This window comes from Syngnathoides biaculeatus, chromosome 13, assembly GCF_019802595.1.
Source record: "Syngnathoides biaculeatus isolate LvHL_M chromosome 13, ASM1980259v1, whole genome shotgun sequence".
NCBI classification, from domain to species: Eukaryota; Metazoa; Chordata; class Actinopteri; order Syngnathiformes; family Syngnathidae; genus Syngnathoides; species Syngnathoides biaculeatus.
In genome coordinates this window covers 10,656,858-10,872,820 of record NC_084652.1, presented here as the reverse complement: position 1 = coordinate 10,872,820, position 215,963 = coordinate 10,656,858, and the positions used below count along the sequence as shown (strand labels likewise).

Here is a 215,963-nt window from a genome sequence, read left to right as displayed (position 1 = left end):
TCCGGTTTTGAACCCGGGACCTCAGAACTGTGAGGCCAATGCTTTACCAGCTGATCGACCGTGCTGCCATTAATTAATATATGTTAATTCATGCTGAAAGACTTTTCAACATTTTCTGTTTCTTTCTTTCTTTCTTTCTCTGTGTGTCAACGAAGGAGGACAATTTGGTGCTGAGCCAAAAAAAAGACTGTTCGACTTGCATGCAACTAAATGTTATTCTTGTATAATGTATATAAAATATGTTTGTCGTATTTTAGCTTTTTTTTTTTTAAGGCATAAAACATCCATATTACACAAACATGGTTGATATACTAGATCATTCCTAAACAAGTGTATAAAATCACATTCACGTCCACACGTTGGATGTCAAGCCAGTCTTTCTCCATACTGTGGTGTTGTTCGCTGGCTCCCTGTGGATTGGAAACGTGACTGTTGTTAAAGTCTCTTTCATGTTCAATAATTATCACATTGTGAGTGCCCCTGTGTATACAACAAACAGCTTATCATCTTAAAGCCAAAACACATGATGTGTCACGGTCTGACAGCACCGTTGCACCTTCTTTTAGCCGAGTCACGTTTGCGGCCAAGTTACTGTATTGAAATCCCAGGAGTAAATGGGAATGAAATCATCTATTTTGTATATGTTATGTTATTATTTTCTTCCTACAGTAAATCCTATTGTTGCCACACATTTATGGGCGCAGTCATTTTATTTTATGGAGGCCTGCGATGCAGTTACAAGATACCGCATTAAGTTACGGAGGTAAACAATGGCTTCGTCGCTCTTTTATCAATTGCTTTCACGGAAGGCAACAATCCCTGCTTTATTTCGGGCCTAAGTAAGTCATCCAAGATGATTCATATGAAACTTACCAACTTTTATTTTGAGCTTCTTCTTCCACGAGAGATCACTGGAGAGAGAAGGTATTATTTTCGAAAGTCTGTCAAGTAAAACGTGAAGTAACAGTGTGTGAAGATACTTACAAATGCTGCCGTTCAATCCTGGGCAAGGAACTAAGGAGAATTAAATTAAAAAGGAATGAGAACAAAGAAACGAAAATAATAGTGTAAATGTGACACAATATCAATACTGAACCTTTCTACACGGAGTAGCTAATTTTTAATTTTTTCAATTTTAAATATTCAATATATTATCTATATTTTTCATCTAACAACATTTAACCAGTTCATGATCTATCCTGCTTCAAAATCAGGTGGGATAGACTCCCACTCACCTGTGACCCTAATGAGGAAAAATGGATTTTGGAAAAACCTTTGTTGAATGTTCACCTCCACAATAACAATTATTCCTGTTTCTTTATGTGTCAGACAAATATGATCCAACTGACCAGAGTATGTCCGCTGCTGACAGAAGTTGACTCTGAGGCCATCGGGTCCAACTGGCGCCGCCACAACCGTGTAGACGTCCTCGCAACTTTCCTCCTGGATGTCGCAGAAATTGCTGTTGCCGGCCGCGAGGCATGTGTAGTTGGCAGCTGTCCCATTCAATTCCACCGTGAGCTCCTGGATCTGGGGACTCCGGGAGGAGTGCCAGTACACCCTTAGCGAGTTGTTGGCCCAGCGATACAGTTTGACATTGGTCGGGCAGCAGGCGCCTACAAAAAGTGAAGTTCATTATGGGTGAGCCGTGAAGTTGTGCCGCTGATGTTTGACCACTAATCTAGATTATCATCATCGTGGCATTTACACTCGACTGAGCTTCATTAGGTAAGTGCTATTATAAAAACCATCCATCCATTTTCTTTGCCGCTTATCCTCACGAGGGTCGCGGGGAGTGCTGAAGCCTATCCCACCCGTCAACAGGCAGGAGGCGGGGTACACCGTGAACTGGTTGCCAGGAGATCACAGGGCACATAGAGCCAAACAGCTACACTCACAATCACAGCTAGGGGCAATTTAGAGCGTCCAGTTAATGTTGCATGTTTTTGGGAAGTGGGAGGAATCCGGAGTGCCTGGAGAAAACCCACGCAGGCACGGAGAGAACATGCAAAGTCCACACAGCCGGGGCCGGCATCGAACCCGGGTCCTCAGAACTGTGAGGCCAATGCTTTAACATCTGACCCACTGTGCTGCCCAATCATAAAATGTTATGGAAAATTAAAAAATGTATTTACTCTTACTTAATAGAATGGGAATAATTTAACCACCTCCAATTTTATTAGTTTGAGCAAAATTAGATTTTAGTGACATAATAATGCAGAGTAATTTATTATTTCAGCATGCTAAAAGAGATTTCCAAAATTTTCTCCACCCACTGGAGCTACAGGAGAGGTTCCAAATCTTTGTTGAACTTTGTTTTTTGTTTTTTTTTTTTCAATATATTGCAAATGGTTAAAGGACAGATTGAGCCTGTCTTGATTGACGAAGGGCAAAAGTTGAGATTGGTCACAAGTCAATCGCAGAGCACACATAGATAATCCTTCTCTAGATTTTGGACGTCATTGCCATCAAAGAAAGTTCTTGAGATGCAAATGAACGTCTGAGTTCAGGCCAAAAGAAGCCACTCGCCAATGTTGCGCCACGTGCCTTTAGAGTGGCCGGTTAGTCTCTTCGATGTAAAGTTCATTGCAGTCCTCAACGTAGTGCAAAAGTGAGATTGTTGAGTTTGCATAAACCACATTGTGAATTTCCCGAGTCGGGTCCTTGTTCTGTTCATAGTGAACAAAAAATGGCAACAGCACCAAATTTAACGGATAATAAGGATGTTGATAATCCTTGTTGACGAGACAAGTCGCTATGTGGGTGTCCTCACCTGATGAGAAACCGTGATATTTGCACTCGGACGTGTGTCCAGTGCTGCTGATTGCTTCGAGGGTGACGCTGTAGTTCGTACCGCAGCTGATACATCCCAACAAGCAATGGATGTCCGTCGTGTGGCACTTGGCGTATCCATGTGACGAAGTCAGCGTGACGATGTATGAGCGAGCTCCACTGCCGACTGACCAGGTCACGTTGGTCATGGCCGGGGTGACCTGGCTCACGTTGATAGACGCGGGACAGCAAGGACCTCGGAGGAATGCAAATGCGATGATCAAAATCAAATCCCAGAAACGAACCGTCTTTGTGGCCAATCAATTATTGTGTAGTACCTGTTTCTAAAATGTTACTGTATCCTGGTAGACTCTGTCCCGCGGTTGTAGTGGCCACGGCTGTGACCTCATATGTTGAACCGCATGGCAACTGTGTTATATCACAGGAGGACTTCCTTCCATGGCAAGTGTGTGTATCATAGCGCCCGGTGGCAATAATAGTGTAATCTGTATTTTGGCCATTTGGGGTGGTAAATTGGACTCTGTATGAGGACTGGTTGAACTGGGTCACATTCAGAATTTCTGGAGAGCATGGAGCTGCAGACAGACACAATAAAGGTTCTTGATAAAAGTAGTCACTACGAACGAGTGGTTCATAATTTGAGTCACTTCTCGAATTAAACAAAAATGAATGTCGAATAAAAATTTTCAGATTTGAATCAAATGATTCAATATATTAAATCATGATGTACAAACTCTTCAAATCTTTACATTGTATTTAATTTTTTATACTTGTCTGTTTTTTTTTTCAAGTAAAACCATTTCTCTTGTTTAAAAGCATAACGGTTTATTTTTTTTTTTTTAATTGGCAGCTTGAACGGATTAATTGCAATACCATTCATTTCAATGACGAATGGCGATTTGAAATACTGCATGAGTGTTTTGACTACAAGTGTGAACGTGGATGGAACTGATAGCATTGGCACGATAATGCAACAGCAAATCAGTGGTCGACGGACTCGTCATTACCTGTCTCGTGCGTGTGTGGCTTGCAAGTGCGGTTGCACCCTCGGAGCTCGGTACACGGTGAGACCACTACAGAGTAAACGCTGTTGCACCTCAAATCTGACAGTGCACACACCGGTTCTGTGTCATTACAGCGAATGACTTCATCAACCTGCCTTGCTGTCGTCTCGTAAAGTTCTGACCCTTTGACCGGTGACCATGTGATCTCCAGGGTCTCTGTTGAAATTGACTCTAAAGAAACATGCTCTGGGCAGCATGGAACTGGAAAAGAGAAGAAAAAAAGTCTTTTTTTTTTTTTGCTGCAGTGACACTGGTATGTTAGTCACCTTGTGTGATCCATCCTACTCGTGGTGTAGTTCTGCCCATGTAAAAACGGACTGGACCCAGCCTGGTTGTAAGGGAAGACGCTGGTGAGGTAGGTGTAACCACACATACAGCGGAAGTGGCAGCTGGTTCCAGTGGTGTTGCACAACGTCTCGGTACCGTCGTCCCTCTTTATGAAAGCCATGTAGAACTCCACCAGCGGTGCCTGATCCCATATGACTGAGCAGTTGTCAGCTTGGGCTTCCTCCACCCAGATGGTGTCTGGGGAACACGGGTCTAACACACGCAAGGAAAGTTAATGAGCAATTGTAGTTGTTTTGAAGCCATGTTATGGTCAATATTTTGTAGCTTTTCTGAATTTAGCTGAGTTGAGTGTAGCTTTTTCACGAGTTCGACCCACATGTGATGTAGTCAGCTGGCAATGAGGGGAAGCTCGGTCCAGCTGAGTTGAAAGCAGTGACAGAGACCGAGCGATTCTGACCACATTCCACAGGACTGATGGAACAGCGGTTACTGGCTGTGCTTGTACAATTTTGGCCATTGCTGGTCCAAGCCACGTAATCCTCAGCTCCTCGCACTGGCACCCAGTACACAACGATGCCGAGAGACCCGCCTCGAGTCACCTGAATGTTGACCGACTCTGGGCTTGGAGGACCTTTAAGGTGACAGAGTAACAGATTACATGACACATTGAAGACCAAATGCAGAATCAAGGTCGAATCTCGACTGCTCACGTGTGATCTGGCACACTGTGATGTCGTCACCGAAACGACCTTCAGAATCCCGGGCTGCGCCCTTGATGCAGTAGGTTGACCCGGCCTCAAGGTCACCGAAAGTCACGTTGTGGTCAGTGGTGTTGACCTTGAGGCGTGCGTTGGAGCCCTGCTGGATGATGCAGAGCATGTAGAGGACGGCGTGCTCGACGGGAGACCATGTGATCAGGATGGTGTCATCATTAGGGGACGTCGGGATCAATTTGGGGGCTATCACCACTGAAGACAAATTATATGAAGATGCAACAAACACATGATGTTGTTTTGTAAGAGATATGTAACAGTAAGCATCCCCGTGGTCAGGTTTCACTGCATTCTCCCTGGGGCGAGGACGGCACCTCATTCTCATGGTTTCTCTTTTCATTTTATGAAAACGCTACATCGCACTGGATGGATACAGTTTCGACCATTCTGCGTAGACTGCAGAGCTCCGCGACGACGACAATAAGAGGTGAAATGGCACACTGTTATGGCCGGCGGAGTGAGACAAGTCATTGTTCAACGGGAACAGTAATACGGCGGGATTTGTACACAGATCAGCATCTTGAGTAAACTGCTTCCAAAGTGCAAGTCCGACCAAGTGAAAGCTGTTGGAAATGGTCGCGATTTATACATTTTGATCATAATATAGTGAACCTCTATTTATCGCAGAGTATATGTATCTGACCCACCGGTAATAGGTGAAAATCTGCAATATCGAGAAACTATAAAACATTCTGAAATAGTTTTACACCACCCGTGCAGATTTCAAAACACTCAAAGTTTCAAGTATAGTACATTTTTAATGTACAGTTCAGCTGTATTTATCAGTTAAGTGCAATAAATATGCATTTCATCTTTAAGAATGTGTCAATAGCATATTTTTTTATGTGCAACACATTTAATTGATCCATTAAGTACATTTTTCCTATTTTTTATGAACTTAAACTTCTGTCTCCTTTGGATGGACACTTTGGCCAAGTCTAATGTGTCAGTGATGGTCACCAGACCAAGAATCAGAATGTGTTATTTAAAGACCGAAGTATTTTTTTTCTTTTGCAGTTGTAATTGCTGTAAAAAGTCACTAAACAGTGTAAAAGTATCAGTCCAAATGTAAGAGTCATTCAGAATTTGCTGATTCAAACCGACACATTGATCAATGTGGAATCAGTACCTGTTCGAGCCGTGATGGGAGATGAGGGTTGGCTCCGCCCCCCTGAGTTGATGGACATAACGCTCAGCCTGTAGTTGGTGTAGGGCCGGAGTCCAACCACGGTGGCCGGGGAGCCGGTGACAGCGGTTTCCGAGACGAAATCGCCGTTCTGTGACGCCGCCCTCAGGCTGTAGCCGGTTGCCCCGGCAACCTCTGTGAACTCCACAGTGGTGCTGTCGCTATGCTTGGAGTAGGCCTGAACAATGCTGGGCACCTCAGGGGCTAAAGAATGATGTGAAGACATGAATACAGTTGGGAATAAGTCAATTTAATTTATAGAGCTTCAGAAGTTATCAAAAGGCACTTTACAGAGCGAGCAGGTCAAGAACCACATTCCTCCTACCTGACAAACACTAACACTTTTGGGATATTTCCTCTTATTTAATTGTCTTATTTTTATCTGAGAAACACTTTGTGTGGCGTTTTTATGCATGAAAAGTGCTGCTGTGTAAATAAAATCTGATGAATTGATTCATTGATAGAAAAGACAACATTATGGCAAATAAAAGTTTTCAGATCTACATGGCACGTTGCTTCACTGACCTGTCGTCTCCTCAGTTTGTGCATTGCTCAAGACGTTGAGAGCGTCATCCACGGCCTCCAGTTGCACGGTGTACAACGTGTTTGGTGACAGGGACTCGATCGTGCCCATCGCAGAGTCGCCGTTAAACTGAGCAAGAAACGAGTACTCCGGAGAGTTTTTGGGTCTCAACGTGATTTTGTAGGAAGTGGCCCCAGTTTGTCCCGTCCAGTGCACGGTCATACTTTTGGATGTAACCGTAAACACGGAGAAAGTGATGTCTGGTGGAATGAGAGATATTAATACGCATTTATATAAGGGAAAAGCCAAGGGACAGTATCACACAGTGGTACCTTGATTTACCAGTTGAAATTGTTCCGTGACCTATGTTGTTAAGCTTATCAATCAAATCAGTTTTCTCCAATGAAACAAATCGAATCTGTATTCATTCATTCCAGACCCTCCAAACGATGACTATTTTTCAGTTTCGTTTTTAATAAATAAATAGAATGTAAATAAAAAAACTTTGTTTGATAAACTGTCTTTATTTTGCAGTCATGTTTCTATATTGGATGTGTGCCTCTAAAGGCCAAGGCCGAATGAGTGATATTGGTTTTTTTACCCGGTTCAGTCAAGTGGTGAGATATCTGGAAAAACGAAGAAAGCATTAAAAAAAAAAATAAAAAATCAACCGTGACTTGAAAATCCAAAACTGGGGCACTCATTATCAGGGGACCACTGTATTTTCATGCATTGAGGAAAATGAAATGAAATATTTTTACCATTTTCAGCTGTGCAGAGCTGGGGAAAGAACGTAATCAGTAAATTAAACTGCTTATAAAACACAGCAGAATAAAAACAATGTGATCAATAAAGTACACTGGTTATATAATACAACAGAAATTCATTACAAGGACATCATTCCAAGGTCAGGGATCTGGTGATCTATTGTATCCTGAGGGAAACAAGAGAACTAGGGGGCTGCACATTACTTTCACTCAACAGATTTCAGCCCAGGTATTTCTTTCAAGTCCGAATGAATTTGTCCATTGAGGGGAGGGTGTACATGCCACACACACTTGATGAAAGCTGTGGAAAAATCAAAAGAGCCTCTCTTTACTAAAATTACTGCTATGCAATGTAATATTTTGAACTGCACAGACAACTTGTATACATCAAGGATGGGAGGGGGGGGGGCAACTACTTGGTAACCCGTTGTGGCTTTAGTTGTGTTAATAAGCAAAGTTGGGAAACTACGACATAACTTTTAACCCGTTGTGGCTTTAGTTGTGTTAATAAGCAAAGTTGGGAAACTACGACATAACTTCTTTCATTCTTAAGGAAAAATGCAGATACTGTACTTGCATACAAAACAACAGGTACAAGATATATTAAATCATCTCATGTACAGTGAAAGTACAAAAATACAGACTAAATACAGACTATTCAGTAAGACCATGTAAAAAGGTGGTTAAGAGATGTTTCTACCCTGCTAAAAATTTTCTATAGAACATTTCTAAAGAATTTCTGAAGAACTATAAACTTTAGGACCCAAGTCCTATAGAATTTCTGTAGAAATTCTACTGTTCTGTGAAAATTCTATAGAAAATCACAGCCAAAGTTGTATAGAACAAGTTGTTCTGGAAAAATTCTATAGATTTCTGTAGAATTTCTATGGAATTTTTTTTAGCACGGTATGTAGATTATACTCTGCATGTTTGAAGATAATTGATGAAACTGTGCATATACCAAGAGTAATGTAGTTCTAAGTTTTGGAGGTATATCGGCGGACAGTTTCTCACCATTTTAGTTGTCCATATTTTTTGGGGGTCATGGTAAAACTTCATTTGCGTTAGTATTTATCAGACGCAACTGCAAATTGCTAAACTTACCTGTTAGCTCGCAAGATAGCGCCGGGTGCTAGCGGAACACATAGCATGACAAGGAAAGCGTGTGTGAGCCTTTCTGCAGCCACTGGAAGCTTCAAAAAGATATCTTTTCACAGCTCAAACATGTGGACATGTTTAAGAATAAGAAATAGTTGAAGAAGCACCCATTTTTTTCAGCCGCCGGTAGTCTGACACATTCAGCGGACAAGCTAGCAACATTTGAGAGGGAAGACATTAGCTTTCTTTTTTTATGATTTCAAACCTCATTTGAATTCATCAGGGTATATAAGGACACTCTCCTCTGTGGTGTGTTGAATTTAGAAGACAAATCTTTCTAATAAGTAACAAAAGTAAACAATTCTTGTGCTTCTTCAAATCCATTCACATAATTATGGATGCTCCCTAGTTTACGTTCTCTCGTGTCATGTGTGTCCTCTCACCCCTAAATTTCAATCAAGATCGCAACTACCGTTACTTTTCTCTTGAGGTTTTTTAAAAATCATGTAACATTCCGTGGAAGTTCAAAGAAACATGGTTATTTTGAAAAATTAAGGCGCGCAATGTACAGATATTTTTTTTTTTTTTGACTTACCTGTGTAATAGTCATTAAGATTTTCAGCATCATCAGACATGTTTTTCCCATAACTGCCCACTTTCTTTACAGCCTGGAGGCAAAGATGAATGATGCTTTTTTTTTTTTTTTTTAAACTTGAGGGAGGCATAGATCTCTCTCTAATTTCCCTTGATTCCCTCTCTCTTCGTCTTTCTCTCCCTCAGATGAGCCGACAAGTGTATTATTGTTTCTGCAAATACCAAAGAGCCCGGCGGCTGCAACTCCTCCCCTCGAGATGTACTTGCGTGGTCCATTCAAGTGAGACTAGAGAAAGCTCATCTTTTTTTTTTTATTATTTCATTCAAAGAAAATGTAAAAGGAGAAAAAAAAATATTTAAAATTTGACAAACTACAGAGAAAAATCTTGTTAATTAGTGTGACAAATTTTCAGCAATCTTATCAATCAAGGCTCCCAAATATTGAAAAATAAGAACTGCAGGACTGTGCGCGCGCGTCCACTGAATTTTTCCTTTCAGCTGTCAATCAATTACATTCTGCGGCTGTGTCTTTGAAACCGTTAACATTCCTTGATGTGTCATTATGTGGAAGGGCAACAAACGACATGAAACGAAGCAAGGCAGACGAGCTCGCTGTCTTCTTAGCTTGCCAGTTAGTTTGATAGCTCGCAAGCTAGCGCACACACTAAAAAGTTATCTTTCCGTGAAGGGTATCAGTTGTGAGGCTCGTAGAAAGATGAACGGACCCGAATCCGGGTGCGCCAGTACCCCGGACGCCAATAACTAGCTGGTAAATAAATAGCTAGTGTGTGGCGCCTGACCCGTCGAGTTTGGCGCGGTGTGACGCCGAGTCGCAAACTCTACACATTGCCTTGTCAATCTTCAGAATTACTTGTTCAGGCTGCTATAGAGCAAATCAAGTAATATTAGTAATGGAATTTTCTCTTTGATCAATACAATTTCAAATTCATCCTCACAAGGGCAGGTAGCTGGCCCAACATTTACATCAGCACTTTTCCTTCTTCTGATTTGTGAGCCAGAGCAAGCAAAGCAGGTGTGCAGTGACCTGGCTTTACACTGCAATACGTTGCTGAGTACAAAGATGTAATTTTATTTTATTTTTCTCATGTTATTACACGCATCTTGATTCTCCTGTCACGGTTGTATGTTGTTGACCGATCCCCACCGAAGGCCAAGCTACACAGGGTTCGTCCCACCACTGCTTAACTTCATCAATTTGTGTTTTGTAAATTATTGTATACTATTGTAATAAAATGAATTAAAATAAATAAATAACTAAACTATTGTAAATTAACTGTTACAAAAATGGGTGCTGTACATCAATGGTGAGACCACCAGCCACATCCTCAACCTTGATTTCATACACAATAAAAAAAAAAATTACATTTTACAGAGCAGGTGTACTTCTTTACGAAGTAATAAGTGTACTGTATCTTTCTTGGCGTTGTAAAAAAAAAAAAAAAAGTTACTCCATTGTATCCTCAGGTAATTAAAAACGATGTCTCACCCTCAACAATCAGTGGGAGCCATTCAGGCATGATGTTTTGATAAATCCCCTTTCCCGGTAGCCTCTGGGAACAACAGTGGAACCGAAGAGCCCACAACAAACACTGAACACATCCCAGCACCGGCAGGCTTTGGCAGTGACTGTGCCGGATGTACAAAGAAGCCCGACACATACTCAGTAAGAGGACACGTTTCGTGGCCACAGGCCCGCGGGATGGCCATCGGACACGTTAAGAACGAAGGCGGCGTCACAGCTGGGAGGACTAAAGTTGATCCTCGTTTGACTCAGCTGGATTTTCCTCGAACGACCTATTTGATTTTTGTAATATTAGTGGTGATCCTATTAGTTAATTACAATAACTGATCACATTTCTAATGTGTTGTTAATGTTCCGCTGTTGATGCTACATAAAAATATAAACTGGGACACTTGGCTAGTACAGAAAACTGAAATATGAAAAAAAATGGGCAGTCGGTATTGTGTAACTGCTTCCAATATTCCGGGAGGTCCTTCAACAATATTCTGTGTGGATTTTAGTGAGGTCAGAATTGAGTTTTGGCCAGGTCTGCCATCAGTCTCTTGGCCATGCGGTCTGTCGTCCTCTTCATGCTGAGCGCCGCCTCAATGGCCCGGTCCAAAGTCCAGTTCATCTCCTCCTCCTTGAAAACAGAAGGGGCAATACTGTAAATGTCAAGTATTTGCAATGGAAGAATATGATCAGTACGGTACTTGGACGAAAGGCCACCTTGCTTCCTGTCCTGCTGCGAGACTTTTGAAATCCCGGGGATGGAGTTTGATCAAAGTACACATTACCGGGCAGCAGCGCTGTGTCCGACTGGGTGGAACGCTTCCGGTGATTGTTCACGTGCGCCGGAGGTTCCTTGACTTTGTAGCTGAATATGACGAGAAAGTTTCATGTAGCAGCTCCTCTTGAGAAATGGTCAAGTGTGTTTACCTTGCAGGCAGACTGCAGCAGGAGCCGGAGCTGACCTGGACCACGGACGTTTTGGTGGACTGAGGTGAGGGAAGAGACAACCGGTCGTAGTCAAGGCTCTCCGTGATGGCCTCTGGTGGAAAACCAAGAAAAATGTTGGGAATATGGTTTTCTTCATCAGGGGAATAGTACTCGACAATATTTACTTCACAGACCATTATGTAGTGTCATAATTAATACAATGTCAAGAATTAAACAGTTTGTGCATTATGATTAATTCATTCCAACTTATCCTGGTGTGTGTGTGACCTGGCCACCTGGGGGCAGTATAATACAGCAATGAAGACAAACAAAGAAGATTTTCACAACTACTTTAAAAATTCACTATCTAAAATAGATGTTGTAATGAAAAATACATATAACATTATTCACTTCAGTGTCTATACGAAAAAATAAATATGGAAAAAATAAATATGAGGGGAAGACTCCCTCGACATCCAAGTTGGTAGCCATATTGCATGCAACGTCATCAGTAGACCTCACACTGGGACATTTGCCATCAAAAATACGTAGCGGGACACCTCCTATGGGACACGGAAGTTCTTTTCAAAGAAGAGAACATCTCACAATCGAGAGAAGTGACCGGGGCAATATTACCCTATTGTTTCGAGCCATATTTAGATGATATGCGGATCACTTGACACTGACAACAGACTCCCAGACAGTATGTATGAACCACCCGGGCGGCGCCGCGATGAGCCACCTCAGCCTAAGCCGTGCTCGGCGGACAAGCGGCGACAAAACCGTCCGCGGCGGACGAGGGGCCACTGAAGCCATCTGCGGCGGACGAGGGGCCGCCGAAGCCGTCCACGCCGCTGAAGGGTACGTCGACACATTTGGCACCCCTGACTTATGTACGAGGATCATTACGTTTCTCACCCCCACCCTCACCCCCAACTATTGCTTTTTTTTAGTAGCTCTATACACACACACCTACCTGTCATTTGGAACCCACAAAGCTATCTTCCTTTGCACCCGTGCAATCCATTTTTCACGACGAACCGGGTCTTTTTGAAAAGTATGAAGACTAAATTCATCCTCCCGAGTGGCATTTTGGCTAACACAAAGGAACAAAGAGCTACCGTCCTGCTTCTTCTCCAAAACAAATCCCTTGAGCGGATTTTCATGGCAGGAGTTACAAAAAGCCATATACGTCAAAATCATGTGTCACGTGTGGTGAAAAAAACGGATGGGTCCATTCCAGCTGCCTTTTTTTCCCATTAATAACATAAAAAAAAAATCATGCATTGGTGAAAAAAACGGATGGGTCCATTCCAGCTGCCTTTTTTTCCCATTAATAACATAAAAAAAAAATCATGGATTTCATGACAGTGGGGCTTTAAGTCACTCAGTAAATTGTTGCTTAAAGGGTTACCACGCAACAACTATCAATGCTATTCATTAGCCTGTCAATGGCATTTTGCATTGAGTTTTAGCATTAGGTGATGTGGTTGTACTAGATACACAACACCTCTTATGTTTAGTTTGACACCATACTTAAACTAGAAAGGCCAATACACAACTTGAAGTGTCTTCTTTCCGCCATCAGCCAAAATGCAGTTTGATGTGACGTGACTTGAGCTTAAGATACTTAAAGAGTGCAGAACCTTTCCTGTTGCTGGGGTCCATACCTGTTGAAATCCAGTTTTCTGGTCTTAACTGACTGGAGGCAGGTTTGCTCAAAATATCTCTGCTGCCTGTTGACTTCTTCAAGCTGGAGTTCAAAATGACAATATTAGTTTGCTGTATTTTATATACAGCGTCATGGATCAGTTCCTCCTACCTGGTCGGTGTAGGGTGAGTCCTGGCTTTGGTCTTGGACCTACGCTCCTGACGATCTCGGCTGTATTTGGAGGCCAGGTAATCCATTTTCCTTGCCAGGTGAGGCAACAGGACAAGACCTTCTTCCAGGTCTTTCTTCAACCTGGACACTTCTACCTGCAAGGTCAGGAGAGCCTCACTGGACGCACACAAACGCACCGTCGTCCCTCAGTGAGCTAGTGAAAAATATAAAATAGACATTTGTAGTTTATTGACCTATTACAAGAGCACAGGTGGCGTTCTCTCTGCTCTACGTCCATTGGAGCACTCAGGTTAGGTTCAGTGCCGTAGCGATCATCTACATCAGAGCCTGTTGAGATGATTAATGAAGATTTAATTAAATGGTGATAGCAATTATGACAACAAAGGATGAACTAACTCACCCAGCCGTTTGGGAGAGGACTCTTTAGTGGTATTTTGCAGCCACAGTTCCACTGGAGCTGCTGCACCTCCAGGCTGCGTTTGGACGTCGGTTGGACTGATGGTTGTCTGCAGATTGAGTGAGGAGCCTTCTTCACTGTCCGGAGTACTCGATCCATCACTGTGCACTCTGGGGAAAGGCATTTAAAGGGTGATGCGTTAAAATCATTTAGTGGGAAAGTCGTAATGTGATATGATCACTAGCGAACGGACGTTAATTTAGCCGTTGGTGAGTAACGTCACATTCATCAGAGTGATCAGCGGAAAGAATGGTTCTGTCCGATTTAGGCACGTCTCTCACTCGTCTTGACTTCACTTTAGCACTGGCTAAAGTTATGAAATATAATACATCATACTCACCAGAGATGCCGATTATTAAATGTGTTACTATGTGCAAATCGCAACACACGTTTTGCTATACTCTGATCAGCAAAAGGGTCAAAAAATGCTGAACAAAACAAAAAACAATAATGCAATGCAAGGAATTATTGGAATAATTGAATTCAATTTAATGTAACAAATATTATAATTTTGACTGTAAATGTATTTCAGTGATTCTGTTAATGTCTTGTACCTTTCTGTGAGGGGATGAGGCCGTAACATTCCACAAGACTGCTTCAAGCAGGAGCTCCCAAATCCGCTGTCTGTCTCTCGGCAAAAAATCTCCTGCTCCCGCAAACAAAACCAGCAAGGTATCGGAATCAGAATCAGCTTTATTATCCATGTGTACTTCAACTAAAGAGCAGTCAAATTGTACCTGCGAAAGTGATGAATGCGCATCAGAGGAAAAGGAGACCTCCACAGCCGGGCTGACATCCTCGAGGTCACATTCTCGGTTTAGGACGCTATCATGGCCGCCACTGCAGCAGAAATATTTGACAGCTTTAATGAGGCAACCTTAGTCAATGCATCCGGAATAACGGCACTAACCTTCCCGCCGTCCCTTTCCCACTGATTCCATCCCATGTGTCATTGCCAGCGCTCCCTTCCAACGAGGCAGATTCTCTCCTTTTGTCACGGTTCTCCTCATCCTTTGCATCCACAAGTCCCTCCGCAGAGACCCTCGAGCAAACAGAAAACCTGCACACAATTCCAAAACACTTTTTACCTGACCGCAATGGAACCGAACACCAACACGGCAACCCGAGACGTGATCTGCCTCCAGGAAGCTTAAGAAGATGGCTATAATACGAACATATACTGTACACACAGAAGATGAATAATGCATGTGGATAAAAAAAAAAAAAAACAGTGATGTGTGTTCAGTATGTACTGCATCCAAGTTTTTTATGCTCTTTTTGACTGCGGATGGGCATAATAAGGTCAGAGATTTTGAACAAGAGTGACTTGGCACACGAGTTTTACTGTAATTATCCCACTGAACTGAACTCATCTTAAAATGCTTTTCTTTAACACATGGCAAATATAGCTTTGTTCATTAAATGTATGCCAGTGATGTATGGTGACAGGCATAACAATTAAATGTCAGAAAGTACAATAAACCAGTTGACATTCATAGTTACGGCTTGGGTCGGCTTTGTGTTCAATGAAACAGGCTCAGATTTCAAGAGGAGTTCGTCCATTTGGGAACAAACAGAGACAATATCATCATCATTGCAGTATTTATCATTTTTGTCATATTTCTCTTTTGGTGGCATGTAATGACATTTTTTTTAAAGTGTGCCTTGCGTCAATAAAAGCTGGAATACACCGAGTTAGGCAATTAACAAGGCATTCTAACCATTGAGTGTAATTGATTATGCAGTTTAGACAAAATGCGGTGGACTACTTGCTGCAGTCAGCAGGGGCGCTGTTGAGTCAGTCCCAACTAATTTGTTGGCCGCAGAGAAAAGATGGCATCAGCTGTTATTTGTTACGTAGCCTCAAACAGTTAGTTTCCCCAATGCACATTTGCCTCACAGTTCCGAGTTTCTGGGTTTGAATGTCAGCCACATTCCAAAAACAAACACGTTAGGTTGTTAGGGTGAGAGTGTGCTGGCCGGCCCTGGGATAGGCTGCAGCTCACTTGCGACATGACCCTAACGAGGGTAGAAAAATGGATTGATAGGTAGCAATTCATTGATCCTTAATTTTCCCAAAATTGATAAAGGGAATGTGTTCGAATACCTATTCCTTAATTAGAATTAATTAAGCAGAATGCTGAAAGGGCTGACATTCGAAAGTATACTATTCACCCTTTGTGATTATGATTCTCAATATGTGTGAGTGTTTGTGTGTGTTTAAATCAAGCAGTCATCCAAAAGAGAAAATTACATCCTCACCTGTTGCTGACTTGCATTGACACGCTGATTGCGAGCTCACTCATTTCCACCATGGCATCATTTCTACTGGTTTCGTCCTCGTCCACCTTTTGTTTCTCAGTCTTTGTCGCCGCACTAAAACATTCGGTGCTCAGACGTAGGCTTGACGCCTGGAATGTGAGACGCAGTCAAAGTTGGTGCACTTTTCCCCACGCAGCCTCTCAAATTACATACTTGGCCATTTAAAACGGATTCGGATTCTGGAACAAAGATACAACTGTTATATTTGTCGGCGTATGAACCGACCAGATCAAAGAAATCAAATAAAGTTTGTAAGTATGCTGAGATGAAGAAAAAAAGTACAGTTGTGGCACAATTAAAACATTTCTCAAAATTGGAATAAAGTACTGTCGGTGTGGCGGATCAGCTGGTAAAGCGTTGGCCTCACAGCCTCGTGGGCCCGCCTGTGTGTAGTTACCCTAACCCATGTTCTCCCCGTGCCTGCGTGGGTTTTCCCGGGCACTCTGGTTTCCTCCCACATCCCCAAAACATGCTAAATTGCCCCTTGGTGTGATTGTGAGTGCATCTGTTTGTCTCTATGTGCCCTGCGATTGGCTGGCAACCAGTTCAGGGTGTACCCCGCCTCCTGCCCGTTGACAGCTGGGATAGGCTCCAGCACTCCCCGCGACCCTTGTGAGGATAAGCAGCCAAGAAAATGGATGGATGGAATAATGTACTTTCATTTGATGCCATATCATCTCATACCAATGTGCTTGCGAAAAAATAATTTTTCCATATCCGCATCCTTGGCTTCCTTGAAAATCACGATACAAATCATAATAGCTGCCCCCAGGGATTAATCAATATTGAACAATATATGTAATATACACGAATAAAAATGAACATTCCTGCTGCATTCCAGTATTTGACTTATTTTATGTTTTTGTTTTTTTTTTTTTTACAAAATCCAATTTAGGTCATTCTAAACAGAGAGTTCCTTGCCTCATGCAGTGATGGTGGCGATGTCACGTTTCTGACAATTATTTTGTTGGGAGTGGACGACAATAAGAGAGGCGAGACGGCCTGCCTGTTTTTGTCGATCATCTCCTTGATGTCCTCCAGGCGCATCCCCACTCTGAATATATCACCTTCCAGCAACCTGAACACGTGCAAACAGAACATCACACGTATACATAAACGGACCACTGTAAGCAGAAGCCTCGGTAACCTGTTCGGGTCAAAAGTGCCGACGTTTTTGCACAGGCCCAAGTAACTCTGCATCTCCAGAGTTCGGTGCTCGTCCTTCTTGCTCATGTATTTTCTCTCCAGCTGGTCCTGAGCTTCCATCAAGCTCCTCAGCATCTAGAAGCACGTCTCAGATACTAGCACGCACAACAAGCGCTCATATTCTGATCACCATTTACCATTTGTTGTTCTTCCGGGCTAACCGCCATGTTGCTTACACTCTGCTTGAAGTCATTCACCTGCACAGATCGTGTTTTGGAAAGGTGTTGTTGTTGTTCGCTTTTGTTGTTGTTTTTTTAAACTAACCGTCTCCATGAACTGTCTTATGTCAGCTCTCAGCTCAGCAGTTATTTTTTCGGCCTCACTGGGACATTCTTGATGAGACGCATTGTTGGGGTCCATCGCATCCTGATTTGGTGTTTTTAATTTTTCGACAACGTTCTCTGAAACACGTAATTGCCTGAGATCAGAAGGCATAAAGTTACAAGAAACAGGAATTGTTGGAATGACAAACATGCTTTTATATCAGGTTTTAAGGGAAAATAGCCGAAAAATGTAATTCTCTGCTATGTGATCGTCAGCTTTATGTACAAAACGCATTTATAGTCCGTAAGTCTCGTGTAACTTAAGCAGGCCAAAGAAAGGAAAATGTGTGCGCAACCAGAACCTTATCATTTGACCCCATCTGTCTCCATGGAAAACGAGCGGTATATCTTCCAGCTTTTTCTTTTCGCAGTCAATGAAGCAAAGCGCTGTCCTGTGGTATCGTTTACCTGATGGTAGAATGTGAGGAGCTACAGGTCCAACATGGACACCCTCACTGGACTTTCCTGAGTCATCCTCGACGCAAATATCTGAGGAAGGCTGCAAAAAGAGATTAACTGGGAAAACTATATAGATATTTAATAGAGTTAGAGCAGATTCAAGATTTACTTACATTGGTTCCTAACCTCATTTTAAACATGATATTCTCAGACCTGTCATATTTAGTCAGTCGTCTATCATATTCAGCCTAAAATGATAACGACAAAAAAATATATAATAATAAAAAAAAAAAAAAATCTGAATAAAGCACCTATTTAGGGTCGTGTGACCACTAGTGGTCCCCGTGTTTTGATTTTTTTTTGATAGAAGGTACCAGGTGCTATGTTCCAATTTCGGGGGGAAGAAAGTTGAACATAATACATAAAAAAACTGTCCAGAATGTTGGAAAGAAGTGGTTTGGAATGGAAATTGTTGTTTGTGGTATGCGTGGTGAGCAGAGAGTGAAGAAAGAGTATCTATAATCATCATCCTCATGTATTCTATTTATGTATGGCAGAAATAGACGGCCTCAAAACTAAATTTTTCTTCTGGAGGTGTGGACGGAGTGAATCTTAGACTACAAATAAGATGAAACAGAAGAAGAGGAAGAAGAAGAAGAGGAGGCCAACCTGTAAGTGATGCACCAGGTGAGGACTGGTTTGTTCATTTGTGTCTTTGACAACTTGAGGCTTCTGTGAAGACTGAAGATCTGAATCCTCCAGGACTCTACTGATCACATCTAAGATTCCTGGGGAGGACTGGGCTCGGATCAGGGGATTGAGGACTTGAGGAACAACTCTGAGTGGACCACTGGGACCCTTTGGGATTTTGACTTTGGGAGCAACCTTGGAGAAGTCAGGGAGAGGATAATGGACTTGACCCTGGCCGTACTTCAGCTCGCCAAAGGACCTGCTGCGCAAATGTGAGATTTTCCTAATGGCAACTTCAGACTCTTCACACTGAGGTGGTGTCACGTCACTTTCATTTTGACAGGACGTTGTTTTGTCCTCCTCCAAAGGTTCTCTTTTTTCGTTGCTGTGAAAACTCTTGACGGAAGGCCTCTCCGAAATGCTGATCAGAGCCGTCATGTTGTCGCGTGTCGATATGCTGCAGGGGATCTCGTCTGCACTTTCCAGCAGGGAGACCTCTGGAAGGGTCTCGGCTGCAATCGGCCTTCCGGTCCGCAACAACTCTTCCCGGGAAAAATGTCGCAGTAACAAATTGCTAACATCGACTGGAGGACGAGTGCTTGGTGGGTCTACCTCTTCCACTTCTTTCTCCACATGAGATCCATCAGAAGACCGTTTTTTTGGTGACATTTGTCTTTGAACGGAGGTCACATTTCCTTGAGCAGTATCCGTGCAGGCGAAGTAAGGACTGCCGAGACTGCCATCGTAAGGGAGGTCTTCCTGATCCTCATCGCTTGTATTTTGCCCGCAGTCCTCATATTGCTGGTTTCGAAGGTCTTCAGTCTGCAATGTGCAGATCTTCATCGGGACCACCATCTCACTACCTACAATAATGGCGTCTGAAGCGATGTCATCTGCAGATAACCAAATTAATACCTATTTTAAAGCAATATTTCCCAACTTTTATTGAGCCATCATTTCCATGAAAAAAAAAATCACAACACATCACATCAGAAAGAAATTGCAGAATAAGTTTATGTAGTGAACTGAAATATTGTGACATTTTTTCTATCTAATCACAAATTTACTTGAAATATGGGCCTGCTTAGTTGAACGCAAAGGTGACAAACACGACAGAAGTCACGACACACGACCTTTTTCTCAATTTGGTTTCAGGTGACATTCCGCCAGGTGTGAGGCTATCAGCAGATAAATTCTTGGGCTTTGGTAGGTTTTGTAAGCCCCTGGCTCAGCGTTTGGGATTGTAGCAGTATTGTAAAACTGCTGCCTGGCAAGACAGGTTTTCTATGCCCAAGTGTAGTTCAGCGCTACTATTAAAAGCTTTCTGGCCATCATGCTGCTCTTTACAGTTTACGCTACCTACGGCAAGGTTCTCAAAACAGAATGTTTTTCACACCGTGCATCAGATGACACACTACTACCTCCATGGATGAAAACACAAAACTTCTAAAGCGGGCATTAGCATAAAGCCGAAGGAAAGTCTATCTGGATGGCAGTTCTGAAATTCAGCCCCAACAAAAGCTTGACTCTCATCCTTCAACCCAACAGACTTGTAGATTACCCCGTACTTGCTTCTTCTTTTGGAGTACAGTGGTAGCTCTACAAAGTGCATCACATATAATGTAAGACTAATTATTACACTCCAAGCTATTGTAATTACAGTTTTATCCATTAACTTGCATGCATGATGCAAACATCAACCATTGCACTCCTTAATGTATGTAAAAATTGTCAAATGTAAAACTGTGTCATTTTTGTGGGAGTACGGGCTACTTTTTAAAGCAAACCATGCAATTTTTTTTTGATTATTAAAGCTGCATGTGTATTTCTTGTAAACTTACATTTGTTGCTTGGCGTGTTTAACTGTGATGCAGTTGAAATTGTTTTGTCGGAGCAAATTTTGTGGCGCGCGTGACTCACCACGTAAATAAACGCCGGCCTGTGATACGGCACACTCGGCCTGTGACGGGCGCAAAGCGAAAGAAGAAGCCCGCAGATCACTGAGGTGGAGACTTTCATCCTCACTCAGATCCACCACGATTCTCTGCTGGATGCACTTTTCCCACAATAAAGTGGTCTTGTGTTCTTCTTTGACATCCTCATCAGAATCTTCCAGTTCCCCTTCCATGACCCCTGAGCAGACCTTGTAAGTGAGCCGCTTTTGTCAAGAGAACGGAACAAGTTAACCAAACCCGTCAATATATTTTGATAAATCCATTTGGTAGTAATATGTCGTTTAAATAAATGACGCACTGTCATAGTCTATAAAGTAACTGCATGCTTTCATGCCGCTAAAGGCAAATGCAAGATAATGTAATCCAATTTCCGACATAACCCACACCATGAAACACTATAATGCTAAAAGCCTGGAAGTTAATTAGGTGAATTGTAAATTTATGTAAAATGAATCCTTTCCACGAAGAAGACAGTAACTGTGGCACAAAAAAAGCAGTGTAAGAAGATGATGAAGAAGAACATGGAAAATGAGTCAAAAACAAATAATAACAACAAACAAATAATTAGGGCTTGCACAATAGCCCAAATACGACTTGTACGTGGAAAAAAGTGAGTGACACAAGTAACTATTGTATATTCACATACATTCAAACGCTTATAAATTGGGTACTTACTCAAGTAATAGACAGGTCCTTTCAAAAATATAATACTCTATAAGACAAAACGTCACACCTTGGCATAGACCTGCAAGTAACCAAGTCCAGAATTTCTCCCAATTCATGACTTGACATGTGCTTTCTTGGGCAGGTTTTGTTTCTGCACCATCATTAATATTGCACATGTTAGCGGTGTCCATCTGGACCAGCAGTGTCAGCTGTACAGGCACCTGGTTGCCTGGTAACGGTAGCGGAAATAACACTTGTTTTTTAATTTTATTTTATTTGTTATTCATTTATTTTTATTTTTTTGCTGTTGGGCGGAGGTGGACAAGTTTAGCACCACGGTCACTATCATGCATATATTTTATGTCTACGTGTGTGTACGCGTGTATTTATTTGCATATTTGTGCGTTGTTTGAGCTAGAATGTATAATTTCTCTAAATCCATCAGAAGTTGTCGTTTGCTTCACTTTGCAAGGCTCAAATGGTGAAGTTAAAATAGCGTAGATTGACGTCACTCCATCGTGATTCCCAATTCTAGTTTTTGGTTCGTGTACTTCAATGACAACGGTTTGACAATGCGTTCCATACGTCATTCCTTTCAAATTATTTGGACCAATGACTGATGTCTTGGGCGTGGGTATCTTTGAACGGCGTGTTCCGATTGGCTGCTTGTACAAAAACATACTCCAGTTGGATAAGGCAAAAAAAAAAAAAAAAGGAACCTTTAAACTATTGCACGAACTTTAGCAAATTTAATGAAACAATGATTATCAAATAATAGCGTTTAGTACGTGGCGTGTTTATTATTTGCACGGGACGAGTGCCTATTATCGTAACTAAGTGAAAACAAGGAAAGAATAGAAGCGTTCGAACTGGATCGACTCAAGTAAGTTTTCAGCTAATATGCTAACCGGCTAACTATTGACAGTAACTTAGTTTGTAGCATTTGTGAAATTCAACTTTTAATGATTGGATTAGGGTCTACTCATGACTACCAGTCGACTGTTTTATTATCAAATTTACAATGTAATGTTGACTTTTGACAAGCATTCTGACATTTAAAAAAAAAAAATGTGTTGTAATTTAATTTTGTAAATAATCTTGTATGTGCTGAAACATGAGCCATAATTTGCTGAATGGAATTACTCGCATGTTTCTTATGGAGAAAATATATTACACTATGTAAGAAAATTGCTTTACACTCATCATTAATCCTTATCATTTATGCCAATGTTCGTTTCCTTGTTTACAATGGTAGTGTATTACTCAGGAATAACATAATCCAAGAAGGTAATATGAATATTAAATAGGAAGAGTTGTTAAATAATTATTAATTATGACCCCCCCAAAAAAATTCCCTGCAGGCTTTCTAGATTTCCTGGCCCTGTGAGGAAGAGTTACAGGTCAGTAAACCCTAATATTATTTATTCTTTTGATTGGCTCCAGGATTTTCTTGCTTTGTGGTGTCTGGTGGCAGCCATTGATTTCATTAAACTATACGAGCCTCTGCTTGGAGTCTTCTAGGGTCACCAAATAAACATATTTACCAGATACTTGATTAAATACACTCACACAATACAATGGAATCCATTACAATATTATAAAATAGTAACAATAACAATAGTACTGCCTTTTGATTGATCGATTCGTACAACTGTTTGTTCGTTGTTGTGACGTCGTTGTAAACTACTATTTTTAGACAAACTACACATACTGAGGAGTGTACTACAAAAACACGACTACACTTAAAATACATATTGTAGCCTTTGTGACAGTGTGACTCAAAAACAAAACAGCTAATGACCTTGTGCAGGTGTACTTGATATAAATGTCAGGTGAGTGCGTTTTGAGTCCAAGTCGTTTAGAAACACGCCCATATTGCAGCCAACAGTGGCCCTGGCACTCCTAAAAAAACCTCGTCCAACAGGGATTATGGTACAATGCTCTGTGGATGCAGTCTCTAGAAATATTCCTTTACAAAAAGTCAGGCAACATTTTCATACAGAACAAAAAACCCAAAACAAATAGATGAATATTTAAAGGCGACATGGTTGGTGAATGTTTAGCACATCTACCTCACAAGTGTAAATAAGTGTGAGATTGCTTTATAGTATTTTGAATGGGTTACTTTTCAGTGGGAAAGCATTTATTTGCTCAGTTTCCCATGAGTGCAAAGTGGGGGAGGAGCCGGTTGGTTACGAATGGGGGCGATGCATTGGCGTGGCTTCTATGACCTCATGGAGAAATGAGCTCATGGTCACTTGTTTATTTTTAGGGAGTTCACACATGCTTTCTTTTTTTCTCCTTGTGCAGCGTGTTCTGGGCTGTTTAAGAGTTTAGTTTTTGCTTTTTTTTTTTTTTTTGCAAGAGGGTGGGGGTCAAACCTTGCAAAACCTTTCCATTTTCAGAGATGTGTCACTTTGGCAACTCTACAGCATTTGGTCTCCTCGCTTTTGACTGACACCTGGCCTGTGCTGACCACCGTCCTTTTCCATTCCCGCCCTGCGCTCTCTCTCGTCCTGGCTCGCCCCGTTGGTGCACGCCGCACTGTGTGGTGGGTGTTGCCATGGCGCCGCGTGGTCAGAAAGAGGCTTCACACACAGCATCTTGTATTCTCTCCACAGAGGGCCACCGAGGGGGGAGCCTGAGGGGCCGTGACACAAAACACACAAAAGCAGCCCAGTGGACTCTCACGAGCCTCCCTTTTGCTTAGCTTTTCCTCAAAGTTATTTTTTGACCTCTTTCCTTGTGCGTGGCACCTTTTTATTTATTTTTTTTGACGCAACCATTTGGTCGGGAACGAAATTGGGATTTTCCCTCATACTATGCACATCGATGGATGCCGAGGGCTCACTGATTAGCGCGCGAGTTGAGGATCAGTCCTTCCATGTCCGCTACAGGTAGGAGCCTCTACTCTTACAAGTAAAAAGTGTTGCGCAGCCTCGTTGTTGTTGTTGTTTCCCATATTACTCACTGATAGCATTTCTAATACATTCATCAACTTCATTGTTACGTATGATTGACCAAGGGGAAAGTCAATCTACTTGATTTACTCAGTGATGGTGTAAATATGAGAGTAAAGTAAGTTTTTGTCTATATGGGCCCTGTGATTGACTGGCACCTTGAGTCAACTGTAAGATGCCTTTTGCCCAATTTCAGATGGGATAGCTTCAATTGGTTGATTGATGGATTATCCTTCATTTAACATGCATAAAATCAGTAACTTTGCGCATCAGTCGAGGGCACGATGTCGTAATGAGAAGGGTGAAAAAGGGACAGTTGGGAAGTAAAGGCATTTAGTCTTGCAGCTCACCGTTTATTTTTTTCTCAAATTTTAATGATAGCATTTTTAAGTGACAAAAAAAATCAATTACTGTGGCAAAATAGTCATTGATTCATTCCCCCGTACTGAAACAATTAATTGGATAACTTTAGTAAATTGTTTGGGGTGGGAGAAGAAAAATCTCTTGAACCTTAGCAGAGTTATTCACACAAGTTGTTACTGCAGATGCATGCACAACTCTGTGTACACATACTATAAGTTCATAAGGTTGAAAAAGCATTTAAAAGTCAGAAATTGTCCAGTCGAGGATCATTTAACACTTAAAAAGATATCGAAGTGCTGTCTGTTTACTGCAACCAGATCATCTTACACAATAGCCTCTACGGAATCACTGATACAAGGTAGTGCTAACATAATTAACTTCATATAGTTTACCACTGCAAGTTTGAACAAATCGTCGTGCCCTGCCAAGCGTTCAAGGATAGACACAGCTGCCGATGTACTTTGTTAAGCCAACAGTAATAAAATAAACATGCACTGTAATAAACGACGGTTAACCGCTAACTGTTAGTCAGATGCTAAACTGACCTTAGAACAGCCAACTTTCATTCGCTGACACCCACGTCACTCACCAGTCAGGCCAGTCACAAGTAACGCACTAGTGACCCCAAATGGACAATAATAATATCTGCACCTCACTGAACATTTTGTTGTTTGAAGTCCAAAATCCATTTTTATCTGATTAGTTCATGGTAAAATTGGGAAATCGCTTTTGAAAATATTTGATCCTCGCTTGACTAGTTTGATGAACATGAGAAAAATCCAGAAAAGACTCAGTATAATGTATTTTCAATTTCCATTTCATGTGATTTTAAAGTCGGGTGTGTTTCCCCAGAAAAAATCCAGGAGTCCTCTCTAATTACCTGCCGAATGTGCACTGTCAAAGCTCCTGTTGAAGGGAGCTTCAATATTTAACAAGCCTTAAAATATTCATCGCCGGCTTCCTTTGTGTGCATGTCAGTAATATCGGGACGGTCCTCCCAACGAATTGACGCCATTGGACCACGAGGTAAAGCCGCTTAAGCGCTCGCCCGGCCTGGAATCAGTCGCGCTGTAATCTCAGGTGACCGGGTCAGAGGAGACATCTTGAGGGAAAGATGCTGAAGATGAGCCGCGGGAATGCTGACTCTGCTCTTTCCCTGCCCTTCTCACATTCAGGCTTAACACAGCTGACGGCGTCACACGCCTTCGGGGTTTTCCTCGTCTTTAATAGCCCTGACGTCAAGGGCATTAAGAATGTGACTGGAACAATCTTTTTTTTCCTTAGCGGGTATCAAAATAGAAAAGGTTGTACTTTTAAGGCTTTTGGAGGTCAGGCTGGATGCAGTGGAAACCTAGTAGATGCCTCTCAGATGCACCATGTGCTGTTGTTGTTGTTGTAAGGCAAGAAAAGGCTGCAGGTAGGCTGGTGTGCGTCACATCTAGTGGATGGAAACATCCTTGCTTCTACACTCTGAATTCACTTTCCACGGTCTTGAATATTATTGTAAGCAACTGTACAATTATGAAACGTTTGAACACTAACACGGTGGTTTAAATAAAGCAAATTTTAAAATTGCACAAGTAAGGTAAATGCAAATGATCACCAAATAAATGCATTAAACCAAACAAACTGAAGATTAAATGCTATTGTTTTGCATTTTAATGTAAAACAGAATTGTACTTTACTGGGCAAGGGCGAGGGGAAAGGTTTAATCCTCTGTAACACGAAAAAGACGATTCAGTGATTCTTTAACGTACCACGAGAGAGTCTGCATCCCACACTTTTGAGAATCAACTGCTTGGGTTAGGTTGATGTAATCCATGCACAGATAAATTGTTTGCCTTTTAGTGCCCTTGAACTGGCTCGTATGACAGAGGGGTGTGTACAAACTGAGGTTATTGTACTGTTCCGTTCTGTTATTCCAATACAATAACAATCTGTAACACTGTTGGACTTCAAATGATTATTTTTTTTTTTTCAAGAACAAACCGATGTTATGACAGGATTCAAGCCCCTTTTTCAGGGGGTGGGCGAGAAGCGAACGGGGGGGACAAAAGACAAGGATTAAATGTGCAATATTACAAGAACAGTACTCTATTTTTCAATTTCACTTGTCAAAATATTACTTTCTCTGTTATATACTTGAAATTTTCAGTAGCCATTTCAGCTGGAGCAACTTTTAAGATGTGTATTCATTAATTTAGTTTGCGCATTTACGCAAAAGTTCCCCCATTCAGTTTCCGAAATATCATGCTGCACATTTTGAATTCACGCCCTCATTTAAACTCTCCAATACACAGAAGAATGCAGTGTTGACATGATCTAACAGCTTTATTTAAATAAATCATTTTTGGCATTTTGTCAAGAGTCAAGCAAGTACAAATGAGGATAATGATTTTCATAAACTTGACTTTCTTGGGTCTATTTCGCTATTTCATGTAACCCCTACCCAGATTCTCCTGTCAAGGCAAGCCGGTCTACTAAAGGATGTGGTCTAGCATAACAAATAAGGGCGTACTCTGCTAAATAAGATACGGAGTTGACATCCATTGTTCTGTGTACATGGAAGGAAGCAGCGAAAAAAAAAAAACATCCTCTTCGGAAGGCTTTCACTGAGCAAAATAAAGTTTCTGGGCCGCTCGTTTCCAGTTATCTGGTGTCCGAGTGACCACGCAGCACTTTTAAGAGCCTTTTCCCACGAGGTTTAACCCGTCCGAAGTGAACTTTTTGTCTTTTGTCCGCTGTAGGATGGAAGTGTCCTGTCTTGAGCTGGCGCTGGAGGGCGAGCGCCTGTGCAAGGTGGGCGACTACAGAGCCGGCGTGTCCTTCTTCGAAGCCGCCATCCAGGTGGGCACGGAGGACCTGCAGGTGCTCAGCGCCATATACAGCCAGCTGGGCAACGCTTACTTCCATCTGCACGACTACGCCAAGGCGCTGGAGTTCCACCGGCACGACCTCACCCTAACCAGGTTGGTGCCGTCGCCGCAGGCGCGTCAAGGTGGCTCGCTTTGAAACGAGACTCTACGTGCAGGACTATCGGGGATCTGCTCGGCGAAGCCAAAGCCAGCGGGAATCTTGGAAACACGCTGAAGGTGCTGGGGAGGTTCGATGAGGCCATGGTGTGCTGTCAGAGGCACTTGGATATTGCGAGGGATGTCAGCGACAAGGTATACCAGCTAGACTCACAGCTGCAGTATTCAGTACAGCCTTGAGCAAAAGTTTGAAATATGAGCATTGTACGGTGACTGTAAGCTCGATTTACTCCACAACCAGCTTCGCTTTGGCAGCAATGGAAAAAGTCTGGCAAAAAAATAGACTTCAAGTTGTTTGACACACCTAGTTGAAATTTAATGTTAACCTAGTCAGAACACAAATAATTGAAACCACTTTGGGCGGCACGGTGGCTCGGCTGGAAAGCGTTGGCCTCACAGTTCTGAGGTCCCGCGTTCAATCCCGGCCCCGCCTGTGTGGAGTTTGCATGTTCTCCCAGTGCCTGCGTGGGTTTCCTCCGGGCACTCTGCTTTCCTCCCACATCCCAAAAACGTGCAACATTAATTGGACACTCTAAATTGCCCTTAGGTGTGATTGTGAGTGCGGCTGTTTGTCTCCATGTGCCCTGCGATGGCCTGGCAAACAGTTCAGGGTGTACCCCGCCTCCTGCCCGTTGACAGCTGGGATAGGCTCCAGCATTCCCCGCGACCCTCGTGAGGATAAGCAGGAAAGAGAATGGATGGATAAGACAACTGGATCTTACTGACGACTGTCTCCATGTACAATATAGCTGTATGTCTCTATTATCCCCTGTGGTCAATGTGCACAGCCAAGAAGGAGCAGCTCATTGTCCATTGAATTGAAGCAACAACAACAACAACAAAAAAAATGGGGGGGGGGGGGGGAGTATACTATTTCATTACTGTATGTTATGTTAAGTACAGTTTTATTGAGTTCTATTTTGTTCCTAAAAACTTTTTTTGGAAAGGGAGTCTGGAGCATATTAAAGATCTTTCTATACATTTCAAGGGGGAAATATGATTTTACATACACATTTTATGTAAAATGCTTTAAGACACCACAAGATAGCCCCAAAACCTGAGGAAACTAAGGGAGGAGCTACGTTTAGCTTGGGTTGTTAGTAGAAGTGGTAAAGGGACATAGCCTAACTTCCGTTGCATCTGTAAGCCATTTATTTCCAAGAGTCATGTTGTAAAATGAGTTTAAAACTGTATTAAAATGTTTTGTGTTATATGATATGATATAGTGATCGTTTAAAGTACTGTATGAATCTCAGTGGTGATGGAAATTTGGGGGGGGCATCAATCACTGGCATTTTTTTCCCCCTCCAGTAGCAGGGGTTTTACTAAACATATTAATGTACTAGTGGAGTCTGGAACCTAGCTATCGAGGACCTCTGTCTCACTACTTAAGAAATACACGATGGACTATCTTCCCCTTGCCCGACTGCAAACCTTCCTGTTTACATCCTTCCACTCGGAGCTGACCAATTAGAGGAGAACAACGTTGTGACACATTTGTGTTATTGTGAAAAGGGATCAGCTCCACAATTGGAAACAGGCGGTTTAACAAAAACTCGTTTCAATAAACGCCTACTCCCCTTCTACAGTAGAAAAAATTAAAATCAATACTTTTTCAGAACTACAATATATGCATAGTTTCTCAAATATAGTAAAAGTATAGTTTCCTTTTTCGATTTTAGGTGGGTCAGGCGAGAGCTCTCTACAACTTTGGTAATGTGTACCACGCAAAAGGGAAAAGTATATGCTGGAGCGGTGCTGAGCCTGGAGATTTTCCGGAAGACGTCATGATGGCCCTGAGGAAGGCGGCGGAATATTACGAGTATGTCACAGCGTGTTTGCTATGTTTGCGTTAGCATGACTTGTGCCTCTAGTTGTCACTTCCGTGTGCATTTTTAGGGAAAACTTGGGGCTTGTTCAGGAGCTCGGTGACCGGGCCGCCCAGGGTCGAACTTACGGCAACATGGGAAACACTCACTACCTGCTTGGGAACTTTCGGAACGCTGTGGCGTCTCACGAGCAGGTGAGGGCTGATACCAATGATAAAATACCCGTGTGTAGATTAGGGTTAGCCCAAAAAGTAAATCTTTCAAATCTATCTTCAGCGTCTGCTCATAGCGAGAGAATTTGGCGACCGCTCCGCAGAAAGACGGGCTTACTGCAACTTGGGCAACGCTTACATCTTCCTAGGAGAGTTTGAAGTGGCAGCAGAGCATTATAAGTAAGTTGATGAATTAATAATATTAACCTATTCATGGGCAGGGTGGCAATTTTTTTCCTTTATTGAGATAAAAGTCTCCTAACAGGCCACAATCAAGGAAATAACACGTTTGTGGTTAAGTTATATGATAACTTTACTCATTTATAATCTCGTCCCAAAAATGGGACCGTGCCCGCGAGAGGGTACTTGGTTTTTCTTAGATACCAAATTATGGCTTCAGATTAAAACACTTAAATATTTTGATATACTGAAGGATATAATGCGTGAAAATCATGATGTCCCAAAAATGGGAAGCTGCCCACGAATGGGTTAACCCATTTTTTTAGTAAGAAGTCGTTCACCATTTAGAATAATTCCCTAATGTCTGAAGAAAAGTCCTATATCATTCTTCGATCAAAATACAGTAGTTCACGTTATTAATAAAGCATGAATCAGACCAAAACAGTTATTATTAAAATTCACATTTAACTTAAAAAAATAAATGACCTACATGTGATTTGAAGCTAACAAAGTGCCTCTGTATAGTCTCTCCTGAACAACCCAGACTAAACTCAACTCCACCCATAGACAGTATATAAATGCATACCGTATATACTGTTTTGTTGGCCAAATGACAGTTCGTATCTTAAAAAAAAAAAAAAAAATTCTAATTTGAGTACTGCTTGTCCTTTTTAAATGTCTCCGGCGATTCAGGAGGACCCTGCAGCTGGCGAGGCAGCTTAAGGATCGCGCCGTGGAAGCTCAGGCGTGCTACAGTCTGGGGAACACATACACTCTTTTGCAGGACTACGAGAGGGCCATCGACTACCACCTCAAACACCTCATCATAGCCCAGGACCTCAATGACCGGTACACACACTCCCATAGCGAGCCACATGATCACCGTTCACGTCGACTAAAGTGTCGTGCGTGCGCAGGATCGGGGAAGGTCGAGCGTGCTGGAGTCTGGGAAATGCTCACACTGCACTTGGTAACCACGACCAGGCCATGCACTTTGCTGAGAAACACCTGGAGATCTGCAAAGAGGTTCCTCTCGTGATATTGATGCAAATAGCCTTTTACGGAACTTCATTACGTCTACCCACTGGAAAAAAAGAAACCCAAATCCCAGGGTTGTAACGTTAATATGATTTGTGTGTGCGTCAGACTGGAGACAGGAGCGGTGAGCTGACGGCGCGTATGAACGTGACAGATCTGCAGACGGTGTTGGGCATAAGCTACAGCACGAATAACTCCACCCTGTCTGAGAACAGGGACATGGACTACAACATGCAAGGTGCGCAATTGGGACACTCGATGTTTAGGATGTTTTCACGGGGAAGCCACCATCATCGGGCGTTTATGTTGTAGGGGCGAGGCCGAGGATGAGCAGGAGGCACAGCATGGAGAACCTGAAGTTGATGAAGCTCACGCCTGACAAGATGAACGTATGTGCCCCCCTTTTGATGTTTATGTTGTCTCAACATTAATTGAGCCTCTTATTTTACATGGGGGAAAAAAATCTTGTGGCTCACCACCCTACAAAAATTAGACAAAAAATATACAGTGCTGCTTTTAGATATATATATATTTTTTTGGTTTTGTTTTGACCTGCAACGGTGATTTGGAATCACTGTTATCCACCGATGATGAGTGTTTGTGTTGTGAAGGGTCAGAAGTGGAGCAGTGACATCCTAAGCAAACAGAGCAAGCCTACCCTCACGAAGAGCTCCTCCAAGTTGTTCTTCATCAGCCGTCTGCGTGGAAAGAAGTTTAAGCCTGGCGGAGGTTCCAGTAAAGTTCTCCAGGACGCCAGTAACACTCTGGATAACGGATACGCACCCTCACAGGGGGCACACAAGGTTGGACCGAAGACATCCGCGTCCTCACGCTTGAAACCCGTGTCTGACCGCTTGCCGTTTCCGCGTAGCGATCCAGCCCCGACATGCTTGGGGACGAAGGCTTCTTCGACCTCCTCAGTCGCTTCCAGAGCAACCGCATGGACGATCAGCGCTGCGCCGTTGGCGTGAAAGGCAGCAGGTTGTCGCTAAATGGTGGCCCAGAGTCTCCGCCCAGGATCATCAGGAGATGTGAGTATGCAGCCTTAAAAAAAAAAAAAAGGCTAATATTAGAGTTTAAGAAAATATGGCATTTATTCATACGAAAAGGAAACAAGCACATTGATACACACACTGCTGATGGCCACAACTCACGTCGAGTCACTTAACAAGTAAACTGGCCAACAGGTTAGTCAGCTAACTGTCGGCCAACTGGACAAGCCCACTTTTTAAAGACATCTCACCAACACCGCAGTAATACTTGAGAATGGTCACCCCAACTGGATAAAAATAATACCTGCACCTTACAGGCACATTATTTTTCTTTAAAAATATAAACTTCATTTTTAGTTGCTTACGAAATTTATCAATGTAATAAGTAGATTATTCAACCCTACAACACCTGCAGCCAAATTTCACACACAACCCCGAAAAAATGCTCACAACAGCTCACTTTAGCCTTTTTCCCTCTGGCAAAAAAGGCTAATTGTTCCTTTATGAATCTTACACCTAAAATAAAGCTGCTTTATTTACGGAGGGCGGGGCTCTCTCTTACTGTAAGGACAGCCAAACTGCAAGCTATCAAAAATTGTAATCCACAAATGAATTCCTCCTCTCTTCCCTGGCAGCTGTTTCCGAGTCCGCAAACGTATCTGGCGCTCAAGGCCGGAGGCTCGAGGACCCCTCGGGCGCCGGCGGGAGCTTACCGGGCCTTAGACTCAATCAAAACAGCAACCAGGCCGTGTTCAGCCACCTGATGGCCAACGCTGACAACGTCGAGCCTGATGAGGACTTCTTTGAGATGTTGGTCAAGTGCCAGGTGGGCCTGCTGGTGTTTTCACAATATTAAAATTCAAACTTTGCTAATATTCCTGGATAAAGTATTTAAACACAGATACTGAAACTATACCATGGCAAAATCCAAACAGAATCAAAGATGACGAATGCTTGAAATTGTTTGTATTAATTCAAAATACTCCTTGACTGCTCCCTCTTGGGCAAACACATAACGTTTTTTTTTTTTTTTCAAAGGCACGAGTCTCACTGAATCTCTTACGATGTCTCCAGGGGTCCCGTTTGGACGACCAGCGCTGCGCTCCACCCCCTCCTCCTGCGCGTGGTCCCACAGTACCCGACGAGGATTTCTTCAGCCTCATCATGCGCTCGCAGGCCAAGCGAATGGATGAGCAGCGGGTCACGTTGCCGTCCTCCTCAGCGGTGAAGGTCACCACAGACAACTCCAGCTAAACAGAGCACTTAAAACTCCACCCAAAAATGGACTCATCCAAAACAGCAGCTAGCATGGAGTAAACCTCATGGAGGAACTTTCGATTTGCACAAGTGGTATCAGGGACAATTTAAAGCTCATTTTTCTCCACTAGTCATTATTTCACCCGCTCTGTGTTATTTTTAAAAAGTCCATTTCTATTTGTATGTGTTGTTCTTCATATGAATGTTGTGTGTCTCTTAATTTCTCTATTCCTTTTGTATCAGTAGATGGATTCGATGTCATTTCTTTTTAATTTTACAAATGCTACTTCCACTATGGTCTACAGAATTATCAATTAATGTACAGTGATAGTACCCTTTTGTACTTCATTTTTAAGAGGGAGGTTGTTGGAATTAAATCTCTTTCAAGGCTACTTTTTGCTTTTACTGACATCCAAAGGAAACAATTCCACTTGATTAAAAGACACTTTATTGAACATAAAACAAATCTGTTAGCTTACATTAAATTAAATCTTTTTTTTAAGAAACAATAATTAGACTTGCTTACCACATCAGTAACTAGCACTGTACATAATCACATCGGAAATAAATAGTTTGGTGTTATTTGTTAGAAGACAAACAAAAACATTTGAAAATATATCAGAAGGATAAAACGTTTGAGTTCAAAAACAAAGTGCATTAAACTTAAAAAAAAAAAAAAAGAAAAATACACTTTTAAGTCCCTAATACTGGCTTCACATAACGTTTCTAATGTGCATACAATTAATAGTCTAGACTGCCCCCTTTTGTTGTGACCTCAGTACAGCAGCATGTGGGAAAAAAAATATTAACCTCACCCCAAAAATTGTTCAACAAGAAAGAGGCTTGTATTCCCTTTGGACACCGTCTTAATAACAATCTGTCATGGTTTTGAACAACTATAAAAATGAAACCGTTGACTCAATTTAAAAACAACAACTTACACATTTGGGTTAGTAATCCGGTGGGTACAGTAATGTCAGCACGTCGGGAAGCAACAGCAGAGACTGTAAAGGCTGCCAAAAGCTTGCTATTGACACCGAACAATCACAATTTCACACGAGAACCTCCACTTTTCCTGAAAAAAAAAAAACCAAAAAACCCTACAACAGCAGCTGGAGGAAATGGGCTTGCAAAAAAACCATGGAATTTGATTTTGTCTGCTGTTGAAAAATCAAGGCACCATCATGGAAAAAAAGCTTCGTTCCTGTCAGTAAAAGCGCATGCAAACTGGTGTGACTCATGTGCATATACTGTATTGCATCTACGCGTGCGCAAAGTCACCGAGAATGCCAGTGGTTTGTGTCCCTTTGCTATGACAACTAAATGCAGTGAAAAATGGAAAGTTCTTCCAGCATATATTTTTTGATTTCCAGTTTAAGGTCCATGTACTGTTATGTGCCTGGATCACACTAGTAAGACAATTGACTGCACTAGTAAAATGACAAGCAGGACTACTAGAAAGTAGTGAGCAAAAGTGCACTACTTGACATTTGTGCGCTGCTATATTACTAATGGAGTGCTGGGTAACTGGTAGAATTTAACGTCGTCAAAAGTACAATCGCACCAGTTGTCAAGTACTGCATAGTTTTTGCCTCAGTAGTAACATCGTTTTTCCTAATCACATGGCACAGTGGTCATACTAGTGTGCAGAAAGGTCATACGGCTGTGGAAGTCAGTAGCGAAGGAGGGAAAAAAAACATTACTAGTAACACACAACTACTCTACTAGCACGCTTAACTGACTTACAAATGAGGAAAAAGCACATACTGTAGAAAAAAAACATTGCTAGTAACACACAACTACTCTACGAGCACGCTTAACTGACTTACAAGTGAGGAAAAAGCACATACTGTAGTACTACTACTAGTATGCCAAGACTATTCTACTTGTGTGCAAAAATGTCAGTTATGGAAGGCAGTACTGGGGAAAAAAAAACTATTACATGGCGTGGAATTGATATCTGGCTTAAGCTACATGTACTAGTACACACTGTCTTTACTAGTAATGCAGCTTTGGGATACTAATGGGATAACGTTATGTTGCGAGTGAGGATTCTAATGTTCGACATGCCTACTTGTTGGGCTTAAGTAGTCTTGCAAGTTCAACACAGTAGTTTACTTGTAAGCTTCAATTGTGTACTAGTGGGTGAAAAGTGGCACAAGTAGCGGCAAAAACACTACTAGTAAGACACAGTTGTTCTCCTACTAATGTGCTGAATCATCTTAGTTGTGAAAGTATACTGGTACATGGACCTTAAACTAGATATATGAAGGATATCAAAGTAAATGCTCATACAACTTCATGTGAGGACATGCAGCATGTACTTTTCCTGTGTTGCTTATGATCGATGCGATTCTCTACGCCGTCGCCTGTGTGTGTGTCAATCAGGTTCAACGTTGTTATGTTATGTGTTGGAGCACGTCACGGGTTGTGGGTCCACAGCGTGACGGTGCGGTCGGCGGACGACGACAGGAAGGAGAGGTCCTCGGTGTGCCAGCGACACTGGATCACCTTGTCGCTGTGCTCGCCCACCACGGTCACAGGGAGCTGCTTAGTCAAGTCACCTGAGCACAGGAAACAAATATCATATCATAATCATATATATATATATATCTATATCATCTATACTCCCAATATTGACATTGCTCCAATTTCCTACACTGCTTGTTCTAAATGTACTGAAGTGGATTTAAAAAAAACAAAACGAAAAAAAACACAAATGTTTCAATTAAAATATATTGCAGATAAAGTTAAATAAAAATTGTACTTTAATAAACATTGGAAAACCTTCAATTCTAAAAGGATAAATGCAAATGTATGCTACTTTACAGTTAAATACAACTGAACTATACTTAAATGTGGTATGTTTGAATTGAAGTTGAAGCCACTGCAATATTTAATTCATTAATTCTGCCATGTACCACTAGAGGGAGGCTGCATTACACACTTTTTAGATCCCACAGCCCGGTACAAAATGGCTCACAGCACGAGGACCGTTCAACTAGAAAGTTCACCTTGAAGGTTGGTGACCATGACTTTGGTGTCGTAGGAGCCGGTGAGCAGGTAGTGAGCGCCAGGGGAGAAGCGGACAGAGCGCACGTCGCTGCCGTGCGGACGGTACACCTGCACGATGCGCCCGCCTCGGATGTCGTACAGCATGCAAGCGCTGTCCTCCTGTCCCGTCGCCAGGAGACGGCCGCTCGGGTCCACCGCCACCGAGGCCACGGGGCTGCCTGCGGAGGGAAGAAAGACAGACCGCGTCCACCCGTCACCCGAGAGGTCGGCAAGACTTGTTGATAATTCATCTTGGTGGGTAAACTTAAACTTCTGTTTTTTTAACTATAAAAGCTGAGCTGGACCAGGTCATTCATTCAAAATGTTGAGGTCACTTAGAAAGGCCCACAGCAAAGCCGCATGACGAATTGTTTTTAAACGTTGCCATTACCTGAGCCGTGGAAGGCCGTGCCCACCACTCGCACGCAGCTGGGCACCCTGAGGTCCCAGAAGCGTACAGTCTTGTCTTGGGAGCCGGATGCGATCATCCAGCCACCCCACGTGTAGAGAGACAGGATGTGACCTTCACGAGAAAGCTCATATTTGAGTACACGTTCAATGGAATTATGCAATTATGGTCACATCAGTCTGTACCTGTGTGTCCGCTGAGGGCGTGCAGGCCCTGGCCTCGCTGACAGTCGGTGGTATAGATGTTACAGTCTCCTGCTCCTGCGCTGATCAAGATGGCCCCGCCGCTTTCTGGACCCTCCATGAAGGCCAAGTCCCTGATGGTGCCGTCATGCATGCTGAACTCCAAGTCTGGGCCTGTGGAAATACACCATAAAAATGACAATTAACACCTGTGTCTCCCATCCTTTTTTTGACATACCAGGATGAGAAACAATCGATTTCTTAAAATTCCTCCGTGACATTGCTCTTATATTTCTTTTGTCGAGTCAAAAGCTATTATGTCCATTTTTTCACAAAACGATAAATACATGATCAATGTTATTCTGTGAGTGACGGTTTAAAATCAGACATCCTTACCTGTGGCATTGCAGGTCTCGGCACTGAACGGCAGAACTTTGACATATTTGTCGTTGGAGCCGGTTGCCAGCAGTTGCCCGCACTGGCTCCAGGCCACGCAGTAGATAGAACCTTTGTGGTGTTTGTTCCTCTTGAAGCGGACCACGGGCTGCTTCGCTGGAGTCGAAACACTGACAAAAGAAAGGGAGCAAAGGAATTAAAGGGGGGAATAATAAAGCTGTGGTCAAGTTCTACAGATTTGTCTGACTGCTTCAGTCACCTGGTGTCCAGTGTTTCTGGATAAGCGCAGACACGAAGTGTTTTGGAGTTGGAGCCGACGGCGTAGAGGGCCCCAGACGGGTGGAAGGAAACAGCGCGAACAGCTTGAGTGTCCTCAAGCGTATGCACTGGCAAGAACAGACTTTTTTCTTTGTCGCCACCCTATTAAAAAAAACTCAAGTCAGAATAAATCTATTGAATAGACTTTTGTGGCATGGTCAAATTTAAGCTGCCACCCATCAATGACACACATGTAACTATTACAATGTACAATGAATAATCTTCTTAGCTATGTAAGCTGGCTATATTTGAGCTAAGCAGTTTTGCAACAGTAAAGCTTCATGTGGCTTTCCATTGATAATGTTCTTAAAAATAGCACATATTATGCTACTGAATATACATTTATCACCATAACAAAATAAACATGTAATAAGCACGACAGTAGATCCGTAAGCGATCTGCTATGACCACAACTGAAATGCTGACTGGCTACAGTCACAATAAAATTAGATGCAAGGCTTGATCAGGTGACGTAACAAGTCCACGTGTGAACGTCTGGTCGTGAACTGTGGTCAACAACAGCTAGTGAGTCAGTGGTCTCATTGTGTTTGTTTCTCACTTCTACCACGTTCAAAAAAAAAAAAAAAAAAAAAAAGGCACCAAAACGCATCAGCAACTTTGGCTCTCCTTTCCCACACATTGCGGTAAGTAACAAGCGTTTATTTAGTGAGGAAATCTCTACTCCACCACTTGGGGAAAACAAGTGGATACCGAAGTTATGCACAAAATATATGCCGTGTAAACGCACCTCTTTACTGCGTGATAACGACCCCGGTGAGTCGCCGTGTGGTCCTACTTTGTGATTCTGCCCACTGTCAACAAACAAAAAATACAAAAAGCCTTATTAAATGTCTGTCAGTCTGACTTGTGAACCTTGCAATGTCGCGCAAACCTCTGTGAGAAAACGGGGGATTCAATTAGGGGAGAGACCGGACGGCCTCCCACGACATGCTGCGGGGTGCTGCTGAGGACCCCGCTCCCACGGCTGTTGTTGTGCTCCGGGCTCGCAGACGGGGGATTGTTGTTAAACTCCGAGGTGGGGGCGTTCCCGTTACACTGCTGGGCCAAAGATTTCACCTCATCTCCTAAACTCTCCATCCCCACATTGAGCTCCTCCAGCTTCTGGATGGACCTGACGACACACACCAAACTCAACATCAATACAATTTCTGTTGAATATGTCATTAACTATTGACACTAAGGCCGGTGCAGAACCTTTACTGCAATTCTATAAGATGGCTACTTATATAAAGATACTTCAAATTAAAATAGTCCTGAATCCTCCCTGAGTTATGCTGCCAAAGGTCGAGATCAGTGAGTGGTTCTCAAAGTGGGGTCCCCAGACTCCCATCTGGTGTCCGTGAGTAATTGCTTGTGGGGGGTAACAAATTATGTCGTATTTTCAAAAATGCATACCTACATATGGTGACCAGCATGAAAATAAAAAAAAATACTAGCTAATTACTGCTCTCTATTTTAGCTTTGGGACAGTGTATTTTTTGACAATACAATCCACCTTTTTTAAAAGGAATAAAATCATCAAGTTGTTTTTACTGAAATTCAAATAAAATATGACCGCTTTCTTATTAGACATTCTCTTTATATTATAATGACTATATTGACAAAAACAACTTTTTCATTTTTATACTGAGAAAATACAGATACATCTCATCATCTCAGTAATTTCAAATAGTGTCACTATGCCTGAAATATTTCACATCGTATACATTATATATTATACAATTGTCCCATTGTAAAGTGTCCATTGACCCCAGAAGTATGATAGATTTTCAGGGGATTTCAAATGAAGCACTAGGCTTGTGTTGTAATATTAACAATAATTCCTATTAACAGATGCATTCTTTCTTCTGCATCTATTCACGTGAGGACCGGTGTGTAATGTATAAGTCATGTGGTGTTAAAAGTCATCTCTATAAGAAGTGACTTGACATAACTTCTGTTATGATTTTGTGCTATATAAATATGATGAAATTGATCGAGAGACAGCTGACAACATTACTAATGCAGAGTGCGTGGTCACTCTCAGGGGAAATGTTCGAGGGCCCGCGTATGATAATGAGCATGTGTGACGTGACGATGCTGGTCATCACAGATGGTGCAAAGTGGATGGGGGTCGAGGGGTGGGTGTGTTGTGGGGAAATTTTAACTGATCGTTAAAATTTGCCCCTCCTCGTCTTGCACATGGCCGACAAGCTGGATCCTCTAGTTTTCCCCCCATTCTTTTTACCTGTTGAGGAACTTCTCTGTAAGGCTGTGCTGCATTTCACTGGGCGGGGGCTCCTGCTGCACACCACCCTCCAACAACATCTGCTTGTACATCTGCCTCTGCTGCTGCTTCTGCTCCAGGTGCTGTTGCACACGCAGGCGCTGCCGGTAATACTCCTCATACTTTTCTGTGGTGTCCCAGAGCTGCAAATTGAAGCAGAACAAGCATTCATTATATACTGCACACAAAGGATTGGTTTAGGGAGATGACGTAAAATGTGAAAACAGGACCTCTGCAAATTCTTGGTCACATTTTGGAACATAAGAGCAATTTAATGCATGAGATGGGTCATTAAATTTCCTTGTCAAACATTTCAAAAGCTGCATTGTGTGGGGATAAGTCAAGCTCCAACAACATTCTCCTCTCCATTTATGTACACTATCATGTAATATAGCCTACCACCACAACTTGAAACATGAAAGTGGTCAAACAAACAAACATTTGTTTATGTAAGTGGTCAATGGTAAATAAAAGCTCCCAGCACACTTTCAACCACTTAACTGAACAAACTGATAAAATAAAAAGGTAATAAGCACATTCATACAAAAGCTTTTATGACCACAGCTGACGCCCGAGCATTTAATGACTGGCTAACAGTAAGCCAGTAGACAGTCAGCCGTTAACCTGTGCTCACAACACCCAACTGCGCTCTCATACGCTTATGCACACTCCATTCATCAGTCCCTGCCTTTCAGTCAGATATAGTATAGAAAGTCAAAAAGGTAACCCTGAAATGCACACTGACGTATCATAATGGAAAATCGGTTTCTATTTGAATACTCAATTAATAGATGGGATAATTGGTAGAATACTCCATTCTAAAAAGATTTGAAAGCTCTTGACTACAACATATTGTAGCGCATGGAATGTGTTGCAGCTTAAAAAAAAAAAAAAAAAAAAAAAGGAATCAACACCATATTTTCTTCTATTTTCAGGTTTTGCATTTGTGAGTGCGAAATTTTCCCTGATTCATTCCTCCATAGCGTGTCAGTGGAGCGAATCTGAGGGTAAGAAGGGGGTGTGTGATCACAGAGTCCCCTAGAGGCAGTGTCTCCAGGGTGACAGGAAAAGGGAGTGAAGCACTAACTTCACACTCTGCTGCACCCCAGGAGCAGAAAGGACAACAGAAGGCAGACACACAGATACTGTTGTTCATAGACATTAAGGGTGATGAAAACTCATATCTGACTTCTTTCCACCTAATACACAGCCATATGCCTTGCTGGTGTGAGAAGCTGCGAACCTATTAAATTAAACAAAGAATAGAAACGCATTAACCTGTATTGTGGGACCTCAACCCAGAACAAAATGTATGAGTGAGTGCAACTAACACCCAGTGATAAAAGACAACACAGCATCTTATCATTAATGCATGACGCACAACAATGAATATTGTAATCCCCGGCGCATTTGCAAGTCACTATTCACATATTGCCTATTTGCATTTTTTTTCTGCTAACTATCCCCAGCTATTTACTATGCAGTTTTGTGCTCTTTCTGAAATGCCATAAAAGGCCATATGAAAGCCTTTTTTAAGTACGTAAGTACAGTGGACCAGCGCTATTCGCAGGGGATATTGAATAGGTATGGAGTGTGACGAGCAAAAATCGGCAGATAATTGACTGGAATAATGATTATATTGACTATAGAATATTGTTTTATATATATATATATATATATATATATATATATATATATATATATATGGGGGAAAAAAGCCCCCAAAATCCTGAATAAGCAGGGATAAACAGCCAATAAGTGTGTTTGATTTTTTTCTTAAAACAAAAATGAAAAAGAATATTGAAAAAAAGTGCTGGGGGTCTACTGAAGTAGAGTAATTGGTGTTAAGGGGGTATGTTGAATTGATACATACTGACAGAGACAAACCTTGTATGGCACCAAGGAGCTAAGGTTTAGTCTGGGTTGTTAGTCAGTTTGAAGTTAGATAGAAGCGCCTTAATTTGTTGTTCATGTCGGTCATTGTCCCAACCAACATAAAACATACCTGTGTGATTATATTCCATTAGTTCAAAAGATGAAACATCTAAATAGGTCTACTCCATATCACTGCAAAAATAACTGATCTTATATAGCTCCCTCTCTTCAAATGTAAAGTCTACATTTCAAAGTAAAAAGATGGCACAGGGACTCATCAGAAAAAATATTTTACTATATCACTAAGCAGAGGAAAAAAAATGTATTGAGCAGTACCTTGATTATTTTATTTATTGTTACATGGTATTTTCTATAACTGTATTGCCTTTCCTATTGACCGAACAGGACAAGCTTAAGTTTGTCATGTGCAGGTAAAAATTTTACAAACTGCCCTAAAAAGTTTACTTTGAGCCCTGTTAGTCCAAGTCACGGGACAGTAATAGTGCAGGATTGTTGTATTAGAAGAAAGTTTGATATTTACCTCGTTCTTTTCAGCAGATCCCCCTGGAGGTGCATCCTCTCCTGGAGCTGAGGCTGGACGAGAGTTCTGAGTGACACTTGATCTCATCATTTTGTCCACAGGTGTCTCAGTCCTTGAACTACACATAGACACACACATGATCTGACAAACTAGCTACGAACAAGTGTCAAATCATTATAGCGCAGATTTTTCAGCAATCATTTCCTTTTAGTTTTCAGTACAGAGGCAAGTCCAAATTTGGTTTCACGGCTTTGGTGTGGTCAGTCGGACATTGTGTTGCAACATGCCAAGCAGCACCGCGGTGCACTGATGAAAGTGCAGCAAAGATAGAATCAAGAAGAGAGATAAAAGGTCTATTCTCATTGTTCCCTGAGAGTTCAGTTGTTGCTCCCGTGTGTTAGTGTAGCTGTTTGAAGCATCATAATTACCAGAACGTCTATACCAATTTCCACTAGCCCATATATAACATTTCTTATTACGTTAGCTTTAAACTCACGGACTTTGATCGGATGAAAATATAGGGATTACTTGAATAATTTGTTTTTTAAATACACCTTTGAGTCTTTTTCGCAATTGTCACTTTTACAGTAAACTTCAGCTTGGAGCAACAAAGAACTTGTAGCAAACATGCGTTGCCTCTTATTGAGTGAACTGTGCAAGGTTATCAGTGACACTTTAAAAGTGTGTGTTAATCATTTAGGATGAAAGCATGTAGGAGGAATAAAAATCCCAGGATGACTGAATTATTACTGAAGTATTTCAAAATACTTGTAATTTTTCCCTATTACAATAATTTCATCCCCCCTCAATTTTTTTATTCCATGCTACACAGTCATCATATTAATTTTTAATAATTAGAGTTCAGAAATAAATGTAGTACTTAAAAAGAGTTACTTTTCAATTACCGCATATATGAGGCCTCTCTGTAATGCAGATTTTCATATGCTGCGTATGTGTGGGACTGGAAAGAATGCAAACTTACGTTTCAGGTGATTCCTCAAAGATACTGTGGCAGTCGGAGCTCTCCATCATGAGGCTCCTGGTGAGGTTCTGTCCACCCGCTCCAGGGTAGTGGAAGTTGGCAAAGGAGTGAGACATGGGTGAGACACCTTTACTTGGGGCAATCTCGCCGCCACTCCCTCGCTTATCCTGGCTGGACAGCCCGTAGGACAACCCGTCCAGAGCCGGGTTCAAAGAGCGCGACATGTAGGTGTCCGCGGACTGGGGCCGGCGGAGCGGCGAGGACGGATACGGAGACAGTTTGCTGATGAGCGGCGTGAGCAGGTCGGCGTAGCCGGCCTTGGCCGGCTTAACCAGGCGGTCCACGTGAATGTTGAGCTGCTTCTGCTCAAAGGCGCAGGAGAAGACACTATGGGCCAGGTTCTGCATCCAGGACAGGAGGGACAAGTCCACATCGTCGCAGCCGTTACCGCACAGCATGTCAACCCCCAGCAGAACCTCGCTCTCGGTGATCTCCTCACCTGTCGCCTTGCTCTGCACACAAACAGGAACCCAAATGATCCAACAACCAAAAACTGATGCAGCAGCTTCAAAGTTCACTATACACAAAGTCGCGTTTTTGCAGTTTTAAAAAGAAAAAGTACAGTTGTAGCTTGACGAACAACTTTAACTTTTGCCTTGACCAAGTTCAAAACTCAAATTACGCGTATAGAAAGTAAGCTTCCCCTTTAAAATGAACTGACATGCAATAGAATTACTCCTATACAAAGTAAGTTTCCCCCCTTTAAAATGAACTGACATTCCATTAATCCGTTCATGCTTCAGTTAAAAAAAAAAAAACACCAATTTTCATGTACAAATAAAATATAATATAAAACTTTATAAAGAAAATCAGTCTCACAACCACACAAACTGTATTATTTGTTTTCTGTGCGCTTTTAAGGCGCATGGGCTCATGAGTCACATCAGGAGCGTGAGTCAATTAGTCAGCCATGTGGCACACAATCACTTTAGGGCTAGTGTGCCCTCTTTGCGACTAGGATATCAATAATTTTGTCTGGGTGTTTACTCGCTATTGATAATTGGGCTCAGTCCCTAACTCACTACTTAAATTGCGTGGTATTACGATAGTACTCTCAGTCCCAACCTGGCAGAACTCCACACAACACTCATAGAGGACTCCTTTGAGCAGCAGCTGAAAAAGGCGATCCCCGCTCGCTTTGAATCCCGCCTCGCTGAGCTTCCGGTCAGCCGGGATGAACTCGGCCACCATGGTGCAGGCCTCCTCGAAACACTGCACTCTGGCCGTGCTTGGGTTCCAGTCCTGACAAGAAATCGGCGGTAAAGTCACAAGCAGCGCAACCAGAGAGGCCACAATGTTAATAACCTAAGTAAAAGAAATTCCTTGCCTTGAATTCAGCGTGGTTTGTGAGGCGAGGCAAGGTGAGCAGCAGACACAATTTGCTGTAGTCGTCTTTGGAGGGGCAGAACTCCTCCAGTGTGTGCAGGCACTTGACCGCCTCCTGCATGGTGAACTCCAACTGAAAAACGTGAGGAAATCCATTTGAACATGGTCTACGCTCTACGTGACTTAACTGCATGATTTTACAATACATTTTTGTGCTATGAGAGACAAACAGGTGTGGTGCAAGAAATGTAACTTCACTCATTGGTCCCCCAAAAATATTATTGACTACAAAATACATATTTGTCCGACTAACTATACTAGTGATGTATACTGACGATAGTGACAGAAAAACTGTTCCTTTATTATACCGTTGGTGTGCCCGCTAAATGCGGTGAAATTACGTCCTACTTAACTGTAACTCAAACAACTTCTACAATCTGTTTTACTCTGCATGACGTGCAGGTCCTGACATCTGACAACGAGGCGCTCTAGACTGGTCTCGCAAGCGGACTATTTTCAAAAGGGAGGCATGGCTAGCCAAAATAACTGTGCCAGATAACCCCTGATGCCAACAAATGTGGTCAAGTTATTACACAGCTGCGGAGAGGCAACTAATGCCAGCCCCGAGCCGTGTCAAAGTTGATGTTTTAGCCACGTACCCCCAAAAACTAAAACTGAAATGGTCGAAAACAGTTTAATACTATAATTCCACAACAAAGTACTACATAGTTCTCAGTCTCTTTACAAATGTATAATGCATTTCGAAATCTTTACATTCACTTTAAGAGGGGGAAAAATGTAGGACGAAAGCTTCGAAATCCAATATCACGACCCACTATTGCTAGCGTAGAGATAAATAGTGCTCACAGATGCCTGAATGATGTGACCTAATCCTGTCACCACGCACAAGCTGCGGCACACTGTCACAGGCTGCAGCTATGTGACAGTATGGTTCAACCACTATTTACCCAATTTATGAGAATCAATGGGTTTAATACAGACAGATTACAATGAATGACAATTACAATTAATGCAGACCAACGACTGCTACCGCAGGTTTTGGGGGACATAAACAAAATACAATCTGTAATATCAAGATCTTCATGGAATTGCAGTATCTTTTTGTCCACACGAAAAAAGCTGAGTCTACAGTTTTCTAATAACAGATCACAGTAAAAACTACTTTTCATTATTCATACAAGTCAGTGATGAGCTGTTGCTTGCAGGCTGATTAAATCAAAGAGCTGACTTCGATAATATACATTGAGCAGACCAATTTTTCAAGTGATATACTTATCAACCCTATCTTTGACACACTTTGAAAAAGGAATTTGACACAGTCTAATATTTTCATGCTGCGACACAGAATTCAGGAACCATATGGCTATTGTAACAGTACAAGAATATGAGAGCTGTTGCTTTTTCTTACATGTTGTGGCTCATCCTCAGCAGACATGGCGTTATTCACACACAGAGCTTCCAGAAACTTCTGCTTTAAGACAATATAACGGAACCTGGGATTGAGAATTAGTCACAATTATGTTTTGATGCCATTTAAAGTGTATTTTCTTTTGTGCCAACACTGACTAAAAACTAAAAATACTGTATATGAGTTGTCCCTTACCTCTTTTTGTCAAACTTCTCCATACACTCTAAAGGCTGAATGAACTGCAAGACCTCATCCCACTGACCATCTAGCACAAGTTGCCTAAAAGAATTACAAATAGTTAAATAAATATTAAGATACGGTATCACCGATTATGACAGGAGAAACATGTCATGATCGAGGCTACCTGAGGAAGAGCATGTCGTCAGAGTAGAGGCCATTGATCACGCCGCTCTCCTTTTCCAGAGCTAACATGCTGATGTGCAACTTCCGGGAGTGGAGGAAGTCCAAGATCACCTTGATGATCTCCACCTCCTTTACGTTTATTGTTTCCTCCTCTGTCATGGTGGCGACAGGCTGAAAGTATGAATATGCTGTACAGTCAATCTGCAAAACCACTGGAACAAATCACTGGCTGAAAAGTAACTACTTATCACAGACAAGTGTTCCGCATTTAGAAATAAATGATGACATACTCTGCAAAATGGAGAATGATCAGGCAGAGGGGTTCTCAAATTGTTTAAAAAAAAAAAAAACATTTTTTTTTTTAAGTGATGAGCTGAAATGCCACGCAAAGCACCCTATTTTATATTATTTAATAAAGAAAATAGCACTTAAATGTATCCATCCATCCATTTCTTAGCCACGTATCCTCACAAGGGTCGCGGGAGTGCTGGAGCCTATCCCAGCTGTTAACGGGCCGAAGGCAGGGTACACTGGACTGTGTGCCAGCCAATCGCAGGGCACACGGAGACAGACAGACAGTCACACTCTCAATCGCATTTAGGGGTAATTTAGAGTCTCAGATTAATGTATGTTTTTGGGATGTGGGAGGAAACCGGAGTGCCCGAAGAAAACCCACGCAGACATGTGGAGAACATGTAAACTCCACACAGGCGGGGCCAGGATTGAACCCTGGACCTCAGAACCGTGAGGCCAATGCTTTACAGCTGTTCCACCGTGCTGCCAATTAAATATTTCATCAAAGAGAATGTAAAAAAAAAATAAACTGGTTTAACAATGTGTACCTACTGTAGTATTCGTGTGCTGAATGTGAGTCTTTAAAGTGTGGCCTACCAAGTGATATCGGGAGCTGGGTTCTGTTGGCGTGTGTGTGAGCTTTGGCATACAGCAGCTCCTTGCGAGTGTTCTCATCATATATTTATGTTATTAACTGTTTGTCTCATTCAATAAGATTCTAAAAGTTCATCGCAAATGTGGCTCTCCTTATCCACATGCCCACTTCACTCACGTGGCCGTGTTTGTGTCTTTTCGTGTAAGTTAAACTTTGTCTCATAACACATGGGAAAACAGAAAATTGACGGTTTGTAACCTAAAAATAAAAAAATGTTGTGGTACTAACAAGATCAATCATTAAAATCAGTTTGTTTTAGTCAGGATTACTCAAAAGTATGTTTTCCCATGACATCACACACTGGCATTGAGATTGACACATTTTTGACCCATTGTTATATATTGTATGATTAGAGAATCCTCCCAATCTCAACCACCAATTTGTCAAACAAACAAAATACTGATCACGAGATGAAATACTGTTTTTCAGTTATCTATTTAGAGCCAATTTTACAAAGTCGGGATTTATTCCTGTAAAGACCAAGAGAAATTTAGAAACTTTGTATTAAACTTTAAGGTTGCCATACATGCATTTACAATGTGCTGTGATATAACAATTTCTTACTTAAGAGTGGGTTCTCAGTTGGCTTACCTGGCTAAGTAAAGGTTAAATAAAGCAAAGAATCAATTAACCTGAAAGTTAAGGCACTGTGTCGCGACAGCACAGAATGCACTTAAAAAAATTAAAACAATTATTTATGGCCAATTATTTTCTGGACCCCAAGTTTGAGAACTTGCTGAAATTGATTTGCATTGATTTTACTCCGAAAAATAAATTTACCAGGTACGTCATTTAGTGCACTTGTGCAATTTAATCAATCTAAAGGTCAAATAGAGCATCCTTTAATTGCCGCCCTGTAACGACGATAATTTGCTGTCCGTGACGATGTCTGGGACGTACTGAATTAACAGTGTAATTATAACGTGTTCAATTGTTCAACATGGCTCAAAACACCTCGTAACTAGACAGCAAAGTGAATTCAGATGAATGGTGAATGCGTTCACGCAAAAAAAGTCATAACACTTAAAAACAACTTTGTATTATTAGGGACACAAAAAGTAGCAAGAGTGTATGAGAAGGAAAGACGATGCTAGGTTAGCATGCGAAGTGAGAGGCTGTTAGCAAATAAATGAACCATAAGGCGATTAGGCTACTTGTTAGCATTACATGCCTGGTCGGATTACAGCAAAAGCAGCAAATAGTTACCATTAGGAGCTCATGCGAAGCAGGCTAATTTACCAGGCGTCAGTAAAAGCGGAGATTTGACGAGCTATACCCAGGCCGAGGATAGGAGGAGAAGGAGGAGGAGGGCGGCAACATCATCTGCTCGTTAGCCGGGCGGGGTGCCCCCTACCCCGGCGACAGGCGACGTCAATAGTTTGGGGGAAGCGTGAGAAATACTCACCGGTTAGGAGAAAAACATGGGCTGAAAACACACAGCCGCCGTGTCTCCGTGACGTTAACAGACGTTTTCACGTCGGTCAAACTGCCGCTCGGTGTGATTTTCTGGAGGCTGCCCGTCTGCCTACCGTAACCCCCTCCTCTCCCCGGCTTGATGCGTGTGTGGCCCGGCCCGGCCCAGCCCAGCCCATTTGTGCCTTGACGAACACCGCCTCAAATCATATGCACATGGGAGACCAACATTCCAGCTTCCACACAAAAGAATTTAATCACAATTTTTTGGTTAATTTTAACTTATCCCACCCTTGCCCGGGCCATTACTTTTAAACACAGGGCTGGTAAGTTTAAATATTTTTGCCAAATATTTACATGTGGTTTATGAAGCTAAAGAAAGTTACAAAACTACCTCCTCCCCTCAAATTTAACAATTTGAAAAAAAAGTCACATTTTTCAGCAGCACTGTACATACCATCCATCCATTTTCCGAGCCGATTATCCTCACAAGGGTCGCAGGGAGTGCTGGAGCCTATCGCAGCTGTCAACGGGCAGGAGGAAGGGTACACCCTGAACTGGTTGCCAGCCAATCGCAGGGCACATGGAGACATTGAACCCGGGACCTCAGAACTGTGAGGCCAAGGCTTTTACCAGCTGATCCACCATACCATTAGACACAAAATGAAATGATCAACACATACATGTCTTGAATATGGATCCATTTTAATGAAGCCGACAACAAATGTAAACAAATTTACTTATCTGTTTGGCATATTCAGTTAAAAACAAAACAAAGTTTACACTGTCTTTATTCTTATAGTCCCTGTAAAATCTTCATATATTGCATCCTTTGCTCAAACTTCAGTGCACAATTCCATTTGTAAAAACAGTCCTGATGCATAACTGAATACAAAAATTGCAAAATTGATTAACAAAGAGGGGAATATCTCATGAAAACAATTTAAAACATTTACAATTGCAGTCACAATCATATTGTAGTTAGGGTTTCCCACGGAGGGCAGTCACGACTGAATTATGACATACAAAAAAAATATATGTATAAAATGGAAAAGCAAGATTACATTTCAAACCAAAAGTCAATAAAACTTAATTCAGGTGGAGTTTATTTTGAAAAGGGGATTCAGAACAAAAATGTTTGCAATCATTTTTAAAAGTGAAGATGATTTGCAATGTTATTTTAGAGAGAAACACGAAGTTGATGCACTTGAATTGACTTTGCGGGTCACATAAATTGATGTGATGGTCAAGGGCAAGAAACGATTGACGTAGCGGAAGATTCCGGTCCTCCTGCACTTGGGAAGAGGGATGAATAGGCTGTGTGCAGGGTGCGTTGGGTCAGCAGTAACCTGACCTGCACTTCCCCAGGTCCTGGAGACATACAAGTCTTGGATGTATGGGAGCCTGCAGCCAATCATCTTCTTCTCAGCACCACGCATGGTATGCTGTTAGACCGTGCCGGTCCCTGGCTGTGGCAGGATGAACTCAATGACAGTCATGTAAAAGTGTACCAACATCTTGGCTGGCACCTTGAGTTTCCTCATCTGCCGCAGGAAGAACTTCCTCCGGTTTGCATTTCTGATGAGGCAGCCAATGGTCGGGAATCCGGAGGGGATCCGGCACCGGTGGTCCGAGTGTCCTAGATAGTCGTCCCCAGTCGCACATACTGCTTCCAGTTTTAGACAACAATGGCCTCCTCCACGGTGCTCTACCATAAACCCCGTTCTTGTTTAATGTTTTACGTATGGTAGATTTGTCAACAGAAATGTTGGCATGTGCCAGTGATTTCTGTAAGTCTTCCGTTGAGACGCTAGGATCTTTTTTGACCTCACTGAGCATTCTGCGCTGTGCCCTTGCAGTCATCTTTGCAGGGCGGCCGCTCCTCGGAAGAGAAGCAACGGTGCTGAACTTTTTCCATTTTTTGACAATTTGTCTAACCGTGGATTGATGAACATCAAGAGTTTTTGAGATACTTTTGTAACCTTTTCCAGCGTTATACAAGTCAACAATTCTTAATCGTAGGTCTTCTGAGAGCTCACTTGAGCGAGGCATGGTACATATCAGGGAATGATTCTTCACAAGAGACAATTCTGAACTCTATATGTTTTTTCTAGATACCAGAACAGTTTTAATTAACCCACAGTGGAAATCTCGTCCTTTTTGATGTAACTCGAGACTGTCTCACACCTGACTTTGATCAACTCTTGGAGGTGTAAAGAAGGACGCCAACAGTTGACGTGGAAAATGACGGAGTCATTTCCAAAAGCTTGTGAAGACCACTGTTGTCAAGTACGCAAATGAGACAAGAGGCACAATTGGAGCGAAAAGAATGAATTTGAAGCAGGCAGGATACTGGTGGGGTAAAAGGACCGGAGGAGGGACGGCTTGTCTCTGGCTGGTGATAATGGGAGTAGTCACGATGGGACGTGAAGAGTCAGAAGAAGACTATCAGTGGAATGGATCTGAAAGATGAAATTGAGAAAAAAGGATAAGGTTAACTAGAAGACTGCAAAGAACAAAAATAAAAGATTTGCTCAGATCGGAGAACAGGAAGTGTTGAAGGGGGGGGGACGTAGAAGTCAGGTTTGAGGGCAAGTGAGGGATTAAGGCCATGGATACAATTAACGCTATCATAAATTCTCAGGGAGGAAATGTATTTGGCAATGAGCACTTTTTGATAACAGGGTGTTGGGAAGAACGGGTGGAAAAAGGACTGGGAACGTTGGAGTGACCAAAAGAGTCAGACGGAATGAATAATAAATTAAGAATTAAGTGAATCTTTGGATTTATTAACCAGTTGAGCCTCCTTTGCAGCGATAATCCCAGTAAAACATTTCTTGTAGTTGTAGATCAGATGCAAAACTGATGTAGTTTAGCATCAGCAGGAATTTTCCCACAAAATAAATTCACCAGAGACGTCATTAGATACACTTATACAGTGTAATAAAATCAGACTGTACGTCATTTAATTGATATATTGCACTAAATTCCCACAGAAAGTTTAAAACCATTAATGAAACTTTTGGTTCGGTTATTTATAGTACACTATGATATCATGTAAATTATTATTTAACTACCACAGCGTGCAGTTTGTTATATTTACATTTATTATATAACCCGAGTGAGTATAAACAGAACTCAAAATTGACGGCTGTCCGCTGTCACGTTGGCTTTGCAAATGAGAATCGGTTCTCAGTTGCCGTACAAGCAGGTAAAGTAAATAAAGCAAAGAATCAATAAACTTGTAAGTGAAGCCACATCATGGTAGCAGAGAATGCACTTGAAAAAATAGTAAGACAATTTACTATCAATTATTTAGTAGTATTTTGAGAATTTTTTGAAACTGATTGGCATTGATTTTACATTTTTATTTTATTGATTTTAAATAAATTTACCAGGTACGTCAATTGGTACAATTGTGCATTCCAATCAATCTAAAGGTCAAGTAGAGCATCATTTAATTGCCACCTTGTAATGACAATAATTTGCCGTCTATGACTATGTCTGGCACGTACCGATTTAATAGTATAATTAACTTGTTCAATAGTTCAAGATGACTCAAAACACCTCGTAACCAGACAGCAAAATACATTCAGATCAATGATGAATCCGTTCCCGCAAAATATTTCTGATAATTGAGTCATCCCATTTAGGAATGACTTTGTCTTATTAGGGACACGCACACAAAAAAATAAAAATAAAAAAATAAACAATGTAAGAGTAATATAAGGAAAGACGATGCTAGGTTAGCATGCGAAGTGAGAGGCTGTTAGCAAATAAATGAACCATAAGGCGATTAGGCTACTTGTTAGCATCACATGCCTGGTCGGATTACAGTAAAAGCAGCAAATAGTTACTATTAGAAGCTCAGGCGAAGCAGGCTCATTTACCAGACGTCAGTAAAAGGGGAGATTTGACGAGCTGTACCCAGGCCTAGGATAGGAGGAGAAGGAGGAGGAGGGCGGCAACATCATCTGCTCGTTAGCCGGGCCGGGTGCCCCCTTCCCCGCCGACAGGCGACGTCAATAGTTTGGGGGAAGCGTGAGAAATACTCACCGGTTAGGAGAAAAACATGGCTGAAAACACACAAAGGCCGTGACGTTAACTTTCGCTGTCACGCCGGTAGCACTGCCACTCGGAGTGACTGACTGGACGCTGCCCGTCACCCCCCTCCTCTTCGCGGCTTGATGAGTGTTGTGTGGCCCGGCCCAGCCCATTTGTGCCTTGACGAACACCGTCTCAAATCATATGCACATGGGTGACCGACACTCCATCTTCCACACAAAAGAAACAATGCAAACGTCGATATGATTGCTAAGAATAATATGTGCGCGTTTTTATGAGTCGTTATCATGCTGTATCACTCAATGTTGCCATGTTGACGCCAAATAGTGATCTTTCAGAAATGGGAACTTTGTATCAAGTATACACAGTTCAATGTACAACAGTACAAACAATACCTGTTGAATAGCCCCTGCAAAATACAAACACCTCGTAGATAATAAAGCTCATTATAAGAGATTATATGCAAATGCATTGAATTTAGAAGTTAAATGCAACTGTACTGCACTTAAGACTGTAATTATTTCACTTACCTTGAAAGATCGCCCCACAGTATTTTATCCTTGAAGCCAATTTGAGCCTGGCAAATAAAAATTGCGAAGCCAATTTTCCCAAGTTTATGTTAGGTACTCTGTTGCAACTGTACACCGTACATTACACAACCAGTACCTGATGACCGCCTTAATTCTCTGCATACATAAAAAAAAAAATAAGTGTCTACAATGTCGCTATTTTTGTTTTCAACAGCTAAAATTGCCTGGGGTTAAATTGACACCAAGTCACACAAATGAGCTGTGTACAGGACATAAATTTTAACATCACCATGTTCATTTTATGCTTCACTGGCTGTCCCCATTAAATATAGGAACAATATCTAAAAAAAACAAACCTAGGAAGTCATGAAATGTGCAAGAACAAAAATAAAATTTTACGTGAGATTTAAACATTGATGTGGTCAAAATGATACCAAAGATAATCAGGACAGATGGACATAAAATAAAATGATTAAATGAAAAAGCAGGAATCTTGAATGTTGCTGCATTTTAATAAAGCTCAAAGACTGTGGGAAAAAGACAAAAAAATCTTCAAGATCTGTTGAGCATATTAAGTCAAATGGAAATTACTAGTTGGGAAAAAAATAGGAACAATGATATGACATCATTATTAGTCTCTGGAAAACCTTCATACATTTCACCCTTGCATTTAATTTTTACAACACATCCTCTGCTCAAACTTCCTTCATTAATACACAACTCCATCTGATAAATGTTACAAAAAATACTTTACTATATGCCAAAATATATCTGTACAGTGCTGATGCATACTTGAAGATAAAGAAAAACTTAAAAGTCAAGTCGATCGTTGAGATCTAAGACGAGAACACTGTGATTGTATCTATCCATTGCACGATAATCGATTTCTGTCAATCGGTGATGTTGTTTAGGGATCACACTTTTTTTTGGATTATAAAATAAAAACAAATACAGGAATAATAATAAAAAAATTGCGACTTAATAAAAGGTCCCAAATGAGCACATGGGAAGGATGCATACTTACGATAAATTAGAAAAGCTACTCAAAGGCTGCTAGTTCCCTTGCAATTATATACAAATAAATTCAAAACATCGAGTACATTAAGTCGCTCTGGATAAAATGGCCTTGAAAACGTTAAAACGCATTATAACAATAGAAATAAATAAAGAGTCTTTTACCAGTGCATTCCAGGAAGGTTTTTATGGTATTCAATACGATCACTGGAAATGGCAAACACTCCTCTTGGCACTTGAAATGTGCACACGCGCGCGCGCACACACACACACACACACACACACACACACACACACACACACACACACACACAAAACATGTCTGTACAGCAATGTTTGCAGAGGCCCCTTCAGTCTGATCCCTGATCAGACAGGGGGCCCTTTGCCAATGTGAACCCAAAAAGGCGCTGACAAAAAAAAAAACAAAAACGAAACAAAAACCACGATCAAATCACAACATATCCCGGTGACACGAAACAAGCATAAGGCCGCACATGATCGACTTACACAAACCAGGCTGGCTCTTTGAGAGGCGGGACAGTCACGACAGAGGTTCGTCTCGGAGTCGATTTCCTATCGTCATCTCGTTTTGGCACGTCAGGAAACATGCTTTGTGATATCTGGGAAACTTCATCCACACTCCAGTTGTGATCTCTGAATCCAAATTGTATTCAGTAGCGCGCCTTGAATCCGCATCCTTGATTTCCAGTTTAAGGTCCATGCAGTAATCCGCTGAGTTCTCACTAGTAAGACATTTCAGAACACACCTAGAATGAGGCTGTCTTACTCGTAACATTTTTTCCCCCTAGTCCTAGTACCACTTTTGTTTACAAGTAAGAAATTAACCCTTACTAGTAAACTACTATGCTGCACTAGTAACACTACTAGACCTAGTGGAAAGCAGTCGTGGGAAAAAAAGTTACTAGTAAGACAGTTGATCTACTCGTGTTGCCGACTCACTCTGATCGAGCGCTGAATTAACTCGGTTGATATATAATAAATGCTGTTCTGTGTCGTTTATATGCAACTTAACATCAATGTGCTTGTATAATTTTGTACTCACTAACAACTTTAGTATTCTAGTTGGACAACTACATGTTACTAGTTAGGCAAAACTGCACAGCATTTGACAGTTGGATCCTAGTAGCAGTACTGCACATTTTAAAATTCTACTACTTGAGCCGCGCGATCAGTACTAATTACACACAGATGTCAACTAGTGCAGTTTTGTCTACCGAGTTACATGCAGTTGTCCGACTAGCATGGCAAAGTTGCCCTACTATTGTGTCGACCAGTGATTCCCAAACAGTGTGGCAGGGTACATTAGCGTGGCATGAGCGTTCTTCCTGTGTGCCGTGGGAAGTTATCCAATTTTACGTAATTGCTAAAAAAAAACATTTATTTCCAAGAAATAATGGTCCTTTATTAATCTATTTATGCCAGTGAGGCACAATGACAGACAGAACAAAAAATCCTCTTCTATTAATGGCAGGAAGTACATACAGTAATTAATCGATCCATTTTTGGAGACATTTACTGTTGTTGCAGGAATTGAAAAAATCTTGGCTCTATAAAGGTTGGAAATCACTGGTGTAGACATGTTATACAGTTGTGGAAGGTAGTATCCACAGGTAATTTTGGTCTACTCATAAAGTTTGTAGTTTCCTATTAACCCATTCGTGGGCAGCGTTGCATTTTTGGAACATCATGATTTTCACGCATTACATCCTTCAGTATATCAAAATATTTAAATGTTTTAATCTGTTTCTGATTCTGGTTTTTGGGACGATCCACTATGAAAAAACCCAAGTACCCTCTTGCGGCCAGTTTCCCATTTTTGGGATGAGATTATAAATGAGTAAAGTTATATAAATTAACCATAAACGAAAAAGAAGTGTTATTTCCTTGATTGTGGCCTGTTAGGAGACTTTTATCTCAATAAGGCAAAAAATTGCCACTGTGCCCATGAAAGGGTTGTCACAAGTTTGCAGCAAAGCCCTTTTTTTTTTTCAATTAGACAAGGTGACAGCCTCACTAAATGAAGCTCATCTCACTTTTATAGTTCTTTGGGCCCAAGATGCCACAACACTGTGCCAAAGCAATATTTTTACAGTAGACTTTCTCCGAGTCTGATGGGTTGTCTTAAGAGGACAAAGAGCGTACTAGTACATGGATTTTAAGGATATCAAATAAGTGTTTCAAACAGCTTTTCGTATTCCAGAGAACCAGACATCGTTGTCCTATGGTGCTACTTCAAGTGCAACTTTTTGGGTGTGCCCTGCTTTTTGTTATGCCATAGATGACTGGCGATGGTGATGGCATCCACGCTGGCGGACATGGTTTTGGCCGGGATCTGGCTGAATTGCTTCCTGTCCGAGTTGTACTTGTAAAGGCGCTCGATCATCTTGGCAGTGATGGTCCTCGGCCCGATGCCGGTCAGCCGCGTGATCTCCTCCGTCTCGGGGCAGTAGGCGTAGACCGAGCGGAACTGGCAGCCGGCGTCGCGAAACAACACGAGGAAGTTGTTGGCTTCGGATTTCTCGATTTCCTGCAGAGGAAGAATCGCAAAAATGTTACCGCTCTGCTGTCGAACATTATGTGTAGGACGCAATTTCTGTAGTACCTGTAATTCCATCTTAATGCTGAAGGGCACATGCTGAACTGAGACACTATTAAACTAACATAATTGTTCAAATGAAGAATGCAAGATAAAGTTGGAATGGTTTGAATAAGCCAAGAATTTTGGGAGGAGGAGGGAAATGCGTAGAACATCTCTGAATTTGGGAATTTTAGTATGAAAAGGTGTGAACTTGGGGGATGGGAAGAGTTCCCAAGATGTCCAGAACGAGCTGAACAGTTTAAAGCTGGAATGGTTTTAATTGGTCAGGAAATGTGGAAGGTGGAGGTAGATATGTAAAAAAACAACAACAAAAAAACATATATTTTTTTTGTTGTTTTTTTTGGGGGGGGCAATTTTATTGTGAAAAAAAAAATCAGATGATAGTGAAAATGTCCTGAATGAGGTGAACAGTTTGAAATTGGAATTAATTTAATTGGTCAAGAAATGTAGGAGGGGAATGTGTTAAATATTTCAAAATTTGGGAAATAACTGACAACCTGTAAATTTTAAAAATGGGAAGATTTCCAGATATGTCCTGAATGAACTGATCAGTTTGAAGGTGGAATTGTTTTCATTGGTAAATAATTGTGGAAAGAAGAGGTAAATATGTTAAACAGCTATTAAATTTGGGAATTATATTGCAAAAAGTTTGAAATTTGGGGAATGTGTGATTTTTGGGGCTGTGGACAATACGAGTTTGGCTGAGCAGTTTGAATTTATAAAGGTTTGAATCGGTCAAAAAAATGTCGAAGGAGGGCATGATTATGTAAAATCTCTTAAATTAAAAAGTGTGATATTTTGGAAACTTCAGGACTGCGGAGAATAGTTCCCAAAATGTTCTGAATGAGCTGAGCACTTTGAATTTGCTGTGGTGATGATGAATAACTTGGAATATTTAATTTTCTTGAATGAACTGGGAACTTTGGGAATGTAGAAAGTATTTACAAATTTTTCCTAAATTGCCCAATGATAGCTGGGATGGGGTCCAGCACTCCCGCGATACCATGTGAGGATAAGCACCTGAGAAAATGCATGTTTGAGTCTTTTTATGTTTGAATGGTTTGCTGAGAAATGTGAAAGCTTGGTAAAAAAAAAAATATATATATATCTATATATATATATAGATATATATATATATTTTTTTAGGTGTATAACAAGGTATTACGTGCTCATCAGCATTCACATAAGTAGTTAACCAACATACATCGATGATCTTGTTTTTCTGCCCTTCGTTGACCTTTCCAGCCAGGCAGCAGTGGGCCAGAGCATTCTGGATGATGTGCTTGTTGGACTTAGCACTTGGCTCCTTGTATAGTTTGGGTCCTGGATTGCGACAACAGAGTGTCAAGTCGATAAATGAGCCAAATAAACTTCCCATAAGGCGAGTCAACACAACGCCTAATACCTGTGTACTCAGTGTTGGACGGAGTGGAGGAAGTGGTTGAATCGTTTTCCCAATCCTTCTCTCCGTTACGACTGCCAGCGGAGGGGCATGAGGAGAGACCCCCAGCAGAGTCTGGCCTGTACATGGCAACAAACAGACAGTGATTGAGACATACACGAGGTATGTACGGACATTTATACGAACAGAAGGAGGATGGGATGGGAATCGGCCTGTTGGCTTGCATCACAAGAGTCCTACAAAGATGTGCAGTGAGCCACCGGAAGGCATGTTCAGCCAAGCCAAGCAAATTTGAGCTCTGTCATCACGACTTCTGCTGAAGCGGGTTGAGGCAAACCGTCGCAAATGCAGCCGGCGTGGAAGGAAAGAAAAAAATATTTGAGAAGCAACAATGGGAAGGAAAGCTGGATTGGCACGAGACAACAAAAAGATCAACAGGACTACAGCGGTACCACAATCTACGTTATTTCTGTTGTATTTAAACCAGGATGACGGCGTATTGCTATGTTAAAGACGAGGTGGGGCTTTCTCCGAAACCACAGCTTGCGTTGAGAATCTAGTCGGACTACTGACCTTCCCCTCCTTTCTTTTGGGGAGTTTAGAAAGAACGAAACTTGAGAAGGAGCTACTTTATTCCCTCTGAAGAAAGCGTGCAATAGAGGAAAAGGAGACAAAGGTGTGTAAAACAGACAATCCCTAAAATCATAAGCACATCATCGCTACATCATTGCTTCATATCGGATAGAACAGTGGTTTCTATAATGGGGTCAACAAAAGGTGTAGTATTTGTGAATAAAGTCCGCATTTGTTTTGAGAAAAAATTAAATATATTGCCATTTTTTAGAGAATGTCTTTTCCAGAATAAAAGGTGTAATATTTTCAGAATACATTTTTGAAAGTCACTTGATAAAATATAACTTTATTCGATTGTAACATTTTTCATCAACTTTTCATCTTGACAAAATAATTTATCTTGGCATAATTACAACCATTTTTTTGCCCTCGATAAAATATGTTATATGAAAAAAATTAAATAAATAAATATATATGTATATATATAATATTTTCATAACATGACTTCCTCAATGTTAATTTGCTATAGTAACAGCAATGTTTTTCCAGAAAATAGGCATTTAAGAGTTCACAAATTATGTTTATTTGGGGTTAGGATTATGAGGAGGTGCTTAAAAAAATCTCAGCTTAAAGAGTTCTGTGGATCCTAAAATATCAGAACACCTGCATAAGATAATTTCAAAGGCAGAATACAGCAGAGATTGATTTATGCAGAAAAACACACAGTCTAAGAAAATACACATCTGAAACGTCATTATGTAAACTCGATGAGCGGAGTTCTGCGATTTCTATTTAGTTTTAAGGATGGTGAATGGATTACGGTCTATTTATTTGGTCATTTTTTTTAACGAAAGGTAATATCTGACTGGTTAAAATGCACAAGTGAAGTGTAAAAACAGAAAACCGTAACAATATTCCCAAACAAAAACAGAAAGGGCTTTCTTTACCGGTAGTCCTTCTTGTTATCAGGATGGTTGCTCTCATTATCCGTCAGATTCAGCGAGGCCAAAGACACACTCGACACAGAGTAGCCTCGAGGACGCACCCCTGTACCACAACACCATCACGCAGATTAAGCACAATTCTCCATTATTAGGTTTGTTTCGGCAGTGGATTTGCACATCTCCTACCTGCCGCTCTCACGAGTGGACTGGAGGACTCCATGACATCCCTGTGGATGGACTTGGGGCGAGGCTTCTTCTTGAAACTCCCAGACCTGGGCTTGACGACCTGATCCATATCCTCCATCAGCTTCAGCTGCTTCCTCCTCAAATACTCGTTCTTGATGTAATCTCTCCTTTCCTTTTCCTCGTCCCGCTTCTGCTGCTCTTCCTCTGCTTTCAACCTAGTGGAGAGGAATCCTCATGTCATTAAAACGAATAAAATAATATGATTTAACCCAGTGAATCCCAGTCACTGTGTCGGCTTGCTGTACCCAATTAAGGTTGGGAAATAATATTTTCACCAGCAATTTCCAAAAGAAGACAAAATGAAGGAGACAGACCGTGCAGCTTCCTTCTTCTGCTCCTGGTCCACCTCCTGCTGCTGTTTCTTCTTCTGCGCCTCCTTCTCCCTCCTTAGCCTCTTCTCCAGCAAAGCTGCTTTCTTAGCCGCCATGTCCTCTTCACCTTTTGCATCATCCTGTTGTTTCATGGATGGCAGAAAACAGCAATATCAAAAGGAAAAGCTTTAAATGTGGGTATTTGATTACATTTATCAATTATCACTTAAACTAGTAATCCCAAAACAATGAACTAGTGTCCATTGCCTGGGATATGTTCCGGATCCACTCGCTAGACAGAGGTTTGGATCGGCAGTATTGTATCGAGAGATTATTGAAAAACATTTTTAAAATGGTTTTGTCTCTCACAAATTATTTAAGACATTGTAACTATGTAGCCCAACCTCCCATTGCTGATGTCAAGTTATTCTTTTCTGGACAGCAAGCAAGTTGAGACTAAATCGAAAGCAAATAAGATGGTTGCAGCTACATAATGCAATCCATTTTGCTATTCAGCCCCATAGCTCAGTGGTTAGAGTGTTGGTTTGGTAAACCAGGGGTCGTGAGTTCGTATCCCGCTTGGGCCTCCACTCCCCAACAGGGGTGGCGTCAGAAAGGGCATCTGGCGAAAAACTGTGCCAAACAAATATGAGCACATCGCTGTGGCGACCGCTCACCGGACAAGCTAAAAGGAACTGACTGTTTTGCTATTCAGTTGCTTTAGCACTTGATTAATCAACAAGCAAGTCCACGCTATCGACAGACTTTGCAGTCCTTTTTACACTTTTGGCGGAGTCAACAAACCGATTCATTGTGTATGTGCTGCAAGGTCACGTCGACCGAATGCCGCAAAATGGCCATTGGCCATTGCGCCACTGTGCCTCACTTTGAGAAATGTTCAGCTAGGGAGCAGCACCGGTGCGAGGTAAGAAAGTGGACTCAATACAAGAGGGTTGCTGGGTTGATTTGAGATCGCTAACAGGAACCAGTGAGAAAAACATCTGTTCTACTTCCTGGAAGGCCAGTAAACAAATCCTACGTCCAACTTTGGACAAGCTTGCACCAAAGCACAGTTGTCCTCAAGCCCTGCCCCATGGTGACCACAATGAACACCAAGTACAAGTTATAGCATTAATGCAACATTGGTAACAGTCTGTTGTATATCTGTGATAAAAGTCTACCGATCAGTGTGGCTCTGGTTGTGGCTCATTGATGTACCATGCATGCAGGAATCATGATCATGGTTCATAAGCTACATCACTACACATATTGTGCTATCAACTCTCAATTACAGAGGGTCTCGGTCTGGTAGAGGGATCAACAATGTACATGTACGATACTTGCCTGTTCCATGACTACTTTGGTCAAAAGTTGAGAGGTCATAACCCAACATATGTAATGGAGGTTATTTGTGCATTTATGGATGGTTATAACTCAGGTAGCAACAAAAGCCTTATAATTAAGCTATACCATTGCATTACCATAAGGTAGCATTTCATTTTTTGAGAAATAAGTACCATAGGAGGAAAATGGTAAAGATTCATAGTTTTTTTTTTTTAAATGTCACTTAACCCTCTATTTGAGGATTGAATAAAAATGACATTCATCTTTTAAAGGTATTGCTGGCTGCAAGCAAAAAAAAAACTAACGATAAATCAATCATATAATATTGGCTCCAGAGAAACTGCTCTATTGTAGGCATTTTTGCAAAAATGTAAACATCTACAGGTGGTGGAGAAAATGACTTTTACTGGGTCTATACTTCACCTTGAAAAAGAATCCACAGCACATCTTCTGATCTTCTCCGGTTTCTCCAGTCGTCCCCTGAGCTTGGCTCTCTCCAGCCCAGATTCCAGATAGCGTAACCTCCACAAGTTCTTTCTTGTCCTGAGGGTGTTTGTTGCCTTGACTTTCAGACATCGGCTGACACAAGACCTCTGAAGTCTTTGACTGCTCATTTCTTATCAGAATTTCCTCGGGATCTGCTGATCCTTCTTCCTTCTCTTTGGCTGCAGGAGGCTGAGGAGTGCCTGCACTCTTCTCCTCCGCCATCTCTTCTCTGTCCTTAGTGTTTTCTTTGCTCTCTTTGGTCTCCGGGCTGTTGCGATTCCCGGATCCTTCGTCGGCGCTCAAGTACGCAAACGAGCAGGTATGCGTTTGGCTCGATGTGAACCGCCTTAGTCTCGGTAAGCTGTCCACCGAGGTGGGGGTGTTGAGCATTCGGTTGATGGGCGTGATCTTCAGATCATTCGGCCGCGGAGTCCGAGGTGTCCTGGCGTGGAAGGAGGCCGGCCGTCGCTTAAGGCCAGCGGCGGGGCGACTGACGGAATTGGCAGAGCCCGACGAGGACAAAATGGGGGACAAGGAACCCACGGACCCTCTGGTTGATCCTCGGCCTGTAACACTGCTGCTACGCAACTCACGGAGTTGCCTGGAGGGAGGGAAACAAGGCAGTTTGGTCTCCTGTCAGCTAAATGTGTTCTAAATCAGTTCTTCACACACTTTGTGGGGTACCACCCCCAGCGGTGGATGGCCTACCTGTGTGGTGACGGCGCAGGAGGAGGAATGACCCAGGCTTTTTGCTGTTGTTCTTTCATGGACATGATCCTCTCCTGCTGCTGAGCCAGTCGGTGCATCTCTGTTTGGAGGAAGCCCAGAGATGTGTTCAGCCTCTCGATGGAGCGAGTGTACTCTGCGAGGTCCGTTTCCCCTGGCGTTAAACCTGCAGCCCATACAGAATTGGATGAGCCACTGAAAACTCGATTGAAGTGAAATTATGAGCATTATTCATCTTTGCCAGGCAAAAGACTGAGAGGAAGACTAAAGAAAATGTTGATGGATCTTGAGGGAAGACATTAGGACAGTGGGTGTTAGAGGAAAATGCATGAGATAGACTTAGATGGAAATAGATGACACGCTGTGGCGACCCTTAACGGGACAAGCCGAAAGGAAAAGTAGAAGATGTTGCATCTTTTAAATAAAAAAAATAATACAATCAGCTTTTTAGTTAATGCCTTGTCTGTATTCATTTCTTCACTTAACTTGAAAAAAAAGGACAAACATGTAGATAGCCTAGTTTAGAGCTCACTGGATCAAATTTCAATGTTGATAATGTAAAACAATTGGTTGTGTGTTGTTTACATACGTGGCAAATAAAGCCGATTCTGATTTTGATGAGAAACGTGCAAAACAAACATGATTTGCTTCAGGGGAACCGCAAAGTAGCGGGTGGACAAAAGATAACCAGTGACGATTGATTGATTGCCTACCTCCTCCATCTTCGCAGGAAGATTTGGGAGCGGCACCATCAGGCTTGCATCGCTCCGCCCTTTCCATGCCGCCGTGGCTAGTTGGCGTCTTTGGCGAAGGCGTTACCGCTTCGCTCGAGTTGGGACTGAGTGGGCTGGTCACTCCTTTTCTCCGCACTACATTTAGAAAAGCGGTTCTACCCATTTTCTGACGATGCCGTGTGAAAGCTTCCTCCACCTGGGAAGAGGAACATATAAGTACCACCAGCAAGAACTATGACAATATTAACTAGTTTTATTCTTTGCTTACCTTCTTCTTCTGGGCTTCAATGGCTCTGCGCTTCTCCTCCAGCTTCATCCTCAGCTGGATCATTTCTGAGGCTATCAGGTGGGAGGGGTCTCGAGGAGAAGGTGTGACAGGAGTAGGTGATGTGATGGGCAAAGGCGGTGTACCAATCTAAAAATAATAATAATAATAATAATGAAACCAATGAACAATTACATTTAATGTAGTGATTCCCAATGTGTGCAGCAGGAAATTATCCAAGTTGAATGAATTGTTCAAAAACACATGTTATGCATTTACTCCAAATAACGTATATTAATTAATCTTACCTATGCCAATGATGTATAGCAAAAGGGATAACAACTTCCACTAGGTTGCAAAGATGTGGTAAAATTAATTCTGTCTCAACCTGTTGACATTCACAAAACTCAATAGCTATCCTAAAGAGGCCCACATTTTACATATGTAAATGTGAGAGTAAATTAAAACTTGATCATCAATATTTCAATATAGTATTAGCGATATTTTCAATATCGTATTGAATGGGGAGTGGGCTTCTAACCCTCCTCCTTATGTAAAACATCTATTGTGAATTGTTGCTATATAAATAGAACTGGAATAAATTCATGTACAGTGTTCACCACTTCGACTTTTTTTTAATCTAACCTGTGTTATTCACTGAAAAAGTCGTGTATTTTAATGCGTTTCCTGAAACAATGACAATACCGCAAGATGCCAACCAAGGTCTGTGTAGAAAAGTTTTGCTTTGGCACTACCTTGTGGCGTTTTAATGTCATGGAACTATGTTAGAGTGGAGGGAGGGGCTTGGAAACCATCTGGCTGCCGGATGCCCTTCCTGACACAACCCCAATTGGGGAGTAGAGACCCCAGTGAAATACGAACTCATGACCCCTGGTTTACCAAACCAATGCTCTAACTACCGAGCTATGGGGCCTCTTACTTTAGCTCAATCAATGTTCCGAAAAAGGGATTTATGCTATGCTACTAGTGCTCTGATATAAAAACATCTACTGTATGATATAATCCTCCGACATTTATATTATATTGATGTGAGGTAATATGTTAATGCTACACTCACTTCAGTTTCCATGCATTGCTAATCGATTTGCGCTAAATGCAATAGACAAATGTAACATTGGAATTCAGTGTGAGTTGAGCAACACAAACCTGCGAGCGACTGTTCGTTGCTGACTGTTTACACGAAGTGTTGATATCTGAACTCTCCGGTGTCGTTCCTCCACTGCTCCTTCCCTCCAGTTTTCTGAATTTCTGCTCGGCGAAGCTCGTCATGCGCACCATGCCGCTTCCTGAACCACTGCATGACGAGGCGGGGCTCACAGTGTGAGATCTGGGCAGGGCGGGTGCTAAATTCCTGTCTTCTCCGTCCCCTCTGCCACTGGTAGATCCGAGGTTTGACCCCCCAACCCCTTTGCACCGTCCTTCCCAATTCCTCTCCCTCTCAGGCAGGGGCCACGAGCGTGTCATGGTCTCACAGTCTGGGTCTATATCTGAATAGTCTCTCAGAGAGGAGTCCTCATCCAAGCTTTGGATTTCCTCTGTCCTCACATGAATGCCTGTGTCGTCAGTGGAGACCGAATTAGGGTCATGGTCAATGAACCAGGCCTTAGCTGCACCTGGGTCGTCTCCTTGACCCGTGGCACCCGGAGGTCCTGAAGGTTGAGCACCATGGAGAAAGAAGCCACTGTCTCGGTCTCCCAAGCCCAGGCTGGCGTGGGGCCGTTCTGTGTCATGGATAATCTTTAGCGCCTCCTCGATACTCGGAGGGGTCGAGGGGCTTATGTGGCCACTGTGGTTACCACGGTGATTGGTGTCAGGGAGGACTCCATTTGGATGCCTAGAATCAGGGCAGATGCCTCATTAAAGCTTTAAAAATGATTACTACACATGACTATATTTCCTTCGGTAATTATGGGAAAATTAATGGGCAATTATTAATTACGATCTTTAATATTTTGGGAATAGGCGAGCGGATACTGCTTCACAGTTCTGGGTTTCGGGGTTCGAATTGCAGCTCTAGCTCTCCAGTGTGGAGTTTGCATACCCTCCCCATGCTTGAGTGGGTTTCCTACGGGTACTCCGGCTTCCTTCCCTGTTTTAAAAAACTACCGAGATTCACACTAGGATAATGCCATGATCATTAATCTCATCAACAATGCTGGCATGGTAACAGGTGTTGGGAATTTATCAAACCATGTACCAGTTCTTCGTATTCGGGTTGAAGAGGAGCTGGAGCCAATCCCAGCTGACCTTTAGAGAGACTACAGACTACACCCTGGTTTGGTAATCAGTCAGTAAAAATGCCAGGAGTTCATAATATGTATAAAGTATATATGTATATGCTGTACCTTTCAAAATGATAATCCCCCCCCAAAAAAAAAAACATCGATTAATCATTAGTCTCAGTGAAGTTTGTATTCAGAAAATCTTTTCCTTTCGCCTTGTCCCGTTAGGGGTCGCCACAGCGTGTGATCTTTTTCCATGCAAGCCTAATTCCTGCATCTTCCTCTCTAGCACCCACTGTCCTCATGTCCTCCCTCACAACATCCATCAACGTTTGTTTTGGTCTTCCTCTCGGTCGTTTGCCTGGTAGCTCCATCCTCAGCACCCTTCTACCAATAAACTCACTCTCTCGCCTCTGGACATGTCCACACCATCTAAGTCTGCACTCTCTCACCTTGTCTCCAAAACATCCAACTTTGGCTGTCCCTCTAATGAACTCATTTTGAATCCTATCCAACCTTCTCACTCCTTGCGAGAACCTCACCATCTTCATTTCTGCTACCTCCAGTTCTGCTTCTCGTTGTTACTTCAGAGCCACTGTCACGAATCCGTACATCATGGACGGCCTCACCTCTGTTTTATAAACTTTTCCATTCATCCTAGCAGAGACTCTTCTGTCACATAAAACACCAGAGAGATACCTTCCGCCATCTCTTCCAACCTGCTTGGACCCATTTCTTCACTTCCTTACCACACTCTCCATTGCTCAGGATTGTTGACCCCAAGTACAGTATTTGAAGTCATCCACCCTCGCAATCTCTTCTCCCTGTAGCCTCACCGTTACCCCTGCACTCCTCTAATTACGCACATTCTGTTTTACTTCGGCTAATATTCATTCGTCTCCTTTCCAGTGCATGCCTCCATCTTTCCAATTTTTCCTCCACCTGCTCCCTGCTTTCACTGCAGATCACAATGTCATCTGCAAACATTATGGTCCAGGCCCATCCCAGCTGATTTTGGCCGAGTGGTGGGGTACACCCAGCACGGGTTGCCAGTCACTTGCAGGGCACATATAAACAACAAAGCAACAACATTCACATTCACAGCTATGGGTTGATTTGGTCTGTCACACACCAAACCACGTCATGCTGTATGGAGGGTTCTAACACTAGATTTTATAAGTGAGTGACAAATGTTTAAATACACAAGCTTTCATCAAAAAATATATTCCTGCAGTCAGGAAATGGGTAGAATTCTAGCACTTTTGCTCTTCTTGGTGGTCATCCACATGTTCCTTTTCAAGCCTTTACACAGGAGGGTCTGAGCTGAGATTTGAACCGAGAACCTCCTGGCTGTGCAACAGACAAGCTAACCAATAACACACAGTTTTGCCTCTCCCAGAGAAACAGTCGAGGAAATGACAAGCGTTTTTTCCTAATTGTTCCATTGGGAAAGTCGATGCCTGGTTTGCTATTAACGTCTTAACTTATTTTGGTAGATATTTTTGATGACACAATGACACTGCACCTGCTTTGGTTCTTGATCGAGAAGGTGTTGTTCCTGCCAAGCGGTTTGCGTGCTGTGAAATCTTCCTCATCCTCTGCGATGTGTCCACTCTGCCCATTCACGTGTGGCATGAGGGACACGTGGCGCTTCATGGCACCTCGAGGTGCGTAGTGAACGTTGAAGCCCAGGCCGTCGCTGCTGACGGAGCGGGTCATACCGCGGAGGGAGGGCGCTTTACAGGGCGGCAATGTGGCGTCTCCATCCAGAGGAATCTCAAAGGAGACTCCACGTGTGGAAGAGCTGAGGGAGGAAGTTTGTTTTTTTAATTCTTATTTCATAGGATAATCTGCTTCAGAAGATAAGGGATGGATTTTAGGTACAAACCGTCTCTCCTGTGGCCACGTTCCAACACAACCATCCCCAAAGGACATGGAGGTAGATCTCTTCATCACCACTAATTTAGAGGGAAAGACAGAAATTTCAGTAAAACACAACAGTCCAGTCATCCCCGCTACTCGTGAGTCAGAGCTGTGAATTGCCTAAAATTTGCGCGCCTTCTCAAAGGTTGGCCGACAGAAAATTGACCACAAAGCACAACTTTTCCGTTTATGGTCGTTTTGTTTTTCAACGATGTCTATAACAGCTTTGTAGTCTTTTTTGTCATCTCGCTAAAATAAAAAAATAGAAGTATATACCTTCATCAGAGAGCTCCTCTGGGCTATCAGGTCTGTCCACATTGTTCTGCTTGGACACAGGAGCCATATTTCTACGGGGTGTTACAGGCTCACAGGCTGCAGAGTTGGAGAGCTTCCAGTTAGTTTTCACAATTGCATTTTCTATCAATTTCACAAATGCCATTATTGATGGTTAAGTTGCAGTCTGTACCATTCGGGTCAAAGACTCTGGGTTGCACAAAGGACGGTTTGACCACTTCGAACCACCAGAAAAGCTCAGCCAGAAACACCAGGTAGTTACTCTGCGATGACACACGGGCACACACTTAATGGAAAAGTTATGAATGTCAGTTTACACAGCGAAATGGAATTTTGGCTGTGTTATCTAGCTACATGAATGGGAAAAATATAAATATTAGTATCATGCAGTTGTTCACCAATGCAAAACTACACCCACAATATTAAATAGACTGTTAAACATCCCGCCTCTTTGACGAGTCATTCAAAACCGTGAGTGTATATTCATGCAATGTTTCCATTTATATCGCACCTGTTTCCACATGTGCTTGTTTAAGAATGCTGGATGATGACAATGTTCTCCAAGGCATTTGGCTGATCTTTTGGGTCAAGGCCTGGGTTGCTAAGTAACTGGATAAGACGTGAGAGCACGTGTACTGTACTGTACTGGGAAATCTGTACAGGCTTTACTGTCTGGGGTGTCTAATGACAAGGCTCCCGAAAGCAGTCAAAATTCCATCTGGAACGCAGTTTACGCAAGTCATACATGCCCAGTTGCCACTAGAGTGAGCCCATCTGCCACCAGTGGTTCTCAATGAGAGCTCAGATACCTCATTTTGAACAATGCACTGTGAGAGCTCATGGTGTGAGCTATCGATGTTGTTTTGGAGCGAACTAAGAATGGTGCGCTTGAATACAAATATATTGCTTTTTTACTGATTATATTATATTGATATATCGTGTGATTACTTGTTTGACTTGCATGGGTTTTCTCCTGGTACGCCGACGTACTTCCACGTCACAAAATCATGCATGGTATGTTAATTGGAGACTAAATTTCCAATAGGTGTGAATGCGGGTGTGAATCGCTGTTTGTGTGCTGCCTCTCACCCACAGTCAACTGGGGATGGGCTCCAGCTCGCTCACAACTCAAAGTGAACATAAAGACTATACAGAATGGATTCATGGACAGCTTTAAAAAGAACCGGTCTGGTGAATATCAAGTGTTGTGGTGTTCACAAGAGGGCAGCAACAAACAAACATGCTTTGGAAGGGATCTCAATAGTGATGTTTTCTAGTCTGCAAGTCAGCTGTGCCTGGAATGGGAATGTTTCCGCCCACACGCTCTACACACTGTTTAACAACCAAGACTCCGCTGCTTCGTCCAATTCCAACGCCACAGAGATCCTATTACATGGCGAGTTGGCATTGATGAGCCATAGCCACAATCTTTGGTTGTATTGTGTGTAAAGTTCCCACGTTTTTTGTTGTCGAACAAAAGCAGCGGGGATGACGGCGGGAGCGGACAAGAGAGGCAGGCAGAGACAGGCCAGGATTGGGAGGGTCTTTCCTCTGTACTACTGAGACACGCGGTCATACACAGACTGTCATATTCATCTCGTCTGGCGGCGCAGCAATACTCGCTCAAGCAAGAAAAAAAATCTTTAATTGTCTTCACGTCCTTGCATGCGCATACACAGGCGCACAATAACAACACCAGTAAGAGGCAGGGAAGCAAGCAATACACACACACACACACTAAAATATTTCCATGTTTTTCTTCGCGTGACTCATTTTCCCCTATTGGTCATAACCCGCTGTCTTTCTACTTATTCTCTAAAACAACTTTTGTTTCATGTCTTTCAGCTGAATCCACAATCAGAATCATAAACCATGACTTTCTGCATCTTTTCCATTCTTTTATAATATTTACAGATTTTTTTCCCCCAGGAAGATTAATCACACTTTTGGATTTTGAGTCATCAAAATTAATTCATTGAAAGCTCCATCAGGGTGACTTTCGATTTAAAAATTACCACCGAGCACACCAATCGGACTCCCCCCCTCCATCTTTGGATTGGCATAGGCGTTGACCTGATCGCTGGGCTTGTGGCGACCTGTACCGCGTTTCATATATCCATCCTCGGTTAAGGCCAAGAAGTGTGTCGAAAATAGGAGCCCCAAAAATAATTGTGCGATTAATCTGCATTAATAATTCATGATAAATTCTTTGATATCAGAGTTATCTGACCAATGAGTTTTCGCGACACAACCTCTCATTCGGCCAATTTTTTTGTTCTTTGATTTACGAGCCAAAATTCCAGATACAAACGTTGTATGAGCAGTAAACTCAACTCAGCTCAATTCAGCACAAGTTGGGCAGATAATATGCAATTCTTCAAAAAAAGAGGCTTGAATTTAAATGTCAAACTATGCATAACAAAAAAAAATACACATGTATTTTAAATCCACTGAACAACATTGCCTTCTGCTATCTCAATGCTACACACAATACGAAACACCGTAGATGGGCTAACGAATAGCATTAATAGTCTTCGGGCTGAACTATCATAAGCTGTGAAACGAGTGGAGTTGAGCTCATTGGTGCCTCATATCACAATTTTTGTTGAGAATTCAAAGCAAAAAGAAAAAACAGCCAAATGGCAACACATAAAAACCCAGAACCTCTCCACATGACATCCACGAGTCCACCAGTCTGTTTGCGTGGGCACCAATTCCATTAGTTTTAATATGTTTTCGTCTCCTTCGTTGATTGTTGGTGTGTTGACCTTGTAAATGTTTTGCTTTGTTTTTCTTTTCTTCTGTTTTACAATTTCATAAATCATGTCAGTAAAAATTTCTCTCATCTGAACGGAATTCGTCCAAACCAGTTTCATGCGCGCGCCTACCTTTATGGATGAATGCGCGTAGAGCATGTCCTCCAGGCTGAAGTGGCAGCAGCGGTTCAAGTTTGCCCTGCAGAACTCCTGCACCAGCTGGAGGTTGTACAGACTGTCAGCCAGAGACATGATCTCCTTCAGGCAGATATCTGCTCGGCCGGGGGCGGGGTCAAACGTGCACAGATGGGAGGGGTGACGGGAAGTAGAGGGAGAGATAAGGCGATGTTTACATGGGACACAAAATATTTCCTACAATGCCAAACTACGTTAAAAAAAAAAAAAAAAAACACACATAAAGTAATGGAAAAATAACATGACTTAATTTAAGCAAAATTATTTCCCCATTAAAGAGTAAAATAGAAGTAAAAACAAAATGTCGCTAACCTCTCAAAACATACTCATAACCAATGACAAAATCTGAATAATAATAACAATACCTTATTAATATTTTTTTGCAGAGCAACAACAAGCATATTTTTCCTTGATTAAAAATATTCAAACTTCAAGTGTAAGCAGTTACTCGCTTAAAATTACTCTCGAAGGAATGTATGACAAATTTGAAACAGGATGAATCATCAGGAAATGTGCAGTTTGTCATACGACACCTATGAGGACCTTTTTTCAATCTATCTTTTACGGATTCAAACTGTCAACAAACACACCACTTATGGCATTTTTGAATTGATGAGAAATTTAACCGACTATCACATCTGGCGCACACGTGCGTGAGAGGGCTCAGAGTGCCGACACTCGAGTTGTTTATCTTAGAAATAGCAGCAGCCAGTCCTCCAACGTCACGCAGCCCTTGTGACCAATCATAGCCCAACCCAGAGCACTTTTAGAAAGGAGATTGCAGAGCAAAATGGCCTTTGTTTCTCTTCCTTTCTTCCTGCCTTGCAGTCTTTCTAAGGTCATCGTCAGACCAAAGTGCTTTTGTTAAATGCCGAAAAGCCAGAATGGGTTTCTTTAGGTTGGTGTGTAGCTGTTTTGGCACTTAGTTGGGTGGAGGGATGTCCATACTTTTACATTTTCCCTATTGGGACATTTTTGTTTGGTGACGTGCCATGAGATTTTTCCAATGGGTTCCTTGGTTGTAACTCTAGTGCAAAACAAAACAAAACAAAACAAGAAATGTCTGCAAACAGGATGCTAAACCCCACCTTCTAATCGAACAGCCTGTGGGCAGTAGAAATGCAGCAGAGCCGCTAGGGCGCAGCCATCTGTGTTATCCTTCAGCAGGTTGTCCACCAGGGGGAGCAAAGGTGCGCTGCTCTGTTGGACATGAGGCTTCCTGTAGCGAGCCTGAAACCATGGCAACGACACAAAGACATCATTACAAATATGACACTCTTATGTGTCATCTGGCTGGTTATACGCAGCTCTTTTTTCATGCACACAAACTGGGGAGGGACGCAAAGGGTGGCAAGACCAACTGCGGTTCAATTAATCATGCAAATAACCAGATGCAAGTGCTTGTTTTTACATTGATTGTACACAATGCAGCATTGTGCAGCTACACAAAAAAAGTCAGTGGCATCTAATGACTGTATTGCTGAGAAATTACCAAATGTAATTTAGTTGGTTTGACAATTATTAGCCTACTTACTTCCTAAAAAAATGTATCTTTGTTCATGTAAGCCAGTGATTTTATAGCAACCGGCACAAAGATTAAATGCTCTTCCATTGGAGGGAAGAATGTACAATGAACCTGTTTCCACCAACTTTTAGCTTCCTGGCTGCTGCATTGAGATGTTGCCTTATTATCTCTAAGTAATGTTTTTTCTTCATGATGTCGTCTATTTTATGAAGCGCTCCAGTCCCTGCTGTAGCAAAACAGCCCCACAATATGATGCTGCTACCTCCATGCTTCACAGCTGGGATGGTGTTCTCAGGTCTACAAGCGTCCTCTTTTTTTCTCCAAATGTAATGTTGGTCATTACGGCCTAACGGCTCCACTTTAGTTTCATTAGACCAGCAGAAGTTAAGATCTTTGACTCGCTGTAATTCTGGAGGTGTAATGACTTAATTCTCATTGTGTGGCCTTTCAGTCCACCTACGTGCACGACTCGTTCCACATTTAATAATGGCATGACACTTTCTTACACTCTTCATCCAACATCTTCACAAGGTCTATAGCTTTTGTTGTGCAGTTAATTTGCACATTTCAGACCAAAACAGGCTCATCTCTAGGACACAGAGCCCATCTCCTTCCTGAGTAATGTGATGGTTGGACATTCCCATGATGTTTATACTTGTATCATTGTTTGAACTGATCAATGTGGCACCTTCAAGCATCTGGAAATTGCACCCAAGGATGAGCCAGACTTGTGGAAAGCGACGAATCCTTCTCTGATTTCCTGGCTGATTTCTTTTGAGTTTTTCCCCATGATTTCAAATAAGGAAGCAGAGCGTTTGAGGTGTGGCCTTAAATACATCCCCAAGTGTGAGTCAATTAACTCACATTTTGTCAGTTAACCTATCAGGAGCTTCCAAGGCCATGACCTCAACATCTGGGCTTCCCCGTGTTCAAAGGCATAGTACTTTTTGTGTATGTAAACTTTTGACCTTGAAAAAAATAATGTAAAGTTATCCAAGAAATTCTCTCTGTCATTATTGTGGCATTTAACAAAATTTAATAATTTTGGTGATCCTGATTGACCTGATCCGATTGAGGTAGCATGCAAAGACGATTGGAGGTGGAATGGGGGAAATGTGATACGATTCTGGTTAGATACAAGGGTTGGGGAGGGCTTTTTATGACTAAATGGACTTACAGGTACAAGTCTCCAGTACCATTTGTTGGGAGACTTGGTGGTGGAAGATGATTGGACAACAAGAGGAGAGAGTACCATTAGGGCTAGTAACAAGCACATTCTGTTACTGTATGTACCAAAGGGACAATTGTTCCTAAAACTAAAAAACCCAAGGGGTTTAAATAACACATCATCAATGTACACTTCCTTTTTTACTATTTCATTCCAGGTATCATACATGAGGCTATCGTCATCATTTGTTAGCTTTGGTTCTGCAATTTTTTAAAACAATCATACCCTCACCCATAGTTTGCCACTTGACATTGGGAAAGCATTGCAAATGTTCTGTCATCGACTACACTTTAGTCCCAGTATAAGAAGCTTCATGGCTGTCACACTGTTCCAGCGCGTAGGACATTGGCAAGTATCTCAAAAATATGTGTAGCACTCTACAAGTTATCCATAAACACAAGCATCCATACAACTATATTTGTCACAAACACTTGCGCGAGGAGGTATCCGTTTCATAAGCGGTGGAAGTAGCAGGACTTAGGAAGCATGGTTTTGTTGAGAACAGGTACTGGTTCGAGAAGCCTGACGTTGGACAGTGTGATGCCATAAAGTTTCTCAAACTGGCTATGAAGTGCAGTCAGGGACATAAAAATGCTGATGAATCAGAAAAACGCTGCTACAATGCCGATCAAATATCAAGTGGGAATGATGTGCTCCAAAAAATTGCCTTGCCTAAACTGTCAATTGCTGATGGCCTCACATGTGTCTGGATGATACCTTAACCAAAATGGAAAAATGTGAAATGGAACCCACGCTATGTACAGAAATGTAATGATACAATAAAATCTTTTCAAATCTGTATTGGAACATAATAGAGTGTCTGAATAATCTAAGACAGCAAGAGTCATTTAGAATTACATTGTAACATACCAATAATATTAATGATATTTTGTGATCAGGACACAGAATTCGATGCCTGCTCAAGAGCCATCACAGCTAAACAATGACGTTCTAACCTCTACATGAGCAAGACTAACGTGTCAACAGTGACTATAGAGCTCGTGCACGTGACGTCACCATTTTCATGTCGGCATATTGCCGGTCAAAAAGGGCTGCTCGACATTGTGGGAGACATTAAACCATAGGAGAATATTTACAATACCCGAGACCTGTTGTGCTGTTGGTTATCACAACAGATGAGACACATATTCAGAGTTCATTCTATAGCATACCATCTGAAAAGACCAGACAAGATCGATGGATTTCAGCAATTAAACGTGATGGATGGTGCCCAACCAGATACACACGCCTGTGTAGTGATCGCTTCATTTCAGGTAGGAAATATTCTTCTCAATCTCAAATTCCCAAAAAGTATTTATATTGCCAAGTTGGCTCATTTGAGAACAATGCATATTTAAAAAAACTGTCACGGAGGTTTACGGAGGTCAAGTGTAGCTGCAATCGCTTCAGTGTACATTCCATGGAGACGACTCCGTCTTTTTTTTTTCAATCATAGTTAATAAATGCGAGTTTGCGTAAAACCAGAGGTCATTTATTTAAATATTGGTATTTGTATTGAATACTAGCTGAAAAGATCGATGGGCTACAGCAAAGGTTAACGTGTCGCCGAATGCACTTCTGCGTTCATGAGCAGTCAAAACCGTCACTAGGTGGAATTTATTCCTGATGAGAAGTGATCCAGAAACAAAGTATTTGTATGCGTCCAGACTTTTATACGCTTTCAAACTTTTCCGTGTAAAACTCGACGACTTACTCACCAGATATGTGTGTATATCCAGTTGTCCAAGACAAGCGGAAGGAAATAAACAGTCCAATTTCTTATCGGCGAAAACATCGAGTTCGGCATTAAATATGGGTCCTCTATGCTGAGTTTGTCTAATTTTTCCACGTACCTTCGTTTATATTTCACCTTCTAAATGTTTAACGGTATCGGACAAGACCGGGCGTCGTGCTACAAGACACATTTCCATGTTGTCTCCAACCGACTTAGTACTGAACAATGCTTTGCTAGACCGGCAATATGGCGAGGTAAACAAAAGTCACGTGATTTTATGACTTAGGTGCACGACCTCTAGACATTTGGTGCAAGTATTCGCAGTCTCCACCCACAAATGTGCCGTGCAATTAGTCTTAAGACCTCCATTATTTATTATTCATACTGTCCCAAAATAGACAAAGTGTCTTGTGCTCCTGCATCAGCCTATGGCGTGTGTGTGTCTGTGTGCGTGTGTGAAATTGGCTCCTGCGAGTGTGTCGAGCTCGATGAATAGACGTCTGTTTGAGGTCCCGGCACAGTGAGCGAGTGGACACTTTAAAAAGATCTCATCTCCCCCCATTGTTGTAACATGGAAATTACAAGATAAATAATGTGTGGTATATCAAGGATTCATTGTGACACGCTTGGATGAGTTTGGTGTCGAAGACCCCTGACCTCAACCCCTTCCAGCAGATGAGTTACAGCCATAAACTCCACCACAATTTCTATTATTTTTCCTTCCTGTAGGTGTCATGGCTTGGATTTCTAATATCTCAGTTCAAATCCTATGATCCAGGAGAACTGCTTCAGGGGAACTCCCACAGCAGATGAAAAGCTGGTCTTTACTGATCAAATTTAGCAATATGCATAAAGCCGCAGGACTTTTTTAAAAGTGATTTTGTACCACAACTAGGACAGCCTCACCATATTATTCTGCCACTGTACATAATACAACCATGCATGTGTATTGGGGTAGTGTCTTTTGGAAAATGGTCATGTGATGCAACCATTGTTTGCTGACCCAGATATTGCAGTACTTTTTTTTTTTTTTAACTCACTGTACTTTTTCATTGGTTCTGTTCGCTCCAGTGCATAATTGGTTGCATTTCTACTGTGAACCATTATGAAGGATACCAAAACAAATTATCTGTACCATACACAGACCTTCGGTTGGCGGTGCTAAACAAGGTCTTACAGTACCTAAAGGGTGGAGCTAGACATACTGTGGTCGATTCATAATGCAATTAAGATTGGAAAAACAGATTGCCTTCTTGTAATAGACAGCAATTTACTAAGGCTGGATTAACATTGCACGGTTCAAGTGACAACTCCAAATTTTTGTTCTCAAGCGGCACTATTTGGAGATGCGTCAAGGCAGCTTTTAGGGAAACAATTATATGGAAACAAATATGTTTAGTTCAGCATTAGACCTTTTTCAAATTCAGACACCAGCGGGCCTAAATCAACACGGAACAAGTCAAAAAAGGTGAACTAAACGCTATGTAACATGTAATATTTGCATTATTGATGTATTACTGTTTACTTCTGTGTTGTCGCTGTCATGTGTTAATACAAGTTATATAGGTGATATTTGTTTTATACGTTCCGTGAATTTATTCACAACCACATGATTTATTTTTTCCACTTTACTTGTAAACATACACGGAAAAAAGAGACAAATCTAAATTTGACACTTGGACCTACAGTGTCTTCTTCTTCTTCTTTTCCTTTCGGCTTGTCCCATTAGGGATCGCCACAGCATTTCATCTTTTTCCATCTTAAATCCAGCCTAAAAAAAAAAACTAATCACCACTAATGCTGGATATCTTTTATTGTTTACTGTGTTGTACTCCTCAAATCGCAGCATGGTGAGCAGACCTAATTTGTTTCACTTAGTTGACCTTGCACTGTTATGTAGCCGTACGTTTCAGTGAGAGTTGTGCGTTTGTCCCTCCACGTGCTTGTGTCATACGGTTCTTGCATAACCGCACCACTCCTCTTTTTTTTTTTTTTTGCCCCAGCTGACTGAGCATCCGTAGCCCTGTCTCCCACATTTTCCCCTCTCGCTTTGATTTTGCTTTCCTCCTCTGTCCCCCCTCCCCCTCCGACCATCTTTGTCCGCTTGACAGCAGCGCCACAGCTCATGCCAACATTTCTCTGCAGCTGGTGCATGACTGAGCAGCTCATCTGTCCGTTTGATTTAGCAGGAAGATCTGTGTGAACTACAGTACTGTTTGAGTTGCTTGTGGGGATGCAAACATGCCACTATTTCTAAAAATTTTATGCTTGGCATTCAGCAAGGGGACACAATAATAGTAAAAGGGGAAAAAAGCCAAGGAAAATCCTTTTCCTTGTGTTCAGTCAAAAAGAACTCAGACTTTCAGGGAACATTAATGTACTTAAAAAAATTTTACGCTGAACATTATGTACACAAGCAGTAGTGTGAGTGATCCAATAGAGCAGCTCCATTAACAATTTTGCATTCTTAAAGAAAATGTTGTGACTGTCCGAATAGCTTATTACACACTTATCAACATGTTATGTATGATGTTACTAATATTTACCTATTAAAGTTTGGGGGCTTGGGGGCAGGAGCACCTTGCTTAGCTTTAACTGTACTTAGTTTGGCCCTCCGTACAGACAAACCTTTTCCGGTACATAATTAACTGTATCACTAAATGATGAAATGTCTAGATAATTTTACATGGAGTTGTCACTTATACTAATGCTAAGCTAACTTTATTTTGGTTGAAAAATAGAAATTGGGCTGAACACTTTCAACTAGATAGGGACACACTTAGCCTCTAGTCATCAGCTGTTTAACAACTTAACTTTTTAGGATAAATTCCATTTGTTGTGGTCTTCAACTTTTTCTGTATAAGACGATATGTACAGAGGATATAAGAAGTGCACAAGCCAGTTGAAACCAAGAGAAATCAATTCAAAACATTTTCCACCATGTACTGTATGTGGCGTATAACCTGTACACCTCAACATTGTTGCCATCAACATTTTGGTGGCAGGCTCATCATGCTTTGGGGCTATTTTTCTTTTTCCAAATGGGCCTGGGACCTTGATCGATGTGGAATGAATTATGAACAGTTCAAAATAGCAAACAACGTTACTACAAAACTTTCAGGCTTCTGTTATCAAAACAAACAGAAAAAAAGCCAGGAAAACCCTACTAAAACATTTGAAACCTATTTAGGGAGTTCCACAGGTAACTGGGCATGTTATTGGTATGAATTATCTTGGGTTTGTTGTTTGTATCACAAAAACCTGACATTTGAACGGGGGCTTGGAGATATTTTATATCCACACTGGCTGGTAATGTTATGGCAATCACATGGCATATTTTAGTTGGACCAAAATGGTAAAATAAGAATGAAATAGTATGTGAACCCCTGGTAAAGGAGATCATAAGCTAATTGTGGTAAGATTTGGTGTTTTTACTTTGGGCGTTGCGCTTGATTCTTGGTGGGAAACTTCTCTCAGCTTCTGCTCTTCCATAAGAATGTCCCTCAGGTGCTCATTCACCTGTGGAGTGATAAAGATAGCATAATAAAGGTCATATTTCATAAAAGCATCTAATCGGATAAATGCTGAGTGAGTCTTGAGGGGAGGAATAACATAAAACCAAGAACAAAAAAAAGAGACCACACATCAAATAAAACTTTGCTTTTAGTGGTATCTTTAATTACTGCCTTTGCTGTCTTAAAAGCTTTCATATAAACTGTGATGCAACATCTTGCCCTGAGGTTGTAGGAATTAATCACCCATTCCGAAGCATGCAGTGCAAGGTCTTGAAAATTGAAACAATTCACCGTGTGTTTTGTGCAAAGAAGACGTGGTTGTCTTTCCCTTTGGGTGGAAATTGTGAAGATGAATCACATGGGGAATGGGAGTAATCAGGACAACAGCAGAATCCATATTGCATTTCTTGTACAATTTTAAAGACGTTCAGTGTTGTACTGTGTGCTTCTGATAACATATCCTGTGCTTTGAGTAGCTAATACGCAATAGTGTGAAGATGCAGTCAGAGAGATGAGACCCATCCAGAGCTGTTGGGGTAAGCAGTTAGCTACAGGTCTATACCTAGACTCCGAAAATGCATCTCCTTTTTGGGCTGACGTGGGAACTTGAGAGTGCCTTGTTCTCTGCTGTGAGTGTGTGTCTATTGCAGCAAGATAAGGCAGAGGAATAAGATGAGAAAATGAATAGTCCAACGTGACTGCTCATTTGTGGACAGGGGCCTTAACCTAGTGTGGTCGCTTTAGAGTGCCTTGTTGTCGCGGCATGCAATAGGGCCTGGGGTCCCTTAGATATAGTCAAGCCACCAGAGGCTTTAGGTGGAGATGTTTTCACAGCTCGAACGTAATTATGTGGTAAAATAAGAGAGATGCTAGATGAAGTAGCAACCACGATTCCAGGTACAGTTGAGCAGGTGAGGTTTTGCACTCATTCAATGGACACGCCAGCTGTCTTTGAAAGCAGCGATGGTTTGTTTCACGATTTTGATACGTCACTTTCATGGTGATTTTTTCATTTTTTTATTCATAGCAGTCATATTTGGCATGATTGTTAACGATACACTTCTCTGTCATCCGTCAAATTCGGAAGACGTATTTATTCTCACTGTACAGGCACAGCAAGGACATGCGTATGAGTGCGCTTCTCACCTTGTTGAGCCAGGTGGTGATGGCATCCTCGGTGTCATAAGGCAGTTCATGGACGTGCGCGTCTGTGTGCGATGGTCCGGTGGAACAATGTCTGTTGATGCAGGACATCACCCGTTCCACACTCATCATCTCCACCGTGTACGCCATCATCAGTGTGTCTATCAGTGCCAGATGGGAAGTCTGTGGAGATGAATCAAAAATATAAGAATGCTAATTGATAATCAGATCCAGTAGAGAGGTGTTAATTTAGCTAAATGTTTCATTTAATTCCACCAGTGCATTTAAATGGCTATGGGAGGGCTCGACAGTGATGGTGAAAAAATATTAAATAAAATAAATGTAAAATATAAAAAATAAAAGTAAAATAAAATAAATATAAAAAAACAAAGAGGAAAAAGTTTAACTTCCAATTATGATGCCTGATGAGCTGTGACGCATTTGTCACATTTGTCACCATAACAATGAATAAAAATGCCATGATCGCATTCCAGCCCCACAAAAAACAGCAACAATTTTTTTCATAATTTGGTGTAAAATAATGAAAATAGCACTTTTCAGTACTGTACTCTAAAAAATGAGTTAACAAATAAGTTAGTTAGTAAGATGCAGTGATATTCGTTGTTTTTCCCAGAGAACAAATAATATATGCCAGCGAGTATTAATCAAAAGTGAATTGTGACTTCTATGTTGTCTTCTCACGAGCATATAAATGACATAATCGAAGAAGAACAATTAATACACCATAGCGCCAGGTGTACATGTGTTACATGTTCTTCTCCCCTCCCTAAGCGTGTTTTAATAAGTCTATTGACACCCGCATTTTTGGAACAATTAAACTCACAACAAAAATAATTACCCAAATTGAAGATTTATTCTGTTCACCACATAAATACCTTAACTGGAGAAAGGTATTTCCACATTAAGGTCTTCATTCATTATATATATAAATTTTTTTAACTATTGCTCTAACTGGCGAAATGATGGAAAAGCTGTAGAGTGTCAGCCTCACAGTTCTGAGGACCGGGGTTGAAATCCTGGCCCCGCCTGTGTGGAGTTTGCATGTTCTCCCCATGCCTCCGTGGGTTTTTGTCCTGGCACTCCAGTTTCCCCCCACAACCCAAAAACATGCATTAATTTGAGACAAAGTCACTGATGGTGTAATGGTACACATGCCAGACTTTGGTGCGGGCAGCGTGGGATCGATTCCCGCTCAGTGATGGTGTTGATATCTGCCTTGTGACTGACCAGCGACCAGTTCAGGGTGTATTCTGCCTTTCGCCTGAAGCTAGCTGGGATATGCTCCGGCTCTCCCGTGACCCTTGTGAGGATAAGCGGCTCGGATAATGGATGGATGGATATTTTGAGACTCTAAATTCCCCCTAGGTGTGACTGTGAGTGCGACTGTTTTTTGTCTCCATGTGCCCTGCGATTGGCTGGCAACCACTTCAGGGTGTACCCTGCCTTTTCTTCAATGAAAGCTGAGATAGCCTCCAGTACTCACGTGACCCTAGTGAGGATAACCAGCTTAGAAAATGGATGGATGGATATTGCCCTAACTATTAAGAATGAAATATTTAACAAAGAGCATAGCTGTTCTGTTCTCCAGTTGAGACAGGATCGATAGTATCTCTACTGCTTACAACCAAGTAATGTATTTTTTAATCAACTCACCCAAATAACTTGAATAATAATACTTGAGTATTATGGCTTATTCTAATACTGTATATAATATTCCTGCACGGGTGGCTCTTGGCTTCTTATGTACTTATTCAGGCTTAAGAAGCAAAGCGTACTGCTGCCGGCGCTCCTTGTGAACTTCAATCCCACTCTGGCTCGTGATGTTAAAGAGGAGCTTTTCTGGCCTCTCCCCACCACTCCAGACCTGCTTCCCTTATGACATTTAAAACCACTCTCCAAATGAGATGTCTGCTTTGGCGCTGCACGTATTTGGCGCCACTCACTTCACGCAAATGCATCTACCAGCCATCAACACCTACACAAAGCTTGACATTCTGCTGGCATTTCTAATCTAGCTCGAGGCCAGGCCAGGCAAGGCCTTTTCGACCTCCACTTCCCTTTCCGGTCAAAATGCAGCTCCATTTAAAAACATTGCGGCAAAGCAAAGCATCCATCCTAACTGAACAAACATCTCAAGTCAGCTGCTCCGTGACCTGCAGGACCTCATCCTGGCAGCGACGGTTCTATTGACGAGTGTTTCCGTGAAATATAAAAAGCAATGACTGGTGCGTTACTACTTCTCTATGTGCTCATCCTGCCAATCCAAACAGAGAGTGCGCTCGGAAAGAAACATGCCCGCTGGAAGCAAACTACCGGCACCCGAGAAGAATAAGTATGATACATGATACCAAAACTTAATTGAAAGGGCTACGTGTCAGCAGCACTCTTTCATGATTTCATAACAGGAAAATCTAATGTATTTGATCTGAGAGGAAAATTGTGACTGGTAAGGCTCACTTTTCTCATCTGGAAAAAGCAACCTGATGCACAAATGATTTATTTCATTAAGGAAACGTTTAAAAAACACACACGTGATTTTTGATGAGTAACAACAATAAATATGGAGTGATTTCTCTTAACACTCTAAATTATGGTTGGTTAACACGATTAATAATTGTTGTCCAATTACTAATTAATTAATTACATTAAAAATTGCTTCCCCCTTCTCGGCAAAAAAAAAAAAAAAAAAAATGTCCGTTCATCCATGAACGAGGGCAGGAATCTGTTCTAGTTTACAGCAAAGGTGTCATGTTGAGTCAGGTTCTTCCACACCAAACTCAAACAAGCTGCCCACGAGAACATCTTCTCTACTTTATTTGCGGTTAATTACAGGGATTTTCAAACTGTAGGGGTTACTTGCTGACTTCTATGGGTTTAGATGTGATTGGTTAATGGGCTCTTGGCATATAATCTGCCACAAAAAAATGGCTGTTTCTAGAAAATGTGTGGTCACAATGTGCGAAATGATTTAATCACAAAAACATATTAAAAGGAGTGTGTAGACTTTTTATATCCACAGAATTAAATAAGTTTATATTCATAGGTGGAGCCAAATACTTTTGTACATGCACCGTTTACAAATCGAAATTCCTGTGAGCTGGCACATTTCTTTAAACATGTCAAACATGTTCCAGAATTCCAACATTGTACAAACATTGGCCAATATTTGACATCACGTGCAGAGTTAATGCAGTGCTACTAACTGACTGCGCTTAGGGCAAAGCGACTTACGATTGGAGATCTAGGAAAGATTTAACAAAACCTGCTGCACTTTTTTTTGTGATTAAAGCTTCCCTGAGCTGAGGTTCATTTCACATTAAAACTCCTTAATCATTAATCAGGGTAAGACGCTTATCTACGTATTTGTGGAGGTTCTAGGCAGAGAGGCGCAGAGAATATTAATTTACTGTAGGCATGACTTGGTTTGATGGGGATACATATGACATATGTACTGTAATTCCTGGCTGTGTAAATGCTGCAAGTGCCCATATTGAAACCCACATTGAAACACGAGATATTTATAAAGATGGTACACAAAGTGTTTAACACTAGCGCCACTGCGCTAACATGGTCGGTTAAAAAAAAAAACATACCGTTAAAAATCCCTGACACATGGCAGTAACACGCTAGCGCAGCGCTAACAGGGCCAGTGTCAATGTCACTTACTTTTGTACATATATTCCACCGGTCTCACGCTTACCTTTTCTGCTCGAGTGCCCCTTGCGGCCGTTAGAAAAAAATGCACAAATTAGCTGCATCACCGCATAAACCGCAGGGTTGAAAGCATGTGAAAAAAGTCGGGGCTTATAGGCCGGAAATTACAGTATTTAAGAAATTGAAAGAGTTGGTATTAAAGCACTTCATGACATTGTTCTTTCCATTTTTCACCAGGCCTTAAAGAAAGGGGGGAAAAAAGTATTTCTTGATCATAAAAAGGACGACATAGTGGAAGACTGGTTAGAGCGTCTTCATCATGGTTCTGAGGTTGGGGGTTCAAATCCCGGCCCTGCCTCTGCTGAGCTGGCATGTATTCATTTAGAATGAATGAACGATGATGATCGTCAACATTTTTTGGGTAATCTTGTCTGTTGCTAATCCTATTTTTGTGAAGCGCTTTTCTGCAATGATGGTGACAAAAACGCAATTGTGAATTAGCCTCAGCGCTTCCAGTGTCATTGTCTCCCATTACCCAAAGATGGGGGCTTTGGATTTTTAATCATTTGTATTTTTTTTTCTTTGCCGGTCTTTAAAATATCGCTTTACATCCAAACCAGTGGCGCAAAGAAACTCGGGAACTATTGGTCTAATGTACATGTTAAGCACACTATGCATGATGTACTTGGACTGAAGGTCAATTCAAAAGACACCTGGAAACTGTCATATGGACTTAAAAGCCATGTGCTGTGTGTGTGCACGCACAAGCGTAAGCATGCGTGCATGCAGAAGCAGGAATGACACTCCACTCACGGTGAGAGACATACCTTATAAGGGTGTGAAAATTGCAGTGGTCACACAAGAAAGCCCATCAGTTTTTCATCCTCACTGTTGTTGCACGACTGTCTGTGTGAACGGGTGTGTGTATGTCTATGTGTATGTGTGTGTGTGTGTAACCTTGCTCAAAGGCATTTAAAAAGCTCAATGGAGCTGAGCAAACACATAAGTATGCTTCTTGTCCCCAAATTTAAAAAAAAAGGATATTTCTCTCCCGCGCCTGAGGGGTTAATTCAATTACTCCTCCACCGTTCTGTTCTCTTTTTCACGTCTTTTAATATTCAGCATGCAATGAATGGGGGGGGTCATGCGCACATCGGTGAAGGTCTGACAGACTTCGCAGTGTGTGCATTTAATGGAAAGGGGAGGGGTGGCACTCATTTGAGAGTCAATGTAAGACCCCACCCTCCACTCTGCTGCAGTACCGCACGTCATGTCCTCCTCTGCGTCCTCCCTCGTGCTTTTCAATGCTTTTCCATTACTCCTCATCTCGCTCTTTTATTAACAGTTTCTGCTCGTCAGCATAACTGTCCCCCTCCCCTCCTTTTTTTCTGCATCAATTTCTCCTCTGACTGACTGACTTACTACCACACTCCTCCTACTCTACCTCAACATGAGTTATTCTTCCTAAAGTCTTGGGGAAAGCACGAGGTCATCATTTTCACTGCCTATAACTCAAGAGTGAAAAGCAAGAGCTCTGGCACAAGAAGACACAAGCATCAGATAGCTGCTGACATACTTTGTATTAACACTCAATGAGCTACTGTAAACTGTAACTGTGTTTTTTGGGCCCGCGTCTCCCTACAGTGACGAAATGTAATTTTACAGCATTTTGACTGATCTTTCAAGACCCGCAGATCATTGTATTCTGAGACAAAATGAATGCAGTTGACCATTCGTTCCTCGTACCTCGCCGAACATCCTAATCACGAGATGACAAGGCAAGAAGCGTGCCCCAGAGCGTTGCGCAAAACTGTCCGAGATGTCGAGCCATCGGTCGAGCTGTACATTCATCAGCTGTCCGTGAAAGCAGAGGACTACATCGGCCCCCTCTTGGCGATCCATGGAAACGCCGTAGCCGACGGGATAATGACCCAACATCGTGTTGGGCGGCTACTCGCCTCCAGTAGCCGAATCTGAAAGACAACTCCCGCGGCCGGCGAGATCGACGCTATTGCAACTCCGTTCAGGCTGGTGTCTCAAGCTCAACAACTATCAGCATTGACTCGACAACAACATTGTCGGTAAATGCCCATTGTGTGACGTTGCCTGTGGAGTGCCCCGGCTGATGTGGCTCACTTTCTGGACCTTGATACGGAATAACGACCGTCGTACCTGGCTACAGCAACAAAATGAACACCAAACATACCAAAACATTGAGTTGTCTGTCTCCTTTTGCCCTGTAAGGCCAGTTTCTAGCTATTTCATTCTTTTTGGTCATAGTAAGCATTGAAACAGATCTCCATTCCCCATGACATGCTACATCATTGGAGGTACACTGGATTCATAGAAATGCCTTTGATCGGTGCGTTAGAACGATTCCCAGAACCTTCGAAACAGATCTCAAGTACAACCTGTAGAATCATCCCATAGTGAAAAGACTCATTGTGGCTGTGACTTGAGGTTTTGGCTGCTGAGCTAACTTCGAGGTAATGTTCAAAGAAAGGCTAGAAGCAGAGAACATGCGGAGGCAGGTGACAGGGAGAGACAGAGGAATAAAAGCATGTGAAAGATGGCAGTGGGAAGGGTCCGGGAGGGGAGGGCACACTGCAATGCAGACACGTTTTGAAGTGATGGTCGCTAACCGTGAGACATTTCTGCCACGTATGCTTACCTCATGCCACACAAATGGTTTCGAAACTAAATATCAATGACTGGCTTACAACTGTACCTTTTTTTTACAGTTGTTTTGAGAGTAAAACACACAGGTCCATATCCATCCATCCATTTTCTTTGCCGCTTATTCTCACGAGGGTCGCGGGGAGTGCTGGAGCCTATCCCAGCTGTCAACGGACAGGAGGGAGGGTCCACCCTGAACTGGTTGCCAATCAATCACAGGGCACATAGAGACAAAGAGCCACACTCACAATCGCACCAAGGGGCCATTTAGAGTGTCCAATTATTGTCGTATGTTTTGGGGAGCAGGCACGGGGAGAACATGCAAACTCCACAAAGGCAGGTCCGGGATTGAACCTTGGACCTCGGAACTGTGAGGCCAACGGTATCCAGCTGAGCCACTGTGCCGCCCCAAAAGTCCATATAATAAATAAAATAGACAATCGCATGCTGTTCTACTTCAACCCCCAAAAATCTAACTCTTAATCAACAGTGCCTCTGCTGTTTAGAGCTAGTAGTTAAATCCACTTTGCCTCACTTGCCTTGAACATGATTAATCAATGAAGCGTCTTTTGGTGATATACCAAGAGCCAAAAAGAAGTCAGTAGGCTCCGCTGTGACACCTGCAAAAGCCACCTACGACAAATGTTTAAATCATATCTGACAGAGACATATTTCTCCACTCTTTCATTAGCTTGAATTACAACTAGTATGCAACTAGACTCTTGCCCTGCTTCACCCTGTGATATCTTGACTTTTGCCTCTTTTACAGCTGCTTCTCCCCTTCGCCTCTTTTCTTTTCTTCCTTGGCTCTTTTAGGATGAAGGGATATGGGCCATATAGTCCCGTTTGCCCATTTCTCTTTTATGCACCTGGCTTGCATGCCCTCAAAGTGTGCAGACTTCCCCAACACTGATTTCCACCAGACCCCTTCACCCACCCGTGCATACAAGGCTCGCTTTCAGGTAACAGCTTGAGAGGTGTGATTCATTAAAGTCTGCAGGAGGGTGAAATTCCCAGGATGTGGAGATTTCCTGAGACGAGCGACAATGGCATCAAAAATTCACCCGGAAAATATGTCACACCCAAAATGTGAAATCAACCTCCGCAGCAAATTCGGAAGTTTATTATCGCCGCATTGCTGATGATGTATCCACCGCTTCATTTATAAACAGTACCATGCATATAACTGCCCACATCAGTGACAGTGATGAGACGTCACCGGCATATTGCATGCTTGATTTTTAACAAAATTAAATACGTCAGAGTGTAACTAATTAGACGGGAGTTTAAATTGTTATGTGCATATACAGAAGTGCGCTCATGCATCTCAACGCAGCACAAATACTGCACAGTAAAGCCTCGGTTTTCGAACGTCCCCGTTTTTGAACAAATTGGTTTTCGAACGAAAATTGAAAAAACCCGGAAATAACATATTGCGCGCGGCCAGACCAGCTGACTCACAACGCGCTTTGTTGTGAATTCCCACACTGACGAAAAAAAAAACAAATAATGCGTGCGGTGCAAGCAGGTGACCCACCCACAACAGGCTTTTATATTGTCTATTCGAATGCCCCCCGAAAAAAAATGGAAATGACATGGCGCAGGCCGCAAGCAGTTGACCGACCCACGACGCGTTTTATCATTGTCTATTCGAACGCCCCCCCCCCCCAAAAAAAAAAAAAACGGAAATGACATAACGCGTGGGGTGCAATCAGCGCACTTTTGTTATTCTGAATAACGCAGCCTCTGTACACAGACGTGTCCCGGTAGTGACTGTTGTTTGTCCCAAGTGCTGACATCAATGCCATCTGTGCCAAGTGGAACGAAATCCATAATTTCGTCGAACTTCATCACCCCAAAAAATCTGAATGTCGCAGAGCACTCCAAAATTTTAATGATGTCGTGATGAGCCACTTCAGAAATGTTCTTAAGAGACGGCAGAAACAAATGACATTAGATTTTGTTAAAAGGGGTTGAGTCACCACCCCCGAAGACATTTGATACGTACAGTTCTTGAAGCATTTCTGCTGTTTGTTGTTTTTTTTGTTAACTCGAGTTACGAATGTTTTGGTGTGTTACGTTTTGTAAAAATTACCCCCCCCCCTGATTATTGTTTGAAGTTATTCTGCACTTTTGTCAATGAAAAAAAGTTTACAAGGCTGGGGGCCGAGATACAGATACGGCAATGCACTCCCCGCCTAGCGTAGTCTACTACTACAGCATACAAAAAATAAATATATTTCTTAAATTAAACGATTAAACTATAAATGTATTTCTACTATGCAGTTTATTATCAGGAAATGCTAAAAAATGCTTTAAATAGCCTATTTTTCTAGGCTTGGAACACATTATTTCTTTTTCCATTCATTGTAATGGGAAACATCGATTCGGTTTTCAAACAATTCACTTTTCGAACCGTTTTCTGGAACAGATTGTGGTTGAGAACTGAGGCATCTCCTGCTTTGAACTGGTGTAAAATTGTGAACATCCCTAGTAATGCTGATTGCGAATCCCTTGGAGTACTTGCGCTCCACAGGCATTTGTTATGTATCTAATAAATAACATTTTAGTGAATGTTAGTGGTATAAAAAATAAGAAAACTGTGACACAGACCTTTTTGATACTTGATAGCTTCTCTTTTATGTAGTATGGCATATACTGTCTTGTACCTGTTTCCAAATTCAAGTGCCACATGATGTTTCACCTCCACAGGATGCAGTACTTACTACAGCCTCCAGAATGAGGAGGAGGAAAAGTGCTGAAGTCGAGGACGGAATTTAAGCACATCTAGATTTCACAATGAACACCCACAATTCCATGGTTGCTCCACCATGACTGTGGAGCTGGCACGAGTGCACGTGTACAACACACTTAAGGATACGGGAGAATCTGCGCAGCCAGAGAAATACAGAGCTGCACATGGCAGAAAAATGCTCCCGTATGAATAAGATCTCCATGACTCTTATGCCCAAACCTGGTTTAGACCGATACAATAATTACAGCATGTGTCTGAATGCGTTGAGAAAAGCTCATTTCAGAACACACCATTAACATAATAAAATGTCCGACTTGCAGTGTTCCAGCAACTCCGTCAGCATTCATACATTAGCAATCAAATGCAATATAATTTCATGAAAACCTTCTTCTAGTATCTTGGACTCAAGTTAGATGACACACATTTGCCCAGCGCAGTCCGATTTTTAATATTACCTGAGAACATAAATACATACATAACCCTTAAAAATATCAAGACACAATCACTCACCATGAGTATAGGCGTGCTGGTCAGATCTCGCTCCGTGACGAGTTTGTCCTGATCGGTGACATATAAACCTTTCTGAGCCAGAGCCTGGATGACGGCGTTGTGTCCCAGTAAAGGTTTGACAGCGTCGCTCCGAAGGATCAGGCTTCCCGCCCGGCAGTAAAGCTCTGCCGACTGGAGTAGGCTGGCCACCGGTGGCTTAAGGTGTTCCTGGTTGTACTGATCCCTGTAGAACGGTTCCACCAGTTCATCTGGCACTTCATCTGTACCGGGAAGACAGAAACAGAGACATATGAATTTGATTTAAATCCCGTCCACACTTTGAAGGGTGGATGCATTCCTGACTTCATTGCTACCAACTGGAGAAGGGAAAAATTCAGTCAAAGACAACGATTACGGCCAATCAGATTAAATCTGAATCAGTCTCCACTCGTTTGCGGTCTGAAGTATATGACGTGAATTCTGGTAAATTGAGCTGCTGTACCTCCACACAAAATTCCTCAAAGCAGCATGAATTTGCAAAATATAATAAACTAGAAGCTCATCTAAGGATATCTTTATGGCGATCTTTTGTTTTTGTTCAAATTACAGTTGTAGATAAACGTCTTTAGAAAAAAGAAAGATAGTGGTGGGCGTGGGCTAAACAAATTCACATAACACCACAGATACTATATTCTATTTCTGCAGAACTGCAGTATCTTAATGCGTCAACTTCAGCAGATTACAAGTATACAGATTCAATCCTAACTGCTCTGGAATGCATGACTATTGCTAGAAATTCTGTTTGTGCGCAGACATAGGACTGACAGTGTTTTTCTTCAAATGTGATTTCTACGCGATGGGGTAACAGGAATAAGTCGTTTTCCTACAGTGTGTCGGCTACATACTTTTTACAGCCCAGTGTAAAATAAAGCATTTCTCTCTTCTGGTTTGTTTCGTCACCTCGTCTGCAATGACATAGTAGTTCATCTCTGCTTCATAGGCATCATATTAGTCATGTACCATAAGTGTCTGCACATGTACTGTAGAGTATATACTCCATCCAGCCCGAGTGTGTAGTCCTGGTGGGAATTTCCTTCCTTGTTGTGTCGGAATCATACAGAGGGAACAAAGGACACTGAAGGAATCAGTTCAGTTTTTATCCCTTCTTCTTTGGAGCCAATAAAAAAAAACAGCAAAGAAGTTCAGGTCTAAAAAAAGACATGTACAACTTGTGATTGAACCGCGGCCATTTTCCAGCGGTTGTGGTTAACGCAACTCCCGTTCCTTTAAATTTAGGGACTAAATAGTGTAGTACTTAAAGCAGCAGGCGAATTGAAACACTTCACAAGAAGTGCAGTGGCAGCTACTCACAAGTATTTAATACCTGTAAGCCTGACAACAGAAAAAAGCCCCAATTTTGGAGCTCTATGTTAATTAAGCCATTTGTAATTGATTTGTCAACAAAGGAGTCCACCTTTAAAAAAAAACAAAATGTTAAAATTAAGCATTGACAATGTCCTTTAGTGTGCAATTAGATGGCCTTTACACATAAAAGTGTAGGCTTATTGGTTAATATTAAGCAAGAAAGAAAAGTCTCTGCTCTAGGGGTAGAAAATGTCATCTTATGCGCTGGCCATGAAAGAGAGAAAGACAGGAAGTAACTGCAGCAGGAAGTCCAGGAACGTAGATGACTGCTACCCGGGAGACCCCCAGGACACAGCTCAGCAATGTTTATCTGTGAACACTGCAACTACATTTAGTGAGAAAAGAAGTGATAAAGCACACCTTCATACAAAGCCAAACTTTTATTGAGCGCTGTATTCATATTCTTATTCAACTGGAACGAGGCAATTTGTTTTTAGCACACTGCCATCAAACCCTTGCTTTGTTTTACACGGGCCATTTTGGACACCCTCTGAAGGTAATCCAAATTTTCTGTGGCCCTTTTCTAGCCTTTTTTTGTGCTTTAATGAAACGAATAGCATTACGACCATCTAAGGGTATCTGGAAAGTGAGTGTAAGCAACACTGGTTACATCACCGGCAGTAAGGGTCATTGCAGGGGTCAGCTTCCGATGCTTAGTATAAATACGATGTCACGGGATCGTCACGGTTATGTCCATAATCACATTTTTAATGTCAAAAATATCATTTGAATTTAACATTGGAGTATATCATTCATAATTTTGCATTTTATTATTTGTACTGCGCACGAAGTGTAAGAACTACAGTGAATACTGAGTTCACAAACGTCTCCGTTCTCGAACAAATCGGTTTTCGAACGAAAATTTTGAGATTTTTTTGCTTCTGTTTTTGAGCCAAAATCGGTACTTGAATGCCTGCGATAAAAACCGGAAATAACATATCGCGCGCGCGGTCCGACCAGTTGACCCACGACACAATTTGTTCTGAATTCCCACACTGCCGAAAAACCCAGAACTAACGTAACTCGCGCGACCCAACCAGCTGACCCACGACACGCGTTATTGTGTATAACGCAGCCTCTGTACGCAAACATGGGAAATATCGATTCGGTTTTCAAACAAATCGGTTCTCGAACCGCCTTCTGGAACAGATTGTGTCGAGAACCGAGGTTGTACTGTACTTCATCTCAATATTCATCCATCCATCCATTTTCTTACCCGCTTATGCTCACAAGGTCGCAGGGAGTGCTGGAGACTATCCCAGCTGTCAACGGGGAGGAGGCGGGGTACACCCTGAACTGGTTGCCAGCCAATCGCAGGGCTCATCGAGACAAACAGCCGCACTAACAATCATACTTAGGGGCAATTTAGAGTGTCCAATTAATGTTGCAAGTTTTTGGGATGTGGGAGGAAACCCACAGAGGCACGGGGAGAACATGCGAACTCCACACAGGCGGGTCTAGGATTGAACACTTTCCAGTTGATCCACCGTGCCGCCTTCATTTCAAAATGTGGAAGAAAATCTTTTTGGTCAGGGATCAAACTTAATTTATTCCTGAGAAAAACGCAAACGCTGGAGGTATGACTTCTTCTTCTTTTTCAGGTGATTACAAACCACAATGTGCATCACTGTCACCTATAGGACTGTAATGGAACATTAATAAATGCACGGATTATGACATTTTAAGGACACATGACCGACGGGAGCCCCTTGTAATTACTGGACCAGTAGTAGTTTTTTGTTTTTATGTGGAGAGGCCCAAAGTTAGATTTTTTTTTTTATGTTTTTCCGATGACTGGCAGGAAAGTTTGCTAGCAGGTGGTTTGTCTCCTCCCTACTGGACATAGTGAATCACAAACTGGGAGAAATCCATCATTGCCAGTGGAAGATGTCTTCACTCTATTTGCAAGGCTCTCCTTCATGTTTATTTATTTCTATTATTTCTCGTGGACTGTAGTGACAGATTGCTGTATCGAATCAATTGTCTTGTGCCAACTGAGACAAAAATGTGAGACGCAGCCGGACTATTCGGGGGTAAAAAAAAAAAATCACAATTAAGAGAACAGCAAGCAACTCCAACCAGGATGGGCCCAACCGAGATTCGAACTCAGGACCCGTCGACTGTGACGTGACATGCCCTAGTCTGCCTGGTCACATTATTTACAGCTGTTATTGTTCTTTATTTGTATTCTTATATTTGAAGTTATATTTTTTTTTTCCTCCACAAACATCACTTATTCCAATCTAGGCCGCCCAGGCTCTCGGGTTATGGCTACGAATTGGGCCACAGTTCTTGGCAATCCTCAGAGCGGAAAGTATGTCACCAGAGGGACGAGGGGAAAAACGAGGCAAAGGGAGGGAGTTTGAACAGCAAGAATCTGGTGTTCTCCCATGCAGTCTGCTTCCCCGTCTACCTTGAGCACCCCGCCAACATTACACGATCTCCAGTAGTTGAAAATGAATCACTTGTAGCCCAGTATAACACAGTGTCTGATTCATAAGAGATATTCCGTTTACAATCCACTAGAAGTTCTGTGGAAAGTAAAAACTTACTCGGTTCTGGACTCCATAAATGAAGGGATTTTAATGCTACAGTAGTAACATTTTATTGGTGAAATGAACGTGTGTGACACAACTCACATGATATTTGTTAGAGACTTTAGCGCACCACCCGTAATGTCCATCCATCCATATTCTTTGCCGCTTATCCTCACGAGAGTTGCGGGGAGTGCTGGAGCTTATCCCAGCTGTCAACGGGCAGGAGGCGGGGTACACACTGAACTGGTTGCCAGCCAATCGCAGGGCAGATGGAGACAGGCAAACAGCCGCACTCACAATCACACCTCGGGGCAATTTAGTGCCCAATTCATGTTGCATGTTTTGGGGATGTGGGAGGAAACCGGAGTGCCCAGAGGAAACCCACGCAGGGACGGGGAGAACATGCAAACTCCACACAGGCAGATCCGGGATTGAACCCGGGACCTCAGAACTGTGAGGCCAACATGTTAAGGGCTGATCCACTCTCCCACCCACCCGTAATGTATCATTTTTCATCTATGTCAGTGACGTAGAGTGACAGGCAGAACAATTACAGTAACTTCCATTTACCCTGTTTGTATCCGTCTGTGATTCATGCAAACCGAATATCAAATTTTAACGAAATGAGCCTCGATTTCACGCTCAGGCAATTTGTACAAAAACTGAGATAAGAGCAAAATTATTAAAATGTACTGTGCATGCTTTTTTGCAAAACTTTTGTTTGGTACTACGCCGTGGGATTCATGTAATATTACACATGTACCTTGACTCAATTAAGTTCTGAAACTCTGATCAACATAACCATTGATAACATGCTATGAAAATGGCTGAGCATAGCAAGCAGTGTCAATGACGTGAAACTTGTTTATGGATTGGGAAATAATAATTAGCAATTGACAAGCGACAGTGGGTTTGACCTGTGAGGATATAGCCAAAAATACATAAATGTGTCATCATGTGGAAAATTCTGAGCTCTTCTCTCAGTTCAATGGAGCAATACTGGGATAGCCTTTATTCACCTAGCCTGTCTTGACAAATGATATTTTTAATAATTGATCAAGCAAACACAAAATTGAATGTTTTTGTTTGTTTGTTTTGCTACATTGCAAGTCCAATACTTGTTTTCCGAGGTGAAGATCTGGTGCCTGTGTCCATCGAACTCTCTGACCTCTGTATGGCTTCTGTTCCTTATGTTTAGTATGAGTGATCATTAAAATGCTGTTTTACGTTTTAATTTTTGAGAATCTTGTGGCTCTTTAGAGACCAACAGTCACATTTCTGTCGGAACCTGTGCAAATGTGGTGGAAACACGGACAATTTGGGGGACTATTATAGATTTCTACATGAAAACTGCCTTTACTGTCCCATAAAAAAAACACATATACATAACTTTTTACTATATTGAAACAGACTTTCAGGTCTTAGAAATCCGCAGTTGCTTGGTTGTTTTCAAACTCAACGTTTGGAAACGTGATTACGTCCTGGACGCTTTGATCGTGACATGCAAATGTTAAATTGTGGCAGTCACCCAGCCATCGTCCAAACTGTTATACATAAATTCACATTTCCAAGATTTGGTCTTCTTTTCTGTTTCGAGATCCCCGCATGACCTTTAAAAGACCAACTGGTGAATGTTTCCGTGGGAACCTGTCCAAATGTGGTGGACACAAAGAGTTCTTGGAAATGTTTGAAGCTTCTTCTTGAACAATTTCCCATAAAAATGTTTTCACATTTATGGAATGTACAGAGTTTCCGTTACAAGATATCCACCATTACAACCAGTTTAGTGATTTAAGTGTCAGTGGTGGTTTCTGATTTGTGCATTGTTTGGTGGGGTGGCAAGAGGTTTTCTATGTTTGCCCTTTGTATGGGGAATTTGTGCCCCCTGTAAAAGTAATGCAGATGCGAAATGTGAGTTACACTTCGTAAACATTAGCAAAACATCATGACCACAATTATGAAAGTGAGATATGGATACAGCTTTATTCCTGATGACTATGAGTATGGTTTGATTTTTTATGTTAGTCTGTGATGGTGGGGAAGGGAGTATGGGGTGCCATTTAAGCTAGGACCGCAACTGCTTTAGCATACACCAACTTTGTAGCACTTTTTTAAAAATACTTTTTGTCCGTGTTGGGTCGCTTTAAGGAAATGTAACAAAAAGCAGCAGCGAAAAAAATAATAATTTGCGGTATTTTGTGATTATTGTTACTGCCAAATGTCAAAGCAGTTGTATGAAGATTGTACTGGCCGGATAGGAAAAGATGATGGGGCGCCACCTACCCGAGCCAAAAGCCTTGGCGACCAGCCACGTCAGGCTGGAGGACATCTTCGCCCTGATGAAGTCATAGTGCTCGAAGCTCCTGATGGCAGGGACGATGAAGGTCCGCCTGAAGCCGCCGTGGAGCGCCGCATCTCCCATCGTCTCTGCTGCTCCACTGCGGCAGGAGGACGAACCGAAGAAGTCAGGCGCACAAATTCCAAGCGACGGCGGCGGGTGCCATCGCGTCCGGAGGAATTCAAACGCAGCTTGTCGGGAGGGGGGAAAAAAACGCGTTCGGATGGTTTGGTTGGAGGGTCACGATTCCAAACTCACATCACTCTAACGTCCTTCCTCGTGTACTTGAGCAGATGTTGCTCCATTCCCGAGGACGACATCCAAGATGATACAGTATAAAGTTTCACACACATGGGGGGCTTAGCCCCATGTTGTTCCTTTTATTTTTTCGTCCTCCTTCGCTCGCTATTTCTTCGCCGAGTCGTCCCTGCGTTTTTCCGACCGAACCGAGCCGAGCGGAGTGAACTGCGCATGCGTCATCCACCCACCCAGCCCTTCCACCAAATTTGAGAAAGTATTGTGCTGTTTAAAAAAAAAACAAAACTATCCACAGTTCGTGTCTTTTACATAACATGTTATCGTATTATTTAAAATATGACCCTAATGTTATACACATAAATTAAACGAATTTACACCCAAAATATGATCAGAGCAAATCATTTTAGGGAAAAAAAAATATATATCAAAACGATATTTCTGTCCAGCACACCAAACAATGTCTTGCCCTGCAGGAAATTAAAATAATTTACCAGGAACTGAACCAATCTTCTGGGTCTTATTTTTTGACTCCGCGCATTGGAAGGTGCCCTCGTATGTTTTTCATAAACTCTCTTCGCTGTCAGAGTAAAATTGAAAGGAATTCAAATAAAAATTCCGTATTCAGCACGCTGGTGTGATGGATCCGTCTTCACTTGGAGGACATTGTTGGTTGCAGTAGCCAAATAATTCCGAAAGATGGCAGTAAAGAAACATAATGGTTTCAATCTGTCGGACAGTTCTGCCGAACAACAACAACAACAAAAATAAAAACACGGAAGTTAGCAACACTACTCTACCAAACAGACGCGACTAAAAAGTCAGTCGCCATTCTTTCTCTGTAATTTCGGTCATAAAACTGGGTGAAAAAGTTCAAATAACACCAGGGGTTCAATTTCTAAACGTGATTACTCGCTTGCTAGGTGCAAACAAAGAGAACCGGAAGTTAGCTTTGCTCTGCTGCCCGAGCTACGGAAGTCTAATTAGTGAGAGACACTTGATTTATTTTGTTATATATTTCCACAGAAAACTCTAATTGTGGTGCAATAAGACCTCGCTGTAACTGTGTAAATCGAAGCAACTGAGCTAGCACAACCCTTGTTCAATAAATTCTCACATGAATGCACTGTGTTCTTGGATGACCAGAAGTGTAATATAATGATGAAATTATTTCTTAACCATATGTGTTTGTGTCCCTTGTCTCCTGCAGACGCTCAACGGTTGTTTGTTGGAGAAAAGGGGTTCCCAACTAAAGGCCTCCCCTCCCTCTTCATCAAAAGCGAAGTGGAAGTACCCTGGACCAGTCCAGAAGGACATAAGATTCAGGTCTATTGAGAAGGCTGATATGTCACGTTGTCATTGGCAAAAATATGAAGTTCAGACAACCCTCACACTAGAACGCAGTATTCACATAATGTTTTTTTAAAATGTGATACATCCCACATACTATGAGGGGGGAAAATGGCATGTGTGTGCTTACTGCTCTTAGCACAAGTACACCACACATCAATTGTGTGTTTCTTTCAGCTTGTCCCTTTCAGGGTCACCACAGTGTGTCATCTCAGATGAACACATATATATGTTTGGCACAATTTTTTACACCAGATGCCCTTCCTGATGCAACCCTTCTCAGGGAGTGGAGGCCCCAGTGGGATAGGAACCCACAACCCCTGGTTTACCAAACCAGTGCTCTAACCACTGAGCTACGGGGCCTCACACCACACATCAAGTGATAGTTGATAACCCACACAGCACAGCCGTTACGATATTTTCACTGACCATTGCCAGTCACTTCCTTCAAACCATCTGTTGTACTGACTGGAGAAAGAGGAAAGTGTAGTCGAAGACGTAAAAGAAGACGCTAACTATTGATTTGGTAACTAAATTGTAGAAGCAAACTTGTATCTTTTGTTGTATGGTGCATGACTTGTGAGACACCTTGTAAAAACCCATGACACAGTAACAAAGGTGATCCGAGACATTCACTTGCGAAAACATTTTCCATTGGCAAATCTGATATCCAATACGCCATTTCCCAGTTTGCAACGAACTACACTATGCTTGGGTTGCAATCACGTGATAATCGCCGGCATTTCTACAGATAAGGTAGGCGTTGCAGACAACATCACCATGGCAACGTCCACAGGCCCATGTGTGAGCGGCGGATGTTTTCTGCCGACTTTAATTCACTCGACGATGTCGCCAAAGCTAGATATGTCCAGAAGATCGAACTCTGTGAACATATCGATCCGTATACTCTCCACAACGAAGTCCTGACACAGGATCTGAAAGACTTCCCTCAAGTCGAATAATCGGACATTAGAAATTCACATTTTTACCACTTACAAAATGATCCCAACAGACTTTCAAATAACCATTTGATTTGTGTACGCAAGCTTCGTTTAGATCTGTGTCGTATATTTGCAAGCCACTTTTGTTGCCGTTTTTTACGATAAATCCATTGTATCGTCTCCTTCATGCATTGTAATCTTTGGAATACGTAAAAATCTCTTCCCAATGTCTCTGTTTCCGCGATTTCCACATCCATAGACGCAACAAAAATCTGGCATGATGACGATACACAGCTGACTGTTTGTCTACAACAATGGCGGTCAAGTAACCGGACGAACAAGCGTCAAGTCACGTGCAACCCAGCCATATTGAAAGTGGCCTTTCATGCACTCCTCACAAAACGTTAAAGACTTTCTGGTGAAATTCCCAGACACGTGCGCTCAAAAATTCACAAAAGATCAAGTTAAGTTCACCTGCTAGGGTTAGAATGCATATTTGGTTTATCTGAAAAGTTCACCCAAAAGCCATAAAACCTGGAATTTTTGTGGGTTGTGTACATGCTCACAAAGGAGGGAAACCTTAGTCCCATATGGGGTTACAAGCAACTTTTGAGGTTATTGAAAAACACACTCAATGAAGAAACGAAAATATTTGTGGTCGTTCGGTTTGAGCTTGTTCACATGAGAACACAGGGCGGCGACCGATTCTCTTGACAGAAAACGCTGATGACACACGAGAATACGCAAGGGGGAAAGCTTCCACCTGTGCAATGCACATGCAAAGAGACGGGAGAAAACTCTTTTTTTTCTGCTCAGGAAACCATTTTCGCTCAATGTGTTTACGTTTTAGACGTTGTACAACAGGGGTCTCAAACTGGCAGCCCGCTGGCCATTTGGAGCCCTCAAGATCATATTTTGTGCCCCCCCCTACCCCACTAGGAAATTTTAATGTTAGCGTGGCCCTCGAGTTTTAAATGAATGGCACTTTCACAGTGTTGGAGATGACCAACCTACCAATCACATCACGGTGGGGTATATGTGACATCGACCAGGCTTGATGCAAGCATAAAAATAGTTTTCATTGAGTAAAAATTACAGCTGCGTTGCCAAGAGGAGTTTTATTGGCAGTTTTGCATACAAATTGTTTACACCAGTGTCCTCGTTTATCTTTTTTGTATTTTAAAAAACTTAAAAAGACGTTTGAGAAGATGCGCAAGGTAAATTCACAGTTTGAGACCCCTGTCGTATAATTTTGACATGAAGATTTCCTGATTAGGGACAGTTGAGGAAACTAAAAGAAGCCATCATGTTGTAATTTTATATTTATCAAAAGTAAAATCGTATCACAAGATAAACATGTTTGATCGTGTACTTGTGGTTTTTCCCCCCAACACAAACACATTTCTTTAATGCATTCATTCATTGTCTATACTATCGTGCATCATATCCAGCTAACTTTTAGCTACTGGTACACCCTGGAAACGTTGCCAGTTTGGCAACCAGTTACACATGCATGGACAGTATATGTAAGTTTCTTTCGGCTTGTCCTGTTAGGGGTCACCACAGCGTGACATCTCAGATGAACGCTCATATTTGTTTGGCACAGTTTTTACGCCGGATGACCTTCCTGACGCAACCCCTCTCGGGGCGTGAAGGCCTCAGTGGGACAGCACGTATGGACAGTATAAAGTTCTTAATTCACGTAACATGGATGCTTTTGGAATGTAGGGATAAACTGGAGTACCTGGAGAAAAAGCACCCAAGCACAGGAAGAACAGAAAAACTCCATACAGGCCTAAATTAAGATTCCAACCCCCAACCTTAGAACTGTGAATCGGGCATGCAAACTAATCTAGTCACAGTGTAATTATACGATTGATACAGCAAATGTAAATCAGAATTTTGCCAGTAGGTGGCACTGGTATGTAAAAAAAAAAAAAAAAAAACAACTTGTCCCCGTATGGAGTGGCAATTCTTTGGACTCCTGATTTTTGCTAGCTTTTACCGAAATGCAGTGACTCACGGGACACTGATTATGCCCAAGAGCTTTTGAAAAAGGCTGCCCTTTAGTGTTGATAAAAGAGATAATCTTATTCCAGATGTTCTAATTTTAACTGAAAATTTTGCCATCTATTTTTTCCCTGTCTTCTCTGAAAATTGGATATCTGTCTCTTTAACTCCACAGTAATCCACGGTCATTTGAGAGTCATTGCCGATCATAATGTAGCTGGCATTATTAATGTGAATGTTTGGATGCTGCTGCAAGAGCGATGGTGCGCTGGAAAAGTCCCTCGAGCCCAGAAAGTTGAGATTTTCCAGCATATGTGCTGCTTCAGACCCCTGGGGCAGCTGCCTTTGATGTGTTCTCTGCTCTTGCCACCAAATGCTCCGCTGTCGATTAATTTTTGCAGGCGAGAAAGCCTTTTTTATTTTGGTCTCAAAGCTTTTGTTCTCCTGCAGTGGAACAATGGTCTGCAGCACCATTGGTATATGTTCCCTGGGCATGGGGTTCTCCCTTGGCAGCAAAGGTATGACGGTATTGTACTTGTGCTGGTTTTTAATGGCGTTGATCAGGGCCGAGTTGGTTTTCACCTCCAACATACGTGTGTTGAAGTTTTTGGTTAGCAGCAGAACAGTAAAAGCCGAGTTATTGATGGCTTCCTCTATGCACCTTATTGCGCTCTTGCCGGGTACTGCAAATTCATCAAAGATTGCACCTTCAGTACAGAGAATGCTCTCCAGTTTTTCCTTCATGCTGTCTGCCAGTTCGCCATCTTCTGGAGCATGCAGGATGACAAATGAGTAAAATGTGAGGTCATCCTCTTCTTCTCCATATTTGTTTAAATTGGCCTCTAGCGAGGCTGTTCTTTTGGGTAAAGCGTCGTTTGTTGGAAATGATAGGGTTCTTGTTGTTGGTGTGGTACTTTGGTTACAAGGTTCTTTCTTGTTGAACTCCTCCTCCCGATGGTTTCCAGGCTCTGTTTCAGATGCTGTGTCTCTCTTGGACTCTTCCAGGTCAGGAGCTTCATTGGAGGTCATCTGCGATTCTACAGATGAAAGGTGAGATTGTTCCAGAGAATTTCTGTCATTTAGGCTGTCGATTGGGCTCTGTTCTGGGTTTCCTAATGCTTCTGGGGTTATTTTGTCCCTCTCATATGGGATCGTTGGGGGCAGGCTGATCTCCAGATGTGAGGGGTATGATGGCTCAGAACAGCTTGACTGCAATGGACTGGGGAGACCTCGAACCTGTGTTGTAACGCCTTCCACCCGCCTGTCAAGGGTATCACTGTAAGAGTCTAATTGGATGTCACTGGAGGAACACGTCCACGCAGCAAGCTCAGGCCCACACACACCTTTAGCTTCCTCTTTGAGTTGATCATATAACAAATCCTCATCGTCTGTATTTTGACTGTTGCTGGAAAGGGCCCTCTGGTATGCCAGATTCCTTAAAAGTTGATCACACAGTCTGTGCTCGGACAGAATTTTAAAAACACGAGCCAACGCTGCCAATGACTGTCCTGTTAAATCTTGAGATTTACTACAGCGCTCTGCAAAGTCTTCTAATTTACACCCGCTCTTACTCCATATTTCAGCCAGATGCTTGGCAAGGTCGTTGTGCTCCAGCATGTGGAGCTTGTCCAGGACTTTCTCCTCTTTACGGAGAATAATTAGACATAAGGCGTGTATGATATTATCTTCAGGAGACTCCCCAAGCTGGAATGTCAGGCTCAGCACTTGTTCCGGTGGCACACTGGCTAGTATGTCATAGACATCCCTCAGTCCTGTCCCTTCGCTTTGTACCTCATGACTCATTTTGAATTTGTGCTACAGGTCGTTATCTTTAATATTTACCATGCGCTTACTCAATTCACCGTCTTGAAAAGCCTCCACGGTTGTTCTCCGGTGTGGTGTACAGTTTCCAAATCAGGGTTGTCCCTTAAAAGAGAAGACATATTGAGAATCAAGAACCAATCAAGCCTGTTACAAAGATTAGGAAATTTCATGACACAACCTGTAAATTATTCAGACATTAATATCGTATTAACCTTTGAACAGGGCCTAGAACAAATAAAAGCCTCTTGGTATTTACCCACCAACGTGGAGTTCTTGAAGCCATGACAGTGCCTTCAGCCCGTGTATTCAGCTCAAATCAGGAAGTCCCTCAGCTTTCCCTCGACTCAGCTCAGTTAGGACACCCACCCTGTCCTCCACTGTAACTTGTTGATTCTCGTCGGAAATCAACCTGTTGCGAGAAACCTCTGGATGAGGTGGGAGTTTGAGTGCTAAGTCATAAGTTTACCTCCACTGGTGGAGACTCTCGTGTGCTAGGCAGTCTTCTGACGTCATTTATGATGAAGTATGGAAGCCTGTGAAGGACAGAAGGCAAAAGCAAGAAGTGATCTGCTCTCCTTGCCTGCTTAGTGTACTTTGTTGTCTCTAATCTTGCATGCAACTTTCCAAACATGGCTGTCTTTTGCTCCTTTGCGGACAATAGGTTCAGTCGAAGAATTCTTGCTGTTCACCCTACTCGGTCAGAAGGCAAATGTATTTTTATCCACGGAAGAAACCTCCAACCCTGTATTTACCAGGGGTGGGGTCACACTAGGCAGAGTGCAAACCAACATCAGGTCCCTCAGTAAGGCACAGACAGAGGGCCTCTCTGTTCTCGCTGCAGTCTGATATGTTTACTGTGTGACCACTTCTGAGGTGTGACAGTAATTCTATAGGAGCAGTGGTTTCCAGGCCTCCCATATATACAGCAATTGTGGAGTTCCTATATATGTGCCGCTACAAAATATCGTGTCACTATTCAGTTGAGCTATGAAGTACGTGACACCAAAGCCACAGGATTACAGTCCCATTGCAATGTCGACATGGATACACCCGTATATGCCTTCTGATACGCGCGCACGTTCTGACAGTGTTACCGCAAACTCGGGATCATCTTCACTCATTACGTAACCGAGTGCCCGACGTCCATCTTTATTGAGGTCAGTGATTTTTAACGAGAGACACGCTCTCCCCCAGCAGCTGCATTAGTCACCCTGGCAGTACATTCGGTTGTCACCTCCGAGCAAAACCTCTTGTCAGTTTTGCAAACTGACATTGAACAGAGTAATTTTCACGAGGGGATGGTAGGGAATACATTTTGACCTTCACGTGTCCGTTTTCTTTTTTTTTGGGGGGAAGCTGGACAATATTCTATACAACATAGACACCTCTTTCCTTTATATGAAAGATACAAACCAATTGCAAATTCAGGAAAAAGAAACTGGGAGTCCTCAGCTAACAAGCCAAATGTAGCGCAATCAAATTTAAAATAAATAATGTTGTGGGCTATGGTTAAAGTAGTAAATGAAACAACAATTCAATTAGCTTCACATTACAATGTTTTAGGATGGATAATTGAATTTAGGAGCGGATACCTACGGCACATGAGAACATTATGCAATTATGAAAGTCGCCGTAAGAAGAAAGTAAATATGCCTTGTAAGCCGAAGACAGGGCTGAACAGTCTTGTTAGTGATTTGCAAACTTGTTCAAACAAATATTTAGAGTGAGCTTACTGAATAAAATCTCTTCCTGAATGGATTTGTTCCATTTTCAGTTTAGTTGCGCTCAGCTGTGAGGCCGTGGCACACAGTTAAGTTGCTCACAAATGGCGCCACTCATGGGCAGCGACGATGGCTAAGGGCACGCATAGGCCTCCACCAATTCAGCGTCTGCCTTGCTGAACAGCAGCTCTGACTATCTATTGAAATGTCTTTACATGAAACCAGATCGTGCTGGAAAAAAAAGACTGGGGAACGCTACCCTAGAGAACTTTTGTACACCCCTGCAAATAAATCCTGTTTTGACAATTTAAAGAACAAATAAAGATAATAATGTCTGCATTTAAAATGATTTGTTCCATGAAATTAACACAGAGGAGCAGGTGACAGATACATGACAACACATCAACCTTTGCAGGACATTGCGGGGTTTTTAATATTAGTGGTGCTCGTGATACATACAAAGGACCCTAATTTTTGAAAAAGTGTTAGGCACAATCTGTTTTGGGACACTCGTTTACTACCAAGTTGTTCTAATTCCAAAACAAAAATAATGAATGCTTTGCTCTAAAGGCATACTTTCTTTATAGAACTTTTACAGTACAGCTGATGTGTTGGACAACATTCAAACATCGAGGAAAAAAATAAAAGTTTACCACCATGTAATAAAATGAAATAAAACAAGGTAAGGTGTAAAGGGTAAAACGTCACCCGTTGAAGACACTGGACAGACAAGTTACAGAGAGGGAACAGGAAGGTGTACACAGAAGATATATTGTTACCTGGTTGAGTTTTATAGGTACTGCTGGAATTATGTGTGAAGGCATTTTAAGGTGTCATTTTCTATAAAAATTTGGGTTGAACTCAAAACTGTCAAACGTTAACGCTCATGTAAAGTGAATTCACAGAATTCTTTCAGTGGATTATGCGTGTTTGAGTATAATTGCTAAAAGCGTGCAGAGTGAGAATAATTAACTATAGCCGATTGTTGCCATAAGGCATTCAAGTGTATAGTGGCGTGGCTAAAACAGTGCCCAGTGTCCCCCTCCCCCACTATACACGAACTTGAGCATCTTGGTTCGGGTCAGTTGTCATCAGGCACAATTAAGAATTACTTCATTAAAAGTACTTGGCCCTTTTCTACGACAAGAGCGTCCGCTTAGCTAGCTAGCTATGCCTTCGCCCCGATACTGCATCTTCCCTGGATGCCTCAGAACAGCTCCGTGTTGTTATTCTAATTCCCAAGGGCTACGTAGTCTGTGTTATCCAGCTACTGTTTGTTGCAAGTAGAGCTGGGGGAGAAAATTAATAACTGAAAAATAATGAAAATAATAATTGAAAGCCCTGTGATGATCCAGTGGGATATCTTCCTTTAAGTATACACATTAAATAATGAAAATGGACATGGTTTCAACACATTCAGCAGACACACCCACCATGTTAGAGAGTAGAGACGATGGGTTGGTTTTTAACTATTTCAATTTTATACACTTTTCTTTTTTTTAATCATTCAAAGTTGGTAGGGTTGTTAACAACTCTCTTCTCTCTTTTGTATCAAATTTGCAGGACATATTAACTCTATTTTCACTTACTGGGATTTCAAGGGGATTTCGCACTATTATTTTAAACATGGGGGAAAGAGTCTCGCTGCAAATTAAAATTTAGCTTACTTTGTCTGATTCTCTCCAATAGAAAACAATCTCTGAAAAAAATGTATATTACATCGCTATTATCATCTCTTTTTATTCGTTCAAATTTTGAAAATATTCCCATGTGCCAACGCAACATGCACAGATGTGGCGGGTTGTGTGCATGGTTGCTGGCCGTGGGAGAAAGCCTTGAGGGGGGAAACAGAGGGGTCACGTATAAGAGGCTTTGGGACAGACGAGTGAAAAGGAGGCCCTTTCTTGGACAGAGACCGTGGATTAGGATGAAAGAAATAGGAGTGGGGGATACTCTCCTTTTTTTTTTATCTCCCTCATGCACTTGCTACATCTTCCTTCTCTAATTCCGCATCATAGCCATTCAAGATGAGAATTTAAAAGCACGATACAAAAAGGGATAGAGTTAACATAAGGTCAGATAGATATGATAATTGGTGTATTTGCGGAGCTCAAGATGAATTTCTGTCCAAACAGATCGATTGCCTCTTTTGAGTTCACTTTGTGGGAGGCCATAAGAGGCGCATGAAACGCGCTGCTCTTTTCCCAGCCGCTGCATTCGTCACACACGCTAAGAGAATTTAACACACCCGCTTCCAGAAGGAAAATATATATGGTCCATACACATGTACATGTGAACACATCCAGACACACGCACTCATTCAACGAGGCCCCTATTGAAAGACAGAAGAAAACACCTGCCCTTCGTGCCACTCTCGGGGGAAAAAAAAGTTTCCCAAAAATCCTTTAACATTTTTTTTTTGTTGACCCCCCCCCCTCCCCCGACCCCTCATTTAGTTTCAAAAATATAACGCTGCGAATAGCTTTAACATTTTTACGCAACACTGGCTCTTGCTCAGATAAAGGTTATGTATGGGTGAGTGCAGCTTTAGGATGCCTCCGTGCATGCAGTCCAAGTCAATTCATGCGTGTGCCACGAATCAAAGCAAACACGACCGAGGTTAGTTGATGTTGTTGACAACGAGGGCCGGCGGATCTGAGCTAATGTGACAGTTAACTAGCATTAATTCAGGAGCAAAGGTAAATGAAGCGGCCCCGCGGACACGACACGGGAGTGCGGTGGGGATGGGAAGACGTGTGTACTGTACCACACTGGACTATGCTTGGGTGAGCATGTAGGGCATGCCAACAACAATGCATAATCCAGCCTCTGGTGATGGGGGATGGATACACACAAACACACGACACACACACACACAGACAAACTCTCACGCATGCACAGACATTGATGGTGATGGGGCACGGAGCAGTTTATGCTCTTATCAAGAGACGAGCTTTGATCAGGCTGACAGGGAGAGCACTCGCCCCAGAGGAATTAGCCAAGTCTTGCCTTGCAAAAGCACATCCACGATAAATCAGCCGTGTTGCACTCGCAAGCGAGCACACGGGCTATCCAATACATAACTTAATTAATATGCTAAATGTATGATTTGTTCCAGTTCAGCATCCTGAGTAGCATGTCCAAGGGTGCGATGAATGATGATAACCATAAACATGCATAGAAAGAAAAAAAAAAGGTTCAGGGAAAATTCTCTCATTTTAATTGGTTGATAGTTTTCAACAGCATTTTCCCTACGGCGTTTTTTAAAATTTTGTATTGAATACTTTGTATGTACATGCATTTCTTGTTACAGTGGTGCCTTGAGATAGGACATTAATTAATTCAGTGACCACATTCATAACCCAAAACAATCTTTGTCTCCCATTAAAGAAACAACAAAAAAAGAGCACTCAAAAGCATTGTACTTTTTCAAAACATACAATAATTAGAGAATTAAATGGAATGTAGACAATTGGAGACGGTCATGCCTCAGTAAGATCCAGTAATATTAATCATTCTTCCCAGATAATAAAGAATATATGCTTGTTATATTGTGTGGCTACATGTGTAGCACCACCATTTGTGATCAAATATTTGTTCCTTGGAGTGTTATAACGCCATGAGACAAATGCAGTCAGTTTGCCCGTATAGTTTTTTTAAATTGTTAATTAGGATTAAGATTAACTGATTTATCTAAAGCGAAGATGCACTCACTATATTGCCAAAAATAATTGCTCACCTGCCTTGACTCAAATATGAATTTAATTGAGATCCTATTCTTAATGCATTAGGGTTTCATTTTATAGAGGTCCAATCTGTGCAATTATAACATCATAGAACTCTTCTGGAAATGTTTTCCTCAAGGTTTAGGAGTTTGTTTGTGGGAATTCATGACCATTTTTTCCAGAAGCACATTTGTGAGGTTCCACACTGATGTTGGGCAAGAAGGCCTGGCTCTCAGTCTCAGCTCAAATTTGTCCAAAAGTATTCTCTGGGGTTGAGGTCAGGATTGTGCAGGCCAGTCAAGATCATCCACATCAAGCTGTTTTTATGAACCTTGATTTGTTCACTGATGCGATGCTGAGGCCACCAAACCGGTCACACTCTATGCCTCGGCTATGCCTAGAGATTCTGTCCATAAGAGTTATGAACTAAATCGGTGACAAAGGGCAGCCTTGGCGCAGTCCGACTCTCATCGGAAACGAGTCAGACTTAATGCGGACCAAACTCTGACAGCGGTCGTACAGGGACCGAACAGCTCGTATCAGGGGTTTCGGTACCCCATACTCCCAAAGAACCCTCCACAGGACTCCCCAAGGGAAACGGTTGAACGCCTTCTCCAAGTCCACAAAACAGATGTAGACTTGTTGGGCGAAGTCCCATGCACTCTGGTGGATCCTGCCTAGTCCACTGATTTACGGCCGGGGCTAAAACCACATTGCTCCCCCTGAATCTGAGATTCGACTTCTTGGCGGACCTTCCTCTCTTGTACCCCTGAATAGACCTCACCAAGGATGCTGAGGAGTGTGATCCCCCTATAGTCGGAACACACCCTCCGGTCACCCTTCTTGAAAAGGGGGACCACTACCCCAGTCTGCAAATCCAGAGGCACTCTCCATGATGTTCACGCGATGTTACAGAGGCGTGTCAACCAGGACCACATCATCCAGAGCCTTGAGGAACTGATGCACAATCACGTTAGAATAGGAAGGGGGCATTTCCAAATTTTCCCACAAAGATGGAAAACCAAGGTCCATAAAGATATGGATGAGATCATTTGGTATATATGAAATCAACTGGCCCACACAGAGATTTGCCGTCAGCCCGATGAAACACCTTGGGTTGATTTCGGCCGGTGAGTCGGGTCTTGGTGTTCAACGTCAGGGTGTGACCTCACAAATATGCTCCTGGAAGAATGGACAAAAACTCAGACAAACTCACTCCTAAACCTTGTTAAAACCCTTCCCACAAGAGTTGTAGCTGTTACAGCTAAAAAGGGTCCACCAATGTCATATTAGATCATTTGAATTCAGAATGGGATATCACTTAAAATCATATGAGTCAAGGCAGGTGAGAGAATACTTGGGAAAAATAGTCTATGTAGATGTTTTAAATGCACTTGTAATTGTCTTTGCTGGATGTTCAGATTGACAGAAAACTTCATCTCGGTGTGGTGTGACGGTCTGAGCTCTCCCGGTGCTGCAAAGTCTCTTTGTGAGTAATGCGCATGCGCGTATTTTTTGTAACCTTCTGGCCATTCTGAAACATCCCCATCCATGCTTCAATATGTGACATTCGATATTTGTCGCCGTGTGTTCTTGTTTGCTATGGACGTCTCAGAAAGACGAACACAGTGAACGTACATATATGCGTATATTTTTTTCATCACCTTTTGTTTTAAGGTTAAGTTAGGGTTAGGTTATAACATATGTTAGCTCCCTCTATGTAGAAGAAGGGGAACTCTGAGACCGGGAGATTTCCCGGTAAGCGTCTGCTACGTACCCAGAGCTCCCCTGTTAGTAACGCATGCGCATTCATCACAAGGAGACTTTTCAGCACGGGGGAGCGCTCAGTGGCATTAAACAGCTTGAAGCACGTCTTTTAAAGAATCGTTCAGAATATGCCAAACGGCTACTTTTTGTGAAGTGAGATGCGTTCACAGCCCTCATTTTTGCACACAAGACAAAGAAAAAAATCAGACACACAATGGCTTGTTATCTGGAAAAAAAAAATCACAAGTCATGCCACTCGTTTCTCAAAACACCACAGGAAAGCTGTTTCAACACTTAGACATATAAACATGGAGGCGGAGGTGTTTTTTTTTTTTTTTTGCAAATTTTGACACAAACTAACAGTATTCCCATCGTATCCTGGCCACTGAATAAATTAAGTATAGGGATTATTAAGATATCCATCCAGTTGTACAAAAGAGACGATAGGGAGGTGAATAAGAACATATTTTTTTTTGTAATCTGAACAGAAATGCAAAAATAAATGGAACCAACTTGGCTGCACTTGGAATTCAAATAAATGCCCATCCAGAATTCCATGCCCAATTCCCCTTCATCCCTTTTGTCCATCTCAAAACACTGCGGATGCTCCGTTTGTAAAGCAGATGCTTATAACCAGAGGATGTGAAGCATGAACGCAATGGGAAATTCATTGCGTATCCCAACTCTCCTTCATTCGCAATAATCACCACAATTAGCAGACATCTGCAGTAACTCCAAAGCTAAGAGCGTATTCAAGTAATCAGAGCAGCTTCACCAACGGCGCCGACTGCGGCCCCCTCTGCGATGGGCTTCATCCTGAAGGGAAGCATTCCATTAGAAAGCCAGTGATTAATTGAGATGGAACATTTCCTTCTGGCACCCGACGAGAGCGAGGCCCAATGGGAGACGTGCGAGATGGCAGGATTGGCGATGGTGTGGCGCTGGTGAACGGGGGTCCCGCTCTGTTGATAAGGAGACGCGAGGAGCTCACGCTGTGGTTTGCAATTAGGCGAATGAGCACATTTACAATGATATGATGATTTTCTGGACCATCAAGTAAACAGAAACTGTTTTGGAGACACGTTAATTTGCATTCTTGTGGAAGCGCATGATGTGATGCAAGAAATTTGTAAACAATATATCACATTAAAATCTCAATTAACATTATGAAGGTATTAAAAAGAGTGGAGACTGAGGGGTAGAATACTGCTTAGCTAAAATAAAACTGTGCCAATAGCTAGCCATGTAGTCTGTGATCGCTACAAAGACGTGGCAATGAGGAACCTGCTCAAACAATGATTGGCTTGCAGTGGCCTACATCCCTCAAATTTTAGTTTGACATAACATTATCAATTTCAACAGTATATTTGAATTTGAATCTCAGGCACTACGCTATATGTAAAGTCCATCCATCAGATTTTGACAAACAAACCTTAATCAGTCCGTGGTGAGTAAGTACGGGTTACGGAGTGACGGAATTAAATTTTCCCTGATTGTTGGACCCTTTTAGCTACTCCTTGGACACAGGCGCCCTGATTGAACAAAAGCAAAAAATAATTAGACGTCTCCCGGTGAGAGAGCCGCGCGAGCGACATGTTGCGACTTGTATTGTGGGGAAACCTCGCTAAATAAGAAAAGGGGACGGGTTACAGAACCTGTGAACTGACTCGGTGATGCATGTTGAAGAAAGCACAGCACACAAGTTCTGATGAACAGGACCGAAATGAATATTTCTCCCCTTTTCTGATTGAAGTCAGCTAATTAGATTATCGGACTTCTCAAATGTCTGCCGCATACTGAGCCTAGTTTGGCGAATTGTTTCCTTGAGTTTTCCTTGCCGGCAGCCACAATAGTGTCGCCAGTTTTGTTTATATTTTATATATGCATATAAAATATATATTTGCGGCACCCCGGCAGATGCATTGTGCTCAATCTTTTTGTGCGCGGTGAAAAGTCATCGATTTCATTTTTTTCACGATAGCCCTCGGTGTGCAGCCTTCATACAAGATTATTCAGATTGATCATCCTGTGGTGTGGGGGTGTGTTCAGGGTGATTTTTCTTATTCAATATTTACGATAGCAAATCATTACGCGTGTGGTCCACCTGGAATCCGGCCGAGCCACAGACTCTTTGATTGTGGGATGAATCTCCAGTGTTGCCGGAAAAGAATAGTGAAGCTCCCGTTTGTGTTCATTGTATAAACCGCTTCGCAAGTCAGTCGCTACAATATAATATTATATATAATATAATAATTTTAAGGAGAATTATAGTTACCAGATAAATTAACAGTTGGCCTAGCTTCTTCTCTTCCTTCTTCATCAAAGATCGTCTTCTAATTTGTGTTTTCCAGCTGTCTGGATGCCACGGAAAAAATTAAACTCATAAGTCAAGTTTGCACTGCATTTGCTGTAATTATGACTTTACGACTGTGATAGTGTAGATTAGTAACGATTTAGATGCAAATTTTGGGTTACTTTGGCACTGTAAGAATGGAAGTCCAATGTAAGCCAAGACCTTCCCTGTGTGTGTGCGTGTGGAAAATGCCAGACAGCAGTAAGTGCACACTTGCTGATTTTATCCTTATGATGTGTGGGGTCACCCTCATAAAAAAAAAAAAAAGAAAAAAGAAAAAATTGATGCTTCTGTGCTCCGCTTAAACTTCGTGGTCATGCTACCTGAAAATTAGACGTCCATTCATGCAACTCCAAAGGCACATTGCAAATAGAAATGCGTCCCGTGTGTAGATGTGAAACGAAACCAACCACCAGTGTTATGTATGATGTTAACATCCGCACATGTAAAACGTATTGCTTGATGACGAGTGACAAGCATATGGCAGCAAGCCAGCCGACAGCGAACTGGCTCGTGGCTAGCACAGGAAGCTAAAGTTGCAGCCTTCAGCTTCACTCTGCTCCTTGTCAAACATCGCACAACAAATGGACTCAAACGTACAGCGCCAGTCACGTTGCATCCAAATCAAAAGTCCTTTCACTGTCATCTGAGAGTCATAGCAAGCAAAGAGCAAACCAATAAGCATTTATCAAAATTAAACGCAACGACGTAACAGTACTGCTTTGAGTAAGATTGCGACTTCAATCTATAAATTGAATCCCTTCGTGGTTATATCACTATATAAATATAAATCTGAACAATTATTATGCCGGTGTTATATAATCCCTGCAGAACTAAATGTATTTTTCAGAAAATAAGTAAGAAAACAACAAAACAAATGCAGTGAGACAACATTTATTGTACAGACCTCAAAACACAACATCATGGTGCAAAGTAGCGCCATAGAAAACAAAAATAAAATTTTTTTTATAACTACAGCCATAAGACAAACGTTTAATTTGTCCCATGATTACACACTGAACTCAAAACACAATAAATTTCAAATGATTATTTCCCTTTGAAATATACTGAAATCCCATGAATCTGTTCCAGCCTTCCCTGAAAATAAGGAACATAAATTGTTCCATTGTGTATCTTAATTAAATGGAGTTAAAAAGAGTTGAACAGTTTTTTGTCACACTGTATTATTTAAATGGACACTGAAGCCACTCTTTTTTCTGTGTCCGCCTTGGACACTTGGGGTCATTATAAGACAGACGGACAGATAATCTGTTCATCAGCACGTCACTAATATTAGTTGTTCTTTGCCGAGGACAATGACAATTGAGATTGTCACTTTCAAATCTTTTTAGAATCGATTATTCTATAGATCAGCACAGTAGATCAGCTGGTAAAGCGTTGGCCTCACAGTTCTGAGGTCCCGGGTTCAATCCCGGGCCCGCCTGTGTGGAGTTTGCATGTTCTCCCCCGTGCCTGGGTGGGTTTTTCTCCAGGCACTCCGTTTTCCTCCCACATCCCAAAAAACGTGCAACATTGATCAAACACTCTAAATTGCCCCTCAGTGTGATTGTGAGTGCGGCTGTTTGCCTCGATGTGCCCTGCGATTGGCTGGCAACCAGTTCAGGGTGTACCCTGCCTCCTGCTCATTGACAGCTGGGATAGGGTCCAGCACTCCCTGCGACCCTCGTGAGGATAAGCGACAAAGAAAATGGATGGATGGATATCCTATAGATTAAATAGATCCAATAGATTTGATCGGTTAAAAAAAAAAATCCACGAGACCTTGGTTTAAGACCTGGTCTGTCAGCATCGCATGGCCGCTAAGGGTGCACCCCAGGTGGGTTACAAGTAAGACGACGACCATCTTTGAAAAGCAACACATCCAGCACTTGCGAGCCCACATCTCACCATGACAATGTTGTTGATGTTGAAGTCCTTTCAGTGCTATGGTAAGCGTACGTTGCAACTTAAGAACGAGGTTAACAATAACTTACTCAGTGACACATAAAACCCTAGTTCAAATCCCAATCATGGATAGCAACAACAAGGAGAGACAAGGCTATATTTCAACTAATACGCGTACTATAAGTATGGCTGACTGCCTTACTGAGTTAATGTTTGTGTCTCCACTACCATCATTCTAGTGAGAGAGGGTACTAATACACTGTGAAGGGAGTTTGAATACAGTAGAATAGAGGTATACGTGGTGTATGGAAGATGGCTTGTATGGCGTCAATTGAGCTTCAAGGCTGAGATCCATTTTTGTACTCAACTGAGCAGAATGTTTTTTTTTCAGCCCTAATGAATATATGAATGAGTGCCATTATAATTCCTGTCAATGTTTGTTGCTACACCGTTAATGTCCAATCCATTGCTTAAAGGGTTGTAGCACTCCAACATAGATGCTATTTAGCATTTAGCTAGTGGATTTAAAAACTCGAGTTTTGTGGTTATTTTAAATACACAACATTCTCTTTGTTTTACGTTTAGTTTCACAATAAACATCAACTGGGAATGGCAATTAACAGGCTGAGGCCTCTTTTTTGAGCAATTGTTCACTTTTCGCCAAACTGCTGCTTATTGTGAAATGGGTTGAGTTCGCTACCACCACTGAGTGTTCATATACAGCAAGGGTATCAAACTCAAGGCCCGGGGGCCAGATCCGGCCCGCCACATGATTTTATGTCGCCCGCGAAGCCAAATCTAGAGTTTCCATTTCCATGACTCTTGTAAAAATCTGCACCAAAATTTAAAATTGTCATATATCATTAATGATCAAGTTGAAATATTACAAGCATTTTTGTGTTACCAAACATGAATAAGTGAAAAACACGTTACCCTTGATTTCCGATTCGGATTCTGGCTCATAAATTGATTACGTAAACATGATGAGACGATTAAACATTTTTATTCTTTCACAGTCAAAACGGCCCTCTGAGGGAAACCTGAACTACAACGTCGCCCTCGAGAGAAATGAGTTTGACACCCCTGGTATACAGTATATCAAGTCTGCACTCTCGCTTCTAAACAAAAAAAAAAATATATATATATATCAGCCAAACAATGGCTCCTAATTGGAAAAACTCAGATCCAGCAGTCACTCATATTTCTAGGCCCACTGTATTTAATTCATGATTAATACAATTTTAACTTTCTAGGCTTCTACTGGCTACTGGCTGGCGTATGCAGTCACATACTAATTCCTTTCCAGTTTTCGGATGTGTTTACTTGCTGCGTTGGTGTTGTTTTATTTTCTCATGGTTGATTTGTCTCTACTATACTGTGGTTCCAGCCAGATTTCTTTTAAAAGTGTATTGTACTACCTAAGCACCTATTCTGATGTCTTGCTACTCTGCATTTCACATTAGCTCAGCAGTAAGCATTTGCTTTTCCACATTCTCCTTTTCTTTTTTATGTCACATAATTAGATACTCCTGGTCCACCTCGAATGATAACGATTACTTGTCAGGTGTGTATCTTATTCGCCATCCTGGAGGCGAGGATTAGTGACTTTGACTAGGATTGGTTCCGCATCGTGTTTAGTTGCGCTAGCCAGCCAGCTGCAGCTAGTAGCTGGCGTGGAGCGAGTAAGCTTAGCGTCTAGCATTCCTACGGTATAGTTCCCGAGCAGCTGGGAAAGCAGGGAGGATGGGTGACTGTTTGACATAGATGCACGTACTGCTGGGAGCTCCTCCAGCTCCTTGGTCAGATGAGCTGGAGGCCATTTTTACACTGGGGCAGATACAATGACATCATCGACAAGCATTATCGCTATTGTTCGGTTGAGTCCAAATGTTTACCCTTGGCCAAATTTATACAATATACCACTTGCACTTGAAATTTTACCTTCTTCTTGCAGCCCTGACTTAGCTGGGTTTATCCTATTGTATGAAATGTGCTCTAGTGAGGTGTGCTGATGTCACGATTTATAACAAGATGTAGCCTGTAATTTGAAGCACCACACGGATTCAGCCAAATGTGGAATTTGTGCACATTTCATTTTTTTTATTGAGGCTGTGTCTAAATTAAGAATAGTGAGAGACAAGAAGCTTGAAAGACTTTTCCTCTCCTTTGGAGGTTTGAAAATAGACTGCTGCGGAAAAAAATAATCTAGTTGCTGTAGATCTGAGCGTATCATTGCCACTCACCATGCAAATCGTATGTCAAATTCTTCAGTCATCGAATGATGCGTCCTTTTTGTTGAGACACTTTTGCCACCTCTTTCGCATTCCTCCCCCCAAAAGACCTCATTATGGTCTTTGGGGTCAACTTCCACACATTTTTTTTTTTTTGGGGTCCAACACAGGTGATGTTTGGATAGATTCCACCACAGTGGCTACGTGTCAGAAAAGATAGGCCCTCTCCTCACTCGTACCCGCTTTGTGCTGCTTCATGAGGCCTGAAGGTTAAAGGTGACAGAACTGTAATCACCCCTCAACAGCGGAGAGATGGAGCTGTTAATTCACAGCATCGCAAATGGGGAAAAATACCTTATATGGACTGGCCTGGGCCCGCACACGCACATACAGCTTCAGCTCTGATGTGAGAAGAGGGAACATGAAAAATAAAAAAAATAAAAAATAAAAAAAGCTCAGAGCTTTTCTCTCACCGGAGGATCTGAAGAGAGAATTAGCCATGCACCATTTCCTCCCCTACTCCTGTGCGGACCGTTCCGCACTTCAAGCATCCTCACAGCTACACCCACTTTTAATGTTTTAATGCCTTTTATGCGTCTCTTTAATTTATTTATAGCTGTGTGGAAAGAGGATAGTCCAACATATTTTTTAAAGGGCATTTGACCTGAAAATGTCATTTTGTGGGGTAGTTTTTGCCTATTATAGTTCCAGAAAGAAGGACATACATCGGATTTACATGTAAAATAACAACTACATACAAAGTGTATGTTTCTTTTTGGATATAAGATATGTGTAAATGTGCATGAGAGACAGGCCATTGTCTGCAGACATATCTGAGCACGCGAACACGAGTGTCCTCCATCTCTCCCCACCCGCTTTTCTCCTGAATAATACAAGGGATCGCCACGCCCCCTCAAACCAGGTCGTCCAATAGCAAACGCGCGTCTTGTCAAGCGATGTCCCCGCCAGCCAATCGCTTGGCTCCCGGTGATCCGTCCGTACCGGATGCCCTCCCCCCATTTTTTTTCTTGAGCAGCCGACGTAAACGTCATGCGTGGATTTCGGGCACCGGCGCTCATTCGGTGTAGAGTTGCTCACGGACGGAGGAGAGTGAGAATAGTTCCGTAGAACGTGGAGGAGATTGCAAGATTGTGCGCGTTTGGACTATCGGCGTGAGTATGTGCACATGACTCGAGTGGAATTCGTGAAATGAGAGTGTGGTGAAATTGTAATGGAATGTGGCGCGTGAGTGTTTTTTTTTTAAGAACAAACCAGCAAATGTGAAAAAAAAAATCTCATCATAAGAACTACCGCGTGACTCTGTGGAAAATATCAAGAAAAATTTAATAAGCCACGCTGCAACTTCTCCGAGGCTTCCGGAGACGCGTCCACGCGTGGTGCATGTTGAAGAGATGCATGCGTGTAAAGTTTTTTTTCTTTTTTTTTTCCTCTCACAATTTTAACTTTGATTCATTTCCACTCCCGTGTTTCCCATCGAGTGTCAAAGTGGGCGAACGGGTGAAAAATGGTGGCTATTATTTTTTTTCCAGCTTGAACAATGCGCGCCGGCTTTGTGCGGGACCATCTGTCATTGTATCGACATTACACCAGAGCCGCACTCTCCCAAAGAGAAAAAAAATCTCTCACACACACTCACAAACACATACTGAGAGAAAGAGAGAGAGAGAGAGAGAGAGAGAGAGACACCTGAAGAACAGACAGCGATCATTGAGAGCCACCACCCGTCTATGACCACGCCATGACGCATGCATGGTGTCTGATATATAACCCACTGCAAGAACATTACTATTCAAAATGTTGGCAAATCTTAACCAGGGATTGCGTTAGGCTATAATCCAGCATCGTCAACTGGAGAAAATAAAAATAGTGCAGAACAAAGTGTCCAGACTCTGCGCATCTGAATAGACTAAAATGGCTCGACTGCCATTTTTTTTAAAACAGGGCGTCCACTCTTTAGTAGCTAAACTCAAACGTCACCAGTAAGAGAGCTGCCTTTAAAAAAATGGCCATGTTGCAGAGCACTAATATGCTTTACAGTTAATGAGGCAGTGTCCATAAATTATTCCACCATCTGGAATATCGTAAGTCTTCTAGACGCTTAGTGCGGCATTGCATTAAACAGTGCATTGAACACAGCGTGATTTAATGAAACGACACAATGTGTTGGCTTTTATTGAGAAACTATCATTCACATTAAGTTTGAGAAGGAGGGGGGGGGACATTCCTGGTTTAATTACATCGGAATCCCCAAAGTCGAACATCGTTTGATTTCCATATTGTTCTTTCAAAGTAATTTTTCTCACACAAAGAGAAATATTCGATTCAATCCTCAAAATTAAGTATTGACTCTTAATTGTCGTACAAGTCTAAAGTCAACCACTGTTTACTAATACTGAAATTAAGTACTTGAAGATGCAGAATGGAGAAAGAAAGGGAATTTTCAGATTTTTTTCTCTCCACCGAATATCATTTTATAGGCATTCCAGAATTCGCAAATGTACTATAAAAGTATATTCACATTAGCAAGTGCTATTTAAAATGATTTCAGTGTATTTTGAATGTGATTTATATTACCGGTAATGATCATATTGTTTTGAGAGGTTTGACATATATTGAAGTTCATTTTCTGGTTGGACGGCTGTCATCGCTCCTTTCCTCTTTGTTATCAATTTTAATATTCTATGCTAGCATTGCACAAACAAATCCGAAAATCCCCCCATAATCCTCCAGACAAGTCATGCACCCCCACTTGGTGTGCCAGATCATGTAGTTTCACTGAATTACAGTAGTTCAAAAATGATTACCGATTTACTACAAATACTGTATGTATTTGTTCGTCAATCGACGCCTGGAACATACAGAACAACGTAACGCTCTTCCACTCTATGGCATACTTTTATACTCGTGATTATTGAAGTATACACCCTAGTAGTGTATATACTCTTTGTGACTGTTTTTATGGTCATGTTTTGAGTTTTCTGATGGGAAATTTGTGCCTCAGTAAAGTTTGGCAAACACTGTTAGATGCTCACTCAGCACAAGAGTGGTTTTTAACTCCAGATGATTTTTGGATGAACAAAGTGTACTAGTTTTCGGGGCTTTCTACTTTGGAGATTCCGCTGTAAATCGACAGGGAAAAGACCCCCGCAGGAACACAGCGGATGCCCTGGCGCACATCTGTTTTTATACAGTTTGGCCTCGTGGGTGGATGCTGGCGTATCCTGTCCCCACCCGCTGCAGCAATGATGCTAACTCCCGCGTAGCCCATTATCACGTATGAGCGGTTTCATCCAGCTGAGAGAACTCTGAAGTGCGGCCCGCCGCAGTTGTTTCCCGAAACCTTCCCGCCGCTCCGACTCGTGAAAATCTACGTCGCTATCATTAGTGAGTCTCATCCCATGACTCCAAGCAAATCCACTTCCTGCCGTAATCAACTACTGAACGCATGCACGAGGGAGAAGAAAAATGCGTTTCCCCCAACCACCTTTTCCCCTTAGTCTTCTCAGTCATTAAAATTTAAGTCAATTATTTCTGACTCAATTGCAAGAGATGTGCAGGGAGGTTACTTTTATTGCGGGGGATGAGTTCCAAACCCACCCCCAATAGGGGAAAATGCACGACATATTTGAACACACCCAAAAATTGCAAGCACAAAATGGATGGGAAATACTGTACGTATTGTAGTTTCTCTCTGATAGAGGCAGGCCTGGTGGGATAAGCATGTGCGTGTCTGTGTGTGGCTGACGGCAGTTCCTGTTTGCGTGTTTTTATGTTCTCCCGGTGTTCAATAAACGGCTGAAAAGTGCATCGTCTGTCGACTGTGGCTCTCCTTTTCAAAATGGAAGGTTATTGCAGTAAGTATACTTTAAAAAAATCAATGTACAGAATAATACAGTGGCCCCTTGAGATACAAGTCACTTGACTTTGGCCATTCTGCCCTTTTGAGGTGAAGCACCAGACACAAAAAGTGCAGCAACACATGTAGGCAGACAATATAACAGTACTCAGTGTCATATTTTTAATTGTATGCATAGAATGACTAATATTAGTGCAATAGTAATAAACTGAAAAGAGTTGAGATGTCGCAATGAATTGTACAGTGGTACCTCTACTTACAACTGTCTCTCAAAATGAAAAATCCAGGTTACAAAATGCATCCTTGGAAAAAATATTGTCTGTCGTTACAAAGGAAAATCCAGGATACAAAAGGAAAAAAATAGCAGCTGGATTCGTATCCCCTAAATTCCACCAAATGTTAACATCCTGTATCTTGGTTGGTGTGGCGCTATACAGCTGCTCTCCGATTGGGTCACTCTGTAGTACCTTCCTGGCATCCCATTAGCTAGAAGTGGTCTCAATCTTTACCCATGATGCTTTTCGTTTCTCTTGGACACTCGACTGTCACCGGATCACGCTAGCATGCTCTCACAAGCTTGTGGACATTGGTAAAGTAGGACTTTTTCGTGAGTTTTTTGTTTGTGTTTTTTTTATCCATCTTATTCACCATGGGCCCTAAGAAACTTTAATAATTACGTTTTGTGCGTGTATACATTCTTACACGTGTTTTCTCTCGGCTGTCATATGTTTGCCTCCTCCTCCGTCCCCCACGATGCCTTTTGCTTCTAATTCACCCTTCTCTTCATTTAGTCGCCCAATACCAAAGGTAAATGAACACAATTTTTATTATTCTTTGCATTATGTACTTCTAATAATTATTTCTGGTGGGAATGGCTTGGAACAGATTAGGCTAATTACATGCAAAAAGTGCTTCTACTTGGGAAAAATTCACATTACAAAGCCGAATTAATTTTGTAAGTAGAGGTACCAGGTATAGCTCTTATATTGCTCTTGGTGGACAATTCACTACTGAATTCTTTAATTCCTCTCTGCTTTTATAAAGTACACTTATATGGATTGTTATTTTCTCCCAATTAAAATACACATTACAATTTTTTTGACAAGGTTGGAACAGATTAATGGCATTTCCATTCATTTCAGTGGGAACAGATGATTTGAGATTCGAGTGCATGTGGTCACGGAACACATTAAACTTGTATGTCAAGGCGCCACTGTATAGCGGGGGTGCAATCGATGAACCAAAATACAGCAGGGGGGACAACGTAAGGTCTCTACCTCCAGTGGGCTGGAACCAAAAGTGGAAATAGACCTAGAATTTCTGTGTTTCTCTGTCTTTTTTTCCATCCAGGGACCCAAGGAGGCCGGCATGTCGAAGGCCCGCCAGCACAGGCCACTCAGAAGGCGTGAAGGCCCTCACAGGTAAAAGACGTCAGACGGTCAACAAGTTCACGGCAACCCGTGTCCATATGTGTGTTTAGTGCTTCCCTGTGTAAATGAAAAGGTTAGGTAATGGAGACACCCCCCCCAGCCCCCACGCCCCGCCTCAGGCGTCGTGGCATACTGCCCATCTAGATGAGTGGATGACCTCCGACCTTATGTCTAGCCACAGGCTCGTGTCTGCCAGGGTCAAGCCAGTTGGCTTTCAAGGGCCTAACGGAGTTTGACATTTGAACCGGCGCTCCTTTTGCTTAATTAAGAAACTCTTACGCCGTGGGTGTGTGATTTTCCCGCGACTTAGGGATCAGTCGGTCGGGAGGCGAGCGAAACCCGTGAAAAAAAAACGAAGAACATCTGCTCTCGGTTTCGGTCTCCGTCCATGCCCTATAAAAGTCCCCGACATTCCCGGCTCCTTTACAAGACGCCGCGGCCGCTTTAATCATAGTTTGGTGTAGCCCCGTCGTCACAGAGGAGGGTGCTCTCGGGCGCTCTCGGGTCCTGTCGCAACACGCTCGCCATTATGCGGTCACGCCAGAAACTCCCCATGGAAATTTTGGAATCTTTCCCATTGTTCCTCCAGGAAGGGGGGGCTTTCATATGGAAGTGGGGAACGCCAGGAAATGACAGGCATTCTTTGTGGACCGTTTGAAAATAAACGGATGGCTCCTCGTTTTCCTCTTGACAATTAGACACAGATTTGAAACGAGGACGCAATTAAAGCTTCAAGGAATTTTCTCCTTTTTCTGCGTGCAACGTGGAGTTTGGCTCGATATTTTTATCCTTTTTTGTCCTCATATTGCCTTATCTAACCCCAGCACCATTGCCCCTCCCACCCCCTCCAACCGCCTCTGGGTTCAAACAAGCCTGCTGCTTGAGCTCTGCTTTATGAGGTGTGACAGAGAGGTCTGTCTGCCCAGACTGCCTGTGCAGACTGGAAACGTAAAGCTTTACATTGGGGGCTGGCTGCGGTCGCTCTGGGGTGGACTTAAACTCGCTTCACCCCTATACTGGCCCTCGAACACAGGAAGTGGCGCTGTGCTGCTGAGTTGGCATGAAAGTGTGTGTAGGATTGAGGGTGGGGGGGGGGGTACGGTGGAGGACCCTAATTACCCACACTGTTTCTACTTTTCTTAAATGATAGACAAAACTTGCAAAAGCGGATGTTTTTTTTTTATGTTTTGTTTTGTAGAAATTGTAAACATGTTGGTTATAATAATCATTTAGTTCCAGGTGCTCTTCTTCCTACTTGGGATGTAATAACAGCTTTTATTCCTTCTCGTCATCCACTCTGGCAATATCACGGGGAAAAACTCACACCTTACACCCCACCCCCTTCCTCATCTCTTACGGTCCCTTTTCCTCCTCCTCCTCCTCCTCCTCCTCCTCTTCTACCTCCTACTTCTCCCTTTTTCCCCACTGGGTCGACGGTAGTTCCCAGGTATTTGACCAGTGTAAGCGTAGGCAAGAGGTTGCCTGTTCGTTCTTCCGCGACACAAAGGCAGCGTGCCTCCAGCAGGGGGATGAAAGGAAAAGGGGCTGTGCAGCCACTCCTTTTTACAATGGGAGTCCTCCTTAGCGAGGCTGTAGAGCAAATAACCACCTTTCTCTTTCTCCTTTTTAACAGCTTCTCAGAGTAGAAAGCACGCCGTTGTGTGTACGCGGTATTGTGCGCACACAAAGAGGACCGGATCTTGTTTGCATCATTTATAGAACGTTTTTGATTTTTTTTACACTGGACTGTGGGAGTGTAGCAAGATTGCGGTGTTCGCCATCTTGATTAAGCAAAAGTAAATTAATACAAGCAGTAATAATAATTATCCATACTTATATTAATATTTCAAAATAATTGAATAAAATGTCTTTGGAACGTCACTGTGTACAGGAGGTACATACTCATAGCCTGATAGCATAGTTGCTTCTGTCATTTCTGAAAATGTTCAGAAAACAAGAAAAAAAAACACCAAACAAGGAAAGTCCAGCTGCCTGGATCCAACCTTTGGTGATCACCATGACCCTGATGATTGAGAATAAACATAGACATAAAGAAAACAAAAACATTTAGCAAGCATATATTTTTAATAGCTATTGTGACTATAAGTTCAAACAGCAGTTAATAATGAAAAAGATACAAGAAGTTCATATAGTCGAGGCCAGAAGTTTACATAGACTGCAAAAGCAGAGTTCATTTTTTTTGTCTGACTGTCTGAAGTCATCCATCCATCCATTCATCCATCCATCCATCCATCTGTTATCTACCGCTTTTCCGGGTTGGGTCGCAGGGGAAGTTGCTTCAACAGGAATACCCAGACTTCCCCTTCCCAACCCACTTCTTTCCAGGTCTTCCGGAGGGATCCCGAGGCGTTCCCAAGCCAGCCGAGAGACATAGTCTCTCCAGCTTGTCCTGGGTCGTCCTCGGGGTCTCTGTCTGGTGGGACATGCCCGGAACACCTCACCAGGGAGGCGTCCGGGAGGCATCCCAATCAGATGCCCCAGCCACCTCATCTGGCTCCTCTCAATGCGGAGGAGTAGCGGCAAGACACTGAGCCCCTCCCGGATGACCGAGCTTCTCACCCTATCTCTAAAGAGAGAGTCGGGACACCCTGCGGAAGAAACTAATTTTGGCCCCTTGTATCCCGGGATCTTGTTCTTTCGGTCATGACCCACAGCTCATGTCCATAGGTGACGGTAGGAACGTAGATCGACTGGTAAATTCAAGTCTGGTGTCAAATCAGGCTAAACCTCTCCTGTTTCAAGTCAGTCAGGATCACCAAAACCATTTAATTTTGTTAAATGGGGTAAGCCCAGATGATGACGTAATGGCTTTGGAAGCTCATGATAGGTTAAATTGGCAACATGTGAGTTATTAGACGGCACACCTGGGGATGTAATTAAGACCACACCTCAAACACTCTGCTTCCTTATTTGAAGTAATGGGAAAATCAGAAGAAATCAGCCAGGAAATCAGAGAAAGAATCTTGGAGCTCCACAAGTCTGGCTCATCCTTGGGTGCAATTTCAAGACCCTTGAAGGTACCACATTCATCTGTTCAAACAATTTTACGCAAGTATAAACATCTTGGGAATGTCCAGCCATCACACTGCTCAGGAAGGAACAGTGTCATGGAGTGGCAATCACAAAGCCCTAATCTGAATTCATTGAAAATTTGTGGACCGATCTGAAAAGGCGGATCCCAGCAAGGCAACTGACACACTTGATTCAGTTAGACCAGTTCTGTCCGGAGGAATGGGCCAAGATTCCAGCAGAATACAGTAAGAAGCTTATGGAAGGTTACCCAAAACGTTTGACCCAAGTCATGCATTTCAAAGGAAATGCTACTCGATGCGAAGGAAAAGTATGTTGACTTTTGACCTTCAAGAAAATAATATAAAATTCTCTTTCTCATTAATATGGTATTTAACAAAATTAAATAATTTTTGTAATCCTGACTGACCTGAAACAGGAGAGGTTTAGTCTGATTTGACTTCAAACAGTGAGACAAAAAACGAAACGTGTGTTTTTGCACAATGTATGTAAACTACTGGCTTCAACTCTATGTATTCTACATGGAACTATGTCTGTTAATTAAAATATAAGTGCAAAGTCACTTTATACTCACTGGATAATGCCTGAATCTGATCGAATTCAGGCACGGGCATCTACAAACGCCAGGCGCTCCCGAGTAAGTTCCATTTTAGTTTATTGTGTGATAGATGATAAAAGATTTGAGTGTTAAGAGTCCCCATCTATCCATGGCCTACATTATCACATGCTCCCAGTTGAATTATGCACTCTGCACTGAACTACTGGCGGTCAGTGGACTGTTATCATCTCATGTGGTTGTCAGGGGGAGGGAGCGGAAACCGCAGGAGTCTTTTTATGGCTCCAGCTCCAGAGACAACCTGTTCTCAGGCACCTCTCTGCTGGCACTTTTTTTTTTTTATGACATCATAAATTCCTCTATTTCCTCTGACCGGCCCTAGGTGGGTAGACATACCTGGTCGGTAATTGTCTGTCTGCCCCTCTCATCTGTCAGCCTCTCCTCTTGCACCCCCCGACTTCCTCCGGCGATATATCGTGGCGCCTGAAGGTTTCTCAGCACTTTAGTTGCCTTCTGGGGCCCTCGCCCTCTTTTTTTTTCCTCACCAAATTTAGGTCAGTGACCTTTCTGCATGCATGTGCACACCACAAACGCTCAACAGTCTACTCTCAGACCTGTTGATACCTTTTGTTTGTCCAAATCTGGCAATGATGAGCACAAAAGAAAGGATTACGGGAAAGAGGTGCTTTTTGTTGGGTGCAGGGTGGTTCAAGAAGAATAAGAAGCAGCACTCAGGAACATTCAACCGTCACAACCATCCGATGCATGCCCGAGTCTCCTCGAAGAGACGGGAACAATACGCGCACCAGCACGACAACATTCCTCGGGGGTTAAAAAGGTCACGGGTCACTGGGCGACCCCACCCTGCCAATCAGTCCCAAGGCACCAGCGAGCTGTCTTTGTTTTTAGTTTATGTCATCGCACTTGTTGAACGCACTCTGCACCTTGTGTTACAGAGTGTCCTTTGCTCTTTATTGGCGCTTCTGCTGTCTCGCAATGCCCCCTTCAGCACAGTAAACATTGCCAATTTGAACATGTGAATCGATTTGGGTTTTTTTTAAAACACGAGATCCCACACAGGATGATAAGAAAAAAAATTGGGAAGTGTGTATCTGCTTTTATAGTATGTGGTGGACTCGAAATGACTAACACGGCACATCACGGACCTAGCAAGTACCTGTTGTAAACCAAAACTGACGGCAGCATGGTGTCACAAGGAATCCACACTGATGGAAAATACAAACAAAGAATAATAGTACAACTATAGAAGAAGAAGTAGGTAAGCTAACTTTTAGCTTCTCTGACAACTTTATACAAACACTCAAGACCTCTATTTGTATCAGCAATTGTCCTCATTGGGTATCTTTCTTATTCTCATCTAAATCACAGATTCGGTAGTAGATCGTACTCCTGTTCTCCTGAAGATCTTTAATATTGAACTAGTTTAACATTGACAATAGTTAGCCCTGAATCTTTTCAGAGCAGATCAGGGGGAAATCGGTCTTAACACACAGCACACCAGAGGATAATCACACAGGATAATATTTTAGAGCACTAATAGGTAAAGTGGGCCATCCTACCCTGAGAACGCCCGATCTCGTCAGATCTCTGAAGCTAAGCGGGTTCGACCCTGGTTAGTACTTGGATGGGAGACCGCCTGGGAATGCCAGGTGGTGTAAGCTTCTCTCACCGGCTAAATGCAGAGGGGTTGCATCAGGAAGGGCATCCGGCGTAAAACTGTGCCAAACAAATATGCGTTCATCGAAGATGATACGCTGTGGCGACCCCTAATGGGACAAGCCGAAAGGAAAAGAAGAATAGGTAAAGTGTGGTACAGGTCCCCCTCATTGTATGTGGTCTCTATGTAAGGGTACCAGAAGAATCACTGAATTAAATGTAGAAACTGAATAATGTTACAGTGGTTTACAGTACATCTGTTCAGTTGTATTTAACAATACAATATATTTGCATTTAATCTATTAAAACTGTATGTTTTCAAACCTTTAAGCAAAATACTCGCAATAATAAAAACTTGAAAGTTGAAAGTTTCTCAAATTAGGCTGTATTGTCAACGTGTATACCCACCTTTTTGTTTTTGGTTTGTTTTTATAGTTTTACAATTTGATTGCGTTTGTTGTCATTTTTGTTCAATGAGACAGGCTCCATGCCATCAGCAGTCACCGACGAGATATTTCGCATTAGAGCAAACTGTCCTTTTGAGCAGATTTGCCTTAGTCCGTGTAGCCAGAACTTCATATGGTCGAAAAGAACCACAGACTGTAATTACTCCGCATATTTTGAATATTTAGGTCGTATTTTATGAAAACTGTGGTTTATGTTCTATTTTCACTAGGCGCAGCAGCACAACCCATTTAGACACCGTCCCGCCTTTAAAGTGAAGCATATGCACGGGGTAGGCATTTTAAGAGAGGGGGCGAGGGGGATGTATGGGGCCCCCAAAGGCAATCCGCAGGCCTGGAAGCCATTAAGTGCAAATGTACAGTATATACTGGACATGCCGTAACATAAAAACCTCGCCCACTGCTGCATCAGACCACCTCAGAGACAAAACCACTGCCACCTCCTCTTCCCCACCCCCCTCATCCGTGGCTCACCTTCTGGGGAAGAGCGGTTTGGGATTTCCGGGGGATTTCCGGACGATACTCAGTCAGCAACTGCACTATTAATTCCATGAGTGTGTTTTGCATTTTCACCACAGAAAGGTGTCATGGATGACAAAGAGAAAACGTGTAATGATAAACATATTTAAATGTTATTTTATTGTATTGGTGTGCATTAATTGGACACTCTAAATTGCCCCTAGGTGTGATTGTGAGTACGACTGTTTGTCTCTATGTGCCCTGTGATTGCCTGGCAACCAGTTCAGGGTGTAACCCGCCTCCTGCCCGTTGACAGCCGGGATAGGCTCCAGCGATCCGGTGACCCTAGTGAGGAGAAGCGGCAAAGAAAATGGATGGATGTATATATCAAATGTAATCCCCAGCGAGTAATTGATGCATCACTCCCCTCAGAAAAACAAGTTCAAAATTGCCAATAGATGTCTCAAGATGGCGTCGAAGGCACTATTATCCTCTTAGACAGAGCTATGGCTAGTAGAAATAATAGAAACTGTTCCGCTCACTTCAACATAGTTCCTTGGCACAGGCGACACCAAATAGTTTCTCAGCAAATAACGGTCAATCGGTGAATTTGTAATTAGTGAAAACTATGTGGCGGTGAACTTCTGTTTACAATTCCGTGAATCTTGGGAGTGCTATAATGTTCCTTAAATTCTTGCAGGTTTATAAAGGTTTGACTCGGGAGCTTTATTACTTTCAGAAAAAAATCATTTGAAATTTGACCAGCTTTGACGTGAACAAGCGCCGCAGTACGGATCGTTTTCAACTGCATGCAGAAAGATTTGCCCACTCGCACATCATTGGCTTCCACTCCCACTGTGCTGCAGACATTTTTCTTTCACTAATTCTTACTTTCTTGTGTCCCCATTTCTCGCTGTAAGATGACTCTAATCCTCTGAATTTTATCATCCGCAGTAAATCTCCTCTTGGTTGAGGAAAGCAAGAGTTGCGAATGAAAGCCTATCTGGCTGCAGCTGCGGAAGCGCTCCAAAGATCGCTTATTGTCAGGAACAAAAAAAGAGCCTTTTTTTTTTTTTATTTTGTCTAGCAGCTGACGCCTCTTCCCACCCACTTCTTCCACGACCGCTTTTGTCGCTCGCCTGGAGTGGCTCGCCTGGGGAAAGAGTGAAAAGTTTCCTGGTGCCGCACTTGATAGATGAGTAGTGCACTGTGAAGCTGCATGGTGGTTTCTTAGTGATAGGCTGAGGCAGGAGTGGCCCGCCTGCTCACCATATGGTGCAATTATCTGCTATTTCAAAAGATTATCTCCCTCCATCAATGTAGCATTTAAGTGTGTGTGTTATGATCGTAGGTTTGAACCCCGGGTTTATGCTAGGTTAGCTATGATCTCCCACTTTAACCTCTGCCCCCCCCCCCCCCACCTCTCATACATGCTCACACACGTTTATACATAGACACACACATATATATTATTTGTTTGGGGGGGTCTCTCCAACACAAAAGAAATATTCCGCTGTAGACAGGCGGGGAGGGTGAGACATTGAGCTGCTCCGAGCGAGGGGAGTGGATTAAGAAGAAATGTCTGGCTGACACGAGGGTTGCCATGGCAAAGACCCCATTTCTCCTCTCCCAACGACCTTCTGCCCATTTTTCATCAGAGGTCTCATTGTGGTGTTGAGGGCGTGACTCTCCTGTCTCATGTTGAGTTTCAAAATAAACAAGGTGGAGAGCGAAAAACCGAGGATTCCTGGTTTAAAAGCTCACCACACGACAGCTTTACGTTTTTTGTTTGTATTTTAATATAAAACGGGGGTGGGAAAATGTTTGCGCTCAAGCGCCATATTTTATGATCAAGAGTGGGCCACGTCATTCGTCGCGAGATAAGAAAGGTGCATCTAGAATATTTAAAATATTTTAATGATTGAACAATTCATTTGAATATTTGATTGTTATTTTTGGCGTTAATTAAATTTTATTGTAGTTGACCATCTATTAAATAAAATAAATAGACACATGCTAATTAACTAATGTATTTATTTATTTGCAACAAATAAACCAACCAGTTATTTGGAAAGATAATTAATAAAAAAATAAACTATAAAAAAAATTAATATAAAAATGAGAATTTTGTACCGTTGATTAGAATTAACCAATTTTAGGGAAAAACAGGACATCAATGCAGACCCCTAAAAATGTCCTTAGAGGCCCCGTAAATTTTTTGGTTGTGTAAAAGCAAATCAAATAATCTTTTTATTATGTAAAGCCCTACCCCACTCACACACACACACCAACCCACTCCGACCCCAGAAAAGCAGAAGAAAACGGATGGATGGATGGACCTCAAGATGGCCAGCCTTATTGCCGACATGAGCTAGTGTAAGAGTCTCAGCACGAAATAGTAGCGGGAACACTTTGTGAGAACCAAGTGACCTGTCATCAGCCAACTCAGCACATGGCTGCCATTTTCCCAACAAAACAGCACCCCTCTTATCGTACCCCTCGGAGCATCGGCACATTCCTCTTCTGAATGTAGGTCAGGATACAGATGTGACGAAGACACATCCCTCTTGCTCAGCAATGAGCTCCTTGCGGGACTTTTGATGCCACAGCTCGAGACGACATCTTCCAGCTCTACCGACGCCTTTATCTTTAAAGCGCTCAAAGAAATTGTCAACTCGGGGATTTTCACACAGTTGGCATTGCACCAAACGTTCTCGGGCAGATCCACTAACGTGCAGTACCCAACTTCTCCATTAGCATCAACATGTTCGACAGCCTCTCAAGACTGGAGACACGAAAGATTCATTTTCCAGTCCCGGACAATCCCTGAAATTATTTCTAAGGGACAAAGTCCTAGGGGCTCTTTGGGAAGCTAATAAAAAGGCACTGCAGGGCTGAACAAAATGGGGTTTGAATGTTTTCTTAAATTAAGTTGGGAGAACAAAATTCACCTCAACAATTTGATCACAATGATTGGTGAGGAAACAAAAGGTATCAAAGGACCACCATAAAACAATATGAAGGTGTTCTCTGCCAAGTCCCACTAAAAGCTAATCCAGCGTCGACGTACTTCCAACAACAAAATTCCACAAATAAATGTGAAGTCATTTTTGATTTCATGTGCTGGACTTGGACATGCCATTATTATGCAGCTATTATGCCACTTTTCAACATTTCATGGAAAACTGGTGATAGTTTTTGCAGGATCCTGCTAACACACATACCGGACAAAAGGGGAAAACAACATGTCTCCCCTTTGTGCTTTTGTGCTTGGCGGAGGTAATGAGAACCTTGTTTTATCCGGGAGGCGGTTAGTGCTTACACTAATGATTTATTTATTATAAATGTAGCTTCCTGTAGGCTAATGTATTTCTTTCTCGTATTAACAAAGGGATGGAGTGTGCACAATCAGTAACTCAAAGAGCCAATTGTTTCCCCTTTATGTCTTTCTGAATTATAGCAGCAATAACGGGATGCATTTCTCATCCGCGGGGCGGAGAGCGTGTTGGCGCGACGGGCTGACATTTGCCTGCCGCCCCGGCGCAGTAATGGATTCAGTCGACCCTTCTCCTCATTGACATCAGCAACCTAAACTGATAAAAAAAAAAAAAAAAGGGGTGGGGGGGTAACAAATGTGCATAGATACGCGTTGGGCACCCTGACGTCAGCCCCGGCCGGCGCGGCGCGGCGCGACGGGGTGACACTGCGGATGGTTGTTCCCCTCGGTGACAATAGGAGCTCTCAGCGGATGAAAAGACAGCCGGCACAGCAGGACATGGGAGCATTGTTCCCCCAGTTTAGATGTCCATAAGAAACATGACTGCCTCTAATATTATTCTGACCAATGTCGCTCCTGATGCTGTTTATTACAATAGAATGTGTATGTTTCAGAATTTCTGATGAAAATGTCAATGACGGGGGTGATTATTGATCATTTCCATCTTTCATCCACACGACAATGACAATTGCTCATATGAATAACTTTGCCAAATGTAATTTTTTTTTTTTTTTAATGCTTCATTGTTTCAATGGGATGTGAGAATTTCTCACTTTCTTTAAATGGTCAGAGCTCCTATTTTCATGCCAGATTAATGCAGCTCAGGAAGTCTTCCCATAAACCGTGCACGGATGTGGTTCAACTTCCCGCAGCTGATGTCAAGACGTTCCACGTGGCAAGGATTCTCGACCACTGATGAATCATTTGCAATGCCCATTTCTCGTTTGAGGCAAAGAAATGATTTTGCTAAGAGTAAAACTGGACCTTTTTTTCCACTCTTTTCCCCACACATTACCTAAACACCTGGGGAAAAAACAAACATGCAGGCACGGGGAGCACATGCAAACTCAAACAAAATGGCCGCAGCCGAGATCTGAAGTTGTGACCTCAACCTGTTGTATGATGAGTTTGAAACACATTGTTGTTACAAATCAGGGTAAAAAGAAACTTCTCTCCTGTGTTTTGTTTTTTTTTTTTAGGTGTCAACCAGTTTTTCACTGAAGAAGAAGACTTCAAAGAGATCTGATCCGAGTGGTAACATGGTAATCATCCAATACAGTGAACCCCCTTTTATTGTAGAGATATGTTCCACAGTTACCTGCAATAAGTAAAAATTTGTGACACAGAAGGACCATATGAAAATGTTCTTATGTAGCTAAGGGCTAACTGAAATTAGCATAGATTGACTGCTACTTTATCAGACATAGAGGAGCAACACATACAAGCAGAGCATACAACAATCTTCAGAGGGATATATTCTCAAAAACTATTTCTGGAATTTATCAATGCCGCTTGCCTTGTTGCGGCATAAGGTGCTACGGCACTGAATGCGTCCAACTAAATTCAGACTAGACCGTACAGGATACAGTAAAATTCTGAAAAATGTGCAAGATAGCGGGGGGAACATTCATGGAATAAAGCACCTCAGTTTATATTCCAGATTAAGCACACGTGAGTCATAAACCGCTCCTCCTCTGCGGTCTGAGCCACATCCTGTTCAGCGCCCGCCATCCCGCTTGCCTCGGAGAACATTCAACGCTGTCGGTGAGTTTGGTATATGGATCGCATAGAAACCATCGACCGTTGACTGTGCCCCGAGGTTCGCCCCGACAACGTCGGCCAAGACTGAAGAATGCCCCCCGGCCGTGGCGGTCGGGCGAGTGGGCGCGTGCAAAATCCCGGGCCACGCACCCCCCCCCCCCCCCCCCGCACACACACAAAAGTGACACTGTGGTTCTGACCCAAAAGGTCACAATCAACATTCATTGCTGTCGCTGGGTTGGACTGTGTAGAAAAGCTCACTGAACAATGAGTGCAACTGTGGCCCAGATCTGCCCTGACTCCAGTCTCGGCCAGTCAGGCCAAACGGATGCGAAAGGGAGTGATTTCTTTATTTATTTCCTTCTTGTTTTTCACTCCTATATTCTTCTGCCGGGGAGTCTCGGGGAGCAGGAGAGGGAACGACACAAATAGACTTCTGGCTGCTCGCTTGTCCTTATCCACCTCTCGTCTAATTGGCGGTTCTGTGTGCAGCAAGGGGGAAGGAAGCCGAGTGAATGTGTAATCATTCGGAGCCTCTTCTCCTTCAGATGTTGCATCCCTCTCTTTTTTGTTCGCCTAATTATACAGTGTGCTTGCTTAATTCCATGCTAACTGCCTGTCTTAGGTTGGCAGTAATGGACCAGAGGAACAAATAAACGCTAGAATTAGTCGAGTTTGGAAGATAGTCTTTCCGGTGCAGCTTTTAGCAGGGTTGCTTTGGACTTTGCAATTGAGGATGTCCTATTGTGCGTGTACTTGACTTTCGTAACATGCTCTCTGTGGTTTCCTGTGTGTGTGTGTGTGTGTGTGTGTGCGTCCGAACCAGGAGTTTCCAAACATGTTAAGCTCAATACCCAAATTACAAAGTATACACATTATCGCATCGTTTCTGTGTGTGTAGTATATATATGTCGATGTTTTGCCGGTAAAAAAAGAGTTTGGGGTCACCCAGGCGATTTCATGTTTTCCGTGGAAACACACTGTTGTATACACACGACACCTCAAAAAGCTGGGGTCACTCAGAAATGTCTTTTAAAGAAAAAGAAATGCACCACTCTATATAGAAGCCTCAACTCCAGTGTAGTTCAACAAGTAAAAACAGAATGCAGTTGTTTGAAAATTCCATTCCATTCTCTACAACGACAAAATAATGTACAAACTAATAAACGTTTTTTTTTCCTTTGCTAACACCTACACAATTGTCTTTCTGAAATAAGGACTTCCCTGTGACGATGGTGCTTGGATGGCAGCATATGTTGCTCCAAAACCTCTATGTGCATTTAAGTATTAATGGTGCCTTACCAGATGTGCAATTCACCCATGTCGTGGGCACGTACACACACACACACACACAAACACAAATCATGGACACACGCACATGATTTATGCACACACATAATTAAATCAAAAGCCGTTATTGTCATTACATGACTGCATACAATAAGATAATGAGCGCTACACCACAAGGTGCTTAAAACTTTATAAATACAATAGACTAAAAGGTATTAGATGTGAGATACAATAAAGAAAGAAATAATGCTTTTGTGAATGAAGATAATTTTGTATACTAGAGCACAGGTGTCAAATTCAAGGCCCAGGGGCCAGATTCGGCCCACCACATCGTTTTATGTGGCCCGCAGAGCCAAATCTACAGTGTCAATTTACACGGTTCTTGCAAAATCTGCACCAAAATTTCAAATAGGCATTATCATAAATGATGAAGTTGAGATATTACAAGCATTTTTGTGTTACTAGTTGAAAAACACATTGCCCTTCATTTCTGATTCCAAAAGTAGTTCATAAATTGATAATGTGAATATGATGAGACGATTAAATATTTTTATTGTGTCACAGTCACAACGGCCCTCTGAGGGAAGCCGTAACTGCAATGTTGCCCGTGAGAAAAATGAGTTTGACACCCCTTTACTAGAGTATATACACATTCACAGAACAGTGTGCTCTCACTGAAAACGTGAATTCTCTGGATGAGCCGAAACTTTTTTACCTGAAACTTTTTGTATGCTTTGTATTGCAGTAACATTGGCCGTATGCTACACGAAACTAACAAGGACGTAGACAAGAACAGACATGAGCTATAACACACAGTTAATGTTGCTTGATGAGTAACGACCTAGCTTACAGCATTTTACTCCCTTCTCCCATAAAAGTCAACCTGTGACCCATTTTTGGGCCTTGATCCAAAGTTTGAGTAACCCTCCTTTCATTGAGTTTCATTCAGCAGTCATCCCATGTAGTGTCTTCGTTCTTTCAAAATAAAGTCACACCTACAACAGTGGTATTCGTTCTGAGTATTTTTATTTGTACTTGACTTTTATAATGGTATGTGGACACCCCCCCCCCCCCTTTCATCAAGTGACCCATAAAGTCCACCGTCCTCTCTCGCAAGTCGTTCTGTATTATTCATCAAAAAGCACTCTGTGCACTGGTGCAGAAGAGTGGAGGTGATGTAACCATGGCTACGAGCGTGCCTACAGACTGTCATTTGGGACGGATTCATGCGACAGGCGAAAAACGTTTGCGCAGCTTTGATGGCAATGCCGGCAGCACGAAACCAGGACGGCCACGATGACGATGACGGTATGATTCGGCATTTGCAACACCATCAGACAAATCAGTTTAAACATTTTCTAGCTCTCGTCTCAGGTAATGAATGGTAAAGGGGAAACAAAACTCCGCGTTAGAGCCAATACTGTAGTAATATAATATAATTCATATGCGCGGATTCCAATTGAAAGAGGTGTCTTGTCTGCTTCTCTATCGCCATCTAGTATTGACTTTGCACAAGTGCAACGAGAAGCATGAGGTGAGGTCATTCAAGGTTTTGACAATTTCCGAGCACTTTACCAATTTCCACTCAGGCAAAGAACATATTGCATTATAAAACTCTCAAGCGGGCAAAATCTTCATCGTCATCATTGTTGAAGACTTTTTAAGATCGGTTTTTAGGGCGTTTAGGACAGTGAACCATAGCCACTAACATACAGTATTTCCAAATATTTGTAATGGTCAAAACACATTAAAATATGTAGCCCATGTCCATGACAAAAAACAATAATAATAAAGGGACATCATGAAATGCTGAAATACATAAGCAAATTAGACATCATATATAATTCACTGAGTAAAATGCCCAAATTAAAATCAATCACATTCACTGCCACTGATCGCTTTAACATGGAAGGCTACCAGTGAATGTGTTTTCATTCTACTGCTATCAGAACTTCTAATAAATATTACATACTATACTATATTTACATATAGTATGATGTAAGTTTGGAAAAACTATTACAGCTATTCAAGGTAAATTGTTGGCCTCACAGTTCTAAGGTCCGGGTTCAATCCCCCTGTGTGAAGTTTGCATGTTCTCCCCCCTCCGTGGGTTTTCTCCGGCCACTCTGGTTTCCTCCCACATTACAAAAATAATGCAACATTAATTGGACACTCTAAATTGCCCCTATAAGTGTGATTGTGAGTGTGGCTGTTTGTCTCGATGTGCCCTGCGATTGGCTGGAAACCACTTCAGGGTGTACCCTGCCTCCTGCCCGTTGACAATGGGGATGGGCTCCAGCACTCCCCACGACCGTTATGAGGATAAGCGGCAAAGAGATTGGATGGGTAGATGGATGGATAACATCTATTCAATTGCAGGACATAAAGAAAAATACCGTAGATTAGGTCTGTTATTTGAGAATTTCAAAACAATAAATAATTGATAGTACAATAAAGACATTTGTACTACAATTAAGTACATTTTCAGGTATCTGTAATTCAGTATTTATTTTTCTGCCAACGTGTTTTTTGAAAACAGACGTGTACTTTCCTTTACTTGTCAAAATAGACTTACTTTTTCAACCACCATTGATGATGACAGCTAGAACGGGGGGAAAAAGACTGATAAAGAAAGGTACAGTCTGGAATTGAATGAGATATTTGAGGTTTATGAGGCAGAAAATAGGGATAGCAGCGACATGGTGGAACGTGAATCATGACGCATTAGGTCTGAGCGATTTCATTGTGAGTGGACTTTTGTCTTGTGCCAGTTAAAAAAAAAAAAAGCACCAGCTTCTGGCGTTCAAAAAAAAATCTCCAATCTTGAAAAATTAACACATACAGGTGAAATATTTTGTTCGGTTATCATTAGCTTATGGTGAACCATTTTGTGGCTAGTTCTTGGTCTAAAATAAAAAAAAAACGTAACGGGATTTGTGTCAAGTTATCAAACTGGATATCGTTTTTAATCAATATAGTAAATTCATTTAACGTTTTCACTCTTGTACTCTTACACAAAAAGTCAAATTTCGACGCTTTTAGAAGTCAGTAAAAACTGGGGGTGAATAACAATGTTGAACACTGCCCAAACAGTAGGCGGCAGCAGTGTTGAACTGCACAAGAAAAAAAATACTGAATTGTCCGACCGGAAGTGGCCTTATTTACATAGTTTTTGTTCACACTGGGTGATACAACACGGCTCCGTTTTAATAATAAAGGACGTACCAGACATTTGGTGTACACCCGTGAATAACAGCAACTCCGAAATCGAAACAAGATGGGCTCACGTGAAGAACCTGCATCATCTCCAACGTACAGGCTAACGCTAGCTCGCCTCTATGATACGACGACAAGGGGAAAGATGCTTGAAGCAGGTGAGTGGGAAAACCACACGATTTGTTTTGAGCCAAACGTATTTGATCCCGACAATTTCAATCTTTTTTACACTGTTTAAATTATATCACTGGTGTCCTTCGTTTACGACTGCATTTCGTTTCTATGACTTCGACGTAACAAGAATGTGTCCGTAAGTGGGAACGCACAGTAGTCTGTCATTAACCAACGCGTATCTAAAAAGTTATAATTACAGCACCAACACGTTGGCCTGTGTAATGTAAAATATCAAAATGTAAAATATATATATATATTTTGGCTCAATGAAGGATGGGAAACACTGATCTGAGGAATATATTTGCATGGCGGGGATTGTAATTTGTTTGTTTATTCTCCTCAAGTACAAGTGAAACAGCCATGAAAACGGTGATGGCGTTCACAGCTGTCTGAGAGTACACAGCAACCGGCACATTGGATTCATGAAGGCAGGCGAAATGACGGAGTGCGCCAGTGGGGTTCTCTTTGAGGACTGGGAGTTCCCCTCAGATGACTCTTCTCTGTTCTGCGACAACTCCACGCCCATCTCCAGGCTACAGGGCCACATCACCTGGCTGCGCCCACAGGTCAGACCCAATCCAAGAAGCCCAGGGCAGTTGGAAACTTCTTCTTCTTTTCCTTTCGGCTTATCCTGTTAGGGGTCGCCGCAGCGTGTCATCTTTTTCCATCTAAGCCTATCTCCTGCATCTTCTTCTCCAACACCCACTGTCCTCATGTCCTCCCTCACAAGATCCATCAACCTTTTTTTTGGTCTTCCTCTCGCTCTTTTGTCTGGCAGCTCCATCCTCAGCACCCTTCTACCAATATACTCACTCTCTTGTCTCTGAACATGTCCAAACTCCTGGGAATTTTCCTCACTGTTTGTGTTGGTGACATTTTTTCTTTTTAAATTGCTGTGATATACTTCTAATCCAATCAAACATATCAGGGCCACACTAACTCAAATTTACAATTAATGTAATGTTAAAGGAATTTTTAAAAAATCTAAAATAACTTTGGAAATAAGCAAATAAAGTCCTTAATCATGAGGAAAAAAATATCTTTTTATTGATATTATGAAAAAAAAATGTCCTGTTCAATGAAAAAGTTGTAAATTAAAAGAATAAAAGGAAATATTTTCAGAATCTGTATCAAGTCAGAATTTGACAAGATCCTCAATAGGTCCCCAGTTCAAGGCCACCTGGAAACAACTTTGTTTTCTTCTGTCTAATCTTATAAAGGATCATCAGGCTCAATGTCTCCAAATACCTGTATGCACATTATTGCCGATGATTTGCCAGGACTCTTTAAAGACTGAAGCATCGCAGCAGTGTCCATTTTGTTATGGACATTTGCTTCACATGTGCAAGGTCTCAAGTTTAAAACTGGGTGGATAGAGTACAGATTACCTTTTTTGCTTGCCTTGAAAAGGTGGGTGAATAAGAGAAAAACCTCCTGCCCGCATGACAGGCTAAAATACTGCTCACTATAATAATGAGGACTGGATTCCATTTCATAAGCCCGAAACCCTGTCCACGGAAGTTCCCTGGTGCGAGACAGAGTTGAAACTGCCTTTTTTTTCTTCTCCGTCTTCCTTATCAATCTGTGAGCTGTTGTATGTGGTTTGCCTGGCCTGTTAAAATTTTGATGTGTTGCAGATGTTTCTGTAGAGTCGTGGTTTTAACATTCCCCTCGCGTTCAAAAGCTCCCTGCTTCCAGGCCGAATGGGGGGAAAAAAAGGCTTTTTGACGTTTTTATGCATGGCATGAAAAACGGCTCCATGAAAAGGTTGAAGCTTTGCCCTGCCCAGCTCTATCATTAACGTTTTAAACGTTTTCCATCATTTATTCACACTTACCGCCAGAAAGACTGTACCACAAAGAGGGTTCTTCTACCACACTTTGTTAATTACTGGATTATATCATTGCAGTTATTCTCATCTTTTCTTGTGTGTGTGCAGGAGATCTGCCAGTCACCAGTTGTCATCCCTGACAACATCCACCATAGTCATGTTAAACAAGGGTTGCTAGGAGACTGTTGGTTTTTATGTGCATGCTCAATGTTGCTCAAGAAAAAACATCTTCTAGACAAGGTAGGAAATATTGTTATAGCATTAAGTCTTTCTTTGTCTTGCTTACTCTTTCATTTTTGTAGGTTTTTCCACCGCACCAGCCCATGTGGGGTGACAGCAAGTACAGAGGCTCCTTTCACTTTCACTTTTGGGTGAAGGGAGACTGGACAGAGGTGACCATCGATGACCGCCTGCCTTGTATTGATTCAGTTCTCTGCTTCTCACACTGCCACTCGCCCTCTGCCTTCTGGGTAGCTCTGCTGGAAAAGGCATATGCCAAGTAAGTAGAGTATCCAGTTTTTGGATAAGAACATTTTGGTCACAGTTAAATACATTAGTACCTCGGTTTTCGAACGTCTCTGTTTTCGTACAAATCGGTTTTCAAATGAAAATTTCGATATTTTTTTGCTTTGGTTTTCAAATGAAAATCAGGATTCGAACGCTGACCCACGACGATTTGTGATTCTGTTTTCAAACGCACCCACAAAAAAAACGGAAACGACGTAACGAGCGCGACTGAGTGCGATGCAACCAATTGACCCACACACTCGTCTGCACGCTGACGTATCCCGGTAGTGACTTTTTTTCTCCCAATTGACCCCTCCGTACAGGGCACTTAACCACGCCTCCTGAAGTGACGTCACGCCACGTGCGCTGACGTAAGACAATTCGTAAAAAATGGCAAATACAATACAATACGATACATTCTGAACTGAGAGAGACGCCATGCTTCTGATTTCATTCAATCATTCACACTTAGCAATGTTATACTAGCGGAGAACGTCTCATTCATTTATACGAGACGTGTATTAAAAATAAAATTTAGGGCATATCTTCGTGCAAACACAGTCTGGTTAAGCTTCGGCCGCGAGCCAGCAAGAAACTGACACGTTTGTGCAGTCCGATCATCGCTAAATATCGCTCAACAAAGAATAAGTGTGTCAATCGTTCACACATAGCGGTGTTATGCTAGCGGAGAACGTCTCATTCATTTATATGAGACATGTATTGAAAATCAAATATAGGGCATACCTTCGTGCAAAAATATCTGTTCCGGTTGATATTAGATGGATTTAGTTGATGATGCGGTCTTCCACAAAGTTTGATCCATCGAAGGCATTTGTCGTACTGGTCTTCGGTTTTGGAAAGGGTACGAATCGAACTCCACCAACTAGCCTTTCAGGATACCTGTCGTCACTATTACAAAGTCCGTGACTACACCTCTTAACCATATTTTTTGTTAAATAAGTCAAATACGCGATAAAACGCTAACTAAACCTATACTGGACCATGCAATGTTGTCTGAGAAAATGGCGGGAGCAAAAACGGGCTTTGGTTTATGCAGATCTCTGGCCTCTGATTGGTCAGTGACGCGGATTGCGCAATATCCACAGAGGATCATGGCTCCAAAGAAGGCAAGTGATGCATAAAACTGTTGACTTGGAATACGAATCTGGTGTGCGTGTTTCTGAGCTATCGAAGAAGTATGGCATGTTAGGTATTTTCTGTGGAAATAAAAAACTATTTGTCTGGCCTCCCCCCATTATTGCTTGTTTTAAAGTTATTCTGCAATTTTGTTCATTAAAAAAAAAAAAAAAAAAAAGGTTTACAAGGCTGGGGGCCGAGTCGCTACAGATACAGCAATGCACTCCCATACTAGCATATTCTACTACTAAAGCATACATTTTAAGCAAAAAAAATACATTTCTTAAATGATTTAATTATATAAAGCATTTAAACTATACATGTATTTCTACTATGCAGTTTATTATCAGGAAAAGCTAAAAAAAAAAAAAAAAAAAGAAAACGCTTTAAAAAAAACTTTTTTTGTTTTAGCTTTGGAACGCATTATTTCATTTTCCATTCACTATAATGGGAAAACGCGCTTCGGTTTTTGAACGTTTTGGTTTTCCAACCGGCCTTCTGGAACGGATTGTGTTCGAGAACCGAGGCATTACTGTACATCTTTTTCGACCTTTCATCCACATCCAAACTGTTTTATGGTGCAGGACATGTGAATGTTAATATTAATAACGTAACCCGAATCATTTTCTTTTTAGTCATATCCTCATCCTTCTTCTGGATATGGCATCACATGTTGTAAACTCGTTTCTACCTCCTCTTTACTTTACAGACTTCACGGTTCATATGAGCGCCTTTGGGCGGGGCAGGTGTCCGAGGCCTTAGTGGACCTGACTGGGGGTCTTGCAGAGTGCTGGAGTTTGTCTCACGTAAGTTCTGAAGATGAACAGCACACACCAGAGGAGAACTACAATCAGGCCAGGAGAAGAAAACTGGACCTTAACCTCATATATCCACTGAGAGCCACTTGTTCACTCAGTTGCTCTACCCAAAGCATCCCGGGAGGTGTGTTTTGTTTTGTAGCTGTTAAGCAAATTTTCATGCTGTCATCTGATCTTCATTTTTTATTTCATGTTAGGAGACAGCGAACTGGGTCAGCATCATGCCATGGCTGTGATGGAATGGCTGGATGTGAAGACGGTAGCAGGAAGCAGAGTGCAGCTATTCAGGATCAGAAACCCCTGGGGGAGGTGCTGCTGGAGTGGAGCCTGGACAGAGGGGTGAGACTGTCATGATATTGATCACACTTAAATGTGTCATCCCTTCCAAAACGTTAAGCTTTTGTCTCATCAGTCCACACATTATTTCTCCCAAATTTATAAGCATCTGCAAGACGTTTCCTGGCAAACATGACACGAGCCTCTGTGTTCTTTTTAGTCAGCAGTGGTTTTCGCTTTGGGATCCTTCCATGGATGAATGTCATTAAATTTAGAGTTACTGCAGATGTTTTTAAATGGACAGCAGGTCAGCAACACTAGCTGATGTGTTGTTCTTTTTCAGGCCACACAAGTAGTTGTACCTTAATCAGTGAGGCATCGAGTTGTGCGCGTTCCATTTTACCGAACTACTTCGAGACCATCAAAAGAATTCTTAATGGTCAATTAATCAGCCCTTCTCTATCACATGCAAGTTGCCATTAAATTATTATTTTTTTAAATATCGGCTCTCATATTGACTCTCATTAAATGCTTAAGTGAGTCAAAGAAAGGTTATGTCAGTTAACAAGAACCTGGAACGTTTGCGTCTGACAATCTAATATGCTTGATGGTTTTATACACGGTTCGCTTGAGGTCAGCTCATTTTCTCCGTCTTCCTTCTCCTCGTCCAGTGGCGCTGGATGGCGTTCGCTGGATTCGGCCGATGCTTCGGATATCCAAGCGAGGGCGGCACAAGGCGACTTCTGGTTGAATGAGACTGAATTCCTGTCCCAGTTTGATGATGTCACAGTAGGCTACCCGATCAGCGAGGAGGGACACCTACGAAATATCTACACGGGTAATTCTCTCGGCGAGTACAATATTTCACAATTGTACTTACAGTGGTACCTTGAGTGCAGAAGTTTTGTTGTGAGTCAAAATGTACAGTAAGTACGGTGGAGGAGTGGCTATGGACAGGGACAAACGGCAAATAGTGAAAGTTTGCGGATAATTGCCGGGAATTATAATTGCATTCATTTATTTATTTTTAACCCAAGAAATTCTTGAATAAGCATGAATAAACCGCCAATGTTGTCAGGATTAAGAAGAAAATAACAAAAGAAACAAAATTTAAAACAAATCTGTAAATAGATAAATCTGCAGGGGTCCACTGTTCAATAATTATTATTTCTATTCTTTTCAGTTTTCACTTTTTTTTATTAATGTATTTATTTCCAAAACACTCCTATGTTTGTATTTTGTTCTTTGTTTAAAATGTTTTTTTTCTTTTAAAGTGTATGTCACCACCCAATGCACCTTTTTGGTAATATTATGCAGTTTTTTATTCAGAATTCAAATCTGAAATCCGTTATGAAGGAAACAATTTTAGTTTTCGGTTATCGACAACAAATGATTGCAAATTGCTTGATCCGCTGGAAAAACACGACAACACAGCAGAATTAGACAACTAGACGCAATGCGTCACTGAAGGTGACAACATGGCGATCATTGGCGTACATTGTGAGAACGACGATGAATTTTCTGATATTTCGAGTGATGGACACTATTCTGAAGGGTGCCACGAAGACGGTGAAGAATACGAGCTTCATAAAGGCAAAAAAAAATGGTGGCCAGCCGGAACAGATTAAAGACATTTCAACGGTGAAAATTCATTTAAATACTAGGAAATTGAGCTATGAGGTTCATCAAAAAAAAAATATAATTTTTTTTTAAATTGTATTTTGATTGATTTAAATACAAGGAAATTGAGCTATGAGCTTGATCGTGCAATTAATTAAGCTTGTAAATCAAGGTACCATTGTATTTCGCTCTTATGCGCGCTCAATGAAATCCCAAACAGGAAACCTGCTCCCTCACCGCCATCACCTCGCTGGACGCTGGGTAAAGGGCCTCTCCTCTGGCGGAAGTCGAAACAGCAGCACTTACAGCAGTAACCCAAAGTTCTGGCTTAAGATGTACGAGGCAGGTGAGGTTCTCATATCCTTGCTGCAACACAGGAAGTGGAGGCAATATGCAGACAGCCCCCCAGAGGATGACGTGAGGCGCCAGCACTACCAGGCCATCGCGTTACACATGTGGAAGGTTTGTGAAATCACACGTTTTCAAGTGCTGCGCATGTGGCTTTTAGCGATCACTTTTTCTCTCTTCAGGTGGAGAAGAAACGTTTTCATATGAGTCGTACTTTGAACAAACCGCCATGTGCTTCTACTCACTGCCACGCCCACCAGAGAGAGGTGGTGCTTCCCGGGCAGCTGGAGCCCGGACACTACCTTGTGATCCCCAGCATCTACCAGCCAGGATCAGAGGCCCGCTTCCTCATTCGGGTCTTCTCTTCCTCTTCCTCTTCCCTCAGGTATGAATAGTGCTGATGCTAACTGCTTGGTGGAGATTGGGCTGACAGTCATATTTATCAGATTTGTTTACCGAGAATTCCTATCTCAATCTTAATGTTGCTGTGCCTACAATCCAGAATGAGTTTGTAGGAGACCTCATGTTATTAAAAAAAAAAAATACGGACTAGTGTGCTAATAATAATTTATTCTGGTCCTGTTGACTTGATCTGTCATGAAACATGTCCTCTTAGTGCCCTGTCAAGCCCAGCACCTATCCTGCCGTTAACTTCAGACGGAGAGTGGGAGACCACTCGCTTCCGGGGCTCGTGGGTGGAAGGAAGCTCTGCAGGAGGAAGCAGGAACTTCCCGACCCACGGGCAGAACCCACGCTTCCCTTTTACGGTTTGCGAAGAGCCGGTTACGGCAGGTCACGACATCAAGGTCACCCTGCGCCAGAGCCGTGCTGACACCGATCTCCTCCCCATTGGCTTCCATATTTATAAGGTGACTGGACCACAATCCATTGAATAATCTCAAATCGTTGTTTTAATCAGATGTGGATGGCTTTCTAGATACCAGCCGGAGACCAATGTCATTCCATCCCTAGTGAGGACCCCGTTGCCAGTTGTCTTCCCCACTGCCACACTCAGGATGTCAGCTTGTCGTGCTCTCTTCCATGTGGAGCTTACCTTGTCGTACCATCCACATACGAGCCCGACTGCGTAGCAGAATTCACCATCAGCCTTGCTCGGAGAATAAACAGGTTAGCTTTGATCCCTAGCTTTTCCAAGTATTTGGACCACAATTTACGAGTGACCCAAATCATGTGCTAATTCAGGTGGCAATAAACGTTGGAACACAACAGGCCAAGTGCTTGCCTCAAGTTGTGTGTAAATATTTAAATCGATACATTGATATAATAAATTAATCATTACACCAGTCGTCTGTATGTGTTATCCTGCTACCTTGTGGACAAGGTGCAGACCTGCAATACGTGTACAGTAACACAAGAATCATCACGAAGTCACCATGAAATCATGATGTACTCACTGTTAAATTATTTACATTCTATTTAATTATTTTATGACTGTATATTTTTAGGTGGAATGGTGGATCAGCTGGTAAAAGCGTTGCCCTCACAGTTCTGAGGTCCCGGGTTCGATCCCGGACCCGCCTGTGTGGAGTTTGCATGTTCTCACCCGTGCCTGCGTGGGTTTCCTCCCACATCTCAAAAACATTAATTGGACACTCTAAATAGCCCCTAGGTGCGATTGTGAGTATAGCTGTTTGTCTCGATGTGCCCTGCGATTGGCTGGCAACCAGTTCAGGGTGTACTCCGCTTCCTGCCTGTTGACAACCGGGATAGGCTCCAGCACTCCCCACGACCCTCGCGGCAAAAGAAAATGGATGGATAGATGTATATTTTTATTGCAGCAATTTTTCGTATTCAAAATTTTTGTTTGTTTTTTTTGGAGGCTAAAATGGATTAATGGCGTTCCTTTAATTTCAGTGAGGAAAGATTATTTGAGGTAAAAGTGCGGTCACAGAATGAATTGAACTTGTAAGCCAAGGCACCAGTGGATTTGTGAGAGTGACTATTTTTCTCCTTCAGGAGGGTTGTGAGAAGCCAAGAAACGCTGGGAAGAGCCATTCAAGAGGTAACTAAATGACATAATTGAATAGTATAGTGGGGCACACAGATTTTTGCCTTAACATTTTTTTTTAAATTGAAATGAGAAAAAAGAAATCTTCGTTTTTGCTCTTTAGTGTGCTTTATACTGACCAATGCAGTGCACTCCACATGTACCCAGCTTCTCCCTTTTGACACATGTATTGTTCTACACCCCCCCACAATTTTTTTTAATGCCAAAGACTTTTGCTTGACTTCTTGATGAAAGTTAGACTAATTACAAAATAGGTTTGACTGAAAAAAATGCCAATAGCTGAATTTGTGAATAGAAAACTGTCTAGGTGGGGGTTCAAATGTATTTATTTTGGGCACTGTTAGTGTTTTTTTCCACGGTCAGAAGATGGCAGCAGTGAATAATGCATGTCTGTTGTGTGTGTGGGCGGCAGGTGTCTCACATCTCTATGATGCCGTCTTTGCTGCTTCAATGATGTTGGTGCTGCATGATGAAAGGATTCCCACTCTGCCATCCTCTCAGAGACTTGTGTGTGTGTGTCTGCACATGTACGGCTATGCATGTGCACCGTGACTTAGTGGGAATCTGTTTGTCGGGGGGGCTTCTCTTCATCCCGAAATTCTGAGGCTGAGGGCCGATGAACAGGAAGGCACTCATTGGCCATTAGGACATCAGAGGTTGTCGGTGGGCTGGGCTGCTAATGAACTATGACGGGACTGGCTGGTGTAAACAAACAGCCGCCATTGAAGAAAGCCGCCACCTCTGTTGCTCATTCAGTCACCGATGCGCCCGTGGTAGCGGAACAAAGGCTCCTCTCATGAGGTCCTCACAGAAACACCGCGGGCAAGGGGTGAGGGGGTGGTCTGCGACCGCCCGAGCCGACCAAACCTCAACGCGACACAACCGTGCCGCACCGACCCAAAGTTGTCTACCAATCCCTCGGTACCCCGCACACTCCTTACTCAGCGTCTGCTCTGTTCGGAATCACAAGTTATACCTGTACTATAACAGTACTCACAGACATCAATTCTTTATCCTCTTACTGCCGTATAGCACCCCTTGTTTTTTTGGTTTGTTTGCTTTTGTCATTACTGTATGTGTTTATGAAATACACTATTGTAGAGTTCTTTTTAAAAAAATCATTTCAATCTTTTGTTGTTTTTATTTATTTTGGGTGGTGGTGGAACAAATTAATGGCATTTCCATTCATTTCATTGGAGAAAGATGATTTGAGAGTTTGGAGTTTCAAGCGTGGTTGTGGAACAAAATTTAGATGTATATCAAAGGACAACTATTCTATTGTTTGACCCCAGACACTCCTTACTCACTGTATGCTCTGTTCAGAATCACAAGTTATACCTGTACTATAACAGTACTCACAGACAACAATTCTTTATTCTCTTACTGCCATTTTGAGCCCCCTGGTTTTTTTTTTTTTTTTTTTTTTGCTTTTGTCATTACTGTAAGTGTTTATGAAGTATAATATTGTAGAGTTCTTTTTAAAAAAATCATTTAAATCTTTGTTGTTGTTTTTTGGGTGACGGTGGAACAAATTAATGGCATATCCATTCATTTCAATGGAGTAAGATGTTTTGGGGGTTTTGACTTTCAAGCGTGGTTGTGGAACAAAATAAAGTTGTTTATCAACGGACAACTATTCTATTGTTTGACTGAGGAAGAATGAACTACATTATATCGTCCACGATATAAAAATCTCTACTTGGTGATTGGGGGGTAAGCGAATATGTGCACAATTCCAAATATGGACTTTGTCATTTCTGGGAGTTGACACCATGACTGTCTCGCACAGCAGGCCCTTAAAAGATGTCTGTACCTAAGCAGTCCTCTGCCTCCCTTTTCCGTCCCCCCTCGGACCACCGCTCTGACCCGAACAGAGCCTCCAAAATGGCAGTGAAAGCAGATGACGAGCAGCAGGATGCGAGGGATGAAACAAGCGGACGCGGCACATCAGAGGAGGTCGGCCCGTGTGAAGAGGGTGCCAATTGGTTTTGTGTGCGTTTGGCAGCGGGTTTGCCTCGTGCTCATCCACCATATCTGTCATTGAAAGGCCTGATGAGTGACTCCCTGCAAGACAGTGCTGAGCCAATGAATAGAAGAAGGTTTGTGTTGTGCTGTCCTTTTTATCTTTGATGTCCCCGTGGAGAATTAAACGTTCACAAGGAGTTGCATGTGTGTAACTTTGGCTTTCACTGCACAATTAACCCACAAGAACAGCATTACAGTTACAGAATTGAATGCTGCGTAACTGTTTAGCGAAAATAAATAAAAGTGTCGTACTTTAAGTACTTTTCATCAAGAGACAGGCAAACGAAGCCAAACTTGAAGCAAAATGCAACATTAAATCAGAAGACCAAGCACAAAAACACTAAATTGTGACAATATTGCACAAATATAAAAGTCACAATGGATGATAAGATTGGCTTAAATTGTCAATGAGTTGCAATTTCACTTAATTGATCTAAAAAGTATTTTTGTATTAAAGATGATGCCTTTGTCTGTCTTTTCTCTGCCGGCAGCATATCCTGATAGCCTGAAAAATTAAATGCTCTTCCATGATATGCCACAAGGTTTTAGGTGTCTTATCATGTGAATAAAACGTACTATATATACAAAGTATGCACAAAATAAATATTACAAAGTTTTAAACTACATTAATACAGTTTAAGTGGTAACATGACTGACGAATTCAATTCATTCCAAGATCATCAATCAATTTACTTGCGTTTCAAAATTTCGCCATAGAAATACATTAAAATGTCATTAATCTGTTCCCCCCCCAAAAAAAATTCTCAATGTGATCTAAACAATAAAAAACGGTGCAAAAAAAAAAAAAAGGAAATAGGTAATAAAATAGCATGTGTGTTGGATGTGTGCTCTGCTTGCGAGACTTCATTTTGTATTTGTGCGAATTCGGCTGTATCGCACGACCTCCGCCGAATGAAAGCTTGCAACTTAAAATTTATAAATTGGGGTGCTCCTTTTCATCAGAGGTATTCTGGTACAGATTCACCTATTTATTTTGTAATTTTGGAAAATTCGATTTTCACAGTCTCATAGTAAGTATGAGACTGCGACTCAAATCTCTAGAATTTTATGAGCAGGTGAGAGATGTTAGTACTTCCAAAATGTCCAAATTTCAGCAGTCTTCTGATGTGAAAGTAACACATGGCAATAACTGAAAGTATCAAAAATACGATTTCACTCACGAGACCACACCCTGAAAGGCCCACATTCAACACATTAATACAGGATGAATAGTTTATTTAAAATGTCTTTTGTGATCCTTTTATTCAATACAGTGTGTTTATTTTTAAATGTACCAAAAATGTTGTGACTGCTAAATAATCGGAACCAATATAAATCTAGTATAGTTTAAAGTTACCATTGTCACCATACACGTATTCGGCTCATCCGGCGACCTGATGCCGTGCGCGTCCACGTGTACGCAGCGTGCGCGCTCCCCTTCCTGCGGAATTCAACGAGAGGAGGCTGAGGTCGCCCGACGAGAGACTCCCACAAGGAAAAGAATGAACAATAAATTTGATGCGTGAGTATATGAACGTTTCTTTCTAGCATCTGCAGCTGTGGAGGTTGCCGCTCGGAAACCGAAGTAACTTTGAAGAGTGTTGCATGTGAAATGAGAGGCGTGTCTGTCGAAAAGCATGCTTTCAAAAATAAATGTGTGTGTGCAATGTGAACTTATAAAGTCCGACGAGTCTGACGTATAATTTTACACCATTATTCGGAAGATATCGTCACACCCATTGCTACTGTATGTCGAATGATCACGGAGAACTTTCTATGTTGTTAGCATTAGCTTAGCACAGGAGGAGGGTGTCGGCCGCAAATCCACGGAGTGGTAGTTGTTGAGTGGCCGGGAAACCGCGTGGAGGCTCGGCTTGAACTAGACACCCAACGCGGCCTGAATCAGCGATGATGGAGCTCGCAAAAATGATGTGGGCGAACTCTGGCGAGGGTTTTAACAAGAGGTGTGCACATACCTTCCAGTTATGCACTCGTCGTCATTTAATTTATAAAATTACTGTTTACATCATATTTAAGCACTATGTCGTCATTTTCATCTTTCCAGTTACCAATTTTGGTGCATTGATCCAATCAACTAAGTTTATTGTGTTATGTAATGGATCACTACCCAAGTTAACTGTTGTATTTAACTTTGAAGTGCAATGCATTACATTTAATCTTGCAATTTTTATTTAGATGTGGAAAGATGTGGTGTTACAGTGACTTAAGATGAATAAAACTGTTATGAACACACTGTAGGTGGCTGTTGGTGTTAAAAAGGATTAAGAACCACTGAATTGTACATTAATGCAGGCATATGACTCATATTTAGCACAAAAAAAAAATCACGTTCCTTCCTTTTATGGATAGTAGTAATTTCAACATTCCCTGAGGAGGTTATGCAAAACTGTGCCCGCAGAACCACTGGGAAGACGTTAGTCATTGCACTGTGTTGTGGGGGACACATTTGTAAGCGTGCGTAATGTGAACGCCGTTCGATTGCCACCTGCGTGCCTAAAGTTAAGCTTCACTGTGTCAAGTTTTGTCGACTAGGTCCGGAGCAGTCAAATGACCGGGGAACGCAAAACAAGTGACCTTTGTTTCCATCAACTCCAGATTGAAAGATGACGACAGCGGTGACCACGACCAGGAACAAGGCTCACTGAAAGATGGTGAGAAGGAAAAAATCGAAGACAACGACAAGGAACAGAACTCCACGAGGAAAAAAGTAAGCCTGATTTGTCGGAACAGTTGCTGCTCTCAAGATTTGCACGTTCGAGCGGTAACTGATGATTTATGAGCTCCAAGAAAATGATTAAGCTTAATATGTTAGTTCAATTGGCATATATTACTAAGAATGCCGTCCTTAGTACTTCTGAGCCATGTGAATTTGTTGATGTGGCTCTGTATTTTTGTGAAACTCCAAAGATTGGGATAAGATCTTAAAATCATTGACAAATGATTGCATCTCGGTAATTTCAATTTTTTAACCTCTTATAGACCTCGTGCACCTACGTCATAAAATCACGTGACCTTTGTTTACCTCGCCAAATTGCCGGTTAAGCTAAGCATTTCTCAATGCTAAGTCGGTTGGAGACGACACGGAAATATGTCTTGTAGCACAATGCCCAGAGTCTTGTCCGATACTGTCAGACATTTAGAAGGTGAAAATAAACGACTGTGTATGGAAAAGTTAGATAAACTCGGCATAGAGGACCCATATTTAATGCTGAAATTGATGTTTTCGCCGATAAGAAATTGGACTATTAATTCGTTTCCGCTTGTCTTTGACAACTGGATGTACACATGAATCTGTTGAGTAAATCTTCGAGATTTACACGGAAAAGTTTGAAAGCGTATAAAAGTCTGGATTCATATGAATACTTTGTTGCTGGATCTGTTCTCATCATGAATAAATCCCACATAGTGACGGTTTTGACGGCTCGTGAACGCGGAAGTGTGTTCGGCGACACGTTAACCTTTGCCAGAATCCATCGATCTTTTCAGCTAGTGTTCAATACAAATACCAATATTTAAATCAATGACCCCTGGTTTTACACAAACTCACATTCATTAACTATGACTGGGGGGAAAAAAAAAGAGGACAAGCGAGGTGGCTCCTCCGTAGCGTTTCCCAATAAGTACCTATAATGCCAAGTTAGCTCATTTGAGAACAATGCGTTAAAAAAAAAACAAGATTGAGTCGGCTCCTCCATACACGAAGCGTGTTGCGGCCACACGTTAACCTACGTAAACCTCTGTGGGACCGACGGTTTATTTTATTTTTTAAAATATGCATTGGACTCATTTGAGAACAATGCATATTAAAAAAAAATGTCTGTCGGGGAGAGGTTGGCTGCAACATGCTTCTGTGTATGTTGGAGACGACTCTGTCGTTTTTGTTTTTTTTAAACGCATTGTTCTCAAATGAGCCAACTTGGCATTATAAATACTTCTTGGCAATTTGAGATTGAGAAAAATATTTCCTACCTGAAGTGAAGTGATCGCTACACAGTTCTGTGTATTTGGTTGGGCACCATCCATCATTTTTAACTGCCGAAATCCATCGATGTTTTCTGTTCTTTTCAGCTGGTATTCCATAGAATGATCTCTTTGAATATCTGTCTCGTCTGTTGTGACAACCAAGAGCACATAAAGTATATTCTGCTCCGGTTCAATGTCCCCCACACTGTCGAGCTGCTCTTTTTGACCGGCAATATGGCGCCGTGAAAATGGTGACGTCGCGTGCACGAGCTCTATTGCCTGCACTGCTCTTGTGTTTACAACCACTTTCCCCCCCTCCCTTAGATGGTGATTCCAGGGGTAGGTGAGCACCCTCTTCAGTACAACTACACATTTTGGTACTCCAGACGGAACCCAGGGCGGCCGGCAAGCACTCAGAGCTACGAGCAGAACATCAAACAGATCGGCAGCTTCGCCTCGGTTGGTCACACCGTCAGTCTCTTGCTTCTTGTGTACGCTGCATTTTCAAAGTTGATACCGCTTTTAAAATGCTAGCAATTAGCATCGTCCAGTGACTCTAACATTGATGCTGTGGCGTTTAGTGAGGGGAAGAAAAGTTAGAAAAGATACCTTCTTTGTCCCCTGAGGAAAATGAGTCCTGTAACTATCTGTTTATAAATTTCCTTGTTCACACAGAAACATTAAAAGTGGTTCTGTTACTGGGTTTTCTGAGACTTTAGACACCTTTTGGATTTCAGTTCCAGCCTGATTTATGTTTTTGTTTTCCAATGATGGACCTTCCATATTGTATTTTGTTGCAAGCTACATTTTCACTTGGGATACATTATAATAGATATTGGAATTAAGATTTATTGGTGGTAAAGAATGGTTTTGGTAAATAATCAAACGGCTACATTCAGAGTTAAGAAGGTGTGCACACTTGTGGATTCAGATTATCTCTATTTTCACTTTCCCATGGTTTTTATTTTTTAAATTAGGTTGTACATGTTGTAGACATATTAATGGTGGAAGAAGTTTTTTGGTTATCTTGGTGTTGGTTTTTTTTTCTTTTTTACATCACAAAAACATGGCCTTTCAACAGTGTTGTACACTTATATAAAAAATAAATAAATAAATAAATAAATAGGGATCGTGATATGTACTTCATTAAATGACTTGGACTTTTCCAGGGAGTATCAACTTTTTTTTAATTTAATTTTATTTTTTTTAAATATATGGTCTGTCTCACCTCTGGCCATGTTGATGAAGGTAATCCGCCTTTCTGACGATGCCATACGTTTCTAACCAAGGTTGAGCAGTTCTGGCGTTTCTACAGTCACATGATCCGACCCGGCGACCTAACGGGCCACAGTGACTTCCATCTTTTCAAAGAAGGCATCAAACCCATGTGGGAGGTGAGAACGTCTTGTGTTTTTTTAGATTGTGGTACGACTTAAAACCATTGTAATCTGACTGCATTTGTGTGCAAAGGATGACGCCAACAAGATGGGCGGCAAGTGGATCATCCGTCTCAGGAAAGGCCTGGCGTCTCGCTGCTGGGAGAACCTGATCCTGGCCATGCTAGGAGAGCAGTTCATGGTTGGCGAGGAGATTTGTGGCGCTGTTGTGTCTGTCCGCTTCCAGGTAGTTGCACATACCATATTTTCCGGATGACAGTGTGCACCGGTTAATAAGCCATGCCCATTACGTGTAGCTTTTTATATATATATATATATATATACACACACACACACACACACACACACACACACACTAGCTAGTCGGACCATACGCCACGCATTTATACTGTATATACTGGTACATTGTGAAATAAGATATTCACACAGAAAAACTGTGCAGGGTTCACATCGCCGGAAAAAAATAGCGGCTTGTCATCCAGAAAATACAATACATAGGAAGAGTGCAACAGTGATGATTTATGTCGTTTCACCATTCTAACTACAATGCGGTTGTTAATTAAAAACGCGTTTTTGACAACTGCGCTCTAAAGCACGGGTGCTCAATGTGTCGATTGCGAGACAGTCTTAGTCATACGTATTATAAAAAAATTAAAAGAAGAAGCCACACGTTTCTTTTAGGCAGCACATGGAACTTTCTCTCACAACGATCGCTGCTCCGCCACACTCTCTCTTTTTCCTAATTTACCTTACACCCGCCTCTTATCCCCACTTTTAAGGGGTAGGGTTAGAGTACTTACGTAGCCCATCAATGTGTTTTACAATGACAGCGTCCACCACTGCTGCTTTAGTTAGCAACACAGTCTGGGCAACGTAGAGCAAAGATGAGCTAGACATGCTGCTTACTTCTGATATTAATGGAGAAAGTTAAAAAAGAAATGCTGTTGTTTTATGATGCAATGACTGTCGGATTCTGTGAATAATTGAAGAAAAAGTGTTTAAACTGGATGAGATTTTCTCTTCTCCAAGTGGGGAAAGGTCTGGTCTGAAGCCAAAGTAGAAAGTGCAGGATGAGATGGTGTGTCATTTTCAAATTCCACCTTGGCACAGCCTGATCCAGGATGAAAGCACAGACAATACTGTGCACAAAAAGGTAATTCTGTATTTTAAATATAGGAGGCAACATAACATTACTCTTAAAACGCTTTGGGAGCATCGTCATCAGCAACACCCCGATCGTCAGTAGCTCCCAAGAGGTTGGCTGCCTGAAAAGTAGATTTTGGGGTAAAAAAAAAGTCTGGGCACCCCTGCTCTAAAGCGACACCTTGTTCGGGCTTTTCGCCATGCAGGAGGACATCATCTCCATCTGGAACAAAACGGCTAGCGACCAGGCCACCACAGCCCGCATCAGAGACACACTGCGACGAGTCCTCAACCTGCCCCCCAACACCATCATGGAGTACAAGACACACACAGACAGCATTAAGTATGTATGTCTCCCGCCTCTTTTTTTATTACCTCTGTCACACACCACACGTGCATGCACACACTTAAGCACTATTACTCTTAAAAATTGTTTGAGTGGACACATTACGCATTTTTTTTCAGTGTAATCGAACACTGTTCTTGGGTGTTTTAATACCATGTTTGGCAAACCACGGCATCATAATTTAGACCGTTTTTTTTCATACCTTTCCAAAGCCTATCTTGTTTTGATGAGATCGTCAAAATGGCCCCGCCCATTGTACAGTAACAAAAGCAGAACAGGCGCAGACCTAGTGGGCTGTGACTAAGAGAGTGGCTTCTATGTGTCAAAAAAAAGCAAAACCCCTAAAGACATAAGGAGGAAGCGCTTTGTCAATTAGTATTTTGATCCATTCATGCAGTGCACACATCACCACAAATACCCACGTCAAGAACTTGGCCGAAGATATCGAGTATGTGCCAGTTAGCAGAACCTAATGCTGTTAGCTCGTGCTAATTTGTGCTAACACCGCAGCTTTGCTTACCTTCTCGGCTTCTCTGTAGTCCCAACGACCAAACGAGGGCAGTGATTTGGAAATTGCCGATCTTTGCCTAGCCTAAATGCTATGCCACGGGTACAAAAAATTTGACATAGGTTGCGGCGGTGTGATGTGAATTTGGAAATCCCAATCTGGCAAAATTCAGGAAGCTTGACTCGCAGGCCCATTTTTTGAAATAGGCAGATAACAAAAGTTTTACTGCCTTATTTAATTTCACGCTCGTTGGGTAAGTGGACATTCCAGACAGACAACTATTGTATACAAACAATTAAATGTTTCATTTAATGTTAAACTGTTTAATATTTAATGTCAAACCGGAACAACATGATAAAGACTAAAAACATGTACCGATTAGTGTTAGTGTTGAAGTAAACTCGTTGGAATCTGGAATGATCTGTTGCGCGTTTGCAGAGCCTGGGAAGACTTCCATGGTCTGGTGAATGCTAGCAGTGGACGTTAGCCCTCCTGCCGCCACAGACCTCTGCAAGGTTGGCAATCCTTATTTATTTATTTATTTTTATAAGATCACACCCGTTCACGCAGCACTATAAAGCGCGTTTGTCGTATCTTTGCTCGCAGGTGTGTTATGTAATGTTGCTGTGGTGGATGGCGAGGGCATATAACGTGTCCGGGTGGGGTCGAAGGATACGCTCTGCGTGGATTAACCGAGCGAAGGCCGGGAACAAGAGACGGGAAGAGCATTCCTCCTATTTGTCTGTTCGCGAGCGGTCAGAAAGCAATTTCAGCAGAAGAGAGAAACCCGCATTTTTTTTTTTTTTTTTTTTTTTTTAAACCATTCTGAGGGCCGAAGACTCAGATTTGGCAAAATAATTCTTAACCCCTTTTCCACTTTCATTGTGTGTTCACATCAGATGAATTGTTCAGCTGCTCACGAGACTCAAACACAGTTTGTGGTAGATGTTATTTTAATACTGTACTGTATTTTAACTGCAGTTCCTGTGTTCTTTTCCAAATTTCTGCTGCTACTGTATATTGTACATCTATAAACATAGGTCATTACAAATTAAATCGGCAATGATTTGCCTTCTCTGGCTTGGAAGTGGAATTCCAAAGGATGAGGAGGGCGGGGGGTGGGGGGTGGGGTGGGGGGTAATCTACATATAGAGTGTACATGTACACTGGGCATCTTCGAATTGAACTGCCACACGGTTCTTAACTGGTCCAAGGAATGGACTACGCTTTGTCTGTGGACAATCTACAAAACGTTCTCTGCTTTTACTATTTTGACGTAAGCATGAAAGTCCACACAATGTTTTTAAAAAATAATAATTTAAATTTAGTTTTCTCCATCTATTGGAAACCCAATTTAGCAAAACTGTAAGACCACCAGTGTTCGGTGGTTGTGGTAACGGGTGTTGTGAAAAATGAGAGCGAGGTGCGATCGTGATGTACGCTTGATGGATAAAAGCAATAAATTGAAAAATATGCAGCTGCTGCTAACAAGTCTCTCTGTCTTTCATGTGTAAATACAGGAGCTGTGTGTACTTTAATAATCCCTGTGCTTAAAATGTCAATATTAAATCGCACACCATTTCTTGTACCGGGAATTTATTTATTTTTTTTTTTTCACTCCTCTTGTGAATAGCAAGGAGCAGTTTGGCCAATATAATTTTCAAATATTCTTCCTGAAAGAGTCTTCAAGGTGTTGATTGCCATTACAAGTTGGATTTATTGCCAAACTAACCACAAATGTAAGAAATGTACACGTCGTGTATTTGAAACAAGTACACTAGCCACAGAGGTGGGTCATCACGTGCTATATGTACTCAACATCTTGGATAAAGTGGACTTAGAGTAGTTTGAATACGCTACGTTTACTTGAGTGTGTATGTGAAGAAAAATCGGTACTTTTACTCCGTTACAATGATGGACATCCCCCTCGCTACTTTTATCGATGCCTGAGCTATTTTTTTTTTTTTTTATCTTCAACTTCCGCATATGGACGTCGTTGCGCCGATCCATTGTGCTCATTTGACTACAATTCACCAATCATACGGCACAAAAGAGTTACAGGACCACACACAAAGCCTTCGTGGGCCAATCAAAGTGACTGATTATGTGACGGAGCAAAAAAATCCCACTTGTGTTTAATTTACAGAAAAAAAAAATAAAAAGAAACAGCGACGTTGTCTGTGTTTCAGCCCACTTCTAACTTTGAGAAAACACACTTTGTGGTAAGTTCCAGATGTTTCTGTTGTAGTTTTGGCCGTGTATCTGCCCACATTAACTTCATTCATTTAAGTTAATTAAAGCAAGTAATATTTTCGTCGGGCTCCGTACTTGTGATGTTGGGTTTTGGCCTGTTCAAAATAGAAATTGGGGCAGGTGTGTGGGTGTACTCACAAATATTAGTTTGATTTGACGTTCATGCTGTTATTCAATAGTTCCCCTTTACTTGAATATTTGATTTTCACACATTTGGCCGACTACATTTTACTCTTACTTGAATCGTTTTTATGTCACATGTGGGAGAAAGACTGAGAAAGCGCATTTGAAGGCGCAGCACATTAATGTACGACTGTGTCTGTATGTTTTGTGTTTATGTGCATTTGTTGTGCAGTGTTTTGGGATAAGAGTAGGATCAAAGAACAAATTCAATTCATATCTGGAGGCACCGATGTACTGTCCAACAAATGTCCATTTTCCATTTATTGATCATCCATCCTTCAGCTCATCTCAAAGAACATGTAATTCTGTAAAAAAAAAAAAAAAAAGACAAAATGAGCAAGAGTTTTAATTAATTCAATGACTTGGATATCTAATTTTCTCTTTTAAAGACAGGAGTGGGTATAAGATGCATAAATCATTTGTTATGAAATGGTTCTCTTAAGAATCGAATTTCATGATGGCTGTGGGAATTGTAACTCCTGGATAAGCGTAATTTCTTTTAAAACACTATCCTCTTGCGAAATATGAGAGTCAAGAATATTCAGACATTTTTCATTTTCCCAATTAATCTGTTAATTGACTGTTAATGCTCTGCATAGTCAGCCTAGGACATAGAGCCAAATAGATCCTTCCAATTATCGAGATATTGTACTTTATCCTTTTTTTTTTAACATTAAAAGACACTTACTAGTAAGAATGTGGCTGCCAGTAGCAACAATTTAGTTTGTGAATCCATGTCAAGTGGCACTGAAACATTAAAATAGATGCACGAATACAAGTGTTATCCGACCAAAACGTCTATGAGCATACCAACAAATAAATACAGTATCTGCATGAGAGAATCTCACCCTCCATCCCGAAGTATTCATGGTCCATGTTACGCTCTTGCTGAAAGCCAGGCCATTTCTTCCATATGGTACCAATATTATCGCCAATATTGGAAACAATCTCATTAAAAAAAAAAAGAAGCAACAAACAAATGTGAAAATATATCTAGTTTGTTTGTTTACAGCATGGTTTTAATGAGGGAACAGTACCTGGAATTGCTGATTTGACAAGCAGCGGCTTGGGCAACATGCGCTCTGAATTTGTCCCGCAGACGATCCTTGGGAGTCTTTGACTTCGAAGAGAGGCGTGAACATGCTCCACCTGGCCCACGTGCACACACACACACACACACACATGAAATTGTGACTGAATTTAGTACCTGAGCTTTCAATGGGGACTTAATCCCCTTCTTAATACCACCACTGCAGTGTTGCAATGATAGAAACTGATGGTAATGTCAACAAGTGACATGGAACAATTAGTAGGATTCAATTAGCAAATGTCGATCAGTGCCTGTGATGTTGTTGAGGCCACCACTGGACGAAAACCTGCAGCGTGCGACCTGGCAACCCCGTTCCCCGGCCTCGATGCTTGGCTGCCCCCATTTTCAGCTGTCATGATTCCGCAGCACTACAAGTGTTATTTTCTCAGTGTCAAAGGAGTTCAAACTGGGACAGGCTTTATTGTGGCACAACGGAGGGAATATTTATACCAAGCAGATCATCCAAAGCTCTGTCCGAATGGACCTTTCCGACGTGTCAATCACTTGTGCAATAATAGCCAATCAGATAGCCGCATTGTCTTAAGCCCTGCCTTGACACGCCCCTCTCGCCGTATTGTCCCACAAGCAATGCTGGTTGTCAGTAGCGTGCGCTTGGAAAAGTTAATGTTACGAAGAAAATGGTCCTCTGATGCGCTTGAGGAACGTGCAATTCTGATGAAAGATATCCTGCTAGGTTACAAGGGGCCCGCTTGATTCATTTTCCAAAGCCTAAAACACATTTGACGAAGTATCTATGATGGATTAAGGCTTGCGGAAGAGCACACGTACAACTAAGTGTGGACAATATCAACAAACACAAGGCTGTATGTTCGAAGGTATAAGTGAGGGAGAAGTATCTTTTCTGAGTTTGATTGAAGTATTATCAGTGCTTTATACATTCCAGGGGAACAACTTTCACTTTGTTAGCGTATCACTGACCTGCTGAATGAAGTATGGAATGTTTTATGCCGAAGAGTCAGGTTAGGGATACGTAAATGTGCGATGTCATGCAAGAGAAATGTCTATTTGCCTCTTTGTATTACATCAGACTTTTAAGCCCGAGCACTGGGTTCCATTACGAGCCAAGTCAAATGAATACACCCACTCACTTATAAAGACTGCAACGATATTACTCGTGATCTTTCCAAGTAAAAAGCACTCACCCTGCTTTACATGGCAGTACGATTCCACTATTTTATCCTGTTGGATTTCAACATGAAGTTTGTGAGGCGTCAAACTTTTTGCATCGATCGCCAACATTTCGCTGTAACTCTCACATTGTGTCCTGCTCCGTCCAAAATCTTAATTCTGTGTTCATATCCTTGCGTGAAATAGTTGAGACCTCTCTGTAGAACTGTCTTGGACAAGTCTGACGCATTTGGCAAAAAACATACCCCAATATTATCTGGAATATGCGCTAGAGAATCGACTTCAAACATGTTCTGTTCATTCGTCATTTTGTAAGCTTGTGGGAAATGGCTAAGGGGCTCAAGATCGCCATCAGAAAGGTCCATTATACATCCGGCGTTTCTTCTGGAAAACTTAAAAATTGACATCTAAATGGGGCTGGGTGGCCCTGAGCTGGCTCAAGGAAGAAATGGACTAAGCATACGATTAAGGCTCAGTGACCACCAGGGAGCACCCAAGAGTAATTAAGTCAACAGAGCCATAGTATAATGATATGTACTTCCACTCTTATGAGATGAAAAATCATACATGGGTTAAGACATGTCAGGTTGACAGCACTACTGCACGATCAATATTAACACCAGTATTTTTTCGCAACAACGGAGAGACCAAAAATGTAATTTTGCTCAGTAACACGGGCCAGCTTTTGCCTGGACCTCAAGTCTGATTTAGGCTAGATGAAGGATGAATTATTTTGCTGTTGCCATCCTCCCATTAGCGAACTTTCCCATTAGGAAGGACGTGGCATTCCTTCCCTCTCATGCCGCTTCAGTGCTGTCAATCGTGGCTTTACGCAAACAGCTGCTTAGTGCTAGTTTAGACCTCTGCAGAGCTGTTCGGCTCTCGGTTCTATTTCCACTCTGAGAGCGACATGGAAAAAGGCTCACATGACACGTGCCGTCTGGGCAAGTTGAAATGACGTGACCGCAAAAAGATTAAAAGCTTCATTCCTGCATGATATAAATGATGTCGTAAAGGGAAAGTTGTAAAAGTAAAGTTGCAGTTGTTAGCCTGGCTAAAATCAATTTAGCGTACAGTAGCTCAATATATCAAATCAATTTTCCCTATTAAAATGAACCCATTGTCACACCTTAAAAATTCAGTTTTTTCTTAATAAAGAAAATTCGGTGAATTTTATGGTAAAATATAGATTTTATATTTGACCAAACCACAACCCTGTGCTTGCCACAAATCTGCTATCTTTGTGCTCACGTACATTGCAAAAAACACTATAGACAGGTTAATGAAGCGAGCGTAGACGTCGCAGTAGGCAATTGATACTTAAACACAAATCAGAGGCCCCGTAACTCAGTGGCTAGAGCACTGGTTTGGTAAATCCCACTGGGGCCTCCACTCCCTGAGAAGGGTTGCGTCAGAAAGGGCATCCGGCGTAAAACTTGTGCCAAACATATATATGCGTTCATCTGAGATGATCCTGAAAGGGACAAGCCGAAAGAAACACACAATACGTAAACACAAATGACGCAGCAGCACATGCAGACAGACAATATAGCTACTCACAGCCAGACGTATATTCCCTCCAAAAAATGCAGCTGTTGGCCATGATGTGCACAGCAGAAAAAGCGGCAAAATGTCAATGGGGATTCAAGTATGAAATCATCATGGACAAAGAACTTAATTCTTTGTGTTGTGTATGTGATCACTGTACAGTATGGTTTTTTTGAAAAACTATACTTATGTGATTGTGTTTTGGGGGGACTGTCATGGATAAAAGGCATTTTCATGTTATTTCAGTAGGGAAAGATCATTTATTTATGAGTAAAGAGCATAGTCATGGAGCAAATTTAACTCCTCAGTCCCCTCCAGTAGCTCTGGCATGTCCTACCTTTGGTGCACGGTGCCGATGAGTTGCCTCCGCCCCGTGTAGGCGCTAATTTCCATGAGGCAGCATCCCAGGCAGCAGGCGTCCATCCTGAGAGGTCTGTCGAAGTAGAAAACCTGCTGCCCTTGGTGGTCAAAGCCCTGCAAGGAGCAAGACCGAGCTGGACCACAACATTGAAGGCACACGCATGAACTCTCTGAAGTAAGGAGGGCAAGGAGAAGGAAATGATATCAGGTTTAAAGCACATGGAAATACATTAGAGAAAGTTTGGGGCCACCCAGAATATTCCCCCCATAGTGTTCTCTGCTTTGCCGCATCAAAAGAAAAAGACCACTCTATCATATTATACTTAAAAAAAAAGAGTAATGGCATAATTAAATGCAATCAAGAATAATTCAATTTTAAATACTTTTTTGTCACATTCTCCTTGAATCTTGTTGCTCATTATGGTGTGTCTACCTTGGCCACCGAAGTGCAGTGTAAGGCAGACTGATATACAGAACTGTACTGGTCACACAGCTCCTCTCCAGCTTCTCAGTGCAGCAGTAATATTAATTTTTTTTTTTTTTTCAGAGTATAAAGAATAGACGACTATCAGTATTGTGATATTATCTGTCTACATCCAACGTGTGTCCATGCTGTGTTTTTTTTTTTTTTTCTACCCGCGGGGATGTCATCCTACAGTTTCCCCACAACCGGATTACTGTTTGGAGTGTATGGTCTTTTGATGGTATTCTTTGTCACTGCAGGTTGTGGTACCTTTAGGTTCACCTGTATACTCAGTGCCGTGCCATATTTCTACACAATATGTGCCGTGTGTGTTTGTGCATTTTTTTTTTGTGTTAGTATGGCTGTTTGTGTAAGTAGCAATGGTAGGTGTAGGTTTTTGTATTTTTCCTTTTATTTTGTCAGTTTTTATGTCTGTAAATGTGTTTTTAACGTATGAAAAGTGCTCAATAAATCAATTAGATTTTGATGCGATTTGATTAACATGTTTTGCAGTACCATTTGTGTTCAAATCTCTACTGGTTAAAGGGTGACAACACTGCCATGTAGATTTGAGACTTAGTGTCGTAACCCACGTCCGTATGGATTCTCTGATTATATGTTAGCATTCAGGTAGTGGAATCAATGGAGTTGCTTCTAAATGCACAATGTTTCATGTTTTGTTTGACAAACGATCAGCTGAGAATGGCACTTTACAGATTGAAGTATTTTTGTGAAGAATATTTCCTAATTATCTGCGATTGGCAGGCAACCAGATCACGGTGTACCCTGCCTCCTGCCCGTTGACAGCTGGGATAGGCTCCAGCACTCCCCCCGACCCTTGTGAGGATAAGCGGCTAAGAAGATTGATATTTCCTAATTATTTTTCCCAAACCGCTGTCTATTGCGAAGTGAGTTGAGTCAGCTACTGCCATAGAGCGCACGCATGTCAGGTCATATCTCGGAAAAGTCACAAGTCGGGTCCCTGTTTGTGGAATCATTGTTGTACTACTTATTGATGAACTTCATGTCAAGATAGTTTGTTTGCGTTGAATACTTTAACTACTGCATACATTTTATGTAACATGGGATCATGATTATGTACATGATACATGCATGTCTTTGGTGCTTTAGGATCCTGGCATTAAAATATCCTTTAGAGTGGGCATCATTTAGTCACAGGTTTTCGGTTTTCACGGGAGGGTCAGCCAAATCCTCCACGAATAGCGAATAGCGTGCTCATACTTTTGTTTAAAAAACTGACATTTCTAAGTGACACCAAACTTTTGAATAGTAGTATGGTACCTTCCAGCACCACAAACAATTGTGACCTGCTAGGTCCTGTGGCAATGTTGTAGATCTTCTGAGGAACACACTGTGGACCTGCAACCAGGAAGGGTTCGCTTGACACCTGACCTACAGACACAGCCCCTTGTCAAAAGTGGAGAGCACTCACCCTGAAGTTGTGGTCTCGCATTGATATGAAACTGACTGACTTCATCCAACACGCTCAAAGAGTTTGACGAGCCTCCGGGACCCTCCTCGTTCCTCAGCAGACCTGAGTGAGGGTGGCACTCGCACACGGCATTGCGTTTGGTCTGGAAGGCTCGGAAGATCATACGAATGTGATTCTCTCGCTCCAGTCGGGCATAGGGAAGAGGTTGATTGGTCACGGCGGACATGGCGGCAATACCTACATGGACGCAGAGCTGTATGACCTTCGAAAGATTTCACGACATATTACCAAACAAAAATGATAATGGATCTATTTAGTCACAAATATACTTACTCAATGGTGAATGTGGGTCTTGTGTATTTATAACAAAGCTGCTATTCTGGTGGCTACAAAGGTTAATTTTAATCATTCGAAGACGATTTAATTGGTCTGACTGTCACTATAAGTCACTGGCATAGATTGATGAATGAAAATACATTACTTGTGGTAAATATATCATGCATTTTGGTCCAGTTATGTGAAATTGTATCATTTGCAGATGGGAATGGCGGGTGTGCTGGTGCCTATGTCAACTGACTGGGTGAGAGACGGGTTACACGCTGAACTGGTTGCCAGACAATGGCAGGCCACATGTAGACAGCTATTTGCACCTACTGACAATTTAGAGACAATCAAGTAGTAATATAACCAAACCAATAATTCATTGGATTGTGGGAGGAAAGTGGAGTACCCAGATAAAACCCACGCAAGCTCGGGGACAATGTTAGCTCCAAACCAAGGGAGGCCGAATTTGCTAACCTTCCACCGGACCAATGATGTTATTATTTTATTCTACCAACATGATTATTGGGTTATACTGGGTTCTTACTGAAAAAAACATCATATGAGGAGTTGATGGGGTTTTTTTTTTCCGGATTTTATTTTCTCATGAACTTCCAACTTTATTGTCATGAGAGTGGATATTAAAAAAATATTCAATGATGTTTTGGTAATTTGTATTTTTTCATAACTACAAGTTTTTTTTTTTTACAATAGTTATTCACATAAAATTCAGATTTTTTTTTTTTCTAAAAATTGCCTTGTTATTCTCAGAGTAGATTTTTTAAAAAAAAAAATATTACTCTACAATGTCTTTTCTGTAACAAAACGAAAAAGTTTTTTTTTTCATATGCTTAACTTTTATTCTCCCTTTTCTTTTAAACTGTTCCGCTCACTTACAGTAAGGCTACTTGGAACCATAGGGAGTGAATTTAAGTCACCTTTTGTGGTACTAGATTTCAGATAAAATGGATTCACCTCTGTAAATTTGAATAAAATGATGATGCAATTGTAAAAATTTCTTGAAGACATTACCACTTTTTTCTGGAAATAATGGGACTTCATTCTTGTAAAGTTGCATCATTATCATTGACATGTTGCACAGTATTTATAGCTTTAAATTTTCATTTCCCTTTTTTTCTCCTAAAATTACAATTTTTCTCCTAATATTATGACTTGCTCCATGACCTCTTTGTTGTCAGAACTTTCCAATGTTTTTGCCACAAATTCGTATCCAATAATTTCATTAGACTTAAAATCATCTCCTTGCTCCCTGTGCCCAATCCTCATCACGTGCAATTTTTCAAGGAATCAGAAAATATCGTATTCGTCTCTCGACATCGTTCCCTAGATCAGCTTTGTTGACCTTCTACAACACTATCGTTAATCAGGTTTATAGCGCTGTAAATTCTAAATCCAGACATTAATCTGTTACACGAGCATTAAAGGTGAAGTAGTGTAGTAAAAAGAATGTTTTTAAGAAGTTCCTTCCCTACCTTCAGTTGCCAGCCTTCATCCTTGTTGCCGAAATCTTTTGGAAGTGTGCGAAGAACCAAACTATGGTAGCTGTGTGTCCATGATGTCAAGACTGGGTTGCGTTTGTTTAACACCAACCCTCTTGTCCCTCTGTGGGTGAATATTCACGTAGCAATGTTTGGCTTAGTGACTGTGTGTCGAAAGATCTGCTTTCCCGCCTCTGTCGCCATGCCAACCACCCGGATCTGCCTTTTGTAGGGCCCGAATGGCACCACTCAGCCGTATAATTGAAGTCCTGCTTACAGAGGTGGGGGGCACTAGGTCTGTTTTTTGGCGGTAGGACAGTACTGTGTCTCTGTCTCTATTAGGACTTGGTTTGGAGGTCCCAAGGTGGCAAGTTGGGGACCAAAGATTAGTTGGCACTGGTGGTGCCAGTTAGAACAATTGAAGTTCTCTAGAGGAAGGCAGAGATCGGAATAGCCTGTCAAAAATGCAACAGGAAAACATAACATTCTTTCATCTCTGCACCGGTTATTTATTTATTTATTTATTTCATCTACAAGACCTGAAAAAAAATATTGACAAACAGAAATGTTGGTCAGAGAAATTGTTTTTGGAACAATTCATTAAAGACTCCAAACTGGTGTGGTGCCCTCATGAGCCCTTTAATAAAACTGTACAGACAAGGAACATTTCAACCCTGTGAACGCTCACAAAAGTGGAACATGTACATGTACAGTAACACGTAATAATGTAACATATCAACCAACAATCTAAAACCATAACCCGATAATAAGACGCTATACTTTTGAATAACTAGCGACAAGCATTAAGGCTAAAATTACTCTCCCAAAATTCTGAGTCAAAAAAAAAAAAAAATTATGTGGGGAATGGGTGTCATTTAATTGCATCAAGTGTCAAATGACTGTACACTATATTTTGTTGGTATTTTCATTTTTATTGACATTTTGGCAGAGAATGTGTAAAAGTATCCTCAATGTTACAAATGATATAAGCGTGTGGTTGAGTTTGATTCTCTCTCTAAATAGAAATTATCCATCTATCCAACGACAAAAGTGCATTTAACTACTTGCCATTTTTTGTGACAGTTTCAGGAAAATTGTTGCAAAATGCCTAATAAAAAAAAACCAACAAATTTTTGCCAGGGTTTAGACAATTTTAGGCTGATTTGGTAGCAGCTAGCTAGCCACCCACTAAAGTTAGCATCGAGTATTAGCATAGTGACTCACTGCTCCTTCTTGTCAAATGGAATAAACGAAAAGAACTCAAAACACATGACAGCTGTCACAGGAGATCCAAATAAAAGTCCTTTCACAAAAAGATGGTGGCAACTGGGTGAAATTCAAGCCCTATTTTTCTGTCAACATTTTATTTAAGAGGTTAGCTTGCACTGTGAAGTGAAAATCTAGTCATGTGTAAACTTTCCAATATGGAGAGTACCCATCAGAGAAACATTTGAGAAATGAAGCTATACCATCAGATGATTACTTTTATTAATGGCAACAATTCTGAACATTGACCTATAACTGCACCATAAACTTGAACAGATTAAGAAAATTGAAGGTTTTATGACTTGATTTAAGACTTGCTTAACCCAATTAATGGCTTACTTGAAATTTAGTGGCGACTTGGCTTGAATTTTGCTTCTTTTAGGACTTGCTTTAAATTTGATGAAACAGATTTGAGACTTTCAGATATTGTATGTGACTTACCCCTGCTTACACCGCTTTCAATATTATTTATTTTTTACAGCGGCACACAATGACCGACACTGACGTATAGGATTTAACTTTAAAAGGATTCACATGGTGACCCACTTCACCCCAACAGGTCCACTCACGGCCTGGTATCGAGTACCTCCGTGAGATTGTTGGTTATGGGAAGGTACTTCTTGGGATCCCCCAAGAAGGGATGAGAAGGAGGCTGGTTGAAGTGGCCCAACAGGAAGATCGCAATGGTCCCGACAAAAAAGAGCAGAGCCATGAAAATGAAGCAGACCCTGTCAATGACCCGAGCAACCCGAATCCACTCTTCATTCTCCTGAAAGGTACAACAAGATTATTACTAGTTACGGTCATGAGTGATTTCTGTCTAAATTCTGTGCTTCCAATTTTCTGTTCCAAACAAAGCAAAGACCATAGGATAAGGTGTGGAAGACCTTGACTAGCTCTGACATCACCATTATCAAAAATTATAGTGGTAGAAAGCAACTTACGTTTTGAAAGTTGTTGTCCTGTTTTGTCATCTCAGCGATTTGTGTACACGAAGTGACACATTGCTTGAGTTCAGGGGCAGCTTTGGCCAGGCTCACACTCAGTTGCTCTGCCGTTACCCCTTCGAGGCCTTTGTCTAGGTTCAAAGCAAACCTGATATCAACGCCCTCAAAAGTACGATGTTAGTAGGAACCAACTCATCAGCATACTTACTCAACGTCTCAAACACTGACTTCATAAGTCCGTTTCTCTCTCTGAGTCGGGCAAACATGAGTTCAGTCCGAGCTGTTTTCAGTTTATATTCCTCCGCCTTATTAATCAACATCATCGAGCTGTGGCGCCGGCATGGGACCAGGTGTACTTTGTTGCTATCGTTGACTTGAGTGTCACCATTGACGGTTTTAGCGGAGGTGTCGTGATCTGGCATCCAGGGCTGCATGTGCATCCTCAGCAGCTGAGGCAGAACGTTCAGAAATATCTGAGGAGGAAAGCAATGCATGATTATCCACGGATGGTTGCATCCTTTTATGTGTTACATATTTCAAGGCATAGTTATCCATTTACAGTATATGCTACTTAACCTGTTCTCGGATAGGATAGAGCACAGGCTCAACCGAAGATAGAGAGGAGGGACATTAGTGGGAAAATATATCAGTCAATGGCGGCACGGTGTATCAGCTGGTAAACCGTCGGCCTTACAGTTCTGAGGACCCGGGTTCGATCCCGGCCCCACCTGTGTGGAGTTTGCATGTTCTCCCCGTGCCTGCATGGGTTTACTCTGCGTACTCCTATTTCCTCCCACATCCCCAAAAACATGCAACATTAATTGAACACCCTAAATTGCCCCCCGGTGTGATTGTGACTGTGGCTGTTTGTCTCTATGTGCCCTGCGATTGGCTGGCAACCAGTTCAGGGTGTGCCCTGCCTCCTACCCACTGACAGCTGGGATAGACTCCAGCATTCCCCGCGACCCTCGGCAAAGAAAAAGGTTGGATGGATACCAGTCAATACTCTCAGCCGGTTATTAAATTTAAAGATTCCTTTCCCAAGTGTGATATTTAGACCCAGTGACAGATGGCATCACCTTTCTGACTTTGTCCGACATCACGTGAGTGTTTGGAGTTCTCAGGGAGACATTGAGATTGATCACACAGTTCATCACCACCATGGTTGTCACAGACATCACGAACATGAGATACCTGTGGTGGAAGATGAACGCCATCTTAAGGTGTAAATGAAATTTGTCATCTGAAGTTACGCTCAGGCTTACTTTACAATAAGAGGAACCGCCTTGGATGTCTCCGGAACCTTTCTGGCAATGAGGAGGAGGAACACAGTTTGGCCAAGAAGAGTGGCAATAGACATGGTACATTTCTGACCACCGGCTGCGGGAGAGACAATATCAAATATGAGTGTCAACTGCGCCGTGATCTGAAGAGAAGCTTCATCATATGTTGCGCTAAAACAAATTTCCTGCACATTGCACAATTGAGGAGAAAAAAAGAAAGACCTTTGGCGGGTAGGTAATAAACCAGCAGGCAGAGAGAAGAAAAGAGCACGCAAGGAACGATGATGTTGATGATGTAGAAGAGGGGCTTTCTCTGGATGATGAGGAAATAGACCAACTCTTGGTATTCCAGGTCATCCTTGGTGTACTGGTTGTTAATCACCTTCTTCGCTGGCCTGTGTTTAATGACCCATTCTCCATTTTCTAGTGAAGGTAGAAAACAAAGCAAAACAGTTTGGTGTTGTCGTAACATAGATGAAACTTCTTAATTGCCACCAATTTCAAGTAACACGACGGACCAACTAAGCTGTGCTTTATTGGCCACGTTGCTATGGCAATGACAACTAAATGTGGATTCAAAATGGGGAATATAAGATAAAACGACTGCATTTATTGTGGGTATAAGTGAAGAGAATATGTGCAGTGGCATTCATGTGCTGGACCTGTAAAAGCCTCGGGGTCAATATCAACCCACTCCAGAGTTTGGTTTTCCTCCTTTTTCAGAACAAGTTCAATCTCATTGGCACTGTAGGTCTGGGAGCTGCACACAAAGACAAGACGTATGGTCTGCCAGCACAATGAAAAACAAACATTTATTTCCTTTCACAAGACAGCAACGTGAAAAGCGACCTTGAATGGTACTTTTGTCTCCGGTTTGGACACCGCGAGGTCTATTGCGGCACAAAGACAAGCTGACGTGGGAACGGGCTGCCTGTAACCAGGATTCTAGATGAACTGGAGTCAGAAGTCTAGAATAGATTTTTCTTTTTTTTTGCAGGGGGAACCAAACCCATTTATATTTGACTAACCTCCAAAAAGGACACTCTTGACATAACTTAAGATTGAAAATGTATATGTTTATCATGAATGGCACTGTTGATGATACCAATACATTTTTTTTTTTTAAACATTGGCTTCCTCCAACAATGTAATGGCATGTACTTAAGATTCTCTAAATTGTACCTAGGTGCGAATGTGAGTGTGACTGGATAGATTTGCTCAGCGATTGGATGGCGACCAGTCCCAATTTCTTGCCCACACTCAGCTGGGGTGGGATGTTTCATTCCTGCATTATGCGAAAATGCAGTACATTCTATATTTCCCTTCTTCAGCTATGGTACATAGATATTGTACTGTATCCATGTGTACATTTCTTTCAGTATATCAATTTGCTGTCATCATAGTCAGCAAATTATAAAATGATGACATATTTAATGACACAAATTATATCGCGAGCTCCTCTGTGAGCATCACATCGGATCTAAAAGTCATACACACCCTTGTTCAAGTAGGTGTTTTTTTTGTGATTTTAAATGAGATGAAGAATCAATTTCAAGACTCATACAAAAGTTTATCCAGCATTAATGTGGTCCAAAACTCTTTCACAACTCGATTTGAGAGGGAAAGTGAAAATGAACAGCTGAAATAATGTGGTTGCACAGAGATATGGCTGTGTTCAGAATTAAGATTTTGTTTACGCTCCAATTCTCCAGAGTCCTTCCTCATCAGTTCAATAAAGATACAATTTGGTATTAATGCAGATCTATATAGGAGTATATTTGCAGCAATTCATTGGAAGCACAGTTGTCTTGAAAATGTTCTTGCTAAGTACAAGGGATCTTTAGTTAGATGCTCATAATCAGTCAACATTGAGCTCTCCACTCACCGGAACACCATGGTACAATTCTGCCAGTCGAAGGGGAAATAGTTGACAGTGATGGCACAGGCGCTGCGGTAGATAGCGGGAGGCAACCAGTACACGCAGCCGTCAGGAGACACCAGCGCGTTGCAGTACAGAGCTACTTCGAATTGTCCATCAACACTGCACATATGGTGAGGAACCTTTAACGTGGACACCTGTGATAGTTGAGCGTGAGTTGGTGGAATGAATCTGACTTGTTCTCCAGGATAATGTCGGGAAGCCAGATATGTTTGGAGGGGACACGTAGCTGCGACGTGATGTTCTTATATAAAGATGACCTGGGCAGTCTGTCCCACCTGAGCCTGTAGTCGCACCATTTCTATGAGGAGAAGCAAGTAGACGTTTATAGCAGCAGAGTTTATTGTGTGAATTTTCAAACGCCTCCCCCCCCTCCCCTGAAATGAATGATGTAGCCTCCCCGAAATAAAAACATTGTTTGTTTACTGTAATGTGGATTTTTCAGAACAAAAATAGCACATCCTCACTAGCACCGTGGGCGTGACGTAGCCCATCCCAGGTAACTCTGGGCTAGAGGCGCCGTGCACCCTGAACTAGTCACCTGACAATCGTAGGGCACATATAGATAACAAACCATTCGTACTCACATTCACACATATGGGCAATTTAGAGTCTTCAGTTGACCTACCACGTGCGTTTTTCAAATGTGTGAGTAAAACGGAGCACCCCGAGAAAACACAGGGAAACATACTATACACTCTCCACACTGGGGAGGCTAGATTTGAACAGGGGTACTTAGATATGGGATGGAGATCTCCTAACGAGTTGCCCACGGTGCCGCTAATATTCATCCATCCATTTTCTTTGCCGCTTATCCTCACGAGGGTCGTGGGGAGTGCTGGAGCCTATCCCAGCTGTCAACGGGCAGGAGGCAGGGTACACCCTGAACTGGTTGCCAGCCAATCGCAGGGCACATACAGACTAACAACCATCCGCACTCACAATCACACCTAGGGACAATTTAAAGTGTCCAATTGACCCCTCCGTACAGGGCACTTAACCACGCCTCCTGAAGTGACATCACGCCATGTGTGCTGACGTAAGACAAATAGTAAAAATGGCAAATACAATACAATACATTCTGAACTGAGACAGACTCCATGCTTCTGATTTCATTCAATCATTCACACGTAGCAATGTTATGCTAGCGGAGAACGTCTCATTCATTTATACGAGACGTGTATTAAAAATCAAATTTAGGGCATATCTTCGCGCGAACACAGTCTGGTTAAGTTTCGGCCGCGAGCCAGCAAGAAATCGATACGTTTGTGGAGTCCGATCATCGCTAAATATCGCTCAACAAAGAATAAGTGTGTCAATCGTTCACACGTAGCGGTGTTATGCTAGCGGAGAACGTCTCATTCATTTATACGAGACGTGTATTAAAAATCTAATTTAGGGCATATCTTCGTGCAAACACAGTCTGGTTAAGCTTTGGCCGCGAGCCAGCAAGAAACCGACACGCTTGTGCAGTCCGATCATCGCTAAATATCGCTCAGCAAAGAATAAGTGTGTCAATCGTTCACACGTAGCGTTGTTATGCTAGCGGAGAACGTCTCATTCATTTATATGAGACGTGTATTAAAAATCAAATTTAGGGCATATCTTCGTGCAAAGACAGTCTGGTTAAGCTTCGGCCGTGAGCCAGCAAGATAGCGACACGTTTGTGCAGTCCGATCATCGGTAAATATCGCTCAACAAAGAATAAGTGTGTCAATCGTTCACACGCAGCAGTGTTATGCTAGCGAAGAACTGCTAATTCATTTATACGAGACATGTATTGAAAACCAAATATAGGGCATACCTTCGTGCAAACATATGTGTTCCGGTTGATATTAGATGGATTTAGTTGATGATGCGGTCTTCCACAAAGTTTGATCCATCGAAGGCATTTGTCGTACTGGGTCTTCGGTTTTGGAAAGGGTACGAATCGAACTCCACCAACTAGCCTTTCAGGATACCTGTCGTCACTATTACAAAGTCCGTGACTACACCTCTTAACCATATTTTTTGTTAAATAACCCAAATACGCGATAAAACGCTAACTAAACCTATACTGGACCATGCAATGTTGTCTGAGAAAATGGCGGGAGCAAAAACGGGCTTTGGTTTATGCAGATCTCTGGCCTCTGATTGGTCAGTGACGCGGATTGCGCAATATCCACGGAGGGGTCAATTAATGTTGCATGATTTTGAGATATGGGAGGAAACTGGAGTGCCCGGAGAAAACCCACGCAGGCACGGGGAGAACATGCAAACTCCACACAGGCGGAGCCGGGATCGAACCCGGGTCCTCAGAACTGTGAGGCCGCTTTACCAGCTGATCCACTTTTCCGCCCGCCGCTGATATTGTACTTTATAAAAATATAAATTGCATTATTAAATAGAATACAAAAAAATATTTTGTGCATCGTTCAGTGCTCACCTTAGCCACCGGGGGCAGTATAATACAATAATGCAGAATAAAAACGTAGAATAGTTTCAGAACTACTGTCCTGGGAGTCACTATATTGCAGTAGTATGTTGTTTTTCACAGAGGATTAAGAAAGTATGCCTGAGAGTATTGTGATATTGTCTATGTTGCTCCACTGTTTGTGTTTATTGGTTAGTTATGCAACTATTGATGGTGTTTGTTAGCCCTTCAATGGCTTTTTTCATGATTTGTTAGCATTTACCAAATGGGGGCATTCTTAAGGCAAAGTTTGTCTGTAAATACAGATGACATATTTAATGACACAAGCTGTAATTATCTTTCTTTTATTTTAGTGTGATAGTAAACCTCAACAGGGAGTGTAAGTAAATAGCTTGAAGACGATTTTTTAAAGATGTGTTCCATCTGTCAAAATGCTCCTTATTGGGAAGTGAGTTGAGTGGACAGGCACAAAACAGCCGTCATATCTCAAGTTTGTGTGAAAAAGTCAAGGCTTTTTTTTTTAAATAAATCAACACAATGGTGGCTAAAAAAAAAAACCTCACAAGTTTGGTCCATCAAGTTTTAGAAGGCATCAAAATAAAGCAGATTACCATTTCGATCCAAACACTAGTCGTCAGGACTTCCTCCTTTTCATTCTGAGGAGAGATGTTCATTATCATTCCTGTATCATCTGTAAATATGACTGTGCCGAGTGAGGATCCTTTCAAAAAGCTTTTCTCACCAGGGAGATGAGGTTGGTAAGGGTCATTTTAATGCCCACCTGAGTGACATCCCCAGTATTCTCCACGGGCCGCACGTTCTTGTTGTACCCTTTCATTAAGTCCTTGAAAAGTTCCCCTTCGAGGTTGAGGGCTGATGCTGCACACGAACACACACACCAGACACATTAATGTCGTTTATAGGATGGATGAGGAGTTAGTCCACAGTCTTCCAAAGATTGTCATTCCTTTCCATATTTGAAGACCTTAACCCCAAAAAATCCCGAAATAATATCTTTCTCTCTTCTGTCGTCCTTCTGTCATTTCGATTCCAATTCTGGGTATTGTGCTGCTGTAGCTGCATTAACTAATGAGAACCTATTAAAATATCATAAATTTGGCTTTTATGAAGAATGCAGCACAAAGCTATGACTGACACTGCCTCGAGCTACTTTATTAATTTACCTAAATAGCATGGGTGGAACAAAATATCGATATCAAAATGTATCTTTTATTGTTTTTGATTATTGTACTGTATAAATACACAGGTGTTGACTACTGTAATGTCCAAGTACTTCGTTTTTACCTTGATCCACATATGGAATGCATACCAGTTTTATTAGACATAAGTCGTGCTTGTGGTCATTATGTTGGTTCTTGGAGAGCTGGTGTTAGGTCTAAAAATTTGAGAACCAAAATGCTTGGATATTTTCTCACATGTATTATGATATCGTTAGCATTAAAATATTGTGACTATCATGTTGGATCAAATTACACTGTAAGTTTTAGTTTGCAAATATTGTAGCTGATTGGTGTTAACTTGTAACTTGCTGTAAGTGGGCTCTGTCCACTGTTAATATAGTAACAACAGAATGAACAAAACAGATTTGACCGCAAAACGCACTCCACTTAACACGTCATAAATATAGTACAACACAACAGGTCCATTTGGACATCACGCCACAATGAAACGCAACAGTCTCTGTGTTGGAATGAAATGCGCACCAGACGGCAAATTAGCTCTTACCTCTTGCGGAAATCATAAAAATCTTCACGAGGATTGACACACAGAGTGGAGAATGCATTATTGTGCGATTATGCGCTGAACCGCCTGACAAAACTACGATCGCAGACTTGCATGCTACTTAATGGACCAAGTGGGATTCTGCCTTTGTGTTCATGTGCGTGCGTGTATGTGTAAGATTGTGTGTCTGTGTGTGTTTCCCAGCACAAGTCTGCTATAATTCCAGTACTGCATTGTCAGCTGTTACAACAACAACACACACACAGACACAACTATTTGCCAGCCAGGCATCTACATTAAGCAAACAAACCTGCGAAAGACAAATTTAGCACAAAAGCCAGCTAGAGTCTTTAGTAAACAACAACAAGAATGAACCCTGGGGGAAAAAAAAAGGGCGACAGTCGAGTAAATGTGTGCTAAATGTGGCTTATTTGCCGGCAGTATCTGTGAAGGCTATTCAAGCTTGGAGGAAATTGAGTTATGTTGCTGGCAAATTTGTGGCTCGCTATCGCTATCATAAAAATACACATTCGGCACACTTTCCAAACACCTCCAAACCTGAGGGGGAAATGTCGCTGATGTGTCCGGTGTGATTGCTGTGTGCGTTTACAGCTATAACACATATCATGATTTAGGGTCTCGAGCTGAACCAGTTAGACGAGTGTAAAGACTCTTTGCCACAGACCGGCATTGCTTTGGTCCATTAGTTAAGCGGGAACTAGGAACCTTTGAAATTGCAATTTTTCAATTTGGCTGCTCACAACAAGAAAATGTCATCCTAATTTGACTTCCTGTTGTAGTTCCCCATCCTGGAACAGAAGCCGTTTACAGCAGCTGCTCTGGTGATGTTCATGCTTACTCTTAAATGGTTGATGGGATGAGTTCAATGTTGGGTCACAGTGGCAGGCAATCAGTGCTGATTTACAGAGTGGGAGTTGTGGTCGAGACAGAACCATTGATACCTTCCCCCACAACCCCCCACTTCACCCCGCTGTAAATGACTGCCGAATTAGCGGCAACGCTAGCAAAAACATCTTCCATCTAACATTTGCTCTGGAATGACAGGCACCTGTGTGCTATAGTGTTAATAAGAGTTTTATACACACGTCATTCATGTATATACGTTTGCTTTTACAAAAATACACTTTTTTTTTCTTTTGTACAAATAAATAAGAAATGAATAACAAATGTCTTCACAAGAGGCTCAACCTTTGTAAAATACTTTCTGACAAGAAGAAGAATAGAATAACTTATAGTTTTGTACATATTTATAATTTAGACAAGGTTGTTGTGAGGGCTAGTTGATAGCTGGATAGATACATTCATAGTTTTTAGGTAGAGCCACAATTTGGGTCTCAAACAATGAATCCTATTGAAGGATACGCTCCACATTATGAAACAACAACTTTGCTTTTGAGTCTCATGACCGGGGTCCTCTGAGCCCACCATCACTTATTTGAGTCTGCAGTCTCTCGCTGTTTCGTCTTGTGGTTGCGTTGACGTTAAGTCTTGAGGGCCTCCAGCGCTAAGGAGATGATCCTCGGCACACTGCGGTAAAATGATTCGTTTTCGAGGCCAACAAGACTGTAGAATGTCAGAGGTCGTCCTCCCACAACAGCTTTGACCTTTGCTTGATAAAGTCCTCGATCGTTTTTGGAGCTCAGATCAACTAAAACCTGCAACCAAAGAGAATCACAAACAAAAAAAAACTGAGATAAACATCCCACATTCCACTAAATTAACACGTCTTAATCTTGTCGTTGTGAAGAATAAATTACCTCCTGGAAGCTCATACGAAGATTCTTGTTTGGGATACTTAGCACCCAGTGGTATGAGTCTCTCACTTGACTGACTTGTTGTGAACTCTCTCGAACACCAGGACAAACTGCGAGAGCAATTCAAACGTTTTAGAGGATCAATTGACGTAAAATTCCGATCTGTCAGAGCAGGCTTACCTTTCCCACCAGGTCCTGATGTCTGTCTCTTACTCAGAAGGCTTCTTTGCTTTCTGAGGGGACTTAATGGATTACTGGCATGCAGTGTTTCTCCGGGCTGCGATGTTTTTGCGGGATTTCCTCTATTAATTGGGGAAAGTGTCGTTGATACTGAACCAGTTGATTCTCCAAGATTATCCAATTTGTCCACCATCCCATCAGGTGGAGGGACAAAGGTTTCACTTTGTGTCTCATCACTGGTCAACATTTCACCTGGTGTCTTTAATTTCTCAATCTCTGCCCTTAGGGCTGCTAGAAGTGACAAGGCCTTCTGGGATTTGGGTAAAGAGGAAGGACCATTTTTGGTTTGGGGTCCTGTGGTAGACGTCGCAGGAAGATGAGGCTTGGAAGATCTTTCTTTGAGATAGGATGGGTCCAAGTGGAGAACTGGTGGAGCAGATTTGGAGTTAACTTTGGAGAGCAAAGCTGAGATGATATTTTGATATTCCTTCTCAAAATGAAGAACCAAGGAGTCCCCTGCCTGAAAGAAATGGATCTGGATCAGCTGCTGTACAAACAACATAAGATGCAAATAAATACTTTACAATGATTGTCTTTTTTTAAAGGGTTACTGTACTGCACTGTTTTGCTATTAATGTTTGTGAAGCCATCCTTCCATTCATTTTCTGAGCCACTTATCAACACAAGGGTCGTGGGAGAGCTGGAGCCTATCCCAGCTATCTTTAGGGAGGAGGCGGGGTACACCCTGAACTGGTTGCCAACCAATTGCAGGGCACACAGAAACAAACAACCATTCACATTAACATTCACACACTTTCACCGGGCAATTTAGACTCTTCAATTGACCTACGATGCATGTTTTTGGGATGTGGGAGGAAGTGGCCGGAGAAAACCCAGACAGGCAAGGGGAGAACATGTAACCTCAACACAGGTGGGGCCAGGATTTGAATCCCAGTCCTCAGAACTGTGAGGCAGAAGCTCTAACCAGTCATCCACCATGCCTACTTGTTTAAGTTTGGAAAGTTAATTGATTTCTAATATTCCAATGCTGCGATGTTTTTATCGTCTTCTGAAGATTTGGCGGCCAACGTTGTGCTGCTGTGTAATGTATTGTGGGCTCCTGACATTAGAGCTCTTGTCACCTTGCTAATTTGGATGCATACACACTGGAAATGCTACACCGGGTTACCGAAATAGAAGCCATAAGGGCTGACAAAGATACCAAAATTTATTCGATTGTCTTTATCAGGATTTTATATCATTCCCTCCTTTCCTTTGACGTCTTTCTTTATGGAGTACGGTTTAACCATTAAAGTTGATATGAGACAACACAGTGACCAATAGATGCATAAATGTTTGTGTTCTAGCAAGGCAGTCCCCCCCCCACCCTTACATTTTACGAACTACAATGTTCAGGATCAACATTTTAAGTAATACTTGCAACAACAACAAAAAATAATAATAAAAACAAAAAGTGACAATGACAATTTTTATCAGTTCAGGACCCGATTTGAGTCTTCATTACTCTTTTTTTTTTAAAGCCAAACAGATTAAGGATATTGGTACCTGGAAGAAAATTGTTTCTTCCTGTCTGGATGACTGCGAGGAGCTATCTGTGGAAGTGTTGTTGGGCTGCTTCTCCATGTCCTCAGCGATGGTTACGAGGTAGTTTTCCCAGTCTTCTACGGAGGGACCCACTGACTTGAACAAATCTGGAGAGGAACCTTGCTCCTCTGGTTCCACAGCACCACCTTGCTGCTCTGCAATGAATAACACACCTGTTGCAACAGGAGCTATTCTGTTTTAGTACTCATGGGATCCATGGTTATGTATTTTAAGCTTCAAGGGACAATGGAAGCACGTCACCAGTTTTTCGGACTATGTACCTTTAATCTGCGGAAGACCATGATTCCCACCCACGTCCCTCTTGGCTCTGCTGGGAAGAAAAGCAGTGCTGTAGATGTGTTCCACCAGTTGAGGAAGAGTCTGGGTGAAGAAAGTTAAATCCACGTTGTCCCGGATGTAGTCTTCGGCGCTCTGGAGCAAGTCCAGCAGAGTCTGCAGGAACGAACGCAGCTCTGTGTGCAAGGTGATGAGTTAAAAAAAAAAAAAATCACAAATAAACCAAAAAAATTGTGTCCCTCATTGAAGATGCTACAATATCCCGATTGCATATTGTAGTATATATTTTTGGAAGAATGTGACTTACGGCACTTCTTGAATCGGGTGAGACATTTTTCCTCGGCCATTCGACTGCAAGTGCTGCTCGACTGGCCCGGGGGGCACGTGATGGCGTAGAAGCGACAAAGTGTGCCGAACTCTAATCTTCGCTCGTCTTCTGTCATTTCTGTAGTTTTTAGAAGCTCGGGGCATGTCGGCTCCCGGCTGCCAAATGCCTCTACGAAGGAGGAACAAACAGATGTTGATGCTCGTTGTCAGTTTCCAGATATTACAACATTTTTTGTTGTTTCTTGCTCCAAACGTACTCTGTATTTCAACCTGAATCCAATCAGAATATGCAGACACACGCGTGTAAACACCGGGCTTGCCCTTCTCCCCGCATCCATCTCCCCAGGAGGTTATACCATGTAGCTGAAAGCGGCCCGAAATTCTGTCCTGGTAGATCAGTGGGCCTCCAGAGTCACCCTACAGGAGTCACAAAGGCAGAATAACTATGTGCACCATCCTATAAATGAAACCTATTTTAGCAAAGTACTTTAGAAACTACACATACTTAAGTGAATTTAATCAATGAAAATCACCATCGTCTTGGTTGTGTTGCCCACCTGACAGGAGTCGATCCCTCCTGATAAATAGCCGGCACACAGCATAGTGTTGGTGACCAGCTCTTTGCCCAATGCATTCTTACAGGTGTTCTGAGGCAGTAGGGGCACTTTGGCTTCCATTACAATGTCAGCGGATGGGCCATCTACATAGATAATGTGCATTATTGGCCTCTGGAAAACATACAGGTCGTGACCTTAGCATAAATGATGATATTCACCTTCATAAAGGGAGCCCCAGCCTGCCACCAGACAAGGGCTACCAGTTGGGGGCTCATTCCCAGAAGGCAAACACACTGGGGTGACTCGGTCAGACAGAACCACTGGAGATGTCAACTCCACAAGGGCGATGTCATTGTTAAACGTCTTTGGGTTGAACTGTAACATATTCAAGATATTTTACTGTTGACTGAGGGTCTGAATTGACAATAAGGAGCAAATTCTATGTCGACCCTGAACTTTTGGTATATATATATATATATATATATATATATATATAGCTACCTTAGGATGAGGGATGATGCGGTTGACTTTGAGAACTTGCTCATCAGGGTCGGTCTTGGTGATGTCAAACTCTCCCACCACGGCCGTCCAATAGCTTTCGCTTCGGCTCCTGTGTGGGCAAAGAATCAAGGTCAATATTTTGAATACCCTTCTTGTGTGCCCAGTCTGACCACCGGGGGGCAGTATGAAACAGTGCAAGTGACTTAGTAAGTTGCTTTTCAAAGAGGATAAAGAATATATCCATGTGATTATTGTTACATTTGTGTTCAACTATCCATTGTTTGACAGTAAACTTCAATTGCTTGAATAGTGTATATATATATATAAAATCATTATTTTTTTTTGGGGGGGGGGGATGAATTGTTCACTATTTGCTGGCCTGCTGCTTATTGTGATGCCATGAGAATTCATTCAGTTTTACTTAATTGCTTTGAAAATTGTGGGTGGTGGGTTTCCTCCGGGCACTCCGGTTTCCTCCCACATTCCAAAAACGTGCGACATTAATTGGACACTCTAAATTGCCCAAAGGTGTGATTGTGAGTGCGGCTGTTTGTCTCAATGTGCCCTGCGATTGGCTGGCAACCAGTTCAGGGTGTACCCTGCCTCCTGCCCATTGACAGCTGGGATAGGCTCCAGCACTCCCCGCGACCCTCGTGAGGATAAGCAACAAAGAAAATGGATGGATGGATGCTTTGAAAATTGATGAATTCTGACAGGCAGAACAATTAAATGGTCTCACACTACTTGGCATAGTAGAATTAATTTTAACTTGAGAATTTTTGGTTTAGTGTTATAAGATTTTGTACTGTAAAATCTGCATCTACGAAAGTGTCCGGTGAGCGTATTGTTTGTTTGAGGAACTCTGCACACCCTTACCCAGCAAAACAGTGTGCTGCGGTGAGCACCCAGGAGCTCTCCACTAGGACTCCTCCACACATCAGTCCACCCTCTAGCTGCAGATTGACTAACCAGGGCCAGCTGCCTGGCGGCGCAGAGGACCCGCCCACGATCCTGGAACGAGGCTGGGTTACGTTGTGCAACGAAGATGACCTCTGACCACACACTGCTGCGGGGACAAACACAGGTGGATAATCGGGAAGTGTCACTAATTCAAGTAGCCGTAACTAAGCAATACGAGCTCTTTGCCTATGACAGTAAAAAATGGGTTTATCTACATCAGACGTTTGCAGTAGTTCACTCACCCTGGACATGCGTCTGAGTGGCGGGTTCCAGGTTCTGCATCGTGTTAAGCAAGCTGCACTGGAGGACACGAGCGCCGCAACTCTCTCCCATGATTCTGATGCAGCTCTCTTTGTCCATGCTGCCGGCCTGGCAGCGGCGTTGGTAGAAAGCACAGGCCTGGCTAAGGGCCCAACTCCGTTCGGCTTCGTCTTGAAGCTTCTGGGCCTCGACGATGACATCGCAGCTGGGTTCTGATAAGGCGTTGGGGGGAGAAGCTGGTGGAGCGCAGATTGTGGCGTCAGTGGTAATGGGTTATTCTGAGAGAGCCAGGATGAATGCTGGTCTTACTGCAAGATCCAGAGGGCTGCCCGCAGTCCTGAAACAAGCAGGGAGCACAACCCCTGCAGCCAGCCTCCGCTCGACTTCTCTCGGATGATGCTCGGTCCAGAGCGGACAGGGCACTGGTCATGGCTGCCTCCAGAACCACCGTGCCGCGATCAGACAGAGCTACAGTAGACAAAGACAGAAACCAAACATTAAAGAGAGTCCAGTTGGAAATAGCTACTTTGTTATTTTGGCCAGTTATATTTCCATTTACAGAAATCTGCACCGTAGCTTAATTTATGATTCCTGAAAAGGGGCGTTTATATCTTCAATTGTAGTCAATCAAACATATCTTCAATTACAATTACATTTCAGTTGCACATATTGATAATTCACCCAGGAGATATTTGTAACTGAATTGCCAAAGTGACGTCATTCGTCCTTTGTGAAATGACACTGCAGATATCTGAAACTCCAATTTTGGATGGGAACAATGTAGTTGCAGATATCTAAAATTTCTCTTTGACTTGGCAAAACTGAATTGCTGATACTGTATCGGCAAAAGTTAAAAGTGAAGTTGACAGTCATGTTCACTTTTTCGATTACATACAACTTAGCTAAAAAATATGTCCTTTTAATGTGACTTTACTCAAAGCCATCTTCAAGGTTTTGATGCTTTTTAGTCTACAAGGTAGCAAGTTATGTCCATCATTAGAGGAAATCTGACCAGGTTTTCACAAATTTTAGTCCCAAGAAACCAAAGCAGCTTTGTGAACGGCTCGCCCTTTCTTTTTCTTCTGATGCGGCTCTTTGAGCTTGTTGGCAGCGCGTCGGGGAGGCTAGCTCGCGCTCAATGCGCCGCCGAGGCTTTCGACAGACACACTTCAATCGGGCCGCCGGCCCTGCTGCTCCCCCCTCCGCGCCCGACAACATCACAGGAAGGACACTCACAACAGAAATGTTGATTGAAGTACTTAATTAGAGGGCTGGCGCTGAGCGGGCAGAGGCTGGCAGGCATGGATGGACGGACCCAGGGGGGGCACGGACAGGCAGCCCACTGGGAGGTTTGGCCCTCGCAGCGTGAGTTAGGAACTCTCAAAGATTTGCTCATCAGTTTTGCTCTTGAAACTTTACATCCTCATTTTAAATGGGATAATATTTCATCGCTTTTACCAGGGGTTGTACACAAGGGTGATGAAAGCAAGACATTTTTAACACTTTGTGTTGATGGGTAATTTGAAAATGTAAGTCACCCACGTGAGGACTGATAATAGTATTTATTCGTGGGGTAAAAAAAATGGCATTTACAAAATTTGGACATGAGATTTTGGGCCGACGCCAGCGCAATGTTGTTGCAATGAGTCGAGTCCCATGAGAGATCATCAGGTGTAGTGTTTGTTCAACAACAAATGCCACCAAGGTATAGTACAGTAAATGGTGTCATTCATTCAAGAGTAATGCCCATGTGTTCAAATAAAAGTAAATTGAGCCAAGATGGTCATTATTTCATTTGATACAACTTTTGTCACATTTGATGTTGTACCATGAGATTTTCTGAATGTAAAGTATGAATCTTGGCCCGAGTTGGGAAGCACAGGTCTAAGGTACAAAAGTAACATTTTACTGATCCTGAACCAGAAAGGCTCTCCATGCTGTACGTAATTAATATCAACAGTATCATCAGCGTTGTGTAGTGCTTTATCTTTTAAAACCATCAGCTAACTTTACTGTTTTGACTCCTATTTTTGCAGCGGTGAGAGCTGAGTGTTTACCTTTGAGTGCGCTCTGGGGCATCCTGTAGACTTCTCTGCCAGCCGGAGCTGCCACTAAGCAGTCCAAGCCCGTGAACAGGATCGATACGAGTACGAGCATGGTGTCAGAACACGGGACGTCCGGTGACGACGGCCAGGAGACACGCCGGGACGCCGGAGAGAATGCCGAGATGATGCTGGGCTGCTGCGGCCTGACCGTATCCAGGTTGGTGTCCCTGCAAAAGACTTTCCCCTTCCTCCTGATTGTCTATGGCACAGTGCATCTGTCTGTAATTTTAGGTAGAGGAACAATAAGTGCGTCCTGATTGCTCCACTGGTATATATTGAGTCTCCAGGGGAAGACCAGAATGGGGGAGGGAGAGGCAAGGGGAGGGGAGGGAGAGATGCTCCCATGCAGGGCTAATACACAAACACATGAATTCATTAAGACTGTGACAGCAAATCGGGCAAAACTTGCCAAGGCTGGACATCACAAAGAGGTTTGGTTCTGTGAAAGGAGACACACGGGGAGGGGGCGGCAGGAGGGGGGACAACGGCGGGCTGATTGGCTGGGCGGCAGGCAAGGGAGTGGTGTTTGAATGAATTAATGGGAGAGGAAGAGGGAGAAAGTTAGAGCGATAAGGATATGGGCTGATGTGAAAATGGAGGGGAGGAATGCACCACGAACTGACCGGACGCGGCGTGAGCTCGTCAATCGGAGGGGGCGAGCCACGGGAGGGAGGCGGGGGAGGCGGGGGGGGGGGGGGTGAGACAGCGAGAGAGGGAAGTGTCTGCCATTCTCCGTGCCTCTCAAAGAGGGCATTGTACCCCGGTTTCTCTCTGAGGACGCCCGCATCAAAGGCGTCCCCCGGGCATCACTTGGCCGCCGCCTCCATTGATCACTTACACTCTTTTATCCCCCCCATTAAAATATTGTCAGTTCATATCACTTTTGTCTTTCTCTGCTGAACTCTGCTTTTGTTACATAAAGATGCCGTACACGAGTGCTTAGGAACATCAAGTGATGGATGTTCTTTTTATGTTACTCGTCACTGCATGCAACCAGCAGCGGATTTTTCAAACTACAGTGGCAGTTTTAACTTAAGAGTGATCAGACTTAGAAGTTTTTCAACATATTAGACATCTCGTGATTTTTTTCAAACGTTTTATTTGTTTTTCTTTTTTATTTCTTGCAAGCAAAATTGTTGGATACGAACGCTTAGATGGCGGCAACAAATGCATCTCACTTAATAACAAGCAGATGGGCTTCAAGCTCTTCGTTGTTTCTCCCACTTGTTTGCTGTCAAATACAAAGTTTAGGTTTTAAGCCTAACTCTTAACCCTTTCTATGACAGCCATTCACATATTTCCAGTCATTTTGTCTAATCACCCAAGACCCTCAAAATATTGCGTAGTGTGTACAATTTCAGCATTAAAACTACCAAAAGAAAGCATAGTCTCCTTTTTCACCAGGAAAAAAAAAGTTTGTTTCTACGCATTTCTAACCTTTTCGTAATCACCAGGTTGTTTTAAGTAAAACAATGGTTTTAGGACAAAAAGTGGCAAGGACTGGCATTTTATGAATGGGAAACATTTGCTTTTGGGACATCTCAAACTATCAAACAAAACTGCAAAAGGGCGTTTGATGGCAAAATAGTTTGTTTACAGATATATAATTCAGAAACACACCATGAGCAACACTGACATACTGTACTGCACGGATTGAGTTGAACGTCAGTGGCTGTTTCCTATTGTGCTCGTCATTCATTCCATGAGCTGCAACATCTATTCTCACACACGTTCTACTACCTCCCACTATGCCTACTCTCTTCATAGTATACATACTGAGGGCCATAAACTTGTCAGGCCTTCGTTATTGCCATTTCTCTCTTGGTAATTGACATGACAAGATCCATCCATCCATTTTCTTAGCCGCTTATCCTCATGAGGGTCGCCGGAGTGCTGGTGCCTATCCCAGCTGTCACCGGGCAGGAGGCAGGGTACACCCTGAACTGGTTGCCAGCCAACCGCAGGACGCATCGAGCCAAAACAGCTGCACTCAAAACCACACCAAGGGGCAATATAGAGTGCCCAATAAATGTTGCATGTTTTTGGGAAAAACAAAAAAACATGACAAGATTCACTCCCGAATCTTATTTTCTACTCAAAAACTGTGCTGATTTCAAATCCAAAATTATGTAACATCGCCATCTACAAGGAACTGTTAGTCATTACGATGATGTCCAAAACTGCGTATATTTCGTAGAAAAGCTGGGCCGAGGTCCTCCTTCATGGCTACCTGTTAAACACAGTATCTACTGTATTTCTGTGTCACTAAATAGCTGGATTTGTATAAATGCATCCTTAAAACATTTGCCAATAATCCACTAAGTTCTTCCTTGAAGCTCAAGATCCTCTCCTAACCATCATATTTTACTTTTTAACCGCATTAAAGTGAAAAAATGTATATTTCAAACGGCTGTTAATATGATGCAGTGGACGTCTTGCATAATAAAAGATCGTCTGCTTGGAGGTTACAGTAAATCAAATGCTAAGCAGCGCGATGATTGGTGAGGAGCATTTTTCCACAAAGTGAGAAGAAACAACACAATGCGCTACATTGAGGACCTTGACGACAATCGGGTTGAATAACACCCCGATATTGTCTTCGGTTATGAAACCATTTTCTCCCATTGTCTCGGGTGGAAAACAATTGAAATCTAGGTCAGTGGGGTACGCAAGGGAGAAGAAGAGCTTCCCAACGTGAGCGCAGACAAACACTTGAAGCCTCTGACAATAGTCAAGCAGCTCGTCTGCGTACGTCTCTATCGGGTCATTGTTAGCCTTGTGTTTAATTAGATCTATTATGAACTCAAAGTTTGACAGCAACTGCCTTTCAATGTGCACCAACCATCACTTTATGATGTTTACCAAAACCAAGTGATGATAATGAGCGACAGTGTTCCCTTGCTATATCGAGGTTCTTGTATTACAAATTCAGTGTAGTTTGCTTCCCCAAACCAACCAAACCCATAATAACATCGCACCCAATTCTGCATATAGTGTGATTTGGAGTGGATGCTGTAATTTTTGTAGGTGTTTTAAGATGAATGCTTCCTAGCATAAAACAATCAAATAAATAAAATTCATTGATACTTATTACAAGGATTAAAATGTTTATAATGTACAATGCTACTGTGCATTGCTATAGTGTTTCGGCGTTTGAAAGTTATTTAAGAGTACATAAGGTGTTTAAAAGAATATGGTTAATAAGGGTGGGGATGATTAATGAGTCTGTGGACGTTCCTACAGCTTTAAAATATGTATACATAATATAAACAAGTCACTACTTTGTGGGTTTCATCTATTGCATGGGGTGGTTTGGAACCTAACCTGATAAACGTGTGTAAAAAGGATTATTGGAAACACAATCTTTCATATCTAAAAACCCATTCATTGAGTAGACACATACAACGCTGGAAAAAGTGTTGTCTTATGCTTTGGATAGTGAACTCTTTTTCCTTCTCCATATGTTTCTCTTTTGGATCATTCTAATTTCAGTTTGACTTGGTTCAAGCTGACCCACAAAAAAAAAAAAAAAAAAAAAAAAAAAAAAGATTCCAGAATTGGCATTTTCCTGACAAGGTCTAATCAGACATTGCTATTCTTGAAGCGTATCATTTGTTTTATTTGATGTGATGGTGACATCATTGAATGGTAAAAATAATAATAAATGTAATCATTAAATGACTTTACTCCACACAAAAGCAATTAAATGTACAGTGTGATTGAAAAAGAAAAAAAAAAATCTCTGCCAGTGATGCAGTGGATAAGAGAAGGCTGACATCTAGTGTCACAATATTGGAATATGCAGTATTGCGCAGACTTTTTAGTGAGGCTATGAGCATGTGCGATGGATTTAAAAAGTGTACACACCCCTGTTTAAATTCCAAGTTTTTATGATGCAAAGATAATGAGACTATAATCATTTTTTTAAATAACTTTTTACACCTTTACCTGTATAACTCACTTGAAAAAAAACACTCAGGAATAAAAATAAACAACTGATAATTTTGCTGTGCATACCCTCTTAGAACCTAATATGAACACTTGTGGCATATTGGGCTGACTCCCTTTGGACATGACTTTGAATGTGACTGCTTACCTCTAAACACAAACATATCCCAGGTATAAGAGCTTGTGCAACTACATCATCTCAGTTCTGGGTTTTTTTTAGTTCCCCTCTCAAAAATGTATTTTTTAATAGCTGAGTTGAATAGGTTGTAATGTCGCAATAATGTAAAAAGTTTACAAATTATTTATCGTGGTCTCATTTAATTTGAACAAGCGTGTGTGGAATTTTACTCCAGTATAATGATTTTTCAGCCCCTTTATTAGGAACTTAAAGCTGCAATGATGATCAAAACAGACACCAAGTGTGACCCCTTTGTCGCTCATGTGATGCGCTTTGCTCTCATTCCCCACCCACCTGCAGGCTTTCTACCAAACAATGACGCTATTCAGTAAACATGCATTGTGCACTGGCTTTAATATAGTATATTAATACAAGTTGTATGAATTGCATTGTAAAGGCACCTTTATTTATTTTATCTTTTTCACTGGTCAGCATCAATGCCGACATTAATAGCGTAGGTTATTGCTTTAACAATCTAAACAATAGGTTTCCTTTGGGCAATAGTTTTTTAAAATGTAAGCTTTAATAATGGCAAAATCAAGAAGAAAATTTATTTTCTAATTAACATGCAGTGCAAAGGTTTGGGGCCATTGCATTTACTGTATTTTTGGAATGTTTGTGTTTTAATAAAATATTAGGACTGCTATTTTTCTCTTTATATGTGCTTGCCCCCAAGGTCGTATTTTCTTTCATTGCTATGCTGGCGACACTCAGATTTATGTACCACTTAAGAACAAAAATACACCTTCGTCTTTTGAACAGAAACAGAATATAGATGGATGGAAAATGGGAGGATGGAACCAAAACCAAAGTGATGGTATTCGCTCCCTTGTAAATTCCTCCTTGTTGACTTGGGTCCCTCGGCACACTTGACTTAGTGATGCCAACGGTCTCAAACTCGGGTTTTTAGTTGGACACGGTTTACAAAGTGATTTGGGAAGTCAGTGTTTTTTCCATCTCACACAGCTGGTAAAGGTGAAACCTTTTCTTGCACACCACCGATTTGAAACAGTAATCCACGCCTCTTACGTTGCATCTCGGCTGGATTACTGTAATGCACTTTACGTTGAAGTCAGCCAGTTGTCATCGAAACATCTGGAGTGGGCGCAAAATTCCGCTGCTCGTCTTTCGACTATGTGAGGTTCTGAAGTCTAAGCAAAGGCTTCGAGGGGATAACGGTCCCAATTTATGGAATGACGTTGAAGTGCATATTAGGCAAGCTCTCCCTCCCCACTTCATTGATTTAAGCCCACCTTTAATTTTTATTCGTTGGCTTTCAACGCACCTTGAGACTTTTTTTTTAAACTTTATTTTTGTTTCCAAGTTATGTAAATGTTCTATGGTGATAAGTTAACACTCTTTGAAATGGGTTATTCAAAACTTCTCACAATGCAGAAGAATGAAAGTACAGTACAAATGAGTAGTACTGTCTGTTTTGCAGCTTCTTTGCTCACCTACTGTCGCCTGCAGCGTCTCCCTGACTGACTCCTACTCCACCCCTTACTCTCCCTCTCCCTCACCCTTTATGTCTCTCTCTCTCTCTCTCACTCTCTCGCTCTCTCCCTCTCTGGCCAGGCCATTAGCCATGAATTATGGTACTGCTACCATCGCAGCCAATTGTCTGGATGAGAAGCAGGCTGTGCCTCACTTTGCGTTGTCGTGTGTTCGCCTGCGGCCAAGTGGTGGGCTCGCCGTCGAGCAGCTGGTAATCATCTCTGCAGTGTCGATGCGAGCAGGTAAGGAAAAAGGGAATTAAATAAAAAAAAATGTCATTGTGGACATACATCATGGCAGTTCATACATTGGATGAATTCTGGTCACATATTGTGAGAAGGGTCTCAAACTTTGATGTAAGGTTTTTTTTAAAGTCTATTTTATACTGTTTTGGTAAAGTTACAGTGGGGGAAATGTACTTTGAAAATAAAGGCTGTGCTATAAAGTCCTACACTTGTATCTTTGGGAAAGCCGTAAGGAGATAAATGCTACGATGGCGTGTTTGGACACAGCCTGCCTCATTTTGTCATATTCAGCACTGAACTGCGCAGTCAGTAAACCTGGATTATTTATTAGACGGATGTACTTGCACATATATATTTATATATTTATTGTAGTAATGTTTTTGGACTTTATTTATATAAAAACATCACATTGTATCTGCTCAGTAATTCTCAAATTGTGTTACAGGTACCATTAGTAGTACATGGGCTCCCTTTTGTGGTTTGTGAAATAATCAGTTCCTAAGGACTGTTCATTTGTATTTAACTAAGTAAAGATTTAACTTTAAAATACATAAAAACTGTGCATAACGTTAGTGGCTAACAATGATATGGTATAAATACATAAAATTACAAGTCAAAGATTGTGTCTTGCAACCACAGTATTTAAGTATACAGCTGCAGGTGTTCTTAAAAAAAAGAGACTCCAAGTTGTTTATTCCCATTTATAGTTGTCGTTTAATCTTAAATAATCTTTACAATCAAACTAAACGTAAAAAAACTGAATTACGTCTCTTGTATTTCAAATAACCACAAAACCTTGCTTTGGAACACTTTATCTTAATGCTAACATGATGACAAATGCCATAGGCGGGCTAATGAATAACCTCTATGTGGCATCTTACGGAACAGATATTTGAAGGCTAAAGGTGCAGCAACACATCTAGACAGACAATTTAATAATAGCTACAAACGTGTTCTTTATCAAATACAGAAAAAACTAATTACTAATAGCTTATTAATGAGTTAATGAGGAGTTAATGAGTTATTTCTAATAACGCAGTCACTCTTATGTTTGTCTACATGACTGCAATAGTGTCACCTGTGGGCCAAGTCACCACATACAAGACGGCGCCACATTGAATTAATGGTGGTGTGCAAACCGTAATTGTAAACAATATGGAGGGCTATCTGACTTATTAAAAACATTACAATTACACTTTGTGTGTGTGTGAGAGGGAGCCTTAATCGATTAATGGCATTTCTGTGCCTTTCAGTGGGGTGGGGGGTTTGAGCATTGGTTGTTAAATTTTTTTTCTGGATTTTGTGCACAAAGATTCATATAATATATATTAAAGATGAAGAGAAATTGCAATTTCGTTCTGCAAAAATTAAAACATTAAACCAATTTAGCCAAAGACGTGGAGTAGAGACACTTTATTTGCTTTAGTGCTTTAGCCACAGAAAGTAATGCAGTGGGATGGATATGGCCCCCTCGACTAGACACTGGTTTTCTAGAACCACATGCAAACTTGTACACAAGAAACCAGTATTCACTTTTTAAGACAAACCTCATATAGTTGCACTTTTTCCAGTGTTTGTGTTTCAGTTTGCCTTGTTTTAACAAAACCGCGATTTATTTGCCCGTTATGAAGTGAGAGAACAGTAACCAGATGGCGGCTGTTTGTCTTGTTGGAAAGGTAGACGTGAAAAGGCCATTACTTGGATCGCGGCAAACACACACACACACACACACACACCCCAAAGTGTACACACACATTCATGGTAAATGTGAGCAAGTCTGGGCTGATGTATTCAAAGTCAGATGGAATCTTTACATGCACTTTTAGTTTGTTTGTTGACGCGCTCCTGTGGTCTTCTTCATGTAAGGGGTGAGTGGCTCTGTGGCAGTGGATGGGCATACAGGTTACCCACCGGTATATGTGAGACATGATGCATAGAATGGTGAGTGTTGACATGCGGTGTTAATGATTGACGGAGCCTCTCACACAAAACCGCTGGTCGCTAAGAGCCGGAGGAAAAGGAGTTATGCACTTGTCTAAGAGCTGCCCTGTAATGTACATAAAAATACATGTTTTACATGCATATTGACTTCCAATGTCAAATCTACTGGAGACCCCCTGCCCAAAAAAAAAAACCACTTTCAGCAAAACCCATTGTTTGATTTTTTTTTTTTTTTGTAATGCATGCTTAATTGATCATGCAGACGTAATGGAAAAAGAGGCACTTAACATGCGCACATTAGGTCACACGCGGATTTGTGCTTTCAGAACTGTTGGTGCCCTGAGCTGAGAAGATGGTTGGACTGAGGAACCGTTCCACGTGGGATCCACTGCTGCTCAAGTCGTCTTGCATCAAATCTTGTGCCGTCGGCTGCTCCTTGGGCATCACCGCGCACCTTACTTATGCCAATGCCGACAAAGAACCCATTGAAGGTAACTGATGGGGGCAAGTTGCTTGCACATTGTATTTGCATAAAACACTAAAAATCCTACTTGAGAGGGCCATTATGAGTCTGTGCTCATAACCGTCATTATTTGTCAAGTATTGTGAGAACTTGTAACAAAAGCGACATATTGTGCAAAAAAAAAAAAGAAGGCTTGCACTTCCAAAGACTGTCAGGTGTTAATGTGGAAAACGTTTATTATCCTATGACATTAAATCCAAGGATGAAACAAAATGACTGCAAATTGTAATTGTAACGTATAAGACTAAAAGCACTCACTATACACTAAATCCAGCATTTTCATTTGCATATACAGTGCATATACTTGCATATATAGTAGTGCTTTGCCAGATGAGATAATACAAGCATGTATTCTGTATCCTCTGGGAAGAACTGCTGATATCACGGATGATTTATTGATGCCTCCTCTGTTCTCATGTATATCCAAATGTTCGTTTTCAACCATTTGAACGATGGACAACTTGTTAGTACGTCTGCCTCACAGTTATGATGGTCTGGATTAGAATCTAGCCTCACCTGTGCAGAGTGTGCATATTCTCCCCGTGGCTGCGTGGGTTTTCTCTAGGTACTGTGATTTCCTTCCACATTTGCTAAAGACATTTACTCCGCGTCGGAGTCATGCACAGTATATCTGAATCCAAAAGCTAGATTATTTTTATACAATGGTATTTATTTAGGTTTTTTCATGTCTTCTGACATAGTATCTGAAAGCCAGTAAAGTTATTTAAAAAAAAGAAACCTGTTCGGTGGCATGCGATCGAAAACCCGTAATGCCCGGGTCAGAATACAAGTCAAATTTGTTCTGTCATAACTGCACAATGTTAAGCTACTGCCATAAAATCTTGTATTCCCGATACCACCCCATCGCGTTTCTTATGATCATTGAGCTTTATCTTGTGAACTCATATGGGAAAATCTCGTTACCATGGGCAGGACAACGCGAGTGGCTCACGGCCGACTGTATTATAAGAAGAAAAGGGGGGGGGGTGTTGGTGGTCACCGATGCTCAGGGGAGGAGGGAATGATGCTTGTGTAAGGCTTGCTTGAGGTATGTTCATGTACCTTTAATACGATTTGGCTCGCAAGCAAGCAACAAAACGTTAGGTAACCTAGCAAGATAGCGCTAGCACCAGTGGTTGTAAACATGCTGCCCTTCTGATAAAATACATGATCTCACCAGAGCAACGATTTCCAATCTTTATGGAGCCAAGACACGCTTTAGAATTTACAATAATTTTATTTAATTTAGAATTTACAAATCTCACAACACACCAACAAACAAAAAGGTCACAAAAAGTGATAACATTAATTGCTGTACGTACTTACTGCTATCTTAATAGAAGACCGTTATTTTTATTTTGTCTGTCACTATGCCTCATTGGTATAAATAGATCTGAATCATCTTTAATAATGAACAGAGATGCATTTATTGAGGAATGAAGTACACAAGTGTACAGAGTAAATGAACAGGTAATTTACATAGACTCATTGCTCCATATTTTGATCTGCCCCAAAAATCCGCATTTTATAAAAGCCAAGTTTATGTGAACCAGGGTGTACCCTGGCTTTCTCCATTATGCCTGCCACCCTCGTGAGGATATGCAGTTGTCCCCCACGTGGCCAAATATGTACGAAAAAACTCAAAACATGTTCACGAGTTGTCAATTAAGTTGTAAATTTAATTTGGAGGGGCGGCACGGTGGCTCAGTCGAAAAGTGTTGGCCTCACAGTTCTGAGGTCCCGGGTTCAATCGCAGCCCTCCCTGTGTGGAATTTGCATGTTCGCCCCATGCCCGCGTGGGCTTTCTCCAGGCACTCCGGTTTCCTCCCACATCCCAAAAACATGCAACATTAATTGGAGACTCTAAATTGCCCTTAGGTGTGATTGTGAGTGCAGCTGTTTGACTTATGTGCCCTGTGATTGGCAGGCAACCAGTTCAGGGTGTACCCCACCTCCTGCCCGTTGACAACTGGCATAGGCTCCAGCATTCCCGCGACCCTTGTGAGGATAAGCAGCTAAGAAAATGGATGAATGGATTTAATTTAGAGTGTGCTGGAACATGATGGAATATTTATCTTTTCCTTATCAGCGGTGATTTAGTGAGCGAGTGGACTCGTACCTAATTGTTGTTTCTGTCATCATGGGACTGTTGTTGTTTTTGATACGGCTGTTGTCGTTCCCATTGTGCTCTGATTGTTCCCAACCTTTATCGTGTTTCCTCTCTCTGTCTACTCTCTGTCCTTCTACTCTGTCGCTCGATGTAAAACTGACCAGTTGAGGTAGACGGACACCCCACAGAGCCTGGGTTCATTTCGAGGTTTCTTTCCTAGAGGTTCTTTCTAGAGGTGCTTGCTAATGTGTCGTCCAGTATACAATACATATAATACATGATTAGTGTGGTTCTCTGTTAAGTCCCTGAAGATAACTTTTTTTATTGTGAAGTGGCACCATATAAATAAAGTTGACTTGACTAATGTCTTGCCCTATACTACGCAGGTGTGTTTGTGTACCCTCTTGGAGAAAAGGAGGTCGTGGTGGGCTTCGAGGCGGCCATTGCAGGACGTCTGATGGGTGTCCAGATCCGTAACCGAGGCAAGCTCAAGGACTGCTGCTTGGACTGCTGTCCCGGTCCTGGTGCCGAAGGCCGGGAATGGAACTGCTGTGGGAGCTCAAGCTTGGACATGCAGTGCACTAACGGTGAGCGCCAATGGGCTAAGGTTCACCGCTGACCGAATGATAGGGCTGAAAAGCGACTGACCTGAAAATTTCATAAATATTACAGTCAGCGACTCTTCACCGCACAGCAGGTGCTTTACCTTCACACATACTGTATAAACAAAAATTGTGACTCCTCAGACATTTTGAGATGCCTTATACACTGTACTTCAGGGGTGTCCAATCACGTTCAACCAGGTGATTGCTGAGGCAGTTTTGGTCGATAGGCTGACCCCCCCCCCCCCCCAAAAAAAAAAAATCAGCCTGTCATCCATTTCGTCTCTTGATTCAGGTGTGGCCAACACGTCGATGACTCTGTTAGATTGATTGATTGCCATTGGGTTTGACCAATCCTGGCCTCTTCTGCGCATGTGCACATACAGTAATTTCCAGACTATAGAGCGCACCTGATTATAAACCTCATAGCGCTAACAGGCCTGGTTAAAAAAAGAAAAAAAATGTACCGGTTAAAGTCACTGAGACGCGGCAGTAACACAGCAGCAACACGCTAGCACAGTGCTAACAGGGCCGGTAAAGGTCACTTCCTCGGCACATATATTCCACCGGTCTCACGCTTACTCTTTCTGCTCGAGTGCCCCCTTGCGGCTGAATGGGAGGGGGATCAAACGCAGGGTTGAAAGCGTGTGAAAAAAGTCACGGCTCATAGTCCGGAAATTATGGTAAATGCGGGTTCTACCAAGCTGGCTTCCTATTCACCATCTGTCTCTTGCTTTCTCCACTGTAGTCGCTCCCACAATTGTGAACGCGATTATCCATTTTGACAACAGAGACTGTCCTCCACACTTTGTTTTTATCCACAGTTACATCCTCAATGAAATCATAAATATTGTAAACTATTATCACAAAAACACATTTGACATATCTGTACTTTTGAAGCATCCAAAGAATATACTGCGGAATCCCAAATGATGCTAGTCACAGAGAAGAGTTGTCTACTGTTGTAAAATTCTGCTTTCAACATTCACAGAAATGTAATTTCAAAATGGACCCTCTTGTTTTAACCTCACCGAGGAAAACAAGGGCATATTGCAGATATCGAGAAATTTGGCTGTTGGCCAGCTATCAAATGGGTGCTCCTGCAGTACATCCAGATGTATGTGCTGTTTCATAGTAAATTGCGAATACAAAATTGTTTTCATTTCTCAATTGTAGCATCCCGGATGAATTGCTGCTTTTAAAATTCAAAAGTGTGATGGAACTTTACCTTTTGTTGTAGTTGTGACATCCTGTTTTTTATTTCTCTCTCTCTCTCAGGCCATCTCATCCTCGATGAAGATCTGGAACGAAACACCTTCATCGTGGAAATAGGGGTCATAGGTCCCATGGACGTCGTGTCAATCATCATGAAGACCACACTAGAACTGCCCACATTAGAAAATGGAGCAATCCACATTGTTTACCCAACATTGCTGACGCCCATTGTCGGGCACATGACTGCAAGCAAGAGTGAAAATGGAGGGAAAGCTGAAGAAACTGGGTATCTGAAATTGACAAATCTCAATTTAATTGATCACTTATTGATTATGGCTTTACAGCCAAAATTTCACAAGATGCAAGACAATTAATTTGCCACTGTCGTCTACCTAAATTATTCAAAATTGCTCTCTGTGCAGTTTGACAGCAGTAGAAACCGCAGCCACTTTAGTGCATAGCAATTCGAAACTCTACACACCCTGGTTCAAATGCCATGTTTTTGTGATATTACAAAAATGATAAACAATTTCAAAACATGTTCTGACTTCTATTTCATGAGTTTCAACGTGGTTAATTAATTCTGATCACAAACTCATCACTATGTAGATATGAGGGTGTGATCACTTATGCAACCATATAATCTAGGCTGTTTTACCTCCTCAAAAAAAATTTTTTTCCTTGTACAACTTATACTCTACATTAACGATGGAGAAAGTTTTGAAATGATTTATGTTTGTCTCGTTTTTCTATATTCCAAAACCTGGTGATTGAACAGGGGTGTGTAGGCTATTCATGTACTGTATGTTAAATTAATATTTACAGTCTCTATCAAAATTGCGCATTATCGTGAGAATTTCGGATATAGCTGTCCTATTGAATCTCATGAAATTGTGCAGGTGTATCTAGTAAGTAATATCTGCTGAGTGTATATTTCATGAAGTGTACTACGGGTTTCCCCATTTGTGTATCCGTCTTCAGATCAACCAGCTGTTTTAGTGCCACCTCAGGAAAACAGGACCGGGTACTTGATTCTGAGCAGCAGTACTGCGCACATGCCATCTTCTCCAGTCCAGCCGCCAGTTTGGCTCCTTATGAACTGAACTTCCAACTGTTGGTCCGAGGGGCTTGTCTGCTGGCCGGTACAGCCTTTCTCGTGTTTTCTGAATTCATTTCCACCCCCCGTTTTTTGTTTTTTTTTTTCTTTTTTGCGGCAATTTTTTTTTTTTTTTCCATCCTGAACTCAGGACTGGAGAGCCCCACCCATGCCCTGAGAGCGGATGCTGACCCCAGCGCACAAAGTGCCTCCGCCACCTACATCACTTTAGCGCAGGAGCATCCCTATGACAGACACATAGAGATCATCTTGCACCTAAGCGGTGAGTACCGTAATTCCTGGCTTACAGAGCGCACCTGCTTATAAGCCTCACCCAGTACATTTGTAAAGGAAATACTATTTGGTACATACATAAGCCGCAGCTGTGTAAAAGCCGCAAGTGCCCACATTGAAACATGAGATATTTACAAAGAAAGACGGTAAACAGAGAGTTTAATGCTAGCGCCACGCTAACAGGGCTGGTTTAAAAAAAAAAAAACATACCGGTTTGATGGTCTGAGCATTCCCCCGTGCTCATTGTGATTAATGCGCATGTGTTACTAATAGGGGAACTCTGGGTACGTAGCCGACGCTTCCTGGAAAATCTCCCGCTCTCATTCCTCCTCCTCCTTCTTCTACATAGAGGGAGCTAACGTACGTTATATCCTAACCCTAACCTAACCTTAAAACAAAATTTGATTAAAAAAAATGTACACAACTACATACGTTCGCTGTGTTCATCTTTCTGAGAGGTCCATAGTGTTACGGGATTTTAGACCAAACCAGCAAAATTCGACAAGGCAGTTGTATTGCGTGACTCACAATTTAATCTCACACACATCAACACGACACAAAATAGATGTACATGAACAGAGTAGTTGAGCCGCAACGGCGAATAGTCACCAATGTTGAACGCGCAAATGTTCGTCCCAGCGGGTATTCCAAGTTAGCGAAAGATCCAGCCGGTCCAAAAACAAAAGGCAGAAGGCGTCATTGTAACTACTGTTCCAAGCAGCGTAGTTTCGAAACATTTCACACACATAACAATAGCGAACATGAACACTCAGTGACAAGTTGTCAAATGGCACACGTTGAAGCATGGATGGGGACGTTTCAGACTGGCCGGAAGTTTAGAAAACATACGCGCATGCGTACTAATTTATGCACATGCGCGTTAATCACAAGAAGACTTTTTAGCACCGGGATTGCTCAGACCATCCATCCCCGGAAAAAATCACTGAGACACAGCAGTAACATGCTAGTGCAGCGCTAACGGGCCCAGATCGGGAAAAGTCACATCCTCGGCACATATATTCCAACGGTCTCATTCTTATCTTTTCCGCTCGAGTGGCCCCTTGCGGCCGTTAGAAAAATTGCACAAATTAGTCGCATCACCACATAAACCGCAGGGTTGAAAGCGTGTGAAAAAAGTCACGGCTTATAGGCCGGAAATTATGGTACATAAAGGCTTCATTCACCTTCGACCCTCATTTTTTTTCTTTTTTGTTTTTTTGGGTGAATGTTAAATGTGATTTTGTTTTTCACAGAGCCACACAGCCCACTGGTCATAATCGAGAAAGGAAGGCTCTCCTTCAGCCAGTATGAACAGCACATCCACTCTCGACGGGATTTCATTCGCTGCACCCGCAAAGATCCTGAACCTGAGAGGAAGGTAAGCAGAGCCGGCATGTCGGTTTGTTTTGGGATTTTTTTCCCATCCCTTATTATGTCGTGCTAACTGCTCTCAAATGAATGCAGATGGAGTTTGTGCGGAAGCGCTATCACAAGGACATCCTAAGCAACCCGGTGTTGATGCTCAATTTCTGTCCCAATTTCTTGGGGGAACCTCTGGAGCTGAACAAAGCAACCAGAGAAATATTGTTCCTTGTCGACTGGAGCGGTGCCATGAGTGGGACCAACATCTGTCGGGTCAAAGTGAGCACCAAACCAAAATGATTCAAGATTACCTGAAATTTCTTGTGCGCAAAACTGCAAATGAAATGCTCTAACATACACTCGTAAAAGACGATTTTGGTAGTGAATGTGAGTGAAAGAAGTGTCAATTTGAGAGTTTTTTTATATGTGAATGTGAGTGAAATATCCAGTGTGTACTTCGGTGTATGAGAGAGAAAGAGAAAGAGAGACCCTTTCAGTAGCCTGCATGAGTGGTACAGTTGTGTGAGAGCATTTTAATAGTGTGCAAGCGAGACTTTATGTAGTGAATATGAGGATTTCAGTAGTGTGTGTGAAACCGTTTAGTTTGTGTTTGTGTTGCAGACTTTGTAAGCTTTGCAAAGCTTTTAAGCCTTGTCTTACATCAACAGGAAGCCCTGCTGGTCGCCTTGAAGAGTCTCCCTTCGGGGACCCTGCTCAACATTGTCGGCTTCGGCGCCCCGACGAAACCTCTTTTCACAGCCAGCAAGCTCTGCACGGATGTTAGTTTGAATTGTTTAAAAGGAAAGAGGGTTGGGGGGGTGGGGAGTCGTTGGGATCGTGTTTCCTGGAGGCAGATGTTTTCCAATCGTGAAGGACGGTCCGTTTGACTCTGTCTGCGCTTTAATCTGGCAATAGGTCAATTCTTTGGGCTGCCTTAGCAGCAGAGTATCAGGTTTAATCGAGATGCGGACAAACAGTATTTTCACACTCAGCTGAACATATGGTGACCTTTTATGCATTTTCAACACACCAGTGAGGTGTCTTTTCAAAACCTCCCATCAAGCTTGTTTGTCCACATTTTAAGGGAGGTGCTAATGCGTGCATGTTTGCCTTCGCTTTATTACACGAGCTCTGATTCAATTACTTTTCCACCCTGACTGTGTAATTGGGGCATCTGATCTCAGGAAGACATTTTTTTTCTCGGAGGTGATGTTTGCCTAGGCTTCATGATTGTTGGTTTTGCTTGCTTTTATAGTTCTGAAAGGACTTGTGCTTTAGGTCACGCTGATGCAGGCCTACGAGTATGTCCAGAGGATGAGAGCGGACATGCGCGGTATCAACCTACTGGGGGCGCTGTCCTGGGTGTACCAGCAGCCTATGCAGCGCACATACCCTCGTCAGGTCTTCGTCATCACGGACGGTGCCAAAAACAACGTGGCGAAAGTTTTGGAGCTGGTCCGCAGGAACATATGCGCTGGCAGGTATGGATGTATGATGTTCTAGCCATCCATTTTCTTTGCCGCTTATCGTCATGAGTGTCGCGGGGCGTGCTGGAGCCTATCCCAGCTGTCAACGGGCAGGAGGCAGGGCCCCTGAACCGGTTGCCAGCCAGTCGCAGGGCACATTGAGACAAACAGCCGCACTCACAATCACACCTAGGGGCAATTTAGAGTGGTATGATATTCTAGTAAAAGAAAATCCATGTAATTCACTACAACACAATGGAACTGGGATTCTTTATCCCAACCACATTCCAAAAACATGCATGGCAGGTAAATAGAAGACCAGCCAAACAACCGTTGCATTATTATTAGTGTGAGTCTGCCACTTGCGATACGTTGCTAAGTGCTAGCATGGCTAGCACTTAAAAAAACTACTTTCCTTCTATGCTATGCTATTAAAGACAAGGAAAAGGCAACATAGGCTGCGAAAAATTAATTCATCCATCCATTTTCTTTGGCTGCTTATCCTCACGAGAGTCGTGGGGAGTGGTGGAGCCTATCCCAGCTGTCAACACGCAGGAGGCGATGTACACCCTGAACTGGTTGCCAACCAATCGCAGGGCACATAGAGACAAACAGCCGCACTCACAATCACACCTCCGGCCAATTTAGAGTGTCCAATTAATGTAGCATATTTTTGGGGTGTGGGAGGAAACCGAAGTGCCCGGACAAAAACCCATGTAGGCCCTGGGGAGAACATGCCAACTCCACACAGGCGGGTTCGGAATTGAACCCAGGACCTCAGAACTGTGAGGCCGACGCTTTACCAGCTGATCCACCGTGCCACCGCAAAAAATTAAAAGAACAAAATCAAAACACATAACGATACAAAAAATATCAATGAATATAAATGATGAACGAAGGACGTCTTCAACGTTAAAAAGACTGCAAATAATAAATACCAGTATGTTTTTTTTTCATTTCACATCATCCAAAATGAAAGAGTTCCCAACCTGATTATTTGAACCAAATTCCTTCTTCTAGTTAAAACAGACATGCATTGGAAATCAATCAGTCAATATTTTTTTGCATATTGCAACTTCCACACGATCCAAAAAGTTCTCCACAGAATAAACACCAGAACAGGAGAAAAATCCCGGAATCCACGGGCATGAAGTGGAAAGCGTGTGCTGTTTTAGACGAATACACCTCGGGGGGGGGGGAGAAAAAAAAATGACTGGGCCGACAGAGTATATTTCAGCCCCGCCCATTAATCCTGTTAAGTGCTCTCCTTTGCAATAAAAGTAAAATTCTCCCAACCCCCTCCCCATCTCCCTCAGCGATGTACAATAACTCCATTTATCCCTCATTAGTATTCTGCTGTTACACTGTCTTTCCTCACTGAATCTGGATTGTGAACATTTTCTCACTGATCCTACCATTGGAAACAAAGCATTTTTATACTATTTACTTTGCTTTACGCATATGTGTAATGAAGCTTCCTTTCGGTAATGTTTTCCTTGTGTTGAGACGTGTTACCTGTTATCCCTGCAGATGCTTTGGTTTGGGCCTTGGTTCCAGAGCATGCAGGCGACTCCTGCAGGGCGTCGCCAAGCTGACGGGAGGTACTACGGAGTTTTTGGAAGATGAAGAAAGACTTCAGCCCAAGGTCTCCGCCACTACCACTTAGAGTGGAAATACACGTTGCACGTTTTAACTGATCTATTTCATTTGACTGATCAGCTCATCAAGTCTCTCAAAAAGGCCCTTGAGCCCGTGCTGACCGACGTACGGATTGACTGGTACCTGCCTGAAAACATGGAGGCCCTTCTTTCTCCCAGTGAAATCCCTGCGCTCTACCCGGGGAATCGCCTCATTGGATATTGCACCCTGTATGACTTGACAACTTTTAAAGCCAAAAAGACTGAGGTAAACTGTCGCCCTAAATGCTTTTTATTTATTAAGTGAATACCGAGGTCCTATATTTGGCGCATGTGGGTCCATTGGAACTTGTACAAATATTTTCAGACAGGAAATACAGTAATTGAAATAAAAGGACTGGATGATAGTTTATAGTTAGTAGTTAGTTTGTAATTGACCATGGCTGCCACAAGATGGCAGCAAAGCAACACGACTATCTGAATGAAATTCCTCAACACTTCAACATAGTTAATTAGCACATAGATACCACAAGATAATGGCAAAGTCACGACTTTTCTCCATAAGCAATCTCCTCAACTCACTTCAGCATAGTTTCTTGTCGCATGATTGCAGCAAAACACTACTCTTGTCTAAATGAAGACCCGCGACCCAGTTTACATGGTGCCAAAATTCCGCAACGTGCCACCATTGCACGTAATGTTCCTCAGCTCACTTCAACATAGTTTTTGTGCCAACATACCACAAGACGGCACCAAAGCAATACTTTTGTTGAAATGAATAGTCTTCACGTGATTTTCGGCAACTAGCTTTGCTGCGCTTCTGAGTTTTACTCAGCGGGTAACAGCGATATTGCAATGATGCAGATGAAAAATTGGACATAGAATGAAAAATGGATGCGCATTCCAGACAAAATTATGTTTCCAGGTATAATCTCCATCATTTTAAAGCAATTTACTTGGGTTATTGTTAGATGTTTGAAATGATATTGTATTGGAGTCATATTTTGTGTGTATTTATGGCCAAGAATATGAATATAGGCATTAAAAAGGTTTTTCAATTATTTCTGACAGGGCTTGTTTAATGTAATACAATAATCTGTTCTAGTCATAGAATTAAACTATCACCATCTTTCTCTCAGCAACTTGTCAATGAGTATATAGTGTATATGTATATGAATATTTGTACCAACTTTCTCAGAGAGTACACACATTTACGTTCCAGTGTCAAGAGCGTGGCTACAAAGTTTTAGAAAACGCCTCCGTGGGCTCTGTTTTTTGCCCGTCCAATGACGACATCTCACCTGCCACTTCTGAGCTCATGCCTGCGGTGACCTGTCCGGAAGGTCACGACCTGGAAGAGGCGTTGCGGGAAATCTCTAGAGAAATCTCCTCTGAGTTCTCCTGCGCCAAAGACGCAGATCCTGACCCCAACACAGGCCAGTTATGATCAATAATAATAATTGCTTCAAGGCTTGCAAAGGGGCGGGAAGTTAAGATGGGGAGTTTTGTAAATTTCTTTTCCTCTTTGCGGACTCTAGGAGTGGATGTAGACTGGTCCAGCGACGTGAGGACCAGGATCCAAGAGAGCTCCTACATCCAGGAGCAGTACGTCCTCACCCACTGCTCCCTCAGTAGCGAACAGAGTCTACTCACACACAAAAAAGCTTCATCGAGTTCTGACGCTAGGGGCCGGGCCTGTCTGTCTGACCCGATGCCTTCCGCTCCGTTGCTGGACACGGGATCTTTACCACAAGGCCTTGAGAAGATAGCTGGTCCAGAACAGCGGTCATCTTTGTCTCGCTGGGCTGACTCGAACCTCTCAGCTGAGACACCAGACCACGGCAGGAAAAACGTAAATACTTTCGCCATTATTCACGATACGTACATGTAGGGTTAGGACTTTCGGACCTTGAAGGGTTTGATGGAGTTTCTTAGTATGGTCCTAATGCCAGAGGTGACAAAAGTACTCACAGTCTGTACTTAAGTAGAAGTGCAGATACTGTGTAAAGAAAAAAAAAAGAAATCGTACATGACAGTCTGGATTTGTGTTTTTAAAATGTTTGGGATCCCTGCAATCATTAAGTTTCCCCCTAGTTTAGGACATGCATCACAGACACGTCTCCGTTTTTTTTTTTTTAATATTAAATTCCAACATGTGACTTCCTCTTTCCGCGTGAACCAGTATGGACAATTGGGTTGGAGCAACGAAGCGCGCTGGAGACAGAAATCGTTGGCCCGTTCAACCATGGCGGCGAGAAGCTTCTCGTCGCCGCAGGGTGAGCTGGAGATGCATCGCCTCAGGAGAGCCCTGGAGAGGGTCTCCTTCGACCAGACCCTGGGAGGGAGGCTGGATGAAAGTGACGGAGAGACGAAGCCACCGGAGACGCTGTCCCACAAAAGCCTCAGTGACTCCAGTGAGTCCCAAAAATCCTTTCTTTTCCCTCTTTCTGCCCATTTCAAGAACAGTGTCTTAGAGATTTTGCCAAATATTTTTTTTTTTTTTGCAAATAAAAATTGGACTTAGCTTCAGAGGCCTCACCGTTAAATGAGCACTAGATTTCAACTGCAAAATTCACATCTGACCGAGATCAATTCATTTCTGTTGTGTTTTGTGCTAAATCCATCCATCCATTTTCCATACTGCATATTGCTACTGGTCATAAAAAAAAGAAAAAAAACATACGCACTCACAGTCACACCTACAAACAATTTTTAGTATTCGATTAAACTATCATGCATCTTTTTGCGATGTGGGAGGAAAGGAAAGTACCTGCAGGAAACTCACGCATGCACGGGGAAAACATGCAAACGCCACAGAGGCGAGGCCGGATTTGAACCGAGGTCCTCAGAATTGTGAGGAAAATGTCCTAACCCTCCATCCATCCATCCATTTTCTTAGCCGCGTATCCTCACGCCGGTCGCGGGGAGTGCTGGAGCCTATCCCAGCTGTCAACGGGCAGGAGGTGGGGGACACCCTCAACTGGTTGCCAGCCAATTACAGGCCACATAGAGACAAACAGTCGCACTGACAATCACACCTAGGGGCAATTTAGAGTGTCCAATCAATGTTGTATATTTTTGGGGATGGGGGAGGAAACGGGAGTGCCCGGAGAAAACCCATGCAGGCACGCAGAGAACATGCAAACTCCACACAGGCGGGTTCGGGATTTAACCCAGGTCCTCAGAACTGTGAGGCTTGACCAGCTAATCCACCTTGCCGCCATTTCCTATTAATATATTTAAATCGATATGTGAGGAGGTATTTTATTAAATTACTTTTTTCTAAGCATGGGTCCTACGAAACACAACGTGTGTGGTACTCCACTTGGTGAATGAATGAATGAATTTAGCAATTCTGCGACATGGACCACGTCACTCTTCACGGGGGATTAGGACTGACCCCAGCCATGAACAATGAAAATCCCCCCAAAAAATCAAGAAAACCCGGTTGTAATTCCGTATAAATGCCACAAGACGGTGGTAAAGCAATTAAAAAGTAAGGCTCTTAAAGCATCAAGCTTCTTTTCCTTTCGGCTTGTCCCATTAGGGGTCGCCACAGCGTGTCATCTCAACGAACGCATATTTGTTTGGCACAGTTTTACGCCGGATGGCCTTCCTGACGCAACCTCTCTGCGTTTTAGCCGGGGAGAGAAGCTTACAGCGCCTGGTATTCCCGGGCGGTCTCCCATCAAAGTGCTAACCAGGGCCAAACCCGCTCAGCTTCCGAGATTTGACGTTCTCAGGGTAGCGTGGCTGTAAGCTACACAAAAAAAGTTCATGTTACATAAACAATTATAGTTAAATTATTCGATACAAACAAACCACCTTCCCATGAGGCTCATCAAGTACAAGTACTAGCTAAGCACAAATAAGGGCACAAGCACTTTTACACTAATGGTCATTCAATTTGTATTTTTTTTGTATTAACACACAATAAAAGTCAAGAAACAAATTAATTTTATCCGTCAAAGCACCCCTATATTCATTTCTCCTTCGGAACCCACAGGTGGACTTCTTTTTCCTGCCTCTCCTCTGGACTGGGACAACTTCACCGACCCAGAGTGCCTATTCGCCGCCGTTCCTCTGCAGGATCCTCCCCCGGGTCAATGCCGCTCCCTTGTTCACGGCATTCTGGGCGGCAGACTTGTGTCCTGGGAGGTCACCGTGAACCTGGCCCACCTCTTGGTCCCGGAGGACCAGACGGCGACGGCGGGGGAAGATTGTCAAAGTAAACGAGGAAGAGAGAGGGAATCTTGGGGGGAGATCATTCACCAGCTGGCCGCTCGCTCCGTCATAAGAGACTCTGAGAAAATGGCCGAGAGGGAGAACCAAACAGGACATGGTTGAGTTTCTACGTCACCATATCTCCATACTGCGTACAGTCATGTCCCAATTGCTTCTCTACTCACAACACGTGTCTTTAGGTTCAGCTAAGCGGTACCGCGTGAAGGCCATCCAGACCAGTAAACATTGCAACATCGTCTGCATGTACACAGCCTTCACCATCATTGACAGCAACCCTAACAAAGGTTTCCAGGATGGTGTAGAGGTCCAAAATACAGGTGTGCCAACTGCGTATAAGTATACCTGCAAAATGAAATGCGCTCCAATTGGAAGGTTTATCAAAGTGGTTGTAGAGATACTTTAGTTAGGTTAAACCCTTGCAAATGCATACCTCCTTAAATGAGTGCTTGCTTTATGAATATGCTTAGGCATTGATTTCTGCGTGTTTAGGGTTACTTTTGGGAAGCAGTCGCAGTTCCCACTCGGGTAGTCGCAAGCAGAAAACCTATTCTGCAGGTCTGGGCAGAAGGCCCACCAGTCGAGACTGTGAAGAGGGCGAGGACACGTGGACCTCTACAGGTAGACGGAGTTCATTCCTTTTCTTTTGTCCATCAAGACATCAAGCATCTTTTGTCTCTTAGAAAAAGACGACACTCCTACCTCACCATGTAGCCTTACTTCCTGGGACTCGAGTAAGTCTGTCCATTTGCCTAAAACATGTTTGTTTACATGCCCCCCCCCCACCCCCACCTGTAAATAAGTCACTTCAAACCAAATTTAGCAACTACTGTAGTCAGAACAGCCTTTAGTTGGATCTCCCTTGAATCTGTGCTAAAAGTATGTGCTATGCCAGTTTGGGTAAACCACAACTATTCCACCACATTTTTTTTTTTTTTCAAACTGCTGTCGCAGACGTCCTCAGTGCTGCTCCCTCGGTAACAACGGGCCCAACATCCACTCGTTCTCAGCGATCTATAGAAAGCAAGTCAATGGAGAGCTTCTTTGGCACCAGGTAAATTCACAAATCTACGGTAATAATGCAATATAAATGTTAAAATTTGAAAGGGAACACAAGCCCCAAATATCCAGCGTGTATATTGTGTAGTTACATTATGGAGGTTGACTATCATTTTAACTGCCCGAAACACTCAATAAATTGCTAAAGTCATCGTACCTCTTCCAGGTTTCCCCTTAACAGACTCAGGTCCTCGATTTCATCAGGACGGCAGGTTCCCCTCAAGTCCCACTGCCTGTCTGCAGAGACAGACAAACAACCGGAGAATGAGGAGGCCAATTACCTGCCCCTGGTGAGTCCCTATGAAGACCCAGATAACAAACAAAATATTAGATGTATTTTTTAGGAATAAAATCTATGTTTGATGAATTCTCCTTTTAAATGTCAGTCATTGTGGTGTTACTTGAAAGCTAAGTACTTTTTGAAAGTGCCACTGTCATGAAATGGAAGATTTTTAGTATGTTATTCATGAAAAAAACGGCAGCCGGTATGGACCCATCTGTTTTTTTTCACCACAAAACATGATTTTGGCGTATGTGGCTTTTTGTAACTCCCACCATGAAAATCCTCTGGAGGGATTTGTTTTTGACAGGAAGCAGGAAGTGATGTTGGAGGCAATAGCGCGCTCAAGCAGACTCGTTTGTTTCTATTAGTTTTACCTGCGCGAAGATAGCTTGTTGTTCCTTCGTTTCAGCCAAAATGCCGGCTCGTTGCATTGCTGGATATTGCTCGAACACTCGGGAGGATGTCGGCCGGGGTGGCTCGTCGCGGCTGGGCTCATCTCCGCCGCGGAAGTGGATCGGACTGGGAGGTGGTTTGGCTGCTGTGTCATCGTCGCTCGCAGTGTTGTTTTTATCACCGTCGCGCAGAGGTGGTTTGGCCGTGATCCGCATATCATCTAAATACGGCTCAAAACAATAGAGTAATATTGCCCCGGAAACTTCACTCGGTTGCGAGATGTTCTCTTCTTGTAAAAGAGCTTCCGTGTCTGAAGGGGCGTGTTCGTCTCCCACAGTAGGGGTTACAGCGTGTTTTCAATGGCGAATGTCCGGGGTGACGTCACGGGCAGGAGATGCAGCCAACAAGACGACCACTTGGATGTCGAATGAGACTTCCGCAAGTTTGCGCATAGATGACGTGCTCTCCACTCATATTTTTTTGTATAGACATTGAAGTGAATAATGTTATATGTATTTTTCATTTCAATATCTATATTAGAATGTTTATAGGGATGACACTTGACCTTTAAAGTTGTAATGAATATCTTTTTTTGCGGTTTGTCATCTTAGGTCCGCCTTCAACTGGCCTCAGGAGCGTTTCTACTCACCGAGATGTACGCCGACTGTGTCCAGATCTCCTTAGACCGCCTGAAGAGGGCTTCCCCCTACAGCCTGCATCGTCGCAGCCTCAGCCCGCCTTTCCGCTGCGCGTCTCCCAGCGCTCCGTCTTTATCCTCCTCCGCCAAACCTCCCAGTCATCACCAGGTCACCTTTTCACCCTCCTGCTCCCTCGCCAGAACGACCGCACCTCCCTTTCACCACACGCCAGATGACACCCCCTTGATGCTGGAACCAAGGCTTCGCCGAAGACACCTGTCGGACAGAGACACCGTCACCTTATCCCCGGATCTCCCCAGCTTTGAAGAAGGCTCCCCGGAGCTACCGGGCAGCACCTTTCAGGGTCAGGTGGACAGCGGTCGCGGATCAGAGACAGATGTGTGTGAGGGGTCTTCGCTGGAGCCCTCCTACCTCCAGGTGAGTAGCCAGTTGGCTCAGGACGACCTGGAGGGGTCGAGCTGGGCGACCGCAGTGGCACTGGCCTGGCTGGAGCACCGCTGTGCTGGATACTTCATGGAGTGGGAGCTGGTGGCGGCAAAAGCAGACTTTTGGCTCCGCGGGCTGGAGCTGCCCGAAGGGGTGGACCTGGCCGGGTTGAGAGGGGCCGCAAGACAGCTGTTCCTGCTGCTGCGCCACTGGGATGAGAACATCAAATTCAACATGCTGTGTTATAATCCCAATAATATGTGAGACAATTGTGACGGAAGCCTTCTTTCGCATTAGAATGTGACTGACAATAACAGAGTGCCAAGTTCATCTTAAGTTGCACACGCATCTTATCAAGCATTTTTACACACACAAAAAAGTGGCCTTCTAAGATTATTGCTGCATGCAAATCACAAAATTGCCTAGAAGAAATGTCTTTTTTGCAGCAAACGCCTAACTTAACCGAATCACCAATAGTGTCAAATATTGAAGAGGAAGCAAGGAAGTAAAACCACTTTTGGTTTGGAAAATAAACTTCAATGAGATCTTTACGGCTTCTTGTGGTGTCAACACAAAAAGGGAAGAAAGTGCACTTGTAACAATGATTATTATTTAATATAAAATGTCCTTTTGTTATTGTTGTTGAAGCTCATTTTGTGCTGTGTTGTTACACATCACAAATTATGTCTCCAGCCATACCGCCAACTGATTCATGTACAATCACATTTTTTTGAAAACAGAAAAGGACATTGCACTGATACTGAAATGAGAATGACACACTCAAACCGACACATTTTTTTTACTCATTTTGAAGCATTTTTGGTTCATTGTGTCATTGTAATTGCACGATTGAGATATTATTGCAACATTTAAGTGAACGTATCCGTGATAGCTGACTCATGCCATGTGGCAAATATGAGTTTACACAGTATTACATGTTCTTTTATGTCATACTGCAGAGTTCTTCTCCTGGCCATTCATTTTTTTTTTTTTTGTGATTATTAATTACGAATGAGTTTACATGATATCGTAATGGCGCTAAACCTTTGTGACAAATTGAAAACAACACTTTTGTTTTTTATCATAAGTCTATGAATGAAACCTGAGAATCCATATTTGCCATCTCTTCATACTTCCAAAGAACATCTACACGATGTGGCAGCGTGTAGTTGTCCCAGCACACGCCCCTGCGTTAGCTTTCAGCACAAAGCTAAGGGGTAAACAAAGGTTCCTTCAAAAAACAAACCAAAACAAAACAGCAGTCTACCCCCATGGCCATTCTTGCGCGGGAGTCATGAGCCTCAGAGCGAGGACGCGTTGACGCATAACACCTCCAATTGTTTTGCGCCTCATCGGCATTTCTCCTTAACAGGTCCTTTTGCCTGCGTGGCAGCTGGGGCTGAGGGTGCCAGCCACAGACAAAGCAAAATGATGAGGTGACACACGTGGAGGGCTACGGAACTGCTGCACGTCGAGGGGTACGTGTTCCAGGAGAGCTCCACAAGACCCAGGATGAGGACTCTAAAAGCCAAACGGTACCGTGTTACTGGATGTATTTTGGTTGTGACGACGGATGATTTGTGTTGTGGTTCACCTGAGCAGATGGGCCATCTTTTTAACTCCTCCGCTCCACAGCAGATAGGGCAACGTGTGGAAGTACCACACGTAGAACTGGTAATGCAACGACCGACTGAAGCACATGCCTATGAAGTTGGACGTGAACAGGATCAGCACCATCTGTGAGCGGCTGTTAAGGTTCGACCCAACCATGTAGCAAAAATAAGGCTGCTGGAACGTTTGTGCTCAAGGGCCACACTTGAAATTAACCATTTAAAAAAAATATATATATACATATACTTTACATGGAAAACTTCAAGAAGGTACATATTTTCCTTGAGTGCTTTTAAATATATAAACGATATATCTGTTTAGGAACAGTATGTATCAGTCTGGTGTGTGAAGGATATGGTTGATGTTTTTTTTCTGAGCTGGGAATTTCCTTTTGCCAGGCTCGTTTAAGAGTTCCAGTGGGCTTTCTCCAGACCTTAAAAGAAACACAGCCCAATTATAATTAATAATTAATTACAGTACCATAATTTCCAGAAGCCGCAACATTTTCCCACACGCTTTCAACCCTGCGGCTAATGTGGTGATGCGGTTAATTTGTGCATTTTTTCTAAACAGCCGCAAGCGGGCATTCAAGCGTAAAAGGTAAGCGTGAAACCAGTGGAATATATGTGCCGAGGAAGTGACTTTTACCAGTATGTTTTTTTTGTAACTGGGAGTTAGTGCTGCGCTAGCGTATTGCAGCTATATTACTGCTGTGTCTCAGTGACTTTTACCGGTATGTTTTTTTGTGTTTTTTACCAGCTTTGTTAGCGCTGTGCTAGTGTGTTGCTGCGGTTACTGCCGCCTCTCTGATTTTTACCCGTATGTTTTTTTTTTTACCGGCTCTGATAGCACCGCGCTAGCGTGTTTTTGCTGTGTTACTGCCGCATCTCAGTGATTTAGATATGTCTTTTTAAAAATTTTTTTTACCTGCTCTGTTAGTGCTGTGCTACCGTGTTGTTACTGTCTAACTGCTGCTTTTTTTTTTTTTTTTTTTTTTGTTAACCACCCCTGTTCGTGCTACCGTGTTGTTGCTATGTTAAGATAAGATATTAAAACTTTGTAAACTCTCTGTGTGTACCGTCTTTGTAAATATCTCATGTTTCAAAATGGGTTTCAATGTGGGCACGTGTGGCTTCTACACAGGTGTGGTTTATGTATGTACCAAATGGTATTTCCTTTACAAACGTACTGGGTGTGGTTTATAATCCGGTGAGCTCTGTAGGCCGGAAATTACGGTAAACATTTATGCAAACAACACTCAACAACAACAAGATATGACTAAATTAAAAACCCTAACCTATTTTTTCCCCCCTTGTTGTTTAATAGAAAAATACACTTTGCTCGAGTACCCCTCACCTTTTCCAGCGGCGGAGGCCAAAAAGCACCAGGCTAAGCAGATGAGCTGCCAGCAGGAGCAAGTGGAAGTAGCGGTTCAGAAAGAGCCACTCGGGCAGGAAGCGCCAGTTAACGGTCCACTTAAACATAAACTGACGCCCCAGGTCGAAAGCCCGACTCATGTAGCCGACGGGATTCACCGCAAGGAAAGGCAGACCCAACAAGAGCTGGAATTGGCACTGGTTAGAAACGGCGGCTGGCAATAGTAAGTTTCAGCTCGTGTGTATTATTTACCTGTACGATTGCGCACAGACCAAGTTTGGGGATTGTCCCGGTCAAACCAAACTCAGATAGCAGTAGGAAAAGTAGTCCTGGTGCAAATAGGAGCACGTTCATTTTCACAGATACTGCTAAACTGTCAGAAAGAGAAGACGACTGGACTGTAAATTAAAACTACAACGCTAGTTAACAGATTGGGGGAAAAAAAAAAAAAAAAGAATTAAGGGACCCCAGACTTGCCTGTAAATGCCACAGCCCAGAGACCAGTGTCCGTCCATAAAAAGGTTTACAGCCGCAAAAAGCAGCATCATGGCCACTGGATCATTGAACAAACGCAGCACGAAGATGGAGTGAATCCGGTAAGAGGCACAGCACATGAAGAAGAACACGTATGGAGGAACCTGAGAAAACAACAGAAAGTTATGAAACATTTTGGGAGGAAAAAAAATGGAAAATCTCAACTTTGTCTCTTATGACATAACTTCTCTGGATGGCTGTGTGACTTTTTGGAACTACTGAAATGCTTCTCCAGAAAATCTCAGCAAGTAATGCTAAATGCTGACAAGAATTTAGAGATAAGAACATTTAGTTCTGAGAAAATGACCTTGCTTTTGTGAACTTCATGCCAGATTGCATAAACTCTCTATTGACAGGCCCCTAAAGACTGCAGCTTGGACAAAATGCTGCCGCTCCAGTGCTGAAAAGAACTTTGACACGAGAACATTTGATGCTAAATAACTTGCCCATGCTGTCGTTACCTCTTGGGTTGATTATCATCATCCTCTATGGGCAGACGGTTCCAACAAGTCTCCGGAACAGCGATCTGGTCCGAGATGCTATACCTCGAGTGCTGACAAGAACTATTATACCAAGAGACTATCCCAAGAAGTCTCCAGCTGGTCCGACATGCTGATGCTCAAGTGCGGACAAGAACTTGGAGAAGAGAATGTCATGCTGAACAAGTCCTCGCTTTTGTGACCTCCAGGCTGAATTACTTATCCTAGGCAGGCTGCCTGAAGAACTTCAAGATAGTGCGAAATGATGCTGCACAAATTTCAACATGAAATGCAAGAACATAAGAGTTGATACTGAAAAACTAGTCCATGCTTGTGTAATTTCTAGCCTGGATTATTCTATGTTAAGAGATTGTTTTAACGGGTCTCCAAGACAGTCCAAAATGCAGCCAGAGTTTTGAAGAGAAGAAGAAGAAGAGATCAAATGATCCAAAATGATGATGATGCTGTGTACTAAGGATAGAGCCTTTCACACAAACTCACCTTCTTAGTGCGGCAGTATATTCTGAAGACCAGAAGCAATGTGATGAGGTAGAACACAGCGAAAATGTATTGACCCAGACGTATGTTCGTCCCACCGCTTGTGATGTAGTACAGAGCAGTGAAGATGTACACAAAACCGGCCGGATACCTGCAACAAAAATAAAGTACATTCAAGATTCTGCATTATTTGACACACGGATCACTCATCAGCCCAGCGGGACTTACACCAAGGGGCCAGTGTCTCCTTTAAGATGGGTGTAGTCATAGGTCCCGTTGATGACCCCCTCCACTTCATCCATGTAAGCCTTCCAGTCAATCTCGGTGTCTGCAGGGAAATGGTAAACAAATCATTCAGCACATAAACATCAATGGATATCCGCCAGGACAGGATCTCCACAAAGTCTCTCGTCTTTATAATAAAAAAATACAAACAAAAACAATGAATGAGATTTTATTCAGCTTGGTTGTCAGTAGTTTAAGTTTAATGTTAAATTACTGGTTGCGTGGGAGAACAATTAAATGTTCTCCCACTAGATAGCAAAATTTACAATTACCCTGTTTGCTTCTATTCATATTAAAAAAAAAATGTTTAGGTGACTAAATTAAGATTTTATTACTGTGTAGAATTACTTTTAGGACATTTCATGGAAATTTAAGTAAAATATGCGCCTTGTCTCGATAAAAGTTCTGAAACACTGGACTAAATAAACTTGATACTTTGTGTGCGGTGATAAAGTCATTTAAAAATGCCGATATTTTAACTCGACAAGCCAGAACGCCACGCGTCGGCCGTGAATTCCATTTGACAACTGCTTGTCTACGTGTTGGTGCTACGGCTAGCCTTGTAGCATCCACACACGTCCGAAAAGACGGCACGGCGCCATATCATGCTAACTAGCCCCCCAGCTACTTACACGCCACTTTCTGAATGACCCACACATTGATCCCGATTTCTAAGAGCCACAGGACGGACACCACTAAAAAAGTGTACTCGGTCTTGAAGAGGACTAAATGCTTTTCCTGCCACAGGGCGTGAAGCGTCGTCCGCAGAGGAGACGCCGGGCCGGGAGTTTTTTTCCTCGCTGCTCCTCCAGCCATTGCTAAACTAGAGCGAGGTTGGCGACTAGATACGGAGCTGACGGCTACACGAATGCGCATGCGCGATCAAATCTTGCCGTGACGTGGTGTCACGTGACGATGGCTTCTCTCATGGCACGTGTAAACGATCCGCAGCGCGGGATCAAATTTCAGTCATTCACGACCGTGAACTATTTTTTTAATGATATATTTACCTTAATTAAGTTTAGAATACTGTCTATATATCTCACATTATCAATATAAATTATACTGTATTGGAGATAATTTTACAGGAGATTGTAAATGCACAGATAGTGAGTGATTGGTTGATCGATTTATACTTTGTTCATACGGTGATTTCAGAAGCAAAGTTTAGAACTCCAGGTTTTATTTTGTGGTATTTACTGCTAGATATGTTAAACAGTTCAAGACAGAGCACCTTTTGTTTGAAGCCACCCATTTACCAAGTGGGCGAAAGTATTGGAGCAGAGATTACATTTAATATTTGGTGTCATACACTTAAAGCGGTGGTGTGGAACTCATTTTTGTCGTGGGCCGCATTGGAGTTACAGTTTCCCTCAGAGGGCCCTTGCGAATGTGAAACCATGAAAATCTTTCACCTCATCATATCCATCCACCCATCCATTTTCTTTGCCATTTATCCTCACAAGGGTCACAGGGAGTGCTGGAGCCTATCCCAGCTGTCAACGGGCAGCAGGCAGGGTACACCCTGGACTGGTTGCCAGCCAATCGTAGGGAACATTAAGACAAACAGCCACATTGCCAATCACACCTAGGGGCAATTTAGAGTGTCCAATTAATGTTGCATGTTTTTGGGATGTGTGAGGAAACCAGAGTGCCCGGAGAAAACCCACGCAGGCAC

The 215,963-nt window shown here is 42.3% G+C and overlaps 13 protein-coding genes and 4 long non-coding RNA genes across 35 annotated transcripts; 5 read left to right on the top strand and 12 right to left on the bottom strand.

Annotated features, from left to right (window-relative positions):
* Positions 1-307: 307 nt before the first annotated feature.
* On the bottom strand, positions 308-6,864 carry fndc7a (fibronectin type III domain containing 7a). The gene is made up of 12 exons (XM_061839670.1): positions 6,630-6,864; positions 6,048-6,308; positions 4,856-5,113; positions 4,522-4,776; positions 4,143-4,397; positions 3,801-4,058; positions 3,111-3,368; positions 2,774-3,028; positions 1,350-1,616; positions 985-1,014; positions 874-911; positions 308-410 (listed from the first exon to the last, which is right to left on the bottom strand). The coding sequence occupies exons 1-11, from the start codon at positions 6,847-6,849 to the stop codon at positions 880-882; spliced, it is 2,349 nt and encodes a 782-aa protein (XP_061695654.1). The 5' UTR covers positions 6,850-6,864; the 3' UTR covers positions 308-410; positions 874-879.
* A 4,056-nt stretch (positions 6,865-10,920) lies between these two features.
* LOC133511014 (uncharacterized) lies at positions 10,921-20,915 on the bottom strand. The gene is made up of 19 exons (XM_061839585.1): positions 20,708-20,915; positions 18,767-19,680; positions 18,271-18,345; positions 18,107-18,197; positions 17,640-17,776; positions 17,513-17,572; positions 17,317-17,450; positions 17,127-17,247; positions 16,110-16,258; positions 14,758-14,907; positions 14,585-14,687; positions 14,402-14,493; positions 13,791-13,957; positions 13,624-13,717; positions 13,370-13,546; positions 13,218-13,300; positions 11,548-11,659; positions 11,338-11,485; positions 10,921-11,251 (listed from the first exon to the last, which is right to left on the bottom strand). Exons 1-19 carry the CDS (start codon positions 20,913-20,915, stop codon positions 11,135-11,137), a joined length of 3,132 nt encoding a protein of 1,043 aa, XP_061695569.1. The 3' UTR covers positions 10,921-11,134.
* A 1,197-nt stretch (positions 20,916-22,112) lies between these two features.
* Positions 22,113-33,663, top strand: gpsm2 (G protein signaling modulator 2). Of its 5 annotated transcripts, none has more exons than XM_061839315.1 (17): positions 22,113-22,291; positions 22,770-22,808; positions 23,841-23,959; positions 24,030-24,305; positions 27,479-27,700; positions 27,763-27,898; positions 29,446-29,585; positions 29,663-29,786; positions 29,869-29,984; positions 30,678-30,833; positions 30,902-31,010; positions 31,131-31,260; positions 31,335-31,411; positions 31,634-31,825; positions 31,894-32,053; positions 32,650-32,840; positions 33,053-33,663. In XM_061839315.1, exons 4-17 carry the CDS (start codon positions 24,241-24,243, stop codon positions 33,266-33,268), a joined length of 2,034 nt encoding a protein of 677 aa, XP_061695299.1. In that variant the 5' UTR covers positions 22,113-22,291; positions 22,770-22,808; positions 23,841-23,959; positions 24,030-24,240; the 3' UTR covers positions 33,269-33,663. The 5 variants fall into 5 exon arrangements, with proteins under 5 accessions (XP_061695299.1, XP_061695301.1, XP_061695298.1 ...); XM_061839317.1 differs by having other exon boundaries at positions 23,814-23,959; positions 33,089-33,663; XM_061839314.1 differs by having other exon boundaries at positions 23,814-23,959.
* Positions 33,664-33,702: 39 nt separating this feature from the next.
* Positions 33,703-49,033, bottom strand: wdr47a (WD repeat domain 47a). Of its 3 annotated transcripts, none has more exons than XM_061839312.1 (17): positions 48,848-49,033; positions 46,495-46,664; positions 46,326-46,409; positions 46,131-46,215; positions 44,703-44,834; positions 44,441-44,617; positions 43,316-43,827; positions 42,334-42,451; positions 39,879-40,060; positions 38,523-38,762; positions 38,379-38,442; positions 37,572-37,732; positions 37,313-37,482; positions 36,920-37,090; positions 36,717-36,848; positions 36,286-36,504; positions 33,703-35,835 (listed from the first exon to the last, which is right to left on the bottom strand). In XM_061839312.1, the coding sequence occupies exons 2-17, from the start codon at positions 46,650-46,652 to the stop codon at positions 35,693-35,695; spliced, it is 2,748 nt and encodes a 915-aa protein (XP_061695296.1). In that variant the 5' UTR covers positions 46,653-46,664; positions 48,848-49,033; the 3' UTR covers positions 33,703-35,692. The 3 variants fall into 3 exon arrangements, with proteins under 3 accessions (XP_061695296.1, XP_061695297.1, XP_061695295.1); XM_061839313.1 differs by lacking the exon at positions 48,848-49,033 and adding an exon at positions 48,682-48,793; XM_061839311.1 differs by lacking the exon at positions 48,848-49,033 and adding an exon at positions 48,649-48,788.
* A 1,533-nt stretch (positions 49,034-50,566) lies between these two features.
* LOC133510801 (uncharacterized) lies at positions 50,567-53,583 on the bottom strand. 2 transcript variants are annotated; one of them, XR_009797718.1, is made up of 3 exons: positions 53,451-53,583; positions 52,912-53,129; positions 50,567-51,317 (listed from the first exon to the last, which is right to left on the bottom strand). It is a non-coding gene; the product is annotated as an uncharacterized LOC133510801 (long non-coding RNA). The 2 variants fall into 2 exon arrangements; XR_009797719.1 differs by lacking the exon at positions 53,451-53,583 and adding an exon at positions 53,316-53,330.
* A 372-nt stretch (positions 53,584-53,955) lies between these two features.
* On the bottom strand, positions 53,956-97,282 carry camsap2b (calmodulin regulated spectrin-associated protein family, member 2b). The gene is made up of 22 exons (XM_061838694.1): positions 96,826-97,282; positions 96,513-96,667; positions 90,289-90,548; positions 80,676-80,855; positions 79,450-79,533; positions 72,615-72,756; positions 71,464-71,603; positions 68,748-68,838; positions 68,558-68,653; positions 68,247-68,316; positions 67,884-68,162; positions 65,283-65,970; positions 64,119-64,265; positions 63,830-64,046; positions 63,099-63,282; positions 62,328-62,991; positions 60,564-60,700; positions 60,190-60,404; positions 60,007-60,106; positions 58,490-58,605; positions 58,289-58,407; positions 53,956-57,012 (listed from the first exon to the last, which is right to left on the bottom strand). The coding sequence occupies exons 1-22, from the start codon at positions 96,918-96,920 to the stop codon at positions 56,713-56,715; spliced, it is 4,479 nt and encodes a 1,492-aa protein (XP_061694678.1). The 5' UTR covers positions 96,921-97,282; the 3' UTR covers positions 53,956-56,712.
* A 14-nt stretch (positions 97,283-97,296) lies between these two features.
* On the top strand, positions 97,297-135,494 carry LOC133510610 (uncharacterized). Of its 2 annotated transcripts, XR_009797653.1 has the most exons (6): positions 97,297-97,642; positions 98,033-98,148; positions 102,089-102,173; positions 121,877-121,947; positions 132,640-132,702; positions 133,600-135,494. It is a non-coding gene; the product is annotated as an uncharacterized LOC133510610 (long non-coding RNA). The 2 variants fall into 2 exon arrangements; XR_009797654.1 differs by lacking the exons at positions 97,297-97,642; positions 98,033-98,148; positions 102,089-102,173 and adding an exon at positions 117,697-117,821.
* Positions 98,642-104,936, bottom strand: ticam1 (TIR domain containing adaptor molecule 1). 3 transcript variants are annotated; one of them, XM_061838698.1, is made up of 3 exons: positions 103,414-104,936; positions 103,208-103,356; positions 98,642-103,049 (listed from the first exon to the last, which is right to left on the bottom strand). In XM_061838698.1, exon 3 carries the CDS (start codon positions 102,924-102,926, stop codon positions 101,244-101,246), a length of 1,683 nt encoding a protein of 560 aa, XP_061694682.1. In that variant the 5' UTR covers positions 102,927-103,049; positions 103,208-103,356; positions 103,414-104,936; the 3' UTR covers positions 98,642-101,243. The 3 variants fall into 3 exon arrangements, with proteins under 3 accessions (XP_061694682.1, XP_061694681.1, XP_061694679.1); XM_061838697.1 differs by having other exon boundaries at positions 103,204-104,936; XM_061838695.1 differs by having other exon boundaries at positions 103,208-104,936.
* A 2,110-nt stretch (positions 135,495-137,604) lies between the features above and the next one.
* capn10 (calpain 10) lies at positions 137,605-147,275 on the top strand. 2 transcript variants are annotated; one of them, XM_061840053.1, is made up of 13 exons: positions 137,605-137,865; positions 138,226-138,447; positions 139,821-139,952; positions 140,015-140,211; positions 142,066-142,298; positions 142,375-142,513; positions 143,122-143,288; positions 144,291-144,532; positions 144,601-144,803; positions 145,035-145,287; positions 145,356-145,546; positions 146,396-146,441; positions 146,860-147,275. In XM_061840053.1, the coding sequence occupies exons 2-13, from the start codon at positions 138,304-138,306 to the stop codon at positions 146,899-146,901; spliced, it is 1,989 nt and encodes a 662-aa protein (XP_061696037.1). In that variant the 5' UTR covers positions 137,605-137,865; positions 138,226-138,303; the 3' UTR covers positions 146,902-147,275. The 2 variants fall into 2 exon arrangements, with proteins under 2 accessions (XP_061696037.1, XP_061696036.1); XM_061840052.1 differs by having other exon boundaries at positions 142,372-142,513.
* Positions 147,276-149,835: 2,560 nt separating this feature from the next.
* On the top strand, positions 149,836-157,327 carry eif4e2 (eukaryotic translation initiation factor 4E family member 2). Of its 3 annotated transcripts, XM_061840490.1 has the most exons (9): positions 149,856-149,994; positions 150,259-150,436; positions 151,089-151,200; positions 152,781-152,915; positions 153,746-153,850; positions 153,927-154,079; positions 155,203-155,339; positions 156,289-156,365; positions 156,457-157,327. In XM_061840490.1, the coding sequence occupies exons 2-8, from the start codon at positions 150,381-150,383 to the stop codon at positions 156,335-156,337; spliced, it is 747 nt and encodes a 248-aa protein (XP_061696474.1). In that variant the 5' UTR covers positions 149,856-149,994; positions 150,259-150,380; the 3' UTR covers positions 156,338-156,365; positions 156,457-157,327. The 3 variants fall into 3 exon arrangements, with proteins under 3 accessions (XP_061696473.1, XP_061696474.1, XP_061696472.1); XM_061840489.1 differs by lacking the exon at positions 150,259-150,436 and having other exon boundaries at positions 149,836-149,994; XM_061840488.1 differs by lacking the exon at positions 150,259-150,436 and having other exon boundaries at positions 149,897-149,994; positions 155,203-155,343.
* Positions 157,328-157,418: 91 nt separating this feature from the next.
* vwa5b2 (von Willebrand factor A domain containing 5B2) lies at positions 157,419-210,056 on the top strand. 6 transcript variants are annotated; one of them, XM_061840484.1, is made up of 25 exons: positions 168,076-168,211; positions 184,260-184,485; positions 190,030-190,190; positions 192,461-192,625; positions 195,154-195,354; positions 196,648-196,870; positions 197,566-197,726; positions 197,832-197,963; positions 199,228-199,352; positions 199,439-199,615; positions 200,005-200,115; positions 200,615-200,817; positions 202,333-202,447; positions 202,522-202,707; positions 203,662-203,875; positions 203,978-204,044; positions 204,126-204,291; positions 204,622-204,853; positions 206,446-206,781; positions 206,864-207,001; positions 207,174-207,302; positions 207,365-207,415; positions 207,636-207,735; positions 207,907-208,030; positions 209,028-210,056. In XM_061840484.1, exons 4-25 carry the CDS (start codon positions 192,487-192,489, stop codon positions 209,763-209,765), a joined length of 4,068 nt encoding a protein of 1,355 aa, XP_061696468.1. In that variant the 5' UTR covers positions 168,076-168,211; positions 184,260-184,485; positions 190,030-190,190; positions 192,461-192,486; the 3' UTR covers positions 209,766-210,056. The 6 variants fall into 6 exon arrangements, with proteins under 6 accessions (XP_061696465.1, XP_061696468.1, XP_061696462.1 ...); XM_061840481.1 differs by lacking the exon at positions 168,076-168,211 and adding an exon at positions 157,419-158,072 and having other exon boundaries at positions 203,978-204,291; XM_061840478.1 differs by having other exon boundaries at positions 203,978-204,291.
* On the bottom strand, positions 158,533-164,575 carry LOC133511165 (phospholipid scramblase 2). Its single transcript, XM_061839843.1, has 7 exons — positions 164,350-164,575; positions 164,199-164,276; positions 162,411-162,603; positions 159,324-159,435; positions 159,135-159,234; positions 158,975-159,033; positions 158,533-158,591 (listed from the first exon to the last, which is right to left on the bottom strand). Exons 1-7 carry the CDS (start codon positions 164,573-164,575, stop codon positions 158,565-158,567), a joined length of 795 nt encoding a protein of 264 aa, XP_061695827.1. The 3' UTR covers positions 158,533-158,564.
* Positions 168,000-175,864, bottom strand: chrng (cholinergic receptor, nicotinic, gamma). The gene is made up of 12 exons (XM_061840486.1): positions 175,764-175,864; positions 174,760-174,896; positions 174,629-174,673; positions 171,781-171,905; positions 171,551-171,706; positions 170,328-170,425; positions 169,888-170,088; positions 169,648-169,762; positions 169,462-169,576; positions 168,591-168,855; positions 168,380-168,513; positions 168,000-168,204 (listed from the first exon to the last, which is right to left on the bottom strand). Exons 1-12 carry the CDS (start codon positions 175,819-175,821, stop codon positions 168,001-168,003), a joined length of 1,653 nt encoding a protein of 550 aa, XP_061696470.1. The 5' UTR covers positions 175,822-175,864; the 3' UTR covers position 168,000.
* prss56 (serine protease 56) lies at positions 176,978-182,928 on the bottom strand. The gene is made up of 13 exons (XM_061839575.1): positions 182,533-182,928; positions 182,205-182,459; positions 181,879-182,068; positions 181,003-181,111; positions 180,720-180,876; positions 180,502-180,644; positions 180,202-180,361; positions 179,925-180,113; positions 179,602-179,793; positions 179,282-179,475; positions 177,716-178,259; positions 177,539-177,645; positions 176,978-177,436 (listed from the first exon to the last, which is right to left on the bottom strand). Exons 1-13 carry the CDS (start codon positions 182,651-182,653, stop codon positions 177,263-177,265), a joined length of 2,535 nt encoding a protein of 844 aa, XP_061695559.1. The 5' UTR covers positions 182,654-182,928; the 3' UTR covers positions 176,978-177,262.
* Positions 206,603-207,252, bottom strand: LOC133511510 (uncharacterized). The gene is made up of 3 exons (XR_009797925.1): positions 207,115-207,252; positions 206,849-207,026; positions 206,603-206,742 (listed from the first exon to the last, which is right to left on the bottom strand). It is a non-coding gene; the product is annotated as an uncharacterized LOC133511510 (long non-coding RNA).
* LOC133511509 (uncharacterized) lies at positions 207,449-209,017 on the bottom strand. Its single transcript, XR_009797924.1, has 3 exons — positions 208,398-209,017; positions 207,898-207,977; positions 207,449-207,695 (listed from the first exon to the last, which is right to left on the bottom strand). It is a non-coding gene; the product is annotated as an uncharacterized LOC133511509 (long non-coding RNA).
* Positions 210,057-210,192: 136 nt separating the features above from the next.
* alg3 (ALG3 alpha-1,3- mannosyltransferase) lies at positions 210,193-215,194 on the bottom strand. Its single transcript, XM_061840487.1, has 9 exons — positions 214,918-215,194; positions 214,229-214,328; positions 214,004-214,151; positions 212,967-213,127; positions 212,742-212,862; positions 212,469-212,674; positions 211,470-211,545; positions 211,096-211,241; positions 210,193-211,022 (listed from the first exon to the last, which is right to left on the bottom strand). Exons 1-9 carry the CDS (start codon positions 215,159-215,161, stop codon positions 210,851-210,853), a joined length of 1,374 nt encoding a protein of 457 aa, XP_061696471.1. The 5' UTR covers positions 215,162-215,194; the 3' UTR covers positions 210,193-210,850.
* Positions 215,195-215,963: the final 769 nt, after the last annotated feature.

Bases quoted from the DNA above. Each gene is read 5' to 3' on its own strand.
- fndc7a (XM_061839670.1), bottom strand. From the start codon at position 6,849: ATGACCGTGCACTGGACGGGACAAACTGGGGCCACTTCCTACAAAATC. The intron at 1,617-2,773 runs GTGAGGACACCC...CACTTTTTGTAG, and splicing joins ATATCACGGTTTCTCATCAG to GCGCCTGCTGCCCGACCAAT. The intron at 1,015-1,349 runs GTCAGTTGGATC...AATTCTCCTTAG, and splicing joins TCAGCAGCGGACATACTCTG to TTCCTTGCCCAGGATTGAAC.
- LOC133511014 (XM_061839585.1), bottom strand. From the start codon at position 20,915: ATGGAAGGGGAACTGGAAGATTCTGATGAGGATGTCAAAGAAGAACAC. The intron at 18,346-18,766 runs GTTGGCCTCCTC...TTATCATTTTAG, and splicing joins ACCTGGTGCATCACTTACAG to GCTGAATATGATAGACGACT. The intron at 14,688-14,757 runs GTTAGTGCCGTT...TTTCTGCTGCAG, and splicing joins GGGAAAGGGACGGCGGGAAG to TGGCGGCCATGATAGCGTCC.
- gpsm2 (XM_061839315.1), top strand. From the start codon at position 24,241: ATGGATGCCGAGGGCTCACTGATTAGCGCGCGAGTTGAGGATCAGTCC. The intron at 27,899-29,445 runs GTATACCAGCTA...TTTCGATTTTAG, and splicing joins CGAGGGATGTCAGCGACAAG to GTGGGTCAGGCGAGAGCTCT. The intron at 32,841-33,052 runs GTGGGCCTGCTG...TTTTTTTCAAAG, and splicing joins AGATGTTGGTCAAGTGCCAG to GCACGAGTCTCACTGAATCT.
- wdr47a (XM_061839311.1), bottom strand. The intron at 46,410-46,494 runs GTAGCCTCGATC...TAATTCTTTTAG, and splicing joins GACGACATGCTCTTCCTCAG to GCAACTTGTGCTAGATGGTC. The intron at 40,061-42,333 runs GTAAATATCAAA...TTCAATTTGCAG, and splicing joins GATCTGCTGAAAAGAACGAG to CTCTGGGACACCACAGAAAA.
- camsap2b (XM_061838694.1), bottom strand. From the start codon at position 96,920: ATGTGTGTGAAACTTTATACTGTATCATCTTGGATGTCGTCCTCGGGA. The intron at 96,668-96,825 runs GTGAGTTTGGAA...CTCCTGCCGCAG, and splicing joins AGGAAGGACGTTAGAGTGAT to TGGAGCAGCAGAGACGATGG. The intron at 68,163-68,246 runs GTTTGTACCTAA...TTCCTCCCTCAG, and splicing joins ACGTGGCCACAGGAGAGACG to CTCTTCCACACGTGGAGTCT.
- ticam1 (XM_061838697.1), bottom strand. From the start codon at position 102,926: ATGAGTCATGAGGTACAAAGCGAAGGGACAGGACTGAGGGATGTCTAT.
- capn10 (XM_061840052.1), top strand. From the start codon at position 138,304: ATGAAGGCAGGCGAAATGACGGAGTGCGCCAGTGGGGTTCTCTTTGAG. The intron at 142,299-142,371 runs GTGTGTTTTGTT...ATTTCATGTTAG, and splicing joins TACCCAAAGCATCCCGGGAG to GAGACAGCGAACTGGGTCAG. The intron at 145,547-146,395 runs GTTAGCTTTGAT...TTTCTCCTTCAG, and splicing joins CTTGCTCGGAGAATAAACAG to GAGGGTTGTGAGAAGCCAAG.
- eif4e2 (XM_061840489.1), top strand. From the start codon at position 149,870: ATGCCGTGCGCGTCCACGTGTACGCAGCGTGCGCGCTCCCCTTCCTGC. The intron at 152,916-153,745 runs GTTGGTCACACC...TTTCTAACCAAG, and splicing joins AGATCGGCAGCTTCGCCTCG to GTTGAGCAGTTCTGGCGTTT. The intron at 153,851-153,926 runs GTGAGAACGTCT...TTGTGTGCAAAG, and splicing joins GCATCAAACCCATGTGGGAG to GATGACGCCAACAAGATGGG.
- LOC133511165 (XM_061839843.1), bottom strand. From the start codon at position 164,575: ATGTCCGCCGTGACCAATCAACCTCTTCCCTATGCCCGACTGGAGCGA. The intron at 162,604-164,198 runs GTACCATACTAC...TCCTTACTTCAG, and splicing joins ATTGTTTGTGGTGCTGGAAG to AGAGTTCATGCGTGTGCCTT. The intron at 159,436-162,410 runs GTAGGACATGCC...CACGTGGGCCAG, and splicing joins ATCGGCACCGTGCACCAAAG to GTGGAGCATGTTCACGCCTC.
- chrng (XM_061840486.1), bottom strand. From the start codon at position 175,821: ATGCATTCTCCACTCTGTGTGTCAATCCTCGTGAAGATTTTTATGATT. The intron at 170,426-171,550 runs GTGAGTGGAGAG...CTTTGTGTGCAG, and splicing joins AATTGTACCATGGTGTTCCG to CTCCCAGACCTACAGTGCCA. The intron at 168,514-168,590 runs GTAAGTATGCTG...CTTTGAACCTAG, and splicing joins GTCAGTGTTTGAGACGTTGA to ACAAAGGCCTCGAAGGGGTA.
- prss56 (XM_061839575.1), bottom strand. From the start codon at position 182,653: ATGACCAGTGCCCTGTCCGCTCTGGACCGAGCATCATCCGAGAGAAGT. The intron at 180,114-180,201 runs GTACGTTTGGAG...CCTCCTTCGTAG, and splicing joins GATTCAGGTTGAAATACAGA to AGGCATTTGGCAGCCGGGAG. The intron at 177,437-177,538 runs GTAATTTATTCT...CTTTGGTTGCAG, and splicing joins TTCGTATGAGCTTCCAGGAG to GTTTTAGTTGATCTGAGCTC.
- vwa5b2 (XM_061840481.1), top strand. From the start codon at position 192,487: ATGGTTGGACTGAGGAACCGTTCCACGTGGGATCCACTGCTGCTCAAG. The intron at 200,116-200,614 runs GTTAGTTTGAAT...CTTGTGCTTTAG, and splicing joins CCAGCAAGCTCTGCACGGAT to GTCACGCTGATGCAGGCCTA. The intron at 204,292-204,621 runs GTAAATACTTTC...CGCGTGAACCAG, and splicing joins CAGACCACGGCAGGAAAAAC to TATGGACAATTGGGTTGGAG.
- alg3 (XM_061840487.1), bottom strand. From the start codon at position 215,161: ATGCGCATTCGTGTAGCCGTCAGCTCCGTATCTAGTCGCCAACCTCGC. The intron at 213,128-214,003 runs GTGAGTTTGTGT...TTGTTTTCTCAG, and splicing joins TATACTGCCGCACTAAGAAG to GTTCCTCCATACGTGTTCTT. The intron at 211,023-211,095 runs GTGAACCACAAC...TTTGGCTTTTAG, and splicing joins AAGATGGCCCATCTGCTCAG to AGTCCTCATCCTGGGTCTTG.